Source organism: Bos javanicus, chromosome 10 (genome assembly GCF_032452875.1).
Source record: "Bos javanicus breed banteng chromosome 10, ARS-OSU_banteng_1.0, whole genome shotgun sequence".
Classification (NCBI taxonomy): domain Eukaryota; kingdom Metazoa; phylum Chordata; class Mammalia; order Artiodactyla; family Bovidae; genus Bos; species Bos javanicus.
In genome coordinates this window covers 7,355,214-7,599,006 of record NC_083877.1, presented here as the reverse complement: position 1 = coordinate 7,599,006, position 243,793 = coordinate 7,355,214, and the positions used below count along the sequence as shown (strand labels likewise).

General features: G+C 42.9%; 2 protein-coding genes and 1 long non-coding RNA gene across 5 annotated transcripts; 1 reads left to right on the top strand and 2 right to left on the bottom strand.

Moving 5' to 3' along the window:
- Window positions 1-986: 986 nt before the first annotated feature.
- SV2C (synaptic vesicle glycoprotein 2C) lies at window positions 987-225,612 on the bottom strand. Of its 2 annotated transcripts, XM_061430005.1 has the most exons (13): window positions 225,390-225,612; window positions 175,557-176,237; window positions 121,108-121,288; window positions 106,855-107,006; window positions 39,942-40,075; window positions 39,403-39,492; window positions 34,843-34,953; window positions 34,167-34,255; window positions 28,718-28,876; window positions 25,663-25,796; window positions 23,951-24,154; window positions 23,292-23,451; window positions 987-9,232 (listed from the first exon to the last, which is right to left on the bottom strand). In XM_061430005.1, exons 2-13 carry the CDS (start codon window positions 176,134-176,136, stop codon window positions 9,049-9,051), a joined length of 2,178 nt encoding a protein of 725 aa, XP_061285989.1. In that variant the 5' UTR covers window positions 176,137-176,237; window positions 225,390-225,612; the 3' UTR covers window positions 987-9,048. The 2 variants fall into 2 exon arrangements, with proteins under 2 accessions (XP_061285989.1, XP_061285990.1); XM_061430006.1 differs by lacking the exons at window positions 121,108-121,288; window positions 175,557-176,237; window positions 225,390-225,612 and adding an exon at window positions 151,491-151,656.
- Window positions 9,224-14,048, top strand: LOC133255573 (uncharacterized). Of its 2 annotated transcripts, none has more exons than XR_009738982.1 (3): window positions 9,224-10,851; window positions 12,153-12,246; window positions 13,632-14,048. It is a non-coding gene; the product is annotated as an uncharacterized LOC133255573 (long non-coding RNA). The 2 variants fall into 2 exon arrangements; XR_009738983.1 differs by having other exon boundaries at window positions 12,150-12,246.
- Window positions 225,435-226,510, bottom strand: LOC133255484 (large ribosomal subunit protein eL22-like). The gene is made up of 2 exons (XM_061429878.1): window positions 226,425-226,510; window positions 225,435-225,819 (listed from the first exon to the last, which is right to left on the bottom strand). The coding sequence occupies exons 1-2, from the start codon at window positions 226,508-226,510 to the stop codon at window positions 225,435-225,437; spliced, it is 471 nt and encodes a 156-aa protein (XP_061285862.1).
- Window positions 226,511-243,793: the final 17,283 nt, after the last annotated feature.

The following is a 243,793-nucleotide window of genomic DNA, read 5'->3' as shown; positions in this document are numbered from 1 at the left end:
TGGTGGTGCAGTGGTCAAGACTTCATGATCTCAATAGTGGGGACCTGGGTTCCATCCCTGGCTGGGGGACTAGATCCCACATGCCACAACAAGGATTCTGCATTCAGCAATGAAGATTCCATGTGCTGTGACTAAAACCTGGCACAGACAAATTGAAACAAGAAGAAAGGAAAAAAAATAATAAATAAAAAAAGAATAACTTTAAAAAGAATTAAAAAAAAAAAAAAAAGGATTGCTGGAACCACAAGGGGACAAATGCCAGTATGCTGAGCATGCTAAGTTGCTTCAGTCGTGTCTGACTCTTTATGACCCTATGGACTGTGGCCCACCAGGCTTCTCTGTCCAGGGGATTCCCCAAGCAAGGATACAAGAGTGGGTTCCATTTCCTCCTCCAATGCTGAGCATGGCTGACCTAAAACACGTAAAGAACCTGGGTCTCAGTGATGTTGCCAAGCCACATCATACCCAACCTTAGGATGGTCTTCTCTCCTTTGTTATGTGAAATAACAATTCCCTTCATCAGTAAAGATATTTGAAGCTGGGTCTTCAGTTAAATGCAGTGAAAAGTATCCTTTGGGGATTACCAATCCATAGCTGGCAGTTTGTGTTTCAGCTTCCAATGCCAATGCTATAGAATATAGCATTTTTCCTCATCATGCTTCTCAAACTAATATTCCAAGCAGATACTACCAATCCATTGGCGTTAACGTGCTAGAGAAAATCAGTTTGCCATTCCTGCTCTGGGGCAGATGAACACCGCTTCTGCTCTGCCACCAACTCCCCCACAAATACTTTTTTTCCCATTGGCCCTGGCTAACAATTAGAATGTATTCCTGTGAAATCAAACAATACATCAGTACCCATGATACCAACCCACAGAAACAATTCAAATAAGCCTGAATCAAAGGAAACAGTTTTTCTTTATGCTCAAGACATTTTAAAAAGTACTTATTTTTGTAAGGGTCAGTTCACATTTGCAAGGGGAAGTCAGTCACACGGCAATCTTTATTTGAATATAATGGAGCAAAAAATGCTCTTTTATTGATCTGATGTCCATTAAATATCTTTGCAGCTGTTACATGAATGTTGGTTGTCTGGCACATAAATGTATACACACGTCCACAGCTGACAGACTTATGCTGTACACAAGTCACCCAATGGAGCATGCCCTCACTCACACAAGGTCACACATGGCTGTCTTCGGCATTTGTCAAAACACACTTGGTCAAACATTTTGGCAATACGGGAATCAGACACAGAGGAGCATACCAGAAAGATGAGTTCACAAGAGGACCAGCTGTACTTAAGAGGAAAACTCCAAAAACCTGAAACAGAATTTATTGGGGTTCCCACATGCAGCACATATATACAGTACACTTGGGGGTAAAGGGAACATTCATAGCAGGAAGGCTTACATAGCCTAAAAACAGACGAGAAACAAGACATAACAAAACGCCCAACGCCAAAACCAAGAAGAGGACCACTGCCAAGATCTCATTGCAAAGGAGAGTGAATTGTTGGGTTTTACATGTCTGAAATGGAGATCCACCCAAAATAAAAAGCTCTTCTAGGACTTTATTTACAGGATGTTGACATTAATAAAGGATGTATGGTCTGTTCAGTGTGTTCCTGGATCAAGACAAGGATACATAACCACATTTTGGATAGTATGAAACACATATCAGGAAAGAACATTTCTTTTTTCTTTTGATTTAGGATATAGATTCAGTACAATAAATGTATAACAATAGCAGAGGAAATGAGATTAAGCCAAGCTGTCCAGTTCTATCTAGTCAGGCCTGTTGAATGTCAAAGGCAAGGAAGGAGTTGTAATTCTTCAACACCTACTTGGGTACGAGAGGGGAGATGCTTTGTAACTTCAAACAAATTTATTTCTGCTTGCACAGCATAAATAGCCAATTTGTTGTACATTGCCCTGGAAGGAGCAATACTTAAAGGAGTGGTGGATTCTCTGCGGGTATTATTCTAAATCAACACAAATGCAGAAAGTAACCTTTGCATACCGACATGAGATTGAACTTGCTGAGTTTTTCCTTCTCTTGGGTTGATGGGCAATGCTGACCTGCAAACCCAGGGGACTCAATTTGGTGTGGTCCAGGTCAATGGAGTGGGTGGCCACGTACTGGTCAGGGCTTTAGGTAGCGGTATGCAGGCCACTGTCTGGTGGGAGGAGTCTGATTTGTAGCATCTATCAATATTTGTGGTGTAAGTACTCCCACCATGGCCGATTTCAAGTTACAAAGGTGAAATCATGGGACCTGCAGTTGGAAAGGGATGCTAAGGAACCCAGCATCACATGGTATTTCTATCACACAGACACAGTAGCCGTCGGTTATGTCAAGGGCATAGATAACACTAAAATGGAAGAAAATAATTAGGAAGTGATGAGTTCTGAGTATTTTTTACCTTTGCTTGAAAATATAATGACTGTAAGTTCACAAGTGTTAATGTTTAATAATGGCTGTTTCTCAGACATATAGAACAGACTTTTGGATACAGTGGGGGAAGGAGAGGGTGGGATGATTTGAGAGAAGAGCATTGAAACATATACATTACCATAGATAAAACAGATAGCCAGTGGGAGTTTGATGTATGATGCAGGGAACCAAAGCCGGTGTTCTGTGACAGCCTAGAGAGGTGGGATGGGAGGGAGGGGACATGTGTGCACCTATGGCTGATTCACGTTGATGTATGGCAGCAACCATCACAATATTGTTAAGTAATTATCCTCTAACTAAAATTTTTTTTAAAAAATGACTGTTTCTCAACTGGCTCACAAAATTCCTGAAATGGTCAGCTCTGAGGAACTGGTTTGCAGCTGCTTCAGCCCCTCCCTGGCTTTTGATGACCTGGCCCCTGTGAGTGGCTGTCAGTCATTCTCCAGGCACCTGAAATCTGCTTAGGACTCTGCACCCCAACTTCCAGGGTGGGCCGCTAGCTGCTGTGAAGCCCTGTGAGAGTCTGAGCAGAGGGCCAAGGTCTGCTTTCTCCTCCTTCCAGTTCTGGACATGAAGCCAGCATAGACATGGTAGGGTAGGCAGAGAGCAGGCACCCTCTGCAGCTTCAGCACTTAAATTCAGGACTTCCCTGGCAGTCCAGTGGTTAAGACTCAGCGCTTGCAATGCAGGGGGCATGGTTTTGATCCTTGGTTGCTGAACTAAGATCCCACATGTCTCAAGGTATGTCAATAAATAAATAAATACCACCCCCACCCCCACTTGTGTGGAAGGCACCCAGCCTTCTGCACCAAGTATGAGGGTGTGTCTAGCTCCTCCGGGTCTATGAATTCCAGGCACCTCACTACAAGCCTTCTTGCTTTTCAGGAGTCAAGCTTTGAGCTCTAAGACTTCTGCCTCAGAGATGGACCTTGCTCAGATGGACCTTGCTCAGATCTCATGCCAGTGGTGCCCAGCACATCGTGTGCAGGAGCTGGGAAGCAGCTGGAAATCTTGCCCAGCATGGGGAGCTTGTCAAAGCCAATAGTCAAGAGCTCACACCCGCTGACACCCACTGCCCTTCCCGGGGCCTCTCCAGCCAGTGCAGCATCACATTCCTTAGTCCTAAGGGCCCCGGTCAAGCTCAGCCTCGATTTCTATGCCACGAGAGTCAAGAGGAGGCAAGAGCAGGTGGAGAAGAGAAGGGAGAAAGGAAGTGAGTGCTTCCTGTCTAGAGGAGGGCAGGAGGAGAAAGTCAGTGGAACAAAAGGAAGTGGAGACTCTGGGAGGGGAAGGAGGCGGGTGGCTGAAAACCACCTTCTCTGCTTGCACCTCGGGCCCCAGCCCCCAAAGGCCGTTTGCAACTTCCAGACACTTTGCAACACCATGTGCTGGCCTTAAACTGAAGTCTGAACATCGCCCGCCACCGACTGTCAGAACTTGTTTTCTGGGTGGCTTATCTGCTGAAAGTAAAGATGAGGAAAGCTGCTCTAGGGGATCTGCAGACAGCTGACTTCATCACAAGTCTTCAGCATCAGAAGGGAAACACCCTGGAAAGCCGAGGCGGGACTGGCAGCAGCTGGGGGATTTGCTGACTCTGCTGCTCTCAACAGACTCCCCAGCACCGCCAGGAGTTTGGGCCATGAAAAAGAAGGCCCCAGAAGAAACTAGAACTTTACAGACCAACACCTCTATACAGATGGGGCCATCTTTGCTGCTGATTCTTTTCCTTTAACACACAGCTTCTTGCCAGGATATTTAAAGAAATAGCACATGTATGGCTCCACTTTCCTCATTTTCCAAGTAGGTACTAATCAGTAGTCCCTCCAACAAAGGCCAGGCAATTGTCAAAGATAGTGCCAATTTCTGAGTAGTTTCTGCACTGCCCACAGTAGGCTATTACTTCTTTTAAATTTGGAAAAATTACATTTTGTGTTTATGGGGAGGGGGTATCAACAGGTAATGGAAATCAATGTAAGACACTCACCCTCCCCACCATTACAGATGTTTTCTCTTTCATTCTCCCTGTTTCCCTGTCATTATTTAAGTCCTGCAAAGGATTAACAACCTGCATACATTACAGTGCCTCAATCTATTTAATAGCACATGCAAGTTAATAAATATTTATTCATGAGATGACAAGTGATCGTGAAAGTTCTGCCCAGGCCCTTCCTCCATCAGTGCTAATAACCTGAAACCAGGCCCATGAACTGTATCCTTGCCACTCAAATCCTGGGATTCCTAAACCGGATTGAGGAGGTCTTGTTGGAGGGAGATGAAAGTCAGTCCTGGAAACGGCTGTGTCTGGTTGGTAAGACACCGTGGATAGGAAGAGCAGTCAGTATTTAGAGCAAAAGAACATCACATGGAGAACTGTCACTCCACACCTGGAACAAGCAAGGGACACACAACGAATCAAGAAGCTACTGACAACTTTGTCTACATTACAGGTTGGGAAAGAAGCTTTACTCAAAACACACTTGCAGAAACAAAAACTATAAGAAATGTACAGTCCGTTTCAGAGCGCCCTACTGTGTAGGCTTATTTTTGCTGTGCCAAGTTGACTGGTATTTCTGTAGGTTTGGTACCTGGACTAAGTACAGAGTGATATGGGAGTTAATGGAAATGCAAATATCCAGGCAACATGCCCTTAACAGTCAACTGATTGCCTTTCCATGACACCAGGTGAAGGCCAAATCCAGGCATTTCTGGCTTGAGAACCTTGAATACATGAACAAGTGAGGCGTTTTACTGAAGATAAATAGGTAAAGGCTATTTGGATATGAGACAGAAAAAAAAATTGGAGAATATCATATTCTGTTTTGATTGGCAGAGGGAGTCAGAAGCTATTTCCATGGAATGCTTTAGAAACGACCCCAGGCCTTGGGAAATCTTGATTCTGCCCTAGTCTCCTCATTAGAACCTTCTCAGTATCTTGGACTCTCCTTTCTGTCACTACATTTCTTTCCCCACCTCTCGCTTGATATCCCAAGACATCCAGAAGAGCAGTGACATAACTTAGTGCAAACCTGAACTTAGATTCAAGAGATTTGTAAATGAAGGTGCATCTGACAGCTCAGGTAAAATCACGTAAGACCATGTTTCATCAATGCAATGGAGTAGAGCCAGGAGAGCTTTGGGGGGCATCCTTTCTCAAAGGACCGATGAGCGAGGCTTCTAATGTCTGTGTCCCGCGGGGCAGGGCCCTTTCCTAGGCAGACACTGGGAACCATCAAACCAACAGTGAATGGAGATGACACTTGGGATTCTAAGAAGCTGCAGCACAAACAACACGGGAACCATCTCACCTATCCCACAGGGCCTTCCCAAACAACTTCCTGAGCTCTTGCAAGCTTGCCTATTTTTTTCAGTTTCTAAATTCAACCTGTTTGGTGCTTGTAAAGATGAGTTTAGCATCAGAAGAAGGTAGACAGTAAGATGAACCTATTTTTGTGAGGGTCTTCTAGAGTCTTGGACTAGTCCCAGCAGCAAATTAGTCCCAATCCTTTGCTCCACAGATGGGGCAACTGAGGATCAGAGACGCTCAATGACTCACATCCTCCTCAGCGAGATCTGGGTCTCCCTGTTGGTTAGTGGGAGAGTTTGGGCTAGGACCCATCTGTCTTATCTCCCAGGGTTAGTCCTTAGGGTGTAAAATAATCCCTGGCTGCTGGGTTTGGCTTCCAAGGCAGTGAGATTAAATGAGAGGAGGGTAAAACCTATTACTGGGGGTATAATGTGGTTCAGGACTTACAGAGTGGAACAGCTGGGTTTATTTCCTACTGAGAGGACCAGTGATAACAACAGGATTTGGGAACATTCTGGATTGATTCAAAGCACGTGAGGAAATTTTAGATAGAAAAGGAGTTAGAGATCTAGGAGCCAGCGGGACTGTTTCCCAGGCTTCCATTTACACATGTACTCTCATTTTCTTTCTATTGCAGATGAAATGAGATGCTGGCTGCGCGTCCGAGTGCCAGCAGCCTGCTGCACTGGATAGAATTGAGAGTTTCCGTCTAATCGCACGGCTCTATCTTAATCCTGCTCACCCCACAACAAGCCAGACAGGCCACACCACATAGCTGGGGAAGAACCTGAGCTCTCTCATTGAAAATGCCAGTGTGGGTGGGGAACAATGTGAAGGAGGCAGGGAAAACTGCAGGGAAGGTGGTGACCAAGAAGGTTTGTGACCACAGACCGTCCAGGAGATTAGAAGAGATCCCTCTTGGGCCACCTGGGAGGTTTGGATTTAAGTGACAAGAAGGTCAAGAAAGGTCATTCCAAAGGGGATGCATGCAGGCAGGTCTCATCTGGTGTGGTTCTGCTGGTTAATCCTATTCTGATCCATCAAGCATTCAGATAAAATTCTATGTAAACTGTGCTCTGCATATTTGATGCATTTAAAACGATCACAGACATCCGAGACATTTCTAAAAGTAAAGACAGTACAGTAAGCAAAGTTGACTGTGGCAGAAGATCTGGAGATAGCAGCATCCACACATGTTTCTATTTCTCTTTTGAATGGGTTGGTGGAGATACACTTGTCACTTGAGCAGTTATCACTGCACAGGTGACATTCAACTAAAAAATCTGCTCAGGTCCCCAGATATGTCTCTTTGAAAAAGATAAGCCAAGGGGTAGGTGGGGAGAAGAGTACATAATGAAGAACATCCAGGATATGTTCATGGGTTGTCTGACTTGTCTTTGTTTTCCAACAATATTCCAGAAGGCAGAGGTGAGAGTTCTGCTTCTTTCCATTGACAGCATTCTAATAGATTTGTTGATATTGTTCTACTAGATCCCGTCTAGTCTTTACCGGTTTGCCTTCTTCCAGCCGCCTTTGTAGTTTGGGGTTTGAGTTTTCCTGATATTCTGGCCCGGAGCCTGCATCCCCAGGGAGTTGCCCTCTTCCTGTGAGCCCCCCCACACCAGGCTGCCGCCCCATATAGGCCTGAATTACTTCAAGGGAGAGTCGATTAATGGCTTATGTTAATGAAAGCAGCTTTTCACAGTCTGAACTCTGCAGTCTGGAGCTCTAGGAGGATCAGGAGGAAGGGGAGAGAGAGGCGGAGTGCCCTCTGGGGTGAAGACAACTTTGAGAGTCTTGGCTCTTGGAAACAAAGGCTCTCCCTTCCTGGAGGCCCAGGGCCATGACCTGTTGGAAATGCCTATAATAAGTAACAAGGATAACCCTCTAACAAGACACAGGGAATTTAAAAAAGGAATATTGTTTTAATATGGGATTTATTCCTGGCTGCTGGTCATCACTGCAAGTTGACTTGGAGGTTTCAGATTTCAAAGAAGATGAGTAAAAAGGGCCAGCATGGAGGAGGGGCGGCCCAAGGGGTGAGAAGGTCACATAGCTGACAGCCTGTGGGCATGTCCTGCTAACCTCTCTCTTGCAGGCCAGGAGGATTCCAGAGGTAAAGTGAGCAGCCAAAAGCTCCCAGGAGATGCAACCCTTGTCTGCCCAAGGGCTCCATGGAGCTCAGCGGGCTGCGATTTCACACAGAGGCAGCGGCTAGGAACACACTGACCGGCTCCAGCCAGGGGCACTGCTAGAAAGTCCAATGTCACTTCCCCAGGGATACTGGCCCCAAGACACTGGTCCCCTCGAGGTATCATTTGGCATTTACAAATGGCTTTAGGTCTGAATTTCTAACTCATTTTCACTTTACAACAACTTAGATGGCTAACAATCTGGAGAGAGAGTTTGCGTGAATGACGGAATCAGGTGGGCAGACCCAGTTAGAAAGTGGCTTTTTCCCATTAATTGTGTTATCTGGCAAGATGGATGGCAGCCATGGGTGGGAGCAGGGTGGGGGTGAAGGCAGGCTGAAGATCTCAGTTCTGTTCATCTGACATTCTGAACCACGTGCCACAATCACAGACATGACTAACGGCCCTTTTCCTCGTATTTTTCAGAATTTCGTCAGGCTTCCTGGCAGAAATCTTGCTCATGTCACTCACAGATCTTTGTTGCTAACTGCAGAGCCTCTATTTTTCCTGTCAGCAGAGTCATCTTAATTGTCAAGCCTGAAAGAGCTCCACCCAGTTCAGTTTGGTGCCGCAGGGCTTTTTTTTTCTTTTGAAAGGCCCTGCTGTAACAGCAAGAATTGCTGGGTGTCCTTTTCTAAGTAAACAGGAAATATCACTGCAAAAAAAAAAAAAAAAAAGAATCTCTTCCCTCAGCACAGATGCACTAATACGCCGATTTATCTTTCCTGTGAATGCTGAATTAGGAGCAGGATTGTTTCTTACAGCAGTCCAGTCCTCTTCTTAGCTTCTGAACCTTACACTGAGGAGGATCTCAGGAAGGCTCGACTCACAACACACTTAAAAAATTCTGATTTCTGGAAGGCAGTAGCATCGCAGTTAGGAAAGACAACAATGCATGAAAAAAAAAACAAAAACAAAAACAAAAACCCAGACCCTGCAAAATCACACTGAAGGGATGAGACGGTATGCATCTACATTGTCGTCACAGCAGGTTAGTGTTCTGGTATTTGACCACCCTTCTGGAGCCTTGAGTCAGTAAGGGGAGTTGACCCAGGGCAAGAGAAGGAAGTACAGGATGGATGGCTTTTTCCCATTACATCAGGACCTGGGTTCGTGTGTCAGGCAGGCGCAGCCCCACGAGTCCTCCACACACCAGCACGGTGGAGGCCAGCAGGATGGGGATAGCTTTGGTGATGCTGACCAGGGAGCCAAATATCAAGTTTCCCAGGACGGCCGCTGCTTTGCACAGTGCGTTCAAGAAGCCAAAGCCTGTTGCCCTGCAAAGGACAGAGACATGAACAAGGCTGAGAAAGTGTCTTCCAAGAGTCCAACTTTAGACACAAATGTCTCCTATAAGAATTTTCAGTGATCTTCATGTAGACTATTCTGTATATCCTTATTTAGTCGCTCAGTCGTGTCTGACTCTTTGTAACCCATGGACTGTAGCCCGCCAGGCTCCTCTGTCTGTGGGATTTCCCAGGCAAGAATGCCGGAGTGGGTTGCCATTTCCTTCTCCAGGGGATCTTCCTGGCCCAGGGCTGCAACCCACGTCTCCAGCCTTGGCAGGTGGATTATTTACTACTGAGCCACCAGGGAAGCCCTGCATGACCTTAGAACAAGTAATCAGCTATCTGTCAGCACATCTGGAAGCAGAGAACCCCAGCTGCTGGTATCAGTCCTTCAGCCCTCTTTTGACTTTCTTGCCACCTTGACTGATTCTTATTCGACCCATGAGCTTATTAGTGAACAGAAAGAGAATGGTCAGAGAGTCAGAAAAGTTTCTTCTCTCTTCCAGAACTAAATTAAAATGTATGACCATATATGTCTTTAAATTTTACTTTCTACTCCCTACTTCCTCTTAGTTTAGTTCATTTATGATGTTTTAAATAATTATAGAACATAGGAACTTTCAGAGAAAATCCAGGATGACTGGGTTGCATTCATTTTTCTCATACCATGGAGGTGAACTATTATGACTTCATCCCAAATGTTTTTGGTAGCAAGCAGAAACTCATCCCTGAGCTTGGTGGCCTCAAATGAGCTAGGGGGCCTCAAATGAGCTAGGGACACATTTCTTGCACCCTCGTCAGAGTTCTGGGTGGATAATCAAGCCCAAGACAGAGGAAAATCAGATTGAAGGCCCATAGAAAACCTTGCTTAATTCTGCTGACATATAATATATGCAGGTGGTATATAAATAAGACGTATCCCATTTCTTAAGAGATTCTTCAGAAAAGAAAACTTTTACTATCTTTATGGGTGTTGAATATAATTTTACTATGGTCTTCTAGGCAAGAAATTTCATCTTGTTCATGAGAGTACCGATACTGCTGACATCATGAGATAATACGGATTTCCTCTGCCTTTATGCCAGCTCACTGTTTTTTAGCCTGTCACTGGGTACACATGTCTAATAAAGGCACACTGAATGCAGGGTAACTGCTGGATACATTTTTTCCCCTCTAGAGAGAGATGTATTTTATATGCTGTAAAATGCAGTACTTAGTACACGTCTTTCTTTGACTGATTTGTAAATTTGTTAAGTGTAGGTTTTCCTTTGGCTAGTCAGGACAACTACTTATCATGACTTATGCTATTTCAAGGGATACTTTCTACAACGTATAGATATTTACTACAGGGATTATACAGCCATCCCCCTTCCCACACCACAGGAAAGGGAAGGGCACCTCTCGTGCTGAAGGAACCAAGCCCTTCATTTTGCTGGTTAGAACAGACCTACAATGGGCAGCAAGCGCTACCTTTCTTTTCTGGCCAAAACACCTAGAGCGTCGAGTAAGCGGCCTCCGCAGCGTCGCAAAGTTGCCAACTGTTTGGATCTTGGAAGGGGTGTAACAGAATCTCTGATGGAGGAAAACAGGAACTTCTCGAGAAGAGGGTAAGCTCATTATGTATTCTTCTTTTTCTTTTTGGTTTGTTTTTAAAGAAAGAGACTAGCAATAGCAGCAACCACCAGAGAGGAGATTTAATGTACTGATAACTATTTTCAAATGAAATTGCTTGAAGGTTACATGTTGGGTACCACAGAATACGTAAGTAGAATGACACCATCATCTTCGGCTTCCCCTAGCTCCATGGAGATGCCATGAGGCCAAACTGCCTTTTTTTTTTTAATTAAAAGATTTTTTTGAGCAGTTTTAGGCCTCCAAAAACTGAGCGAAAAAAAAAAAAAAAGAGAATTTCCATATCATCCCTTGCCTTGCACCCCTATTGCGAACATCTTAGTGTGGTTAATTTTTTTATAATTCATGAGTGCATGCGTGCTCAGTTGCTCAGTTGTGTCCGATTCCACATGACCCCATGGACTATGGTCCACCAGGCTCCTCTGTCCATGGGATTTTCTAGGCAAGAACACTGGGTTGGGTTGCAATGCCCTCCTCCAGGGGATCTTCCCAAACCAGGGATCGAACCTGTGTCTCCTGCATCGGCAGGCGGATTCTTCACCACTGAGCCACCTTGGAAGCCCCGTGTTACAACTGATGAGGCAAAATTAATATATTATTATGAATTAAAGTCCATAGTTTACATTAGAGCTCACTGTGTTGTGTGTTTTATGGGCTTTGACAAATGTATAATGACACGTATCCACCACTACAGCATCATGCAGGACAACAGTTTCAACGCCCCAGAAATCCTGGCAACCTCTCATCCTTTTACTATCTCCATAGTTTTGTCTTTTCCAGAATGTCATGTAACTCAAATTATATAGTATGCAGCCTTTTCAGACTAGCTTCTTCCACTTTTTTTTTTTAACTGCATGTTAGTTTCTAGATTCTAGAAGTATAAATTACCCAATGCATCTTAAGGTAGTGAGATAAGCTGTATTGTTCTGAGGAAAATGGCCGGGGTGTGTGTTACTGATTAGCGAATGGGAAACAGTCTATATGAAGAAGTCTCTTGATGCTAAAACTGCAGAGTGAGCCAGGGAGAATTTGTACTGGGGCTAAAATAACCGCATTTTGCCAAGCTATCAAACACTGGCACAACTCAGAACAGGGTATAAAATACAGGCAGCTATCTCCTTTTATTACTGAAACTATAACAGAGGAATAGATGACTTCCTGAGACCTCAGAGCAGCACTGAGAGAGACGTGTCAGGAGCATCTGGTATCTGAAGCCTCTAAATAAGATGGTCAAATTCTTATCTCCTAAGAATCTCTGCTTCCATTTATCAAGCAGAGGCAGTTGTTTGGATGACAATCTGGTGTGGCTACAAAGCACACAGCCTCCTTAGTGTTGGCACTCCAGAAAACATGACTGTGTGAAATAACAGGTAAGTTATTTCTTCAAATACTTGAAGCTGGAGGGTGTGATTTTCTACACACAGCAGACACAGTTGTATTAGAAAAATCATTCTCAAAGTGGCTCTCCCTTGGGATTATCCGTGTATAAGTAAAGAAGCTTTTCATTAGTTCATTTGTTTCCTTGTTCTTATTTAAAGGAAGCCATGAACTTCCACAAACACCCCAAGCACAAGTTACCTTGTGCTCAAGTCCTTGGAGGCTGGTGTTACGTAGTTAGAATAAGGAACAGGTGTCTAAAATAGTGGTGGCTAAAAGACAAAGAAAGGGAAAAGCACACGAAAATAGAACAAAGGAAGGTCTGAGGACCAGAGTGAGAACCTCAGGTGACAAAGAGCCCTCCTGGCTAGCCCAGTTTACACAGGACAGGCTCGGGGGAGGAGAAAAAACATATAAAAAGAGGAGCCAAAACTGAGCCAGGGGCTTCTCTACTCTTTGCCTCTTTTGGGTAGGCCCACCCTCACGCCTCGATGTATTTTCCTTTGCTTGCCAAATAAAACTGAGTCGGACGTGACTGCAATTCTTCCAGAAATATCTGCACTTTTGAATTGGTTTCGATTTACTGTTATGTACTAATGGAACCTACAGAAGAAAAACATCCACTCCACCTCTCCAACAAATGTTTTTTGTTTCTGAATTCCCTTTAGTATTCAATCATACCCATATTTTTGCAAATCACAGGATTTCTACAGGTTTCCTTTTCTGCTTTCCCCCAATCAGTCATAAAGCTGCTTGTCTCAGGTTATTTGTGTTTTGATTAAAATGAAATGATTTAGCACAGAACCATTATTTCTGTAACCATAACACTGGATAACAGAGCTTTCCAAACTTGGGGGAACATAAACAAGATTGCAATGAACACCTTTACATATATCGTGCGTGCTAAGTCACTTCAGTCATGTCCGACTCTTTGCAACCCTATGGACTGTAGCCTGTCGGGCTCCTCTGTCCATGGGATTCTCTAGGCAAGTGTACTGGAGTGGGTTTCCACTTCCTTCTCCAGGGGTCGAACCCACATCTCTTATGTCTCCTGCATCAGCAGGCGGGTTCTTTACCGCTAGCGCCACCTGGGAAGCCCCCTTTACATACAGGATCTTCTTTGTTTGGATGTGTTCAGTAGGAAATATCACACAGTACAACACAGCCAAGAGAACACGTTCATGATGCGGCGTGGGGAGACTGAGGACAACGAGGCACACCATGGTCCTCAGGGGAGGCCACTCCAAAGGCTTTGCACGACCTCTTCTCCTGCCCTCTCCCTGCACCTGCTGTCTTACTTTACGCTGCTTTGCACAGCTCATTTTCACTAGAGGTAATCAGTTTCTCATCTAACCTGCATCATTTCCTTTCCTTCCAGCAATTACCTGGACTCTGGACAGCGGTGAAAGCTCTCCCTGCTGGACTGGCCTCCTTCCTGCTCCCCTCCTAAACCTCAGGGCTCTCCCTTTGGGGTCTAGCCTTATTTAGGTCCTGGCTACATCTCTAGGGTGGGGCTGTGGAGCCTTTACATTGACTCATCACAACTTCTTTCAGGACTGGCACAAGGATGCAAAGGATGCTTGTGAAATGAACTAAGGAATTTTCTGATATCTTCACAATACACTGGAAGTATATTTCTGTAATGGGCATTAAAAAAAAAACTGAAAGTTAATTTACAATGTCGTGTTAGTTTTTGGTGTACAGCAAAGTGATTCAGTTTTATATATATGCATGTGCATATGTGTATATACACACACACACACACATATTCTTTTCCATTATGGTTTACTGCAGGATACTGAGTATAACTCCCTGTGTGATGCAGCAGGACTTTGTTGTTTATTTTATTTATAGTAGTCTGTATCTACTGGGCCTCTCTGGTGGCTCAGACAGTAAAAAATCTGCCTGCAATGCAGGAGACCTCGGTTCAATCCCTGGGTTGGGAAGATCCCCTGAAGGAGGGAATGGCAACCCATTGCACTATTCTTGCCTGGAGAATTCCACAGACAGAGGAGCCTGGTGGGCTGCAGTCCATGGGGTCGCGTCGAGTTGGACACAACTGAGCAGCAACTAATGCACCTGTATCTACCAATCCCAAATGCACATTTTAATGGACATTAGTTGGTCCATGTTTGTGTATTGATGCCAGACTATCACCTTGCTTTTGCGGAAGAAAAAAAACCAAGTTTCACATTCTTAAATCTGGAAAGACTGAATTCAACTGCTTTCTAGTTTTCAAAGGAAGAGAAAATTTGTCTCATCTAAGCAGTAAGTGTAGGTGTGTGGTGTGTGTATGTGCCCTCCTTAACTTAGAAGGTGGCATCCCGTATCACAGCAAGCAGGGCCTTCCTTACAAACAAGTGGAGGACTTTCCTGCAGCTGTGAGCTTGAAGGAATCCCTGGGCCCAAAGTGGGCCTCCATCTCCCTCCCAGCCTACAACCACCAAGGATTGTATTATTGCTTGTTCCTGTTTAAATGCAAATATATTCACAGACAGTTCATAATGGAAGCCTTTGTGTCTTATCATTTATCTGATAAACCTCAGCTAGGAAGTGAGTCCCTGGGCTGGGGTAAATAATGACAGAATGAAAATGAGCCCTGGGAGGCAACCTGGAGTTCATTTAAGGCCACAGTTGATGGACACGTCTGTACACCCCCAAATACCAGGTAAGCTTCTTAGAAACTGATTCCCAGAGCCCCACCCAGACCTAATGGGAGGTCACAGACCAGGTTTATGGGTGCTGAGAGCCACAGCAGACAGTCATACATCTGGGTTGTAACACAGACACTCCCAAAGAAGTTATTGAGTAAATAAATTAACAATATTAAAATTCATACTGAGATGGATACACATATTTTTCTTATTCTTCCTATTAAACATAGCTAAAAGTCCTCAATGTTATAAAATAAACCTAAGACGACTCTGGAAAATAAAGAAAAATGGCAGAGCTGCTACAGAGCTGGGTAATGGTGAGTTCCTGCATTTTCTTTTTGGTTCATAGATCTGAGACTTGGAACTTAAGAAGCTGGCAAAAGAAAATACCAACAGGTACAGATTTAAGTAACACCCGAACCAAAGCCTGCTCTCTCTACCCAAAGGGCCAGGATAGAGGCATCCTAGCAAGACAGAAAATATTTAGATGATAACCTCTCTTCTCCAACCAAATACCAGAAAAAAATTGTAACTCAACTGCCAGCCACACCAACAAAGGTCGAGTGGAGCATCTGGACTTCCACCCTCATGGGCCTGTAATGAGGGGCCTCAACATCACCACTGGGGTGGTGTGGGGGAAGGCTAAGCAGGAAGCTAGGATTTTCATCCCTCCTGGCCAGCAATGAGCTTGTCTCTTCTTTCCCTCCACAGTATCAATAATCATGAGGGGAGCCTGGACTCCCATCCCTGTGCAGCAGGAATGAGGATACCCTTTCTTGGGTGTCAATGGAGGTTGAATGGGAACCTGGACATCTACTTCCAGGCAGTAATGGGTGGCATCCCTTCTCCTCCAAGAGAGGTGTTTGGGGAAGCCAACCAAAACTAAAGGCTTAATAAGATCAGAATGACTGCTTTCAATTAAATACTACTTGTCATCTGAATAACCAAGAAGATCTCAAATAGAAAGTGACAATAAAGAGATGTCAACATTGAGATGACGGAAATGTTAACATTATCTGATGAAGATTTTAAAGCCATCATGATAGTAAGGCTTCAGTAGGCAATTATGAGGGCTTCCCTAATGGCTCAGATGGTAAAGAATCTGCCAGTAATGCAGGAGACCCGGGTTCAATCCTTGGGTATTATGAACATGCTTGAAACTCTTGAACACACTTGAAATATAGAGCACATCATCAAAAAATAGAAAAGATATAAAGTCTCAGGAAAGAAATAGAAGACATAAAGAAGAACCAAATTGAAATTTTATAAATGAAAATACAATAACCAAAATAAAAATCTTAGTGTTCAGGCTCAATGGCAGAATGAAGGAGAGAAGTGAAAGAATCAGTAAATTGAAGGTAGAACGATAGAAATCTAATTTGAAAAACAGAAAATAGACTTAAAAAAAGGGCATCAGCAACCTGTAGGACCATAACAAGAGATCTAATACTTATGTCACTGGAGTCCAAGAAGGAGAAGAGAAAGTATTCAAATAAATGGTGGCTGAAATTTGAAATAATGGTTCACAAATTTGGCAAGAGACACAAATCTACAGATCCAAGAAGCTGAAGGAATCCCAAATGTGATAACCCAAAGAAATCTACACCAAGACAAAGAAAAAAATTTTGAAAGCAGCCAGAAGAAGCACTTTACCTATAGGGAGAAACAGTTAGGTTGCTAGATTCTCCCCTCCAAAAATGTTGCACCTGTTTTTAGAATTCCCACAACAGTCTCTAAGCAGTAATTTTACCATCACCCCTTCCAGTTAACATGAGTTTTTTTTATCAGTCTTTAAAACCTTAGATTTTCTGCATAATAAAAGAAAATTATATATTACCATTGTTTTAATTTGAGGGCTTCCTAGTTTGCTTCAAGATGGGGTTGGTCTCTATAAAAACTAACCATATGATGAGAGGCCTGGAACTTTCAGCCTATCCTGCCCCACCTTAGGGAGGGGACAGAGGCTGAAGATTGAGTTCAATTACAAGTGGCCAATGATTTAATCAATCATGCTCACATAATGAACTCTTCATAAATCTAGAGAGCTTTCAGACTGGTGAATGCATCCACATGCTGGCAGGGCAGTGCACCCCAAACTCCAGGATGACGTAAGCTCCTGTACTCAGGAGTCTTCTGTACCTTACCCTATGCACAGACATAGCTCATTTTACTGTACATCATTTTATTATACTTGAAAGATACCGTATTTTTTAACAAATTGACCATTTGTGGCAACTCTGGGTCTAGAAAGTCTATCAGCATCATTTTCCCAGCAGTATTTGCTCACTTCTTGTCTCTGCGTCACATTTTGGTAATGCTCACCAAATATTTCCATTACTATTATATCTGTTATGGTGATATGTAATTGAAACTTAGCAGGACCCTGTGGGGCTTCTGAGCACTAAGGCCTCTCCGTGTCCCCCATTCCTTGTTTGTAGGGAATAGACTCCAGCCTCCATGAGGTCTCCTTGAGTCCCAGGGGCAGATTCGAACTATTGCTAATCAGGGAAGGGAAGGGACGCTGAGACAAGGGAGGAGCCAAGAAACAATAAAATCAGGACCTGGGGCAGGTCCTGATTCTACCTCAAGGGATACACACAGACATATCTTTAAGGCTTTCTGGGTATGCAGTGGTAAAGAACCCACCTGCCAACGCATGAGATGCAAGAGACTAGGGTTGGATCCCTGGGTCAGGAAGGTCCTTTGGAGCAGGACATGGCAACCCACTCCAGTATTCTTGCCCAGAAAATTCCATGGACAGAGGAGCCTGGTGGGCTACAGTCCATGGGGTCGCAAAGAGTAGGACAGACTGAGCACAGAGAACTAAAACCCCCAACAAATGGAAGATGTCAGCATTCTTCATTCCAGATTAAAGAACCCAGAGAAGCTCTTCAAGAAGACCACCTGAGGCCAGAACTCATTAGATTACCTGAGACCAGAGAATAGACACATGTGTATATATGGCTGAGTCCCTTCACTATTCACCTGAAACTATCCCAACATTGTTAAGGGCTATACCCCAATACAAATGTTTTTGGTGTTAAAAATAGAATAAAGGAGTGTAGGCCCTAACCACACACTCTAATCTAATCAGCAGCCCTGCCCTTGAACTATAATAACTTGCTATAATAACTCCTCACCAAATCTCCTGGGGTTGGGACAGTTTTTGAGGGTAAGAGCCTGTGTGTCCCTCTTTGTCTGGCAAAGCAATAAACTCATTCTTTTCTACTTCACCCAAAACTGTCTTGGAGATTTGATAAGGCACCGGTGCACAAAGGCTGAATTTTGGCATCATTACCAGAAAAGAGCAAGGGATTAGAGGTTGTTTAGAGAGCTGAGGACACAGGGCTGGAGATGAAGCTCTATAAAATCTCTTGAACAACAAGATTTGATGGGCTTCCCGGTTGGCGAGAGCACAGAAGCACTGGGAAGGGGTGGGCCTGGATGGGGCACAAAGCGCCATGCTCCCCCTACTGTTCACGCCTTGCCCAATGTGTGCATCTCTTCTGTCTGGCTGCTCCTGAGCGGTAATCTCTTATAATAAATCAGTAAGTGCGAGGACATGTTTCCTTGAGTTCTGTGAACCGTTCTGCCAAGTTATCAAATCTGAGGAGGGGTTGTGAGAACTCCACTGTGCAGCCAGTTGGTCAGATGTACAGGTGATAATATGACTTGTGTTTGGGGTCTGAAGTGAAGGCACTCTTGCGGGAATCGAGTCTTTCACTTGTGGAATCTGATGCTATCTCCAGGTGTGTGTGTGTGTGTGTGTGTGTCCGTGCACGCGCGCGTGTGTACGTGCGTATGTGTGCATGCGTGCCCGTACTCTCACACACGCTTGTCACTCAGTCATGTCAGATTCTTTGCGACCCCATGGACTGTAGCCCACCAAGCTCCTCTGTCCATGGAATTCTCCAGGCAATCATACTGGAGTGGGTTGCCATTCCCTTCTCCATGAGTGAACTCCGGGAGTTGGTGATGGACAGGGAGGCCTGGCGTGCTGCGATTCATGGGGTCGCAAAGAGTCGGACACGACTGAGCAGCTGATCTGATCTGATCTGATCTCCATGGTAGATTATATCAGAACTGAGTTACATTTTAGAACATCCAATTGGTGTCTACTGGGAATTAAAGAATTACTTGGTATTGGGGAAAAAATAGCTCCATATTTGGTGGCCAAAAGTAAAGTATTGAGCATGGAGGGAAAAAAAAAAAAAAGCCCAACTTTTCCTTTAAAAAAGTGTTTGCAGTGACTGCTCAGCTTTATTTTCCCTGGCACAGAAAAGGTGCTGCTCAATAAGTACACAAAATTTTAATTTCAACATTTCCTGCCTCTTTATGAAACAGTTTAGAGTAGCTTATAAAAGACAAAGGGTTTCCCGGGTGGCTCAGCAGTAAAGAATCCGTCTGCAATGCAGGAGCCACAGGAGATGTGGGTTCAATCCCTGGGTCAGGAAGATGCCCTGGATAAAGGCAAGGCAACCCACTCCAGTATTCTTGCCTGGGAAATCCCATAGACAGAGGAGCCTGGCAGACTATAGTTCATAGGGTTGCAAAGAATCAGACACAACTTAAGTGACGTAGCATGCACACACGCATAAAAGACAAAACTAATAATACAAGAATACAAGAGAGCAAACCAAGATGAGGAGGAGCAAAGCAAACATCTGGACCCTGGAGATGTAACACTGACACAGAGACTCTGTCTCTTGATGCACAGCAGGGAAGGGAATGTGAGGAATTACTAATTTCTATCATATGAAGTGAAGAGACAGAGCACCTCTTCAGAGTAGGTCCTGAAATGCCCTGCAGATCCAGTGGTAAGCTCTATAGAGATGAACGGTGCTTTCACAGTCAATGCAAATGTAACCCCTACTAAGAGTCAGAGGTATAACATCACAGATCAAGTCCGTACTGTGGGTGACAAGTGTGGCTTTCAAGTGTTACAACTTTCATAGCACTAGATTATATCCTAAGTTATGTTCCCTGAATAGAATCATTTGCCCTGGGATTCTGATAGGAGTTGGCTATTAAATGGCTCATGAGGCTACTTTTTAGTCAGAGTGTTCTTTTCTGATGATTAAGGACAGATTCTAGAAACTGGGCGAGGAGCTGACAGTGCTAAAATTCTGGTATGAAACAATTATAGCCTCTAACCAGAAGTGTTTGTTGGGATGTATTCTATTCTCCTTCCACAGGGAGAGGAAGCCAGAGGGTACCACACACAAAACACTTGGGGTTTACCTCTAACAGCTGAGCCACAGTTCAGTGGAGCCCTCCCATGAGACCCAGAGGACCGCAGCAGAGATAGAAGAGAAGGTTTTAGCCTGAAACAGCGTAGGTGGTGCCAGCTAACTCATTATGGTGCTGGCAATGCAGCTCTGGCAGATAAGTTATCTCTCCATCATTTAAGAAAGTGACTTCCTGTATATTATCTTGCAACATCAAATTAAGTGGTAGAGAATATTTGCTAGCAGCAGCATGGTCAAAGTGAGGATGCACTTTGCCAATTTCTGAGTCCTGGTCCAGTTGCCATGCTCTGAAAATGCATTTCCAGGTTTCACTGCTCCAGTAACGGAATGTAAGAGGAATACTATGGCAGGCTGGTGCCCCCAGGACAAGCAGGACCCCTCTGAAGCTGGCTTTTAGCACAGCAATGCCAAGCCTTCCTGAGACTGCTCACTGGTGGCCTGGAACACTTCCACCCAACTGGTCTTCCTTCTTCACTCTTTCATGGGCTCAGGCTTGCCTTGTGGCCAGACTACACCTCTCTCCCTGTTTTCTCTCATAACTTGCATTTCCTTTAACAAAATCTGTGCATGTTTAATCCCATTTTGTCTGCTGCTTCTCAGAGATCCTGAACTAATACACAGAGCAATTTCTATCTTTATCTTGCTTGATGTTTAACCTTTCTGAAGACAGAAACACAGCAGGTCCATGTTTCTCATGGATGACCTGCCCAGTTCATGGTGTTTTGTTTTTAAGCCAGGTTCTTGCCACAGGAGAGTACTCACCCTTTATCCTTCCATTCTATAGCAGAGGGATAGGGGGCTGATTTCATCTAAAATAGTATCAAACTTTTATAATGCAAAATTAAAAGGTTGCAGTCTATGAAATAACTTTGCTTTAATGAGGAGGGGCTTAGTTTAAATGTCTAGTTTAATCCACACCTGGGCCCAGTTTACAGAATGAGCATGAAATAAAACTGCAGAGTCTTGATCTTGCCTTGGCAGCACCCTCGTCCAAGATCCATGACATCCATCCCAGGAGCTTGCCCACAAAAGAGAACTACTGTTGGTTTAAAGATGGAAGGAGATGCTGGACATGGGTTGCATGGTCCCTTTCAGAGCCTAAGTTATCAACAGGAGGTTATTAATTAGAATATCTGATAAGGAGAAGTCCATCAGAGTTCCCAATGGTCTGCAGGGAGGTGGATACAGGAGAACATATAGGGTTCCTGTAAGCTTGGTAATAGAAATTCATGAAGAAGAAATATAAGTTAGAAAGTCTGGGCGTGCAGCAAATGTACCCCACTGTGGCCAATAAATAAAAGAAGGGACTCAGGATCAGTGAAAATTGATATCCCAAATGTCTCTACACTGTCCTAGGAAAAACCCTCCTCCACTTCAAAGTCCAGAGAATCCTGACTCCATGCTCTAGCAGACAGGGCTCCATGGTGACAGAGCAGGCACAAAATAAAAGGCAAAGGCCATTTGTCTTCATGTGTGGCAAACGGCAAAACGGGGCTCCTATTCTTCTAATGAATCGGCTGCTGAAGCTCCACCCCAAGGCCCTCCTGTTTTGTCCTTTTTATGATATGAAGTGCAGAGTCTTCATGTCTCCATTTTGGGAACAGACGCGTAATTTTATTCTAATGGTGATCTTTTTGTGGTCACTGGAAATGTGTTGGGCTTCCCTTCAACAGACCAGCAAGGTCAAGAGGTGTGTTCTGGAGACCTCTCCGTGTTGCCTTAATGCAGAGCTCATCTAGGCATTTGCAAACATGAGGTAAAGACCTTCTCAGGACCAATGAGGGGTCCACAGAGGCTCTTGCAGCTGATCCCTCCCTGCTTCACTGTATCTTCCTCATAGCCAGCAAGCTAAGTCATGGTCATGGTTAACTCTCTTCACTGGCTTCATTGCCCGAGTAACTCCTGCTAGCTACTATATTCCCCAACATGTTCTTTTTAAAATATATGAGTAGATGTATAAAATAAACCAGCTGCAAGGACCTATTGCATAACACATGGAATATAGCCAATATCTTCTAACAACTATAAATGGATATAGCCTTTAAAAGTTGTGAGTCACTATGTTGTACATCTGAAACTTTTATATTTAACATCAACTATACCTCAAAAACACAATCAGGTTTAAAAAAAAAACTTCAGAGCTTCCTTGGTGGCTCAGTGGTAACCAATCCACCTACCGATGCAGGAGACATGGCTTCAATCCCTGATCTGGGAAGATCCCACGAGCATCGAAGCTACCAAGCCCAGGTGCCACCAGTGTTGAGCCTGTGCTTGAGAGCCCGGGAACTGTGGCTACGAAACCCACGTGCTGCAGTGCTGAAGCCTGCGAGCCCTACAGCCCATGTTCCCCAGCAAGAGAAGCCTCCGCAATGAGCAGCCCGTGCACTGCACTCTCTAGCTGCCCTCACTGCCTGTAACTAGAGAGCGCCCCCAACCCCCTAACTAGAGAAAAGCCTGTGCAGCAACAAAGACCCAGCACAGCCAAAATAAATAAAAATAAAACAAATATTCAAAGTGTTACTTCAATGTGTTATTAATGTCTAATAAATTAAATACTCATGTATACTCAAAAGCCTTCACAGTTCCTAGGCAAACCTGATTTTCCCATACCACATTATAGTTAAATGTAACTATAATATTTAGTATATATATTAATGCTAATACTGAATATATGTTTAACTATATAATACACATATTACATATAGTTAACTATATAATACATATATTGCTATAAAAATATCCAGCTGTAAATAAAATAAAGCTGTAAAGATCTGGGAACAATTTCCATTGTAACTATTCCAACGTAATATTTAGCACTGAATTCATGACTTTCCCTTCTCAGCAATCATCATGAATCCCCAGGAATGTTTTCAAATTGTGAAACTAATCTACAAACTGTTTTCAAAGTAATAACATTTTTATGGTACTGAGTGTAATAGTCAATGAAGAAGAAATCATGTTTGGCCTTATTAAAAAATGAAGAATAAATGAAAGATATGAATAGAACCTACAACTTCATAAGCCAGATTTTTTTTCTTTGGAATTTCGCTTTGGGGAGGAAATGACAGTTTGGCTGATTTTCAGTGGTCCCATGGGGCTCAGAGCACCTCTTGCTGGAGGCCCATTTCAACATACCTCCGATCTGTAGGGTACAGCTCCACGGTGACCACATCAAGAGAGTTCCATGCCGAGATGGTCAGCCCATTGTACAGACACAGCATGCCTATCATCATGGATTCGCTGGTGCCAAACCAAAGGAAGAAACAACTGATCCCCGAAAGCACCATAGAGCCACCTGCCAACGTAGCAGACAAAAGGTGGGGGTGTTTCCTGTTATCTCAGTAGAGCAAGGACCCCTGGTTCTCTGAGATCTCACAGCAAAACTGAATCCCAAGAGGAAACTGCACTCTGGGTTCAAAAAGCTCAGCTACCGGTACATTTATCTGTATATAAGCTTTACCTCTCAACTACCTTCTGAACACAGCAAGCATGAAACACACATCACCAATTACTCAGCTACCTAAGTAGAAAAATAGACATTAGTCACACATAATTAGTTTTTCAGTCTGTTAACTCACAGAAGTGGTTCAAATGAGATGTAATTAGACATATATATATATATATATATATTTTTTTTTTTTTTACTAAAATTTAGTCTTAATGAAAGGTCTTAGGAAATTTCTCCTCATTTCTGTGGGATGCAAATCCTAGGGGGGTGGGGAGGGTAGCAGGAGACAGGCTCCCTCTAGATCGCAAGGGCAGCTCCTCTGTTTTACACGAAGCCAAGCACATACCTAGCATCGTTAAGCGCCCAATTCTGTCCATCAGGAGAGCAGACACGATGTTCCCTGGCAACACTGCCAGTGTCCCCAGGAAGTTGACAAAATAAATCCAGTAGGCACTATAGTCATCATCAAAGGTAAACTGGCATCCTGTCTTGTTGTACAAAAATGTGCTGTTTTGAAATCTGCAGTTAATGAATTTATATGGCTCAAAATCTGCGGACACAAAGAAAGACAGTTCAGTGCATCAGGCTGGCACACCCATATGAGCAAGCTTGCCAAGAATTCAGAAAAAAACCATGGTATTGGAAGCTCCCTGAGGGTTTCAGAGCTGGCCAAGGCACAGGGTCTAGTCAAGTACCCTGGGTTACAGGGTCCCAATGCAGCTGAAGGAAGGAATCCCTTTATTGCATAAAGGAATAAATTAAGTCCAATTATTCTGATTTCTTATGGTTGGTCATTGCTAATTATACTGCTTGCTGACTCCTTTATGTTGTTACTTTGTTCTAATTATCATGTTACGTAAGGACCATCATTAGAGTACTAATAGCTTTTACACTACAATTACAAAAATAATTTGTTCTAAAATGTGCATGAATCAGCCTTACTACTGCCATTTTATAGGGCTCTGAGGCAGTGAGAAGAAAAAGGACTTCCCTTGGGTCCTTGAGGCTGAATTTGCAAGTGAAGGTTTAAATGAAAGAACCCACGGAGGAACCAGAGTTGGTCTCATTGGACAGTCACCAGCATTCACTGCTGATTTTTGTCCTGAACTTGGATCTAGCCAAAAGGCGTTGCAGATGATGGTGGGTTCTGCTAAAAGGTAACGAGGATCAAAACAGTTATCCTCGCTGATCAAAATCGGCCTAAAAAGCTGGTCTCCTGAGGTTGAATGGGTTGGAAGACAGTGAGGGACCACTGTTTAAACAAATCCTAAGAACCCTGACCCCATCCTCACTTGGAGCTAGGCAGAGGTGGCTCCTGTCTGAGCATCAAGAAGCCAGGGCTGGTAACAAAGTGGCGCTGGTCCTTCTGCTGGTGTTGGGCCATTATTTTGACCTCATGGGACAGAGCGACCAATGTGTGGGGTGATAGAGCAGGGGCTGTGCGATCAGATGAGCCTGGGCTCATATGTCAGCAATGACCAGCTGAACAACTGTGGCCAAATTACTGCAGTTTTTGAAGCTTCAGCTACTGTGAAAATTAAACAGGACAATGAGTGTCTAATAACCTGAGGTAGGAACCAGCATATAGTCAGTGTTCAGTCAATGTTTGCTTCCCTAAACTTTTTCCCTGGGGTGTTTCCTAGACTCCATTAAGTGGATTGAATTAAAAGACTGTATGTGACTGAGCATGTACTGTCCATCTCTGTAGACTGTAGTTCAGGCCAGCTCACTTAAGCTAACAGCAGAGTTTGAAATCAAGACTGTCAAATGACTACAGGTTAATTCTCTGCTTTAAAAATTATTCACCACAGGATTATTATTATTATTTTTTTTTGCCAACTTTGAGCTCAGCCTGTTCCATCTGCATTAAATACGACAAAAACAGTCACTACAAGCTCAGCTTTGATCCAACCTGATGGAGGGAGTTTGTTCATTTATACTTTAACGTTCATTTCCCCCATAAGCGTCTGCCCACACCTATCACCAAATAGGTATCACGTCTCTGCCAAGAGCCAGGGCTGTGAAGAGGACCCAGGCAGGGTTAAGTGGCACACCTACCTGTTTTGTTAAAAACGGTTTCAATAAATGTGCAGTTCTTGAAGTAGGTGTTGACTGAAGTCACATCCTCAAAGGTGCAGGACTTAAAAACTGAATTTTCGAAAGTTATAGATTTGAACCTGATCCCTGCAAATCTGTCCAACACACACAAAAAATTCATGTCAATGATTGTGTCTATCAGGGTACAAAGTTAAGTCAAACAGATTTAGAGATGTGATGTTCCACTACGGGCTGTGCTAAATCGCTTCAGTCGTGTCTGACTCTGCGACACGATGGTCTTTAGCCCACCAGGCTCCTCTGTCCATGGGGCTCTCCAGGAAAGAATACTGAAGAGGGTTACCTGAGGTTCCACTATGGACTCTCTTAATTAAAAAGGACAGTGGCTTCTGGGTTTTCTACACTCTTAGCTCTCCCCCCTCTTCCTCATGGAGCCTGTCCTTTTGACTATCTCATTGCTCCCAATATTATTTTCCACCAGAAAAAGAGATGGCATTCAAAATAACTTCATGTAGGCTTCAGCAATGTTGGTAAAAGGGTGTTTGTGGGGTATACAGTTGAAGGCATTGAGCTTGGAGATTACCTGTGGCTACCGATTCTTTGTTTTTTAATCCTATCCTCCCTCTTGCTCCTTCACATATGCCTTTATTTGAAAATTCTCTATTTGGGGTTAACAGCTGTAACTTGAGCATGTATTCCCATGCTTACTTTTATTTCCAAAGCTGATAACCCGAAGACTCTTTATTCTAGTGTAAGGACTTCCAATTATCTTAAAGAGAGGATGGGAGAATCACTTATGTGACGAATGATTATCTCAAGGGTCAAGAAACTTATTGCTCACAGTCATTTCCAAGAATATTTTTCTTCTCAGTGCCAAGAGGTGTTCCTCAAACCAAGCTGAATGACCATAGCTCGGCCTATTTTTGGAAATGGTAGAATGATGAAACTTGCTCTGATTCATTTTGGGTGATGCAAGAGGGAAGGTGGAGATGATAATAGTCACAATCATTCTGACATCTTAGAAGAGTTTATGGTTCAGATATTAAGTGTTGATAAAGACCCTTGGGAGACATGTATACATATCTATCAATGTGTCTTGGTAATGTATTAAGAGACTGTGAATGTATCCTTCACCAGTCATTGAGAGGAAAATGCTTATTCAACTGGGGAAGAAGTTAATACACCAAATACCAGTGTTGTTAGGGCAGAAAGGGACCAATCCTCTTAGGCAAGGAAGATGACTTAAAAGTAATTTACTATTGAGATTTTAAAAATTATCCTCACTCTAATGCCAGACTGCATTTGTCAGCTCAGAATGCGCTAAGTGCCTACGAGACCAACCTCTATAAAACATTCACCCCCTACTCTAGGAGTTCAGAGGAAGATCGCCTAAGCCATAAATCTATCTACAGAAGGAGGGTAAATCATGGCACATTTTAAGAAGATCACTAATTTTCTGAAGTGAAACTGCACTTGGAAAGGGGAAACAATTTTTCCTCCCCCCAGGGGATGCTATCTGCATAGAACAAATGGAGAACAATTCAAAATGTTCAAAAAGGAAAAAGTAAGTCTTTGCCCTCCCATCCTCAAGCTACCCAGTTCTTTTTCCCAGAGAGGACCACTATTGTCATTTGCTCGTATGCTCTTCAGGGAGCGCTCTGCAGACACTACTCTACACCTTGCTTTGTTTTCCTCAGAGTCTACTTCAGAGGCCACTCCTTATCAGTACACGAAGAATTGCCATTTTAGAAGGCTGAACAGGAAAACTATTTTTAAAAACTGAGTTAGTTAGTGGTATTTCAAATTTCCATGAAAGACAAAAAAATTTTTTTCTATCACCTTCTAAAATAAACTTATGGGCTTTACAAGGATTTTAATATTATTAAAATTATTAATCATTACATTGCCAAAGTAAAGAATTTCTCCATGATTGACCATATTGGAGACCATATGACCATACTGTCATATTTTTTTTTAAATATGACATACTAGAAATTTCTAATGGGATTACAATAATTTTTAAATAATGAAGTCAATTTTCAACCTAGAATTCTAGAGCACTTGACTCCAAGATTTCTGTAGAAAAACAAGTACAGATTCAAGTCAGTATTTTGGGAGGGAGAGTAAAGGTGATCCTCTGTGGATCAGGCCTCCCAGTGAATTGCCAATCCATATAGTTACCTCCTAGTTGGTAACTCTCCTTTTCATTACACAAAACATAAGCATCCCACAGAATTAATTTTCATCTTTCCAAACTGGTTTTTGCCCAGAGAAACTTTTATCAATTATGTTTGATTTTTACTTTGATCTCTTTTTAAATTGGGAGGATTTCCTAAGAATGATGTAAACCAACAGAAAGTCATACCAGCAACCATTTGCTCAGATAAATAATGGGTAGAAACAAGGGCCTTGTCTGTCCTTTTCCATCTCCAAAAAAATAAACCAGACCATTTCTTGAATCAGTTCTTCCTCCTCATCACGAGGAGTTCCACACTCCATACTCAAAAATGTCCTTTGCTAACTTATCTTCTATTTTTAAAGCCCTTAACTTTGGAAAATCATTCCAATTCTTTAACTGAAACTTTCTCTGATACAACTTAACCCCAATTCTTGAACCAGCATAGTGGAGAAGGAAGGAATTCTGAAGAGTAGCAGCCCCCTTTTCCAGAGACAAAGAACAGGCGTGAAATTACATGTCAGATTTCCTCTTTGAGTTAAATAACACTATAACCTGTTTTCTCATAATCCTTACTCTTCCCTTCCATAACTTATTTTGCTCGCTTTCCAGGGCCTCTCTGAATTTTGTTTTCATACCAGTCAATTTCACTCCTTTACAAATGGGAAGTAGCTCAGTTTAAGAAGTAATTTAAGTGAATTCACTGATATACGTGTATCTTTTCTTTAAAGGCCATTTGGAAGCATTTGAATTCAGTCTGAAAATGACTACATGTACAAACTGAAAAAAAATTGTGTATACGCATATTTTAGTGTCATGAAGGCAAATAAGAAATACATTTTTAAGATGAGGTAGGATTAAATGATTTAAAAGTTCCTGGACCTGCCATTGTCACATTCCATTCCGGTAATAATCTGATTTGCCATTGTAAAGTTAATAGTTGCATTTGAAAATTTCACTTTTGGTTCATCTACATTTTTCAACACATTCGACTGCAGATGTTTAATGACATCGGGGAACCAAACAGATAATCCGTAGTACCTGCAAAGACAAAGAAATGTGAGTTTGTAAAGGTGTTTGCTTTTAAGGGTTTTGATCATCTTTACTATCATTATTCTGAATTCTTTTTCAGGTAGTTTGTCTATTTTCCTCTTCATTTTTTTTTTTGGACTTCTGTGTTTCTAGTTTGTTCCTTCATTTGTGTAGTATTTCTCTGTCTTTTCATTATTATTATTATTATTTAACTTATTGTGTTTGAGGTCTCCTTTTCCCAGCCTTCAAGGTTGAATTCTTTCTTCCTTTTGGTTTCTGCTCTCCTAAGATTGGTCCAGTGGTTTGTGTAAGCTTCGTATTGGGTGAGATTTGTGCTGGGTTTTTTTCATTTGTTTGTTTTTCCTCTGATGGGCAAGGCCGAGTGAGGTGGTAATCCTGTCTGCTGATGATTGGGTTTATATTTTTGCTTTGTTTGTTGTTTAGATGAGGCATCCTGCACAGGATGCCTCTGTTGGTTGGGTGATGCCTGGTCTTGTATCTAAATGGTTTTCTTTGTGTGAGTTCTCACTGTTTGATACTCCCTAGAGTCTAGAGTCTTGGAGTCAGTGCTCCCACTCCAAAGGCTCAGAGCTTGATCCTTTTTAAAGAATGATCACATTTCAGGATTCCATATCACAGAGAAACCATCTTTTCCCGTCACTTCACCTGGAGCTGCTGCCAGAGCTGTGGCCATGGCCGTCACCTGGAGACCCAGTGGGTGCGTGCTATAAAGGTGTCTCTAAAGGTGCCGGCACTCTAGTGGCCATGACCATCTCCCTGCTATTTTCAGAGAGGTAGTGGTTCCTGGAGAAGCACTGCTAATTAGGACTGTGCCCCACTCCCCCTACCCCCACCCCCGTCCCTTAGCATTATGGGTCATCAAATAGGAATCTCATCGGCCCCTCCTCATCACAGGTCTGCAAGAATCAAGCTAGAGGGATGGCCTGGGTTTCCCTGGAGAATCTCAGGTCCTGAGTCTCTCCTTGGGAAAGAGACATGTGTAAGAATTCCATCCTACACAGGCATATCCTGGCCCAGAGGTTTCTCCTCATCCCCTCAGGCTGCACTGAAGAATCCCATCTCCTAGTCTCTAGCTACAAACTCCTGGGGTCCCCAAACTGTGAGGGCCCTTAGAGAATGACCTCTTTATTAACGGATGATTTTTCTTGGTTCCTTCACTACTGTGGTCCTGTTAGCCTGGGGGCAGAGCCCATGCCCTCAAGGTTCAAGGCTGGGAAAAAGGCCATTTAAGTATTTATTGGAAAAGCCAGGTTATTGCCCACTTTCTACCTCTCGCCGGTAGTATGTTATTCTAACAGGTTACAGCTAAGCCACGCTGCCATGATCTTCAAAGCAGTAGCCACTAACCACAGGTATGAGCAGTTAAATGTGACCAGTCCAGATGAGACATACGTATGGGAAAAAGGTAAAACTAGGTCATTAATCGTATTGATTAAATGTCAAGAAATGATAATATTTTGGACAAAACAAGTAAAATAAGATATATTATTAAAGTTTGTTTCACCAGTTTCCTTTTCCTTTTTTTCCACCCCTTTTTAAATGTGACCACCAGGACATGTAAAATGATGCACGTGGCTGATGTTATATCTTCACTGGACAATGCGGCTCTAAACTGGTGCTTCCCACCCAAAGCAGGGTCTCTGGACCAGCACCATCAGAATCACCTGGGAACTTGTTAGAAATGCAGACCCTCGGGCCTCATCCAGACCTGCTGAATCAGAAACTGTGGGGTGGAGTCCTCCAAGGAACTCTTCTGATACTCAAGTTTGAGAACCACTGCTCTGATTTATCCCCAGTTACACTGAGCTACACAGCGGAAGAAGTGGTTATGAGAATCACTTGTGCATATAGACAAGCTAGGTTTAGAATCCTGGCCTTGCCACTTACCAGCCATGGGATCTTGGGCAAGTTATCAAAGCATCAGTTACCTGCCATCTCTAATATCAGAATGATGAGAGTAACCACCTCCCCGGGTAACTGCTTGGATTAAATGAAATGCAAAATACCCAGCACATAGCGAGTGCTCAAAAGGCTAAGTCGTTTTTATCATCAGCATTGTCAACAGGATTCCTGAACCATCTCTGCCTCAGGATTCCATAGATTCCAGCCTCTTGTCTTCACATATCATGAAATAATTCTGCAGGGGTATGAGTGGTGGCCACTGAATATGAAATGACTCTGGAGGCAGCAACTCTGCAGGGCTCTCTATTTGTATCCAGAGGATATAAATCTTCAAAAATGTCAACAATGAGGGAAGCATGACACCCTGGAACATTCATCATCAATAACATGGAGGAGTTTCTGCTATGTTCCATTTCTTCAGCCAGTGTTTACTGGATAGCCACTGAATGCTACACATTGTGTGAAGTTTCAGGGACTTTATAAGGAAATTATAAAGCTTAAAATGTGGTCAATAACAGGTAAGTAAACAAAAGAAATCATAGATATTATCCTGTAACTCTTCATATTTCAAGAGCAAGACATTTGTTTTGATTTTTCTTTGGATCTAGCCAGTGTTTAGCATATAGTAGAAACTTGCATGCGTCCATGCTAAGTCGCTTCAGTTGTGTCCACTCTCTGCGACCCTATGGGGTGTAGCCTGCCAGGCTCCTCTGTCTGTGGGATTCTCTAGACAACAATACTGAGGTGGGTTGCCATTTTCCCCTCCAGGGAATCTTCCTGACCCAGGGACTGAACTTGCATCTCCTTGACTTCTGCATTCAGTTCAGTTCAGTTGCTCAGTCTTGTCCGACTCTTTGCCACCCCATGGACTGTGGCATGCCAGGCTTCCCTGTCCATCACCAACTCCCAGAGCCTACTCAAACTCATGTCCATCGAGTTGATGATGCCATCCAACCATCTCATCCTCTGTCGTCCCCTTCTCCTCCCGCCTTCAGTCTTTCCCAGCATCAGGGTCTTATCCAATAAGTCAGTTCTACTCAGCAGGTGGCCAAAGTATTGGAGTTTCAGCTTCAACATCAGTCCTTCCAGTGAATATTCAGGTCTGATTTCCTTTAGGATTGACTGGTTTGATCTGCTTATAGTCCAAGAGACTCTCAAGAGATTTCTCCAACAAGTTCAAAAGCATCAATTCTTCGGTGCTCAGCTTTCTTTATAGTCCAACTCTCGCATCCATACATGACTACTAGAAAAACCATCTAATAAAATAGCATTGACTAGATGGACCTTTGTTGGTAAAGTAATGTCTCTGCTTTTTAATATTCTGTCTAGGTTTGTCATAGCTTTTCTTCCAAGGAGCAAGTGCCTTTTAATTTCATGGCTGCAGTCACCATCTGCAGTGATTTTGGATAAATCAAGCCTCAATAAAGTCTCTCACTTTTCCATTGTTTCCCCATCTATTTGCCATGAAGTGGTGGGACCGGATGCCATGATCTTAAGTTTTTTGAATGTTGAGTTTTAAGTCAACTTTTTCACTCTTCTATTTCATTTTCATCAAAAGGGTCTTTAGTTCTTCACTTTCTGCCATAAGGTAGTGTCATCTGCATATCTGAGGTTATTGATATTTCTCCCGGCAATCTTGATTCCAGCTTGTGCTTCATCCAGCATGGCATTTCGCATGATATACTCTGCATATAAGTTAAATAAGCAGGGTGACAATATACAGCCTTGACGTACTCGTTTCCCAATTTGGAACCAGTCTGTTGTTCCATGTCCAGTTCTAACTGTTGCTTCTTGACCTGCATACAGATTTCTCAAGAGGCAGATCAGGTGGTCTGGTATTCCCATCTCTTTCAGAATTTTCCACAGTTTGTTGTGATCCACACAGTCAAAGGCTCTGGCATCGTCAGTAAAGCAGAAGTAGATATTTTTTTAGAACTCTCTTGCTTTTTAGATGATCCAAAGGATGTTGGCAATTTGATCTCTGGTTCCTCTGCCTTTTCTAAAACCAGCTTGAACATCTGGAAGTTCACAGTTCACATACTGTGGGAGCCTGGCTTGGAGAATTTTGAGCATTTCTTTGCTAGCATGTGAGATAAGTACAATTGTGTGGTAGTTTGAACATTCTTTGGCATTGCCTTTCTTTGGGATTGGAATGAAAACTGATCTTTTTCAGTACTGTGGTCACTGTTGAATTTTCCAGATTTGCTGGCACATTGACTGCAGCACTTTCACAGCATCATCTTTGAGGATTTGAAAGAGCTCCACTGGAATTCCATCACCTCCACTAGCTTTGTTTGTAGTGATGCTTCCTAAGGCCCACTTGACTTCACATTCCAGGATGTCTGGCTCTAGGTCAGTGATCTCACCATCGTGGTTATCTGGGTCATGAGGATCTTTTTTGCATAGTTTTTCTGTATATTCTTGCCACCTCTTCTTAATATCTTCTGCTTCTGATAGGTCTATATCATTTCTGTCCTTTATTGTGTCCATCTTTGCATGAAATATTCTCTTGGTATATCTAGTTTTCTTGAAGAGATCTCTAGTCTTTTCCATTCTATTGTTTTCCTCTATTTCTTTGCACTGATCACTGAAGAAGTCTTTTCTTATCTCTCCTTGCTATTCTTTGGAACTCTGCATTTAAATTTGTCCCCCACATTGGCAGGATGATTCTTTAGCACTGAGCCCCCTGGGAAGCCCTGACAACTATTTATTGAGCACTTATTTTGTCCCAGGACCATATATCAGTGAGCAAAACAGTTTAAAATCTCTGTTCTCACAGAGCTTCCAGAGGAGGAAGACAGAGCTTTCTTTATTCCTACAGAATGAAAAAGCTTTTTGTCTATTAGAAGATGATAGAAGGCACAATGGGGAATAATAAAGCTGAGAAGGGGACAGGGAATCTGAAGGGGGACTGGGAAGCTGCAGTTTTAAAAAGGTATTTGGGGAAGTATCACTGTGAAGGTGGCATAGGAGGAAAGCCTCAAAGGAGGAGAGAAATGAGCTGGTCCATGTCTGAGGGCAGGGCACAGACCCGAGATGGGACATGGTCAAGAAAGTTCTGGCACATTGGAGGAAGAACAAGGAGGCCAGCGGGGATGGAGCTCCGCCAGTGAGGAGAGAGTGGAGAAATTATGCGAGCAAATCATCCTTGGTCTTATTGAACTTTCCAAACACTGTTGGTTTTGCCATCCCAGCTTTATGACAACATACAGAAAATGATTGCTTGATAAAAACTCTGTTAGCAAATCTAAAATGAAAAAAAAAATATCCTAGAGTTAATAGCATCACACAGTATAAGAGAAAGAAGCAGCAAGGTTGGGAGTTATAGTATGGAAATTTAAAGATTTCGTTCACCAAAAATGTAAGGACCACTTACCCAAAGGATAGCGTGAACCACACAATCGTGAGTTTTATGGTATTTTCCCTGACTGGGTAGGTAAAACATCTCATAAAAGTCAACCAAATCTGTAAAATATCAGAGAGTTAGTTTTCTTATGCCAGTCCCTAGGCAACTCTACTTCCCAACCCCGTCTGACAAATTATAAAATTGTTGCCTCTTCTTTGGGCTGGATTCATTTGGACTTAAAGTGTAAAAGCTAAGGGCTGCTGCTGCTGCTGCTAAGTCGCTTCAATCGTGTCCGACTCTGTGCGACCCCATAGACTGCAGCCCACCAGGCTCCCCCATCCATGGGATTTTCCAGGCAAGAATACTGAAGTGGAGTGCCATCGCCTTCTCCAAAGCTAAAGGCTACAGGACACCAAATGCTGGAATTTGTATTTATCAGCTTCCAACAGACAAACTAACTCGAGATGTTGGTGTACCCGTCACTGGTAGGACTCCTTGTTTAACACCTGCCCTCCCCCCAAAAAGCAACATCTTGGCTACCCCGCTGATCTCAAGGGAATCCCATTACCTGGTCCCACACCAGGAGTCAGGTGCCCTGGGCAGGAGGGGGAAGAGCCCCACTCACGGGGTGGATTCTGCCAACCCTGTTTCTGACTAACCTCCAGCGACAAGCGAGCCCGTGAGTCAGAGGGGGCTTGTTACTTACTCCATACAGTTCTGTGCGGATGCGAACGGAGCACCTCCTGAACCATGTTCCTGTGTCGCTCTCAATTTCAATCAGTTCATCTATCTGTCTTGGGGTTTTGATTCTGTTTACCTGTAAGGAGCAACAGAGGGCAAAGTGCTGAGTTTTCGTCTCTGAAGTTGTAGCGTTTAGGCTTACAATTTGTTTTTAAAAGGAGTGAAAGCTGACGCCAACCAAAAGGAAGCAGGTGTTTGATACATAAGCAGGTATCCATAAATAGGAGACCACTGGTGGCAGTATACAGACTCAAAGGCACCTAAGAGAACAGAATAAAGAATGAATGAGAGGGTAAATACCATAAAGAAGAGGGGGAAGAGTAAGTAGTAATGGAATTAAATGAAACGAAACGCCCTTCTCTGAGTCACGACTCAAAAGGCACACATTGGGAGGTGGGGGAGGGAAGGATTCAGAGTTTGGGATTAGCAAACTATGACAAAGAGAAGGGATAAACAACAAAGTCCTACTGTACGGCACAGGGAACTGTATCTTGTGAAAAACCATAATGGAAAAGAACACGATAAAGAATGCATATACATGTAATGAATCCCTTTGCTGTACAGTAGAAATTAACAACATTGTAAATCAACTCCATTTCAATAAATAAACTTTAAAAAAAAGGCACACACTAGCAGATAAAACTCCAGATAGAGTCACTTGTGGATTAAGAACTACTTTGCTTAGACAAAAGTGACTGAACACACTTTTCTTTGGAACCTACTTACTTGATGAATTTGGCTCCTAAACAGAGTTCTTAGAGCTTTCCCATGTAACTTCCATTCTTGACCCTTTCTTCCTTCTCTCACAGCCAAATAGTGTGTGTTCAGTCATGTCTGACTCTTTGCAACCCCATGAACTGTAGCCTGCCAGGCTCCTCTGTCCATAGGATTTCCCAGGCAAGAATACCGAAGTGGGCTGCCATTTCCTCCTCCAGGAGATCTTCCTGGCCCAGAGATCAAGCCCATGTCTCCTGCGTTAGCAGGCAGATTCTTTATCCCTAGCATCGCCTGGGAAGCCCAAGCCCACAGTGACTAGTCAGCAAATACCCACAGGCGACCTGAAGGTGAAGTCCAATGACTGAGTTTAAGTTGCAAGCACCAAGACTGACTCTTCAGTGACAGAAGGGGAACAAATGATGGAGGTATAGCCTGTATCCATGACTTAAGCTAGCCTCCTTCTCCTAAGGAAAAGAGCCAAGAGTCAGGAGAAGCAATACCTTCAGCACACAGAATGAAGCCTGAAAAGAGGTGGGGTTGGAGGGGAAGGGAAGCGCTTTCCCTTTGTGGACCTATCCCATCTTCCCTTGTTAGTCATAATCTACCTGCTTTTGACAAAGCTGAGAGAGGACAGAAACGTGCACACACGCTATCCCTGCCAGGGACAACTTCTGAATAGATCTTTCTGGAGAGACTGCCAACATCTGAAGCAGTACTTCTACTGCACAAAACCAGGTACCAAGACTGGCTTTTGACAGAGGTGATTTGAGGACCCTCGGTATCTTTCAAATTATACCAGGTGGGCAGTAGCCTGTCCCTGACTATATAAAGAAAGATGTCTGTATTTAGTGACGATGATGTCTGAGTTAAAAGCAGGATTGCAAATAGGGTCAGCTACAAGCCATTCATTATTTTGTGACACTTTAGAGTTTTGTTTTCTTTTTAAATCACAGGGGTATTCCTTTTTTTTTTTTTTTAAGATAGCATCACTGACTCAATGGACATGAACTTGAGCAGGTCCCAAGAGATAGCGGAGGACATGGAAGCCTGGCATGTGGCAGTCCATGGGGTCGCAAAGAGTCAGACATGACTTAGTGACTGAACAACAAATTCTTGGACATGACTTAGTGACTGAACAACAAATTCTTTTTTTGTCCTGAATGAAAGATTCATTGAATTCTATCATGTTTTACAATTTTCAAAAGTTCCACACAAATGATTTCATATGATCCCATAATAATTTGTTTTTTTTCTCCTGCGCCTTCACTGCCCCTCACCTCTCCCCGCTTCCCCCCACTGCTAACACTAGTTCGTTCTGTATGCCTGTGAGCCCACTTCTGTGTTGTTACATTCACTAGGTTGCTGTGTTTTTTAGATTCCACATAGAAGTGGTACACAGTATTTGTCTTTCTCTGTCTGAATTATTTCATTTAGCACAATGCCCTCCAAGTTCACCCATATTGCTGTAAATGGCAAAATTTTATTCTTTTTTATGGCCGAGTAATATTCTACTGTTTATGATATCATCTTCTTTATCCATTCATCTGCTAATGGACACCTAGACTGCTTCTGTATCTTGGCTATCATAAATAACGGTGTGAACAATGGGTTGCATGGGTTCATGTATCTTTTCAGATTAACGTTTTTGAGTTTTTTGGGGATGTATACCCAGGAGCGGGATTGTTAGGTCATATGCTGGTTCTATTTTCAGTTTTTTGAGGAATCTCCCTACTGTTTCTCACCGTGTCTTCACCAATTTACTCTTCTCACCAACAATGTACAAAGGGTCCCTTTTCTCCACATTCTCACCAACATTTGTTATTTGTGTTTTTTTTGACGAAGACCATTCTGACTCAATATATTCCTTTTGAGAGGCTTCTTCTCCACTCATTAATGTTTGTTTGTTTGTACATTCTTTCATCGGCATCCATGGGAGCCAGGACTGGTATAGACCCTGGAGATGCAATCATAAAGCATCGTGCTCTCTAAGCAATTACCATATAAATTAGAAAGTATCCCAGTGGCAATCTACGTCAGATGGGAGAGACATACTGTACAGAACACCCAAGCTGACCTGGGAGTGAGAAAGAAGACTTGATGGACTGTGGACTTTGAGCTGGAGCTTATGGAGAAGTATGTCATTTGCCATGTGTTATCAATGATTTGAAGGGCATTCCAAGTGGGAGGAATACCACATGCAAACATCCAGAGGTGTAAGAGAAAAGACTGTATTGGAAACTACAATGAATCTTTGTGATTCCTGAAGAATGGTGCAAGGGCAGAGGGCAGTGAGTAGGGAGGAATGAACCAAATGAGCGGCAATAAGGGTAGAAAGTAAGAGACAATGATGAGAGATATTTAGGATGGAGAATAATAAGACATACTAGATTTTTTGGACATAATAGAGATAAAGGAAAGAAAGAAATAGGATAGTTTTCAGGGGTCTAGTTTTGGTGGTGCTGGTGGCACTTGCTGATAAGTCTTTGGACAAAGAAGAGATTTGGAGACTCTTCAGGTGCGAAGTTCAGATTTAGAAATTCAGAATTTGAAGGGCCTCTAGTACATAGGAGTATGGCCACAAAGCCCTTCAACATGTATGTCTGGAGCTCAGTTTGTCCATTTGGAGAAAAAGATCTGGGAAGTAGCTGAGATCAGCTAAGGAGAATGTGAATGAACTTAAAAGAGGAGTTTGCTGCAAACAATGTCCTGAAAAACAGTATTCAAATTAGGTACACAGGAAGAAGACCTTTGAGGAAGGCATGTGAATTCGCCGTGTTGTAGATATAATAAGAAAAAGATCAAATGTGTCATGGCAGAATCCTGTAATGACCTTGGAAGTCACATATAAATGATTGAAATGACCCATTCTTTTAGAGTGGTCAAATCTTATTCCCACCTAATCTTTATACAGTCATATTAATGTGGATGATCATGAATGAACTTGGTAACTCAGACCTTCTGGAAGAAAAAGCAGGTTAGCAGGACAATGAGGTTCTACAGTGACACCTTCTCAGAAATCTTGGGTAGAGGGTTTATTCTCAACCGGCTGAGAAGAGTTAGGTGACATTGAGTATCTACATGACACCTCAAGATTCCTTTTGCCGTATGATCCTTGAATTTACTCTTTCTCTGTAGTGCATCTACTCAAAAGAAGGGTTCACTCAAAGGATTCCAGGTCCTCAATGGTGGACATCCATTATTTACCTTTGTTCCTCCATTACACTGCAGAAAACATTTATATTAATTAAGAATCTGTGATCATTTAGACAGAGGCCAGACTGAATTATACCTTCATATTACAAAAAATCTGTTTCATATTAAAAATGTAACAAGTCAATAAGTGTCAAGGGATTGTTTAATCAGGAACTATTTCACTTATTTTAAGAACTATAACTGATACTGTTTATAAGACATTGAATATTTTGCTTATATCACCTTTAAACCTAACTTAGACATTTGGCGTAATTACATGTTGCCTACATCAAAGGATTTAAAAACCACTCTTTTTTATTTTGGTGGAGGTTCTGAGAAAAAAAATACTGTTCTTTCCAAAAAATACTATGCGTTCAATTTTTTATTAGTTTAGATGAGTTTTCCCATTGAGAATACATTTTGTAACTGGAGGATGGAAGACCATTCCATGCAGAGGTAAAAGCACGTACAACAGCCGTGCAGCAGGTAAAACAGCAAGTATGAGATACTGAGAAATGAGTGGCTGGTGCAGCCAGAGGGGAATTTACGACCAGGCCTTTTCTGAAAAGGTTTCTCGGCCTTTGGCATAGAGGATTCACTGAGAAGCAGTACTCACCGTGAAGACCTTCTCAGGCTGACCCCGTGCTCTCATGTTTGTGTCGTGAATTAACTTCAGAATCATCCAGGCTTCATCGTGTTTTCCAATCTAAGAGATATGAGTAGACAGTGAATGGCCAGGAGGTGAAACACACATGCTCCCCGATTTTCCAATCACCATGTGATATTGTCAGATCCCATTGGGTGCAACAGTGCAAACGGTTTAGGTCCATCCCATTGGAAACACAGACTACCTGGATGCCCTGAGTGCAGCAGCAGCTCAAGGAATAGTGTTTCCTTTATAAAACAATAAGGCGCATTTTCTTCAACGAGGGAAACCACTTGCTTGAGGAGGAACATTAGCGCTTTCAGGCCATGAGGCAGCCTTTTCGCCTGCTGGTTGTTGAAAGTATGTCTCCATGAAACCAAACCCTCCATAGTTCTGTAGTAGGAAGGAAAAATGTACCTCCTGAAGAGGCAAACATACTCTCCTAGAGTTAAAAGGAACTTGTTTCAATGTCTCTGACTTCCTTGAGTATTTGTAATGACGAACGTTACCTCCAGCAAGAACCGTGGGCTTTCGGGCATGAACGTGAGGGCCACCACCGAGGAGGCACAGGGGAGCGCGCAGACGATGACAAACACACGCCAACTGTGGAACTGGTAGGCTGACCCCATGCTGAAGCTCCACCCTGGGGAAGGAAGACGGGAGGGGTGAGGGGGAGCGAGCACCCCACGCCACTGCGAGCGTCCACACCTGGAAGCTGGAATGGTCAACTCTTACCACTCCCAGAAGAGTGAGCTGATCTGGGCATTAGCCACAGTGACCAGCTCATCTTGAAGATGGCCAATAACAGTGCTGAGAATAAAGGTGCTCGCAAACAAAGCGGGCTGGGGCTAGGGATGGAGGTGCAAGTATATTTCTGGACAAACTGCAAAGACCAAGGTCAGTGAATTTGGGACAGTGCTTTCTCCAGCAGACTCCTGGGCTGGGTATCCCCTGTCTGCTCCTTCAGATCACTCTGGACCCTTGTCTCTGCTGTAAGCCAGGAACCGGCCCTCGGTGGGCCACACCAACTGGCTGCCTTGTCCATTGGCTCCCAGCTGGGCTGGATGAAGGAAGCACTGGCAGGAGAACAGAGCGTGGGATCAGGGTTCAGGGTATTTATTCCCCTTCCCTCCCTTCTCCCCTACCCCTGGTCGCATGGAGGTTTGACAGTGGGTGTGCTCTTCCCTGGGAACCTTCTCATGGGACCACATCTCTTGTCAGGTTCTGGCAATCCCACTCTCCTCCTGACCTCTGAGGCGCAAGTGAGTACAGGAGGCCCTTCCGCTACGAGCTCCAAGGTGCTGTATTATTCTGTGTGGGTTTCTCTTAACTGCTCCTGCACAGCTCTTTGCAGTGACTCCTGCTGAGGGTGTCACTGCTTTCCTGCCAGCACGCTGACCAGCACAAGGATTAAGAACTGGCATTTGCCAGCTTCCACACACATATTCCATACACTAGATTAAGAGAATTTTAAATTACTAGCTTCTTATTATAATATAATGTAAACAAGCAAATGGGATACCAACAGAAATCTCTTCAAGAACTAAAAGAAAACCAATATTCGAATGAATATAAGATGGTTGAAAGCAACATTCCACCATGATTATAAAGGAGAAATAATGAAGCATATCAAATCTAACTGAAAACAGAGATTTATGGTGGCAGAGATGAATTATGGTGAGGCAAAATTCTAATTTTTGCAATGCTTGGTATTTAGAAGGCTGCTGTGAGCAAAAGTCAGAGAGTCTACATTCCATCCCCTGGAGAGCAGTGTAATTATTCACTGTTTGCCCAGGGGCCAAGAGAGATTCTGAAGGTGACATGAGCTCCTCAAGGCCAGGCAGCTGAAGTTATATACCAGAACCTTCTCCACTGGGGTTTGAGGTGGAATCTTATACCACACATGTCCTCATGCCTGTGCTCGCTCTTAGACATGGAATTTGTTGATAAATGATGTAAACACCAATGACATGTGACATCAGCCTTAGATTCATGAGCATTTTCTGGGAATTTAATACATGAGGACTCTGTGGACTGCTAGATTAACTACATCGTAAACTATGGGAGGGGATGTCTACTCTCAATGTTTTCTGTAGCAGAAGTTCAAATGTCTCAAATATCCAAAATACAGAGGAAATTCTATGGTGGAACTAAGAAAACATACCATGTTCACTTCACATTGGATCTGAGAGCTTCATACAAAGGAATTCTTTTTCAAAAGGGCTGGAGCCACAGAAACGGGTCCCCATGTGTCTCTGAGCTCACCTGCTGCTGGCTCCCTCGGTCCCTTGGTCCATCTCACCAACATGCTGCCAGCTCTCTGAATGCACAAAGCTGAGGTCTATTTTAAGGGCTTTGCCTTACTTCCCAGGAAGCCCAGCCTTGCATTGAAAGGATGGTGGCTGTACGTCAGCCAGCCTTTCTGAGAGTGTTGAAGTGAGAGAATGTTCAGTATTTCTTGTCCTCAATGAAGTCCCCTCAGGGTCTTTGCATTTGACATTTCTGTGCCTGAACTGCTCTGAGCATTTGCACATGTGGATGCTTCCTTTGGACTTTCCAGGTCTCAGTTTAAGGCCATTTCTTCAGAGAGGCCCCAACCCTCAATTCCACTTTTATCCTCAAGGCCTGTCTTATTGTCTCTACAGCACTTACCATTATGTAAAGCTGTGTATTCACTGATTTGTTTATTTGTTTACTGTCTATCCCTTTCCACACCATGAAAGAAGAAATTCTGCTTTTGTTGTTCATCAATATCTCTTCAGTGCTTTTAGCAAGTCCTAGTCCATAGGAAGTATTCTTTAAATATTTGTTAAACAAATGCACGCACACACACACTCATGCACATGCATACCTTTTTGTGTGTCTGTATGTATACATGAACATATACAGAATCACTGAAGGCTACTAAGACATTACTCAGGTTTTCTTTTGAACATTGTTTTCTGAATCTGCACTGAAAAAGAACAACAACCCTGATTTACTTTTTCAGTTAAATTTGCAATTTGTATCCAGTAAAATTCATTCATACTTTTTAAACTACATTGTTCTGTGAGTATGATAAATGCCAGCATCATATATCCATCATCATAATCAGGATACAAACTGTTCCATCACCCCAAAACACTCCTTCCTGCTGTCTCTTTGGAATCAGTTCAGATCAGTTCAGTTGCTTAGTCATGCCCGATCTTTGTGATCCCATGAACTGCAGCATGCCAGGCCTCCCTGTCCATCACCAACTCCTGGAGTTCACCCAAACCCATGTCTACTGAGTCGGTGATGCCATCCAACCATCTCATCCTCTGTCATCCTCTTTTCCTCCTGCCTTCAATCTTTCCCAGCATCAGGGTCTTTTCAAATGAGTCAGCTCTTCGCATCAAGTGGCCAAGGTATTGGAGTTTTAGCTTCAGCATCAGTCCCTCCAATGAACACCCAGGACTGATCTCTTTTAGGATGGACTGGTTGAATCTCCGTGCAGTCCAAGGGACTCTCAAGAGTCTTCTCCAACACCACAGTTCGAAAGCATCAATTCTTTGGCACTCAGCTTTCTTCACAGTCCAACTCTCACATCCATACATGACTACTGGAAAAACCATAGCCTTGACTAGACAGACCTTTGTTGGCAAAGTAATGTCTCTGCTTTTTAATATGCTGTCTGGGTTGGTCATAACTTTCCTTCCAAGGAGCAGGCATCTTTTAATTTCATGGCTGCAATCACCATCTGCAGTGATTTTGGAGCCCAGAAAAATAAAGTCAGCCACTGTTTCCACTTTTTCCCCATCTATTTGCCGTGAAGTGATGGGACCAGATGCCATGATCTTCGTTTTCTGAATGTTGAGCTTTAAGCCAACTTTTTCACCCTCCACTTTCACTTTCATCAAGAGGCTTTTTAGTTCCTCTTCACTTTCTGCCGTAAGGGTGGTGTCATCTGCATATCTGAGGTTATTGATATTTCTCCCAGCAATCTTGATTCCAGCTTGTGCTTCTTCCAGCCCAGCATTTCTCATGATGTACTCTGCATATAAGTTAAATAAGCAGGGTGACAACATACAGCCTTGATGTATTCCTTTTCCTATTTGGAACCAGTCTGTTGTTCCATGTCCAGTTCTAACTGTTGCTTCCTGACCTGCATACAGATTTCTCAAGAGGCAGATCAGGTGGTCTGGTATTCCCATCTCTTTCAGAATTTTCCACAGTTTATTGTGATCCACACAGTCAAAGGCTTTGGCATAGTCAATAAAGCAGAAATAGATGTGTTTTTTTTGGAACTCTCTTGCTTTTTACATGATCCAGCGGATGTTGGCAATTTGATCTCTGGTTCCTCTGCCTTTTCTAAAACCAGCTTGGACATCTGGAAGTTCACAGTTCACATATTGCTGAAGCCTGGCTTGGAGAATTTTGAGCATTACTTTACTAGCGTGTGAGATGAGTGCAATTGTGCGATAGTTTGAGCATTCTTTGGCATTGCCTTTCTTTGGGATTGGAATGAAAACTGACCTTTTCCAGTCCTGTGGCCACTGCTGAGTTTTCCAAATTTGCTGGCATATTGAGTGCAGCACTTTCACAGTATCATCTTTTAGGATTTAAAATAGCTCAACTGGAATTCCATCACCTCCACTAGCTTTGTTTGTAGTGATGCTTCTTAAGGCCCTCTTGACTTTACATTCCAGGATGTCTGGCTCTAGGTGAGTGTGAGTGATCATACCTTCGTGATTATCCTGGTCGTGAAGCTCTTTTTTGTACAGTTCTTCTGTGTGTTCTTGCCACCTCTTCTTAATATCTTCTGCTTCTGTTAGGTCCATACCATTTCTGACTTTTATTGAGCCCATCTTTGCATGAAATGTTCCCTTGGTATCTCTAATTTTCTTGAAGAGATCTCTAGTCTTTCCCATTCTATTGTTTTCCTCTATTTCTTTGCATTGAACACTGAGGAAGGCTTTCTTATCTCTCCTTGTTATTCTTTGGAACTCTGCATTAAAGTGGGTATATCTTTCCCTTTCTCCTTTGCTTTTCACTTCTCTTCTTTTCACAGCTTTTTGTAAGGCCTCCTCAGACAGCCATTTTGCTTTTTTACATTTCTTTTTCTTGGGGATGGTCTTGCTCCCTGTCTCCTGTACAAGGTCACAAACCTCCATCCGTAGTTCATCAGGCACTCCGTCTATCAGATCTAGTCTCTTAAATCTATTTCTCACTTCCACTGTATAATCGTTAGGGATTTGATTTAGGTCATACCTTTGGAGTCAACCCCTCCTCAAAGCCTAAGCCCTGGCAATCACTGGTCTGTCCTCCATCCCTATAATTTTGCACAATGTCATATAAATGGATTTATATTATACACATCTTTTAAAATCTTGCTTCTCACACTTAGCATAAGGCATCTGTGCAGACTGTTGCTCATATTAATAGCTTGCTCCTTTTCATTGCACAGTAACATTTCATTGTATGAATATTTCATTTGTTTGCCCACTCACCAGCTGAAGGACAACTGGAATTTCTCCATTTTTAGGGGATTATAAATAAAGCTGTTATAAATATTTCAGATGGGTTTTTGTGTGTTCCAAAGTTTTCCCTTTCTCTTGGGTAAATATCTAAGAGCAGGCAAATTCAGTCATTTAATTAGTTTAGCTTTATAAGAAATTGCCAAACTATTTTCCACAGTGGCTGTACCATTTTGCCCTCCTACCACTAGTGTTGATGCTTTTCAACTGTGGTGTTGGAGAAGACTCTTGAGAGCCCCTTGGACTGCAAGGAGATCCAACCAGTCCATCCTAAAGGAAATTAGTCCTGGATGTTACTTGGAAGGACTGATGTTGAAGCTGAGACTCCAATATTTTGGCCACCTGATGCCAAGAGCTGACTCATTGGAAAAGACCCTGATGCTGGGAAAGATTAAAGGTGGGAGGAGAAGGGGACAACAGAGGATAAGATGGTTGGATGGCATCACCGACTCAATGGACATGAGTTTGAGTAGGCTCCGGGAGTTGGTGATGGACAGGGAGGCCTGACGTGTTGCAATCCATGGGATTACAAAGAGTCGGACATGACTGAGCGACTGAAGTGAACCAAGCCACTAGTGTATGAGAGTTCCAGCTGCTCCACACCCTTCCTACCACTTCTTTGTTAGTTTTTTTGGGGGAGAGGGGTAAGTTTGGGCCATTCTATATGTGTGTAGTAGTATCTCATCATGGTTTTAATTTGCACTCCCCTGATGTCTAGTGAGACCTTAATATACTGTCTGTTCATTCATTCTTACTTTTATTGAGTGCCTCTATGTGCCAGTCACAGTGCTGAGATGTGGAAGCGAACACTTATTCCCTGCCCTCAATGAGTCAGAGTCCAAAAGAGGAGGCAAATGTGTTAACAGACATGATAAATATTATGATTCATGCTAGAACAGGTTCTAAAAAGAGGGTAGAGGGAGTACAGAAGGGATAGAGGTATCAATCCGAAGGAGTCTTCTCTTAAGAGCCCTTGCCAAATTTCTTGTCTGATTCAGGTTCGTGAACACAGAGAACAAATTCTTAAATTTCTAACAGTCAAGTGAGAGAAACAGTTCAAATCAGTACCAAAGAAGTAGGTGAGACCGGCCAAGACTAACTGTGCCGTGCCCAACCCCCAACTCTCTTCTACTACATGACAGCCCTCTGACTTGGAGAGAGAAGGAGAGCCCTTGACCCAAGTGTGAGTCCCAGAAAAGGAGCTCACCCCTCCTTGCCCTTCTGGATATGCCCTGGGCTGGGGCAGGGGGAGACTGATGGATGACCTTCTATGGTCTGAATGAGGGATCGACAGAGTGAGGGTTTTGAGAAATGACCCTGCAGATGCTTTGTAAAACTAAAGTACCACTATCAAGATTAAACACGAATGAAAGAATGATGGGGTGAAACACTGGCTGTTGTAACTCCTCAGCCATGAATTCTCAGGACCCCTCCTCTCTAGCTCCATTTCAAGATGAGTTATATTTGCATTTGCAAGGGACACAAAGCCCAGACCACAGACATCAGGAAGTGGGGAGCCATCAGCATGGAGTGAAGGACCAGACCGTGATACGAACCACATGCAACTGGGAGAGTGGTTGCTGCTTTAGGATACTCAGCCACACTTAGTAAAATGGATCCTTTTCTTCATGTTGGCACTATGCCTTTTTTGTCTTACCAAAAAAAAAAAAAGATTCTTGCAGAGAAGGTGGTTCTAATTGTCCTCTGGACTTTGTTTAAAAATACCTATTAAAATGTCATACTGAGGGATTTATTTATTCATAATGTAAATTGCATGCAAGGAAGGACCTCAATTAGGGTATTACAAAAAGTAGTGACTGCACTGCACTAGTCAGTGCAGCACTAATAAGAGTGTTCTGTGTCTTGCATGATAATCAAGGCCATTTACCAGGCTCAAGCTGATATGCTCTGGGACTGCAGAAACCAGCTGCCTTCCCAGCTGCCTGACCGTCTGAAATCTTTGACGGTGCCAAGACAGAAGTGTGGGGCTCATGGAGAAGAATGCTGGCTTTCATGTTCTTTTCTGGGTTTTCTCCCTGAGCATGGGTGAGTTAGCACCTACTCTGTTGACTCACAATTGGTTGCTAGTTACCTGATACGATCAATAATCCAGTCTTTAGTAAGAAGGTAGATTTTAGGGATAAAACACAGATCCAATGTTCCAAAACATTACTATTAATTAATATTAATAAAGATAAATATTATAGGTCAGATCACTTTTCAATAGCTAAGAATTAAATCACCTATATTTATGTGTCAGTGGTGTTAACTCATAAGGCACATTGCCAGCTAAAGTTCTCTTTGGAAAAGTGGCTCCCAAATCTGTTTTTCTCAAGTGGTCAATAAGCTCAGGAAGTGAACAAGGATCAGATGAGTTTCTGCTTTTATTCTGATAGAAATAAAATGTTATCCCCTCAACCTGTCAGTGGTTTAAAGTATAAACACTGTCTAATCAGCATGAAACATTAGTCCTCAGCTAGAAACCTAGACTGTCATGCATCTAGCATCATCTGTGACGTCGTTAAGATTTAACCAGGTGCAGCTGGACAGTTCTTGTGGCCGATATCAACAGAGATTTTTCACTTTCTTCTCATTTGTTAAAAACAAAGTGGGTGGAGGCAGGAGAATGTGAGGATGTGTGAAATAGTTAAATAAACTATGGTACAGCCATGTTATGGAAGACCATATAAACACTGGCAAAGAATGAGGCAGATTTGTCTGAACTGATTTTGGAACTGTCCAAGTTACACTGCTCAGTGAGTTCATTTCAAAACTGTAAATAATAGTGGTTTCACTTTTATATACACATAGACTATATCATTATATCTAGAATACAAGTGGGAGGAAAAGACACCCAACCACTTTACATGGCTATTCAAGGTAGGGAGTGGGAGCTCTTAGGGGCCTTTTGCTTTGGCATTATTTAATTTCTGAGTTTTGTATCACCTTGTATTACTTTTAACTCAAAGGGGGGAAAAAACCTTTTCAAAGAGTTGCAAGCCTTTGGTTTTTCTGAAATGTAAGGTCCGATGGGAGAAGAGAGAATACAAGGAAACTCGAATGATTGCCACGACATATTTGGCATTCACACAATTTTCAGAACTAAACTAATGTTAATTGTGATTGTGATGCATCCAAGTGTTGGCACCACAGGGCTCACTTACGAGAGCAGTGAGGAAGTGCACCGGTGTCTCTGAGTAGGAAAGGAAATGGTATTTACAGACTTTTCATCTTTACAACTGTAACCACTTATAGGTTGATTTTGAATTCTCAGGCCAAGGCCAGTTACATCTCAAGCAGTAATAGCATGAGCACCATTGCCGATAGGGATGCATAGAGCAATCTCACACACACGCACACAGACCTGGCTAGGATCTGCCTGCAGTACATAATCATGCCTTTAAGAAGAGAGAGTCAATTCAACTGGATTTCCACATTTGAGGAGGATGGCCCAAGGGGACCCATCTGTAAGAGCCGGCCCACGCAACATGCTGACCTTTCTTGCTAGTTTTCTCCGTTTCTATTTCCAGGCTCTGGTCCCACCATTTAGAATGTACAGAGCCAGTGGTAAACAGCAGCAGGAAGTTAGATTACGGCCCCGGTTCCTGAGTCTGGCTTGTGATCCTAAACACACTTTTGAAGAAGCAAGCTTCCTAATGGCTTTTGCAACACAGAAATTCATGGGCTTATTTTTCAGGGTGTATCTGCTGTGAGTGAGCCAAAGATGAAAAGAAAGAATGAGAGGAACTTTCCAGAAAGAGTTCCTGGTAAAAGCATGTAAGACTCATTCAAGCGTGATGCTTCCCAAGCTTCACTGACTGAAATAAGTCCAAAGGCTTAAAAAAACCTGACAGCATAATGTGTGTGTGAGAGAGAGAGAGATATGAGTATGTGTCTGTTTCAAACAAAGGTCCTTTGGAATTTTCTTTGTAGACAGATAATAATATAGTACTAGTATAATGATGAAGAAGAAGTAAAGTGAAGTGAAGTCGCTCAGTTGTGTCCGACTCTTTGCGACCCCATGAACTGCAGCCCACCAGGCTCCTCTGTCTATGGGATTTTCCAGGCAAGAATACTGGAGTGGGTTGCCATTTCCTTCTCCAGGGGATCTTCCCGACCCAGGGATCGAACCCAGGTCTCCCACATTGTAGGCAGACGCTTTACCATCTGAGCTACCAGGGAAGTCAGTATAATGATAATGTAGGTCAATTAAAATTTTATCAAAGATTTTCATAAAAATATACACCACAATAGCCTATAGGATAGTCAAATCTTGACCATATACAAATGAAGCTTGTATCATAAATGCATATAAAGGCAGCTCATTACTCTGTAAATACACATTGACTATATTTCATATTTATTATCTTATAGCACATATAAGCACACATTAACTTTCCTTCTCTATTTTACTTACATAAATATTTATTTAAAAGGAACTGTATATGTTTAGAGACATATTAATACATAAACTCTTACATAAGCTGATGTTCATGGACAAATAATAAATCAACTGTATTCATTTTGTGAACAGACATTGTCTTAGGAAACCAAAAAGCAAACAAAAATAAATATTGGGAATTACGTTGGTCGGAAGGTTCTAAGATCTGGTGCCTGCACCAGTTGAAGTCACAGGAAAACCTCTCCTTATAGATCCATGGTAAGAAATGGAATGCTTTCAAAACTGAACCTAACAAAACAAACTTGTAAACCACAGTTTGTACTGACACAGGTGCCCAAGGCTTGGTAGAAAACTTGTAGCAAAGTGATACCTACACCCTATATTAGCAAATCAATCTGCTTTCAAATTAGTTGTCCTTATAATACTATTTTTTTCCTAAAAAAATGAGAAAAACATACATACAACTTCATGGCCCCTATTCTACTTCAGATGAAGATTTCCTTTTGTTCTTTGCACATGGTGTCAGCAAAATTTTGCTCATGATCAACAAAAGCTCTCTCTTCCTTCCCAGCAGATTTTTAATGACAGAGCACAGAAGGATGCTCAAGGAATCCATTCTTAGAAGAAAGTTTTTCTCCCCTGGTTGAGGATGAGGAAGGGGTTGTAATATTTCCCGTGTTATGACAACAGAGGTCAGCCCAAGTGTTCTCTGTTGCTGGTGCCAAAGGTCACCCTCATACATCTCCACTAACTGCTGGCCTCTCTACCTGCTCCTGTGTTTCTAGCCCTGTTTCTTGCCTTGTAGCCTCTCATCCAGAACAAATCATTTAACACTTGACAAGCGAAACAGCTGCTTAGCTCATGATTCAGGCCCCAAATGGCCCTTAGAGTTTGGTCATTTATGTTGAAAAAATTCCCTTTGCACTGGCTAGGAGATACATGTGATCACAGTGACCTGGGACCTTAGAAAGAGGACATCACATCATGCTTCCAGGCACACTGGGAGAGGTCCACTCCATGAGCCCCATAGCTGGATACCACTCGCTTGTATCCAGTTTAATCCCACCCCAAGAAGAGCCTACTGATTATCTCAAGTTCCTGATGTTCATGGTCATTAGATTGTTCATGAAAGACCCCAGTCTGAGTGGAGACACTCAACCTCCCTTCCTCACAGCCTTCCAGACCAGGAACGTGGGTGCCAGCCTCTACTTCCCTCTCTCCCTGTGTCTAGTCAATCACTGAGATATAGGATGCTGTTTTCTGTATTTCTCCCAAATTTGTCTCTTTCTTTCCACCTCTGCTTTAGTCCAGGCCCTCATCCACTGCCCAGGTCACACCAACAGGCTGATCTGCAGCTGACATGGGTCCACAGGGCCATGCCCATGGCTGCAATACCGAAGCATGCCTGTCACAGTTATGCCCTGAGTCCTGAGCTGTGGACCTCGCCATGGACCAGCGACAGAAAGGTCTGCCTGGCCCCGCAGGGGCTCAGGACCTGGCTCCACTGCTTTGGCTTTCTTCTCCTCTTACTGGGAAAAGACCTGTTGTTACATGATTTTAGTATCACCTCTCTTTTTTCTTCTATGAACATATACTAATTTTTTAAATTAGGTATAGCTGATGTACAATATTATATAAGTCTCAGATGTACAGCATAGTGATTCACAATCTTTAAAGGCTACATTCCATTTTTAGTTGTCATAAAATACTGTCTATATTCCCTCTGCTGCACAACATATCCTTGTAGCTTATTTATTTTATACACAGTGGTTTGTGTCTCTTAAAACTACTCGTACCTTGCCCTTCTCCACTTGCCTCTCTCCACTGGTAGCCGCTAGTTCGTTCCCTCTGAGTCTGCTTCTATTTTGTTATATCACCAGTTTGTTTCATTTTTTAGATTCAATATATAAGTGATATAATGTAGTATTTGCCTTTCTCTGCAAATGGGAAAATACTCTTTATGGCTTAGTAGCATTTCATTGTGTACATATACTACATCTTCTGTATCAATTCATCTGTTGATGAACACTTAGGTTGCTTCTATATCCTGTCTATTGTAAATAATGCTATTATGTACATTGGGCGTGCATCTATCTTTTCAAAATAATTGTTTCATTTTTGTTTTCTTCAGATATATACCCAGGACTCTAACCACTGGGTCATACGGTGTTACTATTTTCAGTTTCTTGAGAAATTGCCATACTGTCTTCCACAGTGGCTGCACCGATTCCACAGTGGCTGCACCGATTTACACGCCCATCAGCAGTGTACAGTTGTCTCTGCTCCCTCATCAGCATTGGTTATTTGAATACCACCTGTCTTTAACAGAGCTTTCAATCAGCTTCCAAACTGCCTAGTCTAGTCTGACTTCCATATATCTTCGAAAGACCTTTCCATGAGAAAACTGAATCACAAATTCACTTACAGCTTAAACCCTTTCAGCAGTTCTCCATAAGCCTAGATTCTTTAGTGTGGCCACAGGGCCCTCCAACACTGGGTTCCTGCCCACCTCTCCCTCCTCATTCCTCAGAAATCCCTCCTTCCATCCTTTGCTACCTGCTGTGCATCATCTTTGAATCTTAACCCCTCCTCATCCTTGTCAATTTGGAGAACTCTTAAACTGCAGTCTTCTATTAACCAAGTAGAGAGGACCATCCTTTGTAAATTCTTATAGACACATTAAAAAGTATTCACTTCCCCCACTGAGCTATCTTGGGATCCTGTGAAGTCCCATGGTGCCCGATAGAGAGAGAAGTCACAGTAGAGAGTGGTCATTCATTTGTGAGTCTGTTCCTGGAGGGCAGGGACCATGTCTTATTCATCTTTTGTACAAAATGTGTCAAAGAATCGTCACTTGACAAATGCTTCTTTAATTAATTTATAAAAAGCCTGTTCTTCAATTCCTTTAAGATTAGAGAATTTGCCTAATACCTTCAAAAGTGACTTTTTGGAAACATAATACTATATTGCCTAATTTCCAAATATGTGGAGTTTTGCTCTTTTGTAACTGATTTCTAGCTTAATTTCCTTGTGGAAGGAGATCATGCTTGGTGGTTTTTTGAAACATGTTGGAACTGCTTTACAATAGAGTCTGTGGTCGAGTTTCATTTTTCTAGTTTTATTGAGGTATGGGTAGACAGTTAAAAAATGTATATATTTAAGGTATATAACGTATATATTTAAGGTATATAATGTGACAATTTGATATATGTACAGCTTGTGAAATGATTACCATAATCAAGTTAATACACATTTACTCACATTTAAGATCTACCCAGTACATTTCAAGTACACAATACAGAATCATTATGTATCGTCACTATGGCACATACAGAACTATAGTCACATTAGATCTTCAGAACTTATTCATATTATAACTGAAAGTTTGTACACTTTGCCAGTGTCTCTTTATTTTCCCTAGTCTCTAATGTTACATCCTGACAACAGCTAGATGGAAAGGGGGCTCCCTGCTAGGGCAATGTATATATTTTCTTTTGGACAAATGTAACAATTCCCCCACACAAACTGGACTTCCTTTGGAAAAAGAAAACTCGAAAGAGTTAATATACTAATATGTAACTCAGGTACTTCTTATGTGTTTAAAGCATGTTTTATATAGATTGTTTGAAGATAAAACACAGCAACTGAAATCAGTTCAATTGTTGGCAGAAACCCAATTCACTCTTGCCCATCCCTGATTTATGACCCTGCAGGAGACATATAAATGTTATTTCTCCTCATCTGCCCCCCTCCTTCCCCTTCCCCTTTGTTTCAAAATGTCAGGCATCCACCCAGAGTTACATTTCACCTTTGCTCTCTGCAAAGGATGACTGCTTGGGTCATTAATCTTGGCCCAGAAAGAAGTTCCTTGCTGCTACCGACTGGGGAAATGATGGTCCTGGTGCATCCCAGGGAATGGTTTTCTAGGGCTATGGCGCCACAAAAATCAAACCCAGAGTGACTGAGTCTGGGATGAGCGCAGCAGTTTTTCATTCAATGTCACCCTCTCTGTTAGGAGAAATGACGTAATGACTCAGGACACTCAAGGCGACGGAGCACTAGAGCACAGCATACCACCGCCCCAGCAGAGTGGCCGTCACACCAGCTCTGACGGGAACCAGCACCTACAGATTCCCACGTGGGCTCCCCCTTTCCTCACGATGTCACACCCGCTCTCATTACAGCTGTGGGAAAGAATGGGAAGCTTTGAGGAGCAACTGAAGCCTCCTAGGGGGACGGAGATGAAGTGCATTCAAGGCTGTAGGAGATTCCAGGTTATTTATAGCACACTAGCCATGTGCTGGGCACCTCACACACACCACCTTGTTTAATACATCAATGTTCTTGTTTTCCCAGCCAGCCCCACTCCTATCCCCAGTCCAGGGTAGCCAGATAAAATCAGGTCATCAGTCAAACCTGACCTAAAATTTTTTAGTATAAATATGTCCCATGCAACATTTGGGACATACTTATACGAAAAATTATTTGCCATTTCAAATAATTTCAAAATTATTTGATATTTACTTTTTAAAAATTCAAGTATAGTTGATTTGCAATGTTGTATTAGTTTCAGGTATACAACACAGTGATTCAGTTAGACACAAATATGTATCTCTTCTTTTCAGATTCTTTTCCCTTATGCTGCTGCTGCTAAGTCACTTCAGTCTGACTCTGTGACCCCATAGACGGCAGCCCACCAGGCTCCCCCATCCCTGGGATTCTTACAAAATATTGAGTATAGTTCCCTGGAGGTCCTTGTTGATTATCTAGTTTATATATATTCTCATAGTGTGTATATATGAATCTAACTTAATTTATCTATATATATATTATAGGAGTGTGTATATGTTAATCCAGTCTCCTGATTTATCCCTCCTTCACCTCTCACAGCTTTTTGGTAAACATAAGTTCATTTTCTATGTCTGTGGGTTTATAAAAGTCTCATTAACTAGGTACCCGAGTTGCACTGTTATTTGCTAAATCTGGTAATCATACCTCAGGAGACATCTGGCAATGCCTGGAGACAGTCTTGAATACCTCGAGCTTGGAGGAGGAGGGGTTCTACTGGCACCTAGTGGGTGGAGGCCAGAGATGCGGCTAGTATCTTATCCAATGCACAGGACCGCTCCTCCACCCCCAGAGAATTACCCAGTTCAAATGTCAACAGTGCCTATGATGAGCTCCTGCTGTGGTCACTGTGCCCATCTGTGGTACAAATACCCAAAAGCAATGTAGAGAGAATAAGGACATTATAAAGCTGGTTTTCAAACAGAGGTTTGAAAACTGACTTCAGAAGACTTTAGGTCTCATTCTTGTATGAATGCACTTTGTTTTTACACTAGATTTTGTTATTAAGTTATAAGCTCTCTTTTTTTGTTGTTATGAAATTGATCTATAGGGGTTGTCATTTTTTTCTCCTTGCCGACTTTTAAATACACGCTAAAGAACAAGTAAAGGCACATTGTAAGAACAAAGGAGAGTTTTGTTCCCTTGGGGTCTTGGTAGAGGGCAGCATTATCCATCAAACGCTTTCTGATAATACCTGCAGCTTATAAATGCCTATTACTACAAAAACGTAATGACCATCTTTCTTCAATGGGGCCTCCTGGCGGACCAGTGGTCAAGAATCTGCCTGCCGATACAGGAGATGCAGGTTTGATCCCTGGGTCAGGAAGATTCCCTGGAGAGGGAAATGGCTACCCACTCCAGTATTCTTGCCTGGAGAATCCCATGGACAGAGGAGCCTGGTGGGCTACAGTCCATGGGGTCACAAAGAGTCAGACATGACTGAGCGACTAACACACACACACACACACACACACACACACACATACCCTGTGATCCAGAAATCCTACACCTGGGTATTTATTCAAGAGAAATGACAATCTAAGCAGAGCTGAAGTTGCTCAAAAGACTCGTATAGGGCTTCCCTGTTGGCTTGGTGGTGAAGAATCCACGTGCCAATGTAGGAGACACAGATTCGATTCCTGATCCAGGAGGACCCCACATGCCGTGAAGCAACTGAGCCCATGTGCCACAACCACTGAGCCTGGGCTCGAGAGCCAGGAAGCTACAGCTACGGAGCCCAGGTGCCTAGAGCGTGTGCTCTACAACCAGAGGAGCCACTGCAACGAGAAACCCACTCTCTGCAACCAGAGAAAGGCTTGTGCAGCAACAAAGACCCCGCACAGCCAAAAATAAATACATAAAATCATTGAAAAATGACCTGTATAAAATTGGTCAGAAACAGCCTCTAGGAAAATGAAAATTAACCCCTCTCTTCCCCACTCTCCCAACCAAAAGCCCCACATAAAACCGGAGGCAAGTCAAATGTTCATGGACAGGACACTGGAGGAACATCTATACAATGGGATACCATTTTACAATAAAAAGGAATGAACTACTGACACATATAACAATGTGAAGTTTTAAGTGAACTTTTACAACATTATACTGAATTAAAGAAGCCAGAAAGTTCCCTACTTTATTCATATGAAATTCAGCAACAGGCAGAACTATTCTTTGGCTATAGAAACCTGAACAGTGGTTGACTCTGCGATGGGGAGTGGAGGGACTGACTGAAAATGGATGCATTTATCTAGATTTGGGTGGTGGTTACACATGGAGGCGGAGAAGGCAATGGCACCCCACTTCAGTACTCCTGCCTGGAAAATCCCATGGACGGAGGAGCCTGGTGGGCTGCGGTCCATGGGGTTGCTGAGGGTCGGACATGACTGAGCGACTTCACTTTCATTTTTCACTTTCATGCATTGGAGAAGGAAATGGCAACCCACTCCAGTGTTCTTGCCTGGAGAATCCCAGGGATGGGGGAGCCTGGTGGGCTGCCATCTGTGGGGTCACACAGAGTCAGACACGACTGAAGTGACTTAGCATAGCATAGTATAGCATACACATGGAGGTATATGCTGTGTTGCTGTGCTCAGTCGCTTAGTCAGGTATGGCTCTGCGACCCCGTAGACTGTAGCCCACCAGGCTCCTCTGTCCATGGGATTGTCCAGGCCAGAATACTGGACTGGGTTACCATTTCTGACTCCTGGGGATCTTCCTAACCCAGGGATCAAACCTGAATCTCTGTGTCTCCTGCATTGGCAGGTGGATTCTTTAGCACTGAACCACCTGTGATGTACACAAATGTCAAAATCCATAGAATGGGACACTTAAGAGGAATATTTCTGTATGTAAACTACAACCTCAATTTAACACACAGTGGTCAGATGACAACAGCAACAAGATTGCATTATCAGCAATGTACCAAAGCTCCTGGCACAGGACTAGATACGTTATAAATTAATCTGATTTGGAAGCATTCAAATTAGCATTATGTCAACTGGATGCATCTGAAGAGGCAACACTCCTTTTGCCGTTCACACCCCAGGTGACCAACGGCCAGGCAGGGCTCATGCTCAGCACTGAAGCTCCTTCCATGCTTTTGGTCAAGCTCTCCTGGACACAGTTAACTCCTGCAGAGGAAATTCTAACCCTGGGGACTGAGGAAGCTCGGGTCATTCCTCCATGCTAAAGGGACACTTCCCGAGGCTGCTGCCCTTCTGACAGTGACCACGATGCTTGGAATGGTCTCTGGCAGCGCTCTAAATGAATCAAATGCAAGCTATAGCTTGCTTAGTGAATCACCACACAGTCCAGAGTTACTACGTCTTAGAAGTCAAACCACAGAAGGGATAGTTCTGATTTTGGTGACCTCAATGAGGACTTCACCTTGTACCATATCCCTCACAAACGCCACACACACACACACAAACCAAAGACCATATTTTGCTCCAGAGGCAAGAATAATTGTAAAATTATTGAATAAAATTATATGTTAATTAATAAGATCAATAAATAAGTGGAGAGAGCAAGGGATTTCTTTGTTTAACTCAGGGACTCCTGAAGTCTGGTGCCTGTGGGACACCTGTGGAGGTTCCTAAACACCACGGATATCTGGAGCTTGGTGTGCTGTGAAGTCTGACAACTGGCCTGGATAAACAAAGTGGAGGTGTGCTTTGATGTAGATTAAGGAAGATTACAAACGGTTTTCAGAAGTCGGGCAGTCATTTTCATTTGGCATGAGGCAGGTTGAAGAACGTCAAGTACAATTTTAGAGACTGACAAGCTTAGTACCAAGGAAGGGACTTGTTGGTCAAGTCTGTTTTATAAAAGCCTTTGCCTTCTGAGGGCACAGCGAAGATGGTGAACTGGCCAGTGTTGGTCAGTTTTATGAAGGTCTTGAAAAGATTGACATAGTGACATTTTTAAAGCGGGGAGAGGGGAGGGGCAGGTTAAGAAAGGATTCAGGAGTGGGCAGGATTCTGGCCGGGAAATGAGTTTCTGTGGAAACTGCTCTCCTTCTATCAGAGTCTAGTTTGCAAAGGCAAATCAAAGAGAACTTAAAAGAATACCTCTTGGGTTCTCGGATAGACTGACTTTATAAAGGTGACAAAGGAAGGAAAAGTTTCTGCTGTTAAATCAGAACAGACATAAATATCAGAGCTAAAATGCATCCCTTATCCATTCTAGGGTGTTCTAAGAAACCTGTGACTAGACGGACCTATAAGCAAAGCTATGGTTTTCCCAGTAGTCATGTATGGACGTGAGTTGGATCATAAAGAAGGCAAAGCGCTAAAGAATTGATGCTTTTCAATTGTGATGCTGGAGAAGACTTTTTAGAGTTCCTTAGACAGCAAGGAGATCAAAATAGTCGATCCTAAAGGAAATCAGTTCTGAATACTCAATGACTGAACACTGAAACGCTGGACTGGAGGAAGCACAGCTGGAATCAAGATTGCTGGGAGAAATATCAATAACCTCTGATATGCAGATGAAACCGCCCTTATGGCAGAAAGTGAAGAAGAACTAAGGAGCCTCTTGATGAAAGTGAAAGAGGAGAGTGAAAAAGTTGGCTTAATGGTCAACACTCAGAAAACTAAGATCATGGCATCCGGTCCCATCACTTCATGGCAAATAGATGGGGAAACAGTGAGAGAATTCATTTTTGGGGGCTCCAAAATCACTGTGGACAGTGACTGCAGCCATGAAATTAAAAGATGCTTGCTCCTTGGAAGAAAAGCTATGACAAACCTAGACAGCGTATTAAAAAGCAGAGACATTACTTTGCAAACCAAGGTCTGTCTAGTCAAGGCTATGGGTTTTCCAGTGGTCATGTATGGATGTGAAAGTTGGACTATAAAGAAAGCTGAGCACCAAAGAACTGATGCTTTTGAACTGTGGTGTTGGAGAAGACTCTTGGGAGTCCCTTAGACTGCAAGGAGATCCTACCAGTCCATACTAAAGGAAATCAGTCCTGAATATTCACTGGAAGGACTGATGCTGAAGCTGAAACTCCAATACTTTGGCTACCTGATGCGAAGAACTGACTCATTTGAAAAGACCCTGATGTTGGGAAAGACTGAAGGCAGGAGGAGAAGGGGATGACAGAGGATGAGATGGTTGGATGGCATCACCAACTCAATGGACATGAGTTTGAATAAGCTCCAGGAGTTGGTGCCAAGGAAGCCTGGCATGCTGCAGTCCATGGGGTCACAAAGAGTCAGACATGACTGAGTGACTGAACTGAACTGAACTGATTCTGAAGCTCCAATACTTTGGGCACCTGATGCAAAGTACCACCTCACTGGAAAAGACCCTGATGCTGGGAAAGACTGAAGGCAGGAGGAAAAGGGGATGACAGAGAACAAGATGGTTAAATGGCATTACTGACTCAATGGACTTGAGTTTGAGAAAACTCTGGAAGATAGTGAAAAACAGAGGAGCCTGGTGTGCTGCAGTTCATGGGGTTGCAAAGAGTCAGACATGACTAAACAACAGCAAAAAAAACCCCAAAACAAAATGGTAGACTGTGATTAACCCTAACCAACACTGGGGGGCACCCTGGGTTCACAGGATGCAGAGATGTGGTGTGATGAGGTGCTCTTAAAAGCCTTTCTCCTGCTGACTTTCACCTGCAAGTTTGAGCGGAAACTATCATCAATTCAGACACATTCCTGTCCTAAAAGCTAAGGCCACGAAAACTGTTGTGCCTTTTCTTTCCTGCAGGGCTCTCCTTCATGTGCATTCTAAGTCAACTGCTGCATTCCTAAATACGACCTGGCAAGATATCTCTCTGGCGGGATAAATCTATAGATTAGAAAGGCAGTGTGCCCTCCAGCTCCGAGGGCCAAAGACCTAGCCAGGGCAGTGGAAGCACAAAGCAGCCTCAGTGAGGGTTAGAGTATGAGATGGAGCCCTTCATGGCTGGAGGTGAGTATTGTTTAAAGCGGCCCCTGCCCATTATTTCTTTTTTTTTCCCCATTATTTCATAAAAGTGAAGTGAAGTGAAAGTCGTTCAGTTGTGTCTGACTCTTTGCGACCCCATGGACTGTACAGTCCATGGAATTCTCCAGGCCAGAGTACTGGAGTGGGTAGCTTTTCCCTTCTCCAGGGGATCTTCTGAACCCAGGGATTGGACCCAGGTCTCCTGTGTTGCAAGTGGATACTTTACCAGCTGAGCTACAAGAGAAGCCCAAGAATACTGGAGTGGGTAGCCTATCCCTTCTCCAGCAGATCTTCCCAACCCAGGAATCAAACCAGAGTCTCCTGCATTGCAGGTAGATTCTTTACCAATTGAGCTATCAGGGAAAGCCTGATTTCATTAAAGATCCAGCATATATTCTGCACCCTCACCTCTTTGTTAGGTTTTGAGTTTTAAAAATGGGATCAGGAAAAACCTGAGAATGGACTTGAGGAGCTGAAGTGAGCCAGCCCCTCCTCTGTTGGCCCAGGGCTCAGCAGACCCCTGGGGATGAGGTGGGGTGAAGATATTAATGAATTTCACTGGGCCAGGGGGTTTGGTTTTAATGAGCACAGCATGGTGCTGCCAATGGAAAGGTTATTTGAAACCAACCCACAATCTTGGATGTAGGTAGGCAGAGTTCAATAGAGCAGAGGAATGTCTATTTAGACACAGACCCAAGCTGGGACAGTGGGGCCTGAGGGCAACTCTGGAGTCACAGTAAAGAAGGAAGTGTGAATCTGTGAGGACTCACGTGAGAATAGAACTCCAAAGTATGGGCCAATAGAGACACAGAGAACAAATATATGGATACCAAGGTGGGGAGGGGGAACTAGGAGACTGGGATGGACACACACACGTGATACTGTGTATAAAGCGGACCACTAATGAGAACCTACTGTGTGGCACAGGGAACTCTACTAAAGGCACTGTGCGGACCTGAACGGGAAGGAAGTCCAAGAGGAAGGGGGATGTAGGGATAAGTACAGTTGACTCACTGTGCTGTACAGCAGAAACTAACAAATTATAAAGCAACTATACTCCAACAAAAATTAATTTAAAAATAATAAACACAAAAAGACTAAAGTCAGGGCTGAGGGAAAGAAACAACATGGACGGGCTGGGGCAGACAACAGGGTTGGCACACACAGGAAATGGACCACGTGAGAAGACGCCCTTAAGACCCACTGGTCTGGCATCCAACCACGTGAAATAATAATTATAACCAAAGAACTGCAAAATACACTCATGAATCTTTGCCTGGGAAACAGAGACTAAACAGGAAAGACTGAGCTAGAAACATTTCTTAAGAGTTAAAGCTACAGTGAGTTTAGTCGCTCAGTCGTATCTGACTCTTTGCCACCCCATGGACTGCAGCACACCAGGCTTCCCCGTCCATCACCAACTCCCGGAGCTTGCTCAAACTCATGTCCATTGAGTTGGTGGTGCCATCCAACCATCTCATCCTCTGTCATCCCATTCTCCTCTTGCCTTCAATCTTTCCCAGCATCAGGGTCTTTTCCAATGAGTCAGTTCTTCACATCAGAGAGACAAAGTATTGGAGTTTCAGCTTCAGCATCAGTCCTTCCAATGAATATTCAGGACTGATTTCCTTTAAGATTGGTTTGATCTCCTGCCAGCACAAGGGACGCTCAAGAGTCTTCTCCAAAATCACAGTTCGAAAGCATCAATTCTTTGGCACTCAGCTTTCTTTATAGTCCAACTCTCACATCCATACAGGACTGACTACTGGAAAAACCATAGCTTTGATTAGATGGACCTTTGTTGGCAAAGTAACGTCTTTGCTTTTTAATATGCTGTCTAGGTTAGTCAAAGCTTTTCTTCCAAGGAGCAAGCATCTTTTAATTTCATGGCTGCAATCACCACCTGCAGTGACTTTGAGCCCCCACAAAATAAAGTCTCTCACTGTGTCCATTGTTTCCCATCTATTTGCCATGAAGTGATGGGACCGCATGCCATGATCTTAGTTTTCTGAATGTTCAGTTTTAAGCCAACTTTTTCATTTGTCTCTTTCACTTTCAGCAAGAGGCTCTTTAGTTCTTCACTTTCTGCCATAAGAGTGGTGTCATCTGCATATCTGAGGTTACTAATATTTCTCCCAGCAATCTTGATTCCAGCTTGTGCTTCTTCCAGCCCAGCGTTTCTCATGATGTACTCTGCATATAAGTTAAATAAGCGGGGTGACAATATACAGCCTTGATGTACTCCTTTCCTGAATTGGAACTAGTCTGTTGTTCCATGTCCGGTTCTAATTGTTGCTTCTTGACCTGTATACAGATTTCTCAGGAGGTAGGTAAGGTGATCTGGCATTCCCATCTTGTTAAGAATTTTCCACAGTTTGTGGTGATCCACACAGTCAAAGGCTATGGAGTAGTCAATAAAGCAAAAGTAGACATTTTTCTGGAACGCTCTTGCTTTTTCCATGATCCAGCGGATGTTGGCAATTTGATCTCTGGTTCCTCTGCCTTTTCTAAAACCAGCTTGAACATCTGGAAGTTCATGGTTCGTGTACTGTTGGAGCCTGGCTTGGAGAATTTTGAGCATTACTTTACTAGCATGTGAGATGAGTGCAATTGTGCAGTAGTTTGAGCATTCTTTGACATTGCCTTTCTTTGGGATTGGAATGAAAACTGACCTTTTCCAGTCCTGTGGCCACTGCTGAGTTTTCCAAATTTGCTGGCATCTTGAGTGCAGCACTTTCACAGGATCATCTTTCAGGATTTGGAATAGCTCAACTGGAATTCCATCACCTCCACTAGCTTTGTTCATAGTGATGCTTTCTAAGGCCCACTTGACTTCACATTCCAGGATGTCTGGCTCTAGGTGAGTGATCACACCATCATGATTATCTGGGTTGTGAAGATCTTTTTTATACAGTTCTTCTGTGTATTCTTGCCATGTCTTCTTAATATCTTCTGCTTCTCTTAGGTCCATACCATTTCTGTCCTTTATTGAGCCCATCTCTGCATGAAATGTTCCCTTGGTATCTCTAATTTTCTTGAAGAGATCTCTAGTCTTTCCCATTCTATTGTTTTCTTCTCCTTCTTTGCACTGATCACTGAGGAAGGCTTTCTTTTTTTTTTTTTTTTTGAGGAAGGCTTTCTAATCTCTCCTTGCTATTCTTTGGAAGTCTGCATTCAAATATATATATCTTTCCTTTTCTCCTTTGCCTTTAGCTTCTCTTCTCTTCTCAACTATTTGTAAGGCCTCCTCAGTCAACCATTTTGCCTTTTTGCGTTTCTTTTTCTTGGAGATGTTCTTGATCCCTGCCTCCTGTACAATGTCATGAACCTCTGTCCATAGTTCCTCAAGGACTCTATCTATCAGATATACTCCCCTGAATCTATTTGTCACTTCTACTGTATAATTGTAAGGGATTTGATTTAGGTCATACCTGAATGGTCTAGTGGTTTTCCCTACTTTCTTCAATTTAAGTCTGAATTTGGCAACAAGGAGTTCATGATCTGAGCCACAGTCAGCTCCCAGTCTTGTTTTTGCTGACTGTATAGAGCTTCTCTATCTTTGGCTGCAAAGAATATAATCAATCTGATTACAATATTGACCATTTGGTGATGTCCATTTGTAGAGTCTTCCCTTGTGATGTTGGAAGAGGGTGTTTGCTATGACCAGTGCGTTCTCTTGGCAAAACTCTGTTAACCTTTGCCCTGCTTCATTTTGTACGCCAAGGCCAAATTTGCCTGTTACTTCAGGGATCTCGTCTTCCTACTTTTGCATTCCAGTCTCCTATAATGAAAAGGACATCTTTTTGGGGTGTTAGTTCTAGAAGGTCTTCAGAGAACCGTTCAACTTGAGCTTCTTCAGCATTAGTGGTTGGGGCACAGACTTGGATTACTACAGTCATATTATTGTGGTTCTGATCATTCCCAGCAGGAGAAAGGCTTTCTCATATCTGAAAAAAAATCTTTGGTCACCTTGCTGTATTAGAAATTAGTAACCAGAACCACAGACCTTAAAGGAAGCCTTGAATGATAGTAAGAGTGATTATTAATATTACACTGAGCATCTCTTTTTCCTCTTCCATGGGCTAGGGAAAAGCTAGATATCTTTGTTTAGCAGAGAATATTAAAGTGAATATTAAAAATTGTAGACAAAATCCACTGGGCAGGGAGGGGGTGCTAATAAAGCAAGTAAAATCCACCCTGAGAGTGTCATTTGTCTGGTATGATCTTGAAGAAGGTGGACTTGATTCAAAAGGATACTTTTGATCATTTTTCTTTATCCTCAAAGAGCATTTACTATTATTTCCTAGTTATAGAAACATTTGCTTAAGTGGTAAATGCAAGCAATGTACAATACAATATAAAAGAAAGCACATCATCCCCAGTCTCATTACCCAGAGATAAACATAATTAACATTTTGGATTTAATACAATTATTAGCATTTAATTAAGCCATGAGAAGGTTTAGTAAGAGTCTTGGGAAAAGTAGAAGCTTCACTCACTAAGGGTTTTAAAGAACTATGAATCTTGGTTTACAACATGTTGGGGGCAATGTGTGTATTTCACACAATGCTCAGCCACATCTGCATCAGTCATGGCCTTTGTTAAAAAGGAGACAACAGGACTAAAGTGGATTCACCTGTGCTAAGCCCATGTTACCAGACCAAACTACTATCTAATCTAATGGCAGTTTCAACCTTCTCCAGGAATATAATCTAAACCGGTCAGCCTGGAATTTCCTGGTCAGCACTAGTGAGGTAAGGCCTAAAGACCCCTTCCATCCCCCAGAGGGTGACCTAAGCCTGAAACGATCCACTCTTTGCTGGAAATTTCCCTTTCCTGCCCCCCTTTCTGTCTATAAAAACCTTCCCTATTTTGCAGCCTGGCGGAGTTCCTTCCTATGGACTTGATGGGGTGTTGCTCAACTTACGAATCATTTAAAAAAGGCAATTAGATCTTCAAGTTCACTTGGTTGAATTTTTGACATTTAACACCTTATGTGCTGGAAAATCTCCATAGAAAACAGGTAGTTCATAAGGGCTGGAAGAGTGAGATCATTGTAAGGCTAAATACAGAGGTTGGAGTAATGCCTATGTTAATATTGTGCTCCAATTGGGCTTTCAGAACTTGCTTCCGCCAAATCTCTCAGGCATAAAAGAAAAAGGGTTGTCGTATTAATGCTATTATTCTGCCACACTGGCTGGCAAGAATTGTAGATGCGTTACATTTCCACTTCCTGCCATGTCCGATGAAGAAAGCAATTCAGATTAAACAACAACAACCAACCAATGGGAATAGTCTGCAGAAGTTTTTCATCTTACACTGGAAGGTTAAGTTATTTTTCCCTTGTAACACGTGTTATAAGGGACTGTTTCTAAACTAAATTATGCCTGTGCACGTGTGCTTAGTCGCTCAGTCGTGTCTGACTCTTTGTGACCCCATAGACTGAAGCCTGCCAGGCTCCTCTGACCGGGACTCTCCAGGCAAGAATACTGGAGTGGGTTGCCTTGTCCTCCTCTGGGGGATCTTCCTGACCCAGGGATCTAATGTGCATCTCTTAAGTCTCCTGCATTGGCAGGCAGGTTCTTTACCACTAGCGCCTACCACTTCCACCTGGGAAGCCCCAAGTTATACCTGTAGATAAAGCTTAAAGATTTCAACTTAGTGATTAAGGATCCCGATATCAACTCCAATGGAGGGAAGGGTGTTTCCTCACACATCCAAGTAATTCTCAGAGACCATCTGTGTGCTTTACAATTTAACTCAATTCTGACTCTATCTGCTTGGAGACAACATCAGATTCCACAGGTTAAGGGTTCAGTCCCATAAGACTGCCCTCCCTACCCCCAACCTCAGAGGCCAACCTCAAGCCCAAGTTGTTGTCCTCTGTATCTGACCAATTGGCTAAAGATTGGAGGACCCCCTCTTTGGGTTTGAATAATTTACAGTGGCTCTCAGAAGCCAGGGGAATGTTCTATTCACCAGCTTGCCAGTTCACCATAAAAGACAGAACTCAGGAGCTGTTAGAAGAGATGCGTGGGGCAGGGTGGGGGTTGGGGAGGGGGGCTTAGTTCCACACTCTCTCCCAGCACCACTCTCCCAAAATCTCCATGTGTCCACCAACCCAAAGCTCTCCAAACCCAAACATTTTTGGATTTTTAATGGAAACTTTATTACTTAAGTATGATTAAGTCATTGGCCATTAGTGATAGGACTCAATCACAAGCCCCTGCCCCTCCCCTAGAGGGTGGGGCAGGACAGAAATTTCCAATCACAAGTTGGCTTTACCCATCCTTAGATGCTGTCCAGTCACCTCACGAATACAACAAAAGATAGCTTTATCACTCTCAAGAAATATCAAGGGTTTTAAGAACTTGGCGCCTGGAGCAGGGTCAGAGACCAAATACATATATATTTCTCATTCTAAATCACAATATCACAGTGATAGTAATTAACATTCATTTCACAAAGATAAAATCCTCATGGTTAGAATAGTTAAGATTTTGGGTGGCTGAGAGGAGATGTGGTGGGGAAAGGAAGAAACCTGTCCTAGAGGTATTCAACTCTGCCTGTGGATGCCTGCCATTCATTCCCTTCCAGGGAATCAGAGATAAATGTGGAACTGAACTCTATGCTCATCGAAACTTCCATATTTCTAAATTGATATTTACATTTTCACCATAGCTCTGTATATACCTAGTGCCAAGGGTAACTTTTCTGGCATACTGTAAATAACTGCAATGTGAAATAAAACCATGATGTCATTCCTAAAATCGAAGCCAATGGAATCTAAATACCATAACAATTTGGAGTTGTCAACAGTTGCTTAATAACCACAAGGACAAACTCTGAATTTAAAGGAAAATTTACATGATCTCCTTGAAGTTGAAATTCCATTTCACTTTCCCCATGGGATTCCAACCTAATGTAAGTACATTGTTATGCATGAATCATGTGGTTATGATTTTATGGATCAGTCTATTGATATATATACTTCTCTGCAACAAATACATGTTCTAAATTGAAAATATCTAATAGCATTCTGTGTTTGCAAGTCTCTAAGTGATCAAAAACATCACATTGACTTAGCTATCATTACAATTATTACACATTTGATCAATATAACAAAATATATCAGTTTGTAAATTTCTGACAGTTTTTAAACTAAAAAACAAAGTTTTACTGGAAGCATACCTTTTACTAACATGAAATGGTAGGTTTTTCCCCTCCAAACTGGTTCATGTATCCCTGGATGAATATTATGGCTAAAATGAGACTGTGCTGTGTGCTTAGTCACTCAGTCACGTCCGGCTCTTTGCAACCCCGAGGACTGTTGCCCACGGGCTCCTCTGTCCACAGGATTCTCCAGGCAAGAACACTGGAGTGGGTTGCCATGCCCTCCTCCAGGGGATTCTCCCCACCCAGGGACTGAACCTAGGTCTCATGCACTGTAGGCAGATCATTTACCATCTGAGCCACCAGCGAAGGCCAGTTTATCATTAATTCTTTTTCATATACATAAGTAAATGTGAATGGGGAGAGTTTTACTTCCAGCTCCATCATTCAATTCTATGAATTCTGAGCTTTCTTTTCTATCATCAGACATTGTTAATGATCTACTAGCTTACTTGGTTAGAGTCTTCAATTTTGTTAAAAGCAAAAAATTAAAACAATCTGACTGCAAAAAAAAATGTATTATGTACTCATTAGAGTCACTTTCTCACCTGTTACACTAAGGGATTACCCGCTGAAGTTGCTAGCAAGTGCTACCCGTCTCTTGCAGAGCAGAAGAAGGGTGTGTTCTTGGGTAGATCAATTTAAGGAAAGGTTGCTTATGGAAGTAGAGCTTCTGAAAACTATCAGAATAACTTCACCTTGGAGAGTGAGTTTGCATACCCTAGCAAAAGATCAAAAGGCTCTGGAGTTCGCCTGGAAACAGTCCTAATTCTACTACTCAGTGACCTGAAGCAAGGCATGCACACCTCCTGAACCTCAGTTTTCTCTAATGATAAAAACACCAAAACTAAAACAACCCCCCACCCCCCAACAACCTTCACGATATCTGGAAGCCTGAACGAGGTAATGGAAGTAAAAAAGCTTTGAAAATTGTAAAATTTCAAGTCAGTGTTAGATGCTGTGGTTTTCATTACTGTTTGACACTGATGGCCCAAGGGTAACAACTAAGACCAGGACTCAAGCCCACAAGTGACGCCAATCCCTGGAACCCTTGTTAATCAATTAAAAGCGTTAGTCTCCTGAGCCTCCAATGACAAAATAATGAACACATTCAAGGCTAGTTCAACCACTGGGTAGCGTTGATTCTCAACTGTGGTCTCTGAACCACCAGCCTGGGCACTGCCTGAGAACTTGATCAGAGCACATTCTCTGGCTCCACTCAGATGGACAGAATCAGAATCTCTGGGAGTGGGACTCCGCACCCTGTATTTTAACAAGCCCTTCAAGGGACTGCTACATGCCATAGTCTGAGGACGGTGCTGTTCAGGATGCTTTCAGTGTGGGAACGGACTTGATTTTCCCAGAATAATGGCTGGTGGAAGAACACAGGAGGAAGAACTGAATGAGAATTAGTTCTGTATCGACATGCCAGCAAACTCCCCAGAGGTGGCAAGCGCTCTTTCGGTTTACAGACGGTTCATACGCAGCAATTGGTCTGCAGCTGGTCAGGGTAAAGAGAGGACTGCATGGAAAGGGATGCGGGGTCCACTCAGCTGTTTCCAGAGTGTAACCTGAAAGCTCCTATGATACACAGGCTGATGGCTGCTCCTCTTATGGGCAAGAACAAGAAATGCTTTTGGCTTTTGCTGTTTTTTCCAAGTGGACACATAGCTCCTTTCCCCTAGTACAACCTATTGAATGCATTTAGAAAGCAAGTGGAAAGGGGTGGTTCAGAAACACTAGATGTCAGTGGGGTCTTGATGCTGTTTCCGCAGGATGCCGAAGGAAATAAAGTAAAATAGCAGCCACAGCACTAAGTCAGTGCACCTAAGTGGCAAGCTTTAGATTACAGCCTGACAGGATGCCTTTAATGCAGTCTTTTCAAATATAAAGAATTTTTGGTTAACAACATAGGTAAGAAGTAAAAATTAAATTTTTGTTATCATATTTCTAACCTAAGTTGGGACTTATCTTGGTCAAATATGAAGAAAAGCAGGAGCTGAAACACACAAAGCAAACAAACAAAAAGTCAAAATAACTGAGTGAGGCAAAGATTGAACATCTGTGTAATGGATAAAGAAGAGGTGGCATCTACATGCAATGGAATATTACTCAGCCATAAAAAGAACAAAATAATGCCATTTGCAGCAACACGGATGGACCCAGAGATTATCACAGTAAGGGAAGCAAGTCAGAAAGAGGAAGACATATCATATTATATCACTTATATATGGTATCTAAAAAAGATACAAATGAGCTTACTTACAAAACGGAAGTAGACCCACAGACATAGAAAGCAAACTTATTGTTACCAAAGGGAACAGTGGGAGAAGCAGAGGGGAGAGAGAAATTAGGAGCTTGGGATTAACATATGCAAACTACTATATATAAAACAGATAGCCAACAAGGACCCAGGGCACTCTACTCAATTTTTTGTAATAATCTACAAGGGAAAAGACTGAAAAAGATTGTGTGATTGTGTGTGTGTGTGTGTGTGTGTGTATCTGAATCCTGTGCTGTACACCTGAACTAATAATAAAAAAAATTTGAGCATCTTTTGACATTTCTTTACCAAAGAAGTAATCTTGGAGCCATGGGGACACAAAGAAGAATTCGAGTCACTGACCACTCATTTTCACACCTGGTTTCTGCTTTCCCGAGGAAGTGAGTTGGGAAGACTGAAAGATCCCTCTGCAAACCAAGCCTCCTGAACAGAACGTTTCAGTTGTGTAGCTGAGACCGCAGTGGCCCACGGAGGGTTAACGCTGAGTCGCTACCACTGGAAAAAAATCTCATCATGAGAACTGCGGCACAGAATTGAGCTGCTGTCTGGCTGACAGAGCCGAGACTCGGGAGATTTATCCACCCCATGGCTCTCCGCAGGCTTCGATCGGGTCTGGCTCCGTGCGGCCACTGACACCGCACGTAAGCACAGCCAGCCGTGCGTGTCAGCCACACACCCACCCGCTGCCACTTTACGAGGCGGAGTGGGGCAGTGACGTCCTGTCCCTGCCACGGCTCTACCATGTCAAGGGAAATCTGAACAGACGCACATTTTAAAAACCCCAAAATACATTTCCAGTGTATTTTTTAAGCTATAAAGTAGTCATCTTACTAAACTAATAACAGCAGTTGCTGGTATTAACACAATTATTCAAAAGCCTCAGCTTATGTTAAAACACACCTCAAGGGTACGTACTTTTCCAGTGCCAACATGGAATGGTCAGTGAATAATGGGATACCATAACGTGTCTTTTCAGTTTACTTCTCATGGTGCTTTTTTTAAACTTTGTGAATATGAGGGCAAGGTAAAATTTATAAAAGCTTTGAATCTGGCACAGGATAGTTCCTGTTTGTGTGAGTGCATTAAAAATTTACAGTGAAACCTAGAGGAAACAAAATCTACCAGTGCTTCCAACCTAATGATTTTATAAGCTCGGAACAGCTGTTAACTGCTCCATTGGCTTTGAATCATAATATATGGTAGAAGCCAGCTTGCAGATTGCAGTTTGTGGTTTTGTTTGTGCCCCTTAAAGAGAGCCTATCCAAGTCCTTTACTCCTGCGTCTGTAGAGTTGGTCTAGAATTTAAGTTTAATTGTTGCTGTTCAGTTGCTCAGCCGTGTCCGATTCTTTATGATCCCGTGGTCTGAACAGCGATATAACTATTTTTAAAAAGTAGAATGCTGTGTTCTCTGGATGGACCAGCTGCAGTCACAGCATCACCACACTTTTGCTCTAAAACCTGTTCTTTCCTCTCAGCATACAGCTTCTGGAAAGTCCCCCTTCATTTGGTCATTCAGCGATCATTTACCGAACATTTACTACATGCGGGGCGCTGAGCTGGAAAGGTGGCTGCTCTTCACAGGCTTCATTGTGTCTTTCCCAGATTCGCAGGTTGAAGTGCTACCACCCAGCACCTCGGAATGTGTCAGTATTTAGAGAAAGGGCTTTTAAGAAAGTGATAAGTAAAAAAAAAAGATGGGGTTATTAGAGTGGGCCCTGATCTGACTGGCGCCCTTAGAAGAAAAGGAGGTTTAGACATAGCACAGACAGAGGGTGGGCACAGCAGCAAGGCAGCCATCTACAAGCTAAGGAGGGAGGACTCAGAAGGACCCAAACCTGCCAACATCTGGAACTCAAAGGAGTTTTAGCTTCCATAATTGTGAAAAAATAAATTTCTGTTATGCAAGGCCCTCGGTCAGTGGTGGTTTTCTGCGGCAGCCAGAGAAAATGAACACAACTGCTTTAGTACAAGTCTGCTTTTCATCTGAATGACTGCAGACGATCATCTGACGACAGAGGAGTGGGGAAGGCAAAAGCACAAAGACGTGTTTCCTCCCGTAAGAGCATTACCAGCGCTGCCGCACTGTGAAGGCACACAGGACATGCATGTGGCATTGCCATCAGTAGCTGAGCACCAAGAACTCTCCAGGCTTTGGGCAATTAATTTTCCACCTTCAATCTGGCTTTGCATTTCCGGGTACACAATCATTGTGATCATCAAATGCCCCACGAGGTGGCGAGGGACTGTCTGAGATCTGCTTTGAATTTCATGCTTTACTATTTATTTATTTATAAAGTACTAACATGTATGTAGTCTTTCATTTTCAAATTGAATTTTAGACACTAATGATAACAGGATTGGGTGGTTTGTTTTCAGTTTTAATACAGAAAGAAAACTATTTCTGGTCCAGTTTTGTTTTGTTTTGTTTTTTTACAAATTCTGACTGAAATTCTAAATTCAAGTGGACATATTAACTGCTTCTCAATAGATGGTTAGAATCAACCTAGCTCCCAGATGCTGTTACTTTCCTCCCCTTGGTATGGAGCAATTTTTTTCTGTCACTTTCTGCATGTAGGCATGCAGTAACTGGAGAAAGGAACAGGCATCACCAGCAATAATAACTTATAATCTGAAATGAGCACACAGATAATAAATAATAACTTCACAGGAGAAAAAGAGCTGTACTCAGAAAAAGTTATTATTATTATTATTTTTTTTTTGCTATTTTTCTTCCACAATTCACAGTACCCACTTCTATCTCTAGATGTGGAAAGGAACGATTGTTTTAATCGAGTGAGAGTTACAGATTGATAGGGAGTGAACATGGTGAGTGAGTAATGAACCTACAAATAATCACATCATATGAGATGGTGAAGGCAGGGAAGCCTGGCTTGCTGCAGTCCACGGGGTCACAGAGAGTCAGACACGACTGAGGGACTGAAAACAACAAATGCCATGGGAAAACATGACTCCATTACAATGCTTACCTGCAAAATTTTAGGTCACATCTCTTGCACATGGCAGGTGCCACATAAGACACAACTGTTTTGATCTTGCTATTTCTTCTTATCTTTAGCATTTTCTTAGGTCATTCAGCACTCTGGTTATTAGAGCACCCTTTTCCAAGGTGCGTCAATATCTTTGGCCTCTATCATACCAATAAGGACAATGGTGCTTAAAAGATCCTGAGCTAATTTATCAGGTCTCGTACTTCAGTTTCCATTTTGCAAATATGACTGGTGTTGACACCCTCTCAGCAAATCAATCATTTCTAATCATTCAAAGGAAAAGTAAGGGCAGCCCTTGACTCTCTGAGAGTCACCCACGTCATCCTCACTTGACCACCCTTACCTTCCATCCATGGGTCCTGATTCTGTGTGTGTTTCACCAACTCAGGCTCCATTTTGCCAGCACAAGAAGGTGGTGACAGGGTGAAAAATACAAGTGTGCATCTGTGTTTGTGTGTGTGTGTGTGTGTGTGTGTGTTGGAGTGGGAAGGGGAAGCTGAGAGTCTATGGGGAGAAGGGAGCAGAACCACTGTCTTGCTTAGTTGGGTCTAAACTGGGTCAATACCAATTACTTCAAAGCACTCCTTATTCCCTTCCCTTCTGTTCTAGTTTTCTAAGAAACATATTCCTTCTGCAGTCTGCAAGTCTCCCCACTCTGCCACAAATGCAAGTAAGGTGCAGAAGGAAGGTAAGTGGTGTGTGTTTGTGTGTGTGTGTGTGTGTGAGTGTGTGTGTGTTTTGCTATCTACGATTCTTGGAGCATACACCCAGAACAAGTCAGACAGATTTTCTTCTTGAAAAGGACTGAACTTGACCAGTTGTTTTGACAGTCTGTAGCAACTGAAAAAATATGTCTAGGGGCCTGTCAGAGTGAGGTTCAGTTCAGTCGCTCAGTTGTGTCCGACTTTGGCAACCCCATGAATCGCAGCACGCCAGGCGTCCCTGTCCATCACCAACTCCCAGAGTTCACTCAGACTCAAGTCCATCGAGTCAGTGATGCCATCCAGCCATCTCATCCTCTGGCAACCCTTTCTCCTCCTGCCCCCAATCCCTCCCAGCATCAGAGTCTTTTCCAATAAGTCAGCTCTTCGCATGACATGGCCAAAGTACTGGAGTTTCAGCTTCAGCATCATTCCAAAGAAATCCCAGGGCTGATCTCCATCAGAATGGACTGGTTGGATCTCCTTGCAGTCCAAGGGACTCTCAAGAGTCTTCTCCAACACCACAGTTCAAAAGCATCAATTCTTCGGCGCTGAGCCTTCTTCACAGTCCACCTCTCACATCCATACATGACCACAGGAAAAACCATAGCCTTGACTAGACGAACCTTTGTTGGCAAAGTAATGTCTCTGCTTTTCAATATGCTGTCTAGGTTGGTCATAACTTTCCTTCCAAGGAGTAAGCGTCTTTTAATTTCATGGCTGCAATCACTATCTGCAGTGATTTTGGAGCCCCAAAAAATAAAGTCTGACATTGTTTCCCCATCTATTTCCCATGAAGTGATGGGACCGGATGCCATGATCTTCGTTTTCTGAATGTTGAGCTTTAAGCCAACTTTTTCACTCTCCACTTTCACTTTCATCAAGAGACTTTTTAGTTCCTCTTCACTTACTGCCATAAGGGTGGTGTCATCTGCATATCTCAGGTTATTGAGATTTCTCCCGGCAATCTTGATTCCAGTTTGTGTTTCTTCCAGTCCAGCGTTTCTCATGATGTACTCTGCATATAAGTTAAATAACCAGTGTGACAATATACAGCCTTGACGTACTCCTTTTCCTATTTGGAACCAGTCTGTTGTTCCATGTCCAGTTCTAACTGTTGCTTCCTGATCTGCACACAGATTTCTCAAGAGGCAGATCAGGTGGTCTGGTATTCCCATCTCTTTCAGAGTTTTCCACAGTTTATTGTGATCCACACAGTCAAAGGCTTTGGCATAGTCAATAAAGCAGAAATAGATGCTTTTCTGGAACTCTCGTGCTTTTTACATGATCCAGCAGATGTTGGCAATTTGATCTCTGGTTCCTCTGCCTTTTCTAAAACCAGCTTGAACATATGGAAGTTCACGGTTCACGTATTGCTGAAGCCTGGCTTGGAGAATTTTGAGCATTACTTTACTAGCGTGTGAGATGAGTGCAATTGTGCGATAGTTTGAGCATTCTTTGGCATTGCCTTTCTTTGGGATTGGAATGAAAACTGACCTTTTCCAGTCCTGTGGCTACTGCTGAGTTTTCCAAATTTGCTGGCATCTTGAGTGCAGCACTTTCACAGCATCATCTTTCAGGATTTGAAATAGCTCAACTGGAATTCCATCACCTCCACTAGCTTTGTTCGTAGTGATGCTTTCTAAGGCCCACTTGACTTCACATTCCAAGATATCTGGCTCTAGGTCAGTGATCACACCATTGTGATTATCTGGGTCATGAAGATCTTTTTTGTACAGTTCCTCTGTTTATTCTTGCCACCTCTTCTTAATATCTTCTGCTTCTGTTAGGTCCATACCATTTCTGTCTTTTATCGAACCCATCTTTGCATGAAATGTTCCATGCTTCATGCAAAGATGGGCTCGATAAAGGACAGAGTGAGGTAGGCAACAGTAAATAAGATAGTCCCCTGGGTAGGAGGACCACAAGTCTCACTTAACTCTGATGGTACAAATCAACAATTATCCAAGACAGACACTTATATTATTGATGGTCATTTTTCTATTTAGATCGATACTAGGAAATTTTGACTTGTCTCCTGGTTTCCAGTAATTTGGGCCTTATAATGTGACAAAAGTGAAGGAATATTCAGGGAAATAGAAAGGCTTAGGCTCGTACTGGGGTCTTAACTATAAATAAAAGGAATTGTTAGGTTTTTTTATTGTGCAGTTATCCTCCAAACATGCAGGAGCCCCTGGGATTCAATCATGGAGTCAAGAACTTGACACCTGTTGTTGGTACTGGTCAGAGTATAAGCAAACTTAAAAGATAAATATGAGCTCAGAGTGTAAGCAAACTTAAAAGACAAACATATGCCCTTGAAAATTCCCCAACCACAATCTCTATTTGCTGGAAAACATCCTTTTACGTTTTACATTTTATCTTAAACACACTCTTATCCCTCTACTCTCCCTGCCTCCCCACCCCACCTTGCCTAGTGGATGGATCTAGAGTCTTTTTTTCAGTTTTTACTGCACTGTTTTAGTGAGCCTTTTAGCAAATTGTCTTCTTTGATTAATCACACCTCTCTTCCTAGCTCTAATACTTCTATCCTTTAAGTATCCTTAGATCAGATGCCCATAAATCACACAATGCCCCAAGCCAGCTACGAATCAGTCACAGTTTCAGTTAGCATACAGATTTAACTGCTGTCATTAATAGGGACTGCAGTAACTAGAAGGACCACAGCTGACCCAACACTTAAGATTGGGTTATGGCCCTAGAACGCTGTGTACTCACAACACTTACAATATCTATTACTCTTAACTCAGGGATGCCAGGGAAATTCTGAAACAACAACAACAACAACAAAACCTGCTGAAAAAAAAAATCTAGGTTTTTCGGACAGTCTCTGTTGACTCCTATTGAAACAGTCCCTTGGTTACTAACCTTGATAGCTTTTCTTAGCTCTCATCTGCTTCGATTTCCTGGAACATTCAACACAGATGACTCAGCATCTGGCATGAACCAAGCTCTTGAGTCACTGCCTTGTCACCTAGGAACCATCCCAGTTCCCTATTCACACGCTGGCTGCTCTAACAGAGTGGTCCTCTGCCACCACGGTTTGGCCATTCAGCTAATTCATTCATAAGTAATTTATTCATTCCACAAACATGCACTGAGGACCAGACACTGGAGAATCAACAATGAGAGCTTCCTGACTACATGGAATTTATAAACTAGTGGGAGATGCAAAAATAAATACATAGATAGGAATTAGAACCTAGTGCAACAGACTGCAGGTGGAAGACACACAGCATGCTCTCAGAGCGTTCGGTGGAGGGGAATCTAATCTAATCTGTGCGTACCAGGGAAGGCTTCCTGGAAAAGTGGACAGAAAAGTTGAGTCCTAAAGAAACATACAAATTCTCGTCATGAAAAGGATGCGTGCAAAGTCGGTGTTTAGACACTGGATCTCTTCCTTGCATGAACTCTTCATGAGTGTGGTCCCTTTGTGTCTATATACCTTACCTATCCCAATAGACGTATGCTGTCCAAAATGGCAGCCTCTAGCCACATGTAGCCATCAAGTCCTCGAAAGATTGCTAGTGTGACTGGGGAACTGAAAGAGGAGCTTTTAAATTCATTTAAATAAAACTGATGCTTGATTATTAGAAAACAAGTATGTTTAGAACAACTTGGGTGTGAGTCTATTTCAACTGTAAACTTCATGAAATCTAAATACCAAGCAAGCATTTCCAATAAAAACTTGTATCAAAATTGAGATTTGCTGTATACGCAAACTACATCTCAGATTTGAAGACTTAGTGCCAAAAAAGAATGCAAAAGATCTTGTTTTTGTAAACCTGTTACAAGTTAAAATCATATTTTTGGATCTTAGGCTGAATAAATTTTAATAAATTAAAATTAACTGTATGGTTTTACTTTTTAATATGGTTACTAGAAAATTTAAGCTTCCACATGTGACTCACATTGTTTCTATTGGACAGAACTGTTAGACCTTGAGTGTTTGGAAGGAGGCACTGGGTCTGTTCTGTGTATAAATACTTGTCAAATGAGTAAGACATTCGACACTTGGGCAAGTCCCCATCAACAAATACTCCATCCGACATCCAGTCCACATTTTTGGAAAGACTACCACAGCAGTCTTGTTCTAGGCCCAGGAGAACGCAGCAGTGTGAGACAAGGTACTTGCCGCCATGAAGTTTCATGCTGTTGATAACTAGAGATGCTATGATGAATGTAGAATGTATATCATAAGTCTGTGTAACAGGACAGAGGCATGGGCTGGGCATGGTTTTGCTAATTTAGGCCAGGAGGTCAGGAACGGCCCCTGCAAAGAGTGGAGACTGGAATGTGGTGAGAAATCAATCCCTCTGGGAGGGAAGAACATTCCAGGAGAGGAGACTGCATGCACAAGCACATCGGGAGGGAACCGCGCTTGGCACAGCGCAAGGCTGGTGTTGCTGGAGTGCCTAGAGCAGGAGAGAGCAGCAGGATGTGAGATGAGCCAGGCCCCATCAGGCAGGGCCACGGCGGCCACAAGGACTTGAATTGTACTACCAAGTGAGACGAAAAAACACAGCAGCCAGAGGGTGGGAAATGGTTGGACAGACCTGTGTTTTTAGACTCTCCCTGGTCTCCTGGTTGAGTACGAACTGGAGGACACAAAGGGGAATCAGAACGTTCACTTAGGTGACTTTGACATGAGTCAACAGCAATTTATTGGAGATCCCAGGGCATGGGCAGCAGGGACAGAATGAGAGAAATCTGGACCCCCTGCTGTGTACCTTACTACAACTTTCAAACAATCATCTTTTAAAAATCCATCTTATAAAAAGTCACTCTTTATAGTCAAAGCATTGCAGTCGACCCACAATATATTCACAAGGACTGTCTCTTCGCTCCTAGTCCTTGTCTTGGGCTCTGCCGAAGAAGCCTGAGAGGGAAGTCTTCCAGTTACATCACATAATCAAATCCCTTCAGTAAGTATTTGCTGACTGTAGAACTGACACAAGAGAATTTTTGTGGAATCCTTCGCTAGAAGATTGCAGACTAGTCATGGCTACAGAAAATATGCATTTCCTCAGTTTCTCAGTGCATTTCTATACTACAAACATATCTATACCTACATGCACACATTGCTATCACTTCTTGAGCTCTTGCAGTGGTGCCTTCACTGGTACCAAACACTTGATGTGGGTCATTTTATATAATTCTAGTAACAACCCAATGAGTAGGTGCCACCATTTTCATTTTCTTGATGAAGAACAAAATGCTTAAGGTCATGCAGATGGTAGCTGTAGAGTGTGGCTTCAAGTCAGTAACATCTGGGTTTAAATTCCAGCTCTGCATCCACTATCTACATGATCTCAGAGCCTTTTGTTTCTTCCTCAGTAAAATGAAGTGTGTTTAATCTGAAGCCACAAGACTCGTGTTCTTAAAGTGTGGTCCTTAGACCACCTACATCAGAAACATCAGGGTTCCTTTATTAAAAGTACAAAGAGGTACGTGATCCGAGAGTTTGCATTTTTAATAAGCAGAGAAGACAGCTAATATATTATATCTTCTCTGCTTATTAAAAATGCAAACTCTCAGATCACATACCTCTTTGTACTTTTAATAAGGGAACCCTGATGATTCTGATGTAGGTGGTCCAAGGACCACACTTTATTTTTTTTTTTATTTTTTATTTTTTTTTCTTCCAATTTTATTTTATTTTTAAACTTTACATAATTGTATTAGTTTTGCCAAATATCAAAATGAATCCGCCACAGGTATACATGTGTTCCCCATCCCGAACCCTCCTCCCTCCTCCCTCCCCATACCATCCGTCTGGGCCGTCCCAGTGCACCAGCCCCAAGCATCCAGCATCATGCATCGAACCTGGACTGGCAACTCGTTTCTTACATGATATTTTACATGTTTCATTGCCATTCTCCCACATCTTCCCACCCTCTCCCTCTCCCACAGAGTCCATAAGACTGTTCTATACATCAGTGTCTCTTTTGCTGTCTCGTACACCGGGTTATTGTTACCATCTTTCTAAATTCCATATATATGCGTTAGTATACTGTATTTATGTTTTTCCTTCTGGCTTACTTCACTCTGTATAATAGGCTCCAGTTTCATCCACCTCATTAGAACTGATTCAAATGTATTCTTTTTAATGGCTGAGTAATACTCCATTGTGTATATGTACCACAGCTTTCTTATCCATTCATCTGCTGATGGACATCTAGGTTGCTTCCATGTCTTGGCTATTATAAACAGTGCTGCGATGAACATTGGGGTACACGTGTCTCTTTCCCTTCTGGTTTCCTCAGTGTGTATGCCCAGCAGTGGGGTTGCTGGATCATAAGGCAGTTCTATTTCCAGTTTTTTAAGGAATCTCCACACTGTTCTCCATAGTGGCTGTACTAGTTTGCATTCCCACCAACAGTGTAAGAGGGTTCCCTTTTCTCCACACCCTCTCCAGCATTTATTATTTGTAGACTTTTGGATCGCAGCCATTCTGACTGGTGTGAAATGGTACCTCATAGTGGTTTTGATTTGCATTTCTCTGATAATGAGTGATGTTGAGCATCTTTTCATGTGTTTGTTAGCCATCTGTATGTCTTCTTTGGAGAAATGTCTATTTAGTTCTTTGGCCCATTTTTTGATTGGGTCGTTTATTTTTCTGGAGTTGAGCTGTAGGAGTTGCTTGTATATTTTTGAGATTAGTTGTTTGTCGGTTGCTTCATTTGCTATTATTTTCTCCCATTCTGAAGGCTGTCTTTTCACCTTGCTAATAGTTTCCTTTGATGTGCAGAAGCTTTTAAGGTTAATTAGGTCCCATTTGTTTATTTTTGCTTTTATTTCCAATATTCTGGGAGGTGGGTCATAGAGGATCCTGCTGTGATGTATGTCGGAGAGTGTTTTGCCTATGTTCTCCTCTAGGAGTTTTATAGTTTCTGGTCTTACGTTTAGATCTTTAATCCATTTTGAGTTTATTTTTGTGTATGGTGTTAGAAAGTGGTCCAGTTTCATTCTTTTACAAGTGGTTGACCAGATTTCCCAGCACCACTTGTTAAAGAGATTGTCTTTAATCCATTGTATTTTCTTGCCTCCTTTGTCGAAGATAAGGTGTCCATATGTGCGTGGATTTATCTCTGGGCTTTCTATTTTATTCCATTGATCAATATTTCTGTCTTTGTGCCAGTACCATACTGTCTTGATAACTGTGGCTTTGTAGTAGAGCCTGAAGTCAGGTAAGTTGATTCCTCCAGTTCCATTCTTCTTTCTCAAGATCGCTTTGGCTATTCGAGGTTTTTTGTATTTCCATACAAATTGTGAAATTATTTGTTCTAGCTCTGTGAAGAATACTGTTGGTAGCTTGATAGGGATTGCATTGAATCTATAAATTGCTTTGGGTAGTATACTCATTTTCACTATATTGATTCTTCCAATCCATGAACATGGTATATTTCTCCATCTATTAGTGTCCTCTTTGATTTCTTTCACCAGTGTTTTATAGTTTTCTATATATAGGTCTTTAGTTTCTTTAGGTAGATATATTCCTAAGTATTTTATTCTTTCCGTTGCAATGGTGAATGGAATTGTTTCCTTAATTTCTCTTTCTGTTTTCTCATTATTAGTGTATAGGAATGCAAGGGATTTCTGTGTGTTGATTTTATATCCTGCAACTTTACTGTAGTCATTGATTATTTCTAGTAATTTTCTGGTGGACTCTTTAGGGTTTTCTATGTAGAGGATCATGTCATCTGCAAATAGTGAGAGTTTTACTTCTTCTTTTCCAATTTGGATTCCTTTTATTTCTTTTTCTGCTCTGATTGCTGTGGCCAAAACTTCCAAAACTATGTTGAATAGTAATGGTGAAAGTGGGCACCCTTGTCTTGTTCCTGACTTTAGAGGAAATGCTTTCAATTTTTCACCATTGAGGATAATGTTTGCAGTGGGTTTGTCATATATAGCTTTTATTATGTTGAGGTATGTTCCTTCTATTCCTGCTTTCTGGAGAGTTTTTATCATAAATGGATGTTGAATTTTGTCAAAGGCTTTCTCTGCATCTATTGAGATAATCATATGGTTTTTATTTTTCAATTTGTTAATGTGGTGTATTACATTGATTGATTTGCGGATATTGAAGAATCATTGCATCCCTGGGATAAAGCCCACTTGATCATGGTGTATGATCTTTTTAATGTGTTGTTGGATTCTGATTGCTAGAATTTTGTTAAGGATTTTTGCATCTATGTTCATCAGTGATATTGGCCTGTAGTTTTCTTTTTTTGTGGGATCTTTGTCAGGTTTTGGTATTAGGGTGATGGTGGCCTCATAGAATGAGTTTGGAAGTTTACCTTCCTCTGCAATTTTCTGGAAGAGTTTGAGCAGGATAGGTGTTAGCTCTTCTCTAAATTTTTGGTAGAATTCAGCTGTGAAGCCGTCTGGACCGGGGCTTTTGTTTGCTGGACAAGGACCACACTTTAAGAACACGAGTCTTGTGGCTTCAGATTAGAACTGGACATGGAACAACAGACTGGTTCCAAATAGGAAAAGGAGTACATCAAGGCTGTATATTGTCACCCTGCTTATTTAACTTATATGCAGAGTACATCATGAGAAACGCTGGGCTGGAAGAAGCACAAGCTGGAATCAAGATTGCCGGGAGAAATATCAATAACCTTAGATATGCAGATGACACCACCCTTATGGCAGTAAGTGAAGAGGAACTAAAAAGCCTCTTGATGAAAGTGAAAGTGGAGAGTGAAAAAGTTGGCTTAAAACTCAACATTCAGAAAACGAAGATCATGGCATCCAGTCCCATCACTTCATGGGAAATAGATGGGGAAACAGTGGAAACAGTGTCAGACTTTATTTTGGGGGGCTCCCAAATCACTGCAGATGGTGACTGCAGCCACGAAATTAAAAGACGCTTACTCCTTGGAAGGAAAGTTATGACCAACCAAGATAGCATATTGAAAAGCAGAGACATTACTTTGCCAACAAAGGTTCGTCTAGTCAAGGCTATGGTTTTTCCAGTGGTCATGTATGGATGTGAGAGTTGGACTGTGAAGAAGGCTGAGTGCCGAAGAATTGATGCTTTTGAACTGTGGTGTTGGAGAAGACTCTTGAGAGTCCCTTGGACTGCAAGGAGATCCAACCAGTCCATTCTGAAGGAGATCAGCCCTGGGATTTCTTTGGAAGGAATGATGCTGAAGCTGAAACTCCAGTACTTGGGCCACCTCATGCGAAGAGTTGACTCATTGGAAAAGACTCTGATGCTGGGAGGGATTGGGGGCAGAAGAAGAAGGGGATGACAGAGGATGAGATGGCTGGATGGCATCACTGACTCGAAGGATGTGGGTCTGAGTGAACTCCGGGAGTTGGTGATGGACAGGGAGGCCTGGCGTGCTGAGATTCTTGGGGTTGCAAAGAGTTGGACATGACTGAGCGACTGAACTGAATTGAACTGTAGATTCATAGCTAGAATTTGATATATACTTTTTTTAAAAAAAAATTGGTCATTTTACATTTATATGTTATTTCCCCGAAGTGCCTGAAGCTTCACAAAATCCTACATTTAGAGGCAATGTCACGGTTTGGTTTCCTTTGAAAAGAACCTGAGACCAGGACTTGAGTGCAAGTAGTTTATTTGGGAGATGAGCCCAGAACATAGGTGTGAAGGAGCAGGCAGAGTGAGAGAAGGAAGAAGGAAAAATAAAGAGTTCATTACTGAACTGGTTATTTCTAGTGGAAACAGGAGCTCAGTCCCACTGGGAACCCCTAGGGAAAAATGTAGAATGTGTCACAGAATGGTCCCTCTGTAAAAGGTGAGGCTAAGGCATTTTTTCACCACCTCCTGCTAGTAATTAGTTAGAGCTGTCCCCTAGGAGTTAACTTCCTTGTGTATTACAGCTGAGTCTGTGTGGGGCTCAGAGGTCTTTGGAGAGAACTCAGAGGTAAAAAGTCAGAGACCCTCAGTGGAAGCTTGAGCTGGAGCACTGGCAATGTGTGCTGTACAGTCCACACTGTGCTGATGTCAGGGGACCAGGGATGGAGAGCAGGAAACAAAGCACATCTGTTTCAGGCAGGGTTCACACAATTGCTGCTTAATCTAATTGCTCCGTTTTGGATAGGGGATCTGGGAAAGCAGTCTTTCACTGGCAGAGAACCAAAAGCATATTCTTCCCCACACATGCCACACTTTCATGCTGTGTTGGAGCTACCACAGCATCTCTGCAGGAAATGAAGACTCTTAAAGAAAAAGAAACTGATTCTGACATTAGGGGGACGTCTTGATGAAAGAGACTGCCTATTGCCAGAACATGCTACTCTGAGCCTCCCCCACTCTCCACCTAACTTAGTCAACAAGCACCCCAGTGAGTGAAAGTCACTCAGTCATGTCCAGTTCTTTGTGATCCCACAGATTATACAGTCCATGGAATTCAACAGGCCAGGATACTGGCGTGGGTAGCCTTTCCCTTCTCCAGGGGGTCTTCCCAACCCAGGGATCAAACCCAGGTCTCCCATATTGCAGGCAGATTCTGTACCAGCTGAGCCACAAGGGAAGCCCAAGAATACTGGAGTGGGTAGCCTATCCCTTTTCCAGCAGATCTTCCTGACCCAGGGATTGAACTGGGGTCTCCTGCATTGCAGGTGGATTCTTTACCAACTGAGCTTTCAGGGAAGCCCTAGTACTTCAGAGGAGTAATATAAATATAGAATGAACAAATTCTTATCCACAGAATTTTCTGCCAGATTTCTGTGTTTCACTCTTAAATATGAACAGATAGCCGAAGATCTCCAGATACCTAAGGAAAATGTTCAACATGAAAAGTCAAAACAACAGAAAAAAAAGAAAAAGCTCAGAAGAATAGGCAATGCAGGAAAAAAACAAACAAACGAAAAACACTGCTCACCAGCTCTCCAAGCCCACCACCCCCAATCTTCAGAGCTGTAAAAGAACATGATACAGCCATGTAACAAGAAACGGTGGCAAAAAAAAAAAAAAAAAAAAAGGGCAAAGAACCCACACATATATCTGAGCAATTTTTTAAAAAATAGTAAGAAAAGACATGAAAAGTCAACAGAATGAAAACATGAAAAGTCAAACCTCCTAGACAGTAGAGCAAAAAGATAAACACATGGGCAGTAAGAAAGAGGAGATCAAAATATTAGAGGATTAATCCAGGTAATTCAACACCCAATAGACAGACATTCCAGAAATTGAGAACAGAAAAAGTGGCGGGAGGCAATCATGGAAAAGAAGAATTATGAGGGAATTCCCTAGGAATGAAGGACATATGCCTTCAAATTGAAATGGCTCAGTAAGCCCCAGGAAAGTAAGAAAAAGAGAAACAAAAGGGACATGTGAAAGTATATTACAATCATGATATCATGGATAAAGAAAGAACTCACAGAAAGAAAATACAGGTTGTATACAGAACAAAGGGATTCTGAAAGACATCAGATTTATCAACAATACTGCAAGCTAGATGACAATGGAGCAATATCCTCAAACATTCTGTGGCAAATTGTTGACCTAGAATATTATACCCAGCCATACTAACTATCTAGGGCACGGTATAAGGACCCAAAAAAAAAGGTGATGGTCAAAATGCCTATGGATCCTGAGAACTGGAATTAACTCAGGAGAGCAGTGAAGTCCCAGGATAATAAGTATGCAGAAGACCCAAGAAACAGGATGACCAAGGACTGCAGGAGAAATGTTTTCAGTAAAGAGTACTGGAAATGATATCATCTAATAAATTTCATCATGCAGAAAACTACATTTAAAGGCTGTAGGTGTGGAAAGACTTCATGAAACATATACAAATCCAGGTGAATGAAAATATAATACACCTATTAACTCCAGGAAAGAAATCATACTCCAAACACTATTTGACTCAGCAGGAATCAGAATAACGTAAATTCTGATTACAGATTTAACCAAACATCATGAGTTAACTTTATTGAGAGTGCAGAAAGAGAATTTTGGGGTGGGTGGGGAGTCTAAGAATACTAATTCTCAATTTCCATGCCAGTCAACAGATAATATGCAACACAGACACAGCAAGGGAAAAATTATATATCTATATAATTTAGAAAAAACTAGGCAAATAGAGGAAATAACTCTAACAGTTGAAAGAAATTGCTCTTAGAAGAAATAATGGAGGGTGCAAGAGCAGGATATGGAACTGTTTTTTTATTGTTGTTATCATCTTAGTGGTGTCTGCTTTTTAGGACTATGGATAAAATTACTCTGATTTTAAAAATTTAACTAATAAAATCTACTCTGAAGCTCAGAAGTAACTTTCACATGCCATCCACTGTGCCAGAAAGCCAGTTTATTTTAATATCCTTAGAGGATTGGTTCCAGGACCCCCTGAGAGTATCAACATCCATAGATGCTCAAGTCTTTACAAAAGATGGTACCGCATTTGCATATAACTACACATGTCCTCAGCTTCCCAGGCAGCTTGGTGGTAAAGAATTCATCTGCCAATGCAGGAGTTATGGGGTGGATCCCTGGGCCAGAAAGATTCCCTGGAGGAGGAAATGGCAACCCACTCCAGTATTGTTGCCTGGTAAATTTCTTGGACAGAGGAGCCTACTGGGCTACAGTCTATGGCATCACAAAAGGGTCACACATGACTGAGCATACATACATATCCTCCAATATGCTTTTCCCCCCATATACTTTAAATCATCTCTAGATTACTCATAATACCTAATACAACATAAATGCTATGTAAATAGTTGCTGGTATGTGGCAAATTCAAGTTTTGCATTTTGGGATTTTCCGGATTTTTTTCCCCAGATATTTTTGATTTGAGATTTGTTGAATCTGAAGATGAGGATACTGAGGGCCAAATGTAATTAAAGAGTTATATATATTAAAAGTCTTTGGGCATGCTACTGACATGGTGAGTGGTATATCTGCCGCACACACAAAAAGCGATCTCATTTTATTCTAGAGGAAAATGGATCAGCTGAGACAAGGGATTTGGTTCTGTAAGAAAACATGGGTCTCTCCACTGAACTCTGCAGCAGGTACTTTCTAGGTTGAGATCATTCTGTCTTCCAAAATACAGAAATCCTTTCATTTCATATAGGATGGGGTGGGGTAAATAGCTCCTATCACCAACTGTTTCTTTTCCACTTTAATCAATTTAGATGCAAGAGATATCATGCTCATCTGTAGGATATACAATTAACTAAATATATTCATTGTATCTGTGAGCTAAATACAAAAGAAACAAATGTGGACTAGTACAATCATGACTTTTCCTCTGGATCTGAAAATGGGTCAACAGACATTATATTTATATATATATAATATATATACATTTGTATATCAATTATATTATATAATTGTATATTTATATTAATTAATATGATGTCTTTCTCTGGATTTGAAAATGGATCAACAGACATTATGTTTATATATATAAATAAATATATTTATATAAATATGTTTGGGTGGGCTCTGGGAGTTGGTGTTGGACAGGGAGGCCTGGGGTGCTGCAGCTCATGGGGTCACAAAGAGTCGGACACGACTGAGCAACTGAACTGAACTGAATTAATATACAAATAATATGAAATATATAAACATAACATATTAATTTGAATATTAAGTATATTATACAACTATATTAATTAACATATGCCAATTAATTAACTATATATTAATTAGTCTGCTGCGCTAAGCAAATGCCATGTAGAATTGACAGACTTCCCTGGTGGATCAGTTGGTAAAGAATCTGCCTGCAGTGCAGGAGACTTGGGTTTGATCCCTGGGTTGGGAAGATCCCCTGGAGGAGGGCATGGCAACTCACTCCAGCATTCTTGCCTGGAGAATCCCCAAGGACAGAGGAGCCTGGCAGGCTGCAGTGCACAGGGTCACAAAGAGTCAGATATGACTAAGCGACTAAGCACATAGTAATACTGTTTGCACTTAAAAGTTTATATTCATTGGATTTTAATTTTTCTTTTTAATTTCACTCTTTCCCTCCATAGATACATTTAGCATCATATTACGGTTGTCCCTAGTTAGAGATATTCTGTCTCAGCACTATGATACTGAATGCTTTGCTGGGTTTCCCAACTAATGTATATCATGTCTTAGAAAAATCCATAACTCGACAGGAAAAAATCTAATGAAGCCTTGTTTACCTTGTCAAGACATTTCATGGCATCTTTGCATTTTACTAAAAATATCCATTTATTCCTTCACTATGCAGCTTTTTAGATACTGTAAAATATCTCATTTTTAAAATCCACCCCCCTTTCTGCATGGGTAACTCTCCCTTTGTTTTGTCTTTTTTCTGACACTTCTGTAGAAAAATATCACTTTAAATCAAATTGCACTTAGGTGATTTGATCTTGAAAAGCCAAATGAATAGCCATAGGCAAATGATTAGCTGGTTCTAAAAGTAAAATAAACATGAGTGTACTGCCATTCACCTATGCTAGTTCTTCCATCTCAACTGCTCAAATACCCCCACCTTAGGAAATACAGTAAATGATTCTGATGGTGTTTGGCTAGCACAGGTATTTGCTCTAGCTTTTATCTCTTGATTACAGTCACTGAAGGATGAGCAGTGTGAAATCACTCACCCAGTCACCTTTCATTATAAATCAGGTAAGTACAGGTCACCCTTTTGATTGGCTATAATACACTGCGTGAAGGAAGCTTCAATTTCCCACTAAAGTCTGCACCAGAGGGAGAAGAGAAAAAAAAAAGAGCAAATCAATAACCTTTTCCCTCCAATGAAACCATGATTTATAATGCTCCTATGGAATGTCAGGACGCTTGTTTTTTTTTTAGGACAATGACAGCAATATTGCAGCTAACCAATGACAATAAAAGTCTGAAATCTGGTGATTGTCTTCTGCTCAAACCACTGCTTTATCGAGGAAACCAAACAGTACATCAGAATAAAACATCATCTCTTTGGACCCCTCCAATTTGGAAATCACAGTATCACAGGCATAAAACATCTGGTGCTTTTTGAGTTAAAAACCCCAAATAACTTTCCTCTGAAAAGCTGCTGCACCTTTCATATAAGCCCATTGGAGGCCAGTCTTGAAAATTCTGTGCTGAGTTTGACAAAATAAGTATTCTGTTTGGAATTGTGCTTTAGTATTTGAATCATAATTTTCTTCAGAAATGTGCATAGACTAGTATAATAGGGACCATAGTGATTACTGTGGATTTTTGTCACGTACATTTAATTTTGTTGAAGGCAAAAAGGGCAAATAAGAAATCACTGTGGTGAGGAAGTTCTAGAAACATATAGAAGGTGCTTCTAAATTACTGGCTCCATTAAATATTTATTGAATAACATGTCACAGTCATACAAATCAAAGTGATATGCCACTTACACCCTGGTTTCTAACAATGCACAACACTTGAAAGAAATAAAACAGCATTTGTTTAAAAGACTTATAATACAGAACCTGCCTAATAGAGCTTGTCTCTCCTATTGTGAATTAATGCAGCTCCACTGTTCTGACATGGAAGTTATTTCACTCACTGGCTCCAGGACCGGAAGAAATAAAGTCGGCCTTGAGCTGCAGCGGTGCCAGCGTGTTAACCACTGTGGCTTTGAAGACTAGAAGAAAAGTAGCTGAACCAAAGGCAGGTGTTTTGGAACCTTGACAATGACTCTGATTATACTATCGTCAAGGTGCTAATTAGCCCTGCAGATTCCTGCCTTAGGAGATTCGTTCTGAGAGCTCTTAATCCATTCCCCAAGCTTTACCAGCTACTTGCCACAGGGCCTCAGGATGTTGGAATTAAGGGGCGTAGCAAACATTTTCTGGTGCTGTGTGTCAGGGACTGAAGCTTGCAGGACCTGTGGGCGCGGGGATATAGGTCAGGAAAGATGGCACCTGAGTCTCAGTGTGGAACTCTTTGTGCTACTGTCTCTCTGGTCCTCACATATCTTATGCTCAGAAAATATTTAGTAAACCATTAAAATGAACTCCAGTGAAACTTTTTGACATTTTCTTTTCTTTTCCTACCTTAGGTGTGGCGGGTGGAATTAATTACCCTCCCACCAACACATTATCAAGAGCACAATGCAGATCACGTGCACCGTTATTGCCCCCTTGCGTCAACATGTCCCATCAACTGCTGTCCGACCAGCACCCCAAGAGTCAGTATGGTTTCATTGCGGATTTGAACCTGAGGAAAATCCTTGGAAAATAAATACGGTGCCTTGTCACATAATATGGCAACATGGTGGTGCCCTCATTTTGTCCTATTCTCTTCACTCAGCACTGTTCGATCATCTCTCACGTTGTCATTTCTGCTTCTAATCGATGCAAAGTATTCCATCACCTTTGGCGTAGCCATTACCCTCGTGGTGGATAGAGATTGCTCCCACTCCCTCTTCTTACAAACATCACTGTGAATGGTCTTACGCATGACCCCTCACCGACACATGAATTTTTCAGGGTATAAGCCAGGGATGGAGTATGCTAGGAGAGTGTGTCTATCTTTACACATTCGGATAAGCAACGTTTGAATGTTCTTTAGAATGACTGCCCCAGTGCACACTTCTCTACACGCATGTGTGCCAAGTCACTTCAGTCGTCTCCGACTCTACATACTTCAGAACTGTACCAGTTCAGGCCCCCACCCCCTTCTCCCCAATTCTCTCTTCCTCCTCACTTCCAGTTTTTAGCCACGGAGGCCCCAACCACAGGATGGCTTTGAAGAGGAGGGAGGGCTTTGTCTCCTGCCGCTTGACCCCCATGGGATGTGGGCCCTGTCCCACACATCACTACTCAACACACACTGGGCACCACCTTGCCCTCTCTTAACAGGAAAAGGTAGGGGCTAACATTAGATCTGGAACTCAAGTGAAAGAACCGGAAAAGGAGGAATGTGCATGTAGATGAGTGGGAATTGGACAGTCTGCTTTGGGAGGGTTAGTTGGCCTGGCTCGTTGGTAACTAAACTTCCTGGAGGATTTGCCTCCCAAGTCCAAATGGAAATAAGAAATATGACTCCTGGAAGGAGTAGTTGCTCTCCATTTTACAATTTTTCTATCAATTTCTAACTGTCCAGCTTGAAGGAAAAAAGAAACGAACTTGAAATCTGGAAGCCAACCTCTTCTATCCAGAGGAGATTCTCAGGTTCTAAAGCAACAAATGGCATTGCCAAGTCGAGTGGCATGGGGAGAACTCTGGGTGGCCGAACTGCCTTTTCCTACTAGGAGGGGGTTCCTCAGCCTGGCATACACAGGGATGGGAGTAGGAAGGGCAGGAATCAATGGGGTTCCTGTTTTCCGCCAATTTATACAAATGTTGGTTCTAGAAATTTCCCTGCTCTCCTGGCTAGGCCATTTGGAAGATATATCCTGGAAGGAGGAGGAGGAAGGGAACTGCCCCTGAGTTGAAGTCTTTAACGGAAAGCTGGACATGAGCCAGAGTGGGTTCTTGAGTGTCAAGAACCTGACATACGCAGCTTCTTGAGTGTCAGCCCAGGAGAATTGGAACCCACACAGTGAAGCCACGGAGTGTGGAGGCACGCTGTGTGGTTCCAGATTCCTGCTCCTCCGGTTTACTAGCTGAGTGACCCTGGGGAAATACTTAACTTCTCCGGGTCTCTGTTTCTCATCTGTAAAATGTACATAATGATAGTGCCTCTTCATGGGATAGTTATTAAAAAATCAAGGATTAATATATTACTAAATATATTTAAATATTTATTCAAATACTTTAAATATTTTATATATAACCATATATATTATGGGCTTCCCTGGTGGCTCAGAGGTTAAAGCGTCTGCCTGCAATGTGGGAGACCTGGGTTCAATCTCTGGGTCAGGAAGATCCCCTGGAGAAGGAAATGGCACCCCACTCCAGTATTCTTGCCTGGAGAATCTCATGGACAGAGGAGCCTGGTGGGCTACAGTCCATGGGGTCGTAAAGAGTCAGACACGACTGAGCGACTTCACTTTCATGTATATTATATATACATATTTATATTATATATATTACTAAAACTAGTAATACCTGTTAGTGAAGAGACTAACACGACATCTTTCCAGGAGGTGAGTGGTGGGTTTTCCCTCACACCCACCTCTCAAGTTCCTCCTATTCCCTCCCCTGGCAAGGTGACCTCAGCCTCAAACATGAAACCACAGAAGTCTGGAGAGCAAGCTGTCAGTTTTCTTTCCTTAACAATCTGGATTTTTCCATCCTCCCCACTCTGCCAAGTCCTGAGTGCAGCACAAAATGATCCTTCTCAGCATGACACTTAACTCTTATTCCTGGAGCCACTCCCCTGTGAGGCTCCTCTGCTGTGAACCACAGACTCCCAGGCCACTGCATACCCCCTTCTGCTTGGTGTTTCTTCCATCAGGGGTCTCGGTGCTCATCAAATCATTACCATGTGGACAGGCTTTTCTTTGAGAGACACCCAAGAGGATGGCATTTGGCTGGAACTGATTCTCAGTAGGGGGACAGTCTCCCTGCCTTCTTCTTCTTGTTGTTCAATCACTCAGTCATGTCCAAGTCTTTGTGAGTGACTCTATGGACTGCAGCACGCCAGGCTTCCCTGTCCTTCACTATCTTCCAGAGTTTGCTCAAATTCATGTCCTTTGGATTGATGATGCCATCCAATCATCTCATCCTCTGTTCTCCTCCTGCCTTCAATCTTTCCCAGCATCAGGATCTTTTCCAATGAGTCAGTTCTTCGCATCAGGTGGCCAAAGTATTGGAGCTTCAGCATCAGTCCTTCCAATGAATATTCAGGGTTGATGTCCCTTAGGACTGACTGGTTCGATCTCCTTGCAGTCCAAGGGGCTCTCAAGAGTCTTCCAGCACCACAGTTTGAAAACTTCAATTGTGTGGTGCTCAGCCTTCTTTATGGTCGAACTCTCACATCAGTTCTGGGAAAACCATAGCTTTGACTATACGGACTACCTGCCTACACATTGTCTAATGAATGGCTAATACTTCAATAAACACAACAGTCTGGATCCCTCAAGCAGCCTGCAAAGGCTACTGAAGACGCTTTAGAATTGGAATGTGAGTTATGGGCCAAAAGGAAAAAAAAGGAGAGACAGTAAGGGAGAGAGGAAAATGCCAACAACCTAGAAGCTTGAGAATCACTTTCAGTTACAATAATGAAGCAGAAGCTTAGCAACGGCAAAACCTGGGGCAGCCAGTTGGCTACTTGCAATTCTGAGTTCTGAGTAACAGCTCCTGCTGAGGTCTGAGCTGGCTGAAACATGATGCAACAAACCTCACTTCGAACCCCAGCAGCCACAACTGTCATCAGGATGGAAATCCATTTCTAAAAATGCTGGGTCACAAAGGAAGAAAATAACCTCACAGCATAACTTTGTTTAATGAAACTCATGAGAACTGGGAGCAGCTGTCTTGGCTCAGACATGTGGAGGGGTGTAACATCACTGTTGAGGTCATTTATTCCATCACCCTGTGACTCAGTCAAAACACTTATTATGGGCTAAATTGGGCCAGGCACTGTGATTGGTACCATGGAGGCTATAAAGATGATGAAGTTTTTTTTATTAAAGTATAGTCGATTTATAATATCATCTTAGTTTCAGTTATACAGCATAATGATTCAGTCTTTTTGCAGATTATTTTCCATTATAGGGTATTTAAAGATAATGGATATAATTCCCCATGCTATATAGTATATCCTTGTTGCTTATCTATTTTATATATAGTAGCTTGTATCTGTTAATCCCATATCCTTAATTTGTACACCTACAAGCCTCTCCCCTGTATTATTTTTTAACATTTGACAAGTGATATTACAGAGTATTTTTCTTTTCTATCCAACTGGTTTCACTAAGTATAATATTCTCTAGGTCTATTCACATTGCTGCAAATGGCAGTATTTCATCCTTTATAGGTGAGTAATATTTCATTGTGTGTGTGTATGTCCATGCACACACACACACACTCCACATCTTAAGCCAACTGTTGATGGACACTTAGGTTGCCTCCCTGTCTTGGCTATTGTCAATAGTGATGCTATGAACATTATTCATATTGATTCAGAGTAGCATGTGCGTGGGTGCTTGTGCTCAGTCATGCCAACTCTTGGTGACCCCATGGACTGAAGCCTGCCAGGCTCCTCTGTCCACGAGATTGTCCAGGCAAGAATATTGGAGTGGGCTGCCATTTCCTCCTCCAGGGGATCTTCCAGACCCAGGGATCAAACTCTCGTCTCCTACATTGGCAAGTAGATTCTTTACCACTGAGCCACCTGGGACATTGTGTGTATGTAAAAGATGACTAAGTCTTGATCTCTGGCCTCAGAGTCCAGAAATTGCTTAGAATACTAAAGAAACATTTTTTTAATTGAAGGTATGAAAGAATTCTAAAAACTAGCCCCAGAAGAAGGCAGAGATGTATACCAGGAAGAAGAAGGGCATGGTGATTTTCTTTGTGAAAAGAAAACACTAAAACACTGCACCCAGTCAGTACGTTGGTTTACTGTACATGGGCGAGTGGACCCAAGTTTGGTTCATTAACAACAAGATGAAAGTCTTCATAAACCACCAAAGATAATTCTCCTGTGTGATGATGATGACTGCCAATCAGGTACTCTGCATCCCACCCTTCCCTCAGGAGGTCCCTGCGGGACCTTCTTCCTTCTCACTAGACCATGCTAAGGCCCTGCATGTCTGGCATCACTAGCTCACTTCCAACCTCTAAGCAAAACTATGCCCTCACTCTCTGGTCACTGGGACTCCTCCAGGGACCCAATTCCACTCCCCTTGGCTTAATGGCACAGTTGCTCTGTGTACCTGATGAACAGGAGTCCCACCTGCCTTTCTCTTCATTATGAAAATCTTCTTCCCACACAGACTCCCAGAGATGTGTTGTCTTACCCGTGAGCACAAAGTAATTACCTGTCTTCTCCCTTCCAGGTCAGCTTAGCTCTTTGGCTTCAGTTCAGTTGCTCAGTCTTGTCTGACTCTTTGCGACCCCATGGACTGCAGCATGCCAGGCTTCCTTGTCTATCACCAACTGCTGGACCTTGCTCAAACTCATGTCCATCGAGTCAGTGATCCATTCAACCATCTTATCCTCTGTCGTCCCTTTCTCCTCCTGCCTTCAATCTTTCCCAGCATCAGGGTCTTTTCCAACGAGTCAGTTCTTCACATCAGGTGGCCAAAGTATTGGAGTTTCAGCTTCAGTCCTTCCAATGAATATTCAGGACTGATTTCCTTTAGGATTGACTGGTTTGATCTCCTTGCAGTCCAAGGGACTCTCAAGAGTCTTCTCCAACATCACAGTTCAAAAGCATCAATTCTTCAGCACTTAGCTTTTTTATGGTCCAACTCTCACATCCATACATGACTTCTGGAAAATCCATAGCTTTGACAAGACAGACCTTTAAACCAGGTGGTTCCTAGGCCAAATTCGGCACCTCGCTTACAAGTGCATGCTATTTGGTTCATATAGTGTTTTGAAAAATTTTTGAAAAAATTGGTTCATTATGATAGAACCACTTTGGAAAACACTTTGTTTCTCATCAAGTTACCCACACTTACCAAACAACCCAGGAATCCCTCTCCTAGGAATTTACCCAAGAGAGATGAAACTTCATTCACACAAAGATTTACACTCAAATGTTCACAGCAACATTATTCTTAATAGCCAAACTGTAAACAATCAAAAAAGTCCATCAATTGGTGATTGGATCAATAAACTATGGTCCATCCGTAATGGATGCTACTCAGCAACAGAAAAGAATGAAACCCCAAACACCCAACTAGTATGTGGAGGAATCTCAAGGACATTATGCTAAAGCAGAGTCCAGAGGTGAAAGTTTTATACTATATGATGTATTTCATTTACATAAAATTTTACAAAAGATGAAAAGCATATCTTTGCTTACCAGGTGCCAGGCATGATGGGAGGGACTTGACTGCAAAGGGGCATGAGGTAACTTTTTGGTGATAGAAGAGTGTTTTATCTTGATTGAGGTGGTAGTTAGAGCTGTATCCTTTTGCCAAATCTCATCACTTAAATCGATGTATTTTATTCTAGCTGTATTTGTTTTCTGTTGCTCTGTAACAAATTATTGCACTCTCAGGGGCTTTAAAATCACAAAAATTTATTATCTGAAGTTCTGGAGGTCAGAAGTCCAAATGGACCTCATTGCACTAAAAGTCCAAATGGACCTCACTGCACTAAAAGCAAGATGTCAGCAGGGCTGTATTCCTTATGGAGACTCCAGAGGAAAATGTATTTCCTTACCTTTTCCACCTCTTGAGGCTGCTCATATTCCTTGGCTCAGGGTCCCCTTCCTCTATCCTTAAAGCCAACACCACTAAGCCAAGTCTTGCCCATACAACCGCTTACCTGGTTCTTCCCGCTCCGTTTTCTGCTTTTACGGACCTTCGTGATGAGATTGAGCCCACCGGTAATCTCTCCAATTTTAGGTCAGCTGATTAGCAACCTTAATTGCATTTAACCTTAATTCCCCTTTATCCTGTAACCTCACATACTCACAGGTTCTGAGGGTTAGGGTGTGGATGTCTTTGCAGACCATCATTCTGCTGACCACATGGCATATTATATCTCTATAAGGATACAGTTAAAAATTGGTAGACTGAAAGTTGGAGAGACTTCATATAAATATCCAGAATACTGCCTTCTCTTGGTAAATCAGATCTGGCCACACCAGGCTTCAATAGTTGTGTGGCTAAATCTGCTGCAGCTGAGTAGCTGCCAACAGTCATATCTGACCCTGTGCGACCCCATAGACGGCAGCCCACCAGGCTCCCCTGTCCCTGGGATTCTCCAGGCAAGAACACTGGAGTGGGTTGCCATTTCCTTCTCCAATGTATGAAAGTGAAAAGTGAAAGTGAAGTCGCTCAGTTGTGTCCGACTCTTAGCGACTCCTTGGCTGCAGCCTACCAGGCTCCTCCATCCATGGGATTTTCCAGGCAAGAGTACTGGAGTGGGTTGCCATTGCCTTCTCCAGAGAGGACACAGACACTGTCAAAATTTGTTTCAGTACTATTTCTTGCCAGCTTCACCTATTTACATCACCTGCTTGGTCACTAAGATATTTACACTGGCCATCTCAGTCTTAAACTGTTAAGTCAAATGAAACCAAGACTCTCTGACTCTTCACATGTCCCCTTCCCTTTTCGCTCCACTCTCTCTCACCCTCCACTTGATCTGTCAGGCTGACGTGTTCTCTCCATCCAACTTGTAACACTGTCTCTATGTTGAAAAACACAGTGGAGTTCAACCTGGCTCCAGCAAGGCCAAATTCCCAAATCCATCACAGCATTTGAGAGAGGGGTTCTGTGAACTCACACGCTAAACAGCGAAGATGAAAATTAAAGCTTGGATTCAGGATTCGTCACTGTTACTCAAGAAGAGATGTTTCCCTACACCCCCACTTCAGCCTAGAAGCATCTCTAGCTTCCAGCTTGGGGCCAGGCACAGGGTAGATACACAATACATGTATGCTACCCCCAAAGTTCAGTGTAATATCTCATAGAGCAACTTAAATAAAGGCTAAATCTCAGTTTAGGGACGATGGAGGAAAAGTACTGAGATCCATTTCTTTGTAGGATAACTTCAACTTGAAGACAGAAAAATTACATTGCTCCCATGATTCTCAACAGATTTCCTAACCCTTGCCAATCATCTCATCAAGATATGCTTTGAATCATTGAGAAGATGGGACAAGGGAATATGCAAATGGCTGAAACAGCAAATCTCTTCCACTACTATTGGATTAAGCAAGTAACAAGAGTGCTTTCTAGTTAGGATGCTCATTTGATCAAGATCTACAGTAACCATCCCACTCTGCTCCAGCCCACAGCATTTTCTCTCACCATATCTTGCCCCCTTTAATTTTGCCAGATTTAGAGTCTGACCACTGCCATGTCCCCACTACACAGTTCTCAGGCTCACTGTTTTCCAGCCTCTTTGCAAGAGTCCTCCCAAAGCCTCAGGGCTGCTTTCTATCCTGTATACTTCAGAGTGTGAGGAGGAGCACAGCAGATGAGCAGATGAGCTCACTGGGGAGTGAGCATAAGAATGAGGAATACGTGGGCAATGCAATTCAACCTGTCCCCAAGGGGAAGCATACTCCAACAGTAAATAAAATGCTGTGTGCGTGTGCTCAGTCGTGTCCGACTCTTGGCAATCCCATGGACTGCAGCCCACCAGGCTCCTCTATCCGTGCAGTTTTTTTTCAGGCAAGAATACTGGAATAGGTTGCTATTTCCTACTCCAGGGGATCACCCAAGCCAGGAACCAAACCCGCGTCTCTGGTGTCTCCTGCATTGGCAGGTGGGTTCTTTACCACTGTGCCACCTGGGAAGCCCATATGAAAAATCAGGCACTTCCTAAAGAAGAAACACCTATTAAACTTGAGAAGACTCCATTAAGAATTACTAAGATACCCCCATCATGGCTTCCACCTCAAATCCTGTCCTATTAAATAATCTATTCTAACGAGCTCTCCTAGGCATTGATTGTGTATCTTCAGGAATTACATAGCTATGCTCAGTGTTCAGTCATGCTGAATGGTCACACAGGCTAGGAGGCCACACCTGGGTCTTTAACTGGGCTTGCCTTGGGACCCTCCAAAAGCAACTCAGAGAAAATCTAAGCTCAGTTTTGACAGAAAGACAACTGCACAAAATATAAACATTCAATCAACCCATAAGAGAACAGAAACTTCCAGGTCATTCAGCATCAATGCCTCTGCTAGTAAGTTACGTAAAAGCTGAAGTTTGACTTACTCCTTACAAATGAAAGAATATTATACTTGTAGAAAATAGATGGGCAGCTCTATGGCCTTTGGCCTTAACAATCTGGGCAAGCGAATGGAGTATTCCTCTGGGGACCCCGATATGCATATAGCAGAAAAATGAAGTCCAGATTGTATAGCTTGTATCTTGAGATATCAGGGAAGCCTTCTCTACCTTCCCCATGAAACTGTAAATTTCTCTTGCCTTCTAAGCAAGTTTATTGACAGAAATCTGGGGAATAATTATATGCTCAAACAAGGAACATTTTAGAAGATGACAATTTTTATATCCCCCCAGGTGACAGTTCATTTAAAGGCACAGCAGTTGGTTTCCAAGACTTGGTAATGGTGCTAATTGTAAGGCTTGGATAACAGACCTAATTAGGTTAATGACAAACTCAGCCCAGCAGGGGTATTTTCAGGACTGTGCTTTTCAAACACACACACACACACACATTTTGTCTAGTTCATAATATAGAGATGTGCAGAGAAATGAGGCAGGAAGTTCTTATAGAATCATAAGGCTATCATTTAGACTTTATTTATACTTCAGGGAGAAAACAGGGTAACTGTTTTCAGAGTTAGATTTTATAGTAGGCATCCAACAAGAAAAACAATGGAAAAAAGGAATAGTCTTCAAATGCGTTCAAAGCAGGGGTGATTTTGATGACTGGAAGGCCCCTTTTTCGCTAAGATCACAAAGAGTGGTGCTGTGGACTGAACTGTACCTCCCCAAAATTCAGAGCTACAACCCTAGCTCCCAATGTGACTACATCTGGATGGGATCTTTATGAAGTACTTAAGGTTAAGTGAGGCTGTAGAGTAGGGCCCTAGTTGGATGGAAGAAGGGGAAGACAGTGATCTCTCTCTCTCTTCCACATGAGGACACAGCAAGAAGACAGCCAGAAAGAGAACCCTCAGCCAGAAACTAAACTGACCGGCCGCTTGGTCTTGGATTCCCCTGCTTTCAGAACTGTGAGAAAATAGTTTTGGAGTGTAAGCCACCCAGTCAACGGTATTTTGTTATGGCGGCCCAAGCAGAGCAGTATATGCGGAGTATCCACGTTTGGAGCTAGAAGCTGGGCAGGGCTGAATTTTTCTCCATAAAAAAAGAGAGTGGGGTGGGCAGCGCAGTTAGGTTCCCGGGGGAGGAGACAGAAGCCCGTGAAGCTGCTTGCTGTGTGGGAAGGGGGAGAGAGAAGACACAAGATAACCCTGGAAGGAAACACAAAAGTCAAATGAGGATTTATGAACTGGGATAAAAAGTGTGTGATGTAAAAGCCTCTTAAGATGGTTTCTTACGATATCTTCAGTAAGGCAATTTTTATAATAGAATTCTGGGTGTGGTCGGCTTTTCTTATGCAAATGATGGAGGCTTAGCGCTTAGAGCGCTTGGCAAGAGCTGAGATACATCCCTCAGATACACGAGGTGATGGGTGGCTGCCATATGGGTCATAAACACACACTGTAGGGACCACACAGATGCTTCCAAATTACCCTCTGCATTGCTCTTTGAGGACACATCTTAGTTTTGCCATGTCTGGAGAACATTTTGAAGAAATGAGAATCAGAAGGCTGGTTCTAATTCCCAATCTTCCATTTTCTGTGTCACTTTGGGAAATGACAAACTTTCTATACAGCAGGCTCTCCATTCCAAAAATGAGAATGACACTGCTGCTTTTGTTCCCAAGACTATTAGAATAAATAAGGTGGTAAATGTGGAAATGCCCTTCAATTAATTTTGTTTTCTACTTTTTATTTTGAATTCGAATCACAGAAAGTTGCATAGGTAGTCCAGAGAGATCCCAGCTACCCTTCTTCACTCAGTCTCTCTCAGTGCTCGGAAATGAAGATCTTAAACAGCTGTTGTACAACACCAAAAGCAGGAAACTCACAGTGGAATATGTGTATAGGTCTTTGTCATTTTATCACATGTGTGGATTTACATACCCACTTGCATTCAAGACATTAATCCATCAATACAAAGATCTCTGGAGGCTACTCCATTAACAGTCATACCCTCGTCCCTTCTCCGTCTCCCCTAGTCCCACCAACCAATCACTAAACTGTTCTCCATCTCTTTGTCATTTCCAGATGTTATATAAGGATATCTTTTGGGGTTTTTTCTTTTTTTTTTTTCACTCACAAAATGCCCTTGAGGTCTCTCCTGGCTGTTGTATAAACTGTTCATTTACTTGTATTGCTGAGTAGAATTCTATAGTATTGCAGACATTTTGGTTGTTTCCAGTTTGGGGCTATTACAAACAAAACTGTCCTAAATAAGCATGCACAAGTGTTTGTGAGGACATATGTTTCCATTTCTCTGGGACAACGCTCAGGAGGACAACTGCCAGTTGTACGTTAGGTGTGTCTAGTTTTTTTTTTTTTAAGAAAACTCCAAATTACTTTACAGCGTGGGGCACTATTTTGTGCTCCCACCAGCAACAGATGAGACATGTGATTTCTCTGCATATTCACTAGCATTCGGTATTGCCATTCATTTCTTAAACTAATTTTTATACTCTAAAATGTACTTGTTATTCCATTTCAAGGCAAACCCTAATATCAATAGCTCTTGCAGGATAAACCTCTATCTATAGTAAATACATCAACTTTTCTGTCTTTATTTATTGTAGATATAGGTGCTATGATCCCTACTGGAGACCAACTTCTCCAGGATCTGCGGAAGACATTCTGCTAGTCAGGCTGGGGTTCATATCCCAGCTTTGGGGAGAAACCCAGGGGTCTAGTCAACTGTGATCTGAGGATGGGGGAAGTCTGGCCCACTGAAATGCTACCAAGGGCTCACCTGTCTGAGGCTTGCTACAGCCTTGTACCTACATTTTCTGAAACCGGCATATAAGGGTCACTCTAGCCCTAACTGTTGTTTCTTTAGTCGCTATGTCATGTCCAACTCTGTGACTCCATGGACTATAGTGTGCCAGCCTCCTCTGTCCATGGGATTTTCCAGGCAAGAATACTGGAGTGGGTTGCCATTTCTTTCTCCAGGGGATCTTCCCTACCCAAGGATCGAACCCGAGTCTCCTGCATTGGTAGGCAGGTTCTTTACCACTGAGCCACCAGGGAAGCCCAGCCCTAACTGTACCCACCTTCATATGGGCTCAGATTCTCCTTCTGACACACGTCAGTCTGTGCTAAGCACCTTATCTGAGTGAGGGCCTGGGACACCTTGTCTATGACACACGTTGGTAACTATGATTTTCTAACCACAGGTGGTACCCCTAAGGATTGCATCTTGCAAAGAAAACAACTCTTTTTAATATTCCCGTTCCTTCTTCCTCCGTTAGCTCAACCTCCCTCAGCCCCATTTACGGAAAGAAAGCTACACTTAACAAACACTTGTGTCAGGCACTGTGCTAAGTAACCACTTTTTGTATACAGTCCTCTAGTACAGGAACCCTGTAAGGGCATTTTGCCCATTTTATAGATGAGGCCACTGAGAGTCAGAGAGCCTAAGTAACTGTCCTAAAGGTGACAGAGCTGGAAGAGTAGCAGAGATGGCTTGGAACCAGGGCCTGTCTTATGTCAGCCCATGCTGCCTGCCTGCATCCAGAGTACAGGATACCCTGCTACTGAGACAGAGCTTGGCTCCGGGCACGTCCATGTAATGCACAGGTCAGCTAGTGATGCATGTCAGCAGGTAAGGGCCATGGGCTCTTGTGCCACGTACCTGGGGGGTAGCACCACGCCTTTAAAATGGATCTTTATATGGGATGTGCCCTTTGGTTTGTTTTCTCCAACAAACACGTGGATGGAAAATTCTGATTCACAGGGCTGAGGGCTACCAAGATTGTATGGTATTGTTTATTCCTTGATTCCCTCTCATTATCTTTACATTTTTTCTCCTCTCTGCTTCCTCTGATCTCACTCTCTAGCTAAGGTTTACACATTTTGGCTCATTTTCCCTCTTTCCTGTAACTCTGAGCTCACACTGGGCTGTGCTGACAAAGTCCAGGTTTCCCATACAGGATATGAACCTGATAGCAATAACAGCTACCATTTTCGAACACTAGTTATAAACTAGCTATTCTAGCATGATCATTTCACTGACTCCCCAAATGCTGACTTAGGAAATGGGACTGGGGGGACTGAAAAGCTTGACAAAGCTCACACACCCAGAAGCAGCGGGGCTAAGACTCAAAAATCAGCTTTCACTGTTGTCTCTTGCTGTTGGCTGCAGTGCCTTCCTTCTTGTGCACAAAATGAACATGGCCTTCCTTGTTTCCTTCATCAGCCAGACAGCTATTGGACTATCCCCTCCTACCTTCATCCCAGTTTCATCACCATTCGGGAGAAGAAATGCATTAGCTTCACACTTCTTGTAACTAAAGGAAGTAGAAGACATCTTGATAATTCAGACAACCTCAGGACTATCTGTGTTTTTAAGCCCAGACACCCAGACACCCTTATAGCTGGAAGGGGAGAGATGTATGGGGTTTGGGCTTTGTGGGCGTCCCCAGCTTGGTCCCTGAGGTCTGCAGCGAAGGGTTGGCATCGGAGGCGGTAGAGATGCTCCAGTGCTGAGCACAGCCTGGGTGCGTACGCTTTAAGAGCTGAGGCATTTCATGCTGAACCGACAGCCTTCTCACTTAGCTAACTGAATCCCTTGCTGTGCACTGTCACGCATCTGGGCAGGGGACAGCACCTCATCTGACATGCACGCGAATTTCAAAGAAAATGACGACAGAGAGTTTAATGGAGCAGGAAGCGCAGCAACCCTGCAAAGACTCCAAAGCCCGGGATGCAATGAAAGCTCTCAGCCAAGGAGGCAAAAGACCCAGGATTCAGTTCCCCGTCCCATTTTCTCCTTAAGGCATCGGGGCTTGCATTCAATGCTGATGTGTCCTAATTCAGAGGGGGTGTGGGGGAGGGGAGAAAGACTGCATGACAGCCTTTGCATCTTTGCCATCTGCTCTCACACTGTGCTTGTTCTTTTGTGAATCAGAAGCCAGTATCCACTGTGGGTCAGAAGTCAGAGGTTTGAAAAGGGGTGTGGGTCAAGAGGAACCATACTTTTTAACCCCTGCTCTCAGCTGCTGTGGGCACCTGAGCTTTGAGGCCAGGGCGTTTCCTTCTGGGCAGGGTCTTCTCCCCACTCCCTAGCTTTATGCGAACTGCTCTTTGCCACAGGTTGAAAAAGTCCCGAAGCTCCTGGCTGGAAGGAGCTGGTCCCAGGGAGATGGTGGCAGGAAAGCTGCCTGGAGCAGTGACATCCTGTACTCTGCCTCCTAACACCTCCTCAGAACCTTCAGGTGCTGGCGACCATCTGTCTCCGGGGAACACACAGCACATCGTCATCTGATGCTGGTACTGAAACTCAGCCTCGGCTGCAGGCCAGGTGGATCCGAGGTCTGTGAGCAACTCCTGGCACAGCCTATATCTCAACTTGCCCACCCTGGTAGCCGTCCAAACATCCCTTCTGGAGGTTGTGTCTAACTTCCTAAGAGTCCTTCCAAGTTTCAACATCCTGAGTGACCAGCTCAAGGTTGACTTTGCATCAGAAGCTTGTCAGGAGTCAGAATTCAGGTCTCATGGCATCGGGCTCAGGTCTTGTGCATGGACTGCTCTGCCACAAATGCAGAAAGGTGACATCCAGAAATACAAGCCTGACTGCATTCCCCGTGACTATGTATATCCTTTATCCCTTGATAATCTTGCCATGTGGATGCCAATTACTAATTTCTTTCCTTCAGAGCAAATCTTATTACCAGCGTGGGAAGGGCCAGTATCTGGCTCTGGGTCGCTTTATTCTGCCCTGACTGCCTTCCCTGCCAGGGGAAAATTCAATCCACTGTACAGGTGGCAGTGGTCAGAGGTCCCCCAAATGAAAGAGGATGCAGGGGCAAGGACCCCTATACCCCTGTTATTTCTGTGGGCCATGGCACCATTTATACCCTGCAGAATTTCAGAGGGAAAACAGAAAGCTTCTTATTTTCTCAGAGGCTGTAGGGAAAGTGGATGGACTACTTTTAACCTTTAGCCATTTTTAAGTAAAAAGATGTGTCATCGCAAAGACACATGTTAAAGTTACCTTTAAAGTGTGATTCTGAACCGGATGTATGAAAAGGTCCTTTAGCCTGGATGAAACCAACAATATTAAAACTCCAACACCAACTGAGTAAGTCAAGCACACAGGTCAGGCTCACTCTTTGTTTCAATCCACAGCTGCCCTGTATACACATGAGGCAGTCCCGGGGGCTCTGGCATCACCCACCAAGAGAGGTACAGGGCTGAAAAATCTCAAAACTGACTGCATGTGAGAACCACCTGGGCGTGTTAAAAAAGATATATGCTGAGTCCCCGTCCCAGAGAATCTGACTCAGTTGATTTGGGGTAGGATCCAAGCATGGGTATTTTCAGTGCGTGGGGGAAGTGGTAAACTTCCATTAAAAAGTGCTTATGAAGAAGTATAACCACCATATAATGACATGCACAAATCTAGAGCACCCAGCTTAATGGATTTTTATGAATAAATCCTGAAACCTGGGCTTCCCAGATGGTTCATATGATAAAGAATCCGCCTGCCAATGCGGAAGATGTGGGTTCGATCCCTGGATCAGGAAGATGCCCTGGAGGAGGAAATGGCAACTCACTCCAGTATTGTTGCCTGGACAATCCCATGGACAGAGGAGCCTGGAGGGCTGTAGTCCATGGGGTTGCAAAGAGTAGGACATGACTGAGTAAGCACACACGTGCTCTTAAAACCCATCCCCATCAAGATACAGAAAATCACCCCCAGAAGCTTCAGCATGGGACTTTTAAAATTTAACTCTTTTATTTCGAAAAAAAAAAATTAAAACACTTCAAGCTGCAAGAGTATAAAATGAACTCAGCAAGGGTATTTTAAAAACTCTCCCCTGTTGATTCTAACACAGAGACAGGATTAACAACAGTAATTGGCTGGGCTTTTCTTTTCCTCTTTTTTGGCCACACCTCTGGCCATGGAAAACCTTCAGTAAAACATGGGCAGAAGGTTTTAATTTTTTGTTACTAATTTCTTAACCAGGTCATTATTGGTTCCTCCAATACAGAAATTAATGTTGGCCTCAGATCCATTTGATTCTGCTGTAATGTGATTATCTTTGTAACTTTTCAAGCATTGTTTATGGTTTACAACCTCCCTCTTTCTAGCTACATATGATCTTGGGGGACTTTTTGCTCTAAATAAGAATATTTTATGTGTGCTTGTGGAAGAAAAAGGTGGGGATCATGCTCATTTTTCGTAGTTCAGCCACGGACAGTTGGCAAGGCCAGAGGCAAAACCTGGAGTCCTCCAAGGGCTATTCAAGGTCAAGGGCAGGAATGTGTGAAAGGCAGGAATCTGGAGCGAGTGAGGAAGTGAGGAAACAAAATCAAAACCAAAAGCAGTCATGTCCAGGCCCAGTAAATACACATAGACGACAGAGGCCAGCCAGAGCTATGAGCTGAGGGAGGCCAGCAGGAGGCATTCTGAGGTTGAGGCGTGGTGGGAAGGGAGGACTGGAAGCAGGAGGCAGTGAAGCCGGCAGTTAAGGGGCTGTGCCGCCACCAGAGGCTGAGATGCAGAGCACGCTGGCCTCAGGAGGGGCCCAGGTGCCAGGCTGCACCCTGCACGAGTCCCTGGCAGACACTGCCAGTGAGGCTGCAGCTGGGACCACCCAGACCCGCCAGCTTATTTCAATTTGCTCAAAGGCTGAATTGACTTAACAGTGGCTCTGGGGGCAGTGCTGGGTACAGCTGGACTCTGCCCAGGTCCTTCATCTCCTTTTTGTCTCCTGATACATGTTTCCTAAGAAACAATTCCTTACGTGGTAGCTAAGTGACTTTTCCATTTGGAATAGCAGTCTGAGTGGAGTGGGGGTTAGAGGCTGCCATACAGGGGAAGTTCTGAGCATGGCTGAGGTCCTTAGGACCCAGATGAAGGAGGAGAATCTCCTTAATCCCTCAGATGGTGGCAGAAGGCAAGCCTCGTGATAGATATGAGCAGACAAGCCTCATGGTGGATATGGGTAATGGCCTGAATGAGGGCATCACTGGCCCAAAAAGTGACCGAAGAGTCTAAAAATGAGAACCTATCACACTAAAATGTTTGACAAAGAAAAGTTCTCTTCGGGACCAGTAACCAATTTCTTAAGTCTTGTGGGTGTTCTTTTTTTTTTTTTTTGGTACTTGTGTTGTTAAATAAAGGTTTGGTTTGCATATAACTTTCCAGGTTTATTACAAGGATGAGTGTGACAACATGAATTTTAAAACTCAGTATGGAAAACAAATCACAATGCCTCTGAACCTTGAAGTCCATGTTGTCTTTGATTTTAGCAATGAGTTAAATTCACTTAAATTTGTTTCCTAACAGAACCACGCTTTATAATGAAAAGTTGTTCTGTTCTTTAAAAAAAAAAAAAAAAGGCAGAAAAATAGAAAATGAGCAAATAGTAAATTTTTGAAATCTGATTTTTTTAGATTTCAGATAGAACAAAGAGTGAGTTTTTGAAGCCATGGTGGTTTAAATATATCCAGTGTTCATGCTTTGTCAGCTTCATCCTGTTCTCACACACACACATGCACACACACTCATACACACATAAATATGGCCGTAACAGCTACCTTTCCCTCTCCTTCTATATCGAATTCAATTTCTAGATTCTGTTAACCTCTCCTGGCATTTCACGGTTTATGGGTGAGGCACCTGGGAGCTGTGGCTTCTGACAGCGTGAGCACTGCTCAGAAACACGAAACCTTCAGGTGCCTGAGGTGGCAGAACAGTGAGTGCTCAGGGGAGACTGAGGAAGGGAGCGTGGAGGGGTGTAGAGTCACTTCTGAAGCTCTGCAAACTGATGGTCCTTAAGAAGACGGGGCTCTCCCTGCTCCCATCCCAGTTCTGAGCTTCTGGAAGAGGTGAGGCTGCCATGGGCTGAGCCATGGACTAAGCCGAGAGGAGATGAGTCAAGGTACTGGCAGTGTCTCACACACGTGAGGAGCCCAAGAACCACTGTAAGTCAAGCTGCCTTATAGGCTACGATCTGTGCATCCTTTCACCTCCACTTACACGGGAGCCCATGTTGACAGCACAATGGGAACACAGGAAAGTGGAGACATTGAAAACAGCAAAATGAAAAGTCTTCCCAAAGGATCGCTGGCACAATCCTACCTCATACAGATCTCGTAAGGGGTTGGGAATGCGAATCCTAGACATTACAAAAGGGAGAGACATGATGATGGCACTGTTCTCCAATCAGCATTAACAAGAGAGGAAACGGGTGGAAATGGAAGCTGAAACGAAACAAGGGGACCACCCTGCTGCGGCAAGGCGGGCCTCTTACCGTAGTGCGGGATGATGGCCCAGGCCATGGCCGAGGCGTAGATGCCGCCGATCATCCAGAACATGCAGAGCCAGCTCAGATGCTCACCCCGCTTCTCTCGGGCCAGCACTTCCGCAAAGTAGGAGAACACGGTGGGGATGGCTCCTCCAATCCTGCCAAGAGGTAGGGACGGTATGTGATATCAGAGCTCGTACAGCCAGTGTGAAACACGAAGGGCAGAGCTAACGCAAGCTCTATCAACACATGTTCTCTTTCTTTTCCAGCGTATCAAGGAAGGTACATTTTCTACAACTTAGTAACTTTAATAGCGGCTCAGACGGTAAAGAATCTGCCTGCAACGCGGGAGACTGGGGTTCGATCCCCGCGTTGGGAAGATCTCCTGGAGTGGGGCATGGCAACCCACTACAGTATTCTTGCCTAGAGAATCCCCGTGGACAGAGGAGCTTGGCAGGCTACAGTCCATGGGGTCGCAAAGAGTCGGACCGACTGAGCAAATAAGCACACAGCATGTTCAAAATAGGTTTATTATCCTCCCCAAACTTGAACCCGCAATTAAACCATGTTACCAAAAGGTGGGAGTGGTACCCTACTCATGTGCTTTATATAGAGCACTTAGCTTAAGATCTCCATGGACTTTCTGTTTCTTGTTGATGTTCTACATGGTGTTTATCAAAAAGCACAATATTTAGTATGATCTAGGAAATACTTTAACACATTCAGTTCAGTTCAGTTCAGTTCAGTCGCTCAGTTGTGTCCGACTCTTTGCGACCCCATGAATCGCAGCATGCCAGGCCTCCCTATCCATCACCAACTCCCATATATATATATATATATATATATATATATATATATATGATGGTTATGTCTTGTCCATGACATGGGGACTTTGGAAAGAGATTCAAACACCTCTAGAGGGCTGACTGCAACTGATCCTACTCCGCAGCATTGGTCCTACAGCCTTGTCTGAGGGATATGTTAACACAGGACCCACAGGGCTGCTTCCTAGACTGGCTCTGGTCCCAGTCCAGCAGATACTGCTAAATGAGTACATGTGAAAGGGGTACTGGGACAATCACATAAAGAGCTGCTGGTTTAGATTACCAACAGTGCAATGCTTCCTTCCAGTCAAGGTGATTTTAAGAGACACTGTCTGATCTCTGGATAGAGGGTATGAACAGTGACCTCTTCTCAGGTTAAGGTTCTCAAATGAGGGTCTATGGAATCAAAATTTTGTTCATTCTAGGGAGATGGGCCATAGAACTCATCAGAAGGTCAACTTGGCCTTGACTCCACAAATTTTAAGATACTGTCTAAGAAAGTAAGGTAGTATGGGAAATAATTACTATCATTCTAAACAATATGTGAATTCTTAACATAATTATTTTTTTAAGCGTGCTACAATATAGTGAAAGTGAAAGTTGCTCAGTCATGTCCGACTCTTTGCAACCCCATGGGCTATACAGTCCATGGAATTCTCCAGGCCAGAATACTGGAGTGGATAGCCTTGCCCTTCTCCAGGGGATCTTCCCAACCCAGGGATCGAACCCAGGTCTCCCACATTGCAGGCAGATTCTGTACCAGCTGAGCTACAAGGGAAGCCCAAGAATACTGGAATGGGTAGCCTATCCCTTCTCCAGGGATCTTCCTGACCCAGGAATTGAACTGGGGTCTCCTGCATTGCAGGCGGATTCTTCACCAACTGAGTTATCAGGGAAGCCCTCAACATATAAGCAAGTTGTAAAGACAACATCTAGTGATACAGTTTTTCAAACATGTACTGATTCCTTTATGTTCATGTTTCTGTAAGGAAAATTGCTATTGACATTTCAAGTAAATTTGATGTCAAGGAATGACACTTGTATTTATCCATTTAGCAATAACTGATTTCCTGAGTGCCTTTAATGTGATAAAGAGTGACAGCAATCTTAGCAAATGCAATGAAGAGAAAGGCCACATCTGCAGCAGATGTACCTAATGAACCATGGAGCTGATAGTGTCACTCTGCACCAACTGGTAGGTATGGCACCGTTTCATGAGTCTGCCCCTGTTTATGTGGCAGTCATCTGTGGCTGGATATGTGCAGGCCACCTAGAATAGTGCTTTTCAATCTACAGGCTACAAAATTAATTTAGCAAATGTCAATAGCATTTTAAAAATTGAAACAGACATGAAATATTTGAGTGACATTCAAGTAATAAGTATCATTTCATACATTTCATTCACAATAAACATTTATAGTGTGTAATATATATTCATATGTGTATATATGTGAGTATAAATATACATAAATATATAACTATATATATGCATGTGTGCTAAGTTGCTTCAGTCATGTCCGATTCTTTGCGACCCTAAGGACTACAGCTCACTAGGCTCCTAGAATCCATGGGATTCTCCAGGCAAGAATAATGGAGTGGACTGCCTTGCTCTCTTTCAGGGGATTTTCCCAATCCAGGGACTGAACCTATGTCTCCTGCGGCTCCTGCATTGCAGGCAGATTCTTTACTGCTGAGCCCTGGGGAAGCCCATAATTATATATATATACTTATATATATGTGCTCTTAGTAAGACCTACTGTTCAAAGAGTTTGAAAATCACTAACTTAGAGCATCTATATCTGTTCCTCTGGGGTATGAATGTGATGGTTCTACCTAAAATCTCCATGGGATTTCAGACGTAGCACATGGCAACTCAGTACCATCACATCAAGGGTAGCCAGCCAGGTCCAAGTCCATCAACCAGACCCCCAAACAAGAAACAGATGTATATGATGACCAGTCAGAGCTAGCTATAAACCACACCACAGAAACACACGGTTCTCTGCCTGGCTTCCTGAGGACCTCACACCATGCGTGGACAGCTAGCTGAATTTAAAAATTCAACAATGCTTCAAACAGGTTTGAAATGGTTCCATTACAACACACAATTTTAATGGGAAATAAAACATCTGTGTCATAAATCATTTAACGCTGTTCCTTTTGTCAATTGATGTGAGGAATCTGTTTCTCTGGACCATAAAGTCCCAGGTCCCTAATCTGTGTCTTCACTTTTCGATACAAAGGAAGAGCCTCAGTTTTTACTGATTTTTAACATCCTAATTAATGTTTCATCGGTTTTCTGGACTCTCTGTATGTATGAGTGGTAACTCACACTTCAGGAAGGCACAGTTGTGTGTCAGGGGATGCCAGGTTGCTCTGAACCAAGATGAATGTATTCCAGATGGCTACCAATGCAGTTGCATAAAAGAACACCAACTTTAGGGGCTTTTAAACAATCCTTCTGGTTTTAATTCAAAGTCTCTTTTTCAAGTTTTTTTTGTTTGTTTTGATTTTTGCTTTTTGAATTTCTTTTTGCATGGATGTCTCTCAATGTTTGTAAAGCAGACCACAAGGAATTCTAACATCAAGGGCTAAGTGAGTCTGAAGAAGGAGGGAAGGAATCTATTTAAATCCCTCGCAAAGTCCTTCAGACTCAGAGACCTAAAAAACAATCCAAGCATTCACATTTCTTATTGTGAGCTGATCATCTATTTGGGGGAAAACATTAACTCCTCATCATACGGTGATATCCTTCAAGCAGAGAAAAAACATTATAGTACATTGCAGTGTGCCGTAATATTAACTGTTCCTGGAGTTTCATAGCCGATCAGAGCGCTTACACGTTGTTTACACTAGACCAGAGGCTCTTGGAAGGTGACGACTATAACATATCCATCTTTGAATCCCCCTTACTTGGCCTACTGGGCTTGCACTGTTTACTCGTAAGAAACGAATTGCCCCGAGACTCTCTGATGATGGAGGGAGGAGTAAGCTGCTGTGACGACCTAACCTCTCCAGTGAGTGGAAACATACACCTTATATCCTGGGCCAACATGACCGGAGAAGCTGGGGGTGCCGGCATGGCAGTTCTGACAGCAGCAGAGCCCCAAAAGGGTTCGTGAACTACTCTATGTCTTAGTGGTCACCCTCCACCACCAAATCTTATTTTAAAAGCTCCCTATTACTATTCTACCTCACTATTTTGTATGAGGGGCTAATATATCTCCTTATTTGTTTTATTGTACTAAGATACAATTTCTGAGAACACTTGAAGGGAGAAACATATCTGAATGGAGTTTCTCAAATTCTCTACGGTTATTAAATAGGGTTGATTTTGTGCCCCTCTCCCAGCAGACATTTGACAATGTCTGGAGATATTTTTAGTTATCACAGCTCAGGGGTTGCCCCTGGCACATTGTGGGCAGAGTTCAGGCACACTGCTAAAAACCCTATCATATTCACAGCAGCCCCTCACAACAAAGACTTATCCAGCTGCCAATATCAATAGTGCTGAGGTTGAGAAACTCTTGCCATGGGGATGTAATAGAGGAAATATGATACTTTAAACAGCCAGGATATAAGGCATACCATGGTTATCTTTTACACAGCAGATAGGCAGTAAATGTCTAAATACAGTTAACAGGGAGACCTCTTTATTGTTCATTATCTACTGATCAAGTAGCTACTGTTGCAATGTGCTCATGATTTCATTTTTGACAGAATATTTACACAAATGAAACAATGAGATCAGGGTGGTTTATAAAGAATTTTTCTTACCGTAGGATATTAAGTCTATTTTATTAGCTCCCATCAAGGACCATATCTTCATTGTCCATGGTAGTAGGAGGCACAAAGGGAATAATAATTGAAATGCACACTCTATTATGGGTAGAAGATTAGCCAAATTCAAAATAATTGAATTGACACTGATGAAACAGAATGTTGACATGTGGAATTTCAGAGTTGGAGCTATTTTCCCTAAGTACTGTTAATGTTAGGTGTTTACAACTTTAATTACAGAAATATAAAGAAAGTAAAAAAGAATCTGTATTAAAACACATCACTAGAATAAGCTGGCACCCCTCCAGTACCTCGTTGCATGTGTGTGTCCACTCAAGTGTGGGAACACACATAACATGCCCCTCAAAAGCTCTGCAATACTTCTCGCAATACTCAGTATTAGGCATCAAGTAAATGTCATAAAACATATTTTCCTCAGTAAACTAAGACAAATTCACAAATGAGATACAGTATAAGGCAAAGACTTATATCAGCTTTACAGACAAAATTTCTGTGTTGGAAACACGAGACATGTAAATTGAAGGAGTTTAGCAAAGTGGGAAGAAGGAGAAGGCCAAACATTCCTGTCTCCACAAACCTCCTTGAAAAACTAGGAAGCCTGACTGATTTAAGTCTGCACATTTCACAGGCACAGCTCGTATCACTCCAGCCTTGATGACACCTTTGTGGTGGATTACGTCTGTCTCCGTACCTTGTCACTCGGATGTATGCTGGCTACTGAGAAGATGAGGAGGTTTCTATGGTGAAAGGAGGAGGTTGTACACAAAAAGGCCAGTTATACTTAAAATGGCTCGAAGTATGATGTTCAGGGGAGAAATTATAGAATGATGACTTCCTGTCCTGAAAAGAATTGAATAATTCTGTTGTGCTTTAATGCTTCAGTGAGCACATATTGATAATAATGAGTAATTTTATTCTTACTTACTTCACCACGTGATTGCCAGCCAGTGCCGTTCCTCAAACTTCCCTTTCCATTGGGAAATGAGGTATTACATGAGAATGTAATTAAGCAGGAAGTTGAATAAGCATTGTAAAGTCATGTGTTCCTTACAGATAGTAAGCAGGTGGCAAAATCCACCAAGAGCTGACTCTGGTGGCTTTATTACAAGTATTATGGGTTTATAAAAATGACTAATGAATGCTGTAGTCTATGCCAGGAATCACAATCACAAATAATTTTCATGAAAAATATCCTTTTAATCCTTGCTCAGAATCAGCAACCAAAAAAAGAAAGAAGACACTGAACTGCCAGGCAAGTTGGACAGCAATTCGGAACCAGTTCACTGTGTTTTCAACTGGACCCAGAAGTAGACAACTAAAGCTGCTGCTGCTGCTGCTGCTAAGTCGCTTCAGTCGTGTCCGACTCTGTGCGACCCCATAGACGGCAGCCCACCAGGCTCCCCTGTCCCTGGGGTTCTCCAGGTAAGAACACTGGAGTGGGTTGCCATTTCCTTCTCCAGTGCATGGAAGTGAAAAGTGAAAGTGAAGTCGCTCAGTCGTGTCCAACTCTCAGCGACCCCATGGACTGCAGCCTACCAGCTAAAGCAGCAACTCCAAAGATGGACTTCCTTTTTATGATAGTAACAGAGTATCACAGAGGAGGCTGCTCAGAGGTTTAGATGAAAGAACACAGATCTAACATCTCTGAACAGGCTAGGCTGGCACAGAAAATGAGATTGCTGTATTGATTAGAAGGCATATGTCTACTGTAAGTAATCAAGATAGAGACAGGAAAAGAATGTTTCCTGGTAACAAAACCAATCATCAAATTAGGAATAGGGATCCCTCATGCCCAGCTTTGATGCTAAAGCGTGGGGGGTTAGGGTAGCTTTAGTCTTCCCATCTGCAAAGCCGCAGCTTAAACCTGACTATTTTGAGAATATGGAGATGCACACATATAATCTGAGTAAAAGTTGTGTTTCTAAGAAAACATAATTTCAATTCCCCTAGCCCTTGTTTGCAACCATATTGGTGCCCTAAGCCCGTCAAACCTAAACAACTGCAGGCAGCAGCTAGTGGTAAAGAATCTGCCTGCAAATTCAGGAGACGCTGGTTCAATGCCTGGGTCGGGAAAATCCCCTGGAGAAGGGCACGGCAACCCATTCCAGTGTTCTTGCCTGGAGAATCCCACGGACAGAGGAGCCTGGCAGTTCCTACAGTCCATAAGGTCACAAAGAGTCGGACACGACTGAAGCAACTTAGCAACGTAGCATGCACGCAAAGCCCCTCAAACCTAAACAGATCTGCATATCCACAGCAGCAGACAGGCTGCCATGGAGGGAGAAGATGTATTCAGAGATCAGAATCCTCATGCTGTCTTGGAAAAGAATCATCTCACTATTGAGACAGCTGGAATCATGCACTCCCACAGCACCTAAATGATGTTGTGAATAAAGATGGTGATGACCGTTAGGATGATCTGTAAGAAGTGATGAAAAAAGACATGCAGACTTTTCCAGTCACTTGCTGTATATATCTAATCACCCTTTTCTCCTCAGTCTCCCACTCAGCTGCCATTTACCAATCCATCCATCATCCCCCCCTCCCCCGCACCATCCAGCCCCTCACCCAGCCAAGATCTGGGCCAAGGACCTGGTGCTGGAGGGACAGGCACGAAGAATACATATCCCTACCCTCACGGAGCTCACAGAGTCAGTTCTTAAAAGTGCATGTGGCTAATTTTTCATAATTATACATTATGACTTTGGGAGAACTTTTCCTCTGTTACTTCTTTCTCCCTTGGAATCTATAGTTCTTTCGCCAAAAGGTATACAGGGAAATAAACTGTGTCTGAATGGCCCACTGTTGTTGGAAATTCTCATAAAAGGCATTGTTTAAGGCAGTGCTTTCCAACAGAAATACCATGTGAAGTATGTATAAAATTTTGAATTTTCTAGAAAAGATATTAAAACAAGGCTGCAGTTAACTTTTAATAAATATTCATTTAACCCAATGTATCCAAATACTATCATTTTAACATGTAATCAATCTAAAAATTATTAATGAGATATTTTATTCTCTTTTGCATGTATTAAGGCTTTGGAATCCAGTGCTGTGTACTTTATACTTTACAGCACATCTAAATTTGACCACATTTCATATACTTCGTGGCTACATATGGCCTGCGGGACTGCACAGGCCCAGGAAAACACTGACTCACTGTTTATAACTTGGGTTTGCAATTACTTTTGGATTAAAGGTAATTTAGTCTGTTGCCTCATCTTCCATATTGGAAACAGTCTTTCCATTCCAATTCTTTGGGTCAGAAATCTTGAACGGATCTGTTCAAAATGTTTATTTGGTGTCTGTCATGGATCAGACATCGTGTGGTATGAAATCACAGACATTTCTCAATGAATCTGAGATAACACAGGCCTGGTGGTTATAAGCATGGAGCCAGACTGCCTGGGTATGATTTTACCATTAGCCTCTCTGTGCCTCATCGTTCTCATCTATAAAATGGGTAGCATAAATATTATCTTCCTCATAGGGTCACCATGAGGCTTTAATGAATCAATATTTATAAAGAGCTTAACACAGCATCTCTCAATAGGGCAACTACTACATAGACGTTTGATAAAACATGTTTAAAAGTTGAAAAATTTTAAACAGTTCTGCGTTTTTCCAATGCAGGAGGTATAACCTTACAGTTTGGAATTAGACTAAAACTCAGAAGAGCTGGGAGTCTGCTGAACACATGGAAGTCAATCTATCCGTGCCCCAAAGTTCTAATTTCAAAAAGGCAGGGTATTTTTGCATACTCAATTATTTTAGAAATGTTCCGGACATAAATGAGGTTCTACATAGTTTGAAGGATTTCAGTTAGTGGTGATCATTTCTATCAAGTCAAGGTATTCCGGTTATTGCACCCTGACAACAATGGATTGATATCAGTGAATGGATAGATATTGTTTAGCTATGAAGGATGCATTTATGAGGCTCCATTTGCAGAGGGAGAAATGGCCAGTCATTCTCCTACCATACACAGACACTGAAATTTCATTTTAATTTCTGTTGCTGGTGTAGTTTTCTCCTGACCTTTACGCTTAGCAGTGCCAGGCCTTCAGCAAGACGCTCCCAAGTTTGACATTGCCCGGCATCTGAAGCATTCCCATTCTCATAATTAACGGTGACTGGAAACAAATAATTTAATTCTGGGCAAATGAAAATGAATCAATGGTGTCAACTCCATTTCCCATCTTTCTAATTTTCTGTAACAAAAGAGGAGAGGGAAATGTCTGTTCCCCGATGTGAGACTCACTTAGGAAACTGAGAGACAGATGAATAATTGCTGATGCCCTACTCCTCCTTCCCATAAAACACTGCTGTCCCTGGCAGGAAGAGTGTGCCTTGTGCTGAATAAACACGTAAAGTCATACAGAATTTGGCACCTGGACACATTTGTTTCTAAGAAAATACACTCATGACTTAGTGTGGTGAATAAAGAGGAAAGCACATCTATCACAAACCCAGCCATCAGGCTCCTTTATATGCAGAGCAGGAATATAACACAGTCCTGCTAATGATGCCTCAGAAACACAATAAGACAGGGCAAGAGGAAGCCTGTGGCACTTGCAATAAAGTCAACACAAGGCATCTTAACCCTGGATTCAGAATGCACAGTTTGCCTGTTCACAGAGTGGCCAGTTCAGAAGGACTTCACTGCACCTAAGTCCTGGCTGTGTCCCTCCTGGTCCCATCACTGAGCCTTAACCTGTGCAATGAGGGGTTTGGACTGTGACCCAGAAATTCGCTTCCTCCTCTGAAAGGCCCAGTGTGAGGAATTGGTAGACAGGCACCATACCAATGTGGAGATCCTACCAGTGCTCTGTCCATTCCAATTATGTATTCTGGAACTGGGAAGTGACCACAGGATGGATTCAGGGACCTCCTGGACTCACTGTGAGATGGATCTGAGATCAAACTCCATTGAACACCCGACCTCTGTAAGTCCTTAACTCTGAGTGGTGAACCACAGTGACATTTTGGGTCCCCTGGAATTAATGTCAGTTCAGAGCCAGTGCCTAGTAAGCTCTGAAAAGTCGATTATTTCCTTTTCTCTCATTCAGTTACCCTGGTAAAAGGCTACAGGTCCTTTTGGGGAAGACTGGGGGAAAGATGACCAGCATAAACTTCCAGCAATGTAGTAGGGTCTCCCCTTCATTCAAGGGGTTCTGGGTCTGTAAACTGGCTCAAGTCTGGAAATTGACTGAGGGCCATGCCTTTTTGTTTTTATGATGCAAGTTCAACTTTTGGTCATTTAATTGAGAACTCTTCCCCTTACACAGACCAAGTAAGACTTTATTAAGCTTCCTGCGATTAAGCAGTAAAGAGTGGACAGACCTATCCTGTCAATCTCTTGGAATTTACATGCTGGTGGAGGAAAGACATATAAGAAGCAAATATTTTGGTGTATTGATCAGTGCAACCAAAAAGACCAACCAGGGGTCTGTGGGGAGAGTCAATGGGAGGGGTGGTCTGAGGTTGTGAGTGCTGAGGGCCCAGAAAGAAGACCCTGTGAAGCTGAAAGGATGGTGAGAGTGATGCTCCTGGGAAATGTGTGGAGAGTTGCAGGGTCTGAGCACCAGAGTTCCACAACGGGAAAAAAGTGCCAACATTCTGAAATTTTCCTTCCTTGTTCACCGAGTTCTCTTCAATTTAAAACCAGATCAGACGTGGATAAGGGAGCTGCCTGGTGCATAGAAATAACAAGATCTCCTATTTAAGGTCTCTAGGATCAAAGTCTTAATTCTTTGACTCAAGTTTTAACTAACAATGTTTAAATAAAAGGACTGTGTCAAAACTTCAGCTGCTTATGTTTTCAGTGTGTAAGTGATGGATGTGGAAAGGGTTTGAACATTACACGCCTTTTAAACAACAAGAGCCTTCACGCAGAAACTGGCTTTTCACTCACAGTTTTGTCACCGTTTTCTCTTCATCTATGAGCCTCCCACAACCCTTGCTGCTGCCCCATAAAGGACACTGACTAGTTCTTAGCATATAGAGAATGGGAGTGCTTTTGAATTGTGGTGCTGGAGAAGACTCTGGAGAGTCCCTTGGACAGCAAGGAGATCAAACCAGTCAATCCTAAAGGAGATCAACCCTGAACATTCATTGGAAGGACTGATGCTGAGGCTGAAGCTCCAATACTTTGGCCACCTGATACAAAGAACCAACTCACTGGAAAAGACCCTGATGTCAGGAAAAATTGAGGGCAGGAGGGGAAGGGGACGACAGAGGACGAAATGGTTAGATAGCATCACCGACTCGATAGACATGAGTTTGAGCAAACTCTGGGAGATGGTGAAGGACAGGGAGGCCTGGTGTGCTGCAGTCCATGGGGTCGCAAAGAGTCAGACCCGACTGAACGGCAACGGGAGGGCTGTCTGTGTACCTTCCCTCTCCAAGCAGACAGGAAGCATCTAGGGGCCAGGTCTCATCTATAACTGTGAAAGGTCCTCCATGGTTTCAGGAGAAGAGAAGGTGTGAAAGAGTTTTGTTTTTGAGTTGGAATGGAATTGGAGAACATAGAGACTCAGCTGAGAGTGTCCAGATGAACCCTCGCTGCCGAGACAACCCCTCTGTCATCAGGGCAGCTCTCCATATGTTAGGAGAAGGCAACAAGGCACCAAACTCATCCAAGGAAGAGAGACCGATTTCTTCACTTCCCTTAACAGCTGTGTTTCTCAGGTCCCCTCAGCTGCTGGATCCTACAAGGTCCTGAGTGTTTTGCTACCTGGGCCCAGGTGAGTAAGCTCACATGGCTTCCCCGCAAGCCCCACTCCCAGCTGAGGGACTCTCCAACTATTCTGGAGAGCAGGGATGCTCCATTTTACTTGCCTGTTTTCTTCCAAGTCTTTGCCCATGATTAGTCTTTTCTGTTTCCCTCTGGGAATCAAAGTCGGAAAGAAGCCTCTTTTCCCCTCTCCATCTGCTGTCACTTTGAGGCAAGATTCAACATGCCATCTCACTTGATCTTCATACTCAAAGGTAGGATGTAAAGCACTATTTTCTCCCTTTCACAAAAGCAGCAGCAGGCTGGAGGGCCCGCGGGACTTTCCCAAGGGCTCACAGTAAGGCCAGGGGTAGGGTGGACTTGAATTTCTGGACTCCCCATTCTGTGCCCACTTTGCAAAGGCATTCAGTGCATTAGTCTCTCGGAGCACAATTGATAGAGTGTAGCTGAATTAGCAATGCACAGTCTGTGCTTTGCCAGGTAAATTATCTTATTTAGAGGTCTGCAGCCCTGAGCTGCTGGTTGAAAAATGATGTGTCGGCAACAAAGAAGCAAATGATGTCATGAATATACCCAAGCTGTCTCTGTCTCTGTGCTGCCCTTGAATTAGCTTCTGGACAGCCCCTTAGTCTGGAGTATGCTACAGCCACCAGAATGGCCCTTTTCTCTGCAGTCAATGGAGTTGCCCATGTCTTCATCTAGACTGGCAATGAAAATTGCCATAATCATCCAAACCTGGCCAGGTACTTTTGAGTCTATGGATATTGTTGATATTTTCTGGATAAGGCTGTGAATGGAAAGGACTGGAAAGTTCAGAACTTGGGTTGTTAGGCTTCTTCTGACAGGCTAGCGGTATTATGTACATAAAAGAAAAAGCAGGAGGAAGTTCTCCTGTGGCAAGAATGTCTTATCCTATGGACCCTGAGATGGTCCTTTAACAAGCAGCTTTAATCGCACCTGCTCTTCCTCAGTTATCTCAACTCACTCAGCACTGGCTTGGCTGCAGCCCTCTGAATTCATGACCCAGAAATCCTCCCCACAGATGACGTGTGCAGCCAGTCTCACACAGAGCCTTGAACACCAAGCATCCCCTCTGCTAAGGAAAAGCCCTCTTTCCCCATTGATACAAAGCAAATGATTGATTCTGATCATTTTTCTCCAAGGAAAAAATATTTTCACACTTTCCCAAACTTTCCAACCCTCCTGCTTTACTGCAGTGTCTTCACTCTAAGGAGAACTCCTGAGATTCCTGCAACTTAGTCATACATTTGCCAAGTGCCCGCTGTGTGAAGAATATGTCAAAGCAGAAAATGCAAGAGACATGGGTTTGATCTCTGGGTCGGGAAGATCCCCTGGAGTAGGAAATGGCAACCCACTCCAGTCTCCTTGCCTGGAAAATTCCATGGACAGGGGAGCCTGGCGGGCTACGGTCCATGGGGTCGCAAAGAGTCGGACACGACTGAGCAACTGAGCATGCACACACATCCTGTGTGTAGAATGTAGCACAGATGAGGTTCCAGAAGATAAAAAAAGAACATCAGAAAAATCTGTGGATCCACCAATCTCAATATGTGAACAAATCTTGTGGCAGAAAACAATATAAAAATGTAAGTGTTTTGAATGAATTATGAAAGTGAACCATTAGTCTGCACGGGGAAACCTTTGTACTCTTAAAATAATCCACTTACATAGTCTTTCTCTTTGATGTCTTATATTCCGGCTAATCTTAGCTCTGATTTTAAAGTACTACTATATGTAATTAAGAGAGATGGGCTGCAGCTTTTTGACCTCCTCTTTGGGCAAAACTGGGCTTTGCTGTGTGGTGACCAACATCATCAACCACAACTGATCGGCTTCTCAAATTCATAACCCAGCACAGATTCCTGCCCCTTCTTCATTCATTTTTCTTTTATTTTATATTATTCCTATAGATTCATCTTCTGCTAGACTCCCTCAGAAACAACATCTCTAAACAACATCTTAAACAGAGTTCTTAAGCATGAATCAGAAATTTTATATTTACACTATTTTTTTTTCCTATTCAAGCAGTTTCTTGGACTCTCCTAATTGAAGTATTGGGTTTTCCTAAGCTGTGGATTTGCTTAATCTAGTAACGAGTGCTTCAAGTTCTTTAACAAAAACGACTAACCATTGGTTATACTATGCCACTGCACTTGTCAATAGCACAACTTCTGTTGATTCACCAGAAGTCAGGAACCTATCAAAAGAACCTATTGCATCTCATGAAGCAGGCTTCCTACTTAGTTAAATATGCTATTGGTGGTTTAGTCGCTAAGTCATGTTGCAACTGGTTGCGACCCCACGGACTGTAGCCTGCCAGGTTCCTCTGTGGAGGGGGTTGTCACTTCCTTCTCCAGGGGATCTTCCAGACCCAGGGATCAAACTCAGATCTCCTGCATTGCAGGTGGTCTCCTGCAGTTACTATGGATCAATTAAACAATATTTACTTGAGACCCTCTCATCTTGGATTTAAGAGCATTGTTGAATGGTTCAAACCTTTAATTAGTTCGTAATAGGTAGGACTAAAGCTATTTCTGGCTTAAATTTTTAGAAGAAAAAAACATCCACTCATAAATGTGCACTGCCACAGATATAGCATTCCTTTGAAAACAACACCCATTTCCTAGACATAAAGCACTAAAAGAATCAGCCAAGGGAACACGGATGCGTATTCCCTTCTCTTCTGGATTTAAAGGTTGATAATTATATTTCTAAGAACCAGCATTATGGCTCCTAAGGCTGACACAAAGATGGGAAAGGAAATGCATTAAGGGATAATTTTTTGGTAATGAGAGCCTCTAGAGTGGAAAACACGTACATTATGTCTTTATGTAGAATAAACACATTACTATAAAATCCGAAAGAGAAAAACCTTACCCGAATCCAGAAAGTAAGCGACAGAAGAGAAAGAAGCCATAACCTTGGACAAATGAAGACAGGAAGGCAAAGAATCCGTTGATAGACATGCAAATCAGAAGGGACTGCTTCCTTCCCACTTTGTCTGCCAGGCCTCCCCAGAAGAATGCCCCCACCATCATGCCGAGGTACACTATGCTGCCTGCAACACACAGAAAACAAAGAAACACGTCAGAGCGGGCAGGAACGACACTCGGAACAGCAAGTGAACAAGGGGCAGGAGACGTCCTAGAATTCTGCGTGGGAAAGCAGCTCCTTTACAAATAGATTCTGCAGGATCCATGAATCCGCTTTCAAGCTGGAAAACAAGCTCTGTGGGTTTCCTCAGGCTGCCACGGGTGATGGCAAGGGCAGAAGATGAGACGGTCACGTTCTCCCCAGCCTTGTGGGGAGGGTACCCCCAGTGCGCAGGCATGAGGAGTCCCCATAGAGAACAACCCTGCACTTTGATTCATGGCTGTGTCATCTTTGGTCCAAATGCCCAGCTTAGCACCACAGCAAGGCCGAGATGGGGACTGAGTCAGGGGCTCCCAGGTCAAACGGATCCTCTAGCCTGCTTCAAGCCTGCGCTGCAGCAGATGACCTGGGCCACAGCCAGACTCCTAGGAAACTTCTACAAGATCGCTAGGTTCTTTCTCTCTGGTTCTCCTGAAAACCCTGGCCCTTCCTTGAAAGGAAGGGATGTTAGGGAAGGTTAAGTTTACAAGAGTTAATCTCAAAATGGTCTCTCCCAAATCCTGCTCAGAAAAGAAAAACTTTTTCTGGCATCAGGAGCTTAAGAAGAAGGAAAATCGCTGCTTGTGGTTTGGGGTTGTTCAACTCACCATGGTTGGCTTTGCTTTCGTAAAGGAAACAAATGGAAAAATCAAGAGTTAAATAGATGCCCCTCTTGGTATCACTGAGCAAACAGCTGAATTTTCCAATTCACTTGCTTCTTCTAAAAAACCAAGCCCTCATAAACTCTGTCCAGAGTTTTCCATAGGATGATACAATATTAGGTATGGCAAATGTTATTTTTTGGAAGGTTTCCAAAAGGGTATGCAAGGTCTAGGGGAAATGGCATAATTAATAAATAAGAGTTTTGGCTTTAAAAAAGCTGCCCGCTACATCTTTTACTCAATTCTGCCTTTTTTCATTTGCTTCACCAAAGCACCATTTGAGTAGTCCCTTCTCAAACAAGTGTTGAAGGTGCCCAGCAGCATCTAGGTTACAAGCTGAGAAAACACTACCTTATTTATTGCTTTAGGTTAGGGAAATATCCTCCTTAAACATTCACATGAATTCATTTGCTAACAGTTAATAAATTAATGAGACCCAGAAGGAAAGCACTTGGCAAGGTCTGGTGACCCCACATCAATGACATGCAGACGCTGCTCTGCAGACAGACGAGTCTAGACAACTAGAGGGAATGGCGAACGTTGCAGCAATTATACAATAAGACACAACAGAAGCTGTTTTTACTTAGACTGGGCTGCTGAAAGGAGATGGGCGGTTATCCTTTGCCTGGGTAGGGACGGCCTACTTTTCTCTGTACTATGTGGCTGACCGTAAAAAGACCATCCTCCTCAATAAAGAGGTCACTCATATCATGAGGCCCAACGCATGTCGAGAAGACAATTTAAAGAATGTATCAGCACAGTGCACAGGGATCCGCAGAGCAGATTCACCCAGGAAAATGAATATGGGGCGTATCTCTTATTTACAGCCTAAGAGGCTTGAATTTGCCACTCATGCCTCTCAGAAGACTAATCAGTAAGCTAAGCTGCTTGATGGACTTCTCAGGTTAGAACGAAAGAACCTGCTTGCCAATGCAGGAGACATAAGAGACGCGGGCTCTATCCCTGGGTTGGGAAGATCCCCTGGAGGAGGTCATGGCAACCCACTGCAGTATTCTTGTCTGGAGAATCCCATGGACAGAGGAGCCTGGCAGGCTGCAGTCCATAGGGTCGCAAAGAGTTGGACGTGACTAAAGTGACTTAGCATGCATGCGTGCAAGCTGCTTGATAATAATGTCTGTCTTTAGAAATGCCTACAGGTCAGAAAGTGAGTTGCATCGACCGGAAGCAGCCCATGGCTGTTGCCATCTAAAGACTTGGGACTCTTTCTTGTGGCTCTGGCCCCAGGAACAAAAGTGGTCACTGGTACTTGTGGAACCCTTACCAGTTCTAAACTCTTCCGTGAATTAACTTGCATAATCCTCTCTACCACCCTTTGAGGTGAGTACTATGGGAACACCATTCATTGGTGGGAAGCTGACATACAGGGACATTAATGATCTAACCACAGAGAAGTGAGTGCTGCCTACATCCCAGTCCGTCTCTTTGTACAACATGGTGATGATTCCTTTAACCCTCCTGGCTGCCCTCCTGGGAAAACATCCCAGTTTGTCCAGGCTCTTGGGTGGAGGTAACATCTAACACTGAAAGTGGTACCTCAAAAGTCTCAGAGGTGCCTTCTCCCTGGACGCCACCCTCATAGAATTAGAGCTAAGTCTTGGGTAGTGGAAAATGACGGATGGGAGCTCGGGGGACACGCTGCTTCGTCCCACCCAAGTATGTGACCTGGGATGCACTGCTTACTCTCTGGTACTCCAGATGGGTACATCCTGACCCTTGGTGGGGGAGGTAAGGGAGCTGATGCTGCCAACGGCTGGGTGGTGCTAGAGCAAAAAGGAAAATCCAAGTTCTTGCTACGAAGAGCAGCACAGACGTGCTAAGTCACTTTAGTCGTATTCAACTCTTTGCAACCCCGTGAACTGTAGCTCTCCAGGCTCCTCTGTTCCTGGGATTCTCCAGGCAAGAATACTAGAGTGGGTTGCCATTTCCTCCTCCAGAGGAATCTTGCCGATCCAGGGATGGAAGCTGTTATGTATCCGGCAGTGGCAGGCAGGTTCTTTACCACTAGTGCCCCCTGGGAAGCCCAAAATGAGTCGGTTCCTGTGCCATGCTCTGAAGGAGCTATAACCCCCTCACTTTTCCAGTTCAGAATGGATGATGGTCCTGCTGGGCGGGTCTCCGTGTCCTGTCATCCCCTTCTGGGCCATCCCTTGCAGCTACATCTTCCCTAAACCAGGTTAGAGCGTTACAGAGTAATGATTCTAGCATTTTCAGGGCTCATAACCGGATGCTACATTCCTCCGCTCAGCAGGAGTGCAAGGACTTAGCCCCACCTGGGAGCTTTTTAAACCTCAGGGGTAGTAACGGCTAAGAGCACATTCCTGCGAGGGCGACGGCTTAGTGACTTGAAAAGGGACAGGAAATCCGCATTTATTATTAGCACCCTGTACTTAAGCCCCTTGCAAATAAAATTTAAAGATAATACTTATGAGATTTTAATATATAAAAAAGAAAAATAGCCTATTTTTCAATTCCCCCAGATATCTATCTATCTATATATATATTTTTTAACTCAAATGTGCCCCCATGGCCAATAATTCAAACCACACAGAAAAGTATAAAATGAAAATAAAAGTCTTCTTCTCCCTAATCCTTGATCCTCTTCCCAAAGGTAACCATTAGCAATTTTTTTCCAATTCTTCCAGAAAGCTCATACATATAAATATACAAAATGGATATCCTGTAGGAACTGCTTGTTAAATATAGGTTTTCTTCCCCCACCCTGCCCCTGTGCAGCATTTATCATATCTAGTCTTCCTTAAAAATCTTTCAGATTTTTAAGCTTAAGCAAACCAGAAATAAATCTCTGTCAGGATTTTAATTACTTTTTCAAAACACATTTCATGTATTTCAGAAGAGCATTCCCTATCAGCTAGTAGGGGAAAAACAAACAGTTATTTCTCCATCTCTATTATTTCTATGCCTAAAATAAATACACCCAATTTCCCTAAATGAGAGGCTATTAAATCCAGTTTTAAAGAATTTACAGAGCGTACCCACTATGTATGACTTTTCCTGAAGGCTAGAAATACATGGATCTATAAGTCATGATCCTTGACCTTAAAGAAGGAAAACTTGGCAAATCTTCCTCTGATGCCTACTCTAAGCCAGGAGAGAAAGGAGACAGTTTCACATCCATTATTCCACAGAACCCCCGACAGCCCACTGCCCAGGGCCAGTACAGAGAGGGGCACCCGGAGCAGGACCTTCCATGGCCTCCTGGGGACACATGGCCAGACAGAAAGTGCCCTCAGGAACCAGGCCAGACAGAAAGTGCCCTCAGGAACCAGGAACTCGCATTTACTCCATCGAGATGGCTTAAGGCGCTTGTAATTCAGGGAGGGAGACCCATCACCCAGTGAGCCCCGCTGTGAGGCCTGTGTTCCGGTGGAGGGGTGACTGGGGCTGAGGGGCGGGAGGTGGCCACTAATTCTGACTGTGGCTTCTGAAAAGGTTTTGCTGAGAACGGAACATCTGAGAGGACTCTGAAAGATAAGAAAAATTTCAACGTAGTATTAAATTCCTCCACCAAGTGACAGGTTTAGAGAGAAAAAAAGTAGCATCTCAATCTGACTCTGACTAAAAATGTTTCAGATCCAAACATAATAATAATCTTTGGTGTCTACAGTGGATTACTACTGGTAATTAGACCAATTGTAGCTAGACTTCCGTTGGGCACGCTACGGACAGGATGACGCCTACCCAAGAGTTTATTTCAGACAAACAGCACAACTAGGAGAGGCATGTTTCAGTCACGTGATCTAATTAAAGCCGAAACCTCTGAATATTAGCAAAGGCACACACTTGAGGGGGAGAGATGTGAATAAGAGTGGAAAGGCTGCCTTGTTTTCATGACTCCATTTGTCTTCACCGTGTTGAGACAGGGAGTCCTTGAAAATTGAGGCGGGATAAGCTCTTAACATGGACCAGCCTTCTCTGGTCACCACTTCTCATGAGGCTACTGACAGAATTTAAAACTATTTTAGTCCATTTTACAGGTGGGGAAACTGAGGTTGAGAGAGGCCAGCAGTTGAATTCAGGTCTTCCAGATCCTTGTTCCCCAGAGTATGATCTCTGGATCAATAGCACTGGCACCCTGGGGTTGGGGGGTGGAGGGGAACCTGCTAAAAATGCAGACTTTAAGGCTCCACTCTGGACCTACAGACTCAGGATCTGAATCTGACTAAGGTTCCCACATAATCTGTGTGCACTTTAGAATCTGAAAGCACTTTTTAGGCTGCTGTGCTTTCCACTGAAACATATAACTTCTCTGATACTTTTTTTAACTTAAAGTTTGTATTTCTCTAATACGTATTTGAGCGGGGGAGATGCAGACCCCAGAATATTTAATTCCAAAGACACAGAACAAGCAAGATCTTCCTACATGAGCTGGAGATATCCTAAGGGTGAGCGGAAAGTCTGTGCCTCTCCTAGGACCTGCTTTCTTTATAGAAGCTAGAAGCAGACCGGCAATGTAGAGAGAGGCCAGGCTGCAATTCTCAGATCCTTCCTGAATCTAATGAAGACTGTCATTCAGCTGGGCTGTCAGGAGGTTGAACTTGGCCTGAGAAATAAATATAATCTGAAACTCACTCTCCTCCCATCGCAGTGGGGGCTCAGGACATCCTTGGCTGGCCAGCCTCTTGGTCCAGGTTTCTCAGAAGACAGAAAGAGGCTTCAAGCATCACCTCCCCATTAAGGGATTTTCTAACATGGGAGCTGATTCCACTTTATTTAATCATACCCTCATTTCCCCCAACAAATACCACATTTCCATTTCTGTCTCTTTGCTAAGCTGCTTTTGATTCTTTCTGACAATCCCTAAGGGGCACACATCTTTTCCCCCAGCACCATCTAAACCACATTTAAATGAAACAGAACAATTTTAAGAAATGGAATACAGTGGTTTTTCTCATAATAATTTTAGCCATTAGTTTTGAAAAAAATTATTTTAAGCACTTCCATTATCTATGGCTAATGCATTACCCTATAATTCATTCCACCATTTATTTATAGATTGATTTTCAATTAAAAAAAACATTTTGTGATAGTGTTCTGAATTCAGTGATAAATAATCTCCATGGGGCAATGCTCACACTCACCTTTTATAAGTGGATTGTCTTAGGTTAAAACAAAATTATAAGTCAAAGTAAAACAAAAATAAATCTTTAAGAATAACAATGACAGTTCTAGAGATAGTTATTAAAATGAATAATATAACATCACTCATCATATTCACAGGATTGAGGGAAAATGAGTTACTCCTTAAATTATTCTCATTATTTTTCAGATGTTACACAAGAGGCAGGTGCATTTACTGTCCCAAGGATAGGATTTTCTACTATCAACTTGTGTTGTACCCACAGTAGACACCCACTTAGCCAATTCTTACTTAGCCAACACAATGGATTAACAAACCCACCCACAACACACTGAGAATTATTTCCCATCTTCCTTCTTCTTCCAATAAATGCTTTAGGTTTACTGTTTTACACCCAACCTTTATGTGAGTTCTGCTCTTATCAGTTATGAATCCAATTAAACAGCAGTCACATAAATAATGAGATATGAGTGTGAAAGGAATGGGAGCTACTCCTATGAAACTCACTTAAGAAAGACATGGGGAAGATGGGGTGCAAAAGTAAATATTTATTTAATACACTTATTAAATAAATGTATTAAATAAACATCTTTATATTAAATATTTGTTAAAGAAATGTATTAAATTATATTAAATAAAATTTATTAAATAAATGTGAGCAATCCAACTCAGACTGAGAAAAATCATAAAGATGAAAGATTCTGTGCTTAGATAGAGGCATATTAAGTTAAAACTGAAAATCAAATCCACCTGATGGCTATGGAGATACAGGAAAGACAAGGGGGTACTTCATTTCAAAGATACCTACTCAAAGGGTACATTTGCTCCTGCGCCTGAAGATGGTTGAATGAATACAAGCCCATGTGTTAAAACAAAGTATTTAAGTCTCTATGTAGATCTGCATGTTTTCTTGCTTTACCAACTTTTCCATTAACTGACCAATTACCAGACTGGATTTAATTAGGTAGTGGGATGTCTACCTTGCCTCAGAGGACCCCTGAAGACAAGTTTTGTGCTTCAGGAAATCAGGTTTGCATAGCCACTGAAAGAGGCAACAATTACCCACTCTGTGGTTTATCGCATCACTGAAGGCAGCACTGAAAGAACATCTCCTTAAGGGCAGTTCCAGAACTCACAACCTTCCTTTCCTTACTTTTATTGAAGATTCCTTTTTTTTTCACTGTGTACTGGAAAAATCCCTGGAATGACAGTCAAGACCTTCAGGACTAGTTCCAGTCTCCTTAGAACTAGCTGTAAGCTGTTCGGCTAATCTTCAGCTTCCTACATGTCAAATGGTAGGTGGTGGTCAGCCCTGTAAAGCTGAACCAGGCTGTCTTCTGTCTGGGGTAGCAGGGGACTTCTCTCCCTTGCTGGTCTCTTATGCATCCTCCCCTTCCACCCACTAATGCGGGAGCTCTCACGGCTGCTGACCTGTGCTCCTCCTCCAGGGCCCCCAGAATGGTGGGCTACGAGTGTGGCCGACCCTTGGCCAGACCACATCGTAGTCCATCAAAGGCTGACTCCAGGGACCACTGTGCCTCCCACTGTGCCTTTGCTCCCACTCAGTTCAAAGAAGGCTGCAACATCCTCAACTACAGCTTGCTATTTCTGATTATTACTGGTTTCAAGTTCTGCTTTTGAATTAGAAATGATAACATAAAATCTCAAGTTCAGTACTTATTCTATTGGATTCTTCCATTGGATGTGCTGAGAAGTGGACCCATTATTAATGCAATGAGGGGTTGAATGGGGGAAGCAGAAAAACTGTTTTTGTTGTTCTTTAACCAAATGCAATACTCATCTTTCAGTTCAGTTCAGTTCAGTTGCTCAGTTGTGTCCAACTCTTTGAGACCCCATGAATTGCAGCACACAAGGCCTCCCTGTCCATCACCAACTACTGGAGTTCACTCAGACTCACGTCCATCGAGTCAGTGATACCATCCAGCCATCTCATCCTCTGTCGTCTCTGTCGTCCCCTTCTCCTCCTGCCCTCAATCCCTCCCAGCATCAGAATCTTTTCCAATGAGTCAACTCTTTGCATGAGGTAGCCAAAGTACTGGAGTTTCAGCTTTAGCATCATTCCTTCCAAAGAATACCCAGGGCTGATCTCCTTTAGAATGGACTGGTTGGAATACTCATCTTTATCCCACTACTATTTACCACTCTGAACTCTGGGTCAGGCAGCAAAGAGTGAAGAGCCCAGGCTCTTGGAACATAAGGACTAGATCTGAATTTTTGCTCTACCCTTTACTAGATATTTGGTCCTGGGTAAGTTTCTTTCTTTCTTTGTGTCTCAATTTCCCCCTCTGTATAATGGAATTAATAACGATACCTTCCCACATGCTGTTTTTGAGAGATTAAATGGGTTAAAGCACTAAGAACTATGTGAAACACAGCTGTTCAGTAAAAAACAACAACTAATATAACTCCTGGTCTGAGGAAGAGAGCGAAAAGGGGAGAATAAAATGGTGATGGAAAAGAGACAAGAGGAAAAAGGGGAGGGGCCCCGGGGTGATGTAGAAAGTAAAATTACAGATCGGGGCCTCCCTCAGCTCATGTTCTGAATAGAAGCCAACTGAAACAGCTCTGGAAATGTGAGTTAATTTTTCCAAAGACTTATTCTTCTGCATCTTGAGATTATTTAAATAAATAACCAATAGTCTTCTCCTAAATCCAACCCCTGACTTTTCCCAATCACTACTATTTTTAGTAGCCACAGGTAAGGACCATTGGCACATTCAAATGCATTTGTGGATTTTCGGAAAATCAAATAAAAGTAAAGGAAGTAATAATATTAAAGGCATATGAACAAATAAAAAACTCTTTCCAATTTGCAATAGAGAAACATTTGCAACAAAAGTCAGCTCACCTTTGCCAGAAAGAACTGTAAATATCAGATGCAGACTACAGTGCATCTCTGACTTTTACATTTGGAAAGTCTGACATTTAAGTCCGTTGGTCCAGGCAGACTGATGTAGCTGCTTGTATAGGCAGGTAATTCCATATCAAGCATTATTACCACTTATTACTTAAGTCCACCTGGGCACTAAACAGCCTCTGAAGGCCCAAAGACACTGCCACTGAATTCAGAGAGCCAAATGCAGAAGGGGAGTCTCGACATGGAAGACCAACCTACTTTCTAATATTTTTCCTCAAATGGCCAGGATAGAGTACGTCCACTGGATAGGGAAAGAGGTATTTAAATAATTTTGCATGGAAAAAATCATTTGCATATATAGTTCTGCAGAAAAAAGGACAACAGCCCCCTTGGTATTCAAAGCAATAAAGAAACAGGTCTTGGGGGTTAACCTGTGGTGCATCACGAATATCACACATCAATTTCACACCAGTGGGATCCCTGTCGGGCTTTCCTGGTGGCTCAGTGGTAATGAACCCGCCTGCTAATAGCAGGTTTGATTCCTGGTCTGGGAAGATCCCCTGGAGAAGGAAATGGCAACCCTCTCCAGTATTCTTGCCTGGACAATCCCATGGACAGAGGAGCCTGACAGTCCACAGGGTCACAAAGAGTCGGACAAGACTTAGTGACAACAACAACGGGATCCCTATCTGCACAGACGTCCTCCACTCCCAGGCCTGTGCTGAGGGAGCAAGGTGGTAACTGAGTCCTTTCATGGATCACTAGGCCAACTGATGGAGCAGAGGATCATTGATCCACAGCTCTTAGTTGAGCTCCTGTGAAAAGCCAGACATCCTTCAGGGTATGAGGGAAGGGGAGGGTGGAGGACAGGGCTGCAAACAGGGAAGGGACTAGGTGCCCCCTCTCAGGAGCTCAACTCACAGCCTCGTGCAGTGGTTCCAGATCGTGGCTGCACATCAGATTATCTGGGTGATTTAAGGGAAAGAACACTGATGCCTGGGCCACACCTGGAGATTCTGGTTCTGGGATAGAACTGAGGCAACAGTACTTTAAAAACAAACTTTCCAAACTATTCTAATATAAAGCCTGGGCTTTGAATCTTTGGTTTCCTGGGAATTGAAAAATCTGAAAAAAATTACCATTAAATGAAACACATGCTATAATTAAGGTGAGAACACTCTGCTTAAGGGGGAAAAAGAAGGAGAGACTTAATTAATTCCAGGGAATCTGGAAAACTCCGCATAGAAAGTCATGGTGGATGGTGCTAAGTTCTGAACAATGAATAAAAATTCTCCAAGTAAGAGAGGAGAGTTCCAGGGAAGGGAGGAAGATTGAGTACAAAGACCTGGAGATGTGTCACAGCACCACAGACAAAAGTGCCTCTAAGTGGTTCAGGATGGATAGACTTCAGAGTTCACACGCAAGGGTGACAGTGGTGAGAGATGGGGCCGGAAGGCAGGTTGAAGGCCATGCAAAAAGTCAGCCTTTATCCTCTGGGAAACTAAAAAACAGACTGGACATCATCCATGCTGAAAAGATCATTTCAATAGCCCTAGGGAGCATAAACTACGGGGCAGGGGTGGGGGGTGGGGGGTGGGGGGAGACAGAGGGGTGGGGGCAGGAGGGCAAGAGAAGGGAGAAGAAGGAAAAGTCCAGACCAGGGTGAGGCAATCAAGCTCTGAGATGCCCTGAGCACAAACTTTAAGGAAGCACTCACCCTCGAGTGCTAACTCTGCATCTGCACAACCCTGAGAGTGACTGCTTCCTTAAATTTGTGCTCTAGACACCTTACTTTCCTTACCCTGGTCCTGGCCCTGGAAAGAAACCAGCTGTTGCAATATTACTGAGAGATAGCCCAAGGAAGGAGTGAAGGTAGTCTGATCTAAGGCTGTGGCATGGCAGACTCAGAGAAGTGGGGTAAGGCTTGAGGTACTGTTAGTAGTCAGAGCCCACAGTTCTTGGAATTTGAGGGGTGAGGCAAGGAAGAGTGGGAGCTGACACTGAGGAGTTTGCCTTGGGATGAGTCACAATGAAATGAATGAAGAAGAAGGGTCCAAGACGGGGGCAGGCCTGACAGAGCCTCACATGTTAAACACTTGGGAAGAACTTCGTATCAGTAACTCTTACTGTGTTATAGCAACAAGGCAGAACAGGGCAGGCAATACAGGTATCACAGCAAATCCATAAAGTAATGATCAATATGATTGATAATAGGATATATTAATACTTCATGAAGGAAGCAGGGCTTGAGTTGAGCTTCAGAATAACACCCAGGAAGAATGTGACTCAGAAGATGGGCAGAGTGGCATGTCTGCTTATGCTCAGATATACAACAGTGTGGGAGGAGGTCTGGAGTGGGAAACAGCACGAGTGGGTCAGAAGGTGAGCAAAGTATCCAGCCTGGTTACAGTAGACAGGTTGGGCATGCGGAGAACTACAATTAAACTGGATAAGTAAGAGAAAATCCTTAAAAAGCAAGTCAATGCAATTTTAATTAATAACATAGACAAATGCTTCCCTGGTGGCTCAGTGGTAAAGAATGCATCTGACATTTTTCACAGAACTGGAACAAAAAAAGAGGGTCTCACAATTCATATGGAAACACAAAAGGCTGTGAATAACCAAAGCAATGTTGAAAAAGAAGAATGGAACTGGAGGATTCAACCTTCCTGATTTCAGACTATCCTACAAAGCTACAGTCATCCAGACAGTATGGTACTGGCATAAAAACAGAAATATAAACCAATGAAACAAGGTAGAAAGCCCAGAGATAAACCCATGCATCTATGAGCACCTTATTTTTGATTAAGTAGGCAAGAATATACAATGGGGCAAAGACAGCCTCTTCAATAAGCACTGCTGGGATAACTGGGCAGCTACACATGAAAGAATGGAATGAGAACACTTCCTAACACCATGCACAAAGATAAACTCAAAATGGATTAAAGACCTAAATGCAAGACGAGAAACTTAACTAAAACTCTTAGAGAAAAATATAGGCAGAATACTCTATAACATAAATCATAGCAAGATCCTCTATGACCCACCTCCTAGGGTAATGGAAATAAAAACAAAAATAAATAAGTAGGACCTAATTAAACTTAAAAGTTTTTGCTCAGCAAAGGGAAACTATAAACAAGGTGAAAAGACAGCCCTCATAGTGGGAGAAAATCATAGTAAATGAAGCAACCGACAAAAGATTAATTTTCAAAATATACAAGCAGCTCATATAAGTCAATATCAGAAAAACTAACAACACAATCAAAAAGTGGGAACAAGACCTAAACAGACATTTCTCCAAAGAAGATATACAAATGGCTAATAAAGACATGAAAAGATGTTCAATATCGCTCATTATTAGAGAAATGCAAATCAAAACTACAATGAGGTATCACCTTGTAAAGGTCAGAATGGACATCATCAAAAAGTCTACAAACAATAAATGCTGGAAAGGGTGTAGAGAAAAGGGAATCTTCTTACACTGTTGGTGGGAATATATATTGATACAGCCACTAAGGAAGACATAGTGGAGATTCCTTAAAAGACTAGGGATAAAACTACCATCAGTTCAGTTCATTTGCTCAATTGTGTCTGACTCTTTGGGACCCCATGAATTACAGCATGCTAGGTCTCCCTGTCCATCACCAGCTTCTGGATTTTACCCAAACTCATGTCCTTTGAGTCGGTGATGCCGTCCAGCCATCTCATCCTCTGTCGTCCCCTTCTCCTCCTGCCCCCAATCTCTCCCAGCATCAGGGTCTTTTCCAATGAGTCAACTCTTCACATGAGGTGGCCAAAGTATTGGAGTTTCAGCTTCAACATCAGTCCTTCCAATGAACACCCAGGACTTATCTCCTTTAGAATGGACTGGTTGAATCTCCTTGCAGTCCAAGGGACTCTCAAGAGTCTTCTCCAACACCACAGTTCAAAAGCATCAGTTGAAAAAAAAGTTCAAACCACCATATGACCCAGCAATTCCACTACTAGGCATATACCCTGAGGAAACCAAAACTGAAAAAGATACATGTACCCCAATGTTCACTGCAGCACTATTTACAATAGCCAGGATATGGAAGCAACCTAAATGCCCATCAACAGATGAATGGATAAGAAAGCTGTGGTACATATATACAATTGAATATTATTCAGCCATAAAAAAGGAATGCATTTGAGTCAGTTCTAATGAGGTAGATGAACCTAGAGCCTATCATACAGAGTAAAGTAAGTCAGAAAGTGGAAGTGTTAGTCGCTCAGTCGTGTCCGACTCTTTGCAACCCCATAAACTGTAGCCCACCTGCCAGGCTCCTCTGCCCATGCAATTTTCCAGGCAAGAATACTGGAGTGGGTGGCCATTCCCTTCTCCAGGAGATCTTCCTGACCCAGGGACTGAACCTGGGTCTTCTGCATTGCAGGCAAATTCTTTACTGTCTGAGCCACCAGGGAAGTCAGAAAGAAAAAAACAAGTATTGTATACTAATGCATATATATGGAATCTAGAAAGATGGTACTGATAAAATTATTTTCAGGGCAACAATGGAAACACAGACATAGAGAACAGACTTATGGACATGGGGGTGGGGGAGGAAGGGGAGGGTGGGATATATGGAGAGAGCAACATGGAAATATATACTACCATATGTAAAACAGATAGCCAAGGGAATTTGCTGAATGACTCAGGGAACTCAAACTGGGGCTCTGTATCAACCTAGAGGGGTGGGGTGGGGAGGGAGACGGGAGGGAGGGTCAGGAGGGAGGGGACATATGTATAGCCATGGCTGATTCATGTTGATGTATGGCAGAAACCAACACAATACTGTAAAGCAATTATCCTTCAGTTAAAAATAAATAAATTTAAAAGAAAAATAAAGAAATGCATATCCTCATCTGCCTGCCAGTGCAAGAGACGTGGGTGGGGAAGTTCCCCTGGAGAAGAAAATGAGAACCCACTCCCGTATACTTGCCTGGAAAATCCCACCGAGGAGGAGTCTGGCAGGCTACAGTCCATGGGGTCACAAAGAGTTGGACACAACTGAGCACAATACAACAGTAACATGGACAAGGGGAGCCATGATGGGTTGGTTCTTTCATGAACAATTAATGCCATCAAAGTATCGATACTAGTATGAAATTATGAGGACACTTAAGAGCAGGATGGCTCTACCTAAAGGGCCAAACGGTAACTGTTTTAGACCTCGCAGGTGATAGATGCTCTGTTTCAGCTATTCAACTCTGTCATCACAGCACAAAAGCAGCCATAGATCTCATGTAAGCAAATGGGCAGGGTCGTGTTCCCATAAAACTATGGACAGAAACAGGGGAAGGGTGAGTCAGCCTACAGGCTGTAGCAGGCAGATCCTTGTGTTGAGGAAAAGTTTTCCTGTAGCCATGCCGGGAACTCAGAAAAGCTGTGAGCTTGTCTTGGAAGAGGTCACGGTGGTCCCTGAAGGGGCCGTCTCAGTGCAGCAGTGATGACGAGAGCAGAGGACAGGAAACCAGAGCTGGGGACGGTGAGGACACGGAGGCCGCAGGAGGAGCCAGTGCCGGTCACAGGAACAGAGGGCACGGCGTGCTGGATGGGGAGAAACGCTAGAAGCAGCACACCAGCATGGGAGAGTGGCGAAGAGGGGCAGAAAGAAAGCAGCCACGCGCGCAGGGACACGACTGCTCTCAGATCACGAACAGAACAGAGAACAGCAATGGCTTCTGCTACCAAACGGTGGGCTGCTTTGGAAGAATGGTGCTACCCGGTGTCTTCTTTCCAGAAACTCTATGAAGACAGACTTACGAGAAATTCATTAGTCTCAACTTTAGGCATAACTGCAAGCAATAAAAGGATTTTTTTCAGGACTGTCTCTTGAACATCAGCACAATGAGCAAATAAAGCATAAAAATCCGAAAGGAACTGGTGTTTTAGAGGAACAGAACAAGAAAGTAATTTTGAACGGATGTCTGTTATTACATCTTTTGATATTTTAAGCAACAGAAAGGCCTGAAAGAGAAGGACTCCTGAAGTTGATCTCAGGCCATTTCTAGACCCTGGGGATGTGACTGTGCGTGGCAGGAAAATAGGTCTGAAAATGGACTCAAAGATTGCACTGTGCTTAATCAATATTGATGAAGGTGATTACATAAGTCCTCCAAAACGCTCTCCTGGAAAATTACACGTACGTTTTCTTTGTTGCTCTTGGTTTAAGTTTAGGCGGCAGATATGAAAATAAAAACCAGAATAGCTTGTAATTGACTCCAATAAAATCTAAAGGAAAAATTCAGTAGATGACTTCTGATGCTCCAACATGACCTTCTGTTTCCTCAAACAGGTAGATACCTAAGCTGTCAGCCCAGGGACGTGAGTGAATAAACACTGATTGGCTTTGGACTAATGGATATTGGTCCTAATCCATTACTGCTGGATTCAGGGGTGAATTCAGGACAGCACTTTTTGACATTTGAGATTTATTTTGTCATTAGGGATGAAACATCATACAAGGGCTCCTCAACACAAACTGTCAGAAGGACACTTGGGTATTTCAGGGAAAGTCACCCAAATATTCAGGTGCTGATCCACAGTATTGAAGCTATTATTTACTGGCTGATTATTCTTATTATTATTATAAATGATTTGTGTTTAGCATGAGAAGTCAGCCATCTGCTGCTCACATTAGGAAGGAAAAAAATGTGATCACTTTGAGAGTAAGAAAAAAGTAGGAATTTTAGTCAATTACTGTATAACGGTTCAAAAACAGAACAAAGTCAAAGAACGTTGAATCCATTTTATTTTCTTCTCTAGATAAGGCATGTTAAAAATTGACCTATCCCCCATCCCTCAATCTCTCTTTTTTAAATTAATTATTTTAATTGGAGACTAATTACTTTACAATATTGTGATGGTTTCTGCCGTACATTGACATGAATCAGCATACATGTGTCCCCCATCCCTCTGGGTCATCCCGAACCCCCCTCCCACCTCCCTCCTCATCCTATCCCTCTGGGTCATCCCAGTGCACTGGCTTTGAGTGCCGTTTCATGCATCAAACTTGGACTGGTCATCTGTTTCACATATGGTAATATACATGTTTCAATGCTATTCTCTCAGATTGTCCAAAACTCTGTTCTTTATATCTGTGTCTCTTTTGCTGTCTCACATATAGGGTTGTCGTTGCCATTTTTCTAAATTCCATATTTAAACACCTCGTAGTCATTCTTCTCTTTGTACCCTTGTCCACCTAACTTTCCCTGAAATAACCTTCTCTTGCCTCTCATCCAAATCCTGTACCTTGCACTCTGCCTACACATTCTTTGTAAGGATGCCCCAAACTAGTTTTCATGAGTAACTTCTGTAAATTCTCACCCACATTATGAACTGTATTCTTTTGTCAGTATTTCATGTGCCTCAGTCTTATCTCTAGAACTAATCTGCAATTTGAGTCCTGCTAGGCATCAAATCTTCTAGCATCTCATTCTGAAACTGCGTGAGACTATATTGTTCTAGGCACTTTAAATAATCAGCAAAATCTAGTTAATTTCATTTGAGTTTAACATAGGTTTAATTGAGAGCCAAGTATCTCTCACATACAGCTGTGCAATTGATGAAACTAATGTAAATCTGGAATTCTAACCATAAGATCTTGAGTGTCCCAAGAAAATGTGGTAAATGGCATACTTGAGAGCTTTTTCTGGAAGAGTGATCCCTAAATGTACATACAGAGAGCAGGTTTCATGAGAAAGTTTCCACTAGCCTATAATAAATGAGAAAAATTAGGAAAATAATATGTCTTCTTCATTAATTTATTCAACTTAAAGGAAGGTCATATATTCTAAGCATAATCCATCCTGTTATTTTGATTGAACGTGTCTTTTGTTTTATGAAGTGGTATGAGTAGAATGAGTAATATGTGCTGTTGCAATTATTTTTTAAATGACCTTCTCTAGTAAAGTGAAAAGTTGCTTTCTCTATGTCAATCCACCTATTTTAAATTTTACTTCAAAATCTAAAAGACAGGGAGCCACTAGTATAAAACTTGAAATAGTGAGAACAATATTTTGGACATATTGCACTCTGAAAAAAGGCTAGTGGAAGAAAATTAGTTTACTAAGCCAGGGCTCATGAAATGAATGTCTAACATGGAACAGAACAGGGAGGTCTCCTTCGTGCATGTGAGATGATCGATCACACGAGGTGACCAGAAGTCCTCAACATTCTTCCCATCAGGAGGTGAAGTCTATGCTGCCTCTTCTTGATCCTGGGTAACCACTTAACCAACAGAATATGACAAGTTATGCTGTGTGACTTCCAATCTTGGATCATAAAGGTAACGTAGCTTCCACCTTGCTCACTAGAACACTCACTCTTGGACTTGTGAGGTACCATCTAAGAAGTCTGACTCCCTTGAGAATGCCATGCTGGAGCAGTCACAGACAGGTGCCATCCTCCACAGACCCAGCTGAGCCCTGGCAGGATGGCAGCCATCTGGGACCCTCCAGAACAGTCCGTCTGCCAGCTAAATACCACTGAGTAACCTCTGATGGTACCCCGAAGAACAGAAGGATCTCCCAGCCACCCCAGTCCAAATTCCTAACTTGTGAAAACATGAGATATAATAAAATGGGTTCTGTTTAAAGCTACTAAGTTTGGGGGTAGTTTGTTACACAATAACACATATCTGGAATGGTATATTCCCATATTTAAAGAGTGTTTTAAAACACTTTTAAAAACATCTCATTCACTGAGATACTTAGATTATAAGGAGTATAGTATTAAGGATCATAAATATTTCTCCACTTTCAGTTTGAGGGGGATCAAAATGGTTTAATCGTTAATAATGCTTTCAGTACTGCAAATCGTTTCAAAAGAAGAACATAATATGCACATCCAATAAGGCATTCCTGTTCCTCTGTTTAATTCCAGTGGTGAACGGTTAGGGGTGGCAGGGGGGAAAGAAACAAGCTAGAACATTCTCTGTCTTCCTGTCAAGTCTTTTCTTAGAAAATTCCAGGAAGGATTTTTTTGGCAGTTTTATTTTGTTTTGATGAGTGGGTTTTCAAAGTAGGAGAAAGAGAGAAATTAAGTAAATGGGGAGCAGGAATGAAGAACAGGGTGTTTTATGGGTGGTGGTGGTCGTGGGTGATTTGGTTCTAGGGTGGGAGACTTGACCATAACTACAAGGAGGGAAAACAGGGAAAGAGCACTTTCTCCCCAAGGAAGTATATTAAATAGCTCCTAGCAGCAGCAGCAGCAGCAGGAGAGCACAAGGACCTAAATTCCACATCCTCTGGAGCATGCCCGCCGCACTGTGGCACATTAATAAAGCTCAGGGGCAGGATGGAAGAGAATCACAGCTCTCCTCTGGGAATGGGATAGCAGATTCACTTCCATAGTTTTTTCTGCACAACCACCCTCCCTCAAACTGAGACCCTCCAGGATCCTCCTATTTTCCTATCTTGAGACCCTGCAATATGTTACATCAGTGATCACTTAAATCTCACAGCACAAATAAGACTAAACGTGTTAAACTTTGACTCTCTGGGAGAGTGGGGAGGGGTGGGGGAAAAGGCCATCCTGCACACAGGGCTGTCACAAATAACAAGCTGCTCCTCGGGGCCAGGCTGGAGCTGCCCAGCTGTGTGTGAAGATAAGCAGAGCAGTGTTGCATGCTGGGATCTGAGGGACTGGCACCATATCCCTGCTGATTCAGACCTCAGGATGACACCATCACCCACCCACCTGCGACCCCACCCATCCCAATGGAGAGATGCTTACAAAGGTTCAGGACTGTTGTCAGATAAACTTGACAGAGTTTGACTGTTGCCTTTATTATTAATTCCAACTCTTTCTCTCTCAGTGGCCCAAACACTGAGTTTCCTAAAGAGAAGGACTCATTAAACTTCTGGGTTGTATTGAAAAGTTCCAAAGTCAGCTTTTTAAAATAATACATACTATGCAGGGATTTCCCAGGTGGTGCTAGTGGTAAAAAATCCACCTGCCAATGCGGGAGATGCAAGAGACCTGGGTCAGGAAGATCCCCTGGAGAAAGAATTGGCCACTCACTCCAGTATTCTTGCCTGGGAAATTCCACGGACAGAAGAGCTGTCCATGGCTACAGTCCATGGGGCCGTAAAGAGTCAGACACAACTGAGCACACACGGACATAGACATATGCAGGCTTTAGGTCTTAATTGTTTAGCAACACAAAATACAATTGTAGATCATTTTTCTAAAGCACAGAACACTCAGGATTAGAGTTAAGAGTATCACATCAGTAAATCAAGTCCCATGGTAATAGGGAAGAACAAATCTGACTCATATTAGATCTGTTTCTTTTACTTTAAGCTTTGTTTTATTGCTTTTGCTTTGAGGTAAGCATGTTACCTTTAGCCTGAAATATAAGGGACAGGCCATTTTCAAGGCTCTGACCTTTAAGGGTATAGGGTATAACACTTCTCCATTCACAAAGAGATAAAAGTTGCAAAACAGAGAATAACATTTGTCTTGCTGGAGGTTTACAGGAATATGGGGACTGGACCTATGTGGACAGCTGCAAGAAAGAGAATTCCAACACCACGAAGTCTGAAACAACCAATCACACCCCCTCCCCTTTTAGTATGAAAGAAACATGAATTCTGACATGGGTAAGATGGTTCTCTAGGACATTAGTCCAGCACCTTCTTGGATTTGGGGCTTCCTGAAGAAAGTCACTATTTGTTGTCTCAACACCTTACCTCCAAATTAATGGTCTGTTGTGTGGAAAGCAGAATGAATTTGGACTCAGTAATACCAGAAGCCAAGTTTTCTAGAAGGTAGGGGAAACTTTTAATACTATTTAACTCTTTCATGTTAGATCCAATTTTTCCTCTGCACTTCAACAATTGTGACTGTCATGAATATCTGAACATTCACAAGTATATTCAGTGTCAATTTTTCATATATATGTATATATATACATATATATGTACACACACACACACATATATATTCCCTCCTACTTTAAAGGATAAATTCTCTTTTTTACTTTATTATATCTAATCCCTGGGTCATGTGAGTAAAACCTAGTCATGTTCAGATTTCCTTTTGCTTTATAACAAAGAATAACAGGAGATTACAATTTATGTTTTAGGTATCTAACTGTACTTAGACAGACTAACATAGACAGCATATTAAAAAGCAGAGACATTACTTTGCCAACAAAAGTTCATCCAGTCAAAGCTACGGTTTTTCCAGTAGTCATTATGGATGCGAGAGTTGGACTATGAAGAAAACTGAGTGCCGAAGAATTGATGCTTTTGAACTGTGGTGTTGGAGAAGACTCTTGAGAGTCCCTTGGACTGCAAGGAGATCCAACCAGTCCATCCTAAAGAAAATCAGTCCTGAATACTCATTGGAAGGATTGATGCTGAAGCTGAAACTCTAATACTCTGGCCACCTGATGCGAAGAACTGACTCATCTGAAAAGATCCTGATGCTGGGAAAGATTGAAGGCAGAAGAAGAAGGGGATGACAGAGGATGAGATGGTTGGATGGCATCACCGACTCGAAGGACATGAGTTTGAGAAAGCTCCAGGAGTTGGTGATGGTCAGGGAAGCCTGGCGTGCTGCAGTCCATGGGGTTGCAAAGAGTCTGACACGAATGAGCGACTCAAATGAACTGAACTGTCCTTGGCAAACTGCAGCCTGTAGGGGGAGGCAAAGACTCTCCCTCATTTCACTCAGCAAGGAAGAGCTCTGATTCTGTGAAGGACAAAATGAAAACTTCAGAGACTTAAAAATGAGGCCATGTGCTGGGTGGAAAATGATCCCTTTATTTGGACCATCTCTCTTCCGTGGAGTGTTTTACCTTGTATCATCCGCGGCTCCCACAGCCCCACTGCCCTCCTCTCTCCCCGCTTCTCTCTCCCCCCTTCTCCAGCTTCTCTCAAGAGCCGTGAGATTTTACCTTGCTTGGAAGCCACAGCCTAGTGATTTCATGGATGCAAGTAGAAAACGTAAGGCTCCTAGGTCTGACACAGAGGACACTCACACTCCCAGCAACAGCACAGTGAGCGTGTGCGCTGACCAGGAAGGAATGGAGCAGGCAGCTACAGCCTACCTCTAGCCTTAGTGTTGTGCTACATGAGGAGCAGCCCAGCTCAGGGAAGGAGCCCACATCCACATTTGGAGACCGGGCTTCCCTGGGGGCTCAGTGGTAAAGAATCCACCTGCCAGTGCTGGAGACATGGGTTTGCTCTCTAGGTGGGAAAGATCCCCTGGAGAAGGAAATGGCAACCCACTCCAGTATTCCTGCTTGGGAAACCCCATGGACGGAGGAGCCTGGTGGGTTATAGTCCATGGGGTCACAAAGAGTTAGACATGACTCAGCAACCAAACAACAACAAATCAAGAGTGTACAGGTCTATAGCAGGGGTAGACAGACTACGTTCTTGTAGAGCAAGGAATGGTGAGTTAAGAATTTTTTTTTTACATTGAAAAAGGGTTATAATAAAGAAGAATATGTAACAGAAACTATGAAAGTGAAAGTTGCTCAGTCGTGTTCGACTCTTTGCTACCCCAAGGACTGTATAGTCCATGGACTTCTCCAGGCCAGAATACTGGAATGGGTAGCCTTTCCCTTCTCCAGTGGATCTTCCCAACCCAGGGATCAAACCCAGGTCTCCTGCATTGCAGGCAGATTCTTTACCAGCTGAGCCACAAGGGAAGCCCCCAAAGCCTAGCGTATTTACTGTCTGGCCCTTCACAGAAAAAGTTTGCTGACCCTGGTCTATAGCATCCTCTGTGCTTAGGGACTTATGGGGCTGCAGGTGGCAGGATGGCAAACAGAGGATTTAGGGCTTCTCCGTCTCACCCCTCTTCCTTTCCATCAGAGCTACAAAAGGCAGGCCTAGTGGAGCAAGTGTGTTATGAAATTATCTTGGTCTTTCACTATTACCTCCCATCTCCGACATCCCCAGCGGCAGGAGGAGTTCATAAGGAGAGACCGAGATGAAGGCTCACTGTTGCATTAACATTTGCGCGGGCAAGGGTTTTCTGACCAGCATGCTGCTGGTGTGGTTGTTTTCTAATAGCTACCGCCCAGCCCTCCAGAGGACGTCTCAGACTCTCTTGGGAAACCTCTTCTTTCCTACCAACCAAAATATTTCTCCACAAACCAACACCACTCTTTCACCAGCCTAGTCATCTCATTACCTGGAAACCTGATTCACCTGATACCTTCTTTCTTAAGTCCCTGGAGCTCCATGTGCTGTGGTCATCAGGACAGGTTTCCAAGCAGTATCAGCATCATCTGGTAGCTTTTCGGTAAGTGGATCCACAAAAAGGGACTGATTACGAACACTATTATCGCCAGCCTTCAGTCAGCACAGGGTTTACCTTAACTCTGGCTTATTGGATGATGGTTTGATACAGGTGATGGATTCCCCTGCTGCTATTGAGGGGCTTATCTGTTTTGTTCTATCTTCTTTGATCCAGCAGTTCTCTCAGCTTAAGAAACAAAATCCTAACTGACAAGCCTGGAATAAAATACATCTATTTAAGTTTTTGTAAAACCCTTAATCCTAGTCTGTCACCACCCTGCCACACTTTTCAGCCAACAGCTAAGACAGTTCTTCTGAAAATTACGTCAAGTTGAAATGCTAAGTACAGAGCACAGTCACAGAGATCTGGGCCAATCTTGTCACACCAGTAAATTGGAATGACAACCATCATATTGCCAAGTAAGTCTGGAAATCAGGATGCTTCTAAATGGAACCACTAGCTGAATCTGGCCACCTACTAACCAGACACCTTTCCCGCATTAATTCATTTTTAATGTACATTCAGAGTTCTCCCTTAAACAGTATGATGGGACAACTCTTCATCTTTCATCTACCTTGTGCAATAAAATGGACTTTATGTTTCTCTTTCGTTAAGTTTTTCTTTCACACGGTTACTAGAACTGACACGAGAACCCTATGAAGTCAGAAGGAGTTTAAATAACAGTTCATTAATTAATAGTGAAAAACAGGGGGAAGCTTGCTAGAGTACTTTCTACTTCAATAGCACCAAAAAGGTTTCTCAAGATTTACATCCCACCAGAAGAATTACTGAAGCACTGATGCCTAGAGGGCAGACTCAGTCACAAAGGAGCAGAACAGGGGATTTCTCTTCCGGGTTAAATTTGTTACTGGAGCAGCCCTGGAACATCTTTTCAGAACTACTAAAACCCCCAGGAAGCTCTTCCATCAGGAAGCTCCCATGAGCCTCTTATCCTTCTCCATCAGAGGGCAGACAGACTGAAAACCACAATCACAGAAAACTAACCAAACTAGTCACATGGGCCACAGCCTTGTCTAACTCAATGAAACTATGAGCAGTGCTGTGTAGGGCCACCCAAGACGGGTGGGTCATGGTGGAGAGTTCTGACAAAAATGTGGTCCACTGGAGAAGGGAATGGCAAACCACCTCAGTATTCTTGCCTTGAGAACCCCATGAACAGTATGAAAAGGCAAAATGATAGGGTACTGAAAGGTGAACTCCCCAGGTCGGTAGGTGCTCAATATGCTACTGGAGATCAGTGGACAATTAACTCCAGAAAGAATGAAGGGATGGAGCCAAAGCAAAAACAATACCCAGCTGTGGATGTGACTGGTGATGGAAGCAAGGTCTGATGCTGTAAAGAGCAATATTGCATAGGAACCTGGAATGTTAGGTCTATGCTGCTGCTGCTAAGTCGCTTCAGTTGTGTCCGACTCTGTGCGACCCCAGAGACGGCAGCCCACGAGTCCCCACCGCCCCCCCTCCCCCAACTGACCCTGGGATTCTCCAGGCAAGAACACTGGAGTGGGTTGCCATTTCCTTCTCCAGTGCATGAAAGCAAAAAGTGAAAGTGAAGTCACTGAATCAAGGCAAATTGGAAGTGGTCAAACAGGAAATGGCAAGAGTGAACATCGACATTTTAGGAATCAGAGAACTAAAATGGACTGGAATGGGTGAATTTAACTCAGATGACCATGATATCTACTACTGAGGGCAAGAATCCCTTAGAAGAAATGGAGTAGCCATCATAGTCAACAAAAGAGTCCAAAATGCAGTTCAGTTCTGTTCAGTTCCTCAGTCGTGTCTGACTCTTTGCAATCCCATGAACCGCCGCATGCCAGGCCTCCCAGTCTGTCACCAACTCCTGGAGTTTACTCAAACTCATGTCCATTGAGTTGGTGATGCCATCTAACCATCTCATCCTCTGTCATCCCCTTCTCCTCCTGCCTTCAATCTTTCCCAACATCAGGGTTTTTCAAATGAGTCACCTCTTCACATCAGTTCAGTTCAGTCCCTCAGTCATGTCCAAATCTTTGTAACCCTATAAACTGCAGCATGCCAGGCCTCCCCTGTCCATCACCAATTCCCGGAGTCCACCCAAACCCATGTCCATTGAGTTGGTGATGCCAATCAACCATCTCATCCTCTGTCATCCCCTTCTCCTCCTGTCCTCAATCTTTCCCAGCATCAGGGTCTTTTCAAATTAATCAACTCTGCATCAGGTGGCCAAAGTATTTGAGTTTCAGCTACAACATCAGTCCTTGTAATGAACACTCAGGACTTATGTCCTTTAGGATGGACTGGTTGGATCTCCTTGCAGTCCAAGGGACTCTCAAGAGTCTCCTCCAACACCACAGTTCAAAAGCATCAATTCTTCAGTGCTCAGCTTTCTTTATAGTCCAACTCTCACATCCATACATGACCACTGGTAAACCGTAGCCTTGACTAAATGGACCTTTGTTGACAAAGTAATGTCTCTGCTTTTTAATATGCTGTCTAGCTTGGTCATAACTTTCTTTCCAAGGAGTAAGCATCTATTAATTTCATGGCTGTAGTCACCATCTTCAGTGATTTTGGAGGCCACAAAAATAAAGTCTGTCACTGTTTCCCCATCTATTTGCCATGAAGTGATGGGACTGGATGCAATGATATTAATCTTCTGAATGTTCAGCTTTAAGCCAACTTTTTCACTCTCCTCTTTCACTTTCATCAAGAGGCTCTTTAGTTCCTCTTCCCTCTCTGCCATAAGGATGGCATCATCTGCATATCTGAGGTTATTGATATTTCTCCCAGAAATCTTGATTTCAGCTTGTGCTTCATCCAGCCCAGCATTTCTCATGATGTACTCTGCATATAAGTTAAATAACCAGGGTGACAATGAACAGTCTTGACGTACTTCTTTTCCTATTTGGAACCAGTCATCGTTCCATGTCCAGTACTTGGATGCAATCTCAAAAACAACAGAATGATCTCTGTTCGTTTCCAAGGCAAACTATTCAACATTACGGTAATCCAAGTCTATGCTCCAACCAGTAATGCTGAAGAAGCTGAAGTTGAACGGTTCTATGAAGACCTACAAGACCTTCTAGAACTAACACCCCAAAATGATGCCCTTTTCATTACAGGGGACTGGAATGGAAAAGTAGGAAGTCAACAAACATCTGGAGTAACAGGCAAAGCTGGCCTTGGAGTACAGAATGAAGCAGGGCAAAGGCTAACAGAATTTTGCCAAGAGAACACACTGGTCATAGCAAATGAACATAGCAAACTCTCTTCCAACAACACAAGAGAAGACTCTACACATGGACATCACCAGATGGCGAATACTGAAATCAGATTGATTATATTCTTTGCAGCCAAACGTAGAGAAGCTCTATATAGTCAGCAAAAACAAGACCTAGAGCTGACTGGCTCAGATCATGAACTCCTTATTGCCAAATTCAGACTTAAATTGAAGAAAGTAGGGAAAACCACTAGACCATTCAGGTATGACCTAAATCCAATCCCTTATGACTATACAGTGGAAGTGAGAAACAGATTTAAGGGACTTGACCTGATAGACAGAGCGCCTGATGAACTATGGACAGAGATTTGTGACACTGTACAGGAGACAGGGATCAAGACCATCCCCATGGAAACGAAATGCAGAAAAACAAAATGGCTGTCTGAGGAGGCCTTACGAATAGCTGTGAAAAGAAGAGAAGCGAAAAGCAAAGGATAAAAGGAAAGTTATGCCCATTTGAATGCAGAGTTCCAAAGAATAGCAAGGAGGGATAAGAAAGCCTTCCTCAGTAATCAGTGCAAAGAAATAGAGGAAAACAACAGAATGGGAAAGACTAGAGATCTCTTCAAGAAAATTAGAGATACCAAGGGAATATTTCATGCAAAGATGGGCGCAATAAAGGACAGAAATGGTATGGACCTAACAGAAGCAGAAGCTATTAAGAAGAGGTGGCAAGAATACACAGACGACCTATATAAAAAATATCTTCATGACCCAGATAATCACTATGGTGTGATCACTCACCTAGAGCCAGACATCCTGGAATGCAAAGTCAAGTGGGCCTTAGAAAGCATCACTACAAACAGAGCTAGTGGAGGTGATGGAATTCCAGTTGAGTTATTTCAAATCCTGAAATATGATGCTGTGAAAGTGCTACAGTCAATATGCCAACAAATTTTGAAAACTCAGCAGTGGCCACAGGACTGGAAAAGGTCAGTTTTCATTCCAATCCCAAAGAAAGGCAATGCCAAAGAATGATCAAACTACCTCACAATTGCACTCATCTCATACACTAGTAAAGTAATGCTCAAAATTCTCCAAGCCAGGCTTCAACAGTATGTGAACCGTGAACGTCCAGATTTTCAAGCTGGTTTTAGAAAAGGCAGAGGAACCAGAGTTCAAATTGCCAACATTCGCTGGATCATCAAAAAACCAAGAGAGTTCCAGAAAAACATCTATTTCTGCTTTATATGCCAAAGCCTTTGACTGTGTGGATCACCACAAACAGTGGAAAATTCTTAAAGAGATGGCAATACCAGACCACCTGACCTGCCTTTTGAGAAATCTGTATGCAGGTCAAGAAGCAACAGAACTGGACATGGAACAACAGACTGGTACAAAATAGGAAAAGGAGTAAGTCAAAGCTGTATATTGTCACTCTGGTTATTTAACGTATATGCAGAGTACATCATGTGAAATGCCAGGCTGGATGAAGCACAAGCTGGAATCAAGATTGCTGGGAGAAATATCAATAACCTCACATATCAGATGACACCACCCATATAGCAGAAAGTGAAAAAGAACTAAAGAGCCTCTTAATGAAAGTGAAAGAGGAGAGTGAAAAAGTTGGCTTAAAGCTCAACATTCAGAAAACAATGATCATGGCATCTGGTCCCATCACTTCATGGCAAATAGATGGGGAAACAGTGGTTGACTTTATTTTTCTGGTCTCCAAAATCACTGAAGATGGTGACTGAGCCATGAAATTAATAGATGCTTACTCCTTGGAAGAAAAGTTATGACCAACCTAGACAGCATATTAAAAAGCAGAGATATTACTTTGCCAACAAAGGTCCATCTAGTCAAGGCTATGGTTTTTCCAGTAGTCATGTATGGATGTGAGGGTTGGACTATGAAGAAAGCTGAGGGCTGAAGAATTGATGCTTTTGAACTGTGGTGTTGGAGAAGACTCTTGAGAGTCCCTTGGACTGCAAGGAGATCCAACCAGTCCATCCTAAAGGAAATCAGTCCTGAATATTCATTTGAAGGACTGATGCTGAAGCTGAAACTCCAATACTTTGGCCACCTGATGTGAAGAACTGACTCACTGGAAAAGACCCTGATGCTGGGAAAGATTGAAGGCGGGAGGAGAAGGAAATGACAGAAGATGAGATGGTTGGATGGCATCACCGACTTAATGGACGTGAGTTTGAGTAAACTCCAGGAGTTGGTGACGAACAGGGAGGCCTGGCATGCTGCAGTCCATGGGGTTGCAAAGATTCAGACACGACTGAGCGACTAAACTAAACTGAACTGAATTGAAAACCCCTAGAGCCAATATATTTTCAGGAGAGGGAGATTGTTTTATATTTTATGAGACAATCTATTGAGAACCATTGTTCTCTGAACTTTGCCCACTTATTAGAGTATAACTTAGGAGAGAGAGAGGTGAGGTCTGACGAGGAAGGGAAGATATATTCACCCTAGGACACCAAGAAAGCTAGGAAGTGGTTGGCAGAGTGAGTGGGCTTAAGAAATAATGGGAAGAGAAACAGCCACCTCCTAGGGCGGACCTGTGGATGAGCACTAGGCTTCGGCCAGAGAGATCTGTTAGCCTCCACGACACCAAAGGAGATGAGGAATTCAGGAATACATTTTTACATAATTACTCTTTATGGATCTAGAACATATGAGCATTTCTAACATTTTATGGACTCTTCTACACTTTCTGCTTTTTTTGCCCATCTGCTTTTGTTTCTGGCCAATGTGATTACAGGAGTTTTAACCATTATTGATGACCTGTATCCAAGGTGAGAATGGGACCTGGGGTGAGTAGTTGTGGTAGCCAGGAGGGGGTCTGGTAGTTGGGTAAGCAAGGGGGTGAGTCAGCTAAAGCAGGGGGTTTCAGGGCCATGGGGTGTAGAGACCTGGAGGTCAGGGGGAGCCAAAAAAGGCTGCACTGGCAGGAACCCTCTAGTGAAGGGCAGTCAGATCTAGGAGTAAGAAGTCTGAGCCCAAGGATTTTGATTCTACCTAGAAGAAACCCATGATTCATATGCAGGGTCAGGAAGCCCAGGGGCACTGGGAGCATTTACACATGAAACTCAGGGACTCTTTTACCAATATGGCCTACCAAGACTTATCGCCATCCATTTTGAGCAGAAAGCAATTAGAGGAGATGTAATGGGTGGATGACATCACTGACTCAATGGACACGAATTTGAGCAAACTCCAGAAGATGGTAAAGGACAAGGAAGCCTGGAGTGCTGCCGTCCACGGGATCACAAAGAGTCAGACACAGCTTAGCTACTGAACAACAACATATCACCATCATGTGAATTTTAAGAAAGGGTCTGGACACCATGAATGTGGATTCCATGGATTCTGCCTCAAACGTAAAGGCGGTTTTCTCTGTCCCACAGTGACTTATTTTTCCTCTATCATTTTAGAACCCAAAAGTGGTGTGAAGTGCATTGTCTAAGTTAGGATTTTTTTTTTTTAAGCCTAGGAATGACTCAGTCAGTAAAGACTGACTCCAACTCCTGGGCCTAAAGACTCTTCACCACCAGCCACTCAATGGAGGACTGCATGCCTTCTAGCCAGATGACACTTATTAGTCATGTGATCTTGGAGAGACTAATTAAACCTATCTGGGCATCAGTTTCATTATCTGTAAAACAGGGATAATAATACATTCTTTACTGGGTTACTAATAAGATAAAATCATGTAAATCTTATAAACTCCTCAGAATGATTTCTGGTGCATAGTAAAACCTATGGCATCTGGTACCATCACTTCATGGCAGATAGATGGGGAGAAAGTGGAAACAGTGATAGGTTTTATTTTCTTGGGCTCCAAAATTATTGCAGATGGTGACTGCAGCCATGAAATTAAAAGATACTTGCTTCTTGGAAGAAAAGCTATGACAAACCTAGACAGTATATTAAAAAGCAGAGACATCACTTTGCCAACAAAGATTTGTGTAGTCAAAGTTATGATTTTTACAGTAGTCAAGTTAGACATGAGAGTTGGACCATAAAAAAGGCTGAGCACCAAAGAATTGATGCTTTAGAACTGTGGTGCTAGAGAAGACTCTTGAGAGTCCCTTAGACAGTAAGGAGATCAAACCAGTCAATCCTAAAGGAAATCAACCCTGAATATTCAGTGGAAGGACTGATGCTGAAGCTCCAATACTTTGGCCACTTGATATGAAGAACTGACTCATTTGAAAAGACCCTGATGCTGGGAAAGGTTGAGGGCAGGAGGAGAAGGAGATGACAGAGGATGAGATGTTTGGATGGCATCATCGATTCAATGGATATGAGTTTGAGCAAGCTCCCAACAACTATTGGGAGATGGTGAAGGACAGGGAAGCCTGGGGTGCTGCAGTCCATGGGGTCACAAAGAGTTGGACAGGACTTATCGACTCAACAGCAACAACAAAACCTAGGCAAGTATTCACCACTATTATTATCTGGGTTTTCCCACTTGGAAAGACAAGCTAATGCTGTCTTCTTCTAGCTCACAGAAACAATATGAATGCATGCACTCAACTTTGCAAGTCGTGGCAACTTGGGGCTTTTCCCTTTACACTAATCAGTCACATTCAAGGCCACCAAGACACAAGGTCTAGGATGATATAGAGGTGGAAAGGACATGAGATATAGAGTCAAATTACTCATTTTCCAGATGAAAAACTTAGCCCAAACTTGATGGTCTTAAAGTTAGTTTGGTAACAGGACTAGAATTCCATAAAGTAAACTTGCTAGGTTCTGAAGGTACAGGTTCAATGCCTACTGTGTCAGTATTACCATTGTTTATTTGGTAATAAAACAGACTGATCCCCAGTCTGTTTTTCTTGTCAGTAATATGATCAAATGTGAAAATATCTTAAGCTCTGCAGAAGAGGTTACATGTAATTATGGGCTTCCCAGGTAGCACTAGTGGTGACGACTATACTTACCAATGCAGGAGATGAAGGAGATGCAAGAGACAGGAGTTCAACTCCTGGGTCAGGAGGATCCCCTGGAGTAGGGAATGGCAACCCTTGAGTATTCTTGCCTGGAGAAGTCCATGGACAGAGGAGCCTGAAAGGCTGCAGTCCAGGGAGCCACAAAGAGTCAGACACGCCTGAGTGACTAAGCACACACACAGGGCTGGCTGAGGGCTGGGCCTGACGGTACTGCACAACTCATTCACGTGCCTTAACTTCCTCCCAGTGTTCTAATTTTGCATCATGTACATCAAGTAGAGAGACTTCCTGTGTCATGGAACTTCAGGCCCAAGCATGTCCTTTTAGAAAAACCTTTTGATTGGCAAACTTGACTCTTGATTATTGAACCCTATATAAGTGGGCCAAGAGCTCTGCTGCAGAAAGCTTGGCCAGTGGTGTCCAAAACAATGAGTCTGTTGAACAATAAGGGCTCTGTTGTTAGTGTCAATCCAAAAGATCTCTGCCATCTTTTGGAAGGAACATAAATGGGGCCCCCCACACTGCCACATTCCAAAACTTGAAAGTGAGGGGCAAGTAACCAATGAAGCATTTTCTGAGACAGCATTTAATAGGTGCAGCTGTCTAATGGTTGGACCCCACCTCATAGATACCTGCAGGATTGACTTACCATAAGATCAAATGATGACTCCACAAAGGTGCCTTTTATTTTAACTTGTTGCAAGCTCCATTCCTTCTATTACCTTACAATCAGATCTGGGCTAAGTAAAGAGATTTAACTACTCAAATACGGGTTTGTTGGTTCTAATTACAAACTTGCAATTAAGAAACCCAGTTTCCACTTTCTTCCTCTTCCCTGACTTTAAAAGACTTTGGAATCGCCTCAGATGCCACAGTGCAGGGATGTGGAACACTGTTGTGCCACCTGTGAGGTCAAATGATAAAAATTTCCTTTACTTTGAAAAAAAAAAAAAATGCCCAAAGCTCTTACCCCTGAGGGTATTCACACCCTTATCACTTATCTTCATTTCTATTCTGGGCCTGATATGAACCCAAGATACCGCAGGGCAGAAACAATATCAGGAGACTCAGGGAGAACAGTGGGCTTGAGGCCCTGGGGTTAGCTAGGGACAGGTAGAAAAGATTTTAGGTTACCAACCCCCCACCCCACCCCCCACCCCAGTCCCCCAATCTTCCTTTCTGATCCTTGGCGCATCTCTGCACAGCGCTCACTCTCCTGGTCTGGGCGTGCAGAACAGCTTCTACTCTGATCGGGATTCCCTTCTGCTTTCTACCCAAGAGTCTGCCCTGCTGCCCATCCCCCTGCCCCCAGGCTCAGCGCAGCTGCTCCCAGTTCTGGAACCTACTCAGCTACTGACGTGGTCTTTCTGAGTTTGGTCTTAAGAAAAACCGAACAAATCAAAAAACCCCAGCTCAACAGATACTACTCATGCTATTCAGCAATAAATAGGAACATATGATTAAAACATGAAACCACTGATGATGGGCATTACTGCTGGGGAGGGGATCAATCTCAAAAAGTTACAGACTGGAAGATTCCCTTTCTAAAATGTTCTCAAAATGGCATCATCACAGAGACGGAGCACAGTGGTTGCCGGGGTTAAGGGTTAGGGAGATGTGTGGCTATAAAGGATGTAGAGGAGTAACGTGAGGTGATTTCTTTGTGGTGATGAAACAGGTCTGGACCCTGATTGTGTGGGGAGGCTATATAAATCCATATATGTAATAAAATTTCTTAGTGCGTGCTAAGTTGCTTCAGTCATGTCTGACTCTTTGTGACCCTACGGACTGTAGCCTGCCAGGCTCCTCTGCAATGGGATTTTCCAGGCAAGAATATTGGAGCGGGTTGCCGTGCCCTCCTGCAGGGAATCTTCCCGACCCAGGGATCAAACCTGCATCTCTTACGTCTCCTGCATTGGCAGGCAGATTCTTTCCCACTAGCACGACCTGGGAAGCCCAAATTTCTTAGAACTATCCCCAATTCTCCCCTATCCCACCACTACCAAAAAAAGAGAGAGAGAGATGTTTAAAAAAAAAATGAAGAAATCCAAAAAAAGTCTGTCTCTGAGTTAATATCACACCAATGTCAATTTCCTTATATATATTAAGGTTTTGTAAGATATTATCCTTGAGAGAGGCTGGGTGAAGGGTAAACAGGAACTCCATGTACTATTTGTACTATTTTTGCAACTTCTTACAAGTCTTAAACTATTTAAAAAACATATATACAACTCAATTGTAAGGTCATGAGTTCTAGCCCCAGCAACAGCACATCCCAAGAAAGGACAAAAAAAGACATGCAGAATGTCAAAATCATACCTCAGTTGTGTGGCATTCTTAATGAAAATATCATATGGAATTTAGTGTCAAGTTGAAAAGCCTTGGTATTTAAAAACACAAAACAAAATGCAGTAAGTCACATAATTTAACCAATGATTTGTCTTTAGTGGCAGCAAAAGAACAGGCTCATAAAGTCAAGGTGTCACCAAACATTTTGCATTATTCAAGTCTGGTTGGCTTTTCTTCCGTCAATTATTTGCTACCACAGAGTCCTTGTTCTACAGTGCAGATCATAAATATCTTCCTGACATGAACTGCGATCCCTAACACACAGACCCTATGTGTATCTTTCCCAACACCACCAAGCAATGAACAATTCTGGCACTGTCCACCCAGAGACAGCACCAATCCCATAGTGCTGGGTGGCTCATCTCCTGCATTTCAGACCCATATCACAGGGTTCTGCCACCTGTGCTTCTGACCAACTGGCTAGTCAGGTTCCCACAGCCCCTTCCTAGGATCCAATTACTGTGCTAGAGAGGCTCACCAAACTCAGAGATACATTTTACTAACTAGATTTACCAGTTTATTATCAAAGGAAATTACTCAGGAACAGGCAGATGGAAGAGATGAACAAATAGGGCAAGGCATGGGAAAGGGACTAACTTTACCAAGCAAGCCAGACAATTTCCCAAGCAACCTGACATGTCTATTCTTTTTAGAAAAGAGCTTTATTGAGATATAATTCATATACAATCCAATTCTCCCATTTAGAATAGAAAATTCAATGTTTTTATTTTATTCACGGATATACACGATCATCAATACAGCAGCACATTTCATCACCAAAAAGAAACTCCATACCCTTTAGCTCTCCTCACTGGTGACCAGTAGTTTTATTTCTATATCTGTAAGTCTGTTTCTATTTTGCTAATACACAGAAGAACTATACAAAAAATATCTTCATGACCCAGAGGACCATGATGGTGTGATCACTCACCAAAGCAAGACATCCTGGAAAGCGAAGTCAAATGGGCCTTAGGAAGCATCACTATGAACAAAGCTAGTGGAGGTGATGGAATTCCAGTTGAGCTATTTCAAATCCTGAAAGATGATCCTGTGAAAGTGCTGCACTCAATATGCCAGCAAATTTGGAAAACTCAGCAGTGGCCATGGGACAGGAAAAGGTCAGTTTTCATTCCAATCCCAAAGAAAGGCAATGCCAAAGAATGCTCAAACAACCACACAATTGTATTCTTATCACACTAGCAAAGTAACGCTCAAAATTCTCCAAGCCAAGTTTTAACAGTATGTGAATTGTAAACTTCCAGATGTTCAAGCTGGTTTTAGAAAGGGCAAAGGAACCGGAGGTCATATTGCCAACATCCGTTGGACCATCAAAAAAGCAAGAGAGTTCCAGAAAAACATCTATCTCTGCTTTATTGATTATGCCAAAGCCTTTGACTGTATGGATCACGACAAACTGTGGAAAATTCTTAAAGAGATGGGACTACCAGACCACCTGACATGCCTGAGAAATCTGTATGCAGGTCAAGAAGCAACAATTAGAACCGGACATGGAACAGTGGACTGATTCTGAATTGGGAAAGGAGTACATCAAGGCTGTATATTGTCACCTTGCTTATTTAACTTAAATGCAGGGCACAACATGTGAAATGCTGGGCTGGATGAAGCACAAGCTGGAATCAAGATTGCCGGGAGAAATATCAATAACCTCAGATATGCAGATGACACCACCCTTATGGCAGAAAGCGAAGAAGAACGGAAGAGTCTCTGGATGAAAGTGAAAGAGGAGAGTGAAAACGTTGGCTTAAAGCTCAACATTCAGAAAACTAAGATCATGGCATCTGGTCCTATCACTTCATGGCAAATAGATGGGGAAACAATGGAAACAGTGACAAACTATTTTGGGGGGCTCCAAAATCACTGTGGACAGTGACTGCAGCCATGAAATTAAAAGACGCTTGCTTCTTGGAAAAAAAGCTATAACAAATTTAGCAGCATGTTAAAAAGCTGAGATGTTACTTTGTCGACAAATGTCCATATAGTCAGAGCTATGGTTTTTCCAGTAGTCATGTATGGATGTGAGAGCTGGACTATAAAGAAAGCTGAGCACCGAAAAATTAATGCTTTCAAATTGCGGTGCTGGAGAAGACTCTTGAGAGCTCCTTGGACTGCAAGGAGATCCAACCAGTCCATCCTAAAGGAAATCAATCCTGAATATTCATTGGAAGGACTTTTTTTTTCAATATTCATTGAAGCTGAAAGTCCAATACTTTGGCCATCTCATGCGAAGAACCGATTCATTGGAAAAGACCCTGATGCTGGGAAAGATTGAAGGCAGGATGAGAAGGGGATGACAGAGGATGAGATGGTTGGATGGCATCACCAACTCAATGGACATGAGTTTGAATAAGCTCCAGGAGATGGCGAAAGACAGGGAAGACCGGCGTGCTGCAGTCCATGGGGTTGCAGAGTCAGTCACGACTGAGCAACTGAATTGATACATATTCACATTTCATTTTTTAGATTCCACATATAGGTGATATTATACAGAATCTGTCATTCATTGTCTGCCTTATTTCAACAAGCATAGTATTCTCTAGGCCTGTCCACATTGCTGCAAATCACAATATTTCATTCTTTTTTCTGGCTGAGTAATATTCCACTGTCTATATACATCAAATCTTCTTTATCCATTGGTTTGTCGATGAACACTTGGGTTGCTTCCATTTCTTGGTTTTATAAATAATGCTGCTATGAACACTAGGATGCATGTACCTTTATGAATTAGTCTTTTCTTTTTTTAATATATGTATATCCAGAAGTTGAATTCCTGGATCATATGGTAGCTCTGGTTTTTAGTTTTTTGAGGAACCTGCATATTCTTTTTCCACAGTGGCTACACCAATTTACATTCCCACCAACACTATATAAGGGTCTCTTCTCCACATCCTTGCCAACATTTGTTATTTATAGACATTTTGATAATAACCATTCTGACAGGTGTGAAGTGATATTTCATTGTTGTTTTGATTTGCATTTATCTAGCATTTAGTGATGTTGAGCATCTTTTCATGTGTCTGATATTCATCCATACATCTTGGAAAAATGTCTATTCAGGTCTTCTGCCCATCTTTTGATTGGGTTATTTGTTTTGTGGATAGTGAGTTGTATAAGGTGTTCATATATTTTGGATATTAATCCCTTATCAGTCATAGCATTTGTAACTATTTTCTTCTATTTCATAGGTTTGTCTTTTTTTTTTATGACACTTTCCTTTGCTGCAGAAGCTTTTGACTTTAATTACATCTAATTTATTTTTGCTTTTATTTCTTTTGCCTTAGGAAACAGATCTAGAAAAATACTACTACAATTTATGTCAAAGAGGGTTTTACTTATGTTCTCTCCTAGGAGTTCTAAGGTTTCAGGTCTTACATTTAGATTTTAATCCATTTTGAGTTTGTTTTTGTGTATGGTAGGAGGAAATCTTCAAATAGCATTTATTTTACATGTAGCTGTCCAGCTCACCACCACTTGAAGAGACTGTCTTTTCTACACTATGCATTTCTGCCTACCTTGTTATAGATTGACCACAGGTGCATGGTTTATTTCTGGCCTCTCTATTCTGTCCTATTTACCTATATGTCTGTTTTTATGCCAATATCATGCCATTTTGATTACTGTAGCTTTGTAGACTAGTCTGATAAGAAGTCAGCTGTCAAATGGATCTTTTTCTTATAATTGAGCCTGACAATCTCTGCCTTTTGATTGTATTGTCTAATTCATAAATATTTAATGTCATAAATATAGCTAACTTTACCACTTTTTACTTTTTGTTTTCTATGACTCATGTCTTTTCTCCTGTATATTCCACCTTTATTATTTTCTTTGAATTATGTTAATATATTCTAATATAACACTTAAATTTCTTTAATGATTTCTCACTACATTTAAAAAAATTATTCCCTTAGTGATTGCTCCCTTATAAGTGGTGAGTCATTTTTCTTTTGTTGCTTTCAATATTTTTTCCTTTTCAAATATTTGTAAATTACATATCTGATAAAGGGTTAATATCCAAATTATATAAGGAATTCCTACAACTCAATAGCAAAAAAAAAAAAAAGAAAAAAAAAACAGAAATGATTAAAAACAGGTAAAAAAAGTGAGTAGATATTTCTCCATAAAGATATACAAACTCCCAAGAGGTACATTAAAAAATGCTTATCATCACTGTCATCAGGACAAGGCAAACCAAAACCATAATGAGATATCTCACATCTATGAGGATGGCTATCATCAAAAATCAAAAGATAGATGCTGGTAACAATGTGAAGAAAGGAAACCCTGCAACCTACTGGAAAACATAATGGAATGTTGCCCAAAATTTAAAAATAGAACTATCATACGACCCAGCAATCCTATTTCTGGGTGGTGGTGGTTTAGTTGCTAAGTCGTATCTGACTCTTTACAACCCTATGGACTGTGTAGACCACCAAGCTCCTCTGTCCATGGGATTCTCCAGGCAAGAATACTGGAGTGGGTTGCCATTTCCTTCTCCATATATCTGGGTATATACCCCCAAAGAACAAAAATCAGTATCCCTAAGAGATATCTATACTCCCATGTTCATTGCATTATTACTTACAATAAAACAGGATACAAATTAAATATCCACTGACAGGTGAATGGATTTTTTAAATGTGGTACACACATACAACGGACTATTATTCAGCCTTAAAAAGGAAGACAAGCTTGCTATTTGCAATGACACAGATAAACTTATAAGACATTATGCTAAATGAAAGAAGTCAGACACAGAAGAACAAATACTACATGATCCCACTTATATCAGGAATAAAATACTCAAACTCAGCAGCTGCTGCTGCTGCTAAGTCACTTCAGTCATGTCCGACTCTGTGCGACCCCATAGATGGCAGCCCACCAGGCTCTCCCATCCCTGGGATTCTCCAGGCAAGAACACTGGAGTGGGTTGCCATTTCCTTCTCCAATGCATGAAAGTGAAAAGTGAAAGTGAAGTTGCTCAGTCGTGTTCGACTCTTCGTGACCCCGTGGACTGCAGCCTACCAGGCTCCTCCGTCCATGGGATTTTTCATGCAAGAATCCTGGAGTGGGGTGCCATTGCCTTCTCCATCAAAGTCAGCAGAGAGTAGATAAGTGGTTACAAGCAGCTGGGGCAAAGGGAACTGGGGAGGTGTTAATGACAGTACATAAATTCACTTATGCAAGATGAATAAGTCCTAGGGATCTACTGTTCAGCATGGTGCATATAGGAAATTTTATTGTATTGCATACTCTAAAATGTGCTAAATTTGTCAGTGATGGGGAGGTGAATTTACTAGTACTGTCCTCCAGCACCAGGTGCTTTTCACACACACTCTCTAATTCTCACCACAACTCTTTAAGGTGACATTTTGTACTAGCAACTGGCTGTAAGCTATTGCACTTGGCTGGTACAAGGACAGAAGAAACATTTCTGGGCACCTAAGGTCAGCTTTAAGAAGTCCATGACTACTAGAAAGTCACTAAAACAGCTTGGAAGCTTTCACCCCACTTGTTCTTATCTGCCTACTGACACCCCCAAATCAGGAACAGAGGATGAGAGGTTATGGAAAAGTGATAATCACAGTGAAGAAGAAAAAGAAATTTGTAAGACAAAGATATCATTTACTTTCTCTTTCCAGTAAACTAAGCTCAGAGAGTTTAAGAAATACCCCAAAGTCACACAACTCCAGATGTAAGATTCAAATGCATCTCTGCATCAAAGCCTTTGTTCATCCTGAGCCTCTTTCCTTCACATCCTAACTGTTGCTGTTGTTCAGTCACTCAGTTGTGTATGACTCTTTGCAACCCCAGGAACCACAGCACGCGACTTCCCTGTCCTTCACCATCTCCCAGAACTTGCTCAAACTCATGTCCAATGAGTCAGTGATGCCACCAACCATCTCATCCTCTGTCACTTCCTTCTCTTCCTGCCCTCAGTCTTTCCCAGCATCAGGGTCTTTTCCAGTGAGTCAGTTCTTTGCATCAGGTGGCCAAAGTATTGGGGCTTCAGCATCAGCCCCAATATTCAGAACTGATTTCCTTTAGGATGGACTGGTTGGATCTCCTTGCAGTCCAAGGGACTCTCAAGAATCTTCTCCAACACCACAGTTCAAAAGCATCAATTCTTCGGTGCTCACCCCTCCCTATGGTCCAACTCTCACATCCATATGTGACTACTAGAAAACCATAGCTTTAACCATATGGATGTTTGTTGTTAAAGTAATGTCTCTGCTTTTTAATATGCTGTCTAGGTTTGTCATAGTTTTTCTTCCAAGGAGAAAGCATCTTTTAATTTCATGACTGCAGTCACCACCTAATGGAACCATCTAATGCACCATCTAATGCATTCACATCCTAATGGAAACACATAAGGCATCTTAATACATGGTCTGGAAATCATCAGGAAAATCTAGGGTTGCTTCTATTAAATCTTTCTAGTCCTGCATTCAGAGCACTGTTCCTTCTGTTTAATCTTCCTGCTGGAGCATCTGTAACCAATTAGGTGCCCTTATCTGACACATGTCTGTCTCCTTCTCTGGCCTAGAAGTGCCCCCAAAGCAAGGACCACACCCTTGTGACTCCAGCACCTGGTCTGGAACCCGGCACAGAGAAGGCACTAAGAGTTTGCTAGATGACTGAGCAAAGAAAGGTAATTCATGTTGTGAACAGAGGTAAACAAAGCCCCGAGAGCTACGCCTTGGGAAAGCCTTCTTTAGCAGACAGAGAGTAGAATGCAGGTTTCCCAGGTGGCGCCAGCGGTAAAGAATCCACCTGCAAATGCAGGAGACTTAAGAGATGCTGGTTTCATCCCTGGAGGAGATCAATACCCACTCCAGTATTCTTGTCTGAATTCCCATGGACAGAGGAGCCTGGTGGGCTACAGTCCATGGGGTCACAAAGAGTCGGACACGACTGAAGCAACTTAGCATGCACAAGTAGAATGCAGGAGGCATTTTAGAGGAGCTGAGAGATGTTCAGGAGGATGCTGAGCTGCTGAGGTGACAGGAAGATACAGTTTCAGCAAGAATGGGATGGTTCACATTGTATCAAGTTTAGCTTCCCAACCAGTTCCCTCCAACTCACGTCAATCCATGTGATGAAAGGATGCTTAGGGAAAGAGGCCATGCAGAGGAATTCCTCTCAGGCCCAAAGATGGGGGAAGTGCTGGGGGTCTCTACCAAACAAGAGCAGCCCAGGATGCCCAGGGCGGGGGGCAGAGGAAGTACTTTCCTTACCCTGGGAAGAATCTGGCAATCCCATGGCCTTTCTTGGGCTTTCCTAAGGGCTTTGCAGCGATCCAGCCAGCATGCGCCTCCATGTCACAGCTATATAACTGATTTCTCTCTACTGGAGGAGGGGGGGCATCTCTAGGAGAACAATACATTGCTTCATGATCCTGAAAACATATGATCTGTGATCACACACAGTGTAAGATGTGAAGCAGGAATCTGCAGGGGCCACCATCACAGAACTGTTAACCACATCTCTGCCAAGGTCCTTATATTATAAATGTAGTATGCCCGGGGCAGAGCGGGGCAGCAAACAAGAGGTTTCTTTACTCATCCGGCAATCCACAGGACAAATGTGTGGTGTGCAGTCTTAGAGGATCCTTTGACTGAGACAGTTCAACCCTAGGGATGGTCAATTGGAAGCTGCCTCTCCCCCTCTGCCCAGCTGCTCTGAGCAATCCTCTACCATTTCATCACTGCTTTTTGACTGTTTAAATGGGAACAGTAAAAGTACATTTTACTGTTAAATCTAGAGGTACCAGTAAGTGACAGAGTTTTCAACCTGGAAATATAAATAAAATGAGATAGCAGCAAGCTAACCCAGTCCGCTCCTGGTTGGCCAATTTATCTCCTATAGACACTCCAGATATGATTATTGGCATGAGCTGATGCAGAAGTACTGGATAATGGCTACAAATTCATAATTATTTCTTTGCAGAAGATGAGTAATGTTTTTTTCAGCTGCTCTACTCTATAATATAATTATGTTATTAGCAGTATTATACAAAACAAATAGACCACAGTACCTTATGAACAATTTTTTAACACCGATTTGTTTCCTTCTCTTTAAAAACATACATTAAAACTCCATTTAGCAATTAATCTGACATCTGTCCTTTCCACTCTCTAGAATATTTTTCTCTCTGCCACAGCCAACGTCCTTAGTCAGTTATGACCACCTACTCCATCCTGAAACACCCCCTGGCCTCCAGGTAAGAGACTTTTCCTATCTTTCAAACCATTTGTTTAATGCCTTTTCTCCTCTCCCCTCCTAAGCATTTATGAAAAGTCTGCGTTAGCCCCTCTCTTCCTCATGCCTGCCCCTCCAACACACACTCCTTTCCTGTATGCTCTGCATCTCTGTTCAAAGATGTCTTCATTGCCCAACTCTAGGGCCAGTTTCTGCATCAAGCCCCAGAACCTACTTCCAAATGCCTTCTTTTACGATTTCTCCTGAGCAGCCTAGTTGGCATTTCCAAGTTGACAAAAGGTCACTGGGTACCGCTCACCTGCCAGACTCTGTGCCATGGGTAGTGTGTGAACGAGACACTCAGTTCTTGTACTTATAGTACAAATAACTAAATTCATCTTCTTTGGCTCAGACAGTAAAGCGTCTGTCTACAATGCAGGAGACCTGGGTTTGATCCCTGGGTCGGGAAGTTCCCTGGAGAAGGAAAAGGCAACCCACTCCAGTACTCTTGCCTAGAAAATCCCATGGACGGAGGAGCCTGGTGTCCATGGGGTCGCAAAGAGTCGGACACGACTGAGTGACTTCACTTTCACTTTTCACTTTTCCTACACATGGGCTCCCCCCAACCTCCCCAACAACTCTGGAGCTCCAATTTGTTTAAAGCACCGCTTCAAACATAGCACCTGGGCATGAAGCCTCAGTACCTATGATATATTCCTTTTTCCTGCTCCCACAGCTAGTGGGTTGTAAAGGGTCAGAAATCCTCTTGAAAAGGCCCTCTCCCCTCTAGTCTCTCTGCCATCACCCACAGTCAGGGTCTTGACATGTATTGACTGCACAGTTCAAATGCATCTCAGCCCCCCCTCAACTCGCTCCTCAGTCCAAACACCCAGTCTCCTAAAGCAGAGTTTGTACCTGGTCACTTCTCTGCTAACATGCCCCTGGTTCCCCCAGTTCCCCCCACACCAAATAAACTCCTGGAAACTTCTCCATGAACAGATATGTCCCTAGCTACCTTTGCAATCTCTCCCCTCTGTGTATGTTCCACTTCAACAAAACTGAACATTTAATTTCCAATACTCAGTATAAGGTCTCCATGCCGTGGTGCCTTTGCTCAGCCTGTGCTCCCTCCCAGAGATAGTTTCCGCTTACATCTCTGTGAGCCCAAATTCTAGCCACCATTCCAAGCCTGGCTCCGATACCACAGTCTCCTTAAGACTTTTCCCTATCCATGCCTCCCTCAAACAGGATTCATCTCTCAGTCCTCTGCTTCCTGTATCACTTCGACATCTTGTGTCTTATGCTCTGGGTTTTGTCTGGTTGATCTTCATATCTGCCATGATAGAGGGCACAGTGCAACATCTTGGGAGAATCTAATATATGATGGATAAGTCTCTGGGAGTGTTCTTTCTGGGTGAGAACTGCTAAATTTTGAAAGGCAGCCACAAAGACATCTCTAATCTATTAATTAGAAAAACAAAGAGATAATGAAGTAGACAGACAGATGGCTCTGAGAAGCCAACCGCCTCACATATACAATCTGCCTCCACTCCGGCATGTTTATGGATGAACTGACTCCCACAGCAGGATTTCTTTTCATCCCTGTTAGCAGTCTGGCTAACTCTTTCAGCTTTCAATCAGTTCTTCTGACACAGTAGCATTTTTTAATATTTTTGACTTAACTAGATTCTGCTGAGAGAACTAAGCTACTCTCAGAAAAACTATTAAATTTTCTGTACATAAGAGGGGGAAAAGATCTGCAGTCACATTATAAATTTATCACCATGACTCTAGCACTGAGAAACTATTTCTACAAAGCAGAGTCACGCTGCGCCCTGCACATCCAGGGTCCGTTCTGGGATGCAGAGCTGTAAACGTGGTTAGGGACTGTCATGCCCCACACCACGTAGGAGAAAGACGAGCCTAAAGAAGCCAAATGCCCATCTCGGTGGGGGAAAAAACAACTGTGCATCCTTCAGCTATCAATAAGACATTTCCTTTTTGGGGGAGGAAAAAAAAAACCTTTCTTTCAAAAATGGCACATAAAGCTTCCTCGTCCATGGATGTTATTGTTTACTCATGAATAAAGAAATCAGTCCCATTTCCATGTACCCCTTCCATGGTTTGAAATCTTGATATCATGTACAACCTTTGCTATCACAGCTGTTGGGAATGCTGCTGCTTCTTGTTTAGGGGTGTCTAGGACACAGCTACTCAATGTGGAGTTTGGAACTAACACCGATGCCAAAATCACCTGGGAGCTTGTAAAAGTATCTCAGACCCCACTCCACACCTGCTCAAGCAAAACCTGCCTCCTCTGGTGACTTGTCTGCATTTTTATGTCTGAGAAGCAATGGTCAAGATCATGGTGCTTCTTCACGTGGACTAAGAATAACTTGAGGCACTTAAAAAACATATACGGTTCCCAAGGGTCATCCCCTAGCACTGACTCCGAATGTCTGGGATCAGATATAATTTTGGTTAAATGAGATAATGAAATTAATATGACATACATGATGCCTGACAAACAGAAGGCAAAGAGCAAACTCTAAGCCCTCCTGTTATCACTACTACCAGTAAGGTTGTCAAATTCAGCAGATAAAACCACATGGTGATCCAGGTAAATTCGTATTTTAGGTGAACAGATAACTGATAAATATAAGTATATACCAAATACACTACCCTTATGGCAGAAAGTGAAGAAGAACTAAAGAGCCTCTTGATGAAAGTAAAGGAGAAGAATGAAAAAGTTGGCTTAAAGTTCAACATTCAGAAAACGAAGATTATGGCATCTGGCCCCATCACTTCATGGCAATTAGATGGAGAAACAGTGGAAACAGTGGCAGACTTTATTTTTTGGGGTCCAAAATCACTGCAGATGGTGACTACAGCCATGAAATTAAAAGACGCTTACTCCTTGGAAGAAAATCTATGACCAACCTAGACAGCATATTAAAAAGCAGAGACATTACTTTGCCAACAGAGGTCTGTCTAGTCAAGGCTATGGTTTTTCCAGTGGTCATGTATGGATGTGAGAGTTGGACTATAAAGAAAGCTGAGGGCCGAAGAATTGATGCTTTTGAACTGTGGTGTTGGAGAAGACTCTTGAGAGTCCCTTGGACTGCAAGGAGATCCAACCAGTCCATCCTAAAGGAGATCAGTCCTGGGTGTTCATTGGAAGGACTGATGTTGAAGCTGAAACTCCAATACTTTGGCCACCTGATGTGGCGAGCTGACTCATTGGAAAAGACCCTGATGCTGGGAAAGATTGATGGCAGGAGGGGAAGGGGACAACAGAGGATGAGATGGTTGGATGGCATCACTGACTCAAGGAACATGAGTCTGAGTAAACTCCAGGAGTTGGTGATGGACAGGGAGGCCTGGTGTGCTGCAGTTCATGGGGTCGCAAAGAGTTGGACACGACTGAGCAACTGAACTTAACTGATACAAAATACTGCGTGAGACATATTTATACTAAAATATTATTCCTTTGTTATTTATCGCAAATTTAAATTTAACTGGCCATGTTGTATTTTCTCTAGTAATCCTAACTATCCCTGACTTTGTAATACCTGGGGCAGAGAAGTTAGGTAGATAGGTGGAAAAATAGATTAGGCTCAGATTGTGGAGAGCTTGAATGCCATTCTAAGGAGTTTGAATCAACCTGTACTCAACATTTTTGAGTAGGGACATGACATAACCCAAGTACTCCATCCTTTACTCCCAGGAATGAGGAAGACAAAGTCAAGTGGGCTGCTGGGGCAAGAATCCCCAGCTCAAAGATTCTTTAGGAAGGGAGACCAGAAGGTCATAGTCATGGCCAGTGACGAAGTCATAAAAAACAAAGAAGTTAAAATTTCAAAATCTTAAATTTCATTCTAAACTCTTAAATTACTTACACCCCACTTGACCCATAACAATAATTTAAACTAGCTACTTGACTTTTCTTTTTGAAGGAATAGCTGGTACATAGCTGAGCCCTAGCTTTTACAGAGAGATTTTTGTAATCAGAGAAAAAAAAAATCTAGTAACACATCAAAAGCCAAACTTCCAATATCTTTCCAATGCCTACTCTGCCAGAACCCAGAACTTTGCATCTGGATATCCCAAATACTTAGTACAAAGCTTCAGTTATAAAATCAATCAGTGTTCCTACTCACAGTCCATTTGCTCTTAATTAACACACAATTATTTTTTTAATTTGAAGTATAGTTAATTAAATGGCAACCCACTCCAGTTGCCATTGTTCTTGCCTGGAGAATCCCAGGGACGGGGGAGCCTGGTGGGCTGCCGTCTATGGGGTCACACAGAGTCGGACACAATTGAAGCGACTTAGCAATAGTTAATTTACAACAATGTGTTCATTTCAACTATAATAACAAAGTGACTTCAGTTGTGTAGTAAAATGATTTAGAATCTTTTCCAGATACTTTTTTGTGACCATGTTGTGTGACTCGTGGGATCTTAGTTCCCCTTTGTTGTTGTTCAGTTGCTCGGACATGTCTGACTCTTCACAACCCCACGGACTGCAGCACACCAGGCTTCCCTGTCCTTCACCATCTCCCAGAGCTTGCTCAAACTCACGTCCATAGAGTCGGTGATGCCATCCAACCATCTCATCCTCTGTCATCCCCTTCTCCTCCTGCCTTCAATCTTTCCACCAACAGGGTCTTTTCCAATGAGTCAGATGCCGGGAGCCGGCATATTGCATATTGAGTGCATATTGCATATTGAGTGCAGCACTTTTCAGGATCTGGAATAGCTCAACTGGAATTCTATCACTGCCGGTAGCCAGCGTGAGGAACTCCGCCCATGACAAAGGTCATGAGGAAGGAGGCTCGGCACACGCAAAGGCGGGATCGAGCTTCAGGAGTCCCCCTGGAAATTCTTGAGCAATCTACCCCCAAAACCAGAGTCTGCCTACTTTCTGCTTTGTGCTTTCACCTACACCTCTGACTTTACGGGGGGCTGTCCCCCACTACCTCTCTGAAAAAAGTTAGCTTACAGCTCCAGTTAATAATTCCTGGGTGTGACAGTGTTTAACCTACAAACTCCTTTGGAAATCCTCTAGCCTGCCTGAATAGGTTTTCCGGCCACATGTGATTGTTCAGAGCCTCCCAACTGTGAGAGGCAGGAGATGTTCTAAACTGTCTAAACACAGATTCTTTTGAGTAGTTAAAAGATTGATTAGAAATTGTATTGGTGAAGGGATTTTCACTTATTGGGCCAATGTTTGCTGCTAAGTTTCCATATCCCTTACCTGCTGTGTCCCTGGCAGTGTATTGATTAATATAATTGGTGTAAGTAGTAGCTTTAATGTTTGTAACCTGGGACCCTTGAGTTAATTCTTTTTCTTGTTATAGCCCACCACACCTTTGCTCTGTAGGAATGCAACTTTATCTAACACTTTTTGGAGGCTGGCGCCTGACTTTAGAATAATCACCTTTAGAGAAAAAGGCCTCCGGGCCAGAAGATGATGCAAATCACCTAAGCTTTTGCATATGATAAGTTTGCAGGAAGAAAGCCTGGTTTGCTGCAAGACTCTACCCCTTCCCCCATTATCCTTTATGCATAACTTAAGGTATAAAAACTACTTTGGAAAATAAAGTGCGGGCCTTGTTCACCGAAACTTGGTCTCACCATGTCGTTCTTTCTCTTACCTTCTGGCTGAATTATTCAGCCTCTTTTCTCCACTGAATTTCCTTACTGAGCTATCCTCATTCTATTACTCTTTATATCCTTAATTAACATTTAATTAAGCAAGTGTTTCCTGATCCTCGCCGACGCCGTCCCCGCTTCGAATTCCCTGGATCAGCCGGGGCTGGTCCCCGGCAAGTCAGTTCTTCGCATCAGGTGGCCAGAGTATTGGAGCTTCAGTATCAGTCATTCCAATGACTATTCAGGACTGATTTCTTTTAGGATGGACTGGTTTGAACTCCTTGAAGTCCCAGGGATTCTCAAGAGTCTTCTCCAACACCACAGTTCAGAAGCATCGATTCTTCAGTGCTTAGCTTTCTTTATAGTCCAACTCTCACACCATACATGACTACTGGAAAAACCGTAGTTCTGACTATATGGACCCTTGTTGGCAAAGTAATGTCTCTGCTTTTTAATATACTATCTAGATTTGTCAGAGCTTTTCAAAGTAGTGATCAAACGAGGACCTTCTGCAAAGAAAGTGCAGTCTTAACCACCAGACTACGAGGGAAGTCCTGTGGATTCTTTTTCATTATAATTATTACAGGATTCTGAATACTGTTCCTTATGCTATACAGTCAGTCCTTGTTGTTTAGCTATTTTATATAGAATAGTGATATCTGTTGATCCAAAACTCTAATTTATCTCTCTCTGCTCCTCTCACTATCCCCTTTGATAACACTGCTACTGCTGCTAAGTCACTTCAGTCGTGTCCGACTCTGTGTGACCCCATAGACGGCAGCCCACCAGGCTCCCCGTCCCTGAGATTCTCCAGGCAAGAACACTGGAGTGGGTTGCCATTTCCTTCTCCAGTGCATGAAAGTGAAAAGTGAAAGTGAAGTCACTCAGTCGTGCCCAACTCTTAGCAACCCCATGGACTGCAGCCCACCAGGCTCCTCCATCCATGGGATTTTCCAAGCAAGAGTACTGGAGTGGGGTGCCGTTGCCTTCAAACAAATAACACTAGTTTGTTTTTAATGTCTGTAACTGTTTTGTAAATAAGTTCATGTGTATAATATTTTTAAAGATTCCACATATAAGTGATATCATATGATATTTGTCTTTCTCTGACTTACTTCAGTATTTTTTTTCATTACTTCTCCTCTCACCATCTTAAAGGCCAATAAGAAATCTCAAAGTGTAAGGTAAGAATGTCAATTTGCAAATATGTAGGTTGGGAATACTTCCATCAGTGATTTATCAGACTAATTCTTCAAGATGAATGTAATTGTTTCCTATATTCTGAAGCTTTATGCAGGAAACTTAGGTCCTGTAGAAGTTCTTGTTATGGAAGAATATTCGAGACATTAGATTTCCCATGAACACATGGTGTTTAGAATTGGAACCTACAAGTCTGTATTACATGTATTTGGCTTGATCCAGATATTAGATGATCAATAGTCTGACTGCCTTATTTAAACCAAAATGCACAGTTAACAAATTCCCTAATCCGATAACACTTCCCCGAGTTCTTCAGGGCCTTCCTGGTGAGTCCCAGACTGCATTAAGATATTAAAGCCAGAGGATCAGAATCCCCACCCAGGAGTAATCTCGGACATAGGAATACAGGTGTTCAGCTGCAATAATCAGCCTTCAGGTTCAAAGCTATATTGTGAGCAATCACCCAGGGACCTTCCAGACAACAGAGGGCATTTACTATCACACTTTCACAGCCCAGAATGTACTTACTGGTGAATTTCATGAATGAAACACAGAGTTTCCCTTCTCTCCTGTCCTGTGGGCTCTGGATGGAGGAACCTTTTCAGGCTACTTGGTCCAACTCCATTTGGATGCCAGAAACCTCTCTTCCCAGAAGGATGTGAAAGACCAGAGAGAATAAGACCCAGGAATATAATGGCAATGAATTATTGAGTCTTCTTTTCCAATTTGGCAATAATGAATCCAAATAAGATTTTGCTAGTGTTGGTGGACAGGATATTCTCTAGGAATCAATAAGTATTTACTTCCAATTAGAATCACTATGACAGCGAGAGGCTAAACAGAGCCAGAGGGCACACCCACAGCAGAGATCAAACTTCCCTCTAAGACACAGAGGACAATGGCATTGAGCAGGCTGCAGAGCTGCTGATCCTGAAGCCTGCAGCACACACTTTTAGGGTACAAAGCTAAGGGTCTTAAATTTAGAGTGCTGCTAAGCTGCTAAGTCACTTAGCAGTCGTGTCCGACTCTGTGCGACCCCATAGACAGCAGCCCACCAGTCTCCCCCGTCCCTGGGATTCTCCAGGCAAGAACACTGGAGTGGGTTGCCATTTCCTTCTCCAGTGCATGAAAGTGAAAAGTGAAAGTGAAGTTGCTCAGTTGTGTCCGACTCTGTGCGACCCCATGGACTGCCGCCTACCAAGCTCCTCCGTCCATGGGATTTTCCAGGCAAGAGTACTGGAGTGGGTTGCCATTGCCTTCTCCATAAATTTAGAGCGCACCAGATGCCAAATGATAAAGCTCTTGGAATAAAGTTCAAAGAGGAAAAACTCTGCATCACTCTTTGTTATCAGCTGGGATATCCTGGTCCACCTGGCAGCACTGGGCAAGAGTGATACACGCCCTGAAAAGATGCTCAGCACACAGGAACACAGTCACTACACTCTGTCTGTAGTCCAGGGGCAAATAACAGTCAATGGGACTGAAAAAAGGGACTCTCAGAAACTTGAAGCTGTTCTTTTCTTTCCCCCAAAATACAAACATCCAGACATAAAGCAGCTTTAGAAATCTCAGCAGAATTTTTCTTCTTTTGTTAATAACGAAAGGAATAAGGGAACAAATGGAGGGATGGAGAAAGAAATTAGGTATGCGTTCAGGTCATATTCATCCAGCCCAGGCTTTAAGGAAACTATTCTTGCTATAAGTGGTTAAAAAAAAAATGAGTGAGAGAGAGAATTCCGTATGTTCCAAGGAATTCTACACCATCCAAATAAAAACTATAGATAGAGAGGTTAAAGAGATGCTTAAGGCTTCCCCGGTGGTTCAGTGGTAAAGAATTCGCCTGCCAATGCAGGAGATCAAGGTTTAATCCCTGGATTGGGAAGATCCCCTGGAGAAGGAAATGGAGCCCACTCTAGTATCCTTGCCTGGAAAATCCCACAGACAGAGGAGCCTGGTGGGCCACAGTCCATGGAGTCGCAAAGACAATTTAACAACTAACAACAACAATCCGGCTTTGGCCTGCCTACACTATCAAAACTCTTGCTCTGAAAATCACCAAGGCATGTGGAAATTAGGTGTTACAGTTGATAAAAGACAGAAGAAACCTATAGAGGATGTTCAGTTATCACTCAGTTCAGGCTGAGTTCTCAAGTATGTCTTGGTTTAGAATATATTGTCTTCTATCTGTTTTGCACTCGTCAACACTTGGCCACGATAATGTTTTAGTACCTAAAAATTACTCCACTCTACCACCCCCAACCAGAAAGCAGGTGGCCCAACAACGATGAGGCTCCCTGCTTCTCCAGCAGGAGACAGAACAGTCCAGAGGAAGAGCAGGAGGAAGGGGAGCCAGCGAGGCACTAGCTGGGCTGTGACAGGCGAGAGCGGGAAGGTGGCTGAGCCTGGTCGTGCTGTGAGTCTGAAACCGGCACACATCCCTCCCTGTCTGGAGGCTTTCTTAGAACCCAAACTGGTCCTCAGCAGCTCTTGGACCAGAGGTAAGATGTGGTTGGAGAGGGCTCCCTGCGAATCCACTGTGAGACGCAGCCCTGTGAGGGGAGAACGCTGGAGGCCCGGCCCCTGTGCAGGGGGCTGGGAAGCTGGAGGGCACGCTGTTACTTCACTCCATACATGGGCTCGTCCCTTCAAATGAACGTCCTAGCCTGGCACAAACTGGAAGAACCATTAGTGGCGGCCAAGATCTTCAAGGGCCAGACCCGAGGGGCCCGTTTCAACCTTTACAAGACTCTTCCGCACCTATGAAGGAAGTACATCCCTTCCTTCTTCTAGCAACTCCCAGAGCTGCCCTCTCTCTCGGCTGCTCCTTCTCAGTCTCCTCTGTGACGTCTTCCTCACCACCAGTCCCACAAATAGTCTTCGGCAGGAAACTGCCCTCTCCCTGGTTACGGTCTTGGGCAGCTTCACCTTAAATGAGATGGTTCTCAAAACACTCAGCGCTTCAGCTCACGTGGTGGCAGGAGCCCATCAGGTGCTCCTCTTTGGATGCCTCCCCCCAAATCTCAAAGTGATCGGTCTAAAACTAAACCAGGCTTCCCTGGTGGTCCAGTGGTTGCGAATCTGCCTGCCAGTGCAGGGGACGTAGGTTCGATTCCTGGTCTGGGAGGAGCCCACAGGCTGTGGAGCCTGTGCCCTCGGGCCAAGGGGCTGCACCTCCTGAAGCCTGAGTGCCTGAACCCAGAGCTTGGCGACAGAAGCCACGCCAGTGAGAAGCATGTGCATTGCCCCTAGAGAAAGCCCACAGCAATGAACACCCGGCAAAACCAAATTTAATAAATAGATCTTTAAAATAAAATAGAAAAACAAACCCTTCTCCTTTCTCCTTCATGCTCAAACCTACCATCTGCCTTACCTAACTTGATGAACTGCCTGCCTTCCACTAACTGTCCTGTTCCTTCCGTTCCAAACTACCAGTGACCCAACCCTTGCTGACTCTACCTCTGGGTCAGCTCTCTGGTCCATGCCTTCCTTCCACTGCCTTAGTCAGGTCTGTTCCCCTCACAGGGTCTCCCTGCTTGAAGTCTCTTTAGCTACACTTCTCTTCTGGTTATACACTTCTCTTCTTGGACTGCAAGGAGATTAAAGCAATCAATCCTAAAGGAGATCAGTCCTGAATATTCATTGGAAGGAGTGATGCTGAAGTTCCAATACTTTGGCCACCTGATATGAAAAGCAACTCATTAGAAAAGACCCTGATGCTGAGAAAGACTGAAGGCGGGAGAAGAAGGGGACGACAGAGGATGAGATGGTTGGATGGAGTCACCAACTCGACGGACATGAGTTTGAGTAAGCTCTGGGAGATGGTGGCGCACAGGGAAGCCTGATGTACTGCAGTCCATGGGGTCCCAAAGAGTTGGACATGACTGAGCAACTGAACAACAACTTCTGGCTGTGGATATTTGTTTCCTTGACTTGGTGGTGCACAGACACTTGTCATCTCTCTATGCTAGACTATGACTTCTTTGGATACACAAACCTTGTTTTGTTTTTGCTATTTCTCCTATGTTCCCGTGTGGTAACATCATGCTTTGCACATAATAAATACTCAATAAATAGACTTTGGCAATAGAAAATGAATTTTCTTAAAATGATGGTACTTATTCCCCTAAATAGCAGCTCATTAGATTAACCTCTTTTCAGTTAACAACACTATATATGCACACAGACTGTGCAGACAAACACATGCACACAAGGGATGCCCTTAACTGTCTGGAAGTCAATCTTCCAGCAAACACAAAGATGGGCATTGTCTCCTAAATAATTAAAACATAAATCGGCTAATATTTTTCATTCCTAGTTTTCCTTAAGTGAAATGACACAATGCTCAGTGGCAAGTGAGAACCAATTTTGCAAACCTTTCTCCTCCCAAAAGCCACCAAACATGGGTTGTGCATCTTCCTGTCTTGCATTTTGATCCCATTGCTATGACTTAGTGTGGTAATTATATTACAAAGCTATTATTTGCTGAAATGAAAATGGCAAAACAATTTACATGCTTGTCTAAAAAAAGACTGTGTTAGAATGCAATTGTCAGTAAAATTACAATGGCAAATAACTGAAAGGCAAGTCTGGAAGGCGCAGTTGTGAACCCATCACAAAGTTTCTGTGGGGGACTCAGAGCATACACTCCTGGGAACACACTTTTAATTCACAAAAGCAGGCAGTGTTTATGGGGAGATGAAAATGTCTGTGCTCCAATAGTTCCCCAGCATTATCTACACTTGTGAACGCCCCCGGGGGTATGTGACACCATCAGTTTATGGGACAGACTGGTAAGAGCACCGTGTGGGCTACTGTACCTCCTTCAGCACCAGGAAGATAAAAGGGAAGCTCAGCTTCGACTTTTCTGCTTCCGATATAAAAGCGAGGATCATAACATGAAAAGACTGCTAGTCTATATTCAAGCCTGAAAGTATTAAATATTGTGTATTAAAATAGATGTGTTTCTAAAGATCTGTTTTCTTAAAACATTCTGCTGATATATTCTGTTAGCAAAATCTTGATAAATATTTTAATGCCTGGTAGGTAGATTTACTCACCAAAGGAAAAAAATTAAACAAAATTAGAGTGCTATCTATGAAATAGATATGCTGAAATGATGAACTTAATGACTTTATACCTTCCTCCAACCCCTATTCTGCGTTTTGACAAGTGAACACACAGATGAGCCCACCAACAAAACCCGTGCAATCTATGCCCCTGTGCTCCCCGCTTCATCCCCCTCCCAGACTGCATCTATGGGTCTATTTCTTCCAGTTGAGCAATTAAAGAAACAAATGAGCAAGTCAGACACAGAAATACAAGTATCACATTATATCACTTACATGTGGAATCTAAAAATGCGATACAAATGAACTTCTTTACAAACCTGAAATGGACTCACAGACACAGAAAACAAACATATGGTTGCCAAAGGGGAAGGGAGAAGGAAGGGATAAGTTAGGAGTTTATATTATATATAATAATACATATTAATATAATTATTATATTATTTATGATATATATTATATAGTATAAATTAGGAGTTACTTACTAAACCACAAAAAGATCTGTATACTTTTGTTTTTCAAGTTTTAGTTTTAAAAAGTCCGTTGGAAACAGAGATACCAAGTATTCTTACTCTCTTTCACAGACTCTGAAACACATAAAGGTTTGCTATGCACACAAACGTGTTCTCTGAGCAGAAGGGCTTGAAAGGTCTCCTGATTTAATGTACCACATGTCTGATGTGGACCTTACGTTTTGGGGATAGTCTGCTGTGGGCATGCTTCTTGGCCTTCTTACTTTTTCTCCCAGAGGGAAGGTTAAATACAGCGTTGTAACAATATGAATGAACCTTCAGTGCAGTAGTAACTTTAAAACAAAAGTCATATTTGCTCTCTAGATACTTTATAGCAAGGTTATATGGTTTTAATACATATAATTGAAACGTTAATATGATTTGAAATTGATTTTTAAGTCCTATGAGGAAAGGAAGCTTTTTCATTGTAGGCACAAAGGTACAAATTTGGAAAAAGCCAAAGTCATCTAAAGAAAATGCTATAAATAAGGGTAATTGAAAAAACCAACAGACATGCACATAGATTATAGGAAAAAATGAAAATTCACAGGTCCCAAAAGTGTTTAAACCACAATATTACACATAAAATTTGGAATCTGAAATCACATTTATCAGAGTTTTGAAGAATTAATCTCTATATTTAGAAAAATGTCAGGTAAGTGTCACATAATAGCTTTATTAACTTCCAAGGGCATGTCTTTTGAAGTTAATTAAGGAGAACCTAATGCAACATTTATAACAGTGTAAGTTAAAAATATATTGCTCTAACTTACCTTGAAATGCATAAAAATAAAAGTGGGATTGATGGATAGATAGATAGGTGGCTAGGTGATAAAGAAAACACAGTAAATGTTAACTATAGAATCTAAGTTAGAAATAGGTAGAAATATTTGGGTATCACTGCACCATTCTTTTGATTCCTTTGCATGTTTTAAATTGTTCAAATGTTGGGAACAAATGCAGGCCTCCATATGGAAAGTATGTATTCTATTTGTTAACTGTCCTCAACAAATAGAGCAGTTTCAGAGTGTGTCTCTCTGCTGGGATGCACTCACCTAGCCATCCGGATCCCGAATTTGGTATGCACAGGTCTGTCTCAGCGCTTGGCAACACAAAGCCCACGACAAACACCTCCACGCCATCCGCCATCAGGGCCATGCCCAGGACAAAGAAGAGGGCCCACTGAAAGCGGCCATGGCCACACTCTTGGATTATCAGCTCATATTGCTGGGCGAGCTCTTCCTCGTCAGCTTTCCTCTCAGACTCCAGCTCCTGGCGGTCCTTATACTCATCGCCCTTGGGCTGCCCTACTGACACGATGCTGTCTTTCCCTTGGTTCATGCTGGGGATGCCCTGATACTCCCCTTCGTAGATTTCATCATCTTCATCGTGACCCTCAGTAGCTTCACTGGAGCCTTCATCATCATTGGCCTCTCCATTATAGGTTTCCCCTGGCGGATAAATGTCATCGTCCTCTTCCTCGTCTTGGAATCGACTGTAGGACCTCTGGGTGTATTCATCCTGGGCCCGATCCACTGCTTGATTCACCTTCTTTACGGTCTGTTTCTTCACCTCTCTGGCAATGTCCTTGGCGCCCTTCATCAGTGAAGTCCTATCCTTATAAGAGTCTTCCATCTTATCTCAACTGATGGCCAGTGAGAAGGTGGGAATTGTTCACAGACTCTGGTCAGTGGTTCAGTCCTGACAGCATCATCCACTTTGAGTTCAGAATGGAACTGCAAAAGAAGAAAACCCACAGAAGATATTTATTATTTGTTTCAATGCCTTTTCCACCATCTATTTCTTGCTCTCTTTTCACTGACCCCCACAGATTAACATACAGAATTAGCTTTTCCTTTCTTCTGAGCACACTGTTTGCTGGTTCTCTACTCAAGTGTCATCAGAACTTAGAGTATTTAGGGTTTTGCTGTTATTATTACTGTTTTGTTTTTAAGGAACTCTGTCTCCTGGGTAACCTTGCATATAATGCACAAGCATTCCCCTGAAAATACAATGAAATATCTTGCACCTTCATAAGTACATCCAACATATTCTGAAAGTGCTAGAAAGACTCTGAGAAAAATAATATTGCTTGCAGGTATATACATATTCTGCAAAGGCAAACCCAGAATAATAAAAGAATCCAGTCCGACCTCATTTCCTCACAATGAAAAAAACGAAAACAAAAAGTGCAAGCAAGTGTCCCTACATATAATGCTATCAAGTCATATACAGGCACATCTCATTTTACTGTACTTTGCATTATTGCACTTTGCAGATACTGCATTTTCAACAAATTGAAGGTCTGTGATAATCCTCAGTCAAGCAAATCTATCGGCACCATTTTTGCAACAACATTTGCCCATTTTGTTTCTCTGTTACATTTTGGAAATTTCTGTAATACTTCAAACTTTTAAATTATTATTATATTTGTTATGTGATCTGTGACCGGTGGACTTTGATATTATACCATGACTTACTAAAAGCTCAAGTGATAGCATTTTCAGCAACAAAGTATTTTTAATTAACATTATTTTTTTAGATATAATGCTATATCACAGTTAATCAATTATAGTATAATATAAACATAAATTTACATGCACTGGGAAACCAAAAAATTTGCATGATTTGCTTTATTGCAATATTCACTATACTGTGGTGGTCTGGAACCAAACCCGTAATATCTCTGAGCTATGCCTACAAATATTTATAAAACATGCTTCCCTTCTACCTTTTTTGTATCTCCTTTCAATAAATGATAACAGAGACTCACATGGCACCCAAAACAGACAATGAGTATTTCCCCCAGTATGGCAGTCATATCTGTAGGAAATTGGCAGCGTTTGTCAAATGACTTCACATACACTTTGATAGTCACTGAACTAAAGACATGGATTGTCCAGTATGGATGTGCCATTTCAGGATCCACCCCCAGGCCAGCAGGGACAGGTAAGCCAAATGTGGTATCCCTTCCCAACATGCCCTGTAAGAACCCTAGGCTTTGTCCCCACCATCTTCATCTCTAGACCGTCTCACAGACGCGGGTGCACACACTCCCTCCCGCCTTGTCCAACTGCAGTGATCTGCCTCCTTGGACACAGAGTCAGCAGCCTCCCCTGACCCATCACTGGGTTTCTTTTCTCACGGACAGCCCCTCTCTGTCTCAGCTCATTATACTCAGACTGACTTCTTTCACTTGTCTGCTGAGTTGTCCTCTCTGGTGGCCAATATCAGGCCCACCTTCTACAGAAATTATATGAAAGTGAAAGTCATTCTCCTGCATCATTGATCTGCCAAGGCTTGGACTGCAGCAGCATAGTAAACACTGATTTATATAATGGTCATTTTTACTTTGTTCTTTTGCATCCCGTGTGAAACACTTGGTAAGTGGCTATTACAAACATACATTTAAACTACTCATCCAGACATGACAAATAAACTTAGCAAAACAGAAAAAAGATGCTTATTTATCAATGAATTGGGCATCATTACTACCAGATACCTACAAATGGCTAGTAGGCAAAACAGAAGCATGGCTGTGCTCAGGCCTGTATTTTGGAAGATGAAAAAATGAAATGAACATAAACATATGATTATAAGGCTTTTTTTCCCCCCAAATGTATTCATGAAGGATGTTCCTGTTTGTTCTCCCTTATATTTCTTTTTTTTCCCAGAGAGCTGAGAGGTGAGGGGGAGGGAGAGATGGAAGGATCCATGAGAGAGCAAGATGCAAAGGGAGTGGGAAAAGAGGTTGAGGGTGGAGCATTCCAAAACTGAAGGACCAGGCAGGAAAAGAGAAAAGGAAGAATGATGATAAATGATGCTGGCAATGGACACAGGTTTCCTACTTTTAAAACAAGACACAAAATTAAAACATTTTACACAGTAAGTAAAGCCAACTGGTCTACCAACCATAAATGGATGATTATATCAGACACCTCATGCAAAGAGTTGACTCATTGGAAAAGACCCTGATGCGGGGAGGGATTGGGGACAGGAGGAGAAGGGAACGACAGAGGATGAGATGGCTGGATGGCATCACTGACTCGATGGATGTGAGTCTGAGTGAACTCCGGGAGTTGGTGATGGACAGGGAGGCCTGGCATGCTGCAATTCATGGGGTCGCAAAGAGTCAGACACTGAGCGACTGAACTGAACTGAACTGAACTGATATCAGACATAGCACATCAGCTGTTTCCTGGGCACAACAGCACCAAAAACACCATTAAAGGAAAAGACTGGTGAGTATGAAAGCAGAACCCAAGCCCCTGTAACATGCTACCCGTGAACAGCCTGCCTATTAGTAATGGGAAGCTTCTACAATTGCTTCTTCTAATAAACAGTAATTAATGTGACTAAATGAAATCAACTCTGAATATTCATTGGAAGGACTGATGCTGAAGTTGAAGCTCCAATATTCTGGTCACTGTCAGGAGCCATGTTAGGCATTACTGACAAAATGGAGGCACGGCCCCCAGCCCCCTCTCCTCATTCCACAGGCACAGATCCTGGGATGAAGGAGTTAGGCCTTGTAATTCTGACTTGTCTTTTCCTGTCCTCGGCTGAGTTGACTGAAAAGGAATACTAAGGTGCTTATTGTTCTTGAGAGGAGCATGAGAAGGCACAAAGCCTTCTGCAGCTGTGCTCAGAAAATTATTCATAAGGTTAATCATTGACATTTGTTCAAGGACTTTTACACAAGAGTGTTCCAGGATGAGCACATAGGCTGTAGCTTGAGGCCATGGGAGGGATTGATATCTGAAGCCTATTTGTGAGGAGAATGTTTATGGCAAAGGAGTTTACTGAATTTAGGGCTTGCTGCTGCTACTGCTAAGTTGCTTCAGTCGTGTCCAACCCTGTGCGACCCCATAGACGGCAGCCCACTAGGCTCCTCTGTCCCTGGGATTCTCCAGGCAAGAATACTGGAGTGGGTTGCCATTTCCTACTCCAATGCATGAAAGTGAAAAGTGAAAGTGAAGTCGCTCAGTTGTGCCCCAACTCAGCGACTCCATGGACTGCAGCCTACCAGGCTCCTCCGTCCATGGGATTTTCCAGGCAAGAGTACTGGAGTGGGTTGCCATTGCCTTCTCCGGGGTCTAGTCATAAAAATAGTCAAAAGCGAAGTCGCTCAGTCGTGTCCGACTCTTTGTGACCCCATGGACTGTAGCCTACCACACTCCTCCGTTCATGGGATTTTCCAGGCAAGAGTACTGGAGTGGGTTGCCATTTCCTTCTCCAGAATTTAGGGCTTAGAAATAATTAAAATATTTAGAAGTTAAAGATTTAAGGAATGTTGTAACGTTAGTATATTTTACTATAGCTTATAGAAGTTAAGAATTTTTAGAGACACTGTAGCTAGAAGCCTTTTTAAGAGATAGTGAGCTCAGGATGTTGGGGAAAACAGGATTTAGGAAGATAAGTAGTAAACTGAGGAATGTAGCATGAGTTACAATGTAATCACAAGTTAACTATAGGACACATTAGAGGAGGTAGATAATAGATGATAAGGCTGATTCCCAGAGAATCACTGAAGCAGAAACTCTGTTTTAAGAGCAACAATGATTTATGGAGATAATAAATCTGGGAGAAGGGGAACTGAAAATGTCAAACCTCTGGCCTAATGTTTTTGTAAAAGTATAAAAGAGAATCTTAAACTTGAAATAAATAGGCAGTCCAAAAGAAAACTGAGAGGCTGCCTCATTTCTCTCGCCGACATCGTTCATCTTTTCAGGTTGAATCCCTGCTTGCTGGAGTTGGACTCCGGCAGGTCACCAAAGATTGAAGGCAAAAGAAGGGGGTGGCAGAGGATGAGATGCTTAGACAGCATCACTGACTCGATGTACATGAATTTGCGCAAACTTCAAGAGACAGTGAAGGACAGAGGAGACTGGCATGCTCTGGTCCATGCGGTCACAGAGATGGACACGACTGAGCAACTGAGCAATAACAACAATAATGCATTACTCCAAACTAATACACATTTTAATTAATGATTAATGTCAGAAAGAAAGGAAATATTTCATATTCATAACCACCCACACTACACGCAGAGTTGATTGTAAACAACTAGATACATCTTTCTGTTTCATATGTCTGAAAATGGTGATTCTCAAAAAATCTTAAAATCATTTTTATTGAGATATAATTTACATTCAATAACATGCTCTATTTTTATGCATATTAAAAGAATATAGTCCAAGAGATCTGATGCTGTACACCATGTACTTTATGTTTATTCTGGCAAGAAATGGTTGTTGAAAGGCTTATTCAGCACGGGTTTGAAACTTCTGTCCTTTATATTAACAATCTACAAAAAAAAAAAAAGATCAGCATACTGAGCTCCAGATTTCAGTGGCCTGGAGCCAGGCTCTGGAGACAGCAGAAAGATTAGAAGATGGACATGACCTTGTAGAAGCTCTACTTGCTGTGTAAAAACATCCACATTGCTACTTTCTATAGCCTAGCCTTGTGAAGTGTAATGATATTTGAAGGTAACCAGCATTAAAATGCACAACCCCCTATCTGCACTGAGACCCATTCTGAAAAGAAGATTTTGGGAAAGAGAAGAACACATTTTGAGCTGAAGGAATAGACTCATCATCCCAGCCTGTCCAAATTTTTGACGGCAGACTCTATTTACTTAAGGATGCCTCTTCCTCTCCAAACTTCTGAACTTATGTGTATATTCCCACTCTTCCAGGGGCAGGTCAAGGCCACCTCTCTCGTGAAGTTTTTTCTTTTATTTTTTGCTTAAACTATCACAGATTCCCAGTTCAGCATGGTCGGTTTCCTCCTGACACACAATCATGTCTTCCTTTATGGTTTTACCCATGAATGCTGAAGCTCCAATACTTTGGCCACCTGATGAGAAGGGCTGAGTCATTAGAAAAGGCCCTGATGCTGGGAAGAATTGAGGGCAGAAGGAAATAGGGACAACAGAGGATGAGATGGTTGGACGGCAACACTGACTCAAAGAATATGAGTTTGAACAAGTTTCAGGAGATGGCGAAGGACAGGGAAGCCTGGTGTGCTGCAGTCCATGGGGTCACAAAGAATCAGAATGAATGCCATGGTCTTCCCTATTGGAGTGTCAGCTCCTTGAAAACAGGAACCCAGTAAACTAAAACACTATAAAGCAGCATCATTTATTATTAAATTAATAAATGAGGACACAAGCACCATAAGCAGGCCAGCTCTCTAATTTCCCACTTCACGAGGGAGTTGTCTGTATTAGCAGACAACTCTCCCCAGAGTGCAAGTGGATCACGTGTTCTCCTAGGTGCTGTAAGAAGAAAAAGTTCTACTGCAAATCAGTTGGGAAATTTCTACTTCTGACTTCATATATTCTTTTCCAGGAGCGCTACAGTGCAAAGCTTATTATAAAGAACCTTGTGTAAATGTGTTATCCAACCATTTCCCAAATCTTCCTAATAACAGAATGCCCCTACCCTCAAAATGACACCAAAAAGCAGCCTTAATTATACACCATGAGGAATACTGTGTTAAGATAAACACCAAGATCCTTTAAAATTCTAATGTCTCTATTATGAAATATCATAAAACTCAGTAATTAGAGTTAATTGAGGGAAACAGGATAAAACCATAAAGTCTACACTAAAATAACATTTTAAAAATGAAACAGTGTTTCCTTCAAGTTCATAAAAAACCGAAACGAAGTTTTCAAAGAGTAATCCTTATGATTTTTATTTTATTTTTTTTAAATAGACTATCTACGAAAATAGAGTATTTAGCATCAGATCAGACCAGTCGCTCAGTCGTGTCTGACTCTTTGCGATCCCATGAATCGCAGCACACCAGGCCTCCCTGTCCATCACCAAATCCCTGAGTTCACTCAGACTCACGTCCATCGAGTCAGTGATGCCATCCAGCCATCTCATCCTCTGTCATCCCCTTCTCCTCCTGCCCCCAATCCCTCCCAGCATCAGAGTCTTTTCCAATGAGTCAACTCTTCGCATGAGGTGGCCAAAGTACTGGAGTTTCAGCTTTAGCATCATTCCTTCCAAAGAAATCCCAGGGCTGATCTCCTTTAGAATGGACTGGTTTAATGTCATTCAAAGAGCCAGAAAATTTTAATTATGTTTAATATTCCTTTTATGCAGTTTTGACACAATAAACTTGCTCTATGAGGAACAGCCTCTCTAAGCCAGGATAAACTCAACAGTTGTCTAAATCTCTACAAATTTCACAGCAGTGAAATCTAAAGACTTTAACCAAATAACAAACCTGCTTATATACATGAACTTTTCTGAAGGTCCTAGACCTCTTGTTAGAAAGAATATTCTTGAGTCAAAGTGAGCAGTACTCTCTTGAGGAAGTATCTTAATTCAATTTAATGCAACAATATTCTTTCTGATCTCAAAACTAAAACACAGAAGAAATAATTGGAAAATTCAGAAAAATGACAAAGAATAAAACAGTATATATTTTTACAACCCAGAGATTCCTAATTTCAATCTTTAGGCCATGAAGATACCTGAGCTTGTGATTAACTTAAATCTTACGGTACACACAGACTTGAAGCCCTTCTCAGACTACTCTATTAACTCTGACTCTTCAGCTATGACTTTTCTGCATTCATAGGGTTAGAACATCTTAAATACTAATAGGACTCTATTACATGTTTAGTAGTTCTTGGCTGGGAGCCTATCTTCTCAAATTTGAGAAGTAGTTCTCAAATTTCAATCTGGAATCACCAGGGAACCCCCAAGAACATTCAAGGAAACTGTGAGGTCAAAATAATTTTCATAAGAATAGAAGATGTTATTGAACTTTTTCACTCTCAGTTTTTCATGAGTGTATAGTGTGATTTTCCAGAGGCAACAAGCTGTGCGATGACATCATTTCTCTGATGGTTAACAAGACTGTGTACTTGTAGTTTCCTGCGTTTTAAAAGTGTCACAGCTTTAGTTTCTTAATATGGTAAATATCAATAGATACAATCTATAAAAATTAAAGTTCTTGTCTTTAATAATTTTTAAGAGTGAAAAAAGGGTCCTGAGGCCAGACCAACAATTAGGAACTCTGGTTCTATAGGGATCCTCTCCTGCTTGGACCTGGAGTTGTGGAGGCTTCCCTTTAGAGTCTGCTTGTCTGGTTTTTTCCTACAGGCTGTGGCTCAGATGGTAAAGAATTGTGCCTGCAATGTGGGAGACCAGGGTGCGATCCCTGGGGTGGGAAGACCCCCTGGAAAAGGGAATGGCTACCTACTCCAATATTCTTGCCTGGTGAATTCCATGGACAGAGGAGTCTAGTAGGCTATAATCCATGTGGTCACAAAGAGTCAGATACAACTGAGCAACTAACACTTTCATTTTTCACTTTGAGCTTGCCTCTGCTACAGCCCCATCAGGCTTTCAACGATCTGAACTAATTTTTCCATCAGTAGCTCAGCTCTAAATTTCCATAGTTGCAGAAATATGGAATAATGTGGTAATGTGCATCACTGTGGTAGATCTTACTGGGAATTCCTGAGGTTAAAGAGAGGGCCTAGTTTTTATATATATCACACTGTCCTTCAGAGAGGTTGTGGCCATGTATAACTTCTAAATGCATGTAGGAAAGCTATTTCTATGATTTTTGCCAAATTAAGAAAACTGTGTTTTATCATTTTAAGTTGCATTTGATTACTAGTGAAATTAAACATCTCTTTCTTTGTGAAATCTTTATCCTTTGCCCATTTTTGTATTAAAGTTTATAGTGAATTCAATGGTGGCCCCCAGAAAGATACTAAGAACTGTACAAAAAGATATTAATGACCAACATAACTACAATGGTGTGGTCACTTACCTAGAGTCAAACATCCTGGAGTGTGAATTCAGGTGGGCCTTAGGACGCATTACTACAAGCAAAGCTAGTGGAGGTGATGGAATTTCAGCTGAGCTATTTCAAATCCTAAAAGATGATGTTGTTAAAGTGCTGCACTCAATATGTCAACAAATTTGGAAAACTCAGCAGTGGCCACAAGACTGGAAAAGGTCAGTTTCCACTCCAATCCCAAATAAAAGCAATGCCAAAGAATGTTCAGATTACTACACAATGCGCTCATCTCACATGCTTACAAGGTAATGCTCAAAACCCTGCAAGCTAGGCTTCAATAGTACGTGAACCAAGACCTTTCAGATGTACAAGCTGGGTTTAGAAAAGGCAGGGAAACCAGAGATGAAATTGCCAACATCCACTGGATCATAGAGAAAGCAAGGGAATTTCAGAAAAACATCTACTTTGCTTCCCTGACTGCACTAAAGCCTCTGACTGTGTGGATCACAAGCCACTGCTGCTCACCAGGAGCTCCGAGCCTCCCAGACAGAGCAGCAGGAGCAGCAGCCACAGGTGGGGACTGGCAGGGAGTGGACTCTGGGAGGGGTGACGAGAGAAGAGGCTGGGGACAAATCGCCAAGGCTTTGAGACCACAGCAGGGACCTGAAGTTTTACTCCAAATGGGATGGGTTCAAAGTATGAGATCTAGGTGAATATATCTTAATAACACCCTGTTGGTTTTATTAAACACTGGAAATACCTCTTTTCTTTCACTGTATCTCTTCAGCCCCACTCTTTCACATCTGTTGTGATCTTTATTCTGACTACAGCCATTTGATCATGGATATGACAACTTCAAAATAAATGCAGCATTTATTAGATGTCATTGAAGACAGGTTTGAGGAAGGAGGAGGACAGCTGGAAGACAAGTTCCTCAGTACAGAGTCATCAAAGAGAAAAATTCAAGTCGTAGATGTTCTATGTGCATTTTAAGTTACTTCAGTCATGTCTGACTCTTTGCAACTCTGTGGACTGTAGCCCACTGGGCTCCTCTGTCCATGGGGTTCTCTAGGCAGTAATACTGGAGTGGGTTGCCATGACCTTCACCAGGGAATCTTCCCAACCCAGGGTTTGAACCTGTGTCTCTTGTGTCTCCTGCATTAGCAGGCAGGCTCTTAAGCACTACCACCACCTGGGCTTAATAACAACCTGTGATCATTTACCCTTCTCCTCCACATTCACTCAATCTCTCATCAGACATTACAAAATGAGACTAGTTTCAGTTTCCTCTGCTTGCCCATCACCAGAATTAGAAGAAAGAAAAAAAATAGACCCAAGCAATTTATAAATAAGTTTAAAATTGCATGTTTAAAAATTGGCTATAGAGCCAGTCAAATACTAGTGTCAGGCAATTACTTAGACAAAAAGATGAATCACATAAGAGAATCACATACATCATCTCCGTGGAACAAACACCAGGTCATTCCTAAAATTATACAGAAACTCCACAACATCTCTTGAGTAAACGGGTGTCCTAGGCAAATTAGAGTGACCTAAATGATTAGATATAAACAGTCACCTTTTTTGTGAGTTAAACACACACCTGGGTTCCCTGATAGCTCAGTTGGTAAAGAATCCACCTGCAATGCAGGACATCCGAGTTCGATTCCTGGGTTGGGAAGACCCTATGGAGAAGGGAAAGGCTACCCACTCCAGTATTCTGGGGCTTCCCTGTGGCTCAGCTGGTAAAGAATCTGCCCGTAATGCAGGAGACCTGGGTTTGATCCCTGGGTTGGGAAGATCCTCTGGAGAAGGGAAAGGCTACTCACTCCAGTATTCTGGCCTGGAGAATTCCATGGGTCTCAAAGAGTCGGACACAACTGAGCAACTTACACTTTCACTTTCACACTTGCACACTGGGTTCTAATCCTGCTTTTGCCACTTACCACTTTTTGTGACACTAAGCATGTTATCTGTGTTCTTAACTCCTCGATTGCATTACCTGTAAGATGGGGAATAAAAATGCTGTTGGAGGGGGATTAAACAAAATAACATCAAAAGGCAACTCTTGGCACATGGTACCTTCTCGGTCACTGCTGATTTACTTTGAATTAAAGAAGAATAAAAAAATGTCATTTATAATATAAGTCACTGTCCAGCAGGAAGAACGCTGGCAATTTCCTGTTTTGAAAGGAAAAATGACCATTAAATGAAGGTTGGCTGCTCTCTTCTCCAGCCAGGAGCATCGGCTGGGGAGTCATCAGGGCCAGCAACTCTTTCAGAAAAGACTCGCCCTGGGTGTTTGTGGCTGTTGCTAAGACACACGCTAAGGTTTCTCTGCAAGGCAAGCTCCAAAAAGAATGACTGTCTTCCTGTCTCTTCTTGCGCTTTCTGAGTGAGTCAGGCAATGTGATTAACATATTTGCAGTCTTAATACAATTTAAAAGCAAGACGGCCTCATTCACATTACACTGATAACAGCAAAACACCTCTCCTGGACCTCAGTTAGCTCCCTTGGATGTCAGCAGGCACAGAGGACAGACGCTGTCCCACCCAGGCTCACACAACGCGCGCCTTAATGCCTGGAGATGACCTGTTTGCTCTTTCTGCCGTGCCCATGTTTCGCTTCATAAATGCTTCATTTTGCAACGTCCCTTGGACATGGTTACAACAGTGGCAGCCTTTGTTTACTTCAGCACCTCCCTCCGAGCACAGGATGAAACTCCCAGGGCGTTACCCCCAGGGACGCTGTACTCACTGTTTCCGGGGCTCGTGGTCCGGAGACATCCTCACTGCCTCCACCCATGCTCTGTGGCACAAGGCAGGCACACTTTTGCAACCAACCAGGTGTCTTTTTAACAGTTTTTTTTACAAAAACGAAACCTTATCAACCAGGTGTCTTGGTACACAAGTCTCCACAGCATGATTCATGAGGCAAGAGGACTGGTCTATTCACCGACTCAGGGTTCCACGTTTCCCTCTTGGTACAAGGTACTGCCGCATGCTCAAGGCAGCCCCTGCAGGATGGGCACCCTTTTCTGTTGTCCAAAAAGCACCCTCTTATGTGGTCACTGGGGGAAAGAGTTGCTCAATTAATTCACACACAACATTGTAAATAAGTGGCTATGGAGTTCCTCTTTGAATTCCTTGGTTCAAAAGGAAATATGTAAATTGTGGAATTTGGGTGGATAAGTTAGACACTGGAAAGTCAGAATTCATCCATCCACCCATCAGATCAATAGGTCTGTAAACAAAGAATCTGTGGTTTGGTTCCTCTCTTAATCTTGGTGCCCAAAGCAATCCTGGACACTCACTTGTTCACTACAACCAACACCTATTTCTCATGTGCTCAACAGAAGGGTCCAGACTCTCCCTAGACTCTGCATATAGAAACGAAAGGCACAGCTCCTCACCAGCAAGGAATATGGCCAACACTCAAACATATAATTGGCTTACAATGTGATAAAAGCTATGTGTTGCCACATGGTATTATGATATATTGAAAGGTTGTTGCTGAACCACGAAAAGACCCTGGGATTCTTGGCCTCCGGAGGAGAAGAATTCAATCTGGGACCAGAGACGAGGCTTGATCGCTCAGAGTTTTTCTGTAATAAAATTTTATTAAAGTATAAAGGAGATAGAGAAAGCTTCTGACATAGGCATCAGAAGGGGGCAGAAAGAGTACCCCCTTGCTAGTGTTAGCAGTGGAGTTATATACTCTCTAATTAGTTATTTTTGGGGGGCTCCAAAATCACTGCAGATGGTGACTGCAGCCATGAAATTAAAAGACGCTTACTCCTTGGAAGGAAAGTTATGACCAACCTAGATAGCATATTGAAAAGCAGAGACATTACTTTGCTAACAAAGGTTCGTCTAGTCAAGGCTATGGTTTTTCCTGTGGTCATGTATGGATGTGAGAGTTGGACTGTGAAGAAGGCTGAGCACCAAAGAATTGATGCTTTTGAAGTATGGTGTTGGAGAAGACTCTTGAGAGTCCCTTGGACTGCAAGGAGATCCAACCAGTCCATTCTGAAGGAGATCAGCCCTGGGATTTCTTTGGAGGGAATGATGCTAAAGCTGAAAGTCCAGTACTTTGGCCACCTCATGCGAAGAGTTGACTCATTGGAAAAGACTCTGATGCTGGGAGGGATTGGGGGCAGGAGGACAAGGGGACGACAGAGGATGAGATGGCTGGATGGCATCACTGACTCGATGGACGTGAGTCTGAGTGAACTCTGGGAGTTGGTGATGGACAGGGAGGCCTGGCATGCTGCGATTCATGGGGTCTCAAAGAGTTGGACATGACTGAGCGACTGAACTGAACTGAACTGAATTAGTTATTATAGTGAATCAAAAGAATGTCTGGAGGTTGTAAAGACCTCACTAGACCTACTCCCATAATTCACATTTTAAGATAACAGGATTATCCAGAAGGTTTTTTCCAGAAACTGTCCTCAAGCAGGATACATTATTGTTATATAATCCTAAGGAATGTAGAGGGAAAAAAATGTTTGTCCTTTCTTTCTCCTTGAGAATTCCAGACCCCTCTCTCCTTGGGGACTCCTAGACTTTTTATCAACTTGCCTAGGAAATGACTCTCTCAGCATTATGATATTATGGGATAGAGCAGGGTCTAAACTGAGTTAACCAGGCGAAAGATGGACAAGTACAGCATTCACAGACCAAGAACTCACCTGATCACAGGCCATACTATGAACTCATTATACGCTGAAAATTTTTTTTAAAAAACCACACAGAAAGATGTAGTGAGGGCCTTTTGTACACCTGCATCTGTGTGCAGAATACAGGTGCAGGTGTGCAAACAAAAACAACAAATAAAAGTAAAAGCAAAAATGGATTTCCAGTACCTCCTGTCGCGCCTCTAAGGCCAACAGTCAAATTCAACCTTGACCGTACTTGCTCAAATTAAAATGCTTAGTTTCCTCCACTAGCCTTTGGATGCCTCACCTCTTCGACATTGGTACCCACTACAAAGTATCACGGGGAGGGAGGTATAAGAGTACTTTCATGATTGACAGAAATATATGATCAACACCTGTTTATACACGTTTCCCAAAATGCATTCCAAGAGCTATTAAAAAATGTTCCTCAAAAAGAGATTTCATGGACGAGTAAGAGGAGGTTAGTCACTTCCCTCCACTGCCTGTTACCTGATTCCAGCCAAAATCCCATCACACCAGGACACTGCAATGGCTTCCTCGCCAGTATTCCTGGTTCTACCTTTGCCCTTTAGAGGCTCATCTGCACAGAGCAGCCAGAGAAATCCTTTCCAAAAGTAGGGCAGGAATAGCACTCCCACACCAAGAACCCCCAGGGGCTTCCTCCTTACTTCCTTTATTTCTACACAGCCAGGCCTGCCTCCTCTCTGGCCTCATCTTCCACGTACTTCCTTCCCTCCACCCAGTCCACTCCAACAAGCCAGGCACTCTTCTGCCTTAGGGCCTTTGCACTTGCTAGTCTCTCTGCCTGGATCACTACAACCGCCCCATCCATCCTATCTCATCATAGATGTCACCTCCATGCAGAGCTGCACACGTACTAAGACAGTGCCCCCACATTACCATGTTCTGACCTTTATGCTGTTTTTATCATCTATCACCATCTAACAACAGACTATATATTTTTAATTTGCTTACTGTCTCTCCTCCAAAACTATCATCTCCATAAGAAAAGGGTCTTTTTCTGTTTTGTTCTGGCTCAATTCCCAGCACGTAGAAGACTGGCATGTTCCAAAATTATTTGTTAAACAAATCAACGAATGGAACACTAAATGAAGCAGAACTGAATTTCATTGTTGTTGTTTTTACAGACCTTCTCAGAGCCTTTGCTTGGTTGCCACATGGTGTGCATTCTCCCTCCAATAAGGGGAAAGAGCATTTTCACCTCAACTTGTCTGACCCTGCTGCCCCAAATGCTACAGAAGAAGCATACTCAAGACTAGTCTTGGGGAACCCTCTTCAGGGGTGAGACGCATCTGGAAAGAAAATATTTTTTTCTGGTGCTTCCAAAAGGAGAAGTTTCCCTCGAGAAAAAGAGAGAGGTCTTTTCTTGCTCTCAAATGCAATTTCCACAGCACAGAAGCAAGATGAACACAATGGCTTCTCAGCAGGATTCCAAGAAAGAAAATTAATTTCCATGTCTCTTGGTCTAATCTTGGGAAGGCAAATTAGTCTGATGTTCTTGCTGGGCTGTGTTCTGCTGTTCACATGGCCTATGTGGTCAGTGGAAAGATGCCTGCCTTGGTCTTCTAGTCTCCATCAGCAGCGATGGAATCTAATTATAACAGTCCCACACTTCAAATGGAGCTACACTGCTGGAAATATTCAAGGTGAAGGGAGATGGGCAAAATACATTTCCTTTCCAGAAAAGTGCCTCACTTTACCCTCTATCACCCCTCACTCATGTAATTCACAGTTAGTGATTTTAAGTCTTCAACTTTTTTTTTTTTAAATTTTAAATTAAAACCAAAAATTTTTGGCTGTGCTGCACAGCATGTGGGATCTTAGTTCCCCACCAGGGATGGAACACACACCCCTGTATTGGAAGCTTGGAGTCTTAACCAGACCAGCGGGAAAGTCCACGGCCTCAACATTCAATCGTCACCTCTGCTCTAGTCATAAGGAAATCACATGTGATTCTTTTAAGAAAGAGAGGTCTAAATTCTTAAGAACAGGTCTAGATAAAAAAAAAAAAAAACAGAGTCAGTTGAAAGAACGTATCATTTAAAGGGCCAGTAAAGAAAGAACTCCCAGGCCATGGTAACATTAGGAGATTTGTGAGTGCCTGTGGCATGCAGAAGCGGATGGGCGGGAGAAGGGCGCAAGAGAGGGGTGAGGTGGGGACCCAGGAGAAGGGCTTGCAGCCTCTTCCCTCTGGATTCACCTCCTGCTGGGGCTCCAACCCACACAACTAGCTGGAATCCAGGGCACACTGTACCCACAAAGGGCTGGGACAGGAGGAGGGATGGGTCATTCCACTCGCCTGTTTGAAGGCACGAAGGGCTAAGGCTAGCGTGGACTTCACCTTCCAGTGGATTTTAAATCAATACCAGTAGGTGCATGAACCAGATTTTGAAAGATCTGTGATGAAAAGGACAAGTGACTTGGGCTTTAACAGAATATCTGGGATGTCTGGGCTCTGAGGATCTGCCCAATTTGTCTGAAAAGAAATAAACAAATGCAGGAAGTAGATTATTTTCCCCTGGCTGGAAATGGGTCCATCTGTTCTAAATTGAAGTTTTTGCTTAAGTGAGAGCTTTGGGTCCTAATGATTTAAAAGATCCTAAAAAGCTCTCTAAACACAAGCAGAATCAATCAGGCTCATCTGCTCCCTTCACCTGTCTCTTGCAAGTGTCCTCACAGCACATGATAAGGAATCTGCAATACAGGCTTATTCAGCTCCCAGCCCTTGCCTTCAGAAGATGCGTTTTGGTGTGTCCCCTGTACAGCACATGGAGAAGGCGATGGCACCCCACTCCAGTACTCTTGCCTGGAAAATCCCATGGATGGAGGAGCCTGGTAGGCTGCAGTCCATGGGGTCGCTAGGAGTTGGACATGACTGAGCGACTTCACTTTCACTTTTCACTTTCATGCACTGGAGAAGGAAATGGCAACCCACTCCAGTGTTGTTGCCTGGAGAATCCCAGGGACGAGGGAGCCTGGTGGGCTGCTGTCTCTGGGGTCACACAGAGTCAGACACGACTGAAGCGACTTAGCAGCAGTAGCAGCTGTATAGCACATCAACATTTATAAAGTAATTTCTCATTGGCTCCCCATTTACCATCTGAGTCACCAGGGAGGCCCATACTCAGAGCAGCTCTATAGATAAAAGTTGAGGTTGAGGTGAGGGCTGTACTGGGACTAGCTGGTTTCCATGAAGCCAAGGCTTAGCATCTTGCTCTAAATCCTGTTCTCTTTCATCTGCAAAGTCACACTGAACCTCAAATACAAGATCTTAGCACCTCTTCACCAACCAGGCACACTTTGCCTGCTTTGTGATATGTTTCTTCCCAGTCTGGCTTGCCCAATTCAATTTCTTCATAAAATGCACAAAAGGAGGTAAAACTGAGATTCAACTGAGCTCCAGGGCTTTGCCAGGATTGGCGGGCTGACAGGATGGCTTGTGCCCCATAGCTCATTCAGGCACACCTACCTCAAGCCCTGTGACCCATCAGAGCACAAGTGACCACAACTCAGGGGCCCTTGCACGGCTCTTGACTGTCCAATTCCAAATGTTAACTCCACAAATCTTGAGGTCTGCTAAGTTAGATCGATAGTTCAAGCAGGAACGTGCCTTTGCTTGAGAGAGTGCCCAGCCTTCTGACTTCCCAGGGAAGTAGAGTAATTCCACCAAGTGATGCTGCCCTGCTGGAACTCTCATGCCCCACGCCCTGCAGTTTCAGAGTACGCCCACGAGTGATACTCCGTGTCCTCGGTTCCAATCAAAGGGCACCTCTGTGACAAGCCCTCCAGAAAACACTTTGATATTTAGTAAGGAGACACCAAGTACATTTGTGAGTTGATGAAAAATACTGTGGGCAGTCATTCTTCTGAAGAATAGATGGTAACAACATGGAACCCCTAACTGTTATCCTATTTCTATGGAAAATCAGAACTTAAGTCATCGTGTCTTGAAATATCTCTTCTGGGCACAAATCATCATGTCGGTTTCTTAATACATCTTAGACAGAGAAAATTCTAGGGACTCCACTCAAAAAAAAAAAAAAAAGAGTAAACTAATGAAGTGCAGAAATATATTATAGTTTCCTAGGGCTGCTAGAGGGCTTCCCAGGTGGTGAGGTGGTAAAGAATCCACCTGCCAGTGCAGGAGAAGCAGCCCGAGGTTCGATTCCTAGGTCAGGAAGATCAGTTGCAAAAGGAAACGGCAACTCCCTACAGTATTCTTGACTGGAGAAATCCCACGGATAGAGGAGACTGGTGGGTTACAGTCCATGGGGTCACAAAGAGTTGGACACAACTGAGTTTGTGTGCGAGTACACACACACACACACACACATCCCACACACCCACACACCCACACACCCACAGGGTTGCCATGTGGCATAAAACAACAGAAATGGATGAATAGTTCTGGAGACTTACAGAAACTGTGGTGTCGGAAAGAGACGCAGAACATCAGAGTTTATGCAGCACCAGTGCGGGCCCAGCATAGTCACCTCTGAAGGCTGAGCACCCCAGCTTTGTTTTGGGTATCTCTTATACACGGTAAACTTCCCACTCAAACAGCTCAGATCTGTCCCCTCCCCAGGTAGCCCTCGTTCCCGTGGATGAAAGAGCAAGCAAGATCTCAGAAGCAAAAGCAGTACTGAGCCCCAGCAGTTTAAAACGAGATAACAGAAGGGAAAGCAGAAGGTCGTTACTCTAACTGAGGGCTTTGATCTCGCTCCTATCTAACTGAACATCAGAAATCAAATGTTCGTAGGGGCCGTGCCTCCTCTAAACTCTGTAGGAGAGAATTGCTCCATGCGTCCGCCTAGTTTCTAATGCTGGCCAGCAATCCTCGGCTTGCAGCTACATCGCTCTGATCTCTGTCCTGCATGTGGCGTTCTCCATGTGTCGTGTCCAAACTTCCCTCTTCTCATAAGGACAGTAGTCCTACTAGGGTCCACCCTGATTTCCTTATCCTAACTTGATTACATCTGTAATCAATCAAGACTCAATTTCCAAATAATGTCACATACACAGGTCCTGGGACTTTGGGCTTTAACACATTTTTTGGGGTGGTGTGTGTGTGTGCAATTCAACCCATAAGATTCATTCTATTAGAAAACTGATTGTAATTAAAACGAACCTGTATTTGACCATACTTAAGAACTACAACATATCTCATTAGTGTTTTCCTATCATCATTCCCTCTCCGATTTCCAAAATGAGGTTGGCATATGTTTTAAGCCTCAGAGAGATACTGACCAGACATAGTAAGTGGCAAAATTTTTGTAACCTCAGAGGTTTAGCCCTTTATATCTCCTGATAATAGCACAGAAAGAAGAAAAATAGAATATTTATGGACATATATGAAACACTCCTATCCCTTTCCTTTTCTCCTTTCATTCCTCCTTCACTGAAGCCTTCATGTAACTTCAAGTCATATGTAATGAGACAGCAAGTGATTAAGACTTGAAAATTCGTTCCTGAACACAAATTCTTCTTTGGAGTTTCCCCCTCCAAGGGGCTGACATAAATTCACAAAGACCATCACAAGGAAAAGAAAGTCAGGCAGCCTGCACTCGTACATTTAGTTTGCCAGTTACTGGCTGGGGGATCCTGGGCTAAAGTCAGCAGGACAAAGGTGAAAACCCCAGGGAAACAGCACAGGCACACACCACATTAGCTGAGCAACCTCTTCTTCATCTACACAACGCCAGACACCATAGGTTTCTTTTTTTCAGCACAATCAACCAAATTAACAAGTTGTCTCCATTTGCTTGAGGATGGGAATACTGAACTCACATTTTATTTCCATTTGATCCCTAGGTCAAGGTGCAGAAGATAATTAAGGCTTCAGCCTGAAAACACAGTGTATATACACATAATTTTTCTAGAATAGAAAGCTATTTTTCCCCTTGAATATGGTGAAGAATAAAATTTCAACAACACCTGTGCTTAAAAATATAGATATATATTAAAACATTTCTTTAGAGTAAGTTCTGCTAGTGCTTCCCATGTCTCTCATTTCTGATAAGCCTCATGTCTGAACTGGAAACTCTCTGCTCCCTTATTCCTATCTTTGCCTCTCACTGTGGTTCTTCCAAATTTTTTCTCAGTCCTCTTCATGTCTTCCTTTATCCCTTCATAGGAGACATCACTCCCTTATAATGGACTACATTACAGAAGTTATTTTACTATTTTCATATTATTGTTTAATCATACATCTTTGTTATTACTTGTAAAAAAACAAAAACAAGTATTTTTTTAAATGCCTTCTAAAAACTTTAAAAAATTCTTAAGGTGCTTTCACATCACACGATTTGTTGTTGAGTCCTCACCCTCTCTCTGTCAGTCATGGATTAGTGACTCTTTTAAAAAGTTCCCTACGCTCAGTGTAGACAAATAACTTCCAAAAAAAGAATCCTGTAAAACAAATATATTCAACATTTGCCTGCAGTGTTGTATAGACTAAATGTGAGTGATCTTTTCTTGAAATGTGTTTTTTTGCATACTTAGGTATAAAGTAAAGTTTAAAAGGATCTGTAGACATTTTACTGATTTCAAGAACTAAGCATTATTCTAAAACAGCTGATCTTAACAAAATATTGCAAAAATTCTTTTGAGAAAATTGCTCCTTTATGGGTCTTAAAATACTCCTCATATATCTTATGTAATCAATTCTTAAATGCCATAGTGTCAAATGGAAGTACAGTTAAAAATAATCTGAATATTCCAAGGTACCATTTGCAATTATATATAAATGTATATGTAAAAATATGACTCTTATATCAGTTCATTATTCTACCACAGCATTTTCTGAATGGGTTCAGTAAGTTAGAGAAATATTAATAGGTGTTATTGTATATTAAACATTTAGGATTCACAAAAGCAACACAAGGCCTCATTAATCAAAACGTTTCAAATCCTCACCTTTTGCAACGTTCCGTTGCTCTCAAATTAGAATACTTCAAACTTTGTTACTGACGTCACTTTTGGATCACTTACAGATTTTCCTAAGAAGTCCAATATTGGAGGTGTGTATTTTCCCATTGGATTATTCGGTCGTTTCTGGCAGCATTTAATTCTGTGTGTTCTTATTTTTGTGGTCTACTTTAAACCAGTGTGTGGCACACTTCTTGAGCTTCTGCTGGTGATCTGGACATACATTTATTCTTTCAACATTCAGCAGATATTCACTGCCTTTCTGCTGTGTGTCAAGCACTGTTCCAGGCACTTGGGATGGAACAATGACAGGCGAGGTCCTTACTGTGGGGAGTGTTCATGCTCGCAGGGGGAGAAACACAATAAGTACACTACAGTAAACCACATGGCTTATTAGAAGATAACCTATCACATGAAAGATAAAGAGCAAGGTGAGGGGGATTGTGAGCGGGGAGGGGTGTGTCCTAGTAATAACTGGGGTGGGCTTCACTGATACGAGATTTAGGAATGAATTAAGGGAGATGAGTGTCATCCGAGAGGACACACAGAGAAAGAATTTCAGGGGAGAGAAGACAGAACAAAATCTCTAAGTCACAAACGTGCTTGGTGTATTAGAAGAATAGCGAGGAGGCCGCTGTGTTTGGAACAGAGTGTTAGGAGAGTGGCAGACGGACTCAGAAAGATAACAAGGGGTCAGCTAATGTAAAGCCTTGTGGACACTTGCAAAGACTTTGGCTTTTATTCTGAGTATGATGAGGACCATTGCAGGGATTGGAGTAGAGAAGGAAAATGATCTGACTTCCTTTTAAAAGATTCCTCTGGTTCCTATGCTGAGAATGGGTTCTACAGGACAAGTAGAAGCAGAGACCAGGTGGGAAGCTACTGCAGTAATTCAGATGGTTCAGACAGGGGTTGGGGTGGCAACAGCAGAGATACTAAGAAATGGTCAGATTCTGGATGTGGTTTGAAAGCAGAGGCAGACACAAGGACTTCCTAATGCGGAGTGTAGGAGGAAACAGAGCAAAGGGAAGGATGGATTTTCCACATACTGACATGAAGCAGGCTGCAGGAGCAGCAGGTTTTGCTTGGGGGTGGGGAGATGGGGTCAAGAATTCAGTTTTTGGACAAAATCCACTTAATACATTGATTAAGCATCCAGTGGGGATGCTGAGTATGTAGTTGAAGTTCAGGGACAGAGTCTATACACATTGGGGGAATCAACAGCATCCAGGTGGGTTTTACAGCTGTAAGCATGGATGACGGAGAAGGCAACGGCACCCCACTCCAGTACTCTTGCCTGGAAAATCCCATGGACAGAGGAGCCTGGTGGGCTGCCGTCTCTGGGGTTGCACAGAGTCGGACACGACTGAAGTGACTTAGCAGCAGCAGCAAGCATGGATGACATCATCACCAAGAGAGTGATGTGAGTGTAGGTAGAGAAGAGAGGAGAAGAGAGGGAAGGACCATACCCTGAATCACTGGAAGCTGATAAGCTTGGAAAGAAGAGGATCCATTAGCAGAGTATATTGAGAAGTAATCTATGTAGCAAAAGGAAGCTCAAGACGATGCAATTTCAATGGAAGTTAAAACTAGGGAGGTATGAAATCAGCCAGGATCCAGTCAGGAGACTGAACTGAAAAATCAATGTAAATAATTGGTAAGCATGAAATTGCTAACCAGGTAACAAAGAGGATGAAAGGAGAACTCTAAGGTATCATGAGGTGGAAATCACAAGAAAAAACTACCACCTCTAAGGTTGACAGAACAAAGAATGACGTTTGAATTTTTTAATAAGCTTAAAGGAAGGGCCCCACAGAGCTGAGCTCAGTCCCCTGAGAAGCAGGTGCTGCTCAGCTGGTGTAGGTGTTTCTGAGCTCAAAAGAGGGGCTCCATGGGTCTAGGAACCCTTTTTTAAAGAGCTGTCAGCCATCTGGTGCTTACGTCTTGAAGAGGGCTACGTGAGGTGGTATATTAGTTTTCCAGGGCTGCCGTACACATTACCTGTGTACAGTATTACCTGTGCACAGGCATTACCTGTGTACGTTAATGTATACACAAACCCGGTGGTTTGAAACAACAGAAATTTACCCTCTTGCAGTTTGGAGGATTGAAACCTTAATTCAAGGCATCAGCAGGCCCGTGCTCCCTCTGAAGGCTCTGAGGGGAAATCTGATAGTGGCCCTCCTAAATCCTGGGGGCTGACAGCAAGCCTTGCTGCTCCTTGGCTCAACACATGACTCCAATCTCTGCCTCGTCTTCACACAGCCTTCTTATAAGTACGCTAGCCATCAGGTTCAGGCTCCACTCTAATCCAGAATAAGTTCAGTTGCTCAGTTGTGTCCAACTCTTTGCGACCCCATGAATCACAGCACGCCAGGCCTCCCTGTCCATCACCAACTCCCGGAGTTCACTCAGACTCACGTCCATCGAGTCAGTGATGCCATCCAGCCATCTCATCCTCTGTCGTCCCCTTCTCCTCCTGCCCCCAATCCCTCCCAGCATCAGGGTCTTTTCCCATGAGTCAACTCTTCGCATGAGGTGGCCAAAGTACTGGAGTTTCACCTTTAGCATCATTCCTTCCAAAGAAATCCCAGGGCTGATCTCCTTCAGAATAGACTGGTTGGATCTCTTTGCAGTCCAGGGGACTCTCAAGAGTCTTCACCAACACCACAGTTCAAAAGCATCAATTCTTCGGTGCTGAGCCTTCTTCACAGTTCAACTCTCACATCCCTACATGACCACTGGAAAAACCATAGCCTTGACAAGACGGACCTTTGTTGGCAAAGTAATGTCTCTGCTTTTTAATATGCTGTCTAGGTTGGTCATAACTTTCCTTCCAAGGAGTGTCTTTTAATTTCACAGCTGCAATCACCATCTGCAGTGATTTTGGAGCCCAAAAAAATAAACTCTGACACTGTTTCCCCATCTATTTGCCATGAAGTGTCGGGACCAGATGCCATGATCTTTGTTTTCTGAATGTTGAGCTTTAAGCCAACTTTTTCACTCTCCTCTTTCACCTTCATCAAGAGGCTCTTTATTTCTTCTTCACTTTCTGCCATAAGGGTGGTGTCATCTGCATATCTGAGGTTACTGATATTTCTCCCAGCAATCTTGATTCCAGCTTGTGCTTCTTCCAGCCCAGCGTTTCTCATGATGTACTCTGTATATAAGTTAAATAAGCAGGGTGACCATATACAGCCTTGATGTACTCCTTTTCCTATTTGGAACCAATAGGTTGTTCCATGTCCTGTTCTAACTGTGCTGACTGACCTGCATACAAGTTTCTCAAGAGGCAGGTCAGGTGGTGTGGTATTCCCATCTCTTTCAGAATTTTCCACAGTTTATTGTGATCCACACAGTCAAAGGCTTCAGCATAGTCAATAAAGCAGAAATAGATGTTTTTCTGGAACTTTCTTGGTTTTTTGATGATCCAGAGGATGCTGGCAATTTGAATTTTGGTTCCTCTGCCTTTTCTAAAACCAGCTTGAACATCTGGAAGTTCACGGTTCACGTATTGCTGAAGCCTGGCTTGGAGAATTTTGAGCATTACTTTACTAGTGTGTGAGATGAGTGCAATTATGCGGTAGTTTGAGCATTCTTTGGCATTGCCTTTCTTTGGGATTGGAATGAAAACTGACATTTTCCAGTCCTGTGGCCTCTGATGAGTTTTCCAAATTTGCTGACATATTGAGTGCAGCACTTTCACAGCATCATCTTTTAGGATTTGAAAGAGCTCAACTGGAATTCCATCACCTCCACTAGCTTTGTTTGTAGTGATGCTTCCTAAGGCCCACTTGACATCACATTCCAGAATGTCTGGCTCTAGTTGAGTGATCACACCATCATGACTATCTGGGTCATGAAGATCTTTTTGTACAGTTCTTCTGTGTATTCTTGCCGCCTCTTCTTAATAATTTCTGCTTCTGTTAGGTTCCCTTGGTATCTCTAATTTTCTTGAAGAGATCTCTAGTCTTTCCCATTCTATTGTTTTCCTCTATTTCTGTGGTCCACTGGAGAAGGCAATGGTAAACCACTTTAGTATTCTTGTCTTGAGAACCCATGAACAGTATGAAAAGGCAAAAAGACAGGACACTGAAAGATGAACTCCCCAGGTCAGTAGGTGCCCAATATGCTACTGGAGATCAGTGGAGAAATAACTCCAGAAAGAATGAAGGGATGGAGCCAAAGCAAAAACAATACCCAGTTGTGGATGTGACTGGTGATAGAAGCAAGGTCCAATGCTGTAAAGAGCAATATTGCATAGGAACCTGGAATGTCAGGTCCATGAATCAAGGCAAATTGGAAGTGGTCAAACAGGAGATGGCAAGACTGAAGGTTGATATTCTAGGAACCACCAAACTAAGATGGACTGGAATGGGTGAATTTAACTCAGATGATCATTATATCTACTAATTCAGAATAATCTCATCTTAACTAATCACATCAGCAAGAACTCTGTTTCCCAACAGGTCACATGCTGAGGCTCTTGGGAGACATGAATTTTAAAAGGATAATAGTCAATCCAGTGCAGGCAGGTTCTTCATGTGCTAGAAAACCTGTAAACTGCATCAATTGCAACCACAGAAAGTCACTGCCACTTCTGGGGTGAAGAGGCTTTTCTAAGCCATGACACTCACAAGAACCACATATAGACAAGAAGCCAGTGGGATGCAAATGAGAATAAGAAAACCTTTCTTCCTCCTCTAGCCTCCCAGGCTTCCTCCAGTATCCTCTATGGCAGAGCCTAACAAGTAGCCACCCCAGAAAACTAGTTTGCAGTCTCATCTTCAGTATCTCAAACATAATTATGGAAAGGTAGGTTTGGTGCCAAGAGATAGTATTTCAACAATTGGCACAAGGAGGGAATGATCAATTGTGTCAAAAAGTTGCTGATAGGTAAAGAAAAATGAGAATTGATCTTTGCCCACTGGAGTTAGCTTCAATTGTTCCATGATCATATAAGTTCAGCAATCGCAGTTTGAGGACTCTGTTGGACTGGCCAGGCTTTTCAGCACTGTGGCCAGCTCCTTTCCAAAAGGGCTCAGCTGATTCTGACAACAGAACAGTTAATAGCCACCATACAAACGTGTTTATCTGCCAAACGCTCACAGTGCTACCCACAGCCGCCACAAATCCTATCACTCCTTCTGCTGAATTTTATTTTGATGTTTGCAAAAGAGTTAAAGTCACCTTGGAAATGAACATATTCATAAGGCCAACCATAGACCACTAGAGAGGTTACCAAGGAAAATTAGGCAACAGACCTAGAATAAAATGAAAATTCAGTTCTCTTCCTCTTTCTTCCACTTCTCTAATTTCAGTAGGAAGTCCATGGATGATTGAAAGCAACTGCTAATGTTTTCTTAGTCTGTCTCTTTGGAGGGTGACAGAAGCCAGTAAAAGTAGTAGAGAGAAATTGTTTTGGTAAATATAGAGCGAATTCAGTGCACACTTTAGGGCTTTAGCTGCATCCTTGATATCTCATTGATTTGGGGGGAATATCTTTTCTGTTTTTCTTTAAAGTAAAATTCATAAAACATGCTAATTTCCTGATTATTTAAAAGCACATAATACAAAATAAAAACAAAGAAAAAACAACATAAAAAAACATAGCATTGAACTGTGAATGAAGAAGTCTGCATTCTAAGGCCATCTTTGTAATTAACTGGCTATATAGCTTTGGGAAACTGTTTTAGTGGCTTTGGTTGGTTTTCTTCATATATTAATGAGATTTATAAAGAATCTCAAAAAATTCTCAGCTTTTGACCTGTATTGCCTAACTACTAAAACTAGCATGTATGGTTATCAGTATTATGATCTGATTACAATGAGTTTTGATGGTGGAAATTACTTGAGAATTTTACTTCAGTATCTGAATTGCTACTTTTTTGCATCTTTCATAGAAAATGACAGTACTCAACAAACGTATAAGCTAACAGGAAACTAAAACATTGAAAATCAAATTTGAAAGAAAACGCCTCAGTTGTCTGACACTGTTACTTCTTATTTAACATTGATGATTTTCTCTTCTTTGACATTAACCCGTTATCTAAAATAGATTATAAAACAGACCCAGAAAGCACTTCACGTATATCTGCTTGTGTCTAAAGCTGATGAAAGGTGGCAACACTACGAAGAGTGCACATCATAATAAACGTGGGATGGGCTATCAAGCTAAGTTAGCTCTATGAGGAAATACGGAATGCTGACTTCTTGGTATTATTTCTGTGTGTCCAGAAATTTCAGGTTTTACATTTGTGATACATCTCAGAGTCCAAAACCATCCAGAAGAGCTTCTGCTAAATGCAGAAAGTATGGGGAAATTCAATTAACTAGAATTGCATTAGAACACATATCTGGTCAAACAAAACTGATACAGAAACAGTAACCATGGGTATTACTTAAATACCTTAATTTGCAATAGTATGTTGTTGCTGATTAATATTACAAAAGAAAATCACTAAATTTGGTAAAATCTAAAAATCATCTAAAAGAAGGGAAAACAGGACTTCTGCTAGATTCTCTTTGGGGTGTGTGTGTGTGTTAAGCAACCATTCCATTTGGTGATATTTATCAACTGTCAACGTAAGGTTGTAATAGAGGTTATCTTCTCATTTAATATTTGAAGCAGGAAAACATTTTCCTTAAAATTGAGAGAGATTTCTTGCAACAATCCGTTTTGTTTCTTGTGCAGAATATAGCTGTATTTCTCAAGCTTTCTTACACTAAAGAAAGGCAACGAATGGTCTTATCTGTCTGTGGCTGCAGAGATATCAGAGTCAAAAAGTACAGAGTGCATTTTTTCCACTATTTTTAAAAATATGTATTTAGTTGGCTGCTCAGGTCTTAGTTATGGCAGGCAGGATCTAGTTTCCTGACCAGAGATTGAACCCTGACCCCCTACACTGGGAGCTCAGAGTCTTAGCCAGCGGACTGCCAGGGAAGTCCCTTTCCCACTATTTTTATTGGGCCAAAACATTTATTAATTACTATGAATTTACAGATCTCCATTTCAGTGACTCAAAACTTGAGTGTCTAGCAATCAGGTGCTTTGTGTCACCAACAATCCAAGTTCCCAAGCTGGCCAAGGATTGTTAAGGTTTTCTCAAAGATGAGTCTGTGCACCAGCAGTATTGGTGCTACTTGGGACTTGTTAGAAATGCAGAAGCTCAGGTCCCACGCAGACCTAGTCAACCAGAATCTGCATTTTAATAAGATCTTCAGATCATTTGGATGCACAGTAAATTCTGAGAAGCACTGCCCTAACATATCAATACTCACATTTGTTTGTATCCTGATACAGCTTTTTGAATTAAAAAAAAAAAAATTACAGGTACTGATGAGGAATATTAGCTGTGTACGCCCAAAGCAGTGTACCACACAATCCATAACAAAAACAGATGAACTGCTTTATACAAACACTTTTAACTTAACCATCTTAAGAGTGAATATGAACAACTATTGAATATCTGTATAGAATAGGTGTGCCATGTAGTTAGGGTCACCCCAGATTCCTGGGACAGTCCTAGTTTACATCTCTTATCCTGGAATGAATTACTGACAGCACCCCACCACCTTTTAAACTAAAAAGCCCTCATCTGAACAATAAATTATATGGTCATCCTACTTAAAATGTGCTAAAAAATGCATCATTACAACCTCCCCAAAAGATTTAATTATAAAATACATGATATTTGGGCCTCACTAGTCACCAAATGCTGAAGAAGCTGAAGTTGAAAGGTTCTATGAAGACCTACAAGACCTTTTAGAACTAACACCCAAAAAAGATATCCTTTTCATTACAGGTGACTGGAATGCAAAAGTAGGAAGTCAAGAAACACCTGGAGTAACAGGCAAATTTGGCCTTGGAATACGGAATGAAGCAGGGCAAAGACTGATAGAGTTTTGCCAAGAAAATGCACTGGTCATAGCAAACACCCTCTTCCAACAACACAAGAGAAGACTCTACACATGGACATCACCAGATGGTCAACACCGAAATCAGACTGATTATATTCTTTGCAGCCAAAGATGGAGAAGCTCTATACAGTCAGCAAAAACAAGACCAGGACCTGATTGTGGCTCAGATCATGAACTCCTTATTGCCAAATTCAGACTTAAATTGAAGAAAGTGGGGAAAACCACTAGACCATTCAGGTATGACCTAGATCAAATCCCTTATGATTATACAGTGGAAGTGCGAAATAGATTTAAGGGCCTAGATCTGATAGATAGAGTGCCTGATGAACTATGGAATGAGGTTTGTGACATTGTACAGGAGACAGGGATCAAGACCATCCCCATGGAAAAGAAATGCAAAAAAGCAAAATGGCTGTCTGGGGAGGCCTTACAAATAGCTGTGAAAAGAAGAGAAGCAAAAAGCAAAGAAGAAAAGGAAAGATATAAGCATCTGAATGCAGAGTTCCAAAGAATAGCAAGAGGAGATAAGAAAGCCTTCTTCAGTGATCAATGCAAAGAAATAGAGGAAAACAACAGAATGGGAAAGACTAGAGATCTCTTCAAGAAAATTAGAGGTACCAAGGGAACTTTTCATGCAAAGATGGGCTAGATAAAGCACAGAAATGGTATGGACCTAACAGAAGCAGAAGATATTAAGAAGAGGTGGCAGGAATACACAGAAGAACTGTACAAAAAAGATCTTCATGACCAAGATAATCACAATGGTGTGATCACTGACCTAGAGCCAGATATCCTGGAATGTGAAGTCAAGTGGGCCTTAGAAAACATCACTACGAACAAAGCTAGTGGAGGTGATGGAATTCCAGTGGAGCTCTTTCAAATCCTGAAAGATGATGCTGTGAAAGTGCTGCACTCAATATGCCAGCAAATTTGGAAAACTCAGCAGTGGCCACAGGACTGGAAAAGGTCAGTTTTCATTCCAATCCCAAAGAAAGGCAATGCCAAAGAATGCTCAAACTACCACATGATTGCACTCATCTCACATGCTAGTAAAGTAATGCTCAAAATTCTGCAAGCCAGGCTTCAGCAATATGTGAACTGTGAACTTCCAGATGTTCAAGCTGGTTTTAGAAAAGGCAGAGGAACCAGAGACCAAATTGCCAACATCCGCTGGATCATCGAAAAAGCAAGAGAGTTCCAGAAAAACATCTATTTTTGCTTTATTGACTATGCCAAAGCCTTTGACTGTGTGGATCACAATAAACTGTGGAAAATTCTGTAAGAGATGGGAATACCAGACCACCTGACCTGCCTCTTGAGAAATTTGTATGCAGGTCAGGAAGCAACAGTTAGAACTGGACATGGAACTACAGACTAGTTCCAAATAGGAAAAGAAGTATGTCAAGGCTGTATATTGTCACCCTGCTTATTTAACTTATATGCAGAGTACATCACGAGAAATGCTGGACTGGAAGAAGCACAAGCTGGAATCAAGATTGCTGGGAGAAATACCAATCAGCTCAGATATGCAGATGACACCACCCTTATGGCAGAAAGTGAAGAAGAAATAAAGAGCCTCTTGATGAAAGTGAAAGAGGAGAGTGAAAAAGTTGGCTTAAAACTCAACATTCAGAAAACAAAGATCATGGCATCTGGTCCCATCACTTCATGGGAAATAGATGGGGAAACAGTGGAAACAGTGTCAGAGTTTATTTTTGGGGGCTCCAAAATCACTGCAGATGGTGACTGCAGCCATGAAATTAAAAGACGCTTACTCCTTGGAAAGAAAGTTATGACCAACCTAGATAGCATATTCAAAAGCAGAGACATTACTTTGCCAACAAAGGTTCATCTAATCAAGGCTATGGTTTTTCCTGTGGTCACGTATGGATGTGAGAGTTGGACTGTGAAGAAGGCTCAGGCCGAAGAATTGATGCTTTTGAACTGTGGTGTTGGAGAAGACTCTTGAGAGTCCCTTGGACTGCAAGGAGATCCACCCAGTCCATTCTGAAGGAGATCAGCCCTGGGATTTCTTTGGAAGGAATGATGCTAAAGCTGAAACTCCAGTACTTTGGCCACCTCATGCGAAGAATTGACTCATTGGAAAAGACTCTGATGCTGGGAGGGATTGGGGTCAGGAGGAGAAGGGGACAACAGAGGATGAGACGGCTGGATGGCATCACTGACTCGAAGGACGTGAGTTTGAGTGAACTCCGGGAGTCCGTGATGGACATGGAGACCTGGCGTGCTGCGATTCTTGGGGTTGCAAAGAGTCAGACACGACTGAGCGACTGAACTGAGTCACCAAATTCCGCTCCTGTTTAACAGTAATAAGCAGGGAAAGAGACATTCCACTGCAAAGACAGCAAGGCAACCATTTTCCTTTGCGTGGACAAACAAGAAAGTGGTGGTAGTAATCTTCTCCTTTTAACTGTTCAGCAATTTTTTCTTAAGTCAGTAGTGTTAGATTTGTGACTTATCTTTACTAGAATCTAGCATAAGGTTGAGGACAAATCTACATTTATTTATTTTATTATTATTTTTTAATCTCAAATCTTTTTATTTAGCAGTATAGCAATAGAAGCATGCATTTTATAGTCACCTAGACCTAAATTAAGTTTTTTCTCTATACATCTACTACTTTTAACACAGTCAACTCCATTTCTGTGTGATCTTCATCTATTTTCAATTTTTTAAACGTACTTTATATTGGAGGATAGTTGATTGACAATGTTGCATTAATTTCGGGTGGAGAGCAAAGCGGTTCAGTTGCACACATCCATGTAACAAGGACCTACTGTATAGCGCTGGGAACTCTGCTCAACACTACGTAACAACCTAAATGGGAAAATCATTTGAAAAAGAATAAATAACATTTACTTGCTTTAAGTTTAATATATGTTTACAGTGTTGCAGAAAGGGCACCATGATTTGGAACTATCAGAACTGTTAGGGGAATCTCAGTTTTAGTCTCCCATGAATGAAAACACCGTTCAACAAATGCCCCACCTCTATGTGCTAAATGGACAACAGGCACACTAAAAACCTAGGTAAAGAACAAGAAAACCAACACCATCATCATTCAGTGTTGTGGGTGAGCCTGTGGAAGGAAACAAAGGCCAAGGAGAAAGGTGGGAGACACAGGTACAGAGGAAGACCGCGCCATCCGCTGGCTGTGGGGCAGAGTGTAATGAGGTCAAAACACGGGCTTGCTAGGAATCAGCTCTGGGAACGTCAATTCTGCCCGGCTGATCACCCTTGTAGAGGTATAGTTCTGCAAGTTTTCACAAATATACCACACATCACAATCAAGACCTGGAACAGGTTCTACCACCCTCCGAATTTCCAAGACCATCTGTAGTCAACCTTTCTCCTAATTTCAGCCCCTGACAGCCATTTTTTGCCATTTCCAGAATGTCACATAAATATAATCATACCGTATGGTACCTTTGTTTCTGACTGCTTCCACCTGCATTTGAGATTCATCTTGAATGAGCTTAGACACAGATAAATGACAAAACGAAATTCCTCTCTACTCTGCATTTCCATGACTACAAATAGGCATGAGGGCTTAAAAAATGGTCAATACTGAATCAAAGGCAATGTAATTTTAGAAATCCATTAAACAACATATTTCAGTGTTCTCAATTATACATTACTACACACTCCATAGTTTCTCCACACAGTTTGGCAGACTGACGTTATAACAGAATTGGAGGGGGTGGGGAGTGAAGCATACCAGGTGATATGACAAAAACTACTTGTGCAAATATTAACGAGTCAAACAGATGAAAAGCAAAATCCACCTCTTCCAAATGCTAAGCCTTCATTAGCTGTGGACACAGATGACTCAAGCCTTGGCCTTCCTGGGCTGGTGATAAGCATGTGCTCAGTCGCTCAGTCGTGTCCAACTCTTGGCAACCCTGTGGACTGCAGCCTGCCAGGCTCCTCTTTCCATGGAGTTTTCCAGGCAAGAATACTGGAGTGATCTGCCTCTTCCAGGGGATCTTCCTGATCCAATAGAAGTACACTGATGAAATAGACTGCTAAAGTCAAGATCTTGTTTCCCATTGATTAATAATAAACATTTATTGAACACCTCTCAGGAAGGCTACAAGCGAACCACCTAAGCCAAAGAGTCTCTATAATGCTCTTACAGAACTCCACAGAATACACAGACTCCTTGGTGTATGGAGAAAACCTGGATTCTGAAGCCCCACAGGTATAAATTCACTATTTACAGTTCCATGACCTTAAGCAAGTAGCATATGGTCTCTGAGCTTCAGCCTTTTCATTTCTAAAATGCATTACCCTCTACTGTCATCCACAAATATTCCTTGATCATGCTAGGCCCTGGGTCATCTCTAGGTCCACAAGGATGAACCTTCAAGATGTAAGACAAGGAAATGAGCACTCACAAAACCATAGCAAATGCTGTCACTGGATAAGGAGAAGGTGGTTCCGTGGTATGTTGGAAGGGTGTCCAAACTGGACCTCGGAAGATCAGGTTAAGACCTCCCTAAGAAATCTATTAACACCTCCAGGGAGTCCTGAAGGATTCATGGGAGTTAGCTAGGTGAGTGGTGAAGTAAAGGGTGACAGTCAGTGTAAAAGGCTCAGAGGAGGCAGGGGGAGGGCGTGGGGCCACCAGGACCTCAGGCAGTTCACTGCGGCCCTAAGAAGGAATTGCTGATAGAACTCAAGGCCTTGAGGAGCCACTGGAGACTTTTAATATGAAATGAACACGGTCTTTTTGTACTTGACAACAAAATCTGGTAGAATAAAGAACTGAAAAGGGACAAGACCAAGGGGCCTGTTAGGAAGCTATTACACTATTCTAAGTGAGAGATGATGGAGGCCAGGATTCAGATTTTGGTAAAAGACAAAATAACAAATGTCCGGCTTCTGTGAGCTGGGAACTCGGCAAATGGTAAGGGCCTATTAGCAAGCTGCTGTATTATTCCAAGTGAGAGATGCTGGTGCCCAGGACTTAGGCATGATGAAAACTAAATAACAAATGCCTAGCAGCATGGCTGGCATGTGCTGGGAACCCAGCAAAGGTTTGTTACCTTTTTTTTTCCTTCTTCCCTTGTAATCTATCCATTGTTCCAGTGGCCATGCAAGTAAAATCCTCTTCCAAGGAGTAAATTTACAAACAAATATTCTTCTTAACAGATATTTTCAGATGTCAACAGGGAAGAAATACATTATATTTCACCTCTATTTTTAAGGGATGAGATTTCCAATAAATGTTGATGTAAATGCAATTTCTTTGCAACCAAATTATTAGCATATCTTAGTTCACTGTAATAATGAGTTTTTAATCACTAATACTAGCAGACTCTCCGATCACTGATGATCACATTAAACTGTTTAATGTCTTCATAGAGTTTAAACAACTTAAGACTCAGCCTGCAATACAGGAGACCTGGGTTCGACACTGAGTTGGGAAGATTCCCCTGGAGAAGGGAAAGGTTACCCACTCCAGTATTCTTGCCTAGAGAATTCCATGGACTATATAGTCCATGGGGTCACAAAGAATCGGACATGACTAAGTGACTTTCACTTTTTTTTAAAGATTATTTTAATAGTTTCATTTTTATTTACTGTTTGTCTTCTCCCCCACTAGAATGTAAGTTCCACAAGATCAGGACTTTATCACCTGCCCCCAGTATGCATCACCTCTGCCTCCAATACCATGCCTCCCTCTCTCCTCGCCTGATACAATCCTGCCTGCCCTTCAATTTCATCTCAAAAACCGTTGCTTCTGAAGTTTTCCTTTATTCCTGAAGTCCCCAGTTCTCAGCTAGGATGACTCTGAATGCCCACCACTCCTACCCTGAAATGTCTCACAAAGTTTGGATGTGTTTCTGCTTGTGACAACTGGAGGGGAAAACACACCACTGGCTTCTAGGGGGTAGAAGCCAGGGATGCTGTTGACCACCTTGCAGTGCACAGTGCAGCTCTCTAAAGAGAAGAACCATTTAGTCCAAATATCAGTAGTGCTGAGACTGAGAAATGCTGCCTTAAGCAAACGTCTTTCTGCTGCCTTTCAAGCATCGTGGGGTTTGGAACTGCTCTCACTGCACTCCCATTCTGCATTGTGCAGGATGCCCGTGTAACTTGTCAGAGCCACCCTCCCAGGTCTGTATGTTTGATGCACATCTCATTTTTCCCAATGAGCACAGCATAACCCTTGCTCAAGGGAGACATCGATTTGTTGACTGGAATTGAACTGAAATTTCCATTTCATTCAGTTTTCTACCTAAGTCTATTTTCTCCTGTTTCCTGTTAATAAAAGAAAACGTAGGCACCGTGTTTTGTGCATTTAACCTTTGAAATACATGAAGACTGTTATTAAATAACTTATCTGTTTTCTTACCTCCAGAAAAAACTCCAGGGCCTTCTATAATCTCATCAGGAAGAGTACACATGAAGGGCAATAACTGGGTCTAAATTGGATTAAATTAGTTTTGATGCTAGTCTCATTACATACTGTGAATCTGCATTTATTTCATTTAGCACATCTATAGTTTTTTAGCCAATGGACAAATAAATAAATATCCAAGCTTGACATCCAGTTGAGGCAGCTTTTCTACCATCAGGACTAAATAATAAATGCCATGATTTATCCAAAGCATCTTTTTTCCTTATTATCCTAATATTTAACAAAGTTAAAACCATTTGCTGACTTTATAGTTGACTGACCTTATAAATATCCAGGAAGCAGTTTCCAATAAAATATTATGGTCAGTCTGCTGAAAGAGCTACACATCTTGAGACTTTCAGCACATTTTAAAAGCTTGACTGAGGCAGGATTCACATCTGATCACCAAGTCCAAATTTTACCTCTTCTGAGATATGAGAAATCTATTGAGCTAAGGAGAACATACAAATATACCCTGGTTCTTAGAATTAAGTTTGAAATTTTGAATCAAAGACTCAGCTTTCACTGAAAAGAGGGAAAATCTCATACAATCAGAAAGATCATCATAAATCCTTCTCACTTTTATGAAGGTAAGCTGAACTGTCTTGAATATACACCCAAATGGCCTCCAGGCTACGGACGAGCACAGTGGCTGGTGTGACAGCTGTCACGCTGAGAAGCTGGACATCCTGATTCTCAATGCTGTCAGTCACCAGGAGATGGTGAAAACCATCATGAAAGAGCACTTATTTTGCTGTCATATGTCAGCCAGACTGAAAACCAGTGGCTAGTTAGCCTTTTCTTCCCCTCCAGGCAGAAAAGCAGAATGTGATCAGAGGACCCTGAGAAGGCACGTAATTAACACTGCCATGGTCTGAGTGAAGATGTCACAACCATTACCATGGGAAAGAGGAAATGAGACACACACACACACACACACACACACTCCATGAGACATACACATGCCTGCTAATGCGGCCAGCAGGAGGTGCAGAAGTAACTTCAAAAGCACCTCTGGGAGCCCCAAGATCTCAGACCCACACTTTATTACACTCTAATCTGAGACAAAGACAGGTCATCATCTGACTTTTAAAATTTCACAGTACCCAGTTTCAAAACCATCTACTAAGTGGAAAAAAAATGGCACCCCACTCCAGTACTCTTGCCTGGAAAATCCCATGGACGGAGGAGCCTGGTGGGCTGCAGTCCGTGGGGTTGCTGAGGGTCAGACACAACTGAGCGACTTCACTTTCACTTTTCACTTTCATGCATTGGAGAAGGAAATGGCAACCCACTCCAGTGTTCTTGCCTGGAGAATCCCAGGCACGGGGGAGCCTGGTGGGCTGCCGTCTATGGGGTCGCACAGAGTCGGACATGACTGAAGTGACTTAGCAGCAGCAGCAGCAACGCTATCTAACATGAACCATTCTTTTCCATCTTATTTAAGAGCTTCACTCAATGGAATACGATGCGACACCAAATGCCTGATGCAGTCATCAACAGAGCACTCTGTAACACAGCAATAAGAAGGGAATGTATAATGCCAAGAAGTGGGAGTAAGTGAATCAGCTATGCACCACAAAACTGATTCATCACAAAACCTTTTAGTCTTGGCTCAGGCCCCATCAGTGAGCAATCTGGGTGGGGCTCAAAGGCCTCCAAATTTTCCATGGCCAGTAGGATTGATTCATCAGTATCGGCCCTTAAGAAGAATCACATCACCCTCCTGATGTTAAATAAAGCTTCAGGCATAAGATGACCTGTGTTCCTGAGTCTCACATTCAATTATGTTAATTATTGGTTTTCTCCTTAGATTTGCTAGGAAGTGGATGTTAATCTTTACAGAGTTGGATTTTTTTTTATTTATTTACTGCCTTTGAATGTAATCAAACCTTCTTGTGCACACACATCTGTATCTCAAAAGGCAGACATGATCATTACATACTCAGGTTCACGGTAATGAATGTTTGGGACAACAATTAGCTGTAATGTATTCATCAATAAATGAGGGGAGCTCTGCCCCAACAAGTCCCATGCTCACCACAGATAAAGAGTGTGATGCCCTTATCAATATGCAAACTCTAGATTAAAAAGCACACAGAGAAGCATGTATCATCCAGTCCCAGGTCACTTTTTCAATGTCCTCTGATTTCTTCCTTCTGAATTACTCTTACACCAATTTCAGTTGGTAGGAAAATATTCTTATCTTTGAAATCTGGACCAAAATAGGTCACCAAGCTTTCACTCTCTCTTTTGTCAGTCTCTTCTGGAAGCAATTCAGAGGGCTCCCCCTCTCATACACAGAAGACTCTGGCAGGGCACTCACAGTGTCTGGCAGCGGCCTCAGAAAATAATACGTTTTAAAAACAGGTTTAGAAAGAAACCACCAGATTCCTGCTGGGAATCTCTCATGGTTGTTGGAACAACCATCTTGGAACACATCTCCTTCTCTCCTCCATGCCTCCCCTGGTCTTACCTAGCACTAATCAAGATTAGAGTGGCACGGCAGAAACCCAGTGCCTTCACAGCTCAAGTCCTGGACTGCTTGAATTTAGGGTAAGCCTCAGAAATAGAACTATGATACAGGCTTGTATGTGCTCTACAAACACACCATTTTTCTAGGGAGGTCCAGCTCACACCCCACCTCCTTCACAACCACTGTTAGAGAGAGAGCAATGTGACAGCTGTCACAGAGCGAGCACACTCCCCTCAGGTACAGTGCTAAGATGGAAGAGGCCGCCCTGTGTTACAGCTTGCCCCTCCCCACCCCCGAATATAAATCTTAGTACACACAGTGCTAAAACACAGAGAATCTAGAGCAGTCCAACAGTGCCTACTAATTACATATTTTGCAATGCCTTATTAAATATTTTTCACAGATGAAATAACCTGTCTGCACACATAAATTTAAATATCTATATAATATCCTAACAGTAATAAGTAAAATTCAAAGAAATAATAAATTATGCTTTAAAATATGTAAATGTCCCAGTGTAGCAGCTCTAGAATACAAAATGAAGACAAGGGATGCTTGCTTCTAAATGTGGTCACCATGAATGCAAACAATACCAATGTAGACAAACAGAGGTGAGCTTATGAGCAACCTGGGCTTCCCTGGTGGCTCAGTGCTAAAGAATCTGCCTGCAATGCAGGAGACACAGGAAGTTGCGGGTTTGATTCCTGGCTCGGAAAGATCCCCTGGAGAAGGAAATGGCAACTCACTCCAGTATTTTTGCCTGGGAAATCCCATGGACAGCGGAGCCTGGAGGGCTACAGTCCATGGGGTTGCGAGAGTTGGACACGACTCAGTGACTAAACCACCATCCATTAGCAACGTAAATATCACAACTAGTGTTTTGTTAGTACTGGTGATGGGACCTTTGAAAATGATGAACAACTCTTGGTAAAATTTTAAATAAAACAACATAGAATCTTCCCTTGATTTACAAGTAATTTCACTCCTGGAAAATATACTCTATGTAAAAACCATATAAAATACTTGTGTTTATATATACAACAACAACAAAAAAGGTCTAGGCTTAAATTGGGGCTTCCCTTGTAGATCAGTCGGTAAAGAATCCACCTGCAATGCAGAAGACCTGGGTTTGATTCCTGGGTGGGGAAGATGCCCTGGAGAAGGAAATGGCAATCCACTCCAGTATTGTTGCCTGGAGTAATCCCACGGACAGAGGAGCCTGGCGGGTTACAACCTACGGGGTCGCAAGAGTCGGACACGACTGAGCAACTAAGCACACACAGCAGGCTTAAATTACAAGAAACAAAATTTTCACCTACGTAGGCATCGATGACAGTACCGGAAAGTTGTACAGTGTGTGAGGCAATGCTTTGTTACATGGAACTCTCCTGTCATCCTGTCTTTGGTCAGCAGAATGCGGACTGAAGGGACAAGCTACCAGTTCTGAGCCGAGCCTTAAGAGGCATCACGTGTTCCCACTTACCTTTCTTGTATTTCAGCTGTCTCCATGCAGAAATACGAACTGAGAGCCAATTATTCCAAGGAGGATTAAAAGCCTGAACCTAACCTGCAACTTGGAGAAAACCCAACAAAGGTCAACCTAGATCAGCCAGCGCTCAGTCAATCTACAGATGCACGGGTGAAAAATGATTATTACTTTCAGTTACTGACTTTTAGAGTGGCTGGTAAGGCAGCGTGACTTAGTAATAAATGTCTGGCACATACTTGTCCACCTAGCACAGGGGAGGCAAAGAGGGTTAAAACAGAAATAGAAACGTCAATAAGAGACTTGTGATGTTGGACAGAATGTGGAAGGAAGACTGGGTGGAACCCAGGGAACCGGCGGAAGCTAACTGGTGCTATATAAACACAGTGCTGCTCACTGGCTGTAGGGGCCACTGGGTATGGGGAGAGCCCTGCAATAAACCACACCGATGCCAGTCTCATGAGCTCTCTCCCCTGCAACCACCCTGAAGGACAGAATAGGCAAGTCTGCCATAATCTGACAAATTCACGTAAAGCAGGCAGAGACATGAGGAGGACCGAATAAGGCCCATGGCTGTCACAAATAAAATCCCTGTCCTCAAAACTCAAGTTAAGGGGTTCCTTTATCCTTTCAGATTACAAACACAGATATCATTAAATAATCAGTAGGCCCACAGAAAGCCCGTAAGTATTTCATTTTTGCCAACATTTTTGCCTTCAGAGAACTTGATATCTTCTATAAACCTCTCTATCATTTACACATTTTAAAAATTAATTAAATGTATCTATCATTCTATCTACTTACTAACCTTCTGAATTTTTAGGGCTGTTATTCAATGATAAATAAAAGAAATAGTGAGCTTTAAAAACTGTATATAATCACAGGCAATGATTACAGGTTCTAATGGGCTAAAGACTCATTTTAAATAATTCATATATATTTTTTAAGATCTTCAGATAACACTGCATGACTCTGTAGAGTTTCTAGAATCTTTACCAAAAAACTGACTAAGCCTATACTAGCCAAGGGAGTGAAGAAAATACAATTAGATACAAGAATCACAGGGTTCACAAAATGAAAACAAAGCAGTGATTGTAAAATTGTACGTAACTATGCAATAAATTTGACAACCTGGCTAAAATTGACAATTTTTTTTTTAAGGCTGCTTGCCAAAACTGACACAAGAAGAAATAGAAATTCTAAAATTCTAGAGCCTTTATCTATTGAAAATAAATGATTTTGTAATTAATCAGAGGCTTAAGAGCAGAAGATGAAGTTCCATACACGTTCAATTTCAGCAAGTTAGAAACAGAAGGAAGCTTACAGAATCCGGTATGAGTAGCTGTCAAATGGCAGAACCTCTCTATCATCTACGTGGGGGATGTAGACCTCGGGCAGAGCTGCCCTGCGGCCAGCAGTGTGGAGCAAGCCTTCTCTGACCCCAGCACACTGTAGACTGGACGTCTGGGAGTCTAGAGTCAGCATTCTGGCACAGCCGTGACGTTCTAAGGTACTTCGGCAGTTGTAAGGCTCTGTCAAGCACTGTCTCTGATGGTGGGCATGAAAAAACAAGGCATCTGGGCAGGTTAGGGAGAGTTGGGGCTTCCCTGGTGACTCAGGCAGTAAAGAATCTGCCTGCAATGAGGGAAACCTGGGTTTGATCCCTGGGGAAGGGAATGGCAACCCACTCCAGTATTCTTCCTGAAGAATCCCATGGACAGAGGAGCCTGGTAGGCTATAGTCCATGGGGTCACAAAGAGTCGGATATGACTGAGCAACTAACACTTAAGGGAGAGCTATGTTAAGCACCTCCAAAGGACTGAAATCAGAACAGCAGAAGTGGGTTATGACTAAAATGGACATCCAAGGAGCTTCTGGGGCACAATCTCCTCCATGATCTGGGTTTTGTTTAAAAACATGTGCTCAGTTTATAAAAATCAATTCAGCCATACCCTTCTAAAAAGCACACTTTTCTGTGTATTATACTTCAATTTTAAAAAGATTTTTTAATAATTAAAAATATTTTTAGCCCCTATGTGTCCAGTGCCAGGAGTTACAAAGATCCCAAAGTTTTGGGCTCTTGCCTTGAAGTTCAAGGGACTCAGAGTCTAGGAACTCCTGAGTTAAGGGACTCAGCTCCAGTGGAGGGGCCACTGTGACACAGGATGAGAAGCACTCATGTTGTATGGCTGCAAGGGGACTGGGAGAGGCAGAGAAAGGGGCCCTAACTCTGCTGTGGAGGGTCATGACACGTGATTTTTAGGCTGAGGCTTGGAGGACAGGTAGGGGCCTTTGCCATGAACCAATGTGCGGATGTTCAGAGTGGGGGGAGGCAAGATGGTGGGAAGGAGGGCATGCCAGGTCCACAAGAAGAGAAGATAAAAAAAGTGCTGACCTTCAGGCCCATCAAATACACAGTCACAGTACAGAATAAAGATCAAGCCAGTCAATCCTTAAGGAAATCAACCCTGAACATTCATTGGAAGGACTGATGCTGAAGCTCTGATAATTTGGCCACCTGATGCAAAGAGCTGACTCATTGGAAAAGACCCTGATGCTGGGAAAGACTGAGGGCAGGAGGAGAAGGGGACGACAGAGGATAAGGTGGTTGGATGGCATCACCAATTCCATGGAAATGAGTTTCAACAAACCCTGGGAGATGGTGAAGGGCAGAGAAGCCTGGCGTGCTGCTGTCTGTGGGGTCGCAAAGAGTCAGACATGACTGAGCGACTGAACAACAACAGTAGAAAGAATAATGTTCCTCAAAGTAAAATGTGCAGCCAGTTAATCTAGCTTATGACAGCTACTGGACACATAAGAGTTACTGATAACAAGGGTGGAGGGAGGTGGGAGGGACTCAGCTTTAACAACCTAGGTCAGCAACCCGGAGTCCTTCTCACAGGCTACTGTATCGAACACTGATAGGTTTGCGCCTTTGTTCTCTCAAAGTGAAAACTGCTTTATACAGTACCAAACTAACTTATGTTCTCAAAACTTTGATTATCTTACTGGTATTATGAACTGGAAAGACATTCACAGGAAAAACCAGCATGGCTTCCTACCACTTAAACATCGGGACATATTTATATTTATTTAGATGAGAAATAGCATCACAGGGACATCTTGAAATTAACCTTTACCACCTTTACTGATGCCTTAATTACAAAAGGTAATATGTGTCTATTGCTGAAAACTCAAAATGATTGAGAAATATATCAAGTAAAAGTGTCAGATCCTCTCCATCTTTTTCCCCAAAGATAACAGTTTGATCTCTTTATCCTTCTAGACTTTTTAACATACCTTAATTTTTTAATAGTGACATGCTGCATATTCTGGCTAATATTAATAAATTGCTATATTTTTAACTAAAACATAATTTCAAAAATAGTTTCAGTAACATCGGTTCACCTCAGTTGTTTCACTGGCAGTGTAGTGTTTCACTATTTAAATGCACCATAATTGACGTGATCATCCTCTGATGCGCATTTAAGTTGTTTACAGCTTTTCACTCTTGTAAGTAATGATGCCATAAACAGCGTTACAAAAATGAGAAGATTTATCTGAACGTTCTGATACCATGAAGTATGTCTGAAAGGGAAGGATTAAAATGTCTCCCAGGAAAGGACTCATCCCAAGCAAAAGGCAATTTCAGATCCACTGTTTTATCATCTAGGACAATGGGCTGTCATCAGCGGGGGACGAGAGAATGTGAACACAGGACACGGTGTCACTGCAAGTGTCCGCTCACCAGCCCACGTGCTTTCGCACACTCTCTAAACTCCCCAGGGACAGCGAGAGTACCTGGCAGAACCAGCGGATGCTGGGATGCTGGAGCCAGGGCATCCTGGGCACAGGGAGGCGGCTCTGGCAACGCTGCAGTGATGTTGCTGCAGGGCACTAGGGATGAGGACCGCAGGAATGTCCCCGAGGATGCAAAGAAACAGTGAGAAATCTTTAAAGGAGTCTGGGAATCCACAACAGGAGGAGGAACAGGACCAGAGAAATGGCTGTAGATGTTATTGTGGGTCTATAATTCTACCCTCACACTGACGTGGCCCACAGGAAACCCAGGCTGCAGATTTAATTGGATACTTCAAAAAATAATAACATTTATACTTAAATTGCTTGTGTGTTCAATGCAGCTCATACTGTATTTAATGGGTGTAAACTGGGGCAACGCTGTCACATGTTGAAAATAAGAATATGAGGGCAAATTTGAGAATGGCTCCAAGGAATCACTGGACAGTCACTTCTTAAACACAAACACACATGAGCAGAAAAAGTGGCATACAGAAAAAAATGGTATGCTTAGAACTACTAAAAAAAAAAGTAATATTAAGATGAGTACATCTTAAATCAGGCTGTGAAACTGAAAGTCACTCAGTCGGTGTCTGACTCTTTGTGACCCCATGGACTATACAGTCCATGGAATTCTCCAGGCCAGAATACTGGAGTGGGTAGCCTTCCCCTTCTCCAGGGTACCTTCCCAACCCAGGGATCAGACCAGGCTCTCCCACCTTGCAGGCAGATTCCTTACCAGGTGAGCCACAAGGGAAGCCCAAGAATACTGGAGTGGGTAGCCTATCCCTTCTCCGGCGGATCCGCTAGTCAGAGCCTGACGTGACAAAGTGGGTCACCTTCTCTACCTACTGCCAAAATGCGCGGCTGTTCCTTGCCGCAGAGGCCCCAGTGCTGTGTGACTCATCTGGGTAATTGAGAGCAAAGAACAACATCTCAGATACTTCTCTTAGAAAAACTGCAACCCTCCAAGATGACTATTTATCTTGGGTGAACCTGCAGATTTTAAAACCTGAATAGTGGAGGAGATACCCGCCTAAAACAGCTGCTGGTGGTCCTGGTTTTCCTGAAAGGCAGACCTGGAATTTTGAGACCCTGGTTCAGCAACTGCAAGAGCAGCGATGGGGAAGAGAAGGTGACTGAAGGATAGGAGACCTAAGACTAGTTTCTTCCAAAGCTCCCGGTGCTTAGTCAAAGATATGGTTACACCTTCTGGTCATAACCAGGTGAAGACAGTCAGGGAATAGTGCAAAGAACACTGAATTTGGTTCAGTCAGTTATAAGCTATAGGAAAATCACAAATTCTCTGAGTAATGCAAGGTCCTAGGGTCATTATGAAGACAAAATATAATACTCCCGATGTCCATGTTATATACAAACGTGCGTGGGTTACCAGGACACACAACGTAATGGCAAGGTCCAATGTGAAGGGAAAACGGGGCATGCTTTGTTCAAGGAATTTCAAAAGGTGAGGGCAGAGCATAAATCAAACAAAAGACCCTTCCTAGGACTTCCCAGGTGGCTCTGCTGCTACTACTGCTAAGTCACTTCAGTCGTGTCTGACTCTGTGTGACCCGATGGACGGCAGCCCACCAGGTGGCTCTAGTGGTAAAGAATACGCTTGCCAATGCAGGAGACACAGGAGACGTGGGTTCAATCCCTGGGTTGGGAAGATCCCCTGGAGAAGGAAGTGGTAACCCCCTCCAGTATTCTTGCCTGGAAAATCCCATGGATGGAGGAGCCTGGCAGGCTACAGTAGATGGGGTCACAAAAGAGTTGGACATGCTTGAGCGCACACACACATACACACACATGCACAAGTGTGAGACCCTGTTGTGACTACATACACCACAGGCCCATGAACCAGCCTCAGTAGTCACTGCTCACCAGATGGGTGCCCTGCTGTAACTGCATAGGTGAGTCTCCAGAGCACCCTGCATTTGGTCAATAGTCCAGAAACATTCAGGATTGCATTGCAATAAAAGGAAGTAGGATTTCATATATTTAAAAGGACCCTTTCATTTTATAAGACAAACATTGGGAGAAGAGAAAAGGTACCTTTTATTGTATACTGCCTACAAGGTAGGAGCTTTATGTATATTTTTCCTATTTAACCTCTACACACAACATTAAAAAGTAGATATAAAAATCATCTTTTCACAGCTCAAGAAATTAAGGCTCTGAGAGGTTAAGAAACTTGTCTATGATTACACCATTTTTCTCAAACAGCTCATTAATTCATCTGATAATGTTTACTGAGCTCCTTCTAGGGAGAAAACAGGAAGACAAAACAACCACCTCGCCCCAGTCCTGTCCATGGATTCTTGGAGTTTAACAACTTAGTCAGGAGAGAGAGCTATTCATGAAAGAATCTCATTTTTTTTTTAAAAAAAAGGAAATGTAAAATTAATGAACTTTATAAACAGAGTTGCCAGATTTAGCAAATAAAAATACAGAATGCCTAGATAAATTGAAATTTCATATAAATAATAAATAATGCTTTAATATGTCTCATGCAATATTTGAGACATTTATGTTAAAAATTAATTGAAATTTAACTGAGCATGCTCTTTTTCTCTGACAATCTTATGGAGAAGGAAAAGTACACTGTGATTGGGGAGGGCATTTTAACCTCACAAAAGAGGTTCAGGAGGCTTCTCCAGAAAGGGAAGATTGGACTGAAACCTAAATAACACCAGGCATTAATGTGAGGAAGGCAGGCTGGAGCAAGTGATGAGCTTGCCATGGCAGGAGAAGACTGATGTTTGAAGGCTGCTAGGATGGGAGAGGTTCGGGGGTTAGGTAACCCGAGGTTACGGAAGTGAGCTGGGGCCAGACCACCCAGAGCCTTGCAGACTTTGAAGGCCAAGGTTTTCAGTCTTTATGCCAGTAGACAGACCCGTCTATGTCACGCTCCCTCTGCCTACGCCCGTCTGTCTCCACAGAGTCCTTCCCAAACACAGACTTCACTCTGCCTCTGCCTCTTACCAAAGAAGCCAGCCATCTTGAAACCTGCCTTGCCAAGCTAGAATGTGATCCCTCTGAGAGTTTCAAGCAGACATTCCATCAGTACCAAACAGAAAAACACAGCTTAGAGAGCCCACGTGTTCTGGGTCCCTGCTGCATGGCCAAGTACTATTTCAAGTGTTCCTGCAACTGTGGTCCCCAGACGACAGCATCCAACCCATGGGACAGAACCTGAGAAACTGCACACTCTGGGCCACACAGGAAACCACGCATTTGGGACGCCTGGGATGGGGTTCAGAAATCTCCACCTGGACAAGCAACCTGGGGGAGCACATGACTATTCAAGAATTCTGATCTATTAGACTCTTCTAGGATTTCTAGTTCACAGGGTTTTCAAAGAATAGTAAATGACAGGAGAAAGCACTCTAACTTGTCATAAATCTCATTGTGCTCTTAAATTATAAGAGGGCCTGAGTGCTATACAAAGACTAAAACCCATCAATACAGTTTACAGTGTCTGGTCTAAATCATTTGTATCACCTACTGTCCACAGGAAAAGATACAGCAGGCACGGTGCGCTTTAGGTGGTCAAGAGAAAACATTTAAAGTGTCATATTAAAGCGAACTCAATATTCACTTTACATTAAACTGAGATTATTATTTTTCAACTCTGGTCTTTTTAAAATGTTTTAACTCATACCCCTCATGGCATAATACAAAATCTAACAGACTAATTACAAATACACAGCCATGGTCCCATGTAAAATTGCAATGAGTTAATTTAAAAAAATCTCTTATATTCTATTTATAAGAAAAGTTCAAATTTAAAATATTATGTATTATATATTTCTTATATTTTATGGAGGGAAAGAACATTAGAATCAGAAAGGACCAAACCATCCAATCCAGCCCTCTTAGTTCATCTCATTTTGTTTACTTCTTTCCAGGGAAACCACTTGATATATAATGGCTACCAACCTTTCCTAATTACAAGGGGTGTTTCAGATAAACTAGATAGTGTCTTTATATCCTCATTCCAGCAAGAATTAAAACAGTAACTTCATCCCCCCTGGTTATTTCAGCTATGTCAAAAAAAAAAAAAAGAAGCTTCCTATTTTATCCACTGCAACATTTTACACTAGCTACTCAACAGAGATGGAATTTAAAAAGTAAAACTCTAATTAATTTCGCAACGTTGTACCAAAGCTGCATGGAGTTGATGGAGGGGGGCTGTCTCTCCTAGGTTTACAGACTTTATCGAAATGATGAGTTTGTGTTAAATGAATAATGGTATCCATGTCATAAGCCATGGCTCAGACAGAAACCTCAGCAACATGGAACCAAGAAGCAGTGATGATCATAGATTTTCTCCTGATACAGCTGCATAGAATTAAAAGGACATTTTAACTTTTACTCTTCACGGGAATCTACCATCATGCATGAGTAACATGAATAGCAACATAGTGACCTGATTCGGAAGGCATTCTGACACATCAGATACTTTTATTCATGAAACATGTCATCAAGAAGTCTACCTCAGAATAAGAGCTAACACCCCTAATTACAGGAAATGGATTTTCTGGTACTTGTGGTCAGGTAATATACTGCACATTTTGATGTCTTCTGCAGTAATTGCCTGTGGAAACTACATTCTGTTTTCTGAGGGACCTTCCACACTTACAGAATATGACAGTATCAATAATGACTAGGATTTTTACCTAAAAGCTCCTAGGCTAGTGTGCTGCTCAGACCCAATGCTACTTTCAAATGTCATTGGGTCATGAAAAATAAATTTAATTTCTCCACTACATCATCAAAACACTCAGATGCAATCCAGCGCTTTCCCTCCCCTGCCCCCCTCCTCCAGACAGCCAGCAGCTAATGGCATTTGATTTTATATTAGACTGCTAGGACAAGTCTATTGTCTGCATTTGCTGACACTGAAGGCCAAATTTCATTAAAGGAACAGTGCCGGAGGAAGTCGCCAGACTTTTTTTAAAAATATGTTTTCTCTTTCCTTAAAGGGATTTTGTTTTATAATATTTGCCATGCATACAGAATACGTACGTCCAGAACTCTGAGACGCTCTCTTTTGTCCTCAAAACAACTTTTTAATAAGAGCTAGTCTCAGCTATTTTTCACATTTCTCAAACACGGAGGATGAACCCAAAAGGGTAAGTCACCTGCCCATAACATAAGGTGGTGACATAACACAATACTTGGGGGAAATGAGACTAGGACCTTTAACTCTCTTCTCTTTAATAACTACGTTCCCTCCTTTCTCCCGTTAACCCCTCAACTCCATCACTCCCTTCATTCATTTTGCCACACATCCTGCCAATGTAGGCTCATCCAGGAAAGCCGGTAGAAAAATCTTTGCCATTAGGTTTCCAGAAAGTGGGGTCCTTTTTTTGTTGCTGTTGTTAATACATAGAATGAAATGTGGATTGGCCTTTTTATTCTCTACCAGAGAATGCACTTGGAATACGGTTTTCAACACATGTTTAGGAAGAATGTGGGCACATTGTTTTGCAAGCCTTTCTCAAGCTCCACTTAGAGGCCGGGCCTCCTAACAAAACTCCTGAAGAACGGTGAAGGAATGGATCAGCGCTACAGAATCCGAAGAACCTCAACATCAAAGCTTTCACAGGAAAACTGGCCGTGAGCATGAGGCCTTTCGGAACTGACCACTGAAAATGAGCGGATGCCGGATTAATACCCAATTCTCCCCCAGGGTTAAGGATAGCAATGGAACTGAAGCAACTTTCCTTCTCGCCCTGTCAGTCGGTTAAGAATGAAGGGAGGAGGCCCAGAGTCGGAGGAGACCGTCAGGGAATCCCTGTCGCAGCGCCTTAAAAGACGCTCCATCTTCTCGGTCCCCGGGGAGCTTCCGGCCTCTGCGGCGCCTCGGCTGCACTGCGGTGCACTGCGGAGCCGCCCGCCGGCCCGCGGCCGGGGCCCTGCGGGGCTTCCCTCGCCGCCCGCCCCCGCCGCAGTCCGCCTGTCCTCGCCTCCGCCCGCGCCTCCCCTAGTTGCCGCGCCCCGCGCCGGGGCCGCCGCAGGACATCCATCCTCCGAGAGCCTTTGACGCACACACGCGCGCTCCCAGACGGAGACTCCGCCGCCTCCCGCATCCCCAGCCCTCGCCCCCGCTCGCGGGCCCGCATTTGCATCACTAACGCACGCAGCCAGTGACGCGAGCGCCCTCCATCCCCCTCCACCTCCCCCGCTCCGCCGCCCCGACTCCCCCACCCCGGCTCCGGCCGTCCGGCGGCACCTCCAGCCCGTGTGACTCAGCCCCTCCCTCTCCGTCCCCGCGCGCCGGGCGCCGCGGGTCCCCGCACGCCCACACGAAGGCTCTGGGTTGAGCATCTGCGGCTGGGTGCCCGCTGCCCCCAGCCAAGTTCATCACCGTATTTCGTAGTCCTGGTGGGCCCAGCCCCAGGCTGTCCCTTCGGCACGCTGGAGGAAAGTCTTCCCAGTTCTAGAACCCAGAAGCCGGGGGGAAAGAGCCCGCCAAGAGAAAGGGTCACTGAGGTGGAGGAATCGCCTCCACCGCCCTTCTCAGCACCTGAAATCATTTCGGTAGTTTATTTAAAGGTGACGGCCCCTCTCCCCGCGGAGCTTCACACCAGTGGAGCTCTCTCGCCGCGCCTGGCACACAGTAGGCGCTCGGTAGGTTTTTACTAAATGAAGGCACAGTGTGGTTAAGCGCAGACACACACAGACCCGCGGGGTTCCGGGCTCTCCAGCCCTCGCTAGTTCTGGTGCGGACACTAGACTAGACCGGGGCTTCGAAGATCTGGGGAGCGGGGAACAGACCTTACATCTCAGGTGTTTCTTTTACGCTTCCGCAGCGCCCACTGCGGCTGCCTCTGATCTCCCGCCGCCCGCCCGTCTGCAAAGGGATTCCCGGCTAAAAAGTTGAGCCCAAGGCTGGGTTGCGGTACAGGGGTACCGGCGAGGCGCAGTCGGACACCCGGCCAGGGTTTCGTAGCTGCTCGTTTTAAATCCGCCTCCTCCTGCCCATCGAATCACAAAAGCAAAGGATAGTAGAGGTCCTGCAGAACGAGGGCGCGGCCCCCGCAACCGCCGCAGCTGCCCACCTACCTCCGTCGAGAATCCGGGATAAAGCGCGCCCGCTTCCCCCAGACCAAGCCCAGGCAACCGGGGATCACTCTATCTGCTTTACCCCTACTTCCTCGGTCCTGCTCCTACAAAGGCATCCGGCCGGCCGCGCAGCACCTCGCACCTGCAACCACCTCCCCGTGGGCGGGTGGGGCAAAGTTGCTTTTTCTAAAAGGCCACGAAAAGTTCCCCAGGCTGCAGCGCCCGGCCTGCTGGTCCCGGAGGGACAAGAAGTAGCGGCGGGAAAATCCGCCCCCGCTGCCAGGGTCCCCTACTCACCTCGCCAGCCGCCGGACACCCACTTCCTAGGACAGAGTCAAGCCTTCAGCCTTCAGCCTCGCTCCTCCGGGGCGCCTCGGTCTGCCGCGCTCTCCCGCAGCGCGCGGAGTGGCGACTCCTCGGAGCGGCGGCGACTCGGAGCGGGTCAGCCACGAGAGGCGGGGCGGGTGAGCGGCTCGGGGCTCGCAAGCTGCGATCCTCCTCCTCCGCCTCCGCCGCCTCGCCTCCGCCCCCCGGTGCTGCAGTGCCGGGCGGCGGCGTGGCGAGAGTAAGAGCGGCGCGCGAGGAGGGAGTCACGGCGCGCGGGGGAGGCGGCAGCCGCGCACGACTAGCTGCGGGGCGGGCCAGCGCGCTCCGGGAAGTCGGCGTCTTGGGCGCTGCGGCGGCGGCGCGGGATGGGGCGGGTAGGGTCACCCCCAAGTCGCAGGTACTTTTGGAGAAGTCAGGGCTCCGAGTTCGCAGTAGGAGGGTGAAAAGGGACCCACTCTTTAATTAGTCACTGGGTGTGACCGTGCGTTGCGCACCTGGGGGCGGCGCCCGGAGTCTGTCCGGTGGGACCACAGGGAATCCCGAGCGTGGGAGCCCGCGGGTGCCTAGCGGGGAAAGGCGCACCTCCTGTTTCTGGGGCCTGGGGGCTGACCTGTTTAACTTTGACTCGGCTTCCCCGGGAGCCACCAGGCCGGGCTAGGTGCCCCCACCTCCCCCTCCCCCACACTGACATACAAGTGGAGGCGAATCTTGGGCGCAGCAGGAGCAGACGGGGAGGGGGGAAACTTTGCCAGTTGCCTAGGGTCACCCCAATGCCAGGTAGGGCCAGACAGCCGGACTCACAGGCAGACATCTGAAATGGCCTTTGGGGGGGAAGCTACCTAATTTTTTTTTTTTTTAATTGTTTTAACAGCCAAGGGAATTTTGTTAGTATTTTCAGTAACATTTCGCCCCTTGACGTGCTGGGGACGCCAGCAAGAGTCCCCCCTCATTTCAAAGTGGCGGGGTTCAGCAGCTCCGGAGAAACCTGCCCCGACAAGGCCACACCCAGGGCTGGAGCGGCCACCAATGCAGCTCAAAGGAGGGCGTTGCTTCCCTTGGACCTCCAGCCGCTGCCCCTTCTTCCCCCCCATCTCCGATGCTGCTCGCTAGACGCTGCGGGAAGGGGGGCTTCCCCTATTCCCAACCCAACTAGCTCTGGGCTCATACTGAACTAAAGCAGGGTGGGAATCGGCTGCAGAGGCAGGTGCCTTCCCGGTGATCACTCCTCGGGGGAAGGGTGACCTGAAAGGAGACAAAGCACAGTGCTTGTGTAGGCTTCTGTGAGTGGAAGTCACACACACACACACACACACACAGTCTATCTGCCAGTGTGTTCTATTCGTGTAAATGTGCCTGGATGATTGAATGGACGAATGTGTGGATATAAATATAAATACTTCATGAGGGGAAAAAAGGTCTCTGGTACCTAAGGCAGCCTGCGGCCCAGAGAGGGTGATGGGCACAGGAGGCTGTTCACCCTCAGCAGTGCGGTAATGTGAGCGTTTTGCTGGTCTGTGCCACTACGCCTGATAACTATGGAGGGAAGAAAATACAATCAATCCTTGGCCTGTCACTTGCCTTTCTCTCCATTTTGGGTACTCTAGAATTTAAGATACGATTCCCGTGTACCATAGAACCTCACCTGCCGCACTGGTCCTGAAAACCTCCCTGGGTCTTGTTTCCGTTAAAGATTTTGCAATTTGCAACCATATGTGCTCCTGAAAAGTAGTCAGGCAACATGAAAGTCGGGGAGCATACTCATTTCATTTCATTTCATGGATCCTTCTGCATTAAATAATTATTTAAGTTAATTATGTAGGCTAAGGGCTTCCCTTGTGGCTCAGCTGGTAAAGAATCCCATCCTCCAACCCACTATGTGGGAGACCTGGGTTCGATCCTTGGGTTGGGAAGATCCCCTGGAGAAGGGAAAGGCTACCCACTCCAGTATTCAGCCTGGAGAATTACACGGACTGTATAGTCCATGGGTTGCAAAGAGTCAGACAGGACTGAGTGACTTTCACTTTACTTCACTTCATATAGGCTAAGGGGCTTTCCAGGTGGCACTAGTGGTAAAGAACCTGCCTGCCAATGCAGGTTAAGAGATGCCGTTGGATCCCTGGGTCAGTAAGATCCCTGGAGAAGGGAATGGCAATCTACTCCATTCTTCTTGCCTGGAGAATCCCATGGACAGAGGAGCCTGGTGGGCTACAGTCCATGGGGCTGCACAAAGTCAGACATGACTGAAGCGACTTAGCATGACATATAGGCTAAAATTATTGTCGTTACCTTCAGAAGGAAAATATATCTCATGAGAGTGCCTATAAATCCAGTATTGGAAATAAAATTGTAAAAATTTAAAAAATCATGTCTTACCCAGATTGCCTATGTATTACATATGTGTGTGTGTGCCCACATGTATAATTTTGAGCTCCCATTTGCAAAATGTACTGGTAATTCATTGGGTTTCCAAGTGGATACCCTGTTGAGGACTTCCCCCCAAATGTTATGGTATAATGGGTTATGTCCCCAGTGACAGAAGTTCAGAAAACTGTGAAACAAACCTTTAAAATGATCAATGTGCTCTGTTATTCTCTCTCCCTTAAATCATTCCTCTGTGCTGTCTATGGAAGATATTTAAAGGAGTGTATAAATTTTTCTTGCTGCTGAATTTTCATGTCTTGATGCACTTGAAGATTACAGCTCCTACAGGAAAATTCCTGAATGTATGTTTGCAGGAAATAGCCAATTTAAGACCAGGTCGTGCTGGAGGATTTTTTCATGTTGTCTCTCTGGAGCACAGCTTGTCTGTTTGGAGCACTCACATGATGGTCTGCAGAGGCTCTTTGGCTTATCCTCCACAGGCACTCTCATTTTGGGGTCGCACCTAGTGCACCGCTTGGCCCCAGGCCTGTTGGATCAGGCGCTCAGAACTGTCATCTTCACACCTTCATTATCAAAGACATGTTTCTCTCCTTAAAGCACTTGTCCTGTAGGAGCTGATGGAAGGTAAAGTGAACACCTTCCTTGTCCCCAGTGTTCTAAAGTTACTGCTAAGTCGCTTCAGTCGTGTCTGACCCTGAGCGACCCCATGGACTGCAGCCTACCAGGCTCCTCCGTCCATGGGATTTTCCAGGCAAGAGTACTGGAGTGGGGTGCCATTGCCTTCTCCGTCTAAAGTTACTACACACTTACAAATCAGGAATTGTGTTCCTTCGTGTAGTGGCTGCTTGTGATGCTACAAAGCAAGCTGTTAAAGACACCTAAGGAGATCAAAGATCCATCCTCACGTCTACAAAATGGGCTCAATAAAAATAATTCTTACTCAGCACAGATGCCATATTGATTAAAATTGATAACATAGTCAAGAAGCACAGTGCATAGCACATGGTGGGCACAGAATAGTCCCCTTTCTCCTTTTAGCAACCAGAGTGAGGCTTTCCACAGGCTCTGCCCTGGAGCACTAGCTCTTTATGATGGTGCTCCTGCAAGCTCTAGCTTCCAGAATTAGAGTCTAGAGACAGCCTCACACACTCGGTCCAAGGCCACACCTCTGCAGTTCTCCTTACTTTCCTCATCAGGGTCAAAAGCAAGGCATAGACACTTACCCTTCATACCTCCAAAACTCAGAGTTTCCCCAACACTGTATATTTTGAACCTAATATTAATCTCATTAAGCCTTTCAGTTCAGTCGCTCAGTCGTGTCTGACTCTTTGCGACCCCATGGACTGCAGCACACCAGGCTTCCCTGTCCGTCACCAACTCCCAGAGCTTACTCAAACTCATGTCCATTGAGGCAGTGATGCCATCCAACCATCTCATCCTCTGTTGTCCCCTTCTCCTCTGGCATCAGGGTCTTTTCCAATGAGTCAGTTCTTCATATCAGGTGGCCAAAGTACTGGAGTTTCAGCTTCAGCATCAGTCCTTCCAATGAACATTCAGGATTGATTAAGCCTTTAATGCCTCCTTACATCAGTTATCACAAGCAGTCCCAGAATTCCAAGTGTGTTTCTCTCCCCTACACTCTAAAGCTCACAAGGCTCAGCACATGCTGTATTTTTTCCTTTCCTCCCTCAGGGCTTATGGAATGCACAATCCACCATTAGCCAGATGTTCTTTATCCTCACCCTCTTCTCTGAATGTTCCCTTCACTTCCTGCTCTCATGGAAGCCTGCATCCCCCTCAAGGAGGCTGCCCCTCCACAGCCCTCTCAAGTGACGGCTGTTTTTTTTTTTTTTCCTTCTCCATTTCTTGTATCACTGTCAGGAAGTAGGGAAGTGATATCCTTCTTGTTCTTTATTACTGCTTCCAAAACATTCTTCATCCCTTCTCTCTAAAACCTGCAACTTTGAATCTTACCTTATCAGGTTATTTCACCCATTACTTTTTAAAATTGAAGTACAGTTAATTTACAATGTAGTGCTAAGTTTCAGGTGTACAGAAAGTGATTCAGTTACATATATGTATATATACATATTTTTTTCATATTCTTCTCCATCATAGGTTATTAAAAATATTGAATATAGTTCCCTGTGCTATATCACCCATTAGTTTTAAATGTTACTTTCATGTTCAAACCTCCAGGTCACTTTGCACCTTTCCTGATAATTTTAGCTCCTAGCCTGATGCCACTCCATAAACGCTAATCCTACCTTGAAAGTGAAAGTGTTAGTTGCTCTGTCATCTGACTCTTTGCAACCTTTGTGACCCCATAGATAATGGCCCACAAGGCTTCTCTGTCCATGGAATTCTCCAGGCAAGAACACTGGAGTGGATAGCCATTCTCTTCTCCAGGGGATCTTCCCAACCCAAAGATCAAACGCGGGTCTCCTGCATTGCAGGCAGATTCTTTACTTACTGAGCCAGCAGGGAAGCCCTCTAAACCTGCCTTATCTTTGCCAGTTTAATATACACAAAGATGTTCATTCCAATCAGTAGTACTCTTAGTCCTGAGCAAGCTTTGGTGAGGGGCCTCTGTGCTTTAGAATGCTTTACTTGAAAGTAAAAAACTTCCAAATTTCCGTTAAACTATGAATTCAATTTAGTATTAGACTGGTAATTTCCCAGGGCACTGGCAGAAGGAAATGAACATAGTTTTTGGAGGAGCTCTTCTTCCTTCTAGACTTAAAAAAAAAAAAAAAAAACCTCTCTTAAGTAAGTTTCTAATGAAAATCAGAGGCACATAATGAACACACAAGGAAGGATGGCACCATGAGGGAGAGCTGGAATTAACAGAAGAAACTTCAGTCCTTCCTTTGAAAAAAGACTCCAAATGTTGCAGTTATTGGTCAAAATTGTTTTTTACTTGAATAAAATGCAAGCTTAAAAATATTTGTAAGCAATAAGAAACTACAAGGAATGACCAGTCCTATTTGAAAAGGTACCAATCAACCTTCTATCCAACTTTGCATACACACACATCTTACTCCCTCCTGTTAGAATCCTGATTTGATTTAGGGATCCATCTTTTTTTTTTTTTTTAACTGCACTCATATGTTGAACAACACAGTTTTACACAGAATACTAACTAAGCACTTTTCTTTGTATTTTACATATGGGCTTGGAATTCTATTAAAATTCATACCATCACACTACCAAATCTAACTCCTAAGTAGATGAATTACAATTTGTTTAGGTTTTAAAGTCTTAATGGCAATAGTCATTATTATGACTATTATATTAATAATTGTATTAATAATATGATAATTATATAAAATGATAATATGATGACTATATTAAAAATTATTGATTGAAAAATAAATTCAAGAAAGAGCAAATAAAATTTTACGTGGTCTTATGTGCCCTGAAGGAGGTGGTGCCTGATTTGGAGCAGTTTCTCCTATGTCCAGGTAATCTCCTATTTTGAACTTCCGTGACTTCAGCTTCATGAGCCATAAGTCTTCTTTCTGCTAGACATTATGCTACCAATTATTTTTATTTGATGGCCAGGTCTTTTAAGATCTGTAAGAACAATTTCAAAATTGAGGTGTAAGCCCCACTTTCTAGGTCCTGGGTAGATTTCTTCTGCTGATCAGTTCTGTCAAGGTTGCATCCATTCAAGTGTAAATCTGCAGCTGGGTAGGCCTTGGGAGAATGAGTCCAGGCCATTCTGCTGTTATTGGTACTGAAGTTCCATGGTGGTGGCAGCTCACACGTCTTCTCCCAGGGAATCCACCACTCTCTTCTTCCTGCTGCCAGCAAGAGAGATGCTCACTCTGACCTCTGATCCCTGCAAACAGCCAGCAGCCACCATTTTTCACATGGACACATGCTTTCAGGGTTGATCTCAGTATATCTTGATCGGTCCAAGTTCAGTTCAGTTCAGTCGCTCAGTCGTTTCCGACTCTTTGCAACCCCATGAATCGCAGCATGCCAGGCCTCCCTGTCCATCACCAACTCCCGGAGTTCACTCAGACTCACGTCCATCGAGTCAGTGATGCCATCCAGCCATCTCATCCTCTGTTGTCCCCTTTTCCTCCTGCCCTCAATCCCTCCCAGCATCAGAGTCTTTTCCAATGAGTCAACTCTTCGCATCAGGTGGCCAAAGTACTGGAGTTTCAGCTTTAGCATCATTCTTTCCAAATAACACCCAGGACTGATCTCCTTTAGAATGGACTGGTTGGACCTCCTTGCAGTCCAAGGGACTCTCCAAACCAGTCATGAAATTCCATTCCCCTGTCCAGTGGTTGGTTTTTGGGCACAGACCTGTTGCACAATTCTGACCAGTGATATGTGAAGGGAACACACCTCTAGAGAGGTTTTGGGAATGACTTCTTCACTTCTGAAACTATGAATGAAGAACAGAAGTCTCATTGCTGTTTGCAGACATTATCATGCCTAAATGTGACCTATGGAACTTTTCCAAATGTCCTGTAATCAAGCAGGGGAGGCAGTCTAGTGACAAAATGCATGGAGGACGTAAGAGCCAAGTGAATTTGAGAGAAGTGGAGCCAGAGCCCTGTGCCACACCTGGACCAGCCCCACCTCTGCTGTCTGGTAATGAATTTCCTTATTTTAAAAAAAAGCCACTTAGAGTCTTTTCCTCGCAGGTGAAAGTGTTCTTATGCTGACACTATTCCCAGCTCTAGAAGAGTAGCTGGCACATGGAAGATTCTCCGCAAACGTCTGCTGACTTAAATTGAGCTATGTGTCAAGTTCATTTCTACTTGAGAAAACAAGAAGGACGTCTCCATCTGTCAGTCCCTAGATCATAGATTGTGTTTGGTAAACATTTGCTTAAAGCCAGAATGGCTTCAGGATCTTAACAGGCAAAATGGAAGTCCAGATGGAAGGCTGAACATAAAAAAAGAAAATTACCTCACTGAAAACTCAAGTTCTGGAAGAATCTTCTGCTCAAATTGCCAGGGAAGGAGCTGCTCCAGGCAGGGTCAGAAAAAGGGAAGTTTAAGACATCGCCAGCCTCCTCTTTTGGCTCCAAGGGGAAAGCAGTGTGTCCCCCAGGAGAGTGTGTGAGGGCGGAGATGTGGAAGGGAGTGGAAATACCCACAGGACACATCCCTTGGTAAAAAGAGGCAGAATTTGATGTCTGGAAACCCTGCTTGTTAAGAAGCGAAGAGCTGTAAGCTATTCAGGGCTGATCCCTGGGTATACTCCACGGGTCCAGAAACGTCCCCTCTATGTAGGTTTGCTCCCGTATGTATCCACGTGGCTAGAATAAACTATCTTTGTCACTCAGAAAACGTCCAGCTTTAGTGGACGTGACTACTGATAAGACACAGTGTGCAGTCTGCGTTCCTGAGGTCTCAGTCCCAGGAAGAGGAGCCCCCATATCTGAACAGAGGCCAAGAAAACAGAAGCCACCTCACACAACATCATGGGCGCCCCCCCATCCCCAGTCATAGTTAGCAGATACCTGGGAGAATCACTCCTGTGAATAGGCAACTCGCCTGGTCCAAACTGCCCTCAGTGACTGCACAGTGCATGCCTCAGCCTAGCCGTGTGTCCCATGTCCATTCCCACTGGGGGGCACAAAGCAAGCGCTGAGTGACGAAGTGGCCAGGGTGACTCAGCACGTCTCTGACTTAGCACCCTGGTGCTCATACACCGGGCCTGTGAATCCTCAACCTCCGAGGAGAGGGAGTGGGTGGCGCATATTCTGTCCCATGGAGGGACAGTTCTGAGGACTGTTGCATATGCTGGGATAGCACCCAGGTGCCCGCAGTGGTGAGCAGCTTATTTACCAACAGTTGGCTGACTTCCCCCTTCCTTGTCTGACTTCCCCGCCTGCTCAGCGTACTTCACAGGATCATCTCTTCAGTACCTACAGGTACTCATACCCTGAAGTGAAGCCAAAGTGTTAGTTGCTCAGCCATGTCTGACTCTCTGCAACCCCATGGACTGTAGCCTGCCAGGCTCTTCTGTCCATGGAACATTCCAGGCAAGAATACTGGAATGGGTTGTCAGTCCCTTCTCCAGGGGATCTTCCCAAGCCAGGGATCAAACCCAGGTCTCCTACATTGCAGGCAGATTCTTTACCATCTGAGCCACCAGGGAGGCCCACTCCACACTAACCCCACAATAAGACAAACCTCTGGGCAAAACCGGCCGTAATCAGGCCCACATTCTCACCAGCTTGGTTCTCAGGAAATCCACCTCATTTCCTGTAGCCCCACAGCCTCTTGAAAGCCCACCAATTCCCCCAACACAATGTCTTCTGTATGAGAGATGCTATTTCGAATAATTGTTCAAACATTTAGTTAGCCTTCTATATCCTTTCTTGAGCATCTCTGTCCAAAATGAGACTTGTCAAGGGTCTTTCCATATGCCACAATGCCAGACTCAAATCCTGCAGTGCCTTCTGCAGAGGCATAGCACCACTACCACAGACTGGGAAACCTCTAGCAGTCCTACGATTTTAATATGTGTGTTTTAATTTAGAATAAAAAAACAAACCCAGATGCCCACTTTGTGGCAAGGGGAATCTCTGAATATTTTCCTTCTCTTTCTTTCAGTGACTTCTGTTACTTCCGTAAGCTCTATGGCAGGTGCTCTAGATCATCTATATCTGAATGCTTTATAGCTCAAATATGAATATTCTCTTTGGGTCTTCTGTTTATCACTGATTACATTTTCTTTTTTAACATTTGACCACAGGTTTGTTAATACATTGAACTCTATTAAACTATTTTCCCATTGCAGGGAGAATTATCATTTCCATGTCCAGAATTTGTCTCGCATAATCTTCATGTTCCAGATTAGTGTTCTAAGGCTCAGCTTTTCCTTTTTTAATAATAGACATGCTGATTTCCCCCATATGATGTAGCTATTAAAAATGCATGTGGTATGCTTTCAGGAAGTTAGATTCACTTCTATTTTTAGCATGACCCATAGGTATTGATGCTGACCAACTCTGGGCCACATGGCTTTTTATTTTAAGAGGCAGCAACACCATGAATGTTAATGATGGAAAATTTTGGTATTAATTCATGTTTTAGCTTTCTCTACACTTAGACTAAATCCATTCCTGCTGATAAAAACCATTTTAAAAATGACCTATCCTTTTGCTCCATGCCTGCTACCAAGAAGAGTTTTCTGGGCACCATATTAACCATTTCCTGCATAAAAATGCACCCTATGTGAACAGTAGCTCTCCCATGATACAACTTGAGCTCATTTCTGTATTCGATGGCAACCTGGAAGTAGAAGTTCTTTAGTAATGGGATCTGAGAGATCAGGTGAAGTTTCCCCTCACTTGCCAGAAGTTGTCTGCAAATCCCAAGAACATAGCTTCCCACCTTCTGACTGATGCAAAGTCAAATAGAACTCATCCCAGGCTATTGTCAATTTCAAGGGAGGGAGCAGGAAGTCTCATTTTGGCATTAGGACCAAGTGGCAGTTTACCAAATACTCAACATTTGCAGCTATGAGGCACTTGCTTGTTCTCTGAAGTGCTGGGAACGAGGCTCCTTTCCTTCTTTCCACTCCCTTTCAGTCTGTGGGAGGCAGAGTCAGGTTACTAGTGCATGCCCTAAAAGTACGGTGGCTTCATCTTGTCCCTTTGACTCACTATCTGAGATGTCACCTTACTGCTGTGAAGTTCCTGTCTCCAAAAGAGGAAGCTTATGACTGAAGCTTTCTGGGGATGTAGGCTCAGGCAGTGTTTGGAAGAACAGATGTTGGCCCAGGATTTCCACTGAAGAGACCTCAAGAATACATTTCTTTAGGTTACCACAGGCAAAGCAGACATGTACAGTGGGTAGAGGTGTTCCAGAACACTGATTCTCAGAATGCTCAGTAAAGAAGCTGACTTGGCATGTCATTCAGGCAGGTTAAGACCAAGAGGTCATAAAACACAGTTTTCATAAGGCACAAGAAGACGGCTGCAACTGAACACATGGGCCAGATCTCATCTTGGTAAAATACAATTTCCAATGTCACCTTCCATGAGTCACCTTTCCAAAAGAAGACAAGATCCAGACACTCTGGAACAAAGAGCTTAGTGACCAGGGGGAATGGTCAGTGGTCTTAGAGGTTATTATGTTGAGACCGCAGGATCCTGGAGAAGCCTGGTGTTTGTATTCTTACTTGCAAAGGACATCATCATTAGAAGAGCCTGAAGTGCTACCATCACAAGCTGCTATCTATACAGATGGCCTCGGCCATTGGCACGGTAGATCCTGGCCTGGTAGAGCTAGGCTTGGGCATGAGATCACAACACAGTTGTCTCTATGGTGGGAAGTGAGGGAGCCTCCTCTTCGTCTTGTCTGGAAACATGTGTGCGTGCTAAGTCACTTCAGTCATGTCTGACTCTGTGACTCTATGGCCTGTAGCCTGCCAGGTTCCTCTCTCTGTGGGATTCTGGCAAGAACACTGTATTCGGGCAAGAATACTGCAGTGGGTTGCCTTGCCCTGCTCCAGGGTATCTTCCCAACCCAGAAATTGAACCCACGTCTCTTATATCTCCTGCCTTGGCAGGCAGGTTCTTTACCACTAGCACCACCTAGGAAGCCCCTATGCACAAACAGAGCACTTGCTGAGGATCCTCAGGGCAAGGGTAGTAATTTGGCAGAACTCTGCTCAGAACATGGGCAGGTGGGCAGCAGAGATCTGATGGGAGTTCAGGTTGGTGACGTCTCCTAGGAACTCAGGGCTCTATGCCTGGTCTTCTCTGCCAGGATGAGAGAAGCCTAGGACCCTAGGTCTGGGCTGGGGCCCTAAGGCCCTGCAGTCAGTACAACTGAGACTGTGCTCCAAATGGGGTGTACAGATGTAGAATCCAGCTATGAGGCCTGGGACAGTGTGGGGTCTGCATACCACAGAAAAGGAAGCTAACTTAGGCCAAAAAACAAATAAATAAATAAAAGTACCAGATTGGGAGAAAAATGAATCAGTCAGAATCCAAGGAAGAACCGAAGAGCTGGGTATGGAAAAGACAGAGCCCAGAGATGGCTGAACTTTGAGAAGCATCCTTTAGAGTTTTGTCTTTGGAATGTTTCAGCTGCCTCTGTCTTTTGCTCTTTGTGACTAACCTGGCATTCTCAGGAGAGTCTGAATAGGTGCCTCAGGTACACACTCTCTGAGATTCACAGGGCCATTTGGAAAAAGGAAAGTAGGGCGCAGCTCCCAGAGGAACAGAGAGGAAGAGGTTCTGTGCATGACAAACAAGAGATCTCCATGTCCCGGCAGCCGGGTGGCACTCAGGGGTGTGGGGCTCGACTGGAAGGTAGAGTGCAAGGTGGAGAGCCTGGGGGCAAGGCTGGTTCTACAGGCCCAGCCAGGTGCAAGGAGGGGGTGCTGTCCCGACACATGAATGCTATCAAGTCAGACAGATGGCCTGGAAGAAGACAGTTGGTTGAGCCTCAAGTCATATGGTGTTGATACAGAAAATCTGCACCCCAGATTCTTGGCAGAGAGTGATTATAACTGCTCATTTCTTATCAAAAGTTCAATTGTAACTAAAATATAGATATTTTAGGAAGGGCCTAAAGACCAGCAGTGCATCCCTCTGATACTTTGAATGTATCATCCATTTGATACTTTGAATGGTATACTTGTATTATGTCAGACCATCTGGGAAAGCTATTAATATATACCTGAGATGGTTTCTTTTCTTTTCTTTTTTTTTTTTTGCACTTTACCTTTTGCTGTACTTTGCTAATTTTCCTAATTGTACTTTGATAATATGCCATCAGCCTACATATCAGGATATTATAGGAAACAGTCTCATTAGTGTTGGCGGGGAAAGGGATGATGGTGAGGGCTTTGGTCACTAGGTCAGTCAGCATAGCCTATAAGTAATCCCAAGGAAAGTTTCAATTTTAAGTATCTGTAAAAATTGTGATTCTTCTTTACAAATTGCTTATTTTTTTCCTAGTTATACTTTATCCTCTTCTGGAGATTTTGGGAAAAGTCTACAGTTCTTAGAGTGTTTCAGGATTTAAATAAATAAGAATATAAACATAATCATTTTTTCAACCTTTTTGGCCAGATAATTGTTATTATGTTAACTATTTTGAAGGGTTAAAAAAAAAAAAGCAGAAGCTATCCAATTATGAAACTAGAAAACCATGACATAAAAACTTCACAGCAATAATACCAAAAGGAAAAAAAACTACAGACCAATCTTAATCATAAATATAGATATAAAATTCCTAAAATGCAAGCAAATTGAGGAATTTGGCAATTTAGCCAGTGGAAAAAAAGGGTAAACCGTGAACTCATAGGTTTTACCAAAATGAAATTATGGTCCAATATTAAGAAATATGTTAATAATAATCATATGGTCACATAAGAAAAATCCTATTATTTTATCTCAGTATGTATTGAAATGTTAATCCTTAAAGTTTCACACTCATTCTTGACTTATTAGAAACCTAAGTATAGAGAAATACATTCTTGAAGATATATTTATATTAAACTGACAGTCATATTATTATTCGACAAATCCTATTAAACTCATGAATGAAATTTAAAAAGCCCATTATCATAATCATCATTTATGTTGGTTTTATAAACACTGAAAGTGAAAGTTGCTCAGTTGTGTCCGACTCTTTGAGACTCCATACAGTCCATGGAATTCTCTAGGCCAGGATACTGGAGTGTTCTCCAGAGGATCTTCCCAACCCAGGGACTGACCCAGGTCTCCTGCATTGCAGGCGGATTCTTACCATCTGAGCCACCAGGGAAGCCCTTTATAAACACTAGCCATGGAATGAAAATATGAACCAAAAATTTGAGACATAACCACCTGAAAAAAGTAGAAAGAACTATCATTATATGCAATTGCTAAGACTGTGTGTATATAAACATCAAAAAAAAAAATTAAGCAAAATGGCAGAATGTAGATAAAAGTCCAAAAGTTCATAGGTAACAAAACAGAGATAAGAGTTACAGGTGTAGAAAATAAAGGTAATGCCATAGTAAAGAATCTGCCTGCAATGCAGGAGACCTGGGTTCGATTCCTGGGTCAGGAAAATCCCCTGGAGAAGGAAATGGCTACCCACTCCAGTATCCTTTTTTTTGTTGTTGTTGTTGTTAATATATAATGTATTTCTGTTGTAGGCATTATACTGAACCACTCCAGTGCTTTTGCCTGGAGAATCCCATGGACAGAGGAGCCTGGTGGGCTACAGTCCATGGGGGTCACAAAGAGTCAGACAAGACTGAGTGACTAAACAACCACCAAGACAGACTATTAAACTTCAAAAACTATAAATGTATCCATTTGCTGAGGCTACATATACTGAAGTTTCAGAACAGTATTTTGTTCCTCCTTAAAATCTTATTTTTATATTATAAACAATAATTCTGGGGGACCAAAACATTCAGAGAATTTTTTTAGTGAGATTAAAATTTGATATTAAATAAGATCTATTAACAACATCAAAACCAACCTTTCAAAGACAGTAATAAATTACAAGATTTTGTTTTCCTTTTAAAGTTCCTTTTAGATATCATACTTATGAGACAAAGTAGAGGTGAAAATAGCTTTCCATATTGTTTCTTTGATCATTCATTAAGTCCATTATTCTTAGAAGTTTGTTATGTTTGATCTTAAAAATAACTTTAACAAAACACTAACAGTAAATAGAGCATTTTGATGTTTTCAGAAAGCTGACATATTTAAAGGATAAAAGGTTTGGCAAAGGTTGATCTCAATCTTCTAACCATCTCAGCTTAGTTCTTGCCAAGAAATAAAATGGGTTTCCACTATGAGGGGTTCAGGGAAGGTGGGGAAGGCTGAGGCCCTCCTTGAGATCTGTACTGTAAACTCCCGGTAGGCAGGAACAATTTCTTCCTGATTTGCTCTGAGTAGGAACTAGTGAAATACCTCCAAAAGAGCAGCGTGTAATAGATGCTTTGGGGGAATGATGATGGAAAAAGTGACATCCACATCCAAAGGTAAAACAGAGCTCCAAGCCCGAGGGCTCACCTCCAGGAGAACCAGCTACTTACATTACAGGCTAAGGCACATATTATTGACTCTGTATGGTTTTGTTTTTGCTAAAGTCACATTTCAAATGGACGGCTCCTGCAGCCTTAGAGGGGCCCTATTGAAGGCAGGACCCCTCCTCCTCTTCCATCCAAGACCCGAGCTCCATGGTTTCTCTGAAGAAGGCTCTTACCTTGAGATTGATGGTCTACATATTTCTATTCCATGCTCTCCTCACCTGTCCCAAAGTCTAGTGCTACCTTTTATCTCCCCTCCCCATTGTGCAGTGGTTAGGGCTTATCACGCACTATGCAAAATAGAAGTGTAGAGTAACAGCACGTGTAGTCATGTTTATGCTGTAACACTATTCATGCTATTTCATACTACCCTCTCTTATCATCTCACTTCTTAATTATCATTATTCACCTTATTCTTTTTTTAATTGTCTATGTATGTTTTGATGAAGAACACTCAGGGGCTTCCCTGGTGGTCCAACGGTTAAGAGTCTGCCTTGCCATGCCTGGGACACTGGTTTGAGCCCTGGTCTGGGAGGATCCCACAAGCTGTGGAGCAACTAAGCCTGTGCACCACAACTACTGCGCCTGTGCTCTAGAGCCCGGGGATTCAACTAAGGAAGCCTGCATGCCAGAGCCCATGTTCTGCAACAAGAGAAGCCACCTCAATGAAAGGCCCGTGCACCACGACTCCAGAGTAGCCCCGCTCTCTGCAACCAGAGAAAGCCCTCGTGCAGCAACGGAGACCCACCGTAACCAAAACAATAAATAAATCTTAAAAAAAAGAACACTCAGGAGTATCCAGGGTTATATCTGCCTTTCTGAATCACTCCCAGGATATCACAGATAACTGTTTAAAAATTGTTTATATCTCTCCAAATGTGTTTTAGAAACAGAGTAAAAAAATAAATACATCCTTTAAGAATTAAATGTGAATCTCTGGCATTTGCTTTTAATTGTAAATTATGTACACTCATGGCTGATTCATGTGAATGTATGGCAAAAACCACCACAATATTGTAAAGTAATTAGCCTCCAATTAAAATTTAAAAAATACTAAAAAAAATCATACTATTGAATAAAATCATTACCAATGAAAATTGTCCATTCCAAATCTCCTTTAGTTCTTAGCTGTAAACAAAGAGCATGAGGCAATTCAATCAGAAAAGGAATCTTTTAAAGGAGACTCTTGAGAGTCCCTTGGACTGCAGGGAGATTCAACCAGTCTATCCTAAAGGAAATCAGTCCTGAATATTTATTGGAAGGACTGATGCTGAAGCTGAAACTTAAGTACTCTGGCCACCTAACGCGAAGAACTCACTCACTGGAAAAGATCCTGACGCTGGGAAAGATTGAAGGCAGGAGGACACGGGGATGACAGAGGATGAGATGGTTGGATGGCATCACCAACATAATGGACATGAGTTTAAGCAAGCTCCAGAAGTTGGTGATGGACTGGGAAGCCTGGCCTGCTGCAGTCCATGAGGTTGCAAACAGTCAGACATGACTGAGCGACTGAACTAAAAGGAGATTAGGTAGCTCACAGTATGTCTAGGATCAGGTAGACAGTCTACAGTGCGAATTCATGTCCTGACCACACTACAAGATGCTCCAGTGGAGACTTCACGGCGGCCAACATGGGGACTGATACTATGGATGATACCACCATGGATGGAAGGTTAGAACCTTCACCACTGCTTTTGCCCAGAAATGGCTATCCTAGCGTCTGCTGTCTCATTTCCTTTTCTTCCCAATAGAAGCCTTCCATAAGGACATCCTGGGACTGGCAGAACTTGAGACATGTATCTGTGCCTTTGGTGCAAGGGAAGCTGGGAAAGAATTTCCCTGGGGAGTGGAGTGGGGGAACACAGAATATAAGGACTCTTACAAAAACACGGACAGTAGAGCAAGACAATTCAATAGGGGTAAACAGTTCATCAGTTCCAGGAAGGGGCAGAGTCCTGTGGAGGGATGGTCACTTTCTGATTAGATATAGGCAATCACATTTGATGATGCAGGACTGATTTTATCGTCCAGCAGAAAGCAGATCAGTCTGATGGTTTGGGAGAAGTGTTCAGAGAGCTACATGAACTACAGAGTGTGAAGGAATCAGTCCCCTTGTTGGAAGGCAAGGAAACATGGCGGAGAGGTGGGATGACTCTTGTCTTTCCCTTGGTGTGTAAATCTGAATGCCTGCTTCCTGGTCAGAGAAGCCCACGCAATTCAAAGGAAAAACTGCTTTGTTCTCTGTGCCTCTGCAACAGCTTGTTTAGGCTCAATTAAAAGCAACTCCAGTAACTTGGCTGGCTGCTGTGGTAGGAAATGTAATATTACTTTTGATACTTTCATCTTCAAATTGACAAGCACGTGACATGGTCCTCAATAAAGAGACTTTCATATTTCTTAGGATTTTTTGCCAAGTCACTAGAGTAAAGAGCAAAGTAGTAATAGAAATTGAACACAGGAAAATTGTGTGTGTGTGATTTGTTTGTTTAGGTACATAAGTCCCTGATACCCAAGCTCACATAACCACCAATCAGACCCCTCCCTCCCACTGCCTCTTTGAGACTCTAAAAATTACATCAAATAAAGAGCTTGCCCAGTTCTTGTTAGACAAAGATGGCAGCAGATTTTATAAATATTTCAGAGGCCATTAAGGTACTTGCCTCAGGGACAAAGAAAACTCAGGAACATTTGAACTATTTCAGTTCAACATTCCTTCCTGGATTCATTCACTAAGAGAGTAAAAAAAAAAAAAAAGAACCAAAATATATACATCTCCTTAGTAAAGAAAACATTGTTTTTGTTCTGCATTTGACATGGAGAGCATTCTGTAGATTACTAGAGCCCTGTTTTGCAATTCTCCTGATGTATGTTTATTTCAGTGTCCATTTTAGAAAGTCGCAAGTGAATGAATCCAGTAGCATACAATTTAAGGGCAGATTCCCATGCTTCTTTGCACTCTGTATAATCACGCATGTGGCAGGGCCTCTATACATACTAACTAATGAAAATAATGATGATTGAGTCTCTGTCTCAAAGAGAAGAGTATAAAGGGAGAAGGTATGGTCAATTATTACACACATTTAGATATAACTCTTACCCAGAGTACTGTTCGGGGTAGAGGGAGGGTAGTATTTCATCCCTTTCTGACACAGTTATCCTTAGAACCAAGCTAAGTTCCTTGTTGAAATAAAGATGACAAATCTAGTCTTTGAGAAATTATTAGAAAATAATATGGGAAATAATTTTAGCTATTTGTTTATGGTAATAAAAATAATAAAAAAAAAAACACTTCACTAACCCAACATTCCATTCTTTATCATAAGTCAGAATATTTGTGATTGCTTACAGAATATTGAGAATGATTTAATACATTTATACTAAGGCATTCCAAACTTGAATAGATGCATAAGATCATGAGAGAGTATTATAAAGGGATATTCCAGTTTTACAAAACTTTTATAAAATCTACATATACTTATCTTAGTATTTTGAAGTGTCTTGAAGCATTTTTATTTATAAACTGTGATTAGATTTGCTTTGTAATACTAATATCAAATTTCAACTTCTAGTCACACTCATAAGGCAAATACATCACCTTCCAATTTATTCTGTTTAAATTTGCTTTTGTAATAGAAAAAAATAAAATGCTCAGTACTTGTTGGAATATTTATTCTCCTTCAACTCTTAGGAAGTTTCTAGTCTGTATCTATATTCTAATAGGCACTAAGAAGTATGTCTTTCCCAATACTTATCTCTCTTCACTCTAAGCTGTTTCTCCACAGACATGAGCATTTAAATGGCCATGACAGTTGGAACAAGCAAACCTGCCTAGGTTCCAGGCTGGCTTCAGGTGTGTAATGGGGTTGGACAGGAGACGGTTAGGGTGGTGTTGTCCTGGAGGTAGATCACCCAAGTGCTACAATGAGCTCAGGGCTGATGGAGGGGATCTGGTGTACCCCAAGACA

Coding starts and splice junctions, on each gene's coding strand:
- LOC133255484 (XM_061429878.1), bottom strand. CDS start 226,510: ATGGGGGGGAAGAAGGGGCAGCGGCTGGAGGTCCAAGGGAAGCAACGC. Junction 225,820..226,424: donor GGTGGCCGCTCCAGCCCTGG/GTGTGGCCTTGT, acceptor CTTCTCCAAAAG/TACCTGCGACTTGGGGGTGA.
- SV2C (XM_061430005.1), bottom strand. CDS start 176,136: ATGGAAGACTCTTATAAGGATAGGACTTCACTGATGAAGGGCGCCAAG. Junction 34,954..39,402: donor AGCCTGAGAAGGTCTTCACG/GTGAGTACTGCT, acceptor TGCTCCTTACAG/GTAAACAGAATCAAAACCCC. Junction 28,877..34,166: donor TGGTTCACGCTATCCTTTGG/GTAAGTGGTCCT, acceptor TTGTCTTTGCAG/GTACTACGGATTATCTGTTT.